At 43.0% G+C, this 247,494-nt stretch overlaps 4 protein-coding genes and 1 non-coding gene across 13 annotated transcripts; 4 read left to right on the forward strand and 1 right to left on the reverse strand.

The window, feature by feature from the left end:
* The first annotated feature begins 4,555 nt into the window (after positions 1–4,555).
* LOC149321659 (ubiquitin-like modifier-activating enzyme 1) lies at positions 4,556–83,864 on the forward strand. Of its 2 annotated transcripts, XM_089526448.1 has the most exons (26): positions 4,556–4,654; positions 6,096–6,158; positions 6,745–6,913; positions 9,053–9,187; positions 10,147–10,253; positions 12,004–12,094; positions 14,393–14,537; positions 18,384–18,481; positions 20,115–20,261; positions 20,959–21,117; positions 27,487–27,588; positions 27,955–28,035; positions 31,723–31,878; positions 32,667–32,832; positions 35,141–35,337; positions 38,595–38,659; positions 39,882–40,062; positions 43,288–43,362; positions 44,133–44,322; positions 44,813–44,922; positions 58,692–58,778; positions 59,160–59,354; positions 71,663–71,764; positions 72,688–72,788; positions 81,225–81,342; positions 83,090–83,864. In XM_089526448.1, the coding sequence occupies exons 2-26, from the start codon at positions 6,103–6,105 to the stop codon at positions 83,102–83,104; spliced, it is 3,048 nt and encodes a 1,015-aa protein (XP_089382574.1). In that variant the 5' UTR covers positions 4,556–4,654; positions 6,096–6,102; the 3' UTR covers positions 83,105–83,864. The 2 variants fall into 2 exon arrangements, with proteins under 2 accessions (XP_089382574.1, XP_089382566.1); XM_089526440.1 differs by lacking the exon at positions 83,090–83,864 and having other exon boundaries at positions 81,225–81,717.
* A 14,311-nt stretch (positions 83,865–98,175) lies between these two features.
* LOC149321660 (PAK4-inhibitor inka1-like) lies at positions 98,176–110,226 on the reverse strand. 3 transcript variants are annotated; one of them, XM_089500286.1, is made up of 2 exons: positions 110,105–110,226; positions 98,176–99,361 (listed from the first exon to the last, which is right to left on the reverse strand). In XM_089500286.1, exons 1-2 carry the CDS (start codon positions 110,162–110,164, stop codon positions 98,489–98,491), a joined length of 933 nt encoding a protein of 310 aa, XP_089356412.1. In that variant the 5' UTR covers positions 110,165–110,226; the 3' UTR covers positions 98,176–98,488. The 3 variants fall into 3 exon arrangements, with proteins under 3 accessions (XP_089356412.1, XP_089356532.1, XP_089356482.1); XM_089500406.1 differs by lacking the exon at positions 110,105–110,226 and adding an exon at positions 104,974–105,040; XM_089500356.1 differs by lacking the exon at positions 110,105–110,226 and adding an exon at positions 103,685–103,789.
* Positions 110,227–124,733: 14,507 nt separating this feature from the next.
* On the forward strand, positions 124,734–159,326 carry CDHR4 (cadherin related family member 4). Of its 4 annotated transcripts, none has more exons than XM_089526471.1 (20): positions 124,734–124,789; positions 129,295–129,315; positions 134,836–135,017; positions 135,500–135,659; positions 136,225–136,316; positions 136,582–136,677; positions 138,022–138,125; positions 140,690–140,823; positions 140,957–141,140; positions 141,496–141,646; positions 141,992–142,094; positions 146,126–146,341; positions 146,786–146,925; positions 148,491–148,635; positions 149,015–149,229; positions 149,672–149,811; positions 150,168–150,209; positions 151,954–152,038; positions 154,228–154,261; positions 156,690–159,326. In XM_089526471.1, the coding sequence occupies exons 1-20, from the start codon at positions 124,750–124,752 to the stop codon at positions 156,743–156,745; spliced, it is 2,340 nt and encodes a 779-aa protein (XP_089382597.1). In that variant the 5' UTR covers positions 124,734–124,749; the 3' UTR covers positions 156,746–159,326. The 4 variants fall into 4 exon arrangements, with proteins under 4 accessions (XP_089382597.1, XP_089382588.1, XP_089382608.1 ...); XM_089526462.1 differs by having other exon boundaries at positions 124,738–124,804; XM_089526482.1 differs by lacking the exon at positions 136,582–136,677 and having other exon boundaries at positions 124,738–124,804.
* Positions 159,327–165,222: 5,896 nt separating this feature from the next.
* LOC149321662 (inositol hexakisphosphate kinase 1-like) lies at positions 165,223–214,694 on the forward strand. Of its 3 annotated transcripts, XM_089526504.1 has the most exons (7): positions 165,223–165,387; positions 193,214–193,319; positions 198,192–198,538; positions 204,529–204,739; positions 205,054–205,226; positions 205,688–205,863; positions 209,381–214,694. In XM_089526504.1, exons 3-7 carry the CDS (start codon positions 198,316–198,318, stop codon positions 209,885–209,887), a joined length of 1,290 nt encoding a protein of 429 aa, XP_089382630.1. In that variant the 5' UTR covers positions 165,223–165,387; positions 193,214–193,319; positions 198,192–198,315; the 3' UTR covers positions 209,888–214,694. The 3 variants fall into 3 exon arrangements, with proteins under 3 accessions (XP_089382630.1, XP_089382641.1, XP_089382649.1); XM_089526515.1 differs by lacking the exon at positions 193,214–193,319; XM_089526523.1 differs by lacking the exons at positions 193,214–193,319; positions 198,192–198,538 and having other exon boundaries at positions 165,327–165,387.
* A 15,864-nt stretch (positions 214,695–230,558) lies between these two features.
* On the forward strand, positions 230,559–230,749 carry LOC149321663 (U2 spliceosomal RNA). The gene has a single exon (XR_016279507.1). It is a non-coding gene; the product is annotated as a U2 spliceosomal RNA (small nuclear RNA).
* The last annotated feature ends 16,745 nt before the right edge of the window (positions 230,750–247,494 follow it).

Genomic DNA, 247,494 nt, shown 5'->3' on the forward strand with positions numbered 1-247,494 from the left:
CACCCTGCAGGAATAATGCCCTTTGACCCCACTTTAACTGCCCTGGCTCAATGCTAGGGAATCCTGGGAGCTGTAGTTTGTTGTGGCACCAGAGCTCTCTCTGACAGAGAAGGTTCAATGTCTCACAAAACTACAGCTCCCAGGATTCCCTGGCATTTAAAAGCCACAGCATTTAAAGCAGCCTCAAAACTGGATTATTTCTGCAGTGTGTTTTGGGCCAAGAGGTGACCATAAGGAGAACCTGTCCTGGGGTTTTCTTGACAAGTTTCCTCAGTCAGAGGGGGTTTTCAGTGGCCATCCTCTGAGGCTGAGAGAGTGTGACTTTGCCAAAGGCACCCAATGGGTTTCGTGGTCTCCAGAGTCCTAGTCCAACACTCAAACCACTAGGCCACACTGGCTCACAAAATAGTCCACAAAAACACAAATCTCAGATTTCCATTGCATTCAGCCAAGGCAGTTACAGTGGTGCCAAACTGCCTCATTTCAGCAGTGTAGATACATTTCTAGGTAAAGCAAACTCCTTTGATATCACAGGCAAAAAAACCCGACCTCGTTGGTGCCCTGAGAATAAAACATGCACTTAGGGTGGGAAAATGAAATGCAGAGATATAGGATGGGGGACACCTGGCTGAACGAGGCTACATGTCAAAGGGATCTAGGAGTCTAAGTAGACCACAAGATGAACATGAGTCAACAGTGCAATGCGTCAGCTAAAAAGGCCAACGTGATTTTAGGCAGCATCCATAGAAGTATAGTGTCTAGAAGGGAAGTAATAATGCCACTCTGTTCTGCTTTGGTCAGGACCCACCTGGAATATTGTGTCCAGTTCTGGGCACCACAATTCAAAAGGACATTGAGAAACTGGAGCCATGTGTCCAAAGAAGGGCAACCAAAATGGTGAAGGGTCTGGAAACCATGCCCTATGAGGAACAATTTAGGGAGCTGGGGATGTTTAGCCTGGAGAAGGGAAGGTTAAGAGGTGATATGATAGCCCTGTTTAAATATCAGAAGGGATGTCATATTGAGGAGGAAGCAGGCTTGTTTTCTACTGCTCCAGAGAACAGGACCCAGAGCAATGGATGCAAGCTACAGGAAAAGAGATTTCATCTCAACATTAGAACTTCCTGACAGTAAGGGCTGTTAGTGGAACACACTCCTTCCTCGGAGTGTAGTGGAGTCTCCTTCTTTGGAGGTCTTTAAACAGAGGCTGGATGGCCACCTGTCAGGGATGCTTCCTGCATAGCAGGGGGTTGGACTGTATCATCCTTATGGTCTCTTCTAACTCTACGATTCTATGAACATCTAGACTCCTCATTTATTATTTATTCGGGACAATGGTTCTCCAAATTCCTTTATTAGGACCAGGTAAAAGTTCCGCAAAAGTGTGCCCACCATGGAGTTTTCCTCAGCTGTTTATCAACCCAAGCTGTACCAAGAAACTGCAGAGGGAAGGGGCAGAGAAGGCCTGGGCACGGCTTCCCTAACAAGTTCCTGGTCTTGTGTATTTTACAACAGTTGTACAGTATAAGCATATTTCTGTCACTTCTACTCTGAGGAGGCACAAGGAAGGTGAGGGAGGAAGGAAATTACATATAATTTTTTGTGGGTTTTTCAGGCTATGTGGAAGAGTTTATTCCTGACATTTTGCCTGCATCTATGGTTGGTATCTTCAGAAAATGGTGGAATGGAGGTGTGTGTGGTATACACTCATCCTTCTATATTTGTGGCTTTGATATTTGCAGATTTGATTATTCATGGATTTGATTAATGTGTTCTCTCTAGGAATATCTAGGTCTGCCATTGCAACTCTATGGTCAATTTTAACTAAAAGTTGCACTCGAAGCCCTAGAGATTCCTAGAGAGAATACTCTACTAGGCTTTTGTTCCTCCTCCAGGGAAGTTCTATGGTCAGTATCTGTTGGATGTTGACCACAGAGTTGCACTGGAGGCGTCCTCTCAGGTAAAAACATGGTGTTTTGCCTTGTGCCCCTAACCCTAGCGAATATGGAGGGACAAGTGTATATACTGATCACTAATTAAATAGACACACCTATCCTCTCCCCCTGGGGCCTTGCCATTCACCAACATACCAACACACACATTAACATGTAAATCACTTCTTTTCAACCAAGGGTCACACAGTATATATACCCCACTCTCTTCCATGTCAGCATTCTCAGAAGATGCCAGCCACAGACGCCAGCAAAACATCAGGAATAAACTCTTCCAGAATATGGCCAGATAGCCTGAAAAACATTTTTTTAAAAAACCAACCCTAGGGATGCCACCCGTGAAAGCTGCTGACTTCACAGAGGAAGGAAACTGTTGTATCTGTAAATATGCCCATGATTTTAGACATAGAGTATTTACTGAGAGAAAACACACTCCAGGAACCAATGGCCACACCTTTTTTGAGAACATGATAAAGACTTATCAAATAACACAGTCATTTGGGTGATTGCCTTTTCCCCTAGACAAGGCATCTGTATCATTTCGCCTTTATAAATATATGCCTAGGAGAGGCCCCTGGTTAAAACTGACCAGCTTGCCCATTTGCTTCCTTTTTATCGCCTAGCCAGAGACTTGACAAGATTAAAGTAAGCAGCAGGTAGAAGGCAACCCACCCCCAGGAAAGGCTAGCTTTCCCTACATATACTACCAGGGTGATCCAGGGGTCCTTCTTTTCAATTTCAGCCTTCTGTCCAGGAGGAATTCCAAAATGTCCTCCATTTGGAGCATGATCCAGAGGCATGTATTTGTATTGATATGAGTCTTTTTAGCTTTTCTTTGGACACGTGCCACCTTTTTATTGACTGCCCTCCATTTTGCTGCACCTTGTCCTCCTTGGCAGTTGGGAGGATATCGGGTCACCCTGTATATGACAACGTCTGAGCTTGTCTCAGGGAACTGGCTTTTCCCAGACACCAATTCATTCAAATGGTGTGCAGTTCTCGAAGCCTGACAAGGAGGAGCAGGGGAATGAATGAACATAAGAAGTGGTTGGGTTGCCAGGTTGATTATGTGCTGGTGGGGGTTGTGGGCCTTCAAGTTGTTTCTGACTTATGCCGACCCTAAGGTGACCCTATCATGGGGTTTTCTTGGCAAGAGTTCTTCAGAAGAGGTTTGCCATTGCCTTCCCCTGAGGCTGAGAGAGTGTGACTTGCCCAAGGCCATCCAGTGAGTTTCATGGCTGAGCTGGGAGAAGGAATTGTTCTTTGTCACACAATCAGCTAACAAGCAGTCGGCTACTGAAATTCCTTCTTGTTGTTGCATACCTCTAAGTCATTTTTTACTTATGGCACCCTTATCACAGGGTTTTCTTGGTGAATTTCTTCAGAGGTGGGTTGCCATTGCCATCCTTTTTAAAATCTTTTAATCATTTTTTTTATCTTGTAAGCCACCTTGGGTCGCTTCCTGGGAGAAAGGCGGCATAGAAATGAAATAAATAATGATCATCATCATCATGGAGCCCTGGTGGCGCAGTGGTTAAATGCCTGTACTGCAGCCATTCACTCAAAACCACAAGGTTGCAAGTTCAAGACCAGCAAAAGGGCCCAAGCTCGACTCAGGCTTGCATCCTTCTGAGGTCGCTAAAATGAGTACCCAGACTGTTGGGGGCAAATTAGCTTACTTGCTGTTCACCGCTATGATCTTTGGAATAGCGGTATATAAATAAAACAAATTATTATTATTATTATTATTATTATCATCATCATGTGAGGCTGAGAAAGTGTGACTCGCCCAAGGTAATCCAGTGGGCTTTTATGCTCCGATGGGGAATGAAACCCTGATCTCCAGAGTCATAGTCTCAGGGACGTAGCCAAGGGGGGGGGTTTGGGGTCCGGGCCCCCCCTTCCATTAGAAAAATGAATGGTGTGTGCTGCTGCACCGCCACAGCCAAGCCTCATTATAATGGTGGCACTTAGTCTGGACCCCCCCTTCCTAAAATCCTGGCTACGTCCCTGATAGTCTACACCATGCAGGGAACTATTAAAGGGAGAGGAGCCACCTCCAGTTTTCACGCATGGGCAAGTCACACTCTCTCAGCCTCAGATAAAATCAAAGGCATGCCCCTCCCCCTTGAACAAATCTTGCCAAGAAAACCCTATGATGATAATAATGATGATGATTTTATTTTCTTATATCCTGCCTTTCTCCCAATATAGGGACTCAAGCCGGCGGACAAGTATCAAACAACACAATTTAAAAACAATACCAAAATATTAAAATGCATAAATATAAAACTGAAAAACAATGAAACAGTTTTAAGGATTAAAACAGTTATAAATTAAAATACAATATATTAAAATACAAAGTGTTCAAGTGATAGGGTCGCCAAAAGTCAGAAAGGACTTCGAGGCACACAACAACAACCACAACAACAACAACCCCCCCTAGGCACTGACACACTTCCCCCAGGGGCTTCCGAAACCTCTAGGCACCAAGGCAGGGGAAGGAGGAGGAGGAGGGAGCCCTTTCTGGATCTCCTTTCCCCCAGTTCCAGGAAGGGCTGCGGGTGTTCACTTTCAGTTTCGTTTGCCTTGGAAAGAGAGAGGGAAGGCTGCTGCTGCCTTTGATGCTCTTTAGCAGGCTCCCTAACTGTGCTCCCTAAACGAGTCAAGCATCGCAGCTCTTGTCAGAGCTCTCAGTTCAGGTGAGGCTTTTTTCATTTTCTCATTTGTCTCAAACTGGGAATTGGCGCTGGTTTTCTATAGCTCTCTGGATGGCAGCATCTTCCTTGCCTTTGGCTGGCTTTGATGCTGCTGCCCTTGCTTCCTAACTTGGCTTAGTTCCTGCAGTGTGGATACATCTTATCCCCATGGGGTTCTCTGACCTTTAAAGCCCTACAAGGTTTGGGTCCAGGTTCCCTACAGGATGGCCTCCTTCCATTATTGCAATATGTTTTTAGAATTGTTATTGGGTCCCTTCGGGGAGAAAGGCGAGATAGAAATAAAATAAAATATTATTTTGTGGGTTTTTCGGACTACGTGGCCATGTTCTAGAAGAGTTTATTCCTGACATTTCACCAGCATGAAAGCTTTCGACTTCACAAAATAAAATAAAATGATCCATCCCATACACACAAGTCCAAGACACGCTGCAGAAACCAGTTTGAGACCGCTTTCCTGGGAGCTGTACTTTATTGTGGCACCAGAGCTCTCTCATAGAGAAGGCTAAATGTCTTACAAACACTAAAGTTCCCAGGACTCCCTAGCACTGAGCCAGGGCAGTTAAAACGGTCTCGAACTGGATTATTTCTGCAGTGTGTTTTGGACCTCAAGTCCTCTGGCAAACATTTGCTCCATTTAGCCAGGAATATAAGTTAGCAACTGTCAGCCAGAGGACTTTTTCTTTAGCCTTCCCTCATCTGTGGAATGACCTGCCAGAAGAGATTTGAATGTGCTGTCCGTATTTAAAACAGCACTCAAGACAAGGCGTATCCAAATAATTTTTAAACTGTGAATTAAAATGCTGAATTTTAAATGTAGGCTGTTTAAAAATGTGTATGTCTTACTTGTTCTTTTATACTGTTGCATGTTTTAATTAATGCGGTTTAACTGATGTTGTTACTTGTTGATTTGTTGTTGTTCCACACCTTGATCCACAGGGAGAGGTGGGTTATAATAATAATAATAATAACAATTTAAATAATAACAACTAATGAATAATAATAATAATAATGTCTACAATCCATACTTTATCTTAGCATTCAAATCTGACTCATAACAAGAGGATGATCTTATTATTATTATTATTATTATTATTATTATTATTATTGGGTCATCCTCTTGTTATGGGTAACAGTAGGTTTCAAATTCAAGCTGCAACCCAATCCTTATCTAGGGCTGCAGAAATAAAGCACTTTGATATCACTCTTAAAACTGCTATGACTTTATTCTACAAATCCTGGGATTTGTAGTGGGGTGAGGCACCAGTGCTCTCTGACAGACCAGGCTGAATACCTTACCAAATTTCAGATCTCAAGATTCCACAGGATGGAGCCATGACAGCTAAAGTGGTGTCGACCTGCTTTATTTCTGCAGTGTGGATACATCTTGAGTGTATGTCTTGACTCTTCTCTTTTTGATGGGCAGAACTAGAATGAGTGCCTCAGAGAGCCTTCCTGAGATCGACGAGGGACTGTATTCCCGCCAGCTGTGAGTCTTGCAATAGATGATGTGGAAGCAGGGGATGTTTTGGCTGAGGTCAAAAGAGATGTTAGCTGGAATAGGTCATAATTTTATATACAGGGCCAGTAAGGGATATACAGTAGTAAGCAGTCCATGAGTTGGAGGAATAGGGCAGAATAGATTAAGACTAAGGTGCAAGAGAGTGCCAATGTGGTATAGTGGTGTGAACATGGACGGTGACCTTAGAGAACACAGTTAAAATCTCCATTTGGACATGGAAACCCAATGAGTGACCTTGGTCAAGTCACAAACTCTCAGCCCGAGAGGAAGCCAATGGCAAACCTCATCTGAACAAATCTTGCCAAGAAAATCCCTTGATAGGGGATGCCTTAGGGTTGTTGTAGGTTGGCAACAACTTGAAAGGACACAACCACAACCCCAAGGTGCAAGATGGGCAGGGCTGAGATGTGGTCAGAGCTGAGACTATTGCTTGGCAAGGGAACCTCAGGGAAGTGTGTAGGTTAAGGTTAAAAGAGGGCATGGGAGGGAGTAGTATTGTACCACCTTTGTGTTCTGACCATGTTCCTAATGGAGAGGTGTACCTTTTCCCTAGCTATGTGCTGGGCCGTGAGGCCATGCAGAAGATGGCAAGAACTGATGTGCTGGTCTCTGGGATGAAGGGACTCGGGGTGGAGATTGCCAAGAACATTATCCTTGCAGGTGTGAAATCTGTCACTGTGCATGACCAGAACAAGACCCAGTGGAGTGACCTTGCCTCACAGGTACATTGTTTAGTGGCTTTGAGCACAATCCTAAGTGGCAAAGATGGCCAAGGACCAGGTAAGTGGACTCTAGCCTAGCTGAAGCTGTGCTTCTTTTTTAAAAAAAACCTTCCTAGTCTTGAGGTGTCAGAAATTATTTTGGACGATCACACCCCGGATGAACTGTGGCTGTGACCAGTGGAGACTGCTGGTTCCCTTGTCAGTGGGGTGGTGCATCTGCTTCTGTTTTAGTCCAAGGTTTAAAGGTGCTGCTACCCAAGGTGCTGAACTTATTTTGCAAATATGGTTCTGCCCCTTGGGTAGCTATTTTAGAGTTTGGACTTAAATTCAAAGCAGAATCATCATCCCACAGGTATGAAAGCTACCATCCTAGAATGGCTGGGCTGGGCTGGAGAAGGTTTGTATATGGCATAACTTGGCTCCTTCCTCACCCCATTCCTTATCTTGTTCCAAGGAAGGCTGAATTCAGTAATGTAAACTGTAAATTATGTGTCAGTCACTTTTTATGTCCCAGCATTCCAGTTGAGTCATAAATAATCTGAACGATTGGCAGATCCTAGTCAATAGCTTGCTGAATGACCACAATTCAAAGAACAACCACAGTTAGATAATTTGTGGGGAGCTAAACTGATTTCATGGTTGAACATGGTTTATCATGATATTCAAACAATTTGGGAATGAGTTAATAACTCTCATGAGTTAATTGCTATCATTATGTTTAAAAGCAATTGAAGGAAGAAGTGCTGTCAATGTTGGTCCCTGAATTTCATAACAAGGCATTTTTGATTAATGTTAAAAGTCATCTACTAAAGTGGCATTTTATTTCTTCTGTCTTTCTGGTTGCAGGGATTATTTTTTGCAGCATTGGTATTACAATATGCCTGATCTGTGCTAAAATATGAATTATTTGTGCTCCTTAAACTGAAATCCATTAAATAAGCTGTAAGGGATCTCTGGTTCCTCCTTCTGCTTTTGCCTGAACTGGTTGAGTTCCCTTGAGACCACGTATCTTATCTAATTAACCCTGGCTGCCACCACCAATTTGAGTCCTCTCTGTTTAGCAACGTAACAGAATGTTGCTGGAGATTCCACTTGCACTTTCTGCCTATGATACTGTAGGTAAGCTTCTCTCCTTTCCCCAAATCCTGGCGAAGGCCAGGCCAAGCTAAGATACATGAAAAAGGAGTCTGATAGAGACAGAATATCTTTAAAGGAAGGATTTGTTCTTAGTAAGGAAATTCTGTAGCAAAAGGGTATCTCTTTACATGAAGAATCATCATGTTCTTCAGGTACAGATAGAAAGTACAAGCTACAGAGTAGATTATTTTAGCTAAATCAAGAAAAGAATCAAAGGGACAGCAATGTTATAGTATAAAAAGACATAAAGGAAACTACTTTGAGACAAAGTGAAAAAATGAAATCTGCTAGTACACCACTGGTACCTGTTCCCAATATGTCAGATCTGGCTGTGATGACACGTGACTGTATTACATCCTGTTTGGACTTCTGTAGCACAGTCTACTGTTCTGAAACTTCAGCAGGTCCGAAATGCTGCAGCCAGAATTCTGACTGGGGCCCATTACATACATTACATATAACTCCCTTGTTAAAACAGCTTCATGGGCTAACAATTCATTTGCATGCATAATTCAAAGTGCTGGTCATCACATACAAAACCATATACAGTATAGCTTAGGTCTGAAAGACCATAACTCCTCATATGAACTTGCCAGAGTTTTAAGATCTCAAGGAAAGGGCTTTCTGTCAGGCCTGCCACTGTCACAGGCACACTTGGTGAGGACACAAGAGAGAGTCTTCTCAGTGACTGCTCTCACCCTCAGGAATTCTCTTCCACAGGTGGCTAGATTGGCCTCTCCACTATCCTTTGGTTGCAGGCCAAGGTCTTTTTGTTTTGTTTTAATATATAATCATTCACATTTTAATGGGAGTATTTGGTGGTGTGTGAAATCTGGGAGCAGAGCTCTAAGTCAAATCCTGAATCTGCTCTTAGTGCACTGAATCTGGTGGGAGAACAAGCAATAAAATGGTGAATTTCTTCTTCATTTGTAGTATAGAATTATGCCAGGCCTCGGGGTGGTCTTTGTTTTTTCACCCTTAGCATTGCTGTATTTCTTGCAGTTCTATCTGTCGGAGGGTGATATAGGGCAAAATCGAGCAGTGGTCTCCAAGCGCCATCTCAAAGAGCTAAACAGCTATGTCCGTGTGGTACCCTATACGGAAAGACTGTCCGAGGGCTTCTTGTCTACTTTCCAGGTAAGAGACACAGAGCTGCTTGTCTCCTGCCACAGAGGAGGGAGAAGAAGCAATTCTAGTGATGCTTGAGACAAGTCACTATTTTGGCTATAGATGCAAGAGCTAAGCCAGGAATGGGGAGTATGCAGCCTGTGGGTCACATGTGGTCCCCAAGTCCAAGTCTGTCATTCTTGAAGCAAAACCTACCCACCTAATTTTGATTCATTCATTTATTCATTTTTAAAGTCCTGGGTTGATGTTCAATTTGTTTCACAAATGCAATGGTTTAACTCACCCCTCCAGGAGCTCCCAAATCCCCAGATATAATGAAAAAATGCCACAAATCAACCCCAAATGGCATAATATAACAACCAGAAGTGACACTGCATTACTTCCGGGGCATTCAGGATATACAACTGTAGCCAAAGGGGTCTTGGAAGTGAAAATTGGCCCCTTACTCCACATGCAGGTCAATGGTTAGTGTCGGTTAAGAGGTTAGTGTCTAAATCAATGGGTTAGTGTCTGTTCCTTTTCTAATAGCAATAAGGCAGTAGGCCAATGCCTCATTCTTCCTAATGGTGGTAATTGACTTGCAAGTTATTTTCAAGTCCTCATGGGTGTTTTGCTCAGCTTGAAATACCAGGAGATCTTGTCACTGCCAAGCCATACTGCCCCTGTGGGGCATAACTATGTTGTGCTGCATGATATACCTTGTCTGGCACTGAGCACATACACAAGAAGTATCATGACCTTGGAAAAGTTGTTTTTTTAGATTATAGTTCCTAAAAAAAATTTGGCCAACATGCTGACTGGATGACTAGAGGAGCTATAGTTCCCAAAACATAACTTTTCCAAACTGTGGATCTATTTAGAAACTGCCTCAATTTTGTACTATGTTCTAATTTCCTTGTGTGAGCAGGTAGTACATACGATACTTGCTCCTGCTGTCATCTTGTGGTAAACCTCAATGTTTAATGCAGGTTGTGGTCTTGACCAACTCAACATTGGAGGAACAGCTGCATATCAGTGATTTCTGCCATGCCAACAACATTTGCTTGGTCCTAGCTGACACAAAGGGCCTGGCTGGGTATGTGCTACTCTTATGGTTTGGGCCTTGTTCTGAGGTGGGGAGAGGAGATGTTACAGTGGAGATGGCAGAGACTGTGGGTGGAAGGAGAGTGGTTGCTCATATTGACTTCCAGTGTGGTGGTGGACTGGAGCACTAAGGGGCAAAAAGACTCCCTGCAGTGGCATAATGGTCAGTTCTGAACTGCTGGCACTCACAGTGACTGTTCCCATAGCCACACACATCCAAAGGAGGATCCAAAAATGTAGACCACCAGGTTGATTCCTATCAACAAACTAGTTATCACAGTTTTTAAAAAAAATAATGTTATTAAAATTTCATTATTACAGAAAGAAAACAAAAATTATTACAAAGACATTGGAAAGGGGGGGGGGAGAGCAAAAATGCATAAACAAAAGTCCTAAAAACAAGTTTAAATAATAAACACCTCAGTTATTGCAGCTTTAACATCACTGGGAGTAGCTCCTTAATAAAGTGTTAATCAGTGGCAGTTCGTGGCTTCCATGTCAGAGGGCAAAGAATCTGGTCTGGGTTTTTGTCTGAACTGCAAAATAACTGCTCAGGCGGCCTTGGTATGTGTGGGTGTTGTGTGCCTTCAGATTGTTTCCAGTTTATGGGCGATTCTAAGGTGAACTGATCTTGGGGTTTTCTTAGCAAGATTTGTTCAGACGAGGTTTGTCACTGCCTTCCTCTGCGGCTAAGAGCATTTGCCTATTCCACAGTCACTGAGTGGGTTTCATGGCCAAGCAGGGAATTGAACTTTAGCCTCCAGAGTTGCAGTCCAACACTCATACCACTATGCCACACTGCCTTAGATAGCTCATTTACAATTCAGACTAAAACCTGGAGTGGAGTCATCACCCCACTGACACTGGTGTTAATTGTCTATTCAAGTCCAAGAGTCCTTTTGTACAACATAGTTAAAATACTATGACTGCAATCCTACCTGCCCTCAGCATAGCAAAAACATGCACCGTGGGAGATATGCTACATCAGCACTATGCAGCCCCCCTGCAGAATGTCAGCACTGCACAATGCATGTCATCACTGAGTTCAGCTATGCAGTGTGCAATTTCACACAGTGTTCAGCTATAATGCACAATATATGTGCAATTCTGCTTCCACTGCTATCACCAGAATACTTTCCATTTTGCTATGGCAAATATTTCACAGCACATGGGTTGAGTATCTTGTACATGTGTATGTCACTAACAGGATACAAGGCTGTGATGCAACTTGAACTGCCATGGCTGCATCCTAGGGAATCCTGGAGTTTGTAGTTTGGTCTGAGGCACCAGAGAAGCTCCCAGGCAGAGCATTCAAAAGGTCCCTCCCTAAACTGCCAATCCCAGAATTCTATGGGATGTGGCCATGGCACTTCAAGTGCTATAACTGTGTAGTGTAAAAGGGCCCCAAGCCACCCGAAAATATTTTGAATATAATGTTTCTGGGAAAATCCATTCCCCATTATGCTACTGTAGAAATTGTAGTTAATCCCAGAGGTAGGTAATAGGCTAGACTTATTGGAATGGGTGTATGTGTGTGGCTGATATCACTGTCTCTCCTGATTGGGGCATTTCAACTGTTGGGACATTTCAGTGTTGGGGCATTTCAACTGTTCAAGCCATGGCACTACAATTATGGTTCTCCTGGCAGGCTAGGGTACTTCTGGGGTTGGGTTCAGGACTGAGTATACCATATTGGAATGCAAAAGTGTTAGAAGTATGCCCTTTTCTGCTTCTGTCTCCAGACAGCTTTTCTGTGACTTTGGAGAATGCTTTGTGGTACATGATCCTTCAGAGGCTGAACCTGTCTGTGCCACCATTGAACACATTACCCAGGTAGTTTTCTTCCCTTTATAAGTTGGATACTTCTGGATGAATGGCTCCTAACACTACCCGTCAAAAGGCACTGTGAACCAGTGCTGCCTCCCCCTGTCTTTGGTTTGATAACCATAAAGATGCATGAATGAAGTGACATCAAAACATGGAAGGCTGCAGCTGGAAGAGGCTGATAGCAAGATCTCATCTGTAAAATTCTGTGAATGAGGCCTCCTCTGGGGCTCTTTCACATTATACAGTTATAATGCCAAGATTCCTCTTTAACAGCCATGTCATTGTTCTATGGAATTCTGGGATTTGAAGTTTAGGATGGGAATGTGAAATTCCCAGCCAGAAAGCTCTAGTTTTTCTCCAGCCTGTAAACCCCAGGATTCCATAACATGTTGTCATGGAAGTTAAACTGGGATATAATTGTGTAGTGTGAAAGGGCTTCTAGAAGCAAGGGGTGTCTCCTCGCTAGTATTCTGCATTTGACATGTTCATCTTCTACATCAGGGATGTGAAAAATATAGATTTGAGGCTACATGTGGTCTCCTAGAGCTATTTGTGTAGCCATTAACCCTTCCAGACTCCCCAGACTCTTTTCCTAGTCAAAAAAGGGCTGTTTGCCTTTCAAATAGACTTCTGTCTATCACATGGCACTTTCCATCATATGTGGTGGAACTAAAAACATGCAAAAATATACTGGAAAAAATCCACAATACATTACAAAACATCCTAAAAATTAAGGTTGATGAAGATCCAAAAATGTACTTATTAAATATGCTCTTCGACAAAAAGCTGGAACAAAGATATGGTAAACTAATATTTTATATGATAACCACTGCTAGAATGTTATATGCACAAAAATTGAAGGACAATAAAACCCCAAGTACAGTGAAAGCCACGCAGGGAGGAAGGGGCGGCACGTCCCATAGGGACTAATGGGTTGCATACCACCGGAATGGATCCCCTGCGTAAAGCAAGGGCGCACTGTATAAATGATTGGTTAATGAAATTATATGATATCATAGAAACAGACAAGCTGACACATTTACTGAAAAAGAAATCTTTAGAGAGTTTTAAGAGACAGGGGGATCCTTTGATACATTATTTAAGAGTCAGTTGGGGAAATAACTCTATTATAAGTCTGGAATGAAATATTTGGAATGCAAGTAAGCGAAACACTGTAAATATTATTTAAATCAATTTTGGTATTTATAATTATGTGGTACATATTCTTTTTTGCTCTTTATCTTTAGTTAGACTTTTGGAGTATTGTAAATATTAACAAATCTCAGAAAATCAGAAAAGAACAGGAAGGACACAATTACATGTTTTAGTTTTATATGTTAAGATTTAAGATTAGTTTTAAGATATAGTTTATGTTTTACCAAATTATGTCATTTTGTTTTGTCATGTTAGTAATATATTTTGTTTGTTTAGTTAATTTTCATCAAGTATATAAAAAATTCAATAGACTTCTCTCTCTGTGTGTGATCCTTGCTGTCTCTGTCTCTCTCTCACACATATTGCACTGTGAAGTCGAAGGCTTTCACAACCACCATCCATAGTTTTTTTGTGAGTTTTTCAGGCTCTGTGGCCATGTTCTAGAAGACATTTCGCCTGCATCTGTGGCTTGCATCTTCAGAGAATGGTAGCATGGAGGTTTGTGGAGCATATATACTGTGTGACCCTTGGTTGGGGGGAGGGGAGATTTACATGTTAATCTGTGTTGGCCTGTTGGTGAACAGCCAGGCCTCAGGGTGGGAGGAATATGTGAGAAGGCTTTGTATTTATTTAGTTAGTGATCCATTGTCTGATGGGGTTCATTTGCATGTGCTAAGTCTTGATTTTGGTGTTTTTCAGGACTGGTAGCCAAACTTTGTTTACTTTCAACAGGAAAGAAGAAACCCTTAAAGTAAACAAAGTTTGGCTACCACCATTCTCTGAAGATGCCAGCCACGGCTGCTGGCAAAACATCAGGAATAAACTCTTCCAGAACACGGCCACACAGCCCAAAAAACCCACAAAAAAACTACACATTGCACTGTATAGAACTTTTTTTTTAAGCCTCATTTTTCAAAACCAGAAGTAGATTTCTAGCCTTTTCTTGATTTGATTCTCCCCCATCCCTCCTGGTATTTGCCCCCCCCCCCTTTTTGCAGTCTACATAGCTCTGGAAGGGTCCTAGGAACAGGACAATGGCCCTCAAACCTGCTGCAGTTGTCTACTTGTGTTTTAAATGCCATCAGCATTTTTCAAAGAAGCCTTAGCTGAACTCACGAATAACCACTGTCCCATATACTCTTCCCACAGGAAAACCCAGGCATACTGACAATGGCTTGGGATGATGAGCAAGGACAACACCCCCACTTTCAGGATGGTGACTATGTGATCTTCTCAGAGGTTGAAGGGATGACAGAACTGAATGGATCAGAGCCCCGTCTCATCCGTGTGAGAGGTAACAAGCTTTCTATTTCTTTGCCCTCACGTCTTCATGTGTCTATCAGCTGCAGACAGAAAGTGCCCACAGAAAATAGTTATTATAGGGCAGAGGTGGGGAAAATGTGTCCTAAGGTTATTTTGAGATCCTCTAGCACCTCCTCCCCAGATCTGTTGTTGTTGACTGCCTTCAAGTTGACTCCGACTCATGGTGACCCCTATCCTCCACTGCTGTGCTTAGATTCTGTAGGTTCAGGCTCATGATCTCCCTGATTGAATCTATCAATCTAATGTGGAGTCTTCCTCTCTTTCTGCTGCCTTCTACTTTCCCTAGCATTATTGTCTTTTCTAACAAGTCATGTTGTCTCATGATGTGGCCAAAATACAACAGCCTCATTTTGTTATCTTTGCTTCCAGGGAGAGTTCAGGCTTGATTTGTTTAAGGATCTAATTGGTTGTCTTTTTTGCCATCTACGGTATCCTAAGCACTCTTCTCCAGCACCACATCTCAAATGAGTTCATTTTCTTCCTATCTTCTTTCTTCACAATCTAGATCTCACGTCCATATATGGTGATGGAGAATACAATGGTTTGGACGATCCTGTCGGGTTTTCAAGGGTTAAAGTCAGCACACTGGGAAATGCTTAGATGTTTGTGTGTGGCTGACCATGAGCATCTAGACTGGGAAGGACAGGGCTGATCAAGCACAGCTGATGCTCATAGCCTCGAGGACACTTTGGTGCCTGTGTGTACTTGTGCCTGGCTGATGAAATACCTGGCTGGATTGCACAGGGGAACACTTTTCAGTGTTACACAGGAACTCACTGAGTTTGTGAGACGACATGGTCTGAAGGCTATATAAACTCAGGGGCTTCCAGTAATTGCTTGTGGATTGTAGTAGGAGTTTGGTATTCATTTGAGAGATCTGTATTATAGCACTATAAATAAAGCACTTTGGGAGACTTGGCTTGTCTGGTCGTTTATCAGCTGAAGCCTGGCATTGGTTGCTGTGTGTCCCCGGAGGTTCCTGCATTTCTTCAGTTCCTGGAAGACATCCAGTTGCTGTTATCTCTACTGGGAATTGGAACCACGTTTCTGAATTTGCCAGCTTACTCTGCCATAAGCCAACATTGGCTACAGGGCTCAAATGAGTTGCTGACAGATCCGAAATTTAGTGATCAGTTGTATGTCTTTACAATTCAGGATCATGTCTAGATCTTGCCATCGCTAGTCCTCTAATTTCTTGATTGCAGTCTCTGATTGCAGTCTGGGTTGAATTTATATAGATCCTCAGTGGTCATTATTTTTGTTTCCTTTATCTTCATCAATAAGCGTGCCTTAGCACTTTCTTCTTCGACTTTCCTTAGTAATTGTTCCAAGTCCATGATGTTTTCTGCTGGTAGTATAGTGTCATCCGCATATCTCAGATTGTTAATATCCCTTCCTCCTATTTTCACTCCTCCTCCTTCTGAGTCTGCACCTGCTGTTCGGATGATATTTTCTGGATACAAGTTGAACAAATACAGTGCGCCCGCGTTATACGTGGGTGCGCTTTATGCGGTCTTGAGCATACACAGTCTTGAGCATACGTGCTCAAGCCGCAGGGCGCAAGGGGAGGCACGTCCCATTCAAATGAATGGGTGTGCATGCCCGTGGCGCCCTGCGCGCTGCTGCACTGCCACGCACGAGCCCCATTATTTCCAATGGGGCTCGAGCATAGGCGGAATTTGCCTTACGCGGCGGGGTCTGGAATGGATCCCCTGTGTAAGGCAAGTGCGGACTGTAGGATGATATAGAGTGCAGCCTTGCCTTACCCCTTTGCCAGTTGGAAAGCATTTTGTTTCTTCATATTCTGTTCTTCTAACAGTAGCCTCTTGTCCTAAATACAAATTTATCATCAGGACAATCAAATGTAGTAGCACTGCCATGTCTTTAAAAGCAATCCATAGCTATTCATGATCTATGTAGTAAAAGGCTTTGCTATAGTCTATAAAGCACATGCTGATTTTTTTCTGGACTTCCTTGGTGTTGTGCATTACTCATCATATGTTTGCAGTATGGTACTTAGTGCTTCTTCTTTTCCTGAACCCTGCTTGCACCTCTGGGATTTCTCTCTCCATATATGATTGAAGTCTGTCGCAGAATTTTGCTTGCATGGGAAATTGATGCTATCTATGGTCCTATATTGCTGCAGCTTTTTGTGTCTCCTTTTTTGTAGATATTTGTCCCCAAATGCACTCTAAGACCCATGGGGAAGTTTTGCCAAGTTTTCAGGTTCCCAGAGGCCATTGGGAGCTAAATATATTTGTACGTTCCTTTTTAAATGAGCAATGAAGGATGCAACCTACCAAGGTCTCCTTGGGAGGCCAATTTCCCTCCCTTTCTCAACAGTTGCCTACCACAGATATAGAAACATCAAGTGCATGAGCTGGCAGAGATGTTTGGAGAGGAATTTTGACAGAAGGATAGTGTGGTGCTTTGTTGGTGGCAATAGCATCTGATGTCTTTTATGTTAGTCACATGGGGAATCTTTGGGTTTTGGTCCTGTCCTAAAAGTAGCTATTTGATTCTTATGCCCAAAATAATTTCACCACTTCGTGTTGTTGTTGTGTGCCTTCAAGTCATTTCTGACTTACGATGACCCTAAGGTGACCCTATCATGGTTTTTTGGGAGGCTGAGACTGTGACTTGCTCAAGGTCACTGTAGAGAAGTGGTGAAGGAGGTGCGGGTTGAATGGGCGGAGAAGGAAGGAGGCAGGCGGGAGGAACCTGGGGAGGTGAGAAGGAGCAGGAAAGAGGTCTTGCACAGGTGGAGACAACTTGGGAAGCAAGGGATGCACCCTGAGAGTTGGAGGCGGAGCAAGGGGACCCTTTTAAGACAGAGAGAGAGGCACCGGGGGAGGAGACTACGACGCGGAAGAGGGGGTCACGGAGAGGACTGCGGGAGAGGGAGAGGAGAGGGCTCCCTGATCCCAAGATCAGCAGTGGCTTCCTGGCATCTGGCTGCGTCTTTTCGCCACCTGCGGGTAGGGCCTCCCCACATAGCTCGCCCCGCCAGTCCTCATTGGGAAGGAGTTCCCAGGGGGGAACCCTACAATCCAGAGTTAGGGTGGACCATCCCAGGACTTCCGGGAGCTGAAGAAACTTGGTGGGAGTGCAAGGAGGGACGCCTCCAAAGAGATGGATGGGGTGCCGCAAGAGTACAGGCCGAGGCGGAGTTTGCCAAAAGAGCCTTTAGACCTCTATGGCCGGAGGCTTCAGAAGAGGAAAGGACTCCTCATGGTACTGACTAAAGAAGGACTGTGGGAAGGGGCACTGAAGTTACTGGTCCCTACTCATTACCCAACATTGTAGCGCTTCCCTGTGGAAAAGGGGAGCCCTGTTTGATTTATTAAAGCTGCAGTTTTGTTGGAAGTATCACTTGCAAGTCTTCTGAGTATTTCTTTCACTGGGAAGCAAATAAATGGATCCCAAAGGAGGCCTTCCCAAAGCCGGACCTCCGACCCCGCCCACAGTCACCCTGTGAGTTTCCATGGCCAAGCAGGGAAACTTGGTCTCCAGAGTCATAGTCCAGCACTCAGTCTGCTACACCACACTGACTTGTACACCTTGTGCCGTTCATTTAAAGTCCACAATAAAAACCAGATGGGGTATACTCACAGCAGAGGAATGTTGTAAGACTCCATAACAGAAGAGAATTGCCTGGGTAGATCAAGACATCTTCAAAAGAAATACACAGGTCTGTATGGTGGAGGTTACATTGATAGGCTGTGGGTTTGTGGAGTGGGTGGGTTATTTAGCTCCAGTGCTATTGACCTTCACAGAGAATAGGAGGGAGTTCTAATCTTCTGTGCAATGTGTCTAGGGGAATACAGCCTGGAAGTTGGAGACACGTCTTCCTTTTCTCCATACAAGTGTGGTGGGATCATCACCCAAGTCAAGATGCCTCAGAAGTACTCCTTTGTACGTATCCATCTCTGACCTGTTGAGATTGCAGGACATAGAAAAACAAGGCCCTTCTTTTCAAGTTGCTTCACTGGTCTGGAAGCCATGCCCTATTAAGAGCAGTTTAGAGAGCTGGGTATGTTTAGCGTGAGGAAGAGAATGTTAAGAGGTGATATGATAGCCATGTTTAAATATTTGAAGGGATGTCATATGGGGGATGGAGCAAGTTTGTTTTCTGCTGCTGCAGAGAATAGGACACGGAGTAGTGGATTCAAACTACAGGAAAAGAGATTCCACCTAAACATTGGGAAGAACTTCCTGATGGTAAGAGCTGTTCGACAGTGGAACACACTGCTTTGGAATGTGGTAGAGTCTGGATTGTCATCTGTTGGGAGTGCTTTGATTGTTTCTTCCTGCATGACAGCAAGTTGGACTGGATGGCCCTTGAGGTCTCTTCCAACTCTGTGATTCTATTCTTCTAGATGGAGTGACCCTTGAACAGTCTTATTGCCATGGTTGAGCATTTTAGCTGAAGACACAGCACAGTACAACTTTACTATGACAGAAAGATCAGAATTTTGTTACAGTCCAGGGCTTCTCCTCTGACACGCATGAGTCTGTGCAGAAAATTAAGGTGTGACATGATAATGCAATAGGTATTAGCACCCTCTTTGCTTTCAGATCTTAGGTTCAGTCCAAGGCATCGCCAGTTCAGACTGAGAAAGACTTCTGCCTTAGATCCTGGAGAGCCACTACTATCCAGGGTAGACACAGCTGGGCAGCCTCTAGTCTTCTAGATGTTGGACTACAGCTCCCATCATCCATAGCCAGCATGGTTTATAGTGAACAGATGGTCCTAAATCCAACTGTTAGGCCAAATTAGTGTTATGTTTACTGAATCAATGAAACATACAAGTATTGACTTACAAGTACTGACTTACAAGTACTCATTGAGTTTATTCTCCTTGTGACAAATAGTTGGATGTAGGCCTTACAGACCAACAACCTTTGGATGGCTGCACATTTCCCAATGATAAGATACAGTAATACAGCCCCCCCCCCCACCTAGATGTTACCCACCTCTTGATGTAGACCATAGATGTTTTAATGGTCTGCTTTGATATATAGGGCAACATATATTCACTGGCAAGGGTAGGGAGATCTTGGGGTGTGATCCTTTGAAGGGAGAAACACAGATTAGTTACTTCTAATTCCCCATATATACTTGTCTATAAGTCGACCTCATGTATAAGTTGAGGGCTGGTTTTGGACCCAAAATTATGGATTTTGATATGACCCATGATAGGTCAAGGGTAAAACCTAGATACATGTAACAAAGGATTTAAAGGATGGAGCAAGGAAAACAATGCCAAAGAATTTACATGATTCCAGCAGGAATAACTGTTTGTGCTCACACTAAAGCCTGAATGGATAAGAGAGTAGGGGAGGGTCAGTGCTTCCAGGACAGATTTCAGTCCTCCCTTTCACCAGGGAAGTTCATTTTTAAATAAGAGTTAAAGTACATTATTTACATTGACCCATGGATAAGTCAATTCAGGTTTTTTGGGTCAATTTTTTGACTAAAATTTCTAGATGTATACTTGCATATATACAGTAGTTACCCTTTCAGCTAATCTCTTTGCATTCCCAGAAATCACTGCGTTCCTCCATGGCTGATCCTAAGATCAAGACACCAGATGAAGGGAAGCGCTCTCGTTATCGCATTCTCCACATGGCTTTCTGGGCACTACAGCTATTCTGGAATGAGATGCAGCGACTTCCCAAGCCCAGAGATCAGGTAAGTCTTTCTAGTCTTTTGCTTTTGCTTTCTAAGAACTCATGTCTTTCCCCTAAGCTTCTTAATGCTCTCATCTCTAAGCTGTGCAACATTTTTTTACCTCCTGCACTAGAGAGAATGCCATGATTTTGTTTCCTCAAAGAAAATGTACTTCTTTGTGGGTTCTATGGGGCAACTACAATTGAATATTGCAAACACTATTGCAGTTTAAATCCAGAGAGAGAGGGAGAGCAAATACACAACAAATTATATATTAAATGACACTTATACACTGTCCCCAAGGTTCCACTCAATCAATTAGGTGCTAGTACAGGACTTTATTGGAGGTCTCTTCTACTTGTACTGTTGCAGTAGTTCTGCAACATTTGGTCCGAAATAAAACCTAAATAAAAAAATACAAAATAGATGCAAATGCATAACAGAACTTCCACTGTAATGAATTTAGCCCTTTGTCCCCTCCTAAATACACAGTTAAAAACTCTGCTACCTTACTTGATGTGAAAACATCCTAATCCTTATACCTAGCAACTGCAGCTCTTCTCCTCTCCTGCTCTTCCTCCCTTTCTGAACTCACCTAGTAAGAACAGCCCGTTCTTTAGGGTTTCCTCACCCACTGGATGAAACCAGTCAATCACAGGAGTTACATAAGCATTATGGTGTCCCTTTGCCACTCTCACCTATAGTTATTCCATGGCAGGCAGATGCAGAGAAGATGGTGGAGCTGTCACAGACCTTACCTATGAGTGGGGAACCACTGCAAAATGATCTGATCCAGACATTTTCATATGGATGCGCTGGTGACTTGTGTCCCATGAATGCCTTCATTGGAGGCTTAGCTGCCCAAGAGGTACTGAAGGTGAGTAGCAGGTCCTTGTAAGAATGGATGGCTTTGTGAGTTATTTGGAAGACACTTCCCAAGGTGGTGGAACAACTTTTTTTTTTTACTCAGGACATGAAGTTCCACTTTAAGAAGGAACCACATTCCAGCAGTTCACAAGATTAGGTGCACGGGTTGAGGTCAGGGCACATTAAGGAAGCAAGATCAGAAGTAATTCTTATTTACTTTACCCTCTTCCACATTATAAAAAGTCCAGCTAAAGTCTAGTCATGTCTCCTGAGGGATAAGTCCTAATGCAGTAGGTGCTGGCCTGCAAACCAGAGCTTAGTTCCAGCTTCTAAGCTATGAACAGTGTCTTATTTCAGAAGAAGTTTGCATCCAGCCCAGTTATGTAGGTTCCCCATCCCAACCTTACAACAACCCTTTAAGTTGGTGTTGCTATCCCTCTTTACTACAGATGGGGTGGGGGAGGACTGAGGTTGGAAAAGAGAGTCACTTGCTTGAGGCTTAGTGAGTTCATGGCCACTTCACTACAGCAGCCACTGCCTATGTCCATTGGGCAGATGGCAAGAGAACATTCTCAGTATTTCACTTTGCAGTCTAGGCAGTGTTCAAGAAAAAATATAGCACCCTCCACATCAGTTGCAGGTGAGTCTACCAAATGAGGTATCTCTGGTCACAGACACTGATAGAAGATTTCAGGATTTTAACATTTCATCCCATCTGCAAACCTGTAGCACTCCTTGCTTTAGTTATTCTACAACTGACTAATGCATATGGAATTATTTTTAACACTTAGAAGTAGTGCTCCAAAATTATTGCTATTATTACTATTACAATAAGAATTACTTTTCCTCCTGTTAAGTAAGAGTCTGAAGCTTTCCAAGGACAGACTTTCTATTAGTTATAATGAGTCAGACTCCAGAAGTTGAATCAAGAAGAGACAATTTGGGGTTTTTCCCCCAGAAAGGTTCATGCCCCATTTCCCTCTATGTCACCACTGAACTTTAGGTACTTACCTGCCCTCTTTAAACCAATCTAGCTGGTTTTGGTCTGGATTTTCCAGTTCAGATTGTCAGCTGAACATTTTGAAAAATGGATTCAAGATTAAGCAACTTGAAATTAATGCAGATATGATTCAATTAACATCTAGTTTTTGTCTGCTTCCCCCAGTCTGTGGAATTACCTGCCACCTGAAAACGCTGACGACATTTAAAACAACATTAAAGACATATCTCTTCTGGCAGGCCTACCCAGTCAATTTTAAATCATGACTTTTTAGTTTTGTATTTTAAATAATATACTCATATGAGTGTATTTTAATGGTTTTATAGTATTGGATTTTAACTGTTGGCTTTATGTTCTCTCTCTCTCTCTCTCTCTCTCTCTTTTAATTGTGTTTTTATTTTAACATATTGTACACTGCCTCAAGCCTTGAGGAGAGGTGGGAAAGAAATAAAATTTGTTGTTGTTGTTGTTGTTGTTAGTTTTGCAGTGGTTATTGCTTAGAATCTTCCAATTCAAAAGGAGAAAATCTTCTCATTCAGAAGAGCTGCTTCAGATTTTTTTTAAATTCTTTATTTTAAATTTAAAATATATACAGGACAAATAACATACGTTCATTCCACTTCTTGATTTAATGCTAACGTAGGTGTGGTCATATACACACCTGTGATGTGTGGGAAAGTTCCCAAACTCACCTCAGGCTTGAGCCTCATACAAGCATTATTCATGTGTGTGGGAATCTCCTAGTTGTTAAAGTGAAGAGATGTGCTCTGGAGCCACCTTCTGACTTGGGAACACTACCTGGACCAAGGAACAGGTTTATACTCAAGTAGCTGCCCGTATGTAGGTTTCCGTTTGATTTGGGTACTAGTATGATTAGGTCAGGAGTCCCAGTCATTTGAAAGCTTTCTTGTGAGTTCATGCATACACACCTTCCCAACAGAAGGCTGTTTTTGCAAGTGGACATCTGTTGGCAAGGTCAGGCACCCTGGAGAATGCCAGGGCTGGAGCCTTGCTCCTCAATAATTGTACAGTTCTTGCTTCATGTGGGTAATGTGTGCAGGGAACATTTGTCAGACACATGTTGTTTTAAAAATTTTATTGTAAAGGTTTTTTTAAAATTGTGAACCACCTTGGATCCCTTTCTGGGAAAAAGGTGGCCAAAATTAAATAAATAAATAATTTAAAAATTAAAAATGTCTAATGGTTCAGTCCCATGTACACATATTAATAAAACACAGAGTCTCATTGACCTCCACAGTTTTCTCTCTCTTAAGAAATATGGGAGTACACTGTTAGACAAGCATCTAACTGTTGCCCCTTGCCAGAGGTGTGCCTTCAGACATCATTAGAAATTCAACTCAGAGCTGCCAGCAGGTTTAAGGGGCTCTAGATAACATCTCCTCTGTGGCCTCTTTTCTCTGTCAATACAGGATTGCCAGAAGGAAAACTGGAGATGACTCCTGTACTTTTAGTCATTGTGTAGAATTGGCTGTATGACAAGCAATACTTGCTGAAACCCCCTCTTCTACTCAACCATAGGTACTCGAGGCCTGTGCAGTTTTCAACTTGGCAATTCTGGTCAATAAACCCTAGTGCAGGGGTAGGCAACCTGCGGCCCGTGGGCCGGATGCGGCCCGGCAAGGCCTTGGGACCGGCCCCCGCCCGGTCCTGCTGCCGATTGCCGCCGGAGCCTTTGGCCTCTTGCGTGAGGGCATGGGGCCTTTGGCCTATCAGGAGGAGGTGGGCAAGGGGGGGCAAGCGGCGGGCAAGGGGGGCAATTGTCTATAGAAGCCTCCGAAACATGCATTTATATTAACATTTTTAAAAAAATCAGCTATTTTTTTGCGTGTCCTCCATTTTTTTTAAAAAAGTATCCTCTATTTGAAAGTTTTGTCCTACATTTGTCCTGGTTTATTTATTTTATTATTTTTTTTTAAAAAGTATTTAATTATTTAATTTTTGGCTTCGGCCCCCCCAGTAGTCTGAGGGACAGCAACCCGGCCCCTGGCTCAAAAAGCTTGCCTAACCCTGCCCTAGTGGGCTTATCTGACTGCAGTGACAGCACCCCCAGGCATCACTGAGCCCTTGCATGTAGACACCTTTTTAATTTCACACAGGTTGCGGAATGATGTTAGGTCAGGATGGTGGCTAGAAGCAACAACAAGGTGCTGCTCAAAAGGGGAGTTTTGGAAAAAAAAAGGCAGAGAAAGGATACCAGGTGTTGTTGCTAGACCTATTCATTTTTTGGCTATTTGTGTCACTGCAGAATGTCTGAAGGGAAACAGCAAAACTTTCAGTTAAACACTGTCACTTGTGGGTTTCCCTTCTGCAAGTTGTTTCTTCAGACATGATATTGCACATGTAAAACATGAACACATCTGGTGCTCATGCATCCATTTCAAATAATATCTCTTCTACAACTTGTTCAACTGCATCACAGAATTTGCTGTAGTTATTTGTTGTCAAGTTGACTGTGACTTATGATCCTATGAATGAGAGACCTTAAAGACACCAGCTTATTAAAATAGGTATCATATATTTTCTGACATGCATGAGAAGGTAATTTTAATAGTGACCATAATTTCCTTCAAACATGTTCCTACTTGTATTAACATTACAATAATTTAAACAAACTTGTATTGTTAAGTGTCTTACACTTTAATGTTGCGTAACATAAAATATAAGCATAACAAAATGTACAGCTTGATTTTCAGGAAGGCTGCTTCCTTCTTGTGTTCCATTTCTCACCCATATGTAGTTATTTCTTTAATCTCAGTTTTGTTCATTGACTATACAGAGGAGTGGCAATCCATTATTTGGACAAGATTCTAATATACAAACAGTTGTTGTTGTTGTTGTCCAAGTCGTTTTTTGACTTCTTTTCATTCACTGATGGTACTACGATTTTATCAAAGGTCCACTAGATGGCATCTTAGCCTTGGAGACTTTCTCTTGACTAGGCTGTGAGTCTAGATAGATAAAAAGTCTCGGTTTGTTCCTCTGGTAAGGTTTCTGATTTTATTTTAGAAATCCATATGACATTTTCATCATCCCAAAGTATTTCCTGTGAACTCCCAGCATTACCAGAGACCTTTTGTTCCCACCCCTCAAGTCATTTATTTTTAACCTAGTGGTTTCTAAAATGAAATAAACCAGTTAATGTCTGCCTGTTCGGTCAAGTAATAGGAAAGAACAAAGGAAAAATTCTTTTTCAAGGATCTGGTATTTAGGTAGAGTGTTTACCTACACATCTATGCATCACATTGGCCAAAAATGTGTGTGTGTGCGTGTGTGTGTGTGTGTGTGTGTGTGAGAGAGAGAGAGAGAGAGAGAGAGAATGCATAACTGCAAAAGAGGACTCTGTTCTGCATACGATTTGCATGTGCTGATTTGTTATTAAGTGACTTCAAGACAATTCTAATTTATGGTGACCCTATTGTAGGGTATGTGGGTTTTTTGTTTGTTTTTGGCAAGATTTATTCAGAGGGAGTTTGCTATTGCCTTCCTATGACATTGAGAGAGAGAGAGTGACTTGCCCAAGGTCACCCAGTGTATTTCTGTAGCTGAGCAAGGATTTGAATCCTGGTTGTCTGGAGTTGTAATCTAACACTCAAACCGCTACACCACACCGGCTTTCCCTCATATAGCAGCATACTTAGACGAAGTGCATAATTACAAATGAAAGATGTCGATGTCAGGATCCCTTAAAAATGTTTCTTCTGAGCAACTACTCAACAAAAACCTGGTCTAGAAGCACCCTAAGATCTCAGCCCCTATGTACAATATGTGAAATGCTAATACCTGAGAGAATTGATGAAGGTATTATAGAATACTTTGGCACATGTTGACTACAGAAAAACAGAGTGTTGCTGGTAATCCAATAGCTCCCAGTCTGGTCCTGAATAGTAACTAATTGCTAGATATCTCATAGCATAGGTTAGGCAATATCTTAACCTGTTATTTTCTGATGTGAGATACCTGATTCTCAAAGGATGTTTAATGTAGAATGAGCTGAAGGACATATGGATTGCCAAACAGTCTTGCAGTCCCACAGACCCAGCTGAAAACAGGAGAAAGCTACAAGACAACATGAACACTGAGATCTCTGTTGCATTATCTTAAGGAAAATCCATGGCAGGATGTGATGTTAAATCAAAGTGAGAATGACAAATATGGTACTTTAAAGACTGTTTACAGCTATATCTCATTTAATGAAGTTACAGCTATACCTCATTTAATGAAGTTCATAAGTTCCTGGAAATTACAGAAATAACATGGAAAGAATAGGAATAGGTTTCTGCCCCCAAAAAGAATAGCACTTCATCATATTCCAGTAGACTTTCTATTCAGAATGAACAATATGCATGCATGAAATGAAACAACCAGATCAAGTAAGCTTTGCATAAGTAAGCAAAAACATTTCAAACCTTCTAAAGACCATTTTGATGCTTATAAAATGCTTCCAATGATGACTTTTCTTTCACTATTCTCCATTTTGTTATGATTTCCACATTGATGGACAAACTTATAAATCTGTAGGGGTTTTTGGGGGGGGGGCTTGGGTTTTTTTTTGTTTGTTTGTTTGTTTTTTACATGCGGCTGGTAGCTGATGGGGCAGGCTTCTATAGTTTCCCCTTTTCTCAATAAGAGACTTTGGAGACAGCTGCTGTTTACTTTGTCTGGAAACAGACCCAGCTGCAATAGGATTGTCTAGAGTAGAATACTGCTATTACTCAACTCAAACTTTGTTTGTTGGATTGTTAACTAAGGACATGCTGCTGCAACCTGATATCAAAAATCTTGTGTTTGTCCAGCCATCTTTGCATCCTCCCAATACTAATGCAGCTAAAAGATGTCAAGCTATACAGAAGTTGGGGATGAAATGGGGGCTGGGTTAGTATAAATAGCATTTGTAAAAAGGAGCTTTCTCCCCAGAGGCTTTGTTAATTGGGGTATACCTGTATTTATTAATTATAAATATTTATATTCCAACCTATAGCGTGAGGTCTCAGGGTAGGATATTAAAACTCAGTAGCTCAGCCAAGGAAAAAGAGGATTAGTATGACTATATCATGAGTCTTTTGTGACCCTGTAAAATATAATAATCCAATCTCAAATGTGTAGTGTGTCTTGAGCAGAAAACAGAAATGAGCATGAGGGTGTCTGGGTGAAAGGACCATCCCCAAGGCTCTTCATGCACTTTGTACTTTCTGTTATAGACAAAGAGATGAAGAAAGGGCTTTGCACTTGCATTGAGGAATTGTGTGTATTTGCAGTGCAACATTACTAGTCAGTATTGAGGCCTTCAGGGCTCAAAAGGCTGAGCACTCCTGTTTAGAAGATGACCTGGGCACACTTTCCTTTTTGTTCTGCCTACAGGCTGCCTCAGGGAAGTTCACCCCTCTGGACCAGTGGCTGTATTTTGATGCCTATGAGTGCCTTCCTGAAGATGTACAGCTGACAGCAGAAGATTGTGCTCCAGTGAGTAATTGTGTGGTTCGTATTTTTCCAGTGCACAGTTAGAGTATAGGATCACCACCCTGTTACCCCCTCCCCTTTTTTTTTAGCTTAGATTAGAAGGAAGTAAGATAGTGCTGGTATGCTTGCTTCTCTTTACTGGATCTGAATCTACTGTATTTCTCTGTGTTGCCTTGTGGTGGGCCATCACTTTAAATCGCTATGGGTTGCTGGAGAACCATCCCTCCCACTCCCTCAGTCTCTCTCTATGCTACTAGATGGGACATCGATAAAGAGACTAAACTAAGGAACAAGCCTTCTGCCATAGACCTGTTTGAAGCATTCTTGTTGGATATCTAATATCTAATATCATACACTGTTCTTTGACAGTGTGACAGCCGCTATGATGGGCAGATTGCTGTCTTTGGGATCGACTTCCAGAAACGGCTTGGGAAGCAAAAATATTTTATGGTGAGTAAGCAGGCTAAATAATGGGGTGCAGGGAAGATATTTCATGGGGAATCAGATGAAACAAAAATCTTGCTATTTTGAATGCAGGAGATGCTCTACCACAAGTCAGGTTGTGTATTCCTCACAATAGTGTAAAGTTTTTAAAAGCACCTGCACATCATTCTTGTGATTTACCAGTATCTACTGGCTCACAGTCTGGTTATCCTAACAGCATAATATAAGCAGGATAGTGAGAGCCTGAGCAGCAAAGTGATGCTATGGAGGACACTGTTAATGAGGAAGAGAAAACCAGCATGTCATGGATTTGCCAGAAGTTAAAAGGGAAATTCCTTCCCTGGTCCAGTCTCCACTGTACCTTATTTCCTGTTGCTGCGTATCAGTAGTGCAGTTTTAAGACAGTATTTCTTAAACTGCCCTTTCCTCCAGCTAAAGATTCTGTTACCTTTCATATTGATTTGAAGTTTTATGCAGTGGATCATCAGCAAGTACTTGTCTGTCAATTCTCCTTCTGTTGGGTTGATTTTAGAATCTCCAATATTTGTGGTTAGAGCATGTTTTACTCCTCCCAGTTTGCATTTGTAGCCTGCAATCTATGGTGATCCCTGGTTGAAGATAATGGATGCTGTAATCTAGCAGTTCTGGAAATGGCCAGATTGGGAAAATATGGGGTATTTCATGTCAATTTAGCTGTAGTTTTTCCAAATTCCCTTCATAGGCCTGCAAGTTAAAACTGAAACTCAACGAGATTGCTTTTTTTGCTAGTTGATGATAGTTGATTAACTTGCGTGTTGATGTGAGATTGTAAAGTCAAAGGCTTTCATGGCCAGCATCCATAGTTTTTTGTGGGTATTTTCGGGCTATGTGGCCATGTTCTAGCAGAGTTTCTTTCTGACATTTCGCCAGCATCTGTGGCTGGCATCTTCAGAGAATGCTTTGCCTGGAAAAAGTTGGTTGTATATATACTGTGAATGCAGGAGTGATTTGCATGTGTATTGTTCTGTGTTAATGGCCGGCCTCAGGCTGGGAGGCTAATGCAGAAAAGGATTAATATCTGCTTTTGTATTAGCCTTCCAGCCTGAGGTCGGCCATTAACAAAGAACAATACACATGCAAATCACTCCTGCATTCACAGTATATATACAACCAACTTTTTCCAAGCAAAGCATTCTCTGAAGATGCCAGCCACAGATGCTGGCGAAACGTCAGAAAGAAACTCTGCTAGAACATGGCCACATAACCCACAAAAAACTATCTTGTGAGATTGGTTTGACTTTCATTTTAGTGCTTCTTTTTCAACTGTTCTACGGCAGAGGGAGTGTTGACTGCTTTAGCCTGAAAGGTGAAGACTGATTTTTGCATGATGAGTAACTGACCTAGATTTGTTCTGCAGCTGTTATTGGAGTTTCTTTGTAAATACAGCATTTGCTACCACAACTGCTGAGAGAGAAATCTGGAAAGATGGCATCCCAGCTACTGTAGTCAATTGTTAAAGGTGGTCTCCAAAATTTTATCACCTCTACTATTCAGTAATGATGCAAAGAGTAATAACAGTAATTATTTGGGGTTGTACCCGGGGTATCACCTACTATAGGCCTGAATATATAGAACCTATGGGAAATTGAGAATGGTTCCATTGTTAGTGAGGTTTTGTTACCCGTTGCTTGAGGGTGTATTTGAAACCAATACAGAACAGATCTGTCACCACCATGGGGAACCCCCATGAGCTTCATCCAGCCCATGGTCTAGAGCAGTGATGGCGAACCTATGGCACGAGTGCCAGAGGTAGCACTCAGAGCCCTCTCTGTGGGCACATGTGCTGTCACCCCAGCACAGAGTTTGCCAGAGTTTGTTATTAGAAAGCCAGAGGGACATGGCACTTTGTAATAAATAAATGGGTTTTGGGTTACAGTTTGGGCACTCGGCCTCTAAAAGGTTCACCATCACTGGGCTAGATGTTTCCTGTCAGGCCCATGAGCGCCTACTTATCTTCAGTCAGGGGGTTAAAGATGAGAAGCTGTTTAAAGCCATGGAAGCTGTTGCATGGAATGAATTGAATTCTGGTTTGCAGTGCAGGACCTTGTTGTTATGGGACTAACTTCTGAATACACATAAACAGAACTGAACTGTATTTTATAATGTTTGGTGGGAAAAAATTTAAACATGATGAAGAATTTCATCTGGCCCTATCTACTTATTTTTGCCTCCACTATTGTCTTTGGTAGCTTTTGTAGCTTTTGAGACCCTTCCTAAATTGGAAGACAGTCCAAGGCCAAAGAGGTTCTCCACCTCTGGCTCAGAGAGTGCTTTTCATCAGTCTGCATCTCTCTCTCTCTCTTCCTCTGTTTCTCTATCTCTCTGTTTTGTTTCTATTAGTGGAGCGAGAATAAACTATGCAAATTGTTTGCATTTATGCAATAGAGCTAGCTTGCATATTTTTTTTTTCAATTTGCTTAATATGTTTAAGTTTTCTGGATGCAATATTTGAAAACTGAGGACAGATATGAACAGTCATTATAGATATTTAATTAATGCATACACTCTAAATTGATCAACATTTTCAGTGCTCCACACCCACATTTCCTGGATAGTCTTCTCTAAATATTTCATGACATACTCATCATTAGGATGTACATAATTTATACTTGCAAAGTGAATCTGTGTGTTCTGATTCATTTAGTGCCTCTTCTCAAATATGGTAGAATTTGGATATGTCCTCCTATTCATCTGTACATCCCACACATTGCAAAACATTTCTCGAGTTCAAACTTCTATGTCATTCATTTTGGTAGAGGTGAGAGCATGGTGAGGTCACTAGTGTTCAACAAGCAGTGTGATGCTGAGTCATATACTGGTAATCCTGAACTTCACAACAGTTTTTAAAAAAATGGTAGATAGTTGATTTATAAGATAAAAGAGGGTTGGGTTGATGTTACATCCTGGTTTTACTCCTTTTTCTTGTTTGAAGGACTCATATTGTTCTTTATATGTTACACACATTTGATGAATTGGCACAAAGATCTAATGAGCTTCTGTGTTTTCCTTCCAGTGCTTGTTTTGCAGCAAAAATAAAGTTTAGTTTAGACTGCCAACCACATGGAGTCCAATGTACTGAGGTCAAATGTTTTCCCGTTTTTACATGCTTTGGCTAACAAACATCCATAATATATTATCAAATAGCTCACTTTCCATTAAGGGATGTCTCATAATGTGATTTCCACTCCCATCTCCAGAACTGCATTATTAAAATATTGTTTTCAGTTTTCAGATGCTGTTCCTAATGCCTCTAGCAGCCTCTGTAATTTCAGTGCATACTGTTTAGAAAGCTACAGTTATAATTCCATCTGTCTTTGGGTCTCTTTGAAGCTAACATTTTTGTGCCAAGAGGGGAAAGAACACATAGAAAACATTATTCCAGAGATAAAGCCGTGATGTAGGTTTTCTACGGAAAAATGCAAATAGGATCTTGTATCCAATCATGGGTGTGGTGGGGGGCAGAACCTATGTGTAAGTTTCTACCTGCCTTCTGCATGGAAAGGTGCCCACAGCTTTTGCACAGAGCAAAGTATATATGAACCAGCTACCCATAATTGAGGAGGAATCTTCTCATGCACTTTCCTCCCCTACCATGGCATATTGGACACTATCTTGGATCAAGCCTACACTTATTTTTATGACCAACTTCCTCAGGTGGGAGCAGGCGCCATTGGCTGTGAGCTCCTGAAGAATTTTGCAATGATGGGCTTGGCTGCTGGAGAGGGTGGGAACCTCACTGTGACAGACATGGATACCATTGAATACTCCAATCTCAACAGGCAATTCCTCTTTCAACCACAGGATGTGTCTGTAAGTAGAGATGAAGGTGGGAAAGAAGTTTGGGGAATGGAAGGGTGATAATTTCTCTGATATTCATTCAGGGAATGAATATCAGTGCAAGACAGAAACATATCAAGCCTATTCCTTATATTAAAGAGGGGGGTCTAGATTTTGGAGATTATCGCACTGGCTGTCTTTTCCCGATCTGGGCACGGGCTGAGAACAGGCTGGGACTGTGTCTTATTGCACAGCTCCATGCCCAGATCAGAACCATCCCGTATTTGTCATGTCCTTAGCTAAAAACATTTCTTTTCTGTTCTTAGCAAAATAATGGGAGACTTTCCGATTGGCAATGGGATGATTCCAATCTGGGCACGGAGCTGTGTGATAACACATGATCCCAGCCTGGTCTCAGCCGATGTCCAGATTGGAGGGAAAGCAGTGCAACAATCTCCCTAGTCTTGGCTTCTGTCTGGTGCCCTGACCAATGGTTCTTGCAATAACCAACAGACTACAGTGGACCATTGGTATCTGCTGGGGTCTGATTCCATGACCCCTCATGGATACCAAAATGTATCTATGTTCGAATCCCATCAAATACAATGGTTAGTAAAATGGTGTCCCTTATATAAAATGGCAAAATCAACATTTGCTTTTTGGAATTTGTGTGTGTGTATATATATATATATTTGAAGCTGTGGATGTTTGAATCCATGGATAAAGAATCCCTGGATATGGAGGGCTGACTGTATTAATTTTTTTTATTTTTTTTTTCCTTTCCCAGATCCCTTTAATAAAATCTCCTTTGTCCATTACAGAAGCTGAAGTCAGAGGTGGCAGCAACTGCTGTAAAATTCATGAATCCCAATATGAATGTGGTAGTAGAGCAGAATCAGGTTGGGCCTGAAACAGAGCATTTCTATGGAGATGACTTCTACCTTGGTCTGGATGGCGTAGTCAATGCCCTAGACACCTTTCATGCCAGTGAGTGCTTCAAAAAGAATGCCCAAGGCTCTAGGGTTATTGTTGATGTTGTTATCCCCATAATACAGATGGGAAGGGTGAGAGAGAATGTCTTGTTTAAGGCTGCATAGAGAATACATGGCAGAGATCAAATTTAAACCAGATGTGCAGTTGCATGCATGTTTATTTAGAGGTAAGTTTCACTATGTTCTGCATAGCTTACTCCCAAGTACCTGCATTACCACTTCCTTACTGCAGTTTATTCTCATACAATACAATCCTATGCACATCTACTCAAAAGTAAGCCCTTCTGAGTTCATGGGGGTTTACTTCCAGACTACAACCTTAGCCTCTGTTCAGCAACATGTTGTCCATATTCTCAAACTGAATAAATCTGAAACGTGTTTTTTTAAAGTCAGTTTGATTTTTGTTATGGGGATTTTTTGGTAGCATGGCTAGAATAGACCTTGGCACAAACTTATTTTGGACTACAACTTCCAGGAAAGAGTAACTTCCTCAAGTTATGAGCTCTGAGCAGTCAATGGTGAACATTAGGAATGGTGGGATGCTGCAAGGAAGAAGAGTGTTTGTGCAAGACATGTGCATACACAAACACACACAAGCTGTAGCTCATGACTAAAGGAAGGACAAGGAAATATAAGAGACATTTGTTGGCTAGTGGACATTTTGCTAGTAGCCTATGTATCATGACCAAAAACACATGAACACATTTTTGATTTTTTCCTCCTCTCCATGAATATAATGTGAACTTTTGAGAGGAACTGAGATACCCAGAAACATTTGGAAAGTTCCTGGAGGAATGTGTCAAATAAGTCTTACATTGTTGATTGAATTATGAATTGAGGAGAGACCAAGCAAGGGTCAAGACTTGCATAAATAGGGCTGCTCCTACTTATTGTTGGAAGGATCAAAGGCTTCTCAGTTCAGATCTGATGCTCACTCATAAAATACAGAAGGTCCCATGAGTCCCTGGGCAAGATTTCCATCCAGCCATGAACTCCTCCTCCCTTGTGATCTTAGACAAGCAGTTTTTTCTCCCCACTCCCCAGTACTATGACGGTGATATAACTGACCTACCCTATATAGTTGTTGTAAGGAGTGATAAAACACTGTGCGCTTTGAATGCTTAGGAAGTAGTGCTTATCACTACCAAGCATATATGATACTGCATTCTTCAGTATGGAGTCAGACAGCCAAATGCACACTGAGCAAGAGATCTGAACTGGCACTATTTTCTGCTATCTACATCTGTTTTTTTCAAAAAATTTAAACTATAGCTGAAAAGAAGGCTAGAAAGGCAGCTACCACAAAAACAGGAGGCACTGGTCCACACAAACAAGATAGTTGTCTTTGATTTATATACTACTGATCATTTTCAGTGGTCTCCCTTTCTCTCATCTCAGTTTCCTCTATCCACATGTAGCTAGCTTATTCTGTATTGAATCGTGTCTTCTTTGACAGGATATGCCATCTAAGCATTAGGAAGAACTTGATTGTAAGGGCTGTTTAACAGTGGAATAGACTGGCATGGAGAGTGATAGACTCCCCCTTTGGAGAGTTTTAAACAGAAGTTGGATAGGCATTGTTCAGAAGTACTTTGGTGGTTTATTCCTGCATGGCAGAGAGTTAGAGTATGTAAACAGCCCTTGCAGTCTCTTTCAAAGCTAAGATCCTATGATGTGATCCATTTCCATTCTGTACAGAGGCTTCTGTTCACTAGCATCTGAAGGGTAATGGCTTCAGAAAGCTTCAGATTACTACTGCTAAGACTCAGGGCCTACCTATCATCAGACAGACTAAGGTAACCATCTCAGGCAGCAGATACAAGGTGAGGGGCAGTAGCAAACCCTCAACTAGAGTTTCAGGACTGAAAACTGAAGAGGGCTCCTGTTGAAATTCCTTCTTATTCACAACAATTAAAGGGACAGACACCCTCACCATTCTGGCAAACCTATCTTCAACTGTTCCTCTTGATTGCACAGATCATTCCCTTTTGCTGGAGAATAGAGCTTTGTGTGTGCCATGGCCTGGATTGCACCTTCTAAACTAGCCTCTTGCTCTCAAGATCAGCAGAGGATCCTATCCCATTTGCCTGTTCAATTTGATTCTGCATGTAGAAGAGAGTGGGATATCACTTTGTCTTTTGCCTCAAGTTGTCCATGTTGTTAACAGTTGCTGCTCACATTTGCACTCCTCCTGGGTAATTTCCCCCCCAAAGGTCAAGTCCCCAGGGTGGGAGCAATTACATTATTAGGAAATCACAGTGGGCTTACTTGTTCCTCTCTCTCCACCCCTTGTTTCTCTGCAGGAGTGTATGTGGCCAAAAGGTGTGTGCAGTACCTGAAACCACTGATCGATTCTGGAACTCACGGTACCCGTGGGCATGTTCAGGTCATTTTGCCCTTTCTAACACAACTATATGGCCAAGCTCAGGATGTGGATGAGAAAGAGCATCCTCTCTGTACCTTACGCCATTTCCCTAGCACCATCCAGCATGCCATACAGGTAGGAGTGCCTCTGTTCTTCATCATGCTAGTGCCAGCTGTACCTTTAGGCAGAATGAGTTAGCTACTTCAGGTGGCAGATGCTGCGAGGTGGCAACAAGGCATTGGAGTAGAGAGCTGAGGCCTGCACTACACCCTCATCACAAGCTGGTCTGCTGAAGAAGGAGGCCAACTCTATAGTTTTTTATAGGTTTTTTGGGCTATGTGTCCATGTTCTGGAAGAGTTTATTCCAGACCTTTCACCAGCAGCTGTGGATGACATTTTCAGAGAATGTTGGCATGGAAGTGAGTGGGGTATATATACTGTATAACCCTAGATTGAGAGGAAGCGATTTGCATATTAATCTGTGTGTTGGTCTGTTGTTGAATGGCAAGGCCTCTGAGTGTCTATTTAATTGGTGATCTGTTGTCTTCTGGGAAACCCGCCTAACCCTGGATGGTATTTATTTGCACATGCTGGGTCTTAATTTTGGTGTGTTTCAGGACTGGTAACCAAACTTTAGTGCTCTACAGGCGGGCGCTATAGTGCACCCTCATCATGTGTGAGGGGCGGTGCTTCCAGACGCCCTTCGCACGCGACGAGGGCATCAAAATGGCGGTGCCCTGTACAGATGGGTGCCACTATTTTGACGCAACAGACGCTTAGCACTGCAGCGTCACAATGGCGCCACAAAAAGAACCCGCTTTTTACAGGTTTTTTTTGCTGTGTGAGGAAGCCGTGCAGTTTGTCCACTGCAGCTTCCTTGCGCAGCAAAACAAGGTGCAGGCAGACCTCCCAAACCCCACCTTTATTTACTTTCAGGGTTTCTTCTTTCCTGTTGAAGTTGTCCAGGTGTTTGTGGATTTCAGTGGTGTCCCTGTGCATTCTGACCTGATAGGTGCTGGCATGGCCTAGAACCATGATGGCGAACCTATGCCACGCGTGCCGGAAGTGGCACTCCGGGCTGTCCAAGCCCTTCCCTTTGGCTTCCTTTCCCTTCAGCCAAACAGGCCCCTTGGAGCCCGTTCAGCCAAAGGAAGGGGCCGAAGGGAAGGGCCTGGGATGGGTGCCCAAGCCCTTCCCTTTGACTTCCTTTCCCTTCGGCCGAATGGGCCCCTTGGAGCCCGTTCGGCTGAAGGAAGAGGACCAAGGAGGAGAGGGTGGGCGTACGTCTCCTCCTCCCCGCAGGGCTTCATTAGACCTGAGGTGTCATTCGGAGGACACCTCAGGTCTGACGAAGCCCTTCAGAAAGGAGCAGGGGCCACGCGCCTGTTGCTCCTGCCCCTGATGGGCCCTTACTGATCCCCAGCTGTCTCTGAGAGACAGCTGGGGGCCAAGGAAGGGCAGGAGAAGCAGGCGTGCACCTGTCACCCCCTCTCCCAATCCCCCTCCCCCACTTCTAGATGTTTCTCAGACAGCTGGTGGCCAGGAAAGGGCGCAGGGAAAGCCCCCCCCCCCGAGGCTGGAAGCTCCACCCCCAGCATGCAGCTCCGCCCCTGGAGGGTGGAAGCACCACCCCGGGCATGACGAACCAAAAAGGCTCGCCATCACTGGCCTAGAATTTCAGTGTTTTCAAATAGCATTTTATGCCCCAAATGGTTTATAACATGTTTTGCTACTGCTGATTTTTCTGGCTGTCCCAGTCTGCAGTGTCTCTCGTGTTCCTTGATTTGTGTTTCAACACTGCATTTGATGGTTCTTATGTAGACTTGTCCACATCTGTACAGTATGCAGTAAACTCCTGCGGCCGTGAGAGGGTCTCTCCTGTCCTTTGCTGAGCACAGCATTTTCTGGATTTTCTTGGTCAGTTTGTAGATCATTTGGAAGTTGCGTTTTCTCACTAGTTTCCCTATTCTGTCTGTGACCCTGTCTGGCCAACTCTGTCCCACAGCCAGCACCGAAGAAAGGTTTGGCTGTCAGTCCAGTTACCTTTTGAACATGGAATGGGAAGGTGCCTTGTCCTTCACTTCTTGGGCTGGCCTTGCATACTGATCTTTAGTCTTTCAGCTGCAGGCAATAGTCTGCCTGCCAAGACCTGACTTTTTCTCCAGCTGGTCCATCCCAAAAGAAAACTGCTTCATTTTCAGCTGCCAAGTAGGACTCATCTTAGGCTCCTTGCCTGCCTCTCCCCCACACCCATCTTCATTTACTTTTTCCAGGCAGCTGCATTGAGGGCCAGAGTTGTCAGCAATGTTGATGGCAGGATATGGGGTCCAGCTGTTTCATCAATAAGCCTGGCCAAAATCCTTCACCCTGTGTAGAACTTCAGCTGCTGCTTCCCTTTCTGGGGCAGGGACAGAAGGGGAGCATACCTTCCTTTCTTACAATCCTGGGTGTCTTTGGGATGTTGCTGGGCCTGTTGTGTAGCATCAGTCCTTGGAAATTTCAGAAGTCAGAGCTTGTCTTTAGAGAATTGTCTTCCATAGCCATATGTCCTAGACCTGAGGAAGAAAAGGAGACAAGATGATATCTTCTTTCTTTCTTTCTTTCTTTCTTTCTTTCTTTCTTATCAATCATCCTACTGTTTCTCCAACCCTGGGACTCAAGGCAACTCCCCCTCCATGAAAGGATAGCAAGAAAGTTATCAGTCTAGTCTCTAGAAGGGATTTCCAGAGTTTCTGAGCAGCCACCAAGAACTTCTTTTCCTCTGTTCCCACCAAATGTATTGGTGAGAGGGATGGGACAGAGAGAAGGGCCTCTCTGAAGATTTCAAAACATGTGAGTACAAACTGGAGAAAACAGTTCTTCAGATGGCCTGGACCTGGGCCACATGGGGCTTCATTAGTCATAACCAGTGCTTTGAATTATATATGAAAACAGACAAGCAGCCAGTGCACCTGGTGGAAAGAAGGAATTGCATAGTTCCTGAAATCATACTTTGGCCATATCATGAGAAGACACGACTCACTAGAAAAAACAATAATGCTTGGTAAGGTGGAAGGCAGTAGGAAAAGAGAAAGACCACATTCCAGATAGATAGATTCAGTCCAGGAACCTATGGCCCTCCATCTGCAAGACCCGAGTAGGACTGTTGGAAGTCTCTCATTCATAAGGTCACCATAAGCAGAAGTCAATTTGACAATAGTTAACAAGTCTAATAAAATCTGGAATAATAGACAACTGTGGAAGTGGAATAAAAACCATACTTTGAGGTTGCAGTCAGGGTCATCTTTACTTAGCCGCAAGCCCCACTGAACACAGAGGGCTTCACTCTATGTAATGGATCTTCTCATGATCCCATTGACCAAAGTTTCTCTCCCCCTCTCTGTCTCTTACAGTGGGCCAGAGATCAGTTTGAAGGTCTTTTCAAGATAACAGCAGAGAACACCTACAAATTCCTGAAGTAAGTGTGGGAGGGCAGGAACTTGACTGAGATGCAGGTTACAGGTAAAATATAAAGGCATGGTGTGAATGGGCAGCACTGGGAGTAAAATGGGCTTGATGAATAATTCTCTGTGTGGAGAAGCAGAGAGAGTGGAAAATCTCCTAGAATAATAAATGTGTCCATCTCTGACCCATGGGTTGCATCTAGGATAGTAGGTTAGAAATGTTTGGAGGCAGCCTCCACTCGTATCTCTGTGTATATGGAAATAGCAGGGGGGGCACATATCAGTCTTAACTGAATCTACTGATTCACAGGAGAATGAGCCCTATTCTCAGTTCTTCTGTTGGGAGTAATGCACCAGTCTGAGAGAAGGGCAAAGGTCCCTACTTAGAATGAGAAGGTTTACAATGCATATTCACTCAGTGATCTTGGGGCTGGTCTGTTTGACTCTCATCCAGATCTTGGGAGGGGAAATGGGATATGCTGTTCCTTCAAGGATGGGTGTTATGGGCCCTGATGTTGACTCTGACTGATGGTGAACCTACCATAAGGTTGTCTTGTCAAGATATTTTTAGAGGGGATTTGCTACTGCCTTTCTCTGAAGCCAAGAGAGTGTGATTTATCCGAGGTTTCCCAGTGGATTTCCATGACTGAGCAGGGATTTGAACTCTGCTCCTCTGGAGTCCTAGTCAGATACAAACCCCTACACCATACTGTTCTTCGTCTCCCACAAATCCAAGGAAACATGATATATTAATATACCTAATACTTCAGTTGCCTGCTCTTACCCAAGACTTTTTTTCATTTCTGTCCCCTGCTTTTAACCTTTACTTTTAAGATTCCAAACAGCACTTGTCCCCTCTCCCCCCTCTCCCAAATTGCTTTCAGTTTTTAATGGGAAGACATGAGTTCAGGGTTCCTGGGAGAAGCCACCTGACCCCAGGGCTCCCCCTGTGGAATGGGGCCAAGAATGTTACATCTTTTGGATGACATAGCAGGACCTTTTGTGTCAGTGTCCCAAGACCACGTGAGGTCCAAATGTGCTTCCATGTCCTGATTCATTCCTCTGCCCCATGAACCCCAAGTAAGAAATGTGAAAACCATTTATATGAGTTAGCCTTTGGAAATGGCTTAACACTCTGTTTCTCCCTCTGTTCAGAAACGCATCAGAATAATTATCAAAATAACAAAATTCTTCCTTTAATTCAACCAAAGCCTAGGTCCCCTCTTATGTCCACAGGGATCCCGGTTTCTTTGAGACCCAAGAAGGGAAGGCTTTGGAGACACTCGAGAGAATGCACTGCAGCCTTCAGGAAAAGCCGGACAGCTGCGGGGACTGTGTGATCTGGGCCCGGAGACTTTGGGAGCGCCTTTTCTCCCATGATATCCAGCAGCTGCTGCACAACTTTCCACCTGAATATGTGAGACATAACCTGAATCTTCTGTAGAAACCTTGGCCTGTTACAGACTGCCAAAATAAAGCTGCTTTGGGTCTCTTTGGAGGTATGCTATTTAAATGATGCATGGGTCCTAAGAGTCCAGAGGTCGCGCCAAAGCCACACTCCATTCCTAAGCACTGGAGTGCAGCTTTGGTGCAGCTTCCGGATTCTTAGGATGCATGCATCATTTAAACATCATACCTCCAAAGAGACCTGAAGCAGCTTTATTTTGGCAGTCTGTAACAGGCCCTTGTCTTTCCCCCAGTCATTTTAAAGCTTTGTGTCTGCTGCTTTTCTTTTCACACATTCCATTTCTCTGTTATAATCACTCAACACTGTCTCTGAGAGTTGGATTCCAGATGTCTCAAATCAAATGCATCAGACTTTGTTCATAGATGTTTAATATGAGGTCTTCAAACTAAGAACATTATCACATGAGGCTTCTAAAATTAAAGCTAGAGAATACCATCTTTGGGTATACTTATTACATAATGTTGTCTCTTTCTCTTGTTGCTACTTTGCCTTTAAAGTGTTGCTAGAGCATTTTCATTGGCAAGAAAACTCGTAAATAAGCTCCCAATATCACTACTTTCCCATTAGTCCTCAGGTGCAATACATCCCTTCTGCTCCTGTTCTAATATTGGACAGTCATGTCATGTCAGTAGCCATGATTCTCTTCTTCTTCTTTGCTATTCCCAAGCAGACTGTTTTCCTTTTTTTCTGTTTCATTTCTTTTCTACTTTTTAAATTAAATTTTATTACCATAACTCTGCAATTGCAATAAAAATAAAAAACCATGAAAGTATTGGCATTACTAGGGTTGGTATCACACAGTGTGGTAACTCCTGGTGTTATCCCCTGTTCACCGCCTCCCATACTACACCATACAGAATCCTTAGTAATGTTTTTTTGTACTAATGTACAACATAAATAAAAATTCCTATATATCTCTGAATGCAGTGGCAATAGTTGTGACATAAACAACTAGCAAAATTAAAGTTACACCTTTAAATTACCATATTACACACCACAGCACAAGTGTATTTACATATACATGGTTTTATGTGGCTAAAGTGAAAATTTGGGAAGAAGTGATGTTTTTAAAGAGTTTGCTTTTAAATAAATACTTTTTCAAAAAATTATTTTATTTTAAAATTTAAAATGTTTTTCTTTAAGAAACACCTGGGCTTCTCCTTTCTCCTCCCCCTTTCTCCTGCCCCACTCACACCATCTCTTAAGTCTTATAAATTGACGCATGCGACTGCCATAGCCTTTTTCTGCCCAAACACAGATGTTTGGGGAGCAGTGGTATCACCCTTTCATAGGGTGTCACCTGATGTGGCTTGCACCCACAGTCCCTAGTGATGCCCCTGCCCGAAAGGCAGGGTGGGTAAGGCATAAAGCAAGTTAAGGAGGACATGCAGAAGAGAGTATGTGGAAAAATCGATTGCAAAAACAGCACTTGTGTACTATTCCAGAGAAGTGCAATAATGAATGCTCCCTAACCAGTATGTTGCTGTTTCCTTAAATAACGCGATTGTGGCAAGACAGGAAGTATGTGTGATAATATTCTAAGTAGTGATCTTCCCACTGTCCCTCTTTCAGTAAAGCACATACTTGACCCCCATCCACTAATAACTTTAACATATATAATTTACTCTTAGACTTGATAGTCCTTCTGTTTCTTATATAGAAATTTCTTATAGAACGTCAGCAGGTTCCTTATTGGCTCTCCAAGTTACCTGATTTCACTGAACTAACTAACTAACTGCAGTTGCTCTTCCAGCTACTGTCACCATTATATAGTAGACTGAAGTTCCCATTATCTTGCAGCAAACAAAAAGCTTCATTTATATATCGCTTCATACTGAACTAACAGTGTCTAAGCGGTTTACAGCTGTAAGCTAATTCCCGCCAACAATCTGGGTACTCATTTTAGCGACCTCGGAGGGATGCAAGTCTGAGTCAAGTTTGAGCCCCTTTGCTAGTATTGAACTTGCTGGGTTGATGGGGATTGTAGTGCAACAAAACCTGAAGGGCTGCATGTTTTCCCCTTCATTCCTGCAGTATGTGATTTTGCAATTCCACCAGCCCTGTTGAGAGCACAGAATCAGCAAATAAAATAGACAGTGTGAGCATTGTCACAGTTATGGGAGAGCACATGCTATGAAGAAGGATGATTGCCCCCAGTTTTGTAAGATTCAAAGATTCTGTTAGCCAGAAAGTTCTGAAAAAATGAGATAACTTGCAATAAATTGTTAATGAGATACTAATATTAAATATGAGTTCAAGATAACTGTTCTTTCATCTTCCCATGTTACATCCCTGTTGGGATGCAGGGAGTGCTCTCTCTGGCTTACTGTATCGATTTGTTGTAATGTGTATTTATCATGGCCTTTGGCTAAAACAATAAAGTTCATTGATTTATATAAGAAAGGACGGGCTAGGGTCACCTCTTGTCCTTAGTCCTTCCTGTTCCTCCTGGTTTGTGTACACAGACCTTTGCCATGGCCTCAGCTGCAAGCTCACCAGTACTTTAGCAGGAGTCAGATTTCCTTTCTTTTCCTTGCTCAGTCCGATAATGATACTGTTTTGAGTCCTAATGCTTGTCCTTTGAATGCCAAGGCAATTACTCCCTCCATTTATGAAATTAGTGTTCATTTCCTTTGATCTTTAATTTGCACTATAATACAGGTCAGTGACTTGCCAGCTATAGTCATAGTGCCTGTTGGTAACAGTCTCTGCTTATATAATAATTACAGCTTAGAAATACTACTCTTTACACTACAGCTCCCAGAATCCTCCATCCAGCATGGCCCCTGGGACCTCTGGCCCCCCAAAAGTATCTTTTTCAAACTCTGGTAGTAATTTTGTTGGACTCCACTGTATTTTTTCTTGAGTGTCTTGTTGGAGCTGAATTATATGGTTATGGAATATGAATGATGACAGGTACCACATTTGTGTTCCTTTGTGAATCTCGTACTTTTGACTGAACTCTGAAAAACTATCTATATATGCCTCTTTTCTTGGCCTATGATGACTTCTTTTTCCCCTGGCTGCATGCTTGGTCTCCTGTTGCCAGTGCTTCACACTGCAGGAACATTTGGCCTTTTTCCAGCCCTTGGCTAGTGAAGTTTCTTTCCTTGAACTTCTTTCCCTCATAACCCATGTTACTTCCTGACTGATCTCAACTGCTTTTATCCCCAGAAGACAAGCTCTGGGCTTCCTTTCTGGTCAGGGCCAAAGCGATGCCCACGGCAACTGGATTTTGATTGCAAAAATGTAAGTGGGAGTTCAGTTTGGGAACAGGGGATTCTGGGGTGGGACACACAGGAACATGAAAGAGAGATCAGAGAAATTGCTATACTATGCTGGCTACCTCCTAGTTTTCCTGTTAAACAAATGGACATGTGTACATTTGCACAAATGAAAATTGTTAAATGTATAGAAATCACATCTTATTTTTTTATTGTTGCCTAGAACTGGTGGGAAGAATTTATTCACCTGACAGCTGTTTATGATAGTAGACAGCACAATAGTTAAGGTAGTCCAAAAAGCACTAATTGATAAAAGAGAGATTGGCTCTGACTAGTTCATTTCAGTTTTGCCCTGTTAAAAGAGTGCATTTTGAGAATTGGGTTGCAACTACTCTAGGATTCATACGGTACCTCTGGCCTGCAAGAATTTTAAATCCATTAAATCCAGTTGCAGTCCTGATTGGGGGGCTGGACAGCTTTGTGATGGGGAAAGTGGATCAGGAGTGGGGCCAGATTTCTGATCCATGTGCTTGGGGTGGGAAGGGAGAGATGTGAACTGCCTCAAATGATGGTGCAATTTGCTCTCATCCCCTGATGTCATCTGACCCAATGAGTACTGTGGGAAGGAGGGTGGTTTCCCATCTTGGCTGTATAGGATGAGCACTGGTTTCAGATAGGATGGGAAGGAGACTCAGTTTCCTAAGGGATAGCCTGCCACTGCCAATGTCTGCAAAGAGCAATATATTGGTCTACAGTGGGAGAAAATTGCTGAACCTAGGTTCTGTGTTTTTACAGGACACACACAAGAACTTCATTTTGGCAGCCAGTCGCCTCTTTGCCCAAATGCACAAGTTACCTGTCAGTGAGGACATATCTACTGCCCTCCAGGTACTCCCTGACCTGCATCTCCAATCTTTCCAGCCACATGAGGGAGTGCATATTCCACTCACTGACCAAGAGATGCAGAAACCAAGGAGTGCTGCTGGTAAGAAGTCCAGGAAATCTGCTGAAAGTCTAATATCTCACCTGTCCCAATACTCTACCAGGAAAGTCCTACACAGAATGAAGTTACTCCCTTAGGCAGCAGGTGATGGGAGGTTTCCTTCTGAGTTCTGTCTGTTCTTCTCTGATGTAGGAGAGTGCTGTGTAGGCCCTGTCCCGGGCCTCCTTAACTAGGCTACTTCCTCAAGTACAGTGGAAAATGCTAGTCCATAACCAGTGTTAAATTACAATTCATTTGCTTGTCATGTTGGGTTTTCTACATGGACTGGGAAGGGGCTACCATGGTGTCCATCAGCTCCAGCCACAAAATGTCTTGGACCAGCCCCAGCCATCACATCTGTGAAAGGATGTTGCTAGCATGTCTGATTTTAAGGATCCACATGTCTTAAGCCCTGAATAAATAGATTGTTTACTACTCCTTGTGTAGCTCAAATGGGTTCATGCAAAGCTGGGTGTCCAATTATGTCTTTTAGATCAGGTGAAGCTAGCTGAGCTGAAGCAGGAATTGACAGAGCTAAGGCAAGAAATGATGAAGCATAGTGACTTCACCTCTGACATCATGACACCCATTCACTTTGAGAAGGTAGAAACATGCCTGTATGACTGTCATGTTTTGAATGTTCCTTTGGGGTTCCAGAAGAAGAAATAGCCGAGCCTTGAAAGTTATTATTATTTGGGGGGGGGGGGGTTCCAGGTCCCAGAATCTCCCACCAGTCACAGTGACTGAGGAATTTTGGGATTTGTAATCTAAAAAGTATTTTTTTCCAAGCTCTTTCTGGAAGAGCTCTTCTGGGAAGAAGCTGTACCAAAACACTTCAATTAATTTCAATTTAGATCAATTTTACTTTCTTGAAATGACTCACAGACCAATTATCCAATGCTGCTGTAAAGGGAAAATATATCTAACTGTAAATTTCTTCCATCCCCTTTCTGAATCTGTGATTTTTTTTAAAAAAATATTTATTTTCATGTGATTTTCTTCTAAATATGCATCTTTTTGCTAGTATTAACATATCAGTTGCACACTTTTCTCTTATGTATAATTTTTGCATGTTCCCCAAATGCATCCTTTTTAGTGTGCTTGTCTTTCTTTTTTTATTTGAACACCCCATTGCAAAATTTGGAAACATTTCACTGTGTAACTGCTTGTGTGTAGGCTCAGGATGCAACAGTTAGGTAAATTCACATTAAAACTGTGAACTGACTGCATTTCTCTCTCAGGCTTATTATTTTCCAAGATAAGTATGATCTATAGGAGCAGGCTGAGATGTCATTCAGTTTGACTTTAGTGATTGATCTTCTGAATAAAGGAAGCTGCCTTGTGCTGAGTCAAACCAATGCTGTGTTATTCTAGTGTCTGCCGTGAGTAACATTAACTCTCCAGAGTCTTGTACTGGAGACATTTTGGGCTTGCTTCCTGAAATCTTTAAAAGCACTAAAATTGGAGAATAACAAGCATAAAACCAGAGGTCTTCATATTATGTGGGGTCTTAAACATATGTATATATACATGGGTGTGCGCAAACACAGAAATACATTTTAAGGGGCATCTTAAACTTGATATATCTTGATATATCAGCAGAGATAGAAACTATTTAAAATCAATATAAGCTGGGATTTTTATAATGCAAAAGGACAACTTAATTCAATTTATTTTTAGTTTAAGTGATTGATTTTATCTGGAATTTCAGCATTAACTTAATTTCATCAATAAAAAATAAAAAATATTATTAATGCAATTAAGTGGGTGAGAGTGATAAAAAGCTAAGGAAGTTTACACTTCTCAGCTGGTTCTTCATCCAAAGCCTAGTTCTGTAGGAGTTTTGCATAACTAGCTCTTGTTTATTGTTAGTCCATTGGGGAGAGAATTAGAAGGTTTAGATAACATGATCCAAACATGTAGATTAAAGAAAGTGAGGGGTGTGAGTGAGATGAGGAAGGAGCAAGAGAAAGCAAGAGAAGAATTTTTGATGGATTGGATGAGAAGTTGTATTTTCAAAGATTAATGCAATCAGAATTCAGGATGGGAGAGGTCATATCTTGCGTGGCATTTTTTAGCTTCATCCTGGCAATGTGTTTAGTGCAGACGTTGAAGCTAAATTTATATAGCAATTTAAGATAATCATAATAGTGAATTCTTCCATTCAACCATAAATGTAATTGAAAATTGGTTAGCTTATTGATGATTAACCAAATGCATTTACCCCTTTCTCCCAAATTTCCTATGTCTGGACCTTAAGAGAGCATTTGCTCTACCACTAAGCTATGTTCCTTCCTCTCTCTACTTATATATGCAAGGCTGTTTTATTCAGCTAAAATGACGCTGATAGCTGGATGATATTTTGGGTACGTTGAGTTGTGTTGGGAAGTGGGCCCACTTTTGCTCCACAGCTGCTGCTCCTTGAAGTTGTTGCACACAGAGAGCACTTGTCAGTCAAACTGCAAGATGCAATGTGGGAATTTTACAAGGATTATATCCCAATATGTCATCAACTGCCAGGATTCAGGCCCAGATTTTAGTTAAGGTGGAATATTTTCCATATATTTGAGTTTCAGTTGAAACCTGCTGACAGATAGTTGTAATAGAAGTCTTGTTTGGAGGGGACGTTTCTGTTACTTTGACCTTTTAACATTCTTCAAGCTACATGTGTCTGAACCTTTGCGCTGGTTTTGTCTAGGTATATGTTTAGAATTTAATACAGTAGTTACTGTCACAGGTTTCTTGGTAGCATGAATGCCACTCTTGAAAATGTGGGCATGATCCAGCCCAGGTATTGGTATTATTATTATTATTATGGACCAAAGGGCCAGGATCTTGATTCAGGGGAAACATGCCTATAATTTATTTATTTTCAAAGTGATTTATGGAATTTCTCGCCACTTTAAAAGAGTAAAAAGTGGCTGAAAATTGCATTAATTCCTTTTAAAAACAAAAACAAATTGAGGCACGCATCCTCCGATTCAGGATCCTGGGGCCATTCATACTACAGAATTATAGCACTATTACTCCACTTTGTCATGGTTCCATCCTACGGAATCCTGGGGTTTGATCAGAGGAGGACTTTGTTACACCAGCCTGCTGTCCTGCCACAATTGTGCTAGTTTAAGAATGAAAGCATACTAGTTTGTTACCATATCTTATCACACTATTCTTCATGATAGTGCTTTGATGATCCATGGTTGCATGTTCTGTTTTCTTCACTATCAGATGCTGCCTTCCAGGAGGAAGGGTGGGAATGCGACCATAGCTTCCAGCCATCTCCCAAAACTGGCTGCTATGTGAACGTGCACACAGCAGCAAACAACAAACAAACAGCTTCATTTATATACCGCTTCATACCGAACTAGCAGTGTCTAAGTGGTTTACAAGTGTAAGCTAATTGCCCCAAACAATCTGGGTACTAATTTTAGCTACCTCAGAAGGATGCAAGCCTGAGTTGAGCTTGAGCCCTTTCGTTGGTATTGAACTTGCAACCTTATGATTTTGAGTGAGTGGCTGCAGTACAGTGGGCCCTTGGTATACGCGGGGGATCCGTTCCGGACCCCCTCGCGTATGCCAAATTCCACGTATGCTCAAGTCCCTATAGTTCCCAATGGCGGTGCGCGTAAATGTGTGCCGCCATTGGGGACAAAATCCCCCTCCTCCCCTACCCTCTTTTCCATCCCTCCCCCTTCCCCTCCCTACTTACCTGCTCCGTCACCTCCTCCGCCGCCGCGGAAGAAGGGTCGGGTGCTGCTCGTGCTGCCCCCGGCCCTTCTTACGCGGCGGCGGGGGCAAGGAGGATGAGGGCAAGCCTCGTCCTCCTCGCCCCCGCTGCTCTTAAAGGGCCAAGGGCAACTTGGAAGCCAAGAGGCCTCCCAGGCTGCCCCCGGCCCTTCTTCCGCGGTGGGGAATAGGAGGATGAGGCCTGGTTTCATCCACCTCCTCGCCCTCCTGGCTCTCAAGCTGCCTCTGGCCCTTTAAGGACAGCGAGGAGGAGGAGAATGAAGCCAGGCCTCATCCTCCTCCTCCCTGCCGCCGTGCTAAAGGGCCGGGGCAGCCTGAGAGGCCTCTTGTCTCTCAAGCTGCCTCTGGCCCTTCAAGGACAGCGAGGAGGAGGAGGAGGATGAAGCCAGGCTCCTCCTCCTCCTCCCTGCTGCCGCACTAAAGGACCAGGGGCAGCTTGGGAAGCCTCTTGGCCCCAAGATGTCCCTGGCCCTTTAAGGGCAGCGGGGGCGAGGAGGATGAGGCTTGCCCTCATCCTCCTCGCCCCCGCCGCCGCGGAAGAAGGGACAGGGGCAGCACAAGCAGCACCCGACCCTTCTTCTGCTGTGGAGGCAGCGGCACGGCGTCGGAACAGGTAAGTAGGGAGGGGAAGGGGGAAGGAGGGAGGGAAGTTAGTTAGTTAGAGAGGGAGGGAGGGGGATGGAAATTGTCCCAAATGGTGGTGCGCATGCATATGCGCCGCCATTGGGGAGAATTTCCCCAGATTTGCCATGCGTGTATGCTTAAATCCGCGCATGGCAAATCCGCGTATAAGGAGGGCCCACTGTACAAGCATTTAACCACTGCACCACCAGGGCTTTGAGAAGGTGTTGGCATCTGTGGCCTTTATCACACATGAGACTGGAACTCAAATCCAGAGCCAATTCGAATTGAAGTGGAAGCAGAATCAATTTGAATCCAAGGCAATTCACGTGATGAATTATCACACGTGAAGAACGAAATTGTGGTGATTCCTGAGTCAAAGCGGAGTGAGTGCACATTAAATTATCACACCGGTACATACCATGCAGATTCAACTATTCGAATTGGGACCCTTGCGCATGCTCAGTGGGGCTCTGAACACATCGTGAACCTTTGCATTTGGAGCCACTACCTGGTTCCAGTTTCACGTGAATGCTAGCCTCACGTGAATGATGGCTTCACGTTTCTTCCTTCCTTCTATTTTTCCATCCCTGGCAGCAAATTCAAATGGGTCCTCTGTGTCAGAACCCCCATCCATTTCAGCCACATCTACATCTATCCTCCTGTCATTCTCCTCATCTATTTCAGCCACATCTACATCTATCCTCATGTCATTCTCCTCATCCATTTCAGCTGCATCTACATCTATCCTGTCATTCTCCTCATCCATTTCAGCCGCATCTACATCTATCCTCCTGTCATTCTCCTCATCTATTTCAGCTACATCTACATCTATCCTCCTGTCATTTTCCTCATCCATTTCAGCCATATCTACATCTGTCCTCCATGTCAGATCTCCCATCCATTTATTATTATTATTAAGGAATAATAATAATAAAAATAATAATAATTTCTGTCACTGCAAAATAATCAGTGTAGAAGCTGTTGGTTTACTTGGAACTAAATCCTTTGGATCTGAAGGAGACCCATTTTGGAGGAGTGCAGAAATGATCCGGTTTCTCTTATTCTCCATGGTCCCTAAAATACCACCTCCCTGAATGCAATCCACTCGCCTTCCCTTTGTAAAAGTTGTCTTCTCTTAGGTTGCATCCGCACTGGGGAAATAACCCAGTTTGACTCCACTTTAATTGTCCTGACTCAGTGCTGTGGAATTCTGGGAACTGTAGTGTCGTGATATATTGAGCCTTCTCTGCCAGAGAGTTCTGGTGCCTCAACAAACTAATAAATTATTATTATTACATAATAATAATAATAATATAAATTATTATTATCATTTTCAAAACAATTTTTTTATTATAATTATTCTCCATGGTCCCTAAAGTGTCACCTCCCTGAATCCAATCCACTCTCCTTCCCTTTGAAACAATTCCCTTCTCTTAGGTTGCATCCGCACTGGGGAAATAACCCAGTTTGACTCCACTTTCACTGTTCTGGCTCAGTGCTATGGAATTCTGAGAGTTGGAATTTGTTGTGGAGTCCTTGGCTATGGAATTCTGGGAGTTGGAGTTTGTTGCTTCCCCCAGCCTCCGATGGCCCCCTCCATTGCCCCCATCTCTCCCCCAGCCTCCTGTTTCATTCCCTTCACGTCTGTCATCTACATCTAAATCTACCCTTCCGAGCACCGGAAGCAAATGGGACAAAATTGCAGCACAGCATCATGGGAAATGTGGGACCTTGGAGGTTTGGGGGGTGTAGCAGGACGGAAACAAAGTTGCATTCCACAACAGACCAATTTGGGGTGAAATCGAAGTGAGCTTAGAAGCAATTTTTGTGAATTCACTTGTTACCGAATTCACCAAAATGAGGAGTCGCTGCAGATTCACTGTGGATCCGCCTTGGAATGACCCCCCCCCCTATAGAAAGCAATCACGTGTGATAATACATCATGTTTCAACGTGAATTCGCATGGGTGGACCCGCAGTCACATTGGAACAGAGCTGCAAAACCCTCCATGTGATAAGGCTCTGTGATTGCTGGGAGAGGAAGAGGAGCAGAATCATGCCCATTCACACCACTTGACTGCCTGAGGAGCATAATTGCAGCAATGAAACAGTAGCAAGACTGAAAGCCTCTTGATGGGAAGTCGAAGGCTTTCATGGCCAGCATCCATAGTTTTTTGTGGGTTTTTTTCGGGCTATGTGGCCATGTTCTAGAAGAGTTCTAGAACATGGCCACATAGCCCGAAAAAAACACAAAAAACCTATTGATGGGGTTTGCTCATCAGTGGAAAGGTACATTACAGTAACAAATAAAAGGCAAAGCAGCAGCAGGGCAGGTAGGACATCATGTGATAAGTACTGGCCAAAGACATTTTTATCCTTTTAAATTCTGCTTTCCTAGCTTTGTGTGATAAAATCCTGAAGCACCAGAGGAGCACGCTGGCTGAGAACTGTCAGTGCCCTTCCCTAAACGGACAGTCCTAGGACAGAAGCATGGCAGTTTAGGTGGAATCATAATGATATAATTCTGTAGTGTGAGTGGGCTCCTGGAGTGGGATAAGAGGCTTCAACCCTCTGTTATGGTCCATATCTTCCCCTTTCTTATGGAAGCCTCCCATCACCATGATGTGCAGGTCACCTGAGAGTTGGATTGGGATCATAGTAAAAGGCAAATGATTAAACACCTCCCTATATCCATATTAGGGTACTCATCCATATTAAGAGACATACTTCTGCACTTTACTTTTAAACAGCCACTTGTTTTTAACGGCAAGATGACTGCGAATTATGATGACCTTATGAATGAGAGACCTCCAAGTCATCCTATCATCAACAGCCCTGCTCAGGTATTGCATACTCAGGGCTATGGCTTTGTTCATTGAGTCCGTCCATCTGTAATGTGGTCTTCCTCTTTTCCCGCTACCTTCTCATGCATTATTTTCTTTCTTAGTGAGTCCTGCCTTCTCATACGATTTCCAAAGTACAACAGTCTCAGTTTAAATGTCTTGGTTTTTAGGGAGAGTTCAGACTTGATTTGCTCTAGGATCCATTGATTTGCCTTCTTAGCAGTTCATGATATCCGTAGAACTCCAGCACCACATTTCAGATTACGTGGTTTTCTTCCTATCAGCTTTCTACACTGTCTACCTTTCACAACCGTACATAGAAATGCAATGGCATGGACAATCCTAACTTTGATATTCAATTATATATCTTTACACTTCAGAATCTTGTCTAGTTCCTTCATAGCCGACCTTTCAAGTCCTAGTCTTCTTCTGATTTCCTGACTGCAGTCTCCATTCTGATAAATGACTGAGCCCAGTGTGGAAAAGTTTGAACTATTTCAATGTCTTCATAGTCTACTTTAAAGTTATGTAAATCACCTGTAGTCATTAATTCTGTTTTTGGAACACTCAGCTATAAATCTGCCTTTTGCACTTTCTTCCTGGACTTTCTTCAGTACTCGTTCCAAATCATTACTGTTTTCTGTTAGCAGTATGGTGTGGTGTCATCTGCATATCTTAAACTGTTAATGTTTCTTTCCCCAATTTTTACACCTTGTTTCTCCCGATCCAATGCTGTTTTATATATGATATGCTCAGCATACAAATTAAACTGGTTGGGTAATAAAATGCAGCCTTACTTGACCCCCTTGCTTGTTAGAAGCCATTCTTTTTCTCCATATTCTGTCTTGATGGTTGTCTCTTGTCCTGAGTACAAGTTATGCATCAGGACAATCAAATGTAGCACACCCATTTCTTTAAGTGTAATCAATAATTTTTAAGGGTCTACAAAATCAAAGGCCTTGCTATAATCTATAAAGCACAGGGTGATTTTCTTCTGATGTTCTTTGGTGTACAGTATTATCCCGTGTATCTTTGTAATATGATCCCTAGTGCCTCCTACTTTCCTGAACCCAGCTTGTACATTTGGTATTTCTCACTCCATATATGATAAAAGTCTTTGTTGTAGAATTTTTAACATCACATTGCTTTCATGGGAGAGTAATGCATTGGTCCTGTAGTTACTGCAATCCCATATTTCTTCTTTCTTGAGGACTGGAATATTTATTTAGCATTTCCAGTTTGTGCGCCATTCTTCCACATTTATGGACAGATTTTAGTTGTCTCTATAGCTTAAATCAGCTTTCTTGTTATTTCATCTGTTCCTGTTGCTTTATTTCATCCTTTCATCTATTTTATATAGTTCTTCAGTGTCTTGTTTCCATCATCTTTTTATTTCTGCTTGGTCATATAATGTGTTCCCCTGCTGGTCGTAGAACATCCCCGCTCTTGGTCTAAATTTCCTTTTGATTTTTTAGATCTTGTGGAAGGGGTTTCTTGTTCTTCCTCTTTTTTTGTAGTCATCTTCTGTTTCTCTACATTGCTTCTTATAGGACCGGTACAGACGGGCCTCGTGGCACATCTTGATGACGTGCTAGGGTTGTCTCAGGGCGTCACTTCCAGATGCCCCGCAATCCTAGCACGTATTCCGTACGTCAAAATGGTGACGCCCTGTAAAGATGGGGACCACCATTTTGATGTGATGGATGTTTAGCGTCTGTCAGTTGCGGCACCATTACGATGTTGCGAGTGCGCCATTGGCGCACTGCGGCATCATAATAGCGCCGCAAGAAAAACCCACTTTTTGCAGGTTCTTTTTGCTCTGCAGGAAAGTCGTGTGGTCTGGAGGCTGCAGCTTCCCTGCGGAGCAAAACCAGGCGTCGGGAGACTTTTTTGGGCGGTCTGTACCGCGCCATAGTTGTTTTACTTTTCCCTGCATGCACGTTGTTGAATAGTTCCATTCAGGTTTCTAATTTCTTTTTAAATTCCTCTCTGACAGTCCAGAGTTCTTCTGGCTCCTGGTCATATTAGGCTTAACAGTGCAACTCTATTGTTTTACATTATTTTTAAATCCAGCAGGGATGTTCTTCATGTTATAATTTGACACAATGATTAATTTAGTGTTTTTCTTTACCTTTACTCTAATTTTTGATATTAGCAGTTCATGATCTGTGCCAGACTAGGTTACTGCACTACACTCATATAATGCTGCTTTCCACTTTGACTGTATTGGTTGCCTCCTGTGACACTTTGGAATTTGCAGTTTAAGGAAGTGCATTTAGAATTCTCAGCCAGAGAGCTCTTAGGCCTCACTGAACTGCAAACCCCAGAATGCCACAGGAGGCAGCCAGAGCAGTAAAAGTGGAATAGAAGCACTATAAGAGTATAGTGTGATAATGCGGAGAATCTACTCCTGGTCTTGTTTTTGCACAGAGAATGGAGCATCTCCATTTTCTGCTTCCATTTATGTAGTCTATGTGGTTTGTGCATTGGCCATCAGGTTTTGTCCATGTATATGGTTTCTTCTTTGCTTTCTTTAATAATTTGTTTGCGATGAACAAACAGCCTCTCAAAATTCAATCAGTCCCTCTCTTGCTTCATTTCTTGATCCTAAGCCAATTTTTCCTAAAATCTTTGATAGTGCTCTTTCTTACTTTTGCATTTCAATCATCTATGATTAACAACAAGTTTTGTTTCAGTATGTTATCAATTTCCTCCTGGACTCCAGCACAGAATCTTTCAATTTCTTCCTCTTCTCCCTCTGTAGTTGGAGCATAAGTGTGGATTATGATTATATTGATGGATTTTCCCTGAAGTTATTCAGTCAGACTTTCCATTATATCCTTTGATTGCTTTTGCTACATCACTTCTCACGATTAATACCATTCAGTTTCTTGTTAGATTTTCATTTCCTGACTAAAACACTGAGTAATTACTTGATCATAAATGTTCTGTTCCTGTCCACTTTAGCTCATTCACCCCAAGTATTGCAATGTTTATACATTCTGTTTCTTATTTAATAATAATAAATAAAAATAAAACTTTTATTTATATACCGCCCTTCCATTGATCAGGGCGGTGAACAACATAATAAAACAATACACATATTATACAAATTATACAAATTATACAATTAAAAACAGCTTCAAAACCCCCCGGTCAGCCATCCATCTTGCCGTCAACATAGAGAGGAAGGCCAATTAGGACTTCACTCGGGGAATGCAGTTCGAAATAGAAGGGTTTTTAAGTCCCTTCTAAACTGAGCCAGGGAGGTGGCCGAGCGGAGCTCTGTGGGCAGCGTATTCCAAAGGGTTGGGGCAACGATGGAATACGTCCTCCTCGTTGTGGAAGAGAGTTTAGCCCCAGGAACCCTAAGTAGTTGCTGCCCAGTAGTTCTGAGGGTGCGGGGCGGAATGTATGGGGAGAGGCGGTCCTTCAGGTATCCTGGGCCCAAGCCATGTAGGGCTTTATAGGTAATCACCAACACCTTGTACTGTGCCCGGAAGCGAATAGGCAGCCAGTGCAGATCTTTGAGCACCGGTGTAATATGGCTGGTCCTGGAAGTGCCAGTGACCAGCCTGGCCGCCATATTCTGTACCAACTGTAGCTTCCGGGTATGGTACGAGGGTTGCCCCATGTAGAGTGCATTGCAGAAATCCAATCTAGAGGTTACCAGAGCATGTACCACCGTTTCAAGGTCCCTCTGGGCCAGGTATGGGCGCAGCTGGCGAATAAGCCGAAGCTGATAACAGGTGTTATTGACCGTCGCATTCACCTGAGATGTAAGGTGAAGCGACGAATCAAGAAGCACCCCCAGACTGCGCACAGAGTCCTTCAAAGGAAGCGTGATCCCGTTCAGGACAGGTGGAACCACCGCCATTCCTGGACCAGGGGAACCTATCACGAGTACCTCCGTTTTCTCTGGATTCAGGCTGAGTCGGTTTTTCCTCATCCAGCCCATTACTGACTCCAGGCATGCCACGAGAGGAGAGACGCCATCCTCGGTCACTGCATCAGTCGGAGACATAGAGAAGACTATTTGGGTGTCATCAGCGTACTGATAACCCCGCGCCCCATGTCTCCGGATGATCTCTCCCAGCGGTTTCATGTAAATGTTAAATAGCATGGGAGACAGAATGGCTCCTTGAGGGACCCCAGTTGTGAGGGCCCTCTTATCGGAGCACACGTCTCCCAGCTGCACCATCTGGAACCTCCCGGAGAGGTAGGACCGGAACCATTGGAGCGCAGTGCCCCCGATTCCCACCTCCACCAGGCGTTCCAGAAGGATACCATGGTCTATGGTATCGAAAGCCGCTGAGATGTCCAAGAGCACCAACAGGGACATGCTTCCCCTGTCGATGCCCAGACGGAGATCATCGACCAAGGCGACCATGGCCGTCTCAACCCCGTAACCCGCCCGAAAGCCAGTTTGAAATGGGTCCAGATAATCCGTTTCATCCAAGACTGACTGAAGCTGTCTAGTTACAATGTCTAGTTTCCCCTGACCCATGCATCTCACATTCCATGTTCCTGTAATATTTGTTGTGCAGCTTTGGATTTTTGTTTCACCTTGGAGTGTGTCAACACAGAACATCCTTTTGATTTGAGTCTAGTTGCATCATAGACACTACACTACTTGTAGTTGTCCTCTGCTGTACCCCAGAAATTTGTTGAGTGTCTTCTGACCTCAGATTAATCTTCTGGCACCATCTCTTGTTTCTTTTTTTATTGTTGATTTCGATGATGATTTGATCACCATAGGGTTTTCCTTGTAAAAGACATTTAACTTCCTTCTGCGTTAACTGTGGTGCTCCTGCCAATGTTTCTGAGGGATACTCTACCAGTGTCACCCCCCCCCCCACTTCTGCTAGTGCCCAGTAGCTGTTTGGCACATTTATTCTGGCTTTTCAGCAAAAAAGAGGCCCTACTAGCAGCACTGCTACCATCAGTGGATCCTCTTGCCTCATAGGAGGATGCAATCCCACCACCACAGAAAGGTAATGCTAACAGGGAGAGTGGTGTTGAGTCTAATTTATTATGACCATTGTTTTCCAGTTTATTGTTTGCTAATCTTCTAGTCACACCACAATCTTGTTTACAAATTAGAAGCCATTCTTCATTATTCTCTACTAGCCTTGAAATGTCTGTGTTATCCATTTGTGTAACTCCTAGCTATCATATCAGCGGATCAGTATAGAAACCTGGCACTAGTTGAGTAAGAAGGTACATGTGTCAAAGAAATAACTGCATCTCACTCCTCTGTAAACTGCAAGCTTTGTATCTAGGCTTTGTAAAATCCAGACTGTCAGAAATAGATGTGGAGAAATAGTCTCTTCCACAAATCTAGCCTGAGTTGTTATGTTATCCCGTTATGGCAAAACAACAAAGAGTCTTGCGATACCTTAAAAGCGAACAAATTTTGTTTGGCCAAAGCTTTCAAGGACAAAAGCCATCAGATGAAATTATTAAGTGGGCTACAATCCCTGAAAACTTATGTAAAATAAAATTGTTAAAGTTTTTGAAGACTTATTCAAGTCTTCAACACAGTCTTTAAGGTGTCACAAGACCTTCTTGTTTTCTCTCTATTTGTGCTCCCCCCCCCCTTTTTTTTTTACACAACTTTGTTGGTGGAACTTTCAATACATAGTCTACCCAAAACTTTAAAAGTTACTTTTTGGGACTTCAGGTCTCAGAATCTCCCACTGGCCATACTAGGTAAGCATTCTGGACATTGTAATCCAAAAAAGGTAATTTTTCAGGCTGTGGAACCACCCTCTTGGCTGTGCTCTTGAATGCAAAGCAAATGAGCTAGAAAGGTGCAGGAGATTCTGTTCCTCAGTTACAAAATGGCAGCTGTGCTTGGGTAATTGAATCCTTGAAGTAAGATTGGACTGCCATTCCATCCAACTTCCATACATGGAATGGGAGGTGGGTGCTATCTTGTCCTTTGTCTGAGGCAGCCAAATGTCTTAGGTTGGCCCTGCACTGGAAATGCGAGTACCATGGCAATTCTGTGCCTGTGAAAGCTGCATCATGCCACCTCTATAAATAATACACATTTGAGCACAGTTACTACTTCTTTGACATTCTTATTTTTGTCCTTGCTAGTCCTGGGGAAGTACAGGATGTTGTGCAGGTAATTTAAACCCAAACTCCTAAATTCTAGAGCCCAGTGTATATGTAATATAAGACTTGTATTAGAGGTCAATATCAGGTTACAGGATTGTGTACACTTTACAGTTTTTCCTCCTCTCACTGCTTGCTCTCCCAGTTCTCAAGTATTCCAAAAACTAGATTTGGAGAGGCACCAACATTGCTTTAACATTGGTCAGACATAACACAGAACTGTATGGCAAGGGTGTGGTGTGGAATTGTCACATAAGAAGAAAGAGATGGAGAAGGGGGAGGGGGTGGCATGTACAGTCCTGCCACCTGATCTTATTTTTCAAGCATAAGGCCAGTATTAAATCACAGCTGTGCTAGCCATAGATTTCTTATGCATCTTAAGACTCTGTTCTGTGAGATTTCTCCAAGAATGCCTTGCAGTCTTTCAAGTATATAAGGGCTAAGAGATGTATTTCCTGAAAAGAAAAGGTAGGATTCTTAGAGATCCATCGTGGTATAGTGGTTTGAGTGTTGGACTAGGACTCTGTGAGACCAGCGGTCAAATCCCTGCTCAGTCATGGGAATCCACTGGGTGACTTTGGCAAGTCACACTCTCTCAGTTGAAGAAGAAGGCCATGGCAAGCCTCCTCTGAATAGATCTTGACAAGAAAGCCTTAGGTTATAGTCACCATAAGTTGGATTCAATCTGAAGGCACATGATAGCATTTGGACATGGGGTAGGGACCTTTGTACCTCCAGTTGTTTTAGTTTTCAGCTTCCAGGAGCCACAGCCAATAGGGCCAATGGTAAGGGATTATGAGAATTGTAGTAAAAATATCTGGAGTCACAAAGGTTCTATATTCCTGCTCTGTGTCCAGTATCAAAGTCTATGCCTTTCTGTGTTGGCCTGCCTGCACAAAGCCTGTGCTGTATCCTATGTCATGTATGCTGCCTTTATTAAACTCTGGAATCACTTTGGTTTCATTCCTATTGAGATCCTTTCTCTTTTACTTTATCATTCTTCCTCTTCCTGACCATGAATAATTTTGCAATTCAGGATAATGACATCCACTTGGACTTCATCACTACTGCAGCCAATCTGCGAGCTGAGAACTATGACATCCCTCCCATTAGTAAACTCCAGGTGAGGGAAACACTCAGTTTGTAGAGTCATTCCTTCATTTCTAGTGATTTCTAGGAAACAAAATGGAGGTGGGGATGGGAAATATATCAGCATCCATGTCTTTCCTTTCAGCAGGTTCAAGGAGATGTGTCTGCAAGAATGGTAGTCTCTTGCAGTTTGATTCAGAGAGAAAAGAGTGGGGTGGTGGGGTTGGAACATCATAGTGTGAGAAATAAAGTGGTTGATTCTGACATCTCTTTTGCTACTTCTCTTCCAGTACTTCTCTTCCACTGCCCACCTGTACCCATTGCAGTGTGTTTACCCTAGTATCCTCCCCTTCTACAATAATTTGGCACTCTTTCCTATTGCCCTTGTGCTGACTGTCTCCTTTTATTTTGACAGGCCAAGAGAATAGCTGGAAAGATTGTCCCTGCTATTGCCACAACCACAGCAGCTGTAGCTGGCCTGGTATGCCTGGAACTTTACAAGCTGGTGTGGGGACACAGGAATCTAAACTCCTATCGTACCAGCTTCCTGTGGCTCTCGGAGCCCTTGCTTAATCGAGTTTATCCCCTGTCAGCTCCACAGTCATACAAGGTGAGAGGTTGGTGGTGGTTTGGTAGTATTTATTTATTTATTTATTTATTTATTTATTTATTTATGCCCTGCTCTTCAGTCAAAAGGCTATCAGAGCAGATTACATTTTTTTTACATTAGACATTTCCCTGCCCTAAAGGAAGAGTGGATGGCAGAGAGGCAGTGACAGGCGTCCATGTTCTGGGTTTTCAGATGGATGCTTGTTCTTTGCAATCAAGGTTAATACTCATGGGACACTGGGAAGGGAATAGGCAAAACACAGGCCTGAGGCCACCTATACCTGACCCCCTCAGCTGCTTGTGAAATCCCCACTTCCCAGGGCTCCCTAGACTTCTGCTTTCTGCCCATCAGAAGAGTTGAATTTCTTTTCCAGGAGAGGCATTTCACTTTTTAAATAGGTTACGCTGGTCACTGCACTGTTTAATATGAAGATATATCGATAGACTAGGTTTAGTATTACACTATGCTGTTTTAGTGCTATTATTCCATTTTAACTGCTATGGCTACCTCCTGTGGAATCCTGGGATTGGTAGTTTTTAGGAAGGGGCATTTAGAATTCTCATCCAGGAAGCTCTTGGAACTCACTAAACTACAAATCCCAGAATTATACAGGATGTTGCCATGGCAATTAAAGTGGAATAACAGTGCTGTAATAGTATAATATTGATCTACAGCAGCTATTTAGTTGCAAGTGCATAACTAAGTAATGTCTCCTGGCCAGACTCTCCTACCATCTCACCTTAAGAGCCAGCAGCTGCATTGAGCAAAAGAGGTCTGTTCAACTGATGATTGGGGTCCAAGGAGAACATTTCCAGCCCCCTCCCCCCAATAAGTGAGGTTGTGACAAGGAATTACAACAGTAGTCCTGCTTTTGATCATTGCACCAACCTTACTGGCTGGTGGCAAGGAGCTGGAAACATCTTCCTTTTTGGCTGTTAATGTGGGCTTGAGGGGGCATTTAGGCAATCTTACAGAATGAGACCGTTCACACTGCGCAATGGTAGTGTTACTATTCCACTTTAACTGCCCTGGTTCCATCCTGTGGAATCCTGGGAATGGTATTCAGATGAGACACTAGAGCTCTCTAGCCAAGAATTCTAAGCAGCCCTTCCTAAATTGTAAATCCCAAGATTCCATAGGACGAAACCATGGCAGTTAAAGTGGAATAATAATAATATAATTGTGTGGTGAGAATGGGCCCTAAGACTACATTATCTTATTGGATACAGAGCAGTTATGGGCCTGTAGCTCTAGTTTACAAATCCATAACTTCAATAGAGAACCCAAGCTTCCAATTGAAAAATCTGGTCACTTCAATTTTTTGTTTGCACTTCTGGCAATCTATTAACATTAATACCAAATTATGAGTCCATTATTGTTTACAAATGGGAGAAGAACAGGAAAAGTGTGTGGGGTTGTGATAATCTTCTCTCCGATTGCGTGATTAACACAGTTTAACAATGGGAGAAAGACACTTGCCTCCTGTGTGATAAACTCCTTAGAGTAATCTAGGAGCAGACTTGTTTCTTTCCCTATGATTAGTCCTGCATTGTGTACTCTGTGTTGCATTAATATCGGAAACACACAATTTTTTTAAATAAATAAGAACTCCCATAAACCCCAGACAGCAGGGTGGGTTGTTAGGGATTATTGGTGTTGTCTGGCCTACCTGGATGTCTTTGGGTTGTCTAGTCCTTACTGAGAAGCTCTGTACTTGGGGCCCACTCATTTCTTTGGGAGACCAGATAGAAGTGCAGGACATAGCTCACTTCAAGTTTAACTATTTTTGCTGTTTCCCCCCATCAGCCGTTAATAAAAACAGCAACAAGGACCTCACTTTTGTTGCATGCTCCAAAGTGCTGCTAACAGCTGTTCTGGACTTTACAATAGCTACCTGGATGTTAAACCTCTGTATTGCTACACTGCTGCTGTAATGTCTGATGCAGAAGTGTATCTTCATGTCCCACCTCTGAATCTTTTCAGCACAAGTTTCCCCTAACAGCAGCAGTGGCACAATGAGAAGCACAATCGGTTTGAATATCTAGGTGGCTGTGGTGTAATTATGCTTTCAGATAACATGGTTGCAGTCCACTCCCATAGTGGCCAACAATACTTCAGTCCTGAAAGTTGACCAGGTAGTCACAACCCCCAGCATTAATGAGTCATCAGCCCATAATCTAGATTATATTTCTATTCAAGAGGATGTGTCAGAAGGGCTGGCTGCCCATCCCATAGCTTTTAGCACATGGGTGTGAGTGACTTTCAGACTGTGGAGGGAGCCTTCCTAGCCCATCCCTTCTGTCTTGGATCTGGGTGCTGAGCTGCTTGCCATGATCTGGTGTGAGGGGTGGGGGAAGGAAGGCTGCTCCTTCTCAGCTGCTGACCCTGCCTTTCCTGAGCCCCTTCTGGCAGACAGACGGTGGGGAGATCTAGTTTCAGAAGCCAGTGCCTGGAGTGTGTATCAGGCTAGCAGCAGCATAGAAAAGGTAAGGCTGCCTGTGAGCTGTCAGACACAGGAAGTGGTCTTTAACCTGCAGCTGACATGCACAGCTGGTGCCAAGCTGCACACTGATGTGGAACTCTGGCTCAGTTGTTTTTTGCCCCTAGCCTTACCACCCTGCTTTCCTTTGTCTTCAATCCCTGGTTCCAAAACCAGACCACTCTAGATGCATCTGTAGACTCCCTGGGTGTTCTGAATGGCTGTGAGTGTGGAGTGTTCATCAGAGGTGGAAACCCTGGAGAGTTTCCATGAAAGAAAGAAGCAACTGTTGTTAGTGAACTCAAATATGGTGCCGGTCTGAGGCAAAACATTGCTGGTCTCCTCCTCCCCGATAATAGATAATTTTAAGAAACTCTAGCTTAAAAGGCTTCATGAGAAAAAACAATGCTCAAATACTCATTTATTTTGTGCCTTGTATAGGGGCTGGTCTGTGGCCTGATGTGCCGCCTCAAACCACATGGCCTTGTAGTTCTAGACACACCATAGATGTCTGGTAGGTATCCTGAGTGTTGCAAAGAAGAGTTCTGTTCTGCCCTTCCCCTATGTCACCTTCAGCTAATGGATAAACTGTTTGTGAATAATAGGGGTAAGAGTGCCATTATTGCCAAAAGTAATTCCAGGTAGCAGGATTATTTGTTAACCAGCGTGTAAGTGTGTCATCTTGCAAGTGTGTCAAGTGTGCACATGTGTCAGAAGTACCAGAGAATATCAAAATGTTCCTTTTTGCTGTTCATTGCATCTGATCTGTCATGGAGGAAAATGTTTTCTATGTATCCCACTGTTCTACCACAGCCAGTGGTAGGCTTTCTTCAGGAAAGGATTCAGCAAGAGACCATTTACACAAGAGGTCATTTGTTTATTACATTTCTATCTGATCATTCCTCCAATTAATTGAGAATATCACTAATAGATTTCCCAGACTACCTGTTAGGTAGGCTCAATGCTAGTTAGCTCAGAGATTACACTGGACATATTTGGAGTGTTTCATAACGTTGAGGCCTCTCACCCATTCCTTTCCCTTTGTTGTAGTTATGTGCCTTCAAGTCATTTCTGACTTATGGCAAACCCTAAGGCGAACCTGTCACCAGGTTTTCTTGGCAGGTTTTTTTCAGAGGGGTTTTGCCATTGCCAACCTCTGAAGCTGAGAGTGTGTGACTTGCCCAAAGTCATCTAGTGGGTTTTATTGCTCAGTGGGGATTCAAACCCTGGTCTCAGGCTGTCTTGCCTTTAGTGCCATTCTGGAATGGCTTCTATATAGCAACTTCTTAAGATAGAGAAAGTTACTTTTTGGACTATTGTTCTTGCAATCCTCAGACTGACATGGCTTAAGCGTTAAGCTTTTCTTTCATCTGAGATGACCATATGAGGACCTGCATTTTTAGGACTGATACAGATAAGTGTAGGGATAGATATGCACATTCTCATACACACATACACACATGTACGTATACACATACAACTATGTACACACAGAGAGAGGCTTTGAGTTTCCTTCTTCTTTTGTATCAGCTCTAGTATGAAGACTTCACTTTTGCATTCATCTTAGATTTGTTGGAACTAGGGCCAGTTTTGGCTTCACTGCAAAAAAAAACCCCTCCCTTTTCTAGAGAGAGAAACCAGAGCTGGAATCAGGGGGGGAAAGTGAGGGGGGAGCAAGAAGCTAAATTAAGAACGTCTGTTTGAATAGAAGCCTTTTTGTCTTGAGTTTATGGAGTGCGAGGCTGGGGCTTCCTGCTACACAGGAAGCGCAGATTGGAACCAGATTTTTTTTCGGGGGGGGGGGATAGGCAGGAAGAAAGGGAGGGCAGCTCTTCCATCTTCAGTGATTTCCATAGCGTCTCTCTCTCTTTCTCTCTCTTTCTGGGTGCCTCTGTTCCTCCTCCCTCCCGGTTCAGATCATGCTGGACAGCCTTAGGGCTCACTTAGCATACACACACTCCATCTAGCATTGCCAAATGGCCTGTATTTTAAAAGGATTTCTCAGATTTCTAAACAGTGTAGTTCTGTAGAAGGACCCTATCAGCATCAAAGCATTCATGGGAAAGTCTGTGTGGGGGTTTAATGTTTGTGAAGTTCAGAAACTGAATTTGGAACCCAGGTCTGTAGTGTGAACTCTTCAAAATGTGAAGGAAACTCTGTTGATGTGGCAGGATGTGATGAGGCCACAGTGGCATAGATTAGAGGTAGACTTAAAGAAGAAGTGGATACACTGGTAGATCTCTGGGTAATTTGCAGTAGACTCACAAGAGTCTGGGGTTCCCAATTGTTTGCAAATAGGTCCCTTTTCCTGTGCTGCTCCTCATGCCTGGAATCTCCTTCCCACACAGTTAAGAACTATTACTTCCTTGGCTAATTTTAAGACCAAATTGAATACACTCTTGTTCAGGGAGGCATTCCAAATTACTGGTTGTTAATCTGCTGCTTACTTTGTCTTTATTGTATACTAGTTAGTATTATTTTAGAGATATTTTGATCATGTACGTTGGTTGGTTTTTGTGCGACTGGACTGCCATTTCAGTTCTAATACTGATGGCAAACCTGTAAGCTAAACGTGTGCTGAGATGTGCTCTGTTTCTACCCCATCCCATAACTGTTACATGCTAGTCTCTTTGGGAATCTGTAATCCTATGAAAAAAAAACAAATAAAATACCATGTGCCTGCATTTGTCCACCCCTTGTGTTGGTAGTACTCTAGTTAATAGGAACAGTGGCAGCAGCAGTAGGGGGCAGTAAGTCCTGGATTCTGCATTGGTCATCCCAGGACCATATGGGGCAAATCCAGTTTGCTTACATTTTCAGGAGCAAAAGAAGCCCTGCACTCAAATCCTTAATCTATTCCTGAATCTGCAAATGTGGAAATTTAGGTGACTCAAAACCAAGACAGAGAAGTGATCATGAAGTCAGCAGCACCAGGGAAGGGAGAGCCGAGGAATACCATCAGAAGATGGAAAAGAAAGCTCTTTGTATGTGTGATTTGCAAACAGAAATTAAGAGCTGTGCTGGATCCAGGAACTTGTGGAGTTGATTAAACAGCATATGGGAATCATTAGTTAGTAAGGGCTGGCAATTGGGGGAAGAGAGCTCTTATACTGGCGCCAAAGGACACCCCCCCAACCAAATAGATTTGTTGGACCTTTGCTCCTCAGTGCTGGAGCAGATTGATGGGAGGCATGGAGGCTTGAATGAAAGAAAACCCAAGCAACGGAAGGCAATGGCACGACACTAGTTTGTCCAGGCTGGAGTGAGCAACTGACCAAATGTTGCTGACCTCAGTTCCCATCATCTCCCACTGCATTGTCCACACTGGCTAGTCCAACAATCTATAAGGGAACACGTGTTCTAAACATGCATTACTCCTGCTTTAGAATAAGAGCCCAGTAGCTTGTCTTTCTACTCTGCACCTTCATTTTGATCTTAGAATTGGAAGGGACCATAAGGGCCATCTAGTGCAGCCCTGCCATGCAGGAATAAACAGCTAAAGCACTTCTGAGATAAGGGCTTCCAACCTCTACTTAAAGACTTCCAAAGAAGGGGAGTCCGCCACTTTCTGAGGCAGTCTATTGTCAAACAGTTCTTACAGTCAACAAGTTCTTCCTAGTGTTTAGGTGGAATCTCTTTTCTTGTAATTTGAATCCTTTGATTTGTGTTCTAGACTCTGGTACAGCAGAAAACAAGCTCACTCCACCTTCTATATGACACCCTTCAGTATTTAAAGATGGCTATCATGTCATCTCTCAGTCTTCTCTTCTCCAATCTAAACATACCCAACGTCTAAGCCATTCCTCATAAAACTTGGACTCCAGACCTCTGATCATGTTGGTTGCTCTCCTCAGGACATGTTTCAGGTTGCCAATATTCTTCTTGAACTGTGCCAGCCAAAATTGGACACTGTTCCATGTATGGTCTGACCAAAGCAGAATAGAGTGGTACAGTACTAGACTTTCTCTTGATCTGGGCACTATACTCCTGTTGATGCCTAGCTCTTGGTGCTACCAAAGCAATATGTAAACCCATGTCTTGAAGTGAAGTGAACTTGCTGTAGATGGTATAAAACTGTGTGATGGTACCAGAATAGTTCCCTTTCTTTGCTAAGGACTCAGCCTGGTCACTTTCCACTTTCCCTACTGTCATTAACTGGGCAGAAAGAGGTGAACAGGATCAAGGTGTATGAAATGGAAGGGCTGAGCAAGAGGTGTTAATGTCTCCAGGTGGATGTGAAGGCCCAAGCCAGCCAAATGGCACTTGGGAAAGAGGGGAGCCTTCCCCCTATGTTGACAATGTAGACAAACAAATGGGATGGCTCATCTCACTCCAAATGTTCAGGATGAAAACTTTTGGCTGTCAGCTTCCCTTTCACCGCCTACTACCTCCCCCCAAAAAGGAGAGTGTGGTTGGCAGTAGGCAGTGTTGGGACTTCTCATGTTTCAGCTCAAAACATAGGCTAAGACAGCTGGGCACTCTCCTGTTTGTCGTGATTTGCTTTGTCTTGCATGCATTTCTTCCTGTGCTGTTGGAATTCTATGTCTGGCAGTGTCAACTAACCCACAACACTTGAGTCCTGGTTCTTCCTTCTGCCCTCCACTCTATCCCTTTTATTCTTTATTTGTTCTTCTTTCTAAAAGTGGTAGGAAAAGGCTTCCCAGAGCTTGCAGGAAGCCCAAGTAAGCATCAGCCCCTAGTTTCCTCTGTTGCCTGCCCACTCCTCCTTTCTGTAGGGCCTACAGAACCTCAACATATTTTCTTTTAATTCAGCCAGAGGAGAACAATCACCAAAAGAAAAAGGCAAGAACCCCGTTCTTAGGTAAAGGATAGCTCCATGATTGTTTCCCTCTGGTGCAAGGATAGGGGAATGGAATCACATCTGCCATCCTCTAGTCTCCAAGTGTTTAGCAGGAGGTCTCAGGGGGCTTCCTTCACATGGGCACCTGTGGTTTATCTAGATAAAAATCCTGCTTCTCTTATGGGATGTGTACATATATAAACCCTGTTGGACAGTGTGGGAGGTAGAGTGAATGAATGAATTTGGACCCTTCACCCCATTCTGCATACTAGGAACAAGATGCTGCTGTAGACAGAGTCAGATCCATGCTCTACCCAGCCCACTTTAATCCTTGAATGGCAGCATCTCTCCAGAGATGCTTCAAGCATGATTCTTATCCATCTCTATCTGGAGATGGTGGAGATTGGACTGTAGACCTTTGCATTTACCACTTAACTATGGAGTCTTGGCCTACGCCTAGTGAGAACAAGGCTAATGGTACACTTGGGCTGGAGACTTGTGCAAGGAAACCTGGCTGTACAAGACACGCAGAGGCCAAAGCACACATAGCGATCTCTCTGTGAGATGGTGCAGGCCTCTTCCTACTCCAGTTGTTATTTAATGACATGCCAATGATATAACTCAAAGCCTTCTGGGGTAGTAATGATACCGTTGCATGTGTCTCAAAAATGTATGAACAAGGGACGTGTGGTTCTACATTAGTCATACTTGATGGAGATAATGGGAATTGTAGTCTAATATATCTAGGGAGTGCTGGGTGGGAGAGAGCTGTAGTAAACGGTACTAGTATGAAAGAAAAAGAGCCCCAGTATGCTTCTTTGTGGGGCAGAGAGAAATGGTCTTCATCCTGCTGAGGAGTTGGGAGAATAATGCAATAGGAGAGTCATGTGAGTGGTATACAGAGAAGTATTCCCTTCTCTTGTAAAATCCTAGAACAAAAGTCTGGAGGAATCTAATACAGTATCTGGTAATGCCCTGTGTCTCCATGTTTAAAGCAGGGTGTGTGTGCCTTATTTCTGCCATTTCCTGACAAGAAGGCAAATTTACTCAGGAGGCTTGCAGAAATACAGTGGACAAGCCAGCCCTTCCCCTGTTGGCCAGTGAGTTTGCCAAGGACAGTATCTCTTTTGTGCTGTCTGACCCCATGAAGTGTTTTCTGGTCAGGGCACTTCCTGCTGTGAGTTAGCAACTAGGCCCAAAGGGTCTCTTGTTAGAAGACTGGATGCTTCTTGTCCTCCTCTGTCTCTTTCTGCCTAAAGCCAAACAAGCAGGGTAACAATACAGGGGTCTACAAGAATTTTCTGGGTCTATTTCTGAAGAAAAGCATAATTGTACATGAGCAAAGAACCATCTCAATGTGTCTTTTGTATAGTACAAGGTTACAGATCATGAATGGACAGAAGTTCCTTCTGTTAGATCCATTGCCAGTTTCTGCATTCAGAAACGGCAAGGCTGGAAAGAACCATTTAGGAGGTCATCTCAAATCAGACTTCCTCTTTTCTGGGGGAGGGTTGTGTTTCTTTGGAAACCTACAGATTGTTTTTTTTAATACGACGACAGCAATTAGGCTAATATTGTACTTGCAAAAAAATTGGAGGGGGGGGGGGAGAAATACCGGACATGTCAGAATGGATACTCAAGTTATATGATCTAACAGAAACCAATAGACTCACTTGTCTAATTAGAAATTTAAACAGGACTGGCTGACTTTACAATTATATTTGAAACGAGTATAGGGAGAACAAAGTGTATGGGGGAATAGAAGATTAAGAATGGAATAAATTTATTATAAAATGTAGTTATGATTGAGAATAGTGTAAACTTGAATTTGTATGAGGGAAAATATGAATTAGAACATGGGGAAATAATCTGTAACTAGTTATAGAAAACAAATGAAAAGAGAAGTTTATTTCTTTAATATATCAATGATACTCAGGGAATAGAGGCAAGGAAGTCATTTTATTTGTTTAGTTTATAGACATTTAATATGAGATTACATTGTATATAGAAAGCATTTGTATAGATATGTTTGTCTTTGTTTGTCTGGGATTTGTCTGTGCTTTTACTATTTATATTTATTTTTATGTGGTTTTGTTTTTTATCAATAATGGAAACCTACAATTTTTGTTTGTTTATTAGAATAGCATTCTGCCCTCTGTCTAAGACACTCAGAGAAGTTTATCGCATGGGGCATAAACCGTTCCCCAGCGCGTTCTAACGGGGACGAGCGTGGGCGCGCATGGAGCGCGATGGGCACCGGATGGGGCCCAAAACGCGACTTTATTGCACGGGGGAACGCCGCCACCGCCGTCGCGCGTTCCCATTGTGTCCCAATTCTGTTCCAGAGGGTGCCATTTCTGGGGACTGTTTCAAAGAATGTCTGTGAGATAGGTTACACTACTGGTCTTTGCAGTGGTACAGTGATAAATGTTGAAGTGCAGAACCTCACCACATCAGTCCTCGTGGTGACAACCCTAAGGAAAATCCAAAAATGCAGGTAATTGTGTTGATATATCTGTATATCAGATTCCAGCAGCTTTCATTCTATCAGGAGATGGTCTTTGGTTAACCCAGTGGGTCTTGCCCACTCAGTATTAGGCCAGTGAAAAATTCTTTGGATGACAACAGGGATAGCTCATAGCACTTCGTTGTTAATGAGAAAATCCATTTCTTGTCTACCTAATGGGGAGGATTGCAGCTAAGAGAGAACAGGGGGAGCCAGATAATGTAATAATCCCTTCTAATCAAAAAAATCAGTGGGGTTTTGAACCTAGGAGCCTTGGCTCCATTACACCACTCTGTCTTTGCAGCTGATCCAAATCTGGGTTTCCCATCATTCCCATGCTCTTGGGCCTGTTGACTTTGAAGAAACTCCATTGCTTGCCTGTCTGGAATTGCCTTGGTTAATTGAGAAATATATACCACTGGAAATGCTATGCCTGATAGAATTAGTCTAGTTTTATCTTTTATTTTTATTTACTGTTCTTGTGTTCCCTTTGGATAGATTAAAGGGCTGCTTTTTGATACCTAAAACTTCTCCCCTCTGAAGGTATGCTACAATCAGTTCACCTCTTAACCTTGTTCTGATAAGATGAACAGACTGAGTTGATAGGGTCCTTTGTATAAAGATTGCTTTTTCAGAAAATTCCTCTGTTCTAATGTCTGATTGTTCAGTGAATGGTGAAACCTGAATTGGACATGGTGTCCAGAAGCAGTTGTTGCTTCTGCGTTTGTCTTAAAACCTTTGTTTTACTAAAATAATCCCATCACCTCTACTAATTGAAGTGATCTGATGCTAACATTCTTTGTTCATTGGTATTTATCATACAAGTCAGAGTTTGGACTGCAGCTCTTATAGCCCACCAACCAGCCTAGTCACACTGGCTGGCTGAGGGATTTTGATAGTTGTAGTATAAAAAGGTAATGTTTTCAAACTCTAATTCCCCCAGTAGGGATCATTTAATCTGCAGTCCTGTGCAAACATAGTCACAGTGCAATCTTCTATGTTCATTCAGAAGTAAAATATATCATATTTAATGGAAATTACTCCCTAATCAGAGTATTTAGGATTGCAGCCTTGGAAACAAATCTCCTAGGGACCTATTTCCAAGGAAACAATAAAGATTTGGGAGGCATGACATTTTGAAATACGTGAGACTGAGATTTAACTCACTTTGCTCTACAGGAGAAGGCCTTGTTTGTGGGCTGACAGAACAGAGAAGTCTAGGGAAGAAAAACATCAAAGTATAGCTAAATTTTATTAATAACAGAATAAAGGAATGGGTTATATGTAAAAGGGGTGGGTTAAAACTGTTGCCAAACTATTAGGCAGACAGGGATCCTGGGGTCTGTGTGCAGAACCCGGATGTAATAATAATAATAATACGTTTTATTTATAGACCGCTATTCCGCAATGATCATAGCGGTGTACAGTAAAAATTGCAATAGAATACAATACAAAATACACGGTGACAGTTAAAGGAGGAAGGGGCCTTGTCCTTCACACTGTCCCTGATGGAGCTGGGTCTGCCTGATCGCTCCCTCTGAGGTCAAGATGACAGTTACAAGAGGAAGGAGCCTCTTCCTTCAGGCAGTCCCTGATGGAGCTGGGTCTGCCTGATCGCTCCCTCTGAGGCCAAGATGACAATTACAAGAGGGAGGAGCCTCTTCCTTCAGGCAGTCCCTGATGGAGCTGGGTCTGCCTGATCGCTCCCTCTGAGGTCAAGATGACAGTTACAAGAGGGAGGAGCCTCTTCCTTCAGGCAGTCCCTGATGGAGCTGGGTCTGCCTGATCGCTCCCTCTGAGGCCAAGATGACAATTACAAGAGGGAGGAGTAAAATAATACTCAAACCCGTCAGTAAAAATGCTGATATAGCCAATAAGTACTAGGCTAAGATACTATAAATCCCAACCAATGAACAGAGTGAAGGGAAATGTTTGACATACAAGATGAAGGTGAAATCAAGTATTTAACAATTCCATAGATACAAATGGGAGGGATAACAGTACGTGCCCATTACAAATGAGAAATATGTTAAAATGACCAAATGCGTTTCGACACTAAGTCTTCTTCAGTGGTCAAAGGATGCTGTTGTAACAGCATAGGAGGAATAACAATGTGTGTAGGCACATCTGGTAAAGGTAAGTAATTAGTTTTCCAATCTAGAGTGTAACCTGGATGTACCACAGCAGAATAAGTCTCGTGATTTTTTTCTTCCCTAGACTTCTCTGTTCTGCCAGACTTTGTTAAGGTTTAGGGCAACACCTCTGTGTTTTCGTCAACTTGTTTGTGGACTGCCTGGCCCATACTACAGACATCTTCCAGAGGTGTACTTACTGAGGTGCTCAATAAATAAATAAATAAGTCACCTTATTTGGGTCTCTGCTGTATTTTCATGCACCAGTAAAATGGCCTCTCATCCACAGAAGTGTGTGCCTTAGTAAATGTGTTAGTCTTAAGGTGCTGCAACGCTCTTTGTGTTTACTGCAAGAGACTAACATGGCTCTGGCAACTGCTCTCTTCTCAGTACCACCAGAAGACATGGAGTTGCTGGGACAGGATCGAAGTGCCAGGTTTTGATGCCAAAGGAGAAGAAATCAGCTTGCGGGACCTTTGTAAACATATCCAGGTGAAAAGGATAACGAAGCTAAAGGTTTCATGGATTGAGTCTTGTTGGCACTCAGAGTATGCACGTTGCACTGGCCCATTCTTCTGTTGCATGCTTCTACTGTCCACTCAGAGGGACCCTTAACCCCCTTCATTTTGTATGCCAGAGTTCCAGAAAGGGACCTCACCAGCATCAGGGGAGTGACTATCTGCAAATGCTGATATCCATGAAGGGCCAAAGTACATAGCACCTTGAATGTCCACATGGTACCCTCTTGAATTATCTTTGCTTAATTGGTGAATACATCAAGGGTTCCCCACCATCACTACATATGCACGTACCTTGTTCTCAATGAGATATTGCCATTCTGTCCAGGTTACTTGGATTATTTCCTATCCAATTCAATATGCTTCCTACACCTTCTGTTTTTCTGGCCAGCCTGATTATACCATCTCACCTCTGTCTCATTCCATATACAGTCGCCCCTCCATTTTGGGGGGGATCCGTTTCGGACCATTTAATCAGGACCTCCCTGCAAAAACGGAAACTCGCATATATTCAAGCCCCATTGGCTTGAATGACTGTGTGCTCCCACATGTGGGTGAGCACACCATTTTAGCTAATGGGGCTCACCCCTCCGCGAATAATTGAAACCGCAGACTTCAAGTCTGTGAAAACGGAGGGGTGACTGTATTTTCTCCCATCTCCATTTAGCCTTTTCCATTTTATTTCCCTCCATTTTTCCTTATGAAACACTGTGATTGACTATATGTGCTCCACTGACTGCATATTTCCTTCCAGAGTTTCATTCCATCTTCATCTTCTCCTGCCTTTTTTCATTGCTATTCTCTCCCAGGTTTAAAATGGGGCAGAGCCCTTCTAGTTGCTTCCAGTCATCAGGATTGTTTGTGTGACACTGACTCCTGTCTGCTTTTTTTTCACAGAGGGAACACAGCCTGGTGCCATGGATAATATTATATGGGAGGACTACTCTTTATGATGGGTCCTGGGAGCAAAGTGTGAGAGAACAACAGCTTTCTTATAGGTAGGGGCATTACAGAGCAAAGTTCTCAAGAGCCTGAGGTTTACCTCTTTCAACATTTCCTGAAAAAGAAAAACTAGGGAGAGATGTAAGGATAAAGTGACAGTGACAGCCCTGTGATGTTATCTTCCCCACACTGTCAGCCTTCCAGTAACTACCCTGTGACAGAAGGAAAAGTGATATTTGGCCCTCTGTATCCATGGATTTCTTATCCACAAATTCAAGCATCCATGGCTTGAAAATAATATATATATATATATATATATATATATATATATATATATTCTAAAGCACAAACCTTGGTTTTGGCATTTTATATAAGGGAAACCATTTTATTATCATCAGGCCTGAAGAGGAAGAGCCCTCCCCTCCCTCCTTCCAACTGTCATCTTCTGGCCTTAGAGGGAGCGAAAGTACAGGCCCAATGCCATCAGGTCTATAGAGGAAGAGCCCTCCCCTCCCTCCTTCCAACTGTCATCTTCTGGCCTTAGAGGAGTGAAAGGACAGGCCCAATGACATCGGGCCTGAAGAGGAAGAGCCCTCCCTTCCCTCCTTCCAACTATCATCTTCTGGCCTTAGAGGGAGTGAAAGGACAGGCCCAATGCCATCGGGCCTGAAGAGGAAGAGCCCTCCCCTCCCTCCTTCCAACTGTCATCTTCTGGCCTGGGAGGGAGCGAAAGGACAGGCGCAATGCCATCGGGCCTGAAGAGGAAGAGCCCTCCCCTCCCTCCTTCCAACTATCATCTTTTGGCCTTAGAGGGAGCGAAAGGACAGGCCCAACACCATCGGGCCAGAAGAGGAAGAGCCCTCCCCTCCCTCCTTCCAACTGTCATCTTCTGGCCTGGGAGGGAACGAAAGGACAGGCCCAACGCCATCGGGCCAGAAGAGGAAGAGCCCTCCCCTCCCTCCTTCCAACTGTCATCTTCTGGCCTGGGAGGGAACGAAAGGACAGGCCCAACGCCATCGGGCCAGAAGAGGAAGAGCCATCCCCTCCCTCCTTCCAACTATCATCTTTTGGCCTTAGAGGGAGCGAAAGGACAGGCCCAACACCATCGGGCCAGAAGAGGAAGAGCCCTCCCCTCCCTCCTTCCAACTGTCATCTTCTGGCCTGGGAGGAAACGAAAGGACAGGCCCAACGCCATCGGGCCAGAAGAGGAAGAGCCCTCCCCTCCCTCCTTCCAACTGTCATCTTCTGGCCTGGGAGGGAGCGAAAGGACAGGCCCAATGCCATCGGGCCTGAAGAGGAAGAGCCATCCCCTCCCTCCTTCCAACTATCATCTTCTGGCCTTAGAGGGAGCGAAAGGACAGGCCCAATGCCATTGGGCCAGAAGAGGAAGAGCCCTCCCCTCCCTCCTTACAGCTGTCATCTTCTGGCCTGGGAGGGAATGAAAAGATAGGCCCAATGTCATCAGGCCCAGCCTCGATAAAGAAAAAGAGCCCTCCCTCCAGTCCATCTGCCTTGGTCCAGGCCTCAGAGGGAGAGAAGAATGCTGGACCTGATCCCCTCCCCCCCACCATTCCCTTCTCCTTTTGTGTCGTGTCTTTTTAGATTGTAAGCTCGAGGGCAGGGAATCGTCTATTATCCCCTCTGTTGTAAGCCGCCTGGATTCCCAGTGATTGGGTGGCATATAAATAAATCCTATTATTATTATTATTATTATTATTATTATTATGCCATTTTATTTAATGGGACTTAAGCATCCACACATTTTGGTATTCATGGAGGGTCCTAGAACCAAACCCCACTGATACCAAGCGCCCACTGTATAAGATTCCAGTCTACATAGTTCAGCTCCTGTTGCACCTTCTAAAGATACAAACTACCTGAGACCCCTGTAGGTCTCTATACATTGTGGGAGGTACTTTGATTCACAAAAACTGTACAGAATTTAGAAACATTACCTTTTGGGGACAGTGACGGAGTCACAGCCTGGGAAAATTCTGGGAGCTGTCATCAAAAGTGTAATTTTAAACTTTTTGAAAAACCTTTGGAAATTTTTTGAAAGTTTGGGTTTTAATTATTATTTTGGAAGTGAGGAGCTTGTGGAGCCTCATAACTGAGTAGACAGTTTTTGGCTGAAGTGACAAAAATCTTTTGAATGTGAGAATGATCTCAAAATATGTCCCCATCTTCACATTCCACATTCACCTTTGTATTACAGTGGATCCTTGTTATACACTGGGGTTTGGTTCCAAGATCCTGTGTGGGTAACAAAATCTGTGGATGCGCAAGTCCCATTAAGTATAATGACATAGCAAAATGGTCTCCTTTATAAAAAGGGTAAATCAAGGTTTGATATTTGAAATTTATACTTTTTAAAATTTTTTATTAATTAAAATAACAGTGACAATAAATCATTGTTACAAAAACAAATTATTTTCATTTACATCACGTTTTGTTACTTGTTGCTCCATGCAAATTACCATTTTCACAAATGTTATAATTTCTCTTCCTTGCTCTATGTTTACATATAGTATATACTTCAACACAAATCTTTGATATCTATGTTTATATTTTAACTCTTCCTATGACTCATCTCAGTTGTTTACCTAATCATTCAATTTCCAATATTCTTTTAGGAAAACCTCTAGCCGCCTCCAATTTTCATCTTCTTTTTTGTCATTTAATATTGTAGTAAGTCTGTCCATTTCTTTTAAGTCCATTATTTTTTGTATCCAATCTTCTATGTCAGGTATTTTTTCATTTTTCAACGTCTTGCCAAAATTATTCTAGCGGCTGTTATAAAGTACAAGATAATTTTCCAATAAAGCTTTTCTATTGCCTTTCCTTAAAAAACGGTCATATTTAATAAATATAACTCTGGAGTCATGGGGAATTTTATGTTCAATATCCTCTGTATCATACAATGCATCTTTTCCCAAAATTTCTTAATTTCCCTACATCCCCACCACATATGAAAATATGAACCCTTCTCCAGTCTGCACTTCCAACACCTATCATTACATTGTTTGTAGATTTTCCCCATTCTAGCCGGTGTGAAGTACCATCTATTATATACTTTAACATAATTTTCTTTAAGATCTTGTGCTGCTGTAAATTTCATGGTCTTTTTCCAAGAGTTTTCCCATTCGTCCAAACTGATTGGATGTCCAATGTCCTGCGCCCATCTCGTCATACAATCTGTTAGTTTCACATTCTAATTCCCAACTAATAAGTGTTTTATATAAATTCGCTATCTTGCCTTTTTCCTTGCCCCAGATTAACGTATCTATTTCATTTCCTTTCCTTTCAAATCCCTCCTTCTCCTTATCTTGATTAAATTTGGATTTTATCTGCAAGTATCCGAACCAATGAATGTCTTTGCCTTCCTGTTCTAATTCTTCTTTTGTTGAACATTTTCAAACTGTGGATGCTTGAATCCATGTATAAGAAGGGCCGACTGTATAAGATCCTGAACCACATTCACTTCTATTATAACATCCTGAAGTGTTGCAGATAATTCATTCTGGGAAGAAGAACAGATTTCTACACAGAAAACAGATTTCCTGTTCAGGAAACAGTTTTCTGCACAAGGAACCCATATTCTGCACAAAAAAATGTACAAAAGCCTATATTCCCCCCCCCCCCCCCCATAGAATCATTGTTCAGACTTCTCACTGGTCTGTTATTTTTTTGGATGGAGAGGGTCTCCTGACGATCATGGAGCCTATTTTTTGACCTGGGAATTAACCATTAGAAATATTCTTTCCATATTTAGTCTCCCCTCCCTCCCTCCCTCCCTCCCTCCTTCCTTCCTTTGTATTTATACTTCTGCCCTGAGAAGTGGCCCCAAGACTGTTTATAACCATTTAAATCCTTACCAATAAAATCAGAAAATGTTAAAAAGAACCCATGACAAAATAGTTTAAAAATTATTCCGCAACAGGGACAAACTTCATGAGATACCCAGAATGTGGAGGGCTTGCTTCTATTGGTTTTCTTCACTCCTGATGTAGACAGAGAAGAATGGGTAGTGGTTCTGGTTAAGTACAGTCCCAGTTAACATCCTCAGTCTCTGCTCCTTGTGTCTGATCAGTGGGATTTGGACTGACATCTGCTCTGTTGTTTGGCTCTCTGTTCTAAGCCCTGGGGAGCAATGATTGTGCAGGCTATGACTGTGGGGTTTATGAAGGCCACAGGGTGATCCTGATGAGTGAGGGACAGGGAAGCTATGGGTGCTGCCCCATGACAGGGCCCCCTACAAGTACAGCTCTGGGTACGGTAACGGCAGCAGCTGCAAAGCCTCCCTGTCCTGTCCCTTCCATGCTGGGTAAACATCCTGCTGTCAGCACCTCCTCCACTATTTCCTGGGGCAAGCCTAGCTCATCCCCATTTCAAACAGGCCATCCTGGGCCTCTGCCATCCACGTGGCAACCAGGCAGAGGCAACTTTATTCCCTTATTCCACAGTCTTTTCAAACTGCTTGGCAGCTTCACTGATTCTCAGCCTGATACTGATACTCTTCCTGCTGCTCCAACTCCAACCCCAAACTGGGCTGAAGACCTAGACCAGTGATGGCGAACCTATGGCATGCGTGCCAGACGTGGCACTCAGAGCCCTCTCTGTGGGCACATGTGCCATCGCCCCAGCACAGAGTTTGCCAGAATTTGTTACTAGAAAGCCAGAAGGACACAGCACTTTGCAATAAATAAGTGGGTCTTGGGTTGCAGTTTGGGCACTCGGCCTCTACAAGGTTCACCATCACTGACCTAGAGCCTTATCACACTGAGGTTTTTGCAGCTTTTTGCAGCTCAGATCCAACGTGACTGTGGGTCCAATGATGCGAATTCACGCGATAATGTGATGTGTTATCACATGCGATTCCTTTCTATGGAGGCTTCTGCAGTGAATCCAAAGTGACTCCTCATTTTGATGAATTTGGAAAAAAGTGAATTCACAGAATTCGCTTTCAAGCTCACTTCGATTTCACTCTGAATTGGTCTGGTGTGGAATGCAACTTTGATTCTGCTTTGGTACACCACCACAAATCCCCCGGGTTGCAAATTTCCCATGATATGACGCTGCAGTTTTTCCCCATTTCCTTTCGGTGGTCCTTTCACTTTAAGGGCAACTTTCAGGGCAACTCATTTTTTGGAAATATATATATGTGTGTGTGTGAATGTGAATATACATCTGTCTGTCTGTCTGTCTGTCTGTCTAGTGTGTGTTGAAATTGCTGAAATGGAAGGGAAATTAAAAAAGGGGAATGAAGAAACAGAAATGTTCACGAGGCAAATATTCATGCAGTTACGGTCCCGTACTAAACTTGCGCCCCTTTTCACCCCAGAAACGTACAAGGTCATGATGCATTCACACCCCCACTGAGCATGCGTGAGGGCGCCAATTCAAATAGTTGAATCCCACCGGTATGGTAATACAATTTGCACTCACTCCACTTTGCTTGAATCCGCATCATGTGACTTGCCTTGGATTCAATTCCCCCTCGATTCAGAAGGGCAACTGAAGGGCAACCAGGTGTGATAAAACATTCACGTTATAATGTGAATTTGCATAGCTGAACCAGGAGTCACCCCAGATCTGAGCTGCAAAAACCTCAGTGTGATAAACACACTACACAGACAGCTTTACTTTAGCTGTGATTCCCCTTTCATAGAGAGCAAATGTGTATGGCTCTCTACTATTTCAGAGGAATTGGGCATGATCTGGTACAGGAGCTGAAGAGAAGAGAGCAAGGGCAGTGGCATTGCTCCTTGGAGGGATTGAGCCAATTTAAGCCTCTCTACTGGGGTGGCATTCCCATTGGCCTAAAACATGGATTAGGATGCGAATTAAGGGGGCATCGTTCCCATTTAACCCCGAATTTGATCCACAGTGCCCCGGAATTGTTCCTATAGAGATTCGAATCTGAATTGGATTATCTCGAATAATCCTAATTATATGCCTATAAATCGGTTTTTAAAAAAACAGTAGGTTTTAAAGCGAATTATTTTTGCTCCCGGGGTCTGATTCGTGGTATTCGAATGGGAACAACAAGGGTGTCTGATTTGGGAAGATGGGAGGAACAGCGCTCAAGGGGCTGGCCTGGGGGTGTCACCCTCTTTGTTCTCTTTCTGCATCGCCAGCGCCATTTTCTTCAATTCACATAGCCTTTCCCCCGGTGGATTGCAACCTCCCCTCTGCTCCACATTCATAGACCGATGTGTGAGGAGAGCCACTGAACACCATTTTAAACTATTATTTTTCTTTTTTCACCTCTGCCTGAACACCTGAGCAGCGGATGGGCTTTGCAGTACATGTCTGCTTGAACGCCCCCCCAGACAGCCCAGGGAGCAATGGGGGAGGCAAAGGGATTTGGGGGAATGGAGGCTCCTTCCAGAGGAACTATGGGAAGACACAGGAGAGCCTGGACGCCCAGGGATCTGAGGGGGGGATCAAGCTTTCTCTTCTCTCTTCCCTAAAGAGTCTCTCCCCACTGAACCCCACTGCCTTCTCCTCCTTGATCCGATTTGCCAAGCCTGAGTTTTGGATGCATAGTCTCTACCCACTGAACCCCACTGCCTTCTCCTCCTTGATCCGATTTGGCAAACACACAAGCACACACACTATTTAGATAGATAGATAGATAGATAGATAGATAGATAGATAGATAGATAGATAGATAGATAGATAGATACCTATATGTTTGTTTGTGTGTGTGTGTGTGTGTGTATGCATGTGTGTGTGTGAGTATTCATATATAAACGTGTGTGTGTGTATAAAGATCTATTTATTTATCTAGCTATCTATCTCCAGGGATCTGAGGGGGGATCGCCTTCTCTTCTCTCTTCCCCAAAGAGTCTCTCCCCACAGAAGCCTGCTGCCTTCTCCTCCTTGATCCGATTTGGCAAACACACACGCACACACAGTAAATAGATAGATAGATAGATAGATAGATAGATAGATAGATAGATAGATGATAGATCTTTATACATACACATATGTTTATATATGAATACTCACACACACATGCATATATATAAACACAAACATATAGGTATATACACGCATACATATTTGTGTGTGTGTGTGTGTGAACGCACATATATATATATACACATGAATGTATATTTGTGTGTGTGTGTATATATATATTTCTAAAGTAAATTATAAAGTAACAACTTTTTTAATTTACGAAAAAAAACTCATCTGTAGTTCCAAACCCACTGTAGAAATAATACAGTTTGAGACCCCTTAATCTGCCCTGGCTCAGTACTAAGGAATTATGGGAACTGTTGTGTTTGTGAGACATTTATCCTCTTCTACCAGAGAGTGCTGGTGTCATAATAAACTACCATTCCCAGGATTCCCTAGCACTGAGTTATGGCAGTTAATATGGGGAGACACAGAAGAGGACGAATAGAGGCTCCTTCTAGTCTGGGGAGACACAACAGAAGAGCCTCGGATGCAGCCGATTTTCATTGGCTGCCCCCCCAAAAAAACACCAACCCCAAGATTTGTGACGTCTGAAGCCTAGGCGCTTGATTGACAACTTGCGGACACAAATGGGAACGGGAGCAAGTTAATCTGCTTTAAAATAAAGTGATTTAAAATAAATGGGAACGAAAACAGGGTCTAAATGAATCTAGGTAATTTGCCCCTTTTCGTAATGGAAATGATGGAAAAAATTCAAATTATTCCCAGAACATAATCCGAATCATAATTGCGCCAATATAAGCTGTTTTATTTGCCAAGTGGGAACGCCCCCTGGGACCACCATTCAAGCTGCATGTGATGCAAAGAGAACAAAAAAGGAAGGGGGGGGATGGTAGGAGGCAAGTTGAGAGGTCTGAGTACCAGTTGCTGGATAATACCATCCAGAGAGGACTCTTGCTTCTGAGTCCTTTTTGGGGACCACTGCAACAAACAAGATGCTGGGCTAGGAAGGGCTTTATTGAGATCTTACAGGTATTTGCCTTTTTGTTGTTGTGTGCTTCAAATCATTTTTGACTTATGGCAAGGAGGTTTGCCATTGCCTTCTGAGGCTTAAGGCATGTGACTTGCCCAAGATCACCCAGTGGATTTCCATGGCTGGATGGGGTTTCAAACCCTGATCTCCGGAGTCGCAAACCACTATGCCGCTCAAACCACTATGCCACACTGACATATGCTAAAAAGAGCCTTGTGAGTAGGAAATCCCCAGGGAATAACAACTGGTCAAACCCTGCTCTAGTTGTTGTAACTGCTGGAACAGCCTGGAAAAGTTCTAATTTGGGGCTACAGTTCTCAGAATCCCTCAGTGATGATTATAGTCTGAAAAAAGTAACTTTTCCAAATTCTCCGACTGGATTGAGAGGTTGTTAGGTATAGATCTGTGATAATGGGGAAGTGTGGCAAAATCTCAGTATAAAAAGTGACAGGGACCACTCCAATTCATTTGGCTGCTCTGCCATTTCCTTCATCAGCTTCACCACACTCATTTTGGCCTTTCCTTTTCTCAGGCTGACTGAAGTAGCTCAGACTGTGTCTCCAAAGCAAAGGCTCTTGGTGTTGTCCATAGTCTGTGAAGATGAAGAGGACGATAGTGATTTACCACCTGTTCATGTCTGGCTCCAACCTGTGAGTGGTAAAAAATGAGGAACATGGTATATATGTGTGTGTATGTGAGTGAGTGTGGTGAAAAGAAAATAGCATCCATAAACCAGACACACAGAATGTGGCTGACCTCAGTTCTTTTTAAAGCAGGAATTTTTACTTGATGAAGAAATTGATGCTGATGCCTTCTTTCCAGTGACTGATCTCTATCTGCCTGCGGAGCTTGTCTCACTCTTGTGATCTAAAGCTGGAGAATGAATTAGGAATGAGTTTATTCAAAAAGATAACCCACAGGGTTTGGGATTTGGTTTGGTTTGAAAAGCTGCCTCATGCCAACCTCTTGTGCTCTGCCCAGTGCACACCATACCCCTTCTGCTTGGCAAGAAAGCTGATGAACCAGTTCAGTCCCCAGATATAACTCTATGTTGAGCTTTCCCCAACCTGATGCTCTCCAGAAGTGTTGACTGGAATGCCCATTGTTCTGGCCTGGTAACACTAGCTGGTGATAATGGGAATCATAATCTGATACATGTAGAGGCTACCAAGTTAGAGAAGGCTGCTGTAATTGAAATAATCTTGGATGTTTTGGACTTCACCTCCCAGAATCCCTTACAATGGTCCATGCTGGCTGGGACTTCTAGAAGCTGAACTCCACAACATCCAGGCCAAAGTTTGAGAACCGCTAACAAGAGCACTCTAATAAAGCATTATAAGCACTTTACCAAACTACAAATCCCAGGATTCTGTAAGATGGAGCCATGGAAGTTAAATGAATATCAAATTCTAATGTAGATATCATTGTCTCTTTCATGCTGCATTATGATAGCATTGTGATACTACTATAATTGCTATGGCTTCATCCTGTAGAAACATGGGGTTTGTAGTTTGGTGTAGTACAAATCCCAGGAATCCATGGGATGGAGCTTTGTCAGTTACAACAGAATAAAGTGTTATAATTGTGTAGTGCAAAGGGGCCCTTTCTCATCCTAGTTGTAATAAACATAGATGGCTAAATCCAATGCTTCTGTATTTGTTGCCACAGAATTTCCTTACCCTTCTTTCTGCACCTCCTTCTGCAGCCCTCTTATTGCTACCTAAAAACCAGCTTTGGATTGGGTTCCAATCCAATAGAACCTATTTTGGAAGGGAAAGAGAGCTGTAGCAAAGGGGTGGGTGGCAAATATGCTATTCTGTCAACAAAAGTCAAGGTTGGATTCTCCTGATGGCTTCTATCCCTGAATACTTTGTACAGTGTATCATTTATTCTGATACGATTATACAGCTGTAGTTATCACAAGTAATTTGTATAACGATTTATTTATTTATTTATTTATTTAAATAATTATTTATTTAATTTTATATCACCTTTCTCCCAAAAAGGCTCACAAGATGAAAACACTTTAAAAAACATTATTTAAAAAACAATTAACCTAGTTAAAACAGTGTAAAATTAAGATTAAAAACATACAAAATTTAAAAAACATAATCTAAAAACAACTCCACATTTGTGGTTAGCTTTTAAAGAAAAGGTTGCAAACCTTTCCTGCAGCAGCAGCACTGATAAGATCAAATAAAAGTAACTGAGAGACTGCCCATGCTTTTTTTCACATCTTCATTCACGCAAATAACAAGTGGCTCACATTAAGTGAGGAACACTATGACAGGGTGCCCTCTGACAGATTGCATTTCTTGTTTACAGTAAACCTCTAGAAACACATTAGAGTAATGAGCCAGACATGATGGTGAAAGGAAGCTTCTTTCATTTCAACAGGGACCCTGCTCTTAGGAAAACTGTCTTTGGATCCTGGATTGGACAGAGTGTTCTCTCCTAGCTTATCTCTCAAGTTCTTCTGCAGTGACTAGAAGCTGAAGACTGCAATACACAAAACAAAAGTGTAAGCCAGTAACCTCTCTTGAAAATCAAGACCTATTTCCTTTTCTCCTCCCTGTGAATTATCCTGTTCTCTAGACTGTGTGGAGTGAAATAGAGATCCAGAAGCTGCAAGGGCTGTTCCTAAATTTTGCAATTCCCAACCAAGGGATGTTAGGATGGCCCCATCTTTGTTGTCTTTCTGCTAAAAGACAGAATTTATTTCCTTCATGTGGGCTTTAAAAACTGCTTTTTAATGGGGTTTTTTTTAACTGAGAAGGTACTATATTTTAATTTAATTTCTTTATTTTTTCAATTCACATGTTTTAAATTGAATTTTTAATGTAATTGTATTTTGATGTTGAACTCATTTTGTGTTTTAATTGTACTTTTATTCAATTTTAGCTTGAGCCTCATTTTTGATAGGGTAACAGGATATCTGTCCGATAAATAATCACAATAAATAACTTGTTTATAACTGCTCTCTGAGACCAGGTTTGTCAGTACCACAGTATTAGACATTAGTTACACTCATATAAATGGTTCCAAGAGTGCCAAAAAACCTTTTTGAATGTCACACACATGAAGCCCTGTTTCAGCATTCAGTCAAAACAGAGAATACCATACATGCTGCCCCATTACTTATTTCCTAGTCCCTGTCCCATTCCAGTTCAGATCTTGCCAAATTGGAAAGCAAAGTTTAAAATAAAGTTCTACTCACGTTCACTTGAACATGTGTAGACTTTTCTACTGCAGTTGGGAACCCTGGTAAGGCTGTATTATATTGGTTCCGCTTAACAGCTTTAAGCAGCAATGTACCTTCCAACTGTCCCAGTTTGACACGAACGGTCCTGATTAATCCTGATGTTACACTTTCTCAGCTGCTTTTAAAGTGTCCCAGTCTCTCTCTCTCTCTTCCTCCTCCTCCTCCTCCTCCAGCTTTCCCCCTTTGTCCTTAGCTTACTTCCATTGATTCAGACTCAGCCAAGGGGAGAGAAAAGGCAGAATCTTACCCTTTCCAGTAGGCTTAGGTAAAAACAAATTGCTGCAGCCTCTCCTAGATTATCTGTTGTTTCTCACTTTTGCTACCTCAGCCACACACTCATGTTGCCTGGCCACATGTGTCCTGTTTTTCATCTGTAAAATGTTGGAGGGTATAAATACAGTAATACATTATTTGTAGTGATGGTATTTTACTCTGTCACTGACATCTTTATGTTGAATTTGTTTGCTGTATTTGTTGTCTTGTAATAATTTTTGTAAGTTTCTTGGAGAATCACCATGCACACATGTGCACTCACACGCACACATTTAATTAACAACATTTATATGTTGTTCAAGAGAGCTAGCATGGTATAATGGTCTAGTGTTGGAGTAGGGCTCTGGGAAACCAGGGTTCAAATCCCCACTTTGCCACGAAAATCTCTGAGTGACTTGAGCAAGTCACTCTCGGATCCTCAGAGGAAGGCAATAGCAAACCTCTGCTGCAAAATCTTGACAAGGAAAGCCATTAGAGGTTCACCTGATTGTCTCCACAAGTTAGAAATTATTTGAAGGAACACAACAACAAAACAAATATGTTGTTCAGGAGACACATGGGATGACAATACTGCATCTCCTGGGTAGCTGATCCTGGAACTGTAATCCTGACCTTTGCAATAATGTGTTGCACTGGTACATTCTTCTTCATGGTCTCTGTGAAGCATACAAATGGGTTATTTTGTGCCTGTGCAGCAATTTTGGATCTTACTGGAATCGCTAGGTAAGACTTTTTGGTGGTAGCTCTGCCCCCCCCTCCATATAGCCTCGGGGTCTTCCTGCCCTTTCTCAGTTCCTTTTTCCATCGTATCAGCAGCATAGGAACCTCTCTTGGAATTCGCTCCTTCCTTCGCTTTCAACCATGTTTTGGCTTTTCGACTTCTCTTTTTGGATAATGATTTGGACTGGTTTTGGACAAGCTGTATTCCCTCGGCTTGTTTGACTATTCTCTTGTCTCATCCTTCGCCTTGACGATGTCCTCAAACTCCTTCAAAAGGTGCACCGAGTGCAGAGGAAAGATTCCCAGCCAGGATGGTCACTCCATATGCCTCCTCTGCTTGGGAGAGGGTCACAATGTCTCGGTGTGCCCTCACTGCAAGGCCTTCACCCCACAGGCCAGGAAGAACAGGGATATGCGCTTCCACTCCTTGCTGTATGCACAAATCTTGAGTCCTCCCGCTCCTTCTAAGGTCACTGCCAAGGCTCCTACTGCCGATGGCATGCCTTCAACTTCTAAGGTCACTGCCAATGCTCCTTCTGCCAAGGACATACCTTCTGCTGAGGTTACACAATCTCCCGTTGTGGAGAAACGCATATCAATCGAGGATGAGGGGTTCAGACAAATGTCCTCCCCCGAGTGGAAAAAAATCCTCAGACGGCTCCAAAACTGAAAAGAAAAAGCACAGATCTTCTAAGGATAAGGGCAAGGACTCTTACCATCATAAGGAGAAAAAATCTCGCCCTTCAACGTCTTCTGACACCGACCATCGGTACCGTACTGAACAAACTTTGCCCTCTGTCGATACAGACTCGGGCTTGATACCGTGCGGACAGCATCCTGCACAACCTGTGACACCTCTCCCGTCCCGAGATGACCTCTGCTCTCCTCCTCGAGCTGAGTCTCTCCCCCTCCTAAAGGAGCTCCCTCAACCTTAGCAGCTTTCTGATACGGAGCTTGAAGCTTCTCCCCGTCAGCTCCCCTGGCCCAGACCTGACAACTGCCCAGTGCATCCCTGTGGATCGCATCTCTCAGGTGTCGGAAGTCATCCATTTTGATGAAGACCTTGATGGGGACCTCTCTTACGGTCTCCCAGAACCTGCTGATAGATACCTCATTTTTGATGACCAGACAGGCACCTATTATCTCCCTCTCGACACTTCAGAAGTTCAAGCCGGACAATTCGTGCAGAGCCTCAGTACCAAAGAACCTCGGCTCCCTTCCCGGACAGCCTCCGCTGTGGCTGAGCCCCTGTGGTCCCATCCTGCCTCCACGGTGACCCACACTGACCAACCGTACCTTCCACCACCCCAGAAGCCTTTGGTCTCAACTGTGCTCCCACCACCTCAGTCCTCTCCTCTTCATTCAAGGCCGACCCTCAGATCTCCCTCAAGCTCTTCTGAATCTCCTAACTATTCCAAGTCTGATTTCTCTCAGGTTCATCAAAGTCAGGCTCTCACGATTCCTGAGGTGGCCTCTCCTTTTGACGATGTAAAATCCTTTGCAGAGCAAGTCATCCGAATGGGCAAAGCTCTCCGTGTTGAGGCTCTCCACACCAACTCCGAGGCTCTCGACCCCATCGGTGAATGGGTCCAGGGCAGGGTTCCAACGCCCCCCTTGATCCCGTTCCTGCCCTCGATGTTGCAAATTGTCAAACGTTCCTGGACTGATCCTTCCTCTTTGCAGCTGCTTTCGAAGAAGCTGAACAATTTATACAGGATCACCCCCTCAGATGACTCCTGGCTCTTTGAGCACCCCCGTCCCAACTCGGCTATTGTTGAAGCCTCCCAGCTCCGCTTCACTCCTAAAGTGGCCTCAACTCAAAGTGGCATGGGAGGCCGCAAGCTTGACTGTATGGGTCAAAAATCTTATGCTTCGGCCATACTGGACCTCAAAGTTGCTAATTACGTGGCTTGTATGACAGCTTATCAGCAACATTTGTGGGAACGTGCTCTCTCTCTGTACAACAACCTTTTGGAAGAAAAGAAACGACTGGCCCTCACAATCCATGATGAGGCACACTCTCTGGCTGCACAACAGATCACTTCAGCCAGACACTCAACTGATTGCACCGCCAGACAACTCTCTGGAGTCATGGCCCTTCTTCACTATGCCTGGCTGAGATCTTCTGACCTGACACCCCAGGCCAGATCGACCATTGAGGAACTCCCCTTTGATGCTTCGGGCCTTTTTCACAAAGACACCGATGAGAAGCTGGAGTTTAAAAACATGATGAGAAACACAGCCTGTAAATACAGTATGTCATCTTCTTCAATTTCTTGGTCTCTCCACTCATACCAACGCCATTCTGGATGGCAGAGACCTTCCTACTCCTCCAACCAGGGTAGGCCCAATCAGCCTCCTGACTTTCAGCAACAGCGTTTTCCCCAGCAACAACAGCCTCCCTCGGGAAAACGTCAGTCAAAATCTAAATATTAGCAGCCCTTCCAAAAGAAGGATCCTGACCAAGGCAAGAGGTGCTTCTGAAGTTTTCCAGTGCACTTCGACCCCTCACCCCCACTATGGGCATCATCTGGCCCATTTTTACCACTCTTGAGCCACCATAACATTTGACTCTTGGGTGCTCAAAATTGTCTGGAGGGGCTATGCCCTTGAGCTTCAACATCCTCCCCCAAGGGGTAACTTTGTTTCCACTCCCCCTTCAGACACCCTTCTTGACGAAGTGCGCTCACTGTGCATAAAAGGGGCCATTGAACCCGTGTCCCCCTCTCAAATCCATCACTGTTTTTTCATTGTCACCAAACCTAAAGTAGGCCTTCACTCCATCCTAAACCTCTGTTATTTGAACTCTTTCAACTATTATAAGCATTTCCGTATGGTAACTCTCACTTCCATCTTGCCCCTATTACAGGACTCAGATTGGTTTGCCACTGTGGACCTCCACGACTCTTATTTCCACATTAACATCTGAGAGAACCACTGAAATCTACTTACCTTTTCTGTCAGTCCCAACTCCTTTCGCTACCATGTTTTGCCTTTCGGACTCTCCACGGCACCGAGGGAGTTCGCCAAGTGCATGACAGTCGTGGCAGCATTCCTCCGCCAGCAAAACATCATAGTCTTTCCATACCTCGACGATTGGTTGTTTGTTGCCCCGAACAGACTCCTGCTCTCAGAACATCTCAGCTATGCTCTCTCCCTCCTTCGAGCCTTGGGACTCATGCTCAACCCAGAAAAGTCCACTCTCTCTCACGCAAAAAGTGAGATTCATTGGCGCCATGTTAGATTCCACGGCGTCGAGAGCATATCTTCCCTGAGACAGGTTCGACAACCTCAGGTCTTCGATTTGGGCTTGCCTCTCTTCCCGACGTATCTGGCCAAGGACAGCATAGGTGGTGCTGGGACATATGGCATCTATGACGTATGTCACTCTGTGGGCCCGGCCCCGCATGCACCCCTTCCAGTCTTGGTTTCTCTCCATCTTCAATCCAGCCTGCAATCATCCACAAAGATGGATCACTATCCCAAGGCCAGTGGCTCGCTCCCTCCATTGGTGGTTCAACCCACAGAACGCCTGTGAGGGCATGCCCTTTCTGCTTCCGCAGCCCCAGGTCACGCTCACAACTGATGCTTCCACTACCGGATGGGGAGCCCACTGCAAAGACCTCTCCATCAACGGGAGATGGTCCCCAGTGGAACTCCGCTTCCACATCAATGCTCTGGAGATGTTAGCGGTCCAAAAAGCTCTCAAGGCCTTTGAAACCTTGCTTCGGGATCAGGTAGTCTTGCTCCTCACTGACAACATGACGGTGATGTATTATGTCAACAAGCAAGGAGGTACCAGATCTTCCACCTTCTTCGCTCTCATCCTCCAGATTTGGAACAGGTGCATGTCCAGACGCATCATCCTGCAGGCCATCCACCTTCCAGGAGAGGAGAATGTGCTTGTGGACAAGCTGAGCAGAGCTCCAGACTCTTGTCACGAGTGGCAATTCAACCCCCATGTCATATGCCATTTGTTTTCCCTTTGGGGAACTCCGGACATCGACCTGTTTGCCTCTCATCTGAACTTTCAGTGCAACCAGTTCTGCTCCAGGACGCTTTCCTCTTCTGCTGGTCGGACAAGATGTTCTACCTGTTTCCTCCCTTCCTTCTCATCACAAGGGTCACAGCCAAGTGCCAAACAGACCACTCGGACGCTATCCTTGTCACCCCGTGGTGGCTGAGACAACCGTGGCTCGCTCCTCTTCTCCAACTCTCCAACAACCGGTTCTGACCACTGCCTGGACGTCAAGACTCTCTGTCTCGTGGCCTGTAGGATTCTACCCTGAACTGCTTCTCAGCTCTTGTTTGAAAGATCATTTTGGTTTCCCTTAAGCCTTCCACTCAGCATTCCTACTCACTCAAGTGGAACAAATTTTTGTCCTTTCTGACTGACAGAGGAGGTTGATGTCCCCATTGTCCTCGAGTTCCTGAACTCTCTCTTCAGGTCCGGCCTCTCCATCTCTTCCTTGAGATGTTACCTTTTGGTCATCTGTGCCCACTTTCAGTTTTCTGGCCACCTGTGAATTTTTGTCGACCCCTTGGTGAAAAGATTCTTCAAGGGACTCAAAAACCTCAAACCGCCAATTGCTGCCCCGGCACCTGCTTGGGATCTTCAACTCATCTTGGCAGCCCTGTCTGCGGTTCCCTTCAAACCCCTTGCTTCCTGTGACCTCAGGCTCCTCACTTGTAGGCATTTTTGGTCGTACTGACCTCTGCACGTCGGGCCAGTGGACTCTCTGCCCTCTGTACCAACTCTCCCTATCTCAAATTTTTTAGAGACAAAGTCGTCCTGAGACTGGATATTTCTTTGCTGCCAAAGATTGTTTCTGTCTTTCATCTCAACCAAAACATCATTCTTCCAGCACTTGCTCCGAACCCGACCACCGACACCGGGCGTCGACTCCACTCTCTCGATGTCAGGTGGGCTTTGGCCTTCTACTTCGACAGGACTTCCGTCTCGAGGTGTTCTCAACAGCTTTTTGTCTGTTATTCCATCCCTAAGCTGGGACTTCCTGTCACCCCTCAATGTTTCTCTAAGTGGGTGACCTCCACTATCCATCTCTCATATGAACTGTTGGAGAAGGCGCCCTCTGCTCGAATCCGAGCCCATTCAGCCAGGGAGGTAGCTACTTCCTCTGCCTTCCTCTCCGGCATCCCCTTGGAGGACATTTGCAAGGCTGCGGTATGGTCTCAACCGCTGACCTTTATCAAGCATTACAGATTTGATACCAGGCAATGCCGGGAGGCATTCTTTGGCAGAACTGTTCTTCTTTCAGCAACTCACTGAGTTACTAAATGACACAAATTCACACTGTTTTTCTGGTTTAATAATCCATTTGTTTTATTACCAGGACACACGCTCCTCCGGGAGAGTTTCAGCTTGTCAGTCTAACCCATTTGTGTGCTTCGCAGAGACCACGAAGAAGAATGACAGGTTGCTTACCTGTAACTGTAGTTCTTTGAGTGGTCATCTGCGAATCCATTCAAATCCCGCCCATCCTCCCCTCTGTCGTGTCCTGCGCTTTCTTCCTTGTCTGCTCTTATGGCGGATTGTTTGAACTGAGAAAGGGCGGGAAGACACCAAGCCTATATAGGGGGTGGGTGGAGCTACCACCAGAAAAGCTTCCCTAGAGATTCCAGTAGGATCCAAAATTGCTGCGCAGGCACAGAATAAGCCATTTGTATGGATTCGCAGATGACCATTTGAAGAACTACAGTTACAAGTAAGCAACCTGTCATTCATGACTGCAAATTCATACTTGATATTATTGGTGTTCAGGGGTATAGATGTTGTTGTTGTATGCCATCAAGTCATTTATAACAACCCCAAGCCTATCACAGGTTTTTCTTGGCAAGATTTGTTCAGAGGGGGTTTGTTACTGCCTCCCTCTGAAGCTGAGAGAGTGTGACTTGCCTAAGGTCTCTGTCCCTGGTCTCCAGGCTTATAGTCTAATGCTCAAACCACCCCACTACACTGGGTCTTGATGTAGTTATGGGTGTGTGTGTGTGACAAAATAATGGCATTGTCTTCCCAAGTAAGAATGCTGCCCCCCCCCCATTAAATTTTCATTCACTCTTCCAAATTTCTAACATTGCAGTAACTTAAAACTTCAGTTGAATGTTTGGAAATACAGTTTAGGCATCCAAAGAAAAGGGGCAGGCAGAGTTACTAAGGGAATGTAAACACAGCAGATGTGAGAGTTTTCAATATGAACAATTTTCAGTGTCTCACTCTCCAGTCCTAGAAATGTGGGGAGTGAAGGGAAATTTTATGGGGGTGGCAGAATTGTTATTTGGCCACTTTGGCCCCTCACCCTGATAGCTACATGTCTGCTCATGTCATTGCAGCAGCTGTGCCCCATTAAAAAAATACCCATCCCCTGGCATAGTAACTTGTGGCATGGTTGGACCGTACTGGTGTTATATCTCCTCTTGTTAACCTGATATGAGCCCCAGGCCTTCTGATACTTGAAATCTCTCGCTGCTAAATGCCTGCTACACTCAACCCTCCTTCTGATCTTTTTTATGATTTTCCTGGTACACAGCCTAATGGCAAACTCCTAAAACAGAAGACTATTTATCATTCATTAGGCTGCTGCAGAGTCCTACTGAAAACATTACACATCATAAATATTGGGTGAGGTTATGAAGAATGCTTAGGAAAGAGAGCCTTTTAACCTGTCTTCCTGTCCAGCGTTTGTTGGAGGTAATCCACAGATTTCCTTCTTTATTATGTGGAACAAGACTTTTGGAAAGGGTGTTTGGCCTTTGGGGCTAGAATTAGACATAGTGGTGGCTGGTGAATGGACACATGCAAAGGAGATGTGTAGCTGTGGCCTTCCAGGTAATTCTGGACTGCAGTTCCCATAATACTTCACCGTTGGCTATGCTGGTTTCAGCTGTTGGGAGTTGTAAAACAAAACCATCTAGACAACCACAGTTGGTCACTGCTGATTTAAACCATGGATCTGTCCCAATCTTGTTGAAAGAGGAGATGTGTAGGTGAGGATGATGGTCTGGTTTTGACAGGAATAGGAATTTGCAGGCAAGGAATGCAGAAGACTTTTCCCATCTTACCTTACTTTCCTGCACGATATAGATGTTATATCTAGGCAAAGAGTCTAGGTGAAAGATGGAAAGCACTGAGGTCTTTTAAGTCTGGAGTGTTCTGTCTGGCAAAGCCAGGCACACCTTTCATTGACAAAATCAGACCTCCACCCCATGCTCCATAATAGAGGCAGGTCTATCTTTATTTCAACATAAAGCTCTCCCTCTGTTTTATCTCATTTGCCTGGCATGCTAAGACGTGCATGTAACTGATAGGAGAACAAGTTGAGATCACAGGCTGAAGTCCTCAAATTAGTATACTTGACTAATGCCATTGCTTTCAAAGAGTCTCACAAAGGCTCTAGCTTAGTGACAAGATCCTAGGTTTAACTTCCAGCTATTCCTACCCCCCAGAAAAGAACCTGAAATAGCAAGCAGCAAGAAAGCCCCTGTTGATTCTAGTATACTCAGCAGCAACAGCATTATCCCTATGAAGCTGATAACAAGTAAGTTCTAACGATTTAAATATGACTTAATTCCCAGAGTATGAAGACTGTAACCCCAATAACAACAACTAATAAAAAGGCAAGGGTCATCCACCATGGTATTAACTAAACATTACACCAGGGAAAGGCAGTACATTTTTACCCTTGTGTGTGGCTTACATGGAAGACAATATAGTTCTGATGTTCATAATGGTTTTTTTAAAAAGGCACTGAAAAGCTAGAAAGAATTAAGGCAGCTTCCCCCAATCTGGTGCTCTCCAGATGTGTTGGACTGCATGCTTCACACTTTTGAATTTGTTGGTTTTAAGGGGTTTTGTTAAAATCGTTTTAAAATTATGTCTAATATTCTTAAAACTGTCATTTTAATTTTATATATATTTAATTCTGTTTCGGTTTATTTATTGTTAAGGTTATTGGCTATATAGAATAAAGTTTATGATGGTATGCTGGCTGGGGATGATGGGGGTTATTGTCCAAAGCATCTTAGAAACACCAGATTGGAAAAGGCAGATCAGGCCTAGAAAGCCTCTGTTAAAGTGAGAGACATAGGGCACTTACTATTTAGTTTATTTAAAAGATAAAGACAGACCAGAACACCTGGAAAATAAAGCCATTTTTTAAAAGGTGCTATTTTCAACAGGGGAAAGAATTAACATCTGAGAAAAGCCCCACAAAGGTGTTGAATCACTTTTCCATTTTTGCAGGCATCAGATCATGACAATAAAGCCCAATCACTTTTTACAGATTGAGATAATCAGCATGTAGCAATACCCAGCATTTGGTGTTGCAAATGAGAGGAGAAAAATTCCATCAACTTGTGTTACGTTTTTGCTTTAATCCTTCTAATCTACTGATTCAAAGTAGAGGCGTGCCTTAACTCGAAGAAGGCTTGCTGTGGGAGCTCCTTCATTGGCTTGTTGTGATGGAGCTTCCATAGCAAAATGCGTCAGGTGATGGCTCATAAACCCATTGTTTTAGGGGTCATTCACATAACTGTGCTAAGAGGACAATGCCCCTGATAAAGGAGGGATTTTACCCACTGATCCCACTGTAGCATGTTGGTGAAAGAATGACAGTTCAAAAGGCAGGAGTGTGCATTCAGGGAACCAACTGCGAAACTGGAGTGTTTACCATATTCTTGGGCAGCGACATGACATCATGTAGTTTTCTTATCATGCAGGATGTGTTCCTCCTCCTAACTCCAGAACAATTTGGCACAATTTCTGTACCCTGAGAGTACATCCCAAGACTGGTTGGATTTTGTTTTCCTGTGATGCCTTCAGCTGGGGAAAACCCTTTAAAATGGCTTGTTGATAGTAAAGGAACGAATTTTAAACACAAAGTTCTTTGGATATGTTCCCATCTATGGAAAAAAATGTGTTGTGGCCATCTCCAGAGAATGTTTATTTCTTTTAAAAACTCTACTGCATTCATTTGGATTCATTAGAGTACACCCTTTCACTACCCTGAATAAATTATTTGATGAAATTAAAGGTTATCACCTCCTAGGGTAGGGTCAGGCAACTTGTGGCCTTCCTGATGTCATTGGACTGCAACTTCCATCATTCCTCACCAGGGGCTATGCTGGTTATGGCTGATAGGTACTGTAGTCCAACAGGTACTCCCATAGTGATAAAAGGAAAGGCCATAACAATGGTTCTTCCACTCCCATTCGGCATACAGAAGCCGGCTGCACGTGCAGTTGAACCATACTTAAACAGAGGTCTCTTTCATATTGTGCCATTAGAACACTTTTATACTGCTTTAACTACTGTAGTTACAACCTATGCAGGATTTGTAGCTTTCTGAAGGATTTCCAGTTCTCTGACAGAGGATTCTAAATACATCACAAAGCTACAAATTCCAGTATTCTATGGGACGGAGCCAGGGTCATTAAAATGGTATCAAAGTGGTGTAACGACAGTGTGAAAGAGATCAGAAGTGACAGAACATCATTCTGCCCTGCACCTGGAAGTTTATAGGCTCTGGGGGGAATGTATGTTGTCATAGTTCTGTCATAGAATCATAGGGTTGGAAGAGACCACACGGGCCATCCAGTCCAACCCCCTGCCATTTATTATTATTATTATTATTATTATTATTACAGTAATTTCTTTAACGGCCTCTCCCCTTGATGGTATTAAAACCCTCTCTCCTGTTAATGGTGCAAAGAGGGCTAAAAGCAGCGATCAAAACAATTGCAGTTACAAGACACTTAAAGGTATGTCACATCCAAGGTCTCTGACATATTTGATTCATTTATGGAATTTTAACTCTTGTTTTTTCTTTAGTTTAGACAGTTGTTCTCAACTTTTTTTCAAATGGATGACTTGAAAATTGCTAGGGCTCTTGACAGACTCTCTGACTAAATGTTTTCATTGTTCTACAAATCAAAGCACACACTTAAGTCATGTGAAACCCATATAAGCACACAGCTAAAAGCAGTAAATAGACTTTAGCTGAATAGTGGGCAATGAAGACTATGCTTCCTGACCAAATGCAGCTGAGTAAAACAATGCAAGTAGTGTATGAGAGTGATGCCAGTTCATGCAGGAGGTAGAGTTGCACGTGTCAATTAAATATAAAGAAGAGTAAAATAGATCTTTTTTTCCTCTTCAGTTCCAGTATAATTGTCAAAGCCAACATGGTGTAATAAAAATCAGAGGCCCTTGACCAGGCACCTAAGAAGGGCTCTCTTAACCAGCATTTTGCTAAAGGAAACCAAGCAGACTGTGATAGTTCTTTACTATCAAAATTGTGGGACTGCTAGACTGGGACTTACCCAGTCAAGAAAATAAAAGTGCAGAGCAATGTACGATAAATTAAATTTCTAGTCTTCCCATGGTCCACCTGAGTGATGTTGAAGGCCACTATACAAAGGGATCTTGTAGCACCTTTGGCTACTGTTTAAGAACCTGTGACTTAGATTTTTTAAAAGTTAGGGGGGGGGAGGATTAGGCATCAGATAGACCCATCAGTGGCTACTAGCTATGTGACCTAGATGGAACTTGCAGGATTTCATCAGCACCAAAGAAGCAAGCACTGGGATAAACACCAGGATGGCTTTCTCATACTTATGCTTCCTGTAGATTTCCAGGACTTCCTAGCTGGCTGCTTGTTGGTGATGGAAAGCTGATCTGAGTGTAACCAGCATGTATACCAATGCAGATTTTTAAATACCATGTTTTCCTGTGTGCTTATGTGTAGAATGACTAGTTCATGCTTTTTAATTAGATTTACTTCCTTCCTGACCATAGGAAGGAATTTCATTTCATTTTCAGATTGCACTTTGATATTCTGTGCTGGGGAGGCCTGCAGCCTTTCCAGATATATCCTGTAATTTATGTTATCATGTGTCATCTGTCTCATTATTTTTACTGTTATTCTAAGGGGTGGGTGGGAGTGAAACCTTAAGTCTGGCAGCTTCAAAGTCAGATGTAAACATAAGTATACACTTCAGAAATGTGTTGGCTGTCTGTGGTCTTTTCTATCCAGTCTTCAGAAGTATTTGAAGCTGTTGATGGGATTAATCCACACTGATAGATGTGTGACTAAAGGTCTGCTGTCCTGTATTTTTACACTGTGTTCTGTTTTATCATTAAATATAATTGATGAAGTTAAAACACACTAATTTGTCCATCAGATCTGTTATTATTAACAGACTGTGAATACATATGTGTGCAGCAATAGAAGCCTTGATGAACACTGGTTTTGAATAACTGATTGAGGTTGTGCTCTTAGAAATCTTTACTGGGAGAAAAAGCCCATTGAATATGTTTCCTCCAAGTCAATGAGGACAGGATAGCATTGTTAAGCTGCAATTTTATACATCCTTATTTTCATTCAAATTGCACCAAACTCTATAGGGCATTGTACTTTTAAATTTGTATGACTTTGATCTTCCATAATGCACAATTGATAGCCTAATTAAATATTTTGATGTGAAGGTTAATTAACCCATTAACCCAAGACTGAGCTTTGCTTCAAGTATTCCTTTCACCGTTTGTCTGCCAGGCCCAGAGACTATGTGTTCTGCTCTACAAATTCCAGCATAACACCACCAACATGGTACTCTTTTACCAGCAGATGGATGCCAGGATGGAAGTGATTCTTGCCATCGTTCACAGCTCATGTCTTAGCTCTTTTGAAATCCCCACTGTTGGAAGCCCAGAGTGGTTCTCCTTCTGGCTACTTGACCAATGCTGTGTTGAGACTCAAGCACAAACTGTTCCACTGTAACTGTGCAAACTACCTCACTTTTATGCCTTCAAGTTTCAAGTTGGCATGCTGCTAAGTTTTAAAAGCAGTAGCCAATTACTCAACTTCAATTAGGCCAATAAGGGATATAATCTTGTCTTTACATTATTGTTTGGAAAAAACAAAGCAACGGTTGTCTATATCTAGCTGTTGTTAGTAACATTGGGCATCTAATGTATTTTAAACTTCACATCCTCCAAATACTAGATAGGAGCAAAATTGATTATATGCTAAATAAAGGAAGGCTTATGGCATGGACACTCCCTACCAAGCACTGAGACTTGTCAAAACACACTGCAGAAATAATCCAGTTTGAGACCACTTTAACTGCCCTGGCTCAGTGCTAGAGAATTCTGGAAACTAGGGCTCGTTACAGACGGGCATTATAGTACGGACTCACTAGGGTTAGAAAGGGGCGTCACTTCCGGACGCCCCTAACCCTAGTACGGACCGAGTCCGTTCAAAATGGCGGCGCCCGTTCCACACGGGGGCCGCCATCTTTACGTAGCGGACGCACTGCGTCCGCACATCGGTTATGATGCTGCGAGTGCGCCATTGGTGCCTCGCGGTGTCATAGCTGCGACGCATAGAGAAGCCCCATTTTGGTGCTTCTTTTTAGCTGCGCCAGGAAGCCTTGTGGTTTGGCCGCTGGGGCTTCTCGGCGTAGCTAATGACGGCGCACGCAGAGCACCGCTTTTTGGCGCTCTAACGCGCCTAGTTTTGTGAAACATTTAGTCTCTGTCAGAGAGCTCTGGTGCCACAATAAATTACATTTCCCAGGATTTCCTAACACTAAGCCAGGACAGTTAAAGCAATCTCACACTGGATTATTTCTGCAGTATGTTTTGGACCACAATATGTTTTGGACCATAGTCTCAGTTCCTGGGAAACAAAGAGTTTAGAGATGCTATTATCAAGATGGGTCACTTCACACTACACAATTGTAGTGCAATGATTCCACTTTACTTACCATGTTTTCATCCTATGGAATCCTGGGATTGGCAGTTGGGGGGGTCAGTTAAGGGAGCTCCCCCAGTGCTCCTCTCGTGCTTCACCAAACTACAAACCCCAGGATTCCACAGGATGCAGCCATGGTGGTTAAAGTGGAGTCATGTAGTGTGAAAGGGCTGTATAACTGTCAGAATCCTGCATCCAACATGGCCAGTGGGGAATTCTGGGAATTGTAGTCCAAACATAGACAAGATTACTAAACTGCTGTGAAGATATGTTGAACTGAAAGTTCATGGCTTCTTGCTTTCAGTTTTTACTCATGTGCTTTCAGTGGCAGCTTAATCATACATAGAATTGTAGAATCTTAAGAATTGGAAGGGACCACAAGGGCCATTGAGTTCAACATAACAGGTCATGCAGAAATGATACTAGCTACTGCAGGGCTAGAGACCCTGTATGACTTCCTCACCCGATGTTATTACTCCCATGATACCCTAACCATTTGTCTGACCTGGTTAGGACAATGTGATTTGTACTTCAACAGCAACTCGAGCCACAAATTCCGCCGCCAAGATTATGAACAAGAGCCAATGTATTCATTTAACCTCAGGCTGAATTTGTCTGTACACATCTAAACGTTAATCTGGGACTAGAAGTATAATTTGCATAGATACATACAGATCAGAACATGCTTAATATACAAAAAACATTTATTTACAGACAACCATAAAAATATAGATCTGTTTAGAAAAAGGAGGATGAAAAAGGAAGGCCTGGCTAGATGTAGCCAATCACATCATTGCAAATTATGGGTTGCCGACTTCGGCAGTTCATGAGGGCAGCAAAGCTGCTACAGTCTGTGGAAAGCTCACTGATGTTGGCATGGGACTGGTGGAAGTAGGGGAGGGAAGGCCGGCCCCCAAGGCCCACAGGACATGAGAAACGCTTGGTGCCATCAGAGTCCTGCTTGGCACGCTCCGTGCGTGAAATGCCAGCCAGCCTGCGGCGTACATTGCCTGAGAGGTTGAGCAGGAAGCCGTGGGGTTTGGCCAGCCAGCGCTGTAGCCGCCCTCGCTCCCCACTCTCTTCAGGCAAGTCCATCCAGTTCTCAACCAAGTCAGCAAAACAGTTGTCCCCCAGCACCAAAGGTTGCCGGTTGCGGCTCTGTGAGAGAAGGGAGACAGTCCAGTCCCCTGCATCCACTGGTTCAACATCCCGCCACCGTTCCAGGCAGGCATCAGAAGCAGATTTTGGACGGGGCCTCCTGGCAGGTACTCGGCGACGCAAGAAGCCCCCTGAAGAAAGCTTACTGGCTCTTAAGGGTGGGGGTCCCTCCTCATCCCGCCAGCTGCTCCCAGACACTTCAGAGTACCCAGAGTCAAATTCCAGGCTCCGCTCGCTGCTGGGAGGAGAGAAAGCCACCTCCTCTTCCACAGCCACCTCCAAACAACAGGCAGAGTCTGCTTCGGAAAGCGCCGACACTCGAGGACTGGCACACTGCTTTGGGGATGGGATGGCAGGGGATGCCCTCTCCATCTCCTGGGGATCCAGTTGAAACTCTTCGTCATGCACCCTCTTAAGATCGTGGAGCGTTCGCATCATGCACTGCATCTGTCCCCGCAGTACTTCGCTTGACTCCTTCATGCACAGCTGTGGGGAAGAAGAAGAGAGACAGCTTCAGCTTCCTGACACAATTTATTTCTGTGATTTCTATCCACTTTTCTCCCAAAATGTGAATTCAAAAAGGCTCACAGCAAGATTATGTTTTTTTAAAAAAAGATACCGATACAGATGAACTAAACTATCCTATTAAAACATAATTAAACAAATTATAGTGTTAAAGCACAGCCAAATGAAAAATAATTTAAAAGAAGTACACCACCCACCCCATCAAAAGCCTCTCCAAACCAGCCAGTCGCTAGAAGCCTGTCTAAATAAAAGGGCTGTTGCCTGCTGGTGGAAGGACAAGAGAGAATGGGTCAGCCTAGCCTCCCTTTCCAGGGACTTCCACAGTCTGGGGGATGCCACCAAAAAGGCCCAGTCTCCACAAAGACATTGCCCTGTAACTTGGGAAAACTGACATATAAAATACCAAATCACAACCAAACTGAACCAATCAGACTCTAAGGCCAAATAATTAATACTACTACGCATCCAGAGAAAGCCATGAGTGGATCACAAGTCCAGACAATGCAAAAAGAGAGCAAACAAGAGAATCATTGACTTCACAAAAATGTGCTGCTGACCCCATCTGACTCATGTCCTTAGGCAAAACCATTTGCAAGAATAAAACCTACTCTGCTCACTCTCACATGTCTAAGATGGCTCTCTGTATCATAAGCATAGTCCATCTGTGTGCCACACAGATCTCTCTCCCACAGCTTACCCTGTACAGAGGTGTTTTTTGGAGCCTGCAAAGTACTTCCAAGGCCTTTTCTGTGTGCCACCAGGCTGCCTGCTGCTTTTCTTTCTTTTTCAAAAGCCTACAACACTTGGGATTTGTAAGGGGGCTGTACAGATCTGACTGTTAGCCTAGGTGTGGAACGGGGAGCCAGACCCGCACGCGCAAGCCTTTGCTCTGTCTCGTCTCTGCAGGCCCCCAGCCCCCGAGGCAGAGTTTTTCCGGCAGCATCTGCACGTTCCAAACCCATCCCTGACTGTGCAAGCAGCAGCTTGTTACAAGGAGCAAGTTGCTCTGCCTGGGAGAAGATGACACAGAGGGTGTGTGAGAGTCTCCAGGAATTACACAAGTTGTAGTCCCCAGCTATGCAAAGAGGAAAAGCCAGAAGATAAGGGCCACGGTCATTCATGGCGAGGGAGGGGGCTGCTGTCAATCTATGGCAGCATAAACAAGGGTGAAGTTCATTTAAGAGCTAATGAGTTTTGAGATTCTGCAGTCGCTTTGATTCAGCATCACCTGGAGGAGTCCCCTTTCTTTTCTATGGTGCAGGAAAGAAGGAGGAGAGGACAGGGTCTAGAGTAGCCAGCTTGATGCAAACTAACAAATGAGTCCTTGAACAGATCAATCCTGTAATCTCCCTGGGAGCTAAGATGATGAAACTGAGGCTGTTGTACTTTGGCCACACCATGGGAAGGCATGAATAATTAAAAAGGACAACAATCCTAAGAAAGGTAGAAAGTAGAGAGGAAGACTGCACGGAAGATGGATAGACTCAAACAGGGGAGGTCATGGGACTGAATGTACAGGACCTAAACAGAGCAGTGGAAGTTAGGTGGTCTTGGAAGTGTGGTGTCTCATCCACAGGGTTGCCACACCTCAGGCATGACTCAAAGGACAGTTAACAATAAATCATTTCTGGTAACAAATCTGTGGATGCAACAGGAAAGTGCAATGTAGCTCCATTGTGAAATGAAACCAAGAAGCAAAACAACTGAGGAAAAGCATATCTTTTCCTGGTGCTAAGTCACTGCTGAAGAGAGCCTGCTCTGATGAGAGCAAAGGAAAAGAGGGAGTATGGAAGTCAAGTCAAGACCAACACAGGGTGTGTGTGTGTGTGCGCATGTGCATGTGCACAGGTTAAGGAATCATGCAGCGGGAATTATTTGAGAAAGAATTCTGCAGTACTGTAGGCACAAGAACTTTCTCACCGGATCACAAACTAAATGCTGGGAGGTGTTGTCAGGGAGACTGAATTACAAGATCACAGACTCTCAGTATCTTAATTCTCACTCCAGTCTCCTCCAGGCCTACATCTCGCTGCTTCTGAAGTCTTTTCCCTTCAGCTCTCAAATGTGCCATTATTCCTCCAGGAAGACTGGTGGATGTTGTGACAAGAAGCAGGTTCATTTAGCTAGTATGGCGACACAGCTCAGAATAGTCCCTGGCAGCTGGCTAAAAACCTGGAAGTCATTAAATGTCTGTGTTAGGCTGTGATTTAGTTGCATTTCCAGCACTAATTCTAGCAGCCATTTTAAACATAATAATGAAGACTGCAGAATGTCTCTCCCCTCTCTCCCCATCCACCCTTAATATACAGCACTTCCAATATAGGAAAAACCCAACCACTGTTTCTAGTTGCTGCATCAGATAAACTTCACTACATCAGTGAGTCAGTGACTGATGGGCTTTGAAGAGATAACCACCCCCCATTATAAATTCTGCACAGGTTAGGAAACACTGCTGTTTTCAGCGCACACTCACAACTCAGCAGCTGTAAAGAAAGGGAATTTTCCTGGCCCGGTATCAGGCCAGCATTTGGGATATGACTCAACATCATCCCCAAAGAATTGCATCCCAGATTGTAGTATCCATCTAAAAGATAATGTTGTAGATAGCCGATATTTCTCAAGACCACTGTATACTCAGTGGAAGCTTTTTCTGGTGGCCTGTGAATGAGGCCCATACTAAACTGAAGTTCTTTACAGGCCTGAAAGTTGCCAAAGACTGGTCTCCATCTGTTACCCAACCCAGCCTGTGCTCAGTCAATATGGCCTCCTTCTTCCCATGATATCTCTTTTACTTTGGCCACTGCCTCTCTGACCAAGTGAGTGAGAATTGTGCATCTTGACTGTCTAGCCAACACCTAATTTCTTCTTCTGGACTGGACCCAAACGAATGACACACTGAGTGAGGGATGAAAGAAGAGTGGTCACAACAGCAGCAGGATGCCAGGTATCCTTGCAAGATTGACATTCGTGGTAAACTTCAGATTACCATTAGAACTGGACCACAGCTGGAAAGACCAAGTGAAAGACAGAACAAACAAGGCATCCACTCAAGCTGTTCAGACAAGCAAGTCCTGGAGCCATAATGTAGCACCAACACAAACAATTTTCCATACAAGAGTCCGAGATGCCAGAGAATAGCTGAGGAACTTGATCCCTGAATTTAGAACAGGGCTGGGTAAAGTCTGGCCCTCCAGGATGGACTACAACTCCTTATCAACTCTAGCCAGCACAAACAAAGGTAAGGGATCATGGGAGGGGCAGTCCAGCAAGGTTACGTAGGCCTAGCTCTGCTCATCCAAATGGAGAATGTCAGTTCCATCTAATGGGATGCTATCTTCAGATTACTACCAAGCAACCAGCTGCCCATAATTGTTGCATACCAAGAAAGAATCCCACACAACCACTATCCCCCTGTGGCAGTAACTCCAGAAAGTGAAGTTTGCCCAGACTCAGCATTAGCCATTTCAGTTTCTACTTTTAAAAGGTATTGGTCACTTTTCCATATGCTTTCATCACCTAACCATAACAAAACAACGCTAATAATAAGCTATCAGTTAAAAACAAAACCAAGCTTTTTTTAAAGTCACAAGGCTAATTAAACCATCCAAACAAGAGAGAAAGGACTAGGATGCTTCTCTCTTGAAATCCCAGTAAATATGTAGATTTTCTAATGTCTTCAAGCAGAGGTTCCAAAGTCAATGAAGAAATGCAACTAAACCCCTGCTCAGAAAAGTGGTTATTAAGGTATTAAGTCTCAGTTCATGAAGCTCTTGAAAAGTTAACAGCAGCAGCTTTGATTGGGACCAGAAGTGAACAAAAAAAGCCATCAATGGTATCTCCCTGCACTTATTCACAGTCTAGAACAGGGGTTCCCAACCTTTTTGACTCGCGGAGCCCTTATTTCTATGGTGGAGCCCCTAAGAGACACCCTATGTCTTACAAGTTAATGGTGTGAATACATCCTTATTATTTAATTTCATTCAATTTTTCTTTCATTTTTCTGGAGCAGCCATGGAGCACCTGGGAAGTGCACACAGAAGTCCTAAGGGCTCCTCGGAGCACTGGTTGGGAATACCTGGTCTAGAATATTGGCAGTCTTTATTCAGAACAACTCACTGTAAGCAGAGAGCATACAAGAAAAAGCTTCCATACACATACAAGCTTCTTCCATCACCCCATACCCATATATACAGAATGTCTTTCAGTGAGGAATGCCGGGAAAGCGTTCAAGCCCTACACATTTCCACTGAACAGCAGCAAAGGGGAGGGGGCTATCCTACCTACCCAGTGAGTCCTGTTTACAAAAGAAAATAACATGGCTGCATATTTCACAGTATGGCTTTGGCAAGGCAGCTGCTAGGCCCCTTTTAGGGACCCCAGTCAATGTGACAGTAAGATAATTTTGCATTGCATAGAATCATGAAGCAGAGGCTGCTCTAGCCTTTCATCTTTCACAACATCTGTCAGCCTTCTGGTGCTTGCACAGAAGAAGAATTCAATATAAAAACTGCTCCTTCTACCATTACATCACTTCCTGCAGGAGGTCTTCCCAGCATTTGCTTTCCTACAGCAAACAATTTGCTCCTTTGTATTTCCATGGTCACTAGAGAGGCCAAATGGTGGCTCAGCCTTTTGGCATTCTCACGTGCCTGTCATTTAAGAAAACTAGGGGTCCAGGCCAAATGCAATATAGTATTTCTTCTATTTTGCCATATTTCTTCCAGGACTATGAAGAAGATTTAAAGCATTTTAAAAATCTTTTCTTCCTGATTAGATAATTCTGCACTTTGCCCAAGATGTCAGTGGTTAAAGCTCCTCATTTCCTAATAGAAAAACAACAACAACCCAAAGTAATAATGGAGCAATATTTATGTCTTCTGGTTTATTGGATTTGGATGCAGCCTTTCCTCAGAGTGCCTAGACAGGATCAAGGTATAACATGGGCTTGACATCAACAACTAGTATCTTTGGGAAGTTATTAAGGTCTGAGCCAAGCCCATCTGTGCTTATGTCTGCCTGTCCCAGGTGACTGGGTCTCTGCATCACCATTTTAAATTCTCACAATACCTGGAAATGTTACTTGGCCAAGGGCATTGTGTGAAATTCAACAAAGCAGACAAATGCCTGCTGCTGTTGCCAGGATGGGTCACCAGCATAAGAGATGCTCTACAATAAGGCACTTAGCCAAGGGAATTCTCAAATCAGGAGGCAGCCTTGGTAGATTCATATACTAGAATTTCCGGGGGAGGGGGGGATGCCACAAAGCTTTTCTAACGCTTTTCACGCTTATCTTCTGGGGGCACCCATCCAACAAAATAATCAGGATAGGTACAGGAAGGCTTAGGGTGCATCCTAATTAAAAAGTTCCAGATTTTGTTCCTATTCTTTCTGATTTTATACTGAGTTAAAATAAACCAGCCCGGGGAGCTGCTGGTATAGTACTGAGAACTGACAGAAAATATTCTAGGATAAACAAAATGTGTAAGGATCTTTAGAATAAAATCAAAGAGAAGGAGCAAAATCTTGGACTTTATGATCTTTTTAATCAGTGTGGATGTGTCCTTAGTCATCACCTTTCAGATAAGTCATCCAGAAACCTCCGCAACTGCATTCTCCTCCCAAGGGTTAGTAATACCCCTAGCTGAACAGTAGAGGGTAAGCCCTATAAAGGGGTGAGAATGGATGTCTATTAGAAGTATGCATATTAGAGCAAGCATGTATATTACAATGTACAGTGTGTGTGTGTGTGTGTGTGCTACTTGGGCCACATCATGAGAAGGCATGACTCATTAGAAAAGACAATCAATCAATCAATTCATCTACTAAAACCTCCTGAGACAATATATCCCCTCCTACTCACAATCATCCAAATAAAAATCTCTTTCAACCAGTCAGTCAGTCAATCTTTAAATCAATCAACGAAGCAGTCAAATAAATCAATCAATCAGTCTGAAATGCTGAGATAAACTCAAGGGTCTGAGCATTCAAGTTAGCCCTGTCCCCATTGGGATTTCCCTCCTCCCTGTGACCTTCCCAACAAGGTTGGCTTTTGCATCCCACTTGCCGTTATCCTTTGGGAAGGGCAAACATTATCTATCATAAAATGTGGAGGTTTTTAATTGCTTTTTTTAGAAAAGTTTTTTTAAACTGATCCTTTTTGGAAGCAACCTTGGCTCCCATTCTGGGAGAAAAACGTCACATAAATGAATAAAATAAATTAAAATAATGCTATGAAAGGTAGAGGATAGTAGAAAGAGAGGACGATCACATACTAAACGATGGACTCGTTTAGGGAGGTCATGGATCTGAATTTGCAGGTGACGGAAGAAGGTGCACTGCAAGTAGAGCAGTGACGGAAGGAGGTGTTTCATCCATGGGCTCTTCATGAATTGGGGTAGACTCAGGGCAGCAAACAACCAAAAATATTAGAGCCACAATGGTTTAGTGGTTTGATTGCTGGACTATGTCTCTGGAGACCTCTTTTTCCAGGACACGTTCTACATATAACCTTCTGTCCAGGAGGAATTCCAAAATGTCCTCCATGTGGAGAAGGACTAAAGAGCATGGATTTGTATTTCTACAAGTGTTTTCAGCCTTTATTGGGTAGTGTCCTACATTGAATGCCCTACATTTTGCAGTGCCTTGTCCTCCTTTCTGGTGGTGACATCTGGCCACCCTGAATTTAGCAACATGGCAATGTGGAAATCAACCAAAAATAAAACTAGTTTCCAGTTAGAGCGGGGAGCACAGGCACTTGAAGTGGCTTTTCTTTTTTGAGGCACTCCTCAAAAGGAGGAGATATGGCACAGAAACCAATGAGGGTCTCCCGCCCCCAGAGAGACAACAGATATTGAATAAAGATTAGGTGGGGAAGGAAACCAATATCCATTCAGTCCTCTCCAAAATGAGCTTTCTCTAGCATTCAAAGGGAATGCTTGGAACAGCCAGCCCTGAGTGCCAACCAACCATCCTCTTTGCTTCTGACACTGTCTTTCCATGCTGTTTTAGGTCTTTCTTTTCAAGAAACAGCCCAGGCAAGGCTCCTCCACCACAGCTGCCATTTCCGGCCTTACTTTTTAGCACAAGCACGTCTTCATCCTGCTGGATCTGCTCCAAAAGGAGAAGGCCCTCTCCTTAACCCCTGAGTCCATTTTGAAAGGCAAAATCTCAGCCCCAGGAACATAAGGAGCAGCTGCACCGGAGCATGTGCAAAATATACTGCCTTCGTTCATAAATAACCAGAAAAACATACCTCACTCTCCCCTCTAAGGACAACATCACACTACACTGTTATAGTGCTATTATGCCACTTTAACTGCTATGGCTGCCCCTTGTGGAATCCTGGGATTTGCAGTTTAGGAAACAGCATTTACAATTCTCAGCCAGAGAGTTCTTAGGCTTCACCAAACTACAAAAACCAGAATTTCACAGGAGGCATCCATAGCAGTTAAAGTGGAATAACAGCACAGTGTTGTGTGATATTGACTTATGTTTCTTTACTCAGAAATAGAGTGGATTTCAGCCTTGTTCACTCTTCACGAAGCATGGGTTACTGAGGTTGCATCTGCACTGGAGAAATGATGCAGTTTGATAATACTTTAACTGCCATGGTTCAATGGCTGCATCTGCACTACAGAAATAATGCAGTTTGACGCCGCTTTAAACTGTGTGTATGTGTGTGTGCCTTCAGGTTGCCTGTCCACTTATGGCGACCCCATTAATTTTCTAGGGTTTTCTTAGGCAAGGAATACTCAGAGGTGGTTTTGCAGTTCCTTCCTTTGAAATATCACCAATAGCACCCTGTATTCATTGGTGGTCTCTCATTCAAGTACTAACCAAGGTTGACCCTGCTTAGCTTCCAAGATCAGGTGGGACCTTGATGCCTTCAGGGTATTTAGGCCAACTGCTTTAACTGCCATGGCTCCATGCTATGGACTTCCAGGATTTATAGTTTTGTGAGATATTTAGTCTCCTCTGTCAGAGTGTGCTGGTGCCACGACAAACTGCAAATCTCAGGATTCCATACCATGGAGCCATGGCTCTTAAAATGGTGTCAAACCTCAGTCCCTTTGAAGGCAAGCACTCCAGGATTCAAAGTGGCTTGCTCTGGCTTGAGCATCCAGAGGAGTCCAACCCTGGGCACCGCAATACTCTCTTGAGACTGACTCCTGCCTCTCCCAGAGAGTGACCACACGTCCTCCTTTTCCAGGACATGTCCTACATTTCAACCTTCTGCCCAGGAGGAATTCCAAAAGGCCCTCCATTTGCAGCATGACTAAGAAGCATGGATTTACATTTATAAGTTTTTTTAAGCTTTATCTACATTTTTCTTTTGAATGTCCTACATTTTGTGGTGCCTTGTCCTCCTTTGAGGTGAGGACATCTGGCCAGCCTGCTATCCTGCAGCCAGGTCACTTCTCTTAGGCCAGCTAGTGGTGGTGTGATGAACCTATATGTGTTTATGTGTCTGTGGAATCACCTCAGTCCCACCAACCACCAGGACACCAGGGCTGCGACCACACTGCAGAAATAACCCAGTCTGACCCTGCTTTAACTGCCATGGCTCCATACTATGGAATTCTGGGAACAGCCCTGGCAGCACAACAAATGCCCAGAACCCCACAGCATGGATCCATGGCACTTAAAGCAGGGCTCAAACTGGATTATTTCTTCAGTGTGGCTGCACCACAGGAGGGAACTGGTGAGACATTTTGCCAAGGCTGGCTGAAGGGAGAGTGACAGTGAGACCTCACTCCTGGTCCCAGCTGAAGCCAAAGAAGCAGCCAGCACTTCCCCAGAGAAAAGGACCCCCAGCCCCTCGGCCCAGGTACGGTGACAGCAACCACAAGCACAAGCCCCCAAGGCATCTCAGGAAGTGGGGCTCAAGCGGTCTAGCAAAGCTCATGCTGCTAACTTCTACCAACAATATGCCACCAAGTATATTGTGCATTTCAGTTGAGCAATAAAGGTATCCACTGATGGGTTTTTGCTACTAACATCTGTCTTTGAGGGATCTTGCAGCGCCTTTGAGACTGACTGAGAGAAAGGAGTGAGCAGCTTGAGCTTCCTAGGCAAAGACCAATGCACCCCCACCAAATGCACCTGAGGAAATAGACTTATGTATAGGAAAGCTCATGCTGCCAGCTTCCTTCTTTCAGTGAGTCTCAACGGTGCTGCAAGATCTCTCTGCAGGCTGTAAGAAAGAAGTGGGCAGCAGGAGCTTTCCTAGACTGAACTCTACCTCCAAATGCATCTGAGGAAGTAGACTGAAGCCTACAGAAGCTCCTGCTGCCAACTTCTTCTTTTCAGTGAGTCTCAAAGGCGCTGCAGGATCTCTCTCTACAGACTGATTCCACAGACTCACACGGCTATGTCTTTGAATTCTTCCCTAGACTTGAGTCTACTTCCTTAGATGCATGTGGTGGCATCTGGTCTCCACCAAACTGCATCTGAGGTTGTGTAGACTCAAGTCTAGGGACGCTCCTGCTGCCCACTCCTTTCTTCCAGCCAGCCTCAAAGGTGCTGCAAGATACAGACTGGTCCTACAGAGTCAGAGGGCGAAATCTCTGACTCTTGTCTCCAAGGGATCCTGGGAGAGGGGCGCTGCAAGGTCCCTGGGCCCCTCCCCCGGGTTTCCCAGCCTGAGAGCAGCCCAGGGCCCCTTCTTCTTCCCTGCAGCCCCCAGCAAAGGCTCCTCTCGGCCTCTCCTCTTAGGGCTCCAGGCAGGGATCCCCTTCCATGCCTTTCCCATGCACCAGGGTCCAAGCCTACACTCTCTATATGTATCTATCTGTGTGTGTGTGTGTATACAGTATACAGTATACATACACATATGTAGGGGTCGTATGTCTCTGTGTGTGTCTATACATATATATGTGTGTGTATGGGCATATATATATATATATATATATATGGGCACACATATATGCCTATATGTATGTGTATATATATGCCCATACACACACATACATACATGCGCCCTATATATATATATATATATATATATATATATGGGATGTACATGTGTGTATGTATATATATGGGGATGTATGTCTATATAGGTAGACACACACACATACATGTGCCCCTTATATATGAGACGTACATGTGTGTGTATACACACACACACATATATATGGGGTGTACGTCTATATAGGTACAGACACACACGGGAGCATATGTCTCCACGTGCGCCTGTGTGTGTCTATAGGGGAATGAGTGTGTAAAGGGTACGGGTGTGTGTGTGAGTGTACGTAGGGGTGTGTGTGTGTAGGGGTGCGTGTTTGTCTGGCTGTATAGAGATCCGTGCGTATAAGCATGTATGGGCGTGCGTGTCTGTGTGTCTAGGTGTGTGTGTGCGTCTGTGTAGGAGTGTGAGTAGGGTGCGTGTGTGTATGTGTGGACAGCAGGGCGCCTATGGATAGGTGTATGCCTGTTTGCGTGCGAGTGTGTGTAGGGGTGCGTGTAAGTGTGTGCACAGGCGTGTGTGTGTGTGTGTGTGTGTGTGTGTATATATATATAATATATGGGTGCATGTGTCTGTGTGTATGTGTAGGAGCGTGTGCTTACATGTCTGTGAAGGAGTGTGTTTGCGTGTGTGTGTATATAGGGGTGTGTGTGTGTATAGTGTGGTTGTGTTGTGTGTTGTGTGTGCAGGCAGACCATCCCGTCCTCTCCCCTGGAGCCCCTGAGGGACTCACTCACCACTTCTGCGCGGAGGTGGCCCACATAGGCGTCCAGGCGGGAGGCTCCGCTGCTGTGCATCCCAGAGCCAGAGAGGGCAGACGGCAGACCGAGGCAAGGGAGGAAGGGGAGGGCTGTCCACAGGGAGCCCTCTCTCTCGGCCGAAGGCAGGAGGAGGAAGGCGCCTCCGCTCCCTTTCCTCCTTCTGGGCGCCACAGACATAGCGAGCGCAACGTTCGGTTCTGCCCGGGCCACGCCCCTCCCCGGAGGGAGAGCCAATCAGCGCCCCTTCTGCCCAGGAGGGAGCCAATGAGGAGGAGGAGGGGCGTGGCCGCCTGAACACGAACTCCTCCTCCTCCTGGTAATTTAATGAGGGCCCCTATGAGGAGCCGAAAGGTCCCAAGGAGGGTCCCGGAGGAAGGAGGCCGGAGCCTAGGGAGCCCCTGCTGCAGCTTCGTTCTTTCAGGAGCCTCACAGGGGCTCCCTACAGAGTGGCTGGGGCTGTGAACTTCGAATACATACATGCTCCAATTCGCTGGTCAATTCCTGCCATGACACAGCGCCTTGCAGCCCCCTCAGTGCACAGGCTGGGATTATGTGGAGGCAATGCACTCTGCACATTCTCAGAGCACTCTTGCTCATCATGACCTCACTCTGGTGAGAACTCAAGCCTGGCATTCAAGACGGATTCCGAGCCTGGGCCCTGCCTTGCATGTGTTCCTTGTTTGCTTTTAAGTTGTGTATACTTTACAAGAACCCTGGGGCGAACCTGTCACAGGGTTTTCTTGGCAAGTTTCTTCATATACCTTGCAAGGGGTTTAAACCTTCAGCTTCATTAATAGATGTGTGTGTTGTGTGCCTTCAAATCTCTCCAACTTATGATGCCTGCCCTAAGGCATAAACCTATCTTGGGGCTTTCTTGGCCAGTGTCTTCAGAGGGGGCTAGCTCCCTCCTCAGTATGACATCCCTTCAAGGATTTAAACAGGGCTATCATATCATCTCTTAACCTTCTCTTCTCCAGGCTAAACATCCCCAGCTCCCTGAGTCCTTCCTCATAGGGCATGGTTTCCAGACCCTTCACCATTTTGGTCCCCCTCCTTTGTACAAGATGGTGCCTTCCCAGAAGTAAGCTGGGCTGGTGAAGGGACAATATTCCCCACCACATCAGAGGTCTGCAAGATGGTTCAGGGGAAGCAGGACAGGCCAGATGGTCTAGATCAGTGCTGCTCAGAATTATGGTCCCTGTACCAGCGCTGGTCTTGGTGAGCCATTGGCTGCTGGTCCCTGGTCAGGTTCCAGGAAAGAAAGAACTGCAGCAAATGGACACAAATATGGTGCCAGTGCCCTCCTGGCAAAAGGGAGGGGGTTCCCAAGAAGCACTGGTGTAGGTAACTGTTCCCCAACTGAATGTAATGGGCAGACTGCCCAAGAGGAGCGGGGTTCATATCCCATGGGTTTGTGCTTTTTTTATTTTTGTAGCCCTGCTGTTAGGTAGAGAGAAGTCATTAGTTCAGAGAGCTGAAGTTAGGGGTTGGCAATGAGAGCCCCCCTCCCCAACTTCATTCTGCCTAACAACATGGCTACCAAAAAACCAAACACATGAGTATGATAAAACTGAGAATAAATAGGCAAAGCCCAGAATATACAGTGAAGTTATATTCGTTTTAGAATTGATCGTGGCTATTCTCTACCCATGATCAGTTCTAAAAGGAGTATAACTTCATTAACGGTAGGGCTTCCCTGGTCTTGCCCCAGACTATATTTTGGCCTAGTTTCCAGTTATTGCCTTGTCCTTTGTCTTTCCAACTCTACAGCCTCATCCACCTGGAAGCCTCTGGCTCATTAAGGCAACTTAACTAATTCTATCCTGTGTGTGAAACTCCCTCTCTGCCTCCCTCTCTCTTCACACATCTATCTTCAAACATGGGCTTCACCCCTTTAATCTTCATTCCTCACAGTAACCAACTCTAGAAAAGTATGTGTGAACTACATTTGCTCACAGTCACCCTTTCTGTCTCCCTCTTTCCATCTTCTGTTTTTGCTCATTGTCTCAGATTGTCAAATGTGTTACCATTTTGTTATTGTTATGTGCCTTATTTTTGTTATTTACGGTGACTCTATCACAGGGGTTTCTTGGCAAGTTTCTTCAGAGGGCATTTACCACTGCCATCCTCTGAAGCTGAGAGAATGTGACTTGCCCCAGAGGGTTTTTATGCTCAAGCTAGGAATTGAACCCTGATCTCCAGAGTTGTAGTCCAGTGTTCAAACCACTACATCATGTTGGCTCTGAACTCTGTAAAGCAGTAGGAATAATCTCTGTGTGCATGTGTAAGAGAGAGAAAGAGAGAGAGAGAGAGAGAGAGAGAGAGAGAGATCCTTTGGAAGAATCCAGGCATGTCCAGCAATTTCCTCTAATCTTTCAGTTGAAGCACTTTGATGTGTAGCCCATATTCCTTCCCCCTTATCAGGATCCCTGGTGTTAATTCCTTGGATTACAGTGTCTTCCTTCCCTGTACACCTGGATTGTCCTACCTGTCCAGTATCAGCTACTTACTCGTTTAACCATATACCCCTCCTTAGGATCTTCATCACTAAGGCTAGGAATTTCCCCAGTCCCTGTCTGCCTTAGTGGTTATCTGAACTGAGTTAAAGCTTCACCTCAGTTATCAGTTGCAGCCTGAATCCCTGGATGGAGCTATAAAGTTTTGCATTTCCAGTATTACGTAAATGTGGATACATGGAAAATATATTTTTTGCATATTATCCTTAAAAAGTAGTTTGAAAATAATTGTGTAAGTCTTATACTGACAAGCAGGCTTCACATGAGAGCTCTGGAAAACAGTTCCTTTGTTAACTGCAAGATCAATTTCTTCACATCCTGCCTGTTGGGAAGAGGGAGTCCATTTCTAATTAAAGCCCTTAGTCCATCTTTGAGAAAACCATCAGGATCTTCCAATTTTACTGAAGATGGTTCCACAGAAGATAGCACAACTATATGGTTTAGTGTCTTTCAGTTTCAGGAAGAAGTTAATTATTATGCAAGAGCACCAGATCCCATTTGATCTTGGAAACTAAGCAGGGCGAGATCTGCTTAGTACTTGGATGAGAGACCACCAGGGAATCTCCGGTGCTGTAGGTTATATTTCATTGGAAGGAACTGGCAAAACCACCTCTGAATATTCCTCGCCTAAGAAAACCCCTATGAAATTAATAGGGTTGCTGTAAGTTGACTGTTGATTTGAAGGCACATAAACACGTATTATTGTATGCACACAATTGTATGGGACTAAACCATCAATAAAGCCAGCGTGGTGCAGTGGTTTGTTGACTAGGATTTTCAAGACCCAAGTTTGAATCCCTGCTCTGCCAAAGAAACCCACTGGGTGACCTTAGGCAATTCACATAATCTCAGCCCCATAGGAAAGCAATGGTGAACCCCTTCTGAGCAAAACATGTCAAGAAAACCTGATGATAGATTTGCCCTAGGGTCTCCATCTGTCGGAAATGACTTGAGGGCACATGATGATAATTAATATTTATTAATATCTGGAATTCTTCAGCAAATTTACAGCACTTTATAAATATAATAATAATAATAATAATAATAATAACAATAACAATAATAATTCAGCACTGTCATAAAGTAGGATCCCACTAAAAATGAGACCCTGTTTTATTCAGTATTGTGTGCCTACTTTTGTTCTTCATATCATGTTCTTTCTAGTGCATCTCTTTTAAAAATAATCTGAGGTGCTTTTTCAATGCATGTAGTGAGAACAATGGAAAGGTCCACAGCTGTGAGAAAATTTAAAAATATCCATAACATGCCTTAACTTAAAATACAAGGGCCATATTACTCAGCTTCTGGGTGTTTAAGTGTGTGCACACATGTGCATGGTCCATATATGTAGATGTACACACATACACATAGTGTAGCATAGGGTTCAGATCCATCATTGTTCAGGGAAAGGGATCATTTGCCCCTCCAGTAGTTTTAGACTACAATTTCTTTGGTTCCATACCATGTCTGGGACTTTTGGGAGTTGATGTTCAAAACATCTGGACAGACAGTATTTCCTTACTCTGGCAATACACTATTCTTGCTGGAGCATGAAGCATGATTTCCTTTCTTGAACCATGTGGCCACCTTTCATTAAATGTATTGCTGATCCTATTGATACTTCTGATGCATACTCTGCTTTACTTGTTCCTGTGGTTTCTTTGTGACACATCAAGATTAGTATGGCTGATCTGTGAGGGGAGGTTGAGAACAGAGAAAATGGCTTTTACTTATTAGTCATTATAGTATAGTATTTCTTTGAATCCTAGTCATTGAGGGAATGCAGGGCTGAGGGTGCAGCATTGTCATGACATCCTACTTCTGGTCTTCTGTCTAGCCACTTTAGGCAGCAGGTTTCTAGGCTAGGTAGATCCTGGGCCTAACCCACCTGGACTCTTCTTATTTTTGTATACTTAGCTGCCATTTCTGCTAGGACATACATAAGCAACCAGAGGCCCCACAGATTAAGTACCAATTTACAAAGAAGCCCAGAGAGTGTGTGTATATTCTTGTTCATCTGCAGTCCCTCTTTTGACTGACCTCAGCAATTAAAGGGAATTTCCAATCACTGCTGCAAATAGTTTTACTTAAAGCTTATGTGACGTCAGTGAGCTTCATTGTGGCTAAGGTATGAGACACAATTCCCTGTTTGCACTCTGGGACGATAGCTGAAACAAACACATCTGAGCCAGAGCTGTCCCAAAATATTTTGCTGTAGGAAGCAAAAGGCAATAGAAGCTGACTGACAGCCTTATCACACAAGAAAAGTAAGCAGAAATGGAACCAGAGAGTAGTGCCTTTCTCTGTGCCTTACTGCATGACATTGCAGCGCTTCAGTTCTCTTCCTGCAGGAGACAGTTGTAAAAGTGTCTTTTGTCTAACAGATTTTGCCATTTTGAAAAAACATATGCCTTTACAACTCCCTTGGGAAGAGTACTAAAATTCTGCAACATTATGTGGTAAAGCACAGATAAAGATGCTACTGTCTAACCTAGAGATTCCTAGAGAGAACACTCCACTAGGCATTAGTAGCTCCTCCAGTGCAATTCTATGGCCCGTTACAGACTGCCCAAAAGGGGTGGTCTCAGTCCACTGCCGGTTGCAGCGTGGAAGAGTCGCAGCAGCCAAACCGCGCAACTCCTCCGCGCTGCAAAGAAGGAGCGCAAAAATCGCGCTCCTTCTGGCAACCCGGAAGAGACGCCACAGGTGCCAAAGTGCGCACTTGCAGCATCACTTCCGGGCCGTGACGTGCAAACGCAGAGTGTCCATTACGTCAAAATGGTGGCGGCCGTGTGGAACAGTCGCCACCATTTGTTACGGACTCTGTCCGTAACAGGGTAAGGGGCATCTGGAAGAGATGCCCCTTTTTCAAAATGGGACGTCCTAAGGACGTCCCTTATGACGGTATGTAATGCGCCTATGGTCAATGTCTGGCAGATGTTGACCACAGAGTGGCACTGAGAGACCTAGAAATTCCTAGAGAGGTGTTCTCTCAGGTAAAAATATAGTATTTTTTGTTATTTGCTGTTTTTCCACATTCACGGGGGTCATGTGCCCCTAACCCCAGCGAATGTGAAGGGACAAGTGTAATAGCACTAAATGTAGTGTGATATTGTCTGTAGTTGGTGTAGGACAGACTATGTGACACAGCCCTATCCTGCTACAGAGGTAAAAGATCAGGGGCCTCAGGAGGACAGCTGGAGGCAGGGACTGCCATTGCTTCTTCCGACATTGCACCTTGAGGCATTTGTCACACTTTGCCTCATAGTAGGGCCTGCCCTGATTTAATCTGAGCAAGGAAGACCAGATGGGCATTACAGTAGCCCATTGTGAATGGAATCAGTGCAGCTACCTTGCACCTTCACAGCTGCCTGAGCATGAATACAGCACTTGTGTGTGTTGTTTGGGTATTGGCTCAGCATGTCACAGTCCAAGGACATTTCTCCAAATCCAGCTGGCATGAATTGGGACTCCTGAACCATCTCCTTACAGCAATGGAGAGCACCCCACCCAGTCTGACAGCTCTTCCTTCTCCTTTCATCCTACTCATTCCTGCAAGCTCAGGCTGCCAGGTGCAAGCTGCAGCAGCTCCTGCGTACACACCCACCGAGAGACTGAGGGCAACTGGGCTCAGGCCATTTCTATGGCAGGAAGTTAGTCCTTTTCCTTACAAACCAGTGAATGGGGTGGAGTGCGTGGGAGAAGGGTGTGAGCAGCATTGTGGGTAAGAATTAGCCCGGTTTTGACAGTAGAAGGGATTGTCTCACTTTCCCTTTTGGGACAGACCTAGCCTTATATTCTTCAGAATGATTGTTTGTCCGGATAATGGGCTGGAGGCTTCCATTCGTTCCAATTCTGATTGCAGAATTGGTGATAACTTTGTCATTTAATGCTCAGGGTGTCTCACAGTGTAGAAACTTTATATTAGGGGTGGGAAACTTGTTGAAATTGGGTGTGGGCCATTTTTGTCTCACCTCCCACATTTTTCAGCCAAAAGCCCCAAAGGAGCACAGTTGGCCATTTGTGTCCATTTCCCCTGGACTTGTTTCACCTCTGGTCACCTCTGGTTATGGGGGTGGAGATTTTGGGGCATGAAACAGGAGAAGGAATGGCCCAACATGGCCAATTGCCTGTCCTGAGTGCTTCTGGAGGCACAACCTGTCATTTTGCCATTTTTACCTCCTAACAATGGCATTGGGAGGACACAGGATTACAATAACTCATTTGGAGCCCATATATGGCTGGCAATATATTCACCTCTGCCTTGCCTGGATATTGTACTTGAGCAGATTGGAATACCGTGACACTGAGGCTTTGCCCTGGCCAGCTTCTTCACACAGTAGTTCTTTAGTCAAATAATTTACAAGCAAACCTTTGAGCTAAACAGCTATAATGAAAAGATGCTTCAAACATGGCTGCTGGAAGAGATACCCTTGCTCAATCTTTTTATTTGCTGTGTGGAAAATTGGCTTTTGAGTCTACAGCAGAGGTGTGGAACTTTCCTTTTTTGGTACAGGGGCCAAATTCCAATTTGGGAAGTGTCTTCTTGAGTGGAGGCATCCCAGTAGTGGCTGGAGCAAAAGCAAACTGAGCAATGCCGGATGTATTAAATTTGTTTATCCCACACACATACACACAGCAAGTAAAGCACAACACAGTTCTGTGCATATCTACTTAGGAGTAAGCATTACTGCAGCAGCAGCCACGGCTGTTGCTTCCTGGGCTGCAAATCAGAGTTCAGCAATGACTGCAGCTTCCTTGGCTTTAAATAGTATGTTATCTTCAATCACTGTTTACAGGTCACAGTAGAAGGAGCTTACATGCTGGATGGAGAACTCTGTGGGATGAATTCAGCCTCTGGCCCAATGATTTCCCATCCCTGGTCTAGACCAATGCTAGGAATTGCATAGCGCTCCTAATGTAGAACTGCAGCTACTGGCAATCCTCTCTATGATTCTATGATTCTTTTGGCTGGGAGGGCCAGGGCTGCTGGGAATGGCAGTCTGACAACACCCAGAGGTCTATGCAATTCCTACCCATTGTCCACAGAAAACACCAGTTCTCCTGGATTTTGCTATTATTCACAAGAATCCTTGCAGGTCCACCATTAAACTGAAAGGTTTGCCAGTAATATGTGAAAGAAAGCTTCGGTGTGCATGTGTGGGGAGAGTCTTTTGATCCTTTTAAGCTGTTTCTGAGAAAGGGTTCCATGGTTTTTAACTGATCTCTGCAGCAATGCTTATAAGAGAAGCCCAATGTGCAGAGATTAGCAAAGGATTGTGCTTGCATGCATACTATGAGAGCTTCTCTCTCTATTTCTCTTTTCCTTTTTTGTGCATCAAGACGCTGTTCAATGCAGGCACAAGAAGAGACCCAGCCAGTTTTTCCCCCCTAGTCAGATGGCAATCCTAATATACCTGGATAATGAGAGAACTGGGCTCCAGGCATTTCTTCTCACCCTGCCCTGTCTTAGTGAACAATATGTCAGAAAATCAGAATATTTATTTATTTCAAACTACAGTATACATTGGTGGCTTTTGGAACTACCCCCTCACAAAGTGATGCAGATCAAAAGAAAATATACTGATACAACAGATACACAGGTATATCAGAAAGGTGCATGTGGCTATGAAACTTCTCCAGCCAGATTATTTATTTGGCAATAAACTATGATATTTATTCAGTAGATATTACTGTTGTATGTTCATCAGTGTTCCCTAAAGTTAATGCATAAAGTGTGGATAGTACAGTGGAACCTCGCCATACGCGGGGGATCCGTTCTGGATCCCGCCGCGTATGGCGATTTCCGCCTATGCTTGAGCCCCATTGTAAACAATGGGGCTCGTGTGTGGTGGTGCGGCGGTGCGGGCGCGCGCAGGGCGCAACAGGGGCGCGCGCCCATTCAATTGAATGGGGTGCGCCGCCCCTTCCGCCCCGCGCACGCGCCACGGCTTAAGCGCATATGCTCAAGGCCGCGTATGGCAAGCGCGCGTATGGCGAGGTTCCACTGTAAATATGTATCTTTAAACACCACATGAATGCCTTTGGGGATCCCCAGTAAGAGTCTCCAGATGCACATCCACACTGATGTTCAGGGACAATGAAACTGTGCATATTTTAGGCTCATTCCCATTTACATTTAAACCAATTTCAGATTCGCCTTCATTCCGTGTTGCTAAATTGATTCCAAAAGGTCCGTTGTTCCCACTATGAAAGCAGATCTTTTCATTAACTCGTTGTAATCGCATCTTTTTTGACAAGATTGTCGTTCCCACTAGTTTGCGCCGCTTCAAAATGAATGTCAATCTTCTGCGTCATCAGTGGCATAAGCGGCAGCCCAGGCAGGCTGGCTTGGGTTGACAGAAGATTGGATTCATTGGTTTTGCAACTACTTGCCTCACTGAGTGCAATTAAAAAAATTCTGTCAATTAAAAAAAATTTTTTTTAATCATGTGCCCACAGGTCACACCACAAGCACAAAGGCATCACTGAGAGAGGGTGGGAATGGTGGATCTACCCAAAACTGAGGAGGGATGGTAAATACCCCTCTGTCATTAGTTCCTCCTCTCCAGAATGATGCTATTCAGATCCGTTGTTCCCACTTGTTGAACACACTTCGGAATCAATTCTTTTCAAAAAGAACAGGTAGGAAACTAATGTCTGGAAAAAAATGGGTTTTTTTCCCGTTTGCCTTGCCTTATTGCAACAAAAATCAATCAAAGTAGGATCAGAACCGGTTTCAAATGGGAACGACAGTCATATAACCCGATCAGCAATTCACTTTAAATCATAGTGGGAATGCACCCTCTATGTGTTTGCTGGGGAGCACTGGTGCCCATGTACTGAGATGTCTCTCAGCCTCATCTCAAGATCAATATGAGCATTTCCTTCATGTTATATGGCAAAGGCATGATCAGGCCTCTCTCAAAGCCATTCCAACTTTCCTGTTTTCTGTTCAGACAGGCATCCTCCCTTCTCCAACGTCAGGTCCCCCCACTCCACCCTTCTTTTGCTTTGCTTTTGCTTTCAGAAGTCTTGCTAAGCCAAGTCTTCCTCCCAGACTTTGCACAAGCTGCAGTAAATGTATCTGTCTTGTGATCTAGGCCTTTCCTTTGCTGCAGAAGCGGATATGGAGCCTTCCCACCCCCCTCTCCTTGGCACTTCCTGTACGAAATCGTCTCAATGTACAGGCTCCCCTGCCCCCACCTGGGGCCTCTGGCCAAGGCCATGAGAACTTCCTTTTTCTGCTAAAAATTCACATATGTGAAGAACTAAATACTTGGAGAGGGAAATGCAGAAGCAGAGGCTGGGACAGGACGCACAACCCCATTTACAGACCCTACAAGCTGTCTGGCAACTTAAGCCCCTTCAGTTGCTTGCCTGAAGAAGTGTAACATGCTTTGGTTGTTCTGAGCTCGGAAAAGTTAGTTTATGGATGACAACTTCCAGAATTCTGCAATGCCTGTACTGGCTGAAGCATTCTGGGAGTTTAGTCCAAAAGGTTTCTTAGTTCTGGTTCTGCCCTCCTGCCTTCTCATTTTTTAAAGATTGGCTTCCTCTTCTGTGTCCAAGACCCTGTTTTCCCTTCCCAGACCCTATTTCAACCTGTTGAGATGCTAGTCTTGAAAACCCTTCTCACACATTTTACAGGAGCCTCCTTATACCCCAGTGTAATTCCCCTTCCCTATTTCTGCTATCGTAGTTTGGCCAGTATCTTTCAAATGTCCCAGCTGTTGTGTGCCTTCAAGTTGCTTCCGACTTATGGCAACCCTAAAGCGACCTTATCATGGGGTTTTCTTGGCAAAATTTGTTCAGAGAAGGTTTGATATTGCCTTCCCCTGAGGCTGAGAGAGTGTGACTTTCCCAAGGTCACCCAGTGGGTTTCATGGCTAAGCAGGAACCGAACCCTGGTCTCCAGAGTTGTCCTCCAACATTCAAACTACTATGCCATGCTGGCTCACATCTTTCAAATCCTTCTCTACAAGCAGTGATGGAATAGTGCGTAAAACAGGTTATTCTAGGAGGCTCTTAATTTCTAAACTCAGTGATGAATGTGGAGGAAATGCTTTTTTGAAGCTTGCTTCACAGCCTATTCACACCCACATCCACCACAGCCTATATAGAGATCTATTTTCTCCTTCTCCTGCAGTCCTGGGTTTTCTGCACATTGAGCTTTCATGGTGCCCATTGACCCTAACCACAGCTATGTGAAAATGTTTGCTGTATGGCTATATTTAGCTACCTTTCTTAAGCATTAAAATGTACCATAGGCTTATAAGCATCTCTAATTATATTTCCAACAAAGTAGCTGAAATCTAGAACAAAATCCACGAGGGCAAGAGGGAGTGACCCCAGTGAACAAAAAACTACATTTTAAAAAGTCACAAGATGTACCCCAAAGCAATGTGGATTGTCCTTCAAAATAAGGTTAAATTATACTTTGGACTGCCATCTGGCTGATTGAACAATCCCCTCTTGACCTTCAGTGCAACAATAAGAAGTTGTAAATTTAGCCATAAATGGAAACAGAATTTTCTTGCAATTATGAAAGCACCAAAATTTCCCTTCCCGCAACTCTCCTAGCTACTTCCTGTAGTAACTTCACTGTGCCCCAGCAGAACCTTAAGGCTCCTCTTGCCCCCTAGCTATCTTCAGACCCCTCCTATAATTGTCACAATCGAGAGCTTGGGAACATTACATTTTTGGACTATGGCTCTCAGAATAACCCAGGAAGCACGGAATGCTGAAATTTCCAGAATCACTGCCCAGTGGCATCATTAGGGAGGTGCAGGGGATGCGAACCACACTGGGTGACACCTGAGAGGAAGGGTGACCTGAGAGGAAGGGTCCTTCTCCTGCTGTGTATGTGTGTGTGGGGGGGTGCAATGCTGCTGCTGGCACCCGCTGTTCTCTGCTGCCCTGGCTCTCTCAGTCAAGGAGACAAAGCAGCAAAAAAAGGAGGGGTGAGCAGGCACCTGCCCCCTCTTCCCTAGTGCCTTAGCTGGCTCACACATGCAAGCCAAGGCATCAGGGAAGGCGCGGCCTGCCTGCCCCCCCAACCGTTCCTGGTGCCTTGGTGGGCTCATGGTTTGTCTCGGTGGACAGGTAGGGAATGTCAGTACCGCTCCCCCAACATCCCCAGTCACCTGAACTGGGTGACGCCAATACTAGGAACACCACTGTCACTGCCCTTCTAGATCAGGAGTTGATAAGTTTTGTCCCTCCAGATATTTTGGACTTTTGTTGTTGATGTCAACTACTGTTTATTTAGCTTCAACTTATGGTGACCCTATGAATTTGAGACCTCCAAGCAGCCCAGTCATAGAAAGCTCTACTCAGGTCTTGCAAACTCAAGGCCATGTTTAACTTGATGAGGTCTATCCACTTGTAATTCAGACATCCTCTTTTCCTACTACTGTACATTAAAATTTACCTAGTTTTGGACTACGGCTGCTATAATTCATCACCATTGGCCATGTTGCTTGCTGCTTGTGGGAGGTGATGTCCAGCGAATGTGAAACTGTTTAAGGACTAAGCAACTTTTTCTTGCTTCAAAAGCTTCCACAGAGCCATGGGCTATGTTTCTCTTGTGAAAAGTGAGATAAAATGAGTCTGTGGGCAGACTTTCCATAGCTGAATTCCATATTGGTCCTAGCCAGTTCTTTTAAAGAGACAGTCACAGCAGTGGGTGATGGCTGTATCCTCTCCTGGAAGCATTTATTCTTGTGCATGTTCAAGTAATTTCCAACTTATGTTAGCTCTAAGACAAAACTATCATGGGGTTTTCCTGGAGCTGAGAGTGTGTGATTCACCCAAGGTCACCCAGTGTGTGAGTGTGACTCACCCAAGGTCACCCAGTGGGTTTCCATGACTGAGTGAGGAACTGAACCCTGGTCTCCAGAATTGTAGTACAATGCTCAAACCACTAAACTATGCTGGCTCTCCCAGGAGGCATAGGCATGAGTAAATGTACAAAAAGGCTATCACAGGAGCAGGGAAAATGAGTTTGACTTGCCACTGCCTGTTTTCTTTCGAAAATCCATGCGTTAAATAAAGGTAGCATGCCACAAGAGTGCACCCTTGTGGGCACTTCATGGGAATGCGCGATTGTCCAGTAGAAGTCAGAATACGATGAAACATACCAAGCCTAGGTCTGCTCAGCTTCTGAGTTAGATGTGTTCACTTCAAAAGGGCAGTGGGTGAATTCACAGTTATTTAATTCCTTGGTACTGTATCCTTGGAAGAGATGTTTATGGGATTTACTTATTCAGGTGTCAAAATAACTTGGCCAGTTTTAATATTGTATGCAGGAGAGAGATTCCTGGTTTGGGGGGAAAGGAAACGGGCACAAGGAAGAGTCAACATAGAGCTGGGGGGAGAGGTGGTTGTACAAATATATGGTTGCTAAAGCAAAAACTGGAAACCGCTTCTGTACCTTTAATGGTTATGTTGAAGAGGAAATTTCAGAAGGTTTTGCTTGTCATGTATGCTTCACCTGGTGAAATTTCCCCTTTTACACAACTATGAAAGGGACACCAAAGGGGTTTCCATGGCTGAGGTGGGGATTCAAACCCAGGCTGCTGCTGGTGCAAGTCACTCTCTCTGAGGCACCCACCCATATGATTGACACTGGGTGCCTAATTTTCGATCTCAAGAGGGAGCACTTTGTGCCAGCTGCTCCAGTAACACAGCAGGGATGTGTGTCTAGACAACTGCCCATTGTCACTATGAAGTGCAGAGGTAATGGGAATCCCCGGAGCAGCTCCAGGGCCAGAATACTCCAGGAGCAGCCTGGAGTATTCTGGCTGGTGTAAACAGGCCCTCAGTGAGACATATCTGCCTATGTGTCATGGAACTGAACTGTTAAAAACAGAAGGGTAAAAATGCTAAAAGAGACAATTTTATTTATTAATAGAGATGTAATGAAGCAGTGGGAGAGAGTCTCTTTGTAGTAAAGTCTGAAAATATTAGTAGCCATGCTGACTGGGAGATTCTGGAAACTGAAATCTAATAATTTCTTCAAGCTCTATCTTGTAGGTTATGCATTGCATACTCAAACTATTTATACCCAAATGTTTGTAGATCACTCCATATGTTTTGTTTTTGGTTTATTTCTTTTTAAAGGGGTTTTTAAACAAGGCAGCACGTTTTCCTAGGGTGGTATGGAGGGGGTGAGAGGAATATCTACAGCTTTTCTGGAGGTTACTTTTCTATCAAGACTCTGCAAAATAATTTCCCTCCTACAGAGTTCCAAATGTTTACAAGAAGGACTCAGTGTCCACAAAGATGAAAGACCTCACCATGCATAGAGTAGGAGATGATGTCAGCTGGCACTAGGGGAATTTGCTCTGTATTTGCTGCCTTCTCCTCCACTGCCATATTCTTTTTGAAATAGGGACTGCAAAACTCGCAAGACTGTGAACAAGATTTGTAAATCCCTATTAAAGACCCCAGCAAGCCCAACCAGCTACCCACTTGTGTCTTGCAAAGGAACCTTGCCACCTCAAAGGCATCTGTGGTGGGCTGAATCCACAGATTGCACCTTTTTTGTCTTAAATATGGTTTGGGGGCCCTTGAATTGTGAAGTCGAAGGCTTTCATGGCTGGCACCCATAGTTTTTGTGGGTTTTTTGGGCTATGTTGCCATGTTCTAGAAGAGTTTATTCCTGACATTTTGCCAGCATCTTCTCTGAAGATGCCAGCCACAGATGCTGGCAAAACGTCAGGAATAAACTCTTTTAGAACATGGCCACATAGCCCGAAAACCCACAAAAAACTAAGGCCCTAGAATTATTTATGGTTTTCCACTTTCATGGGGGACCTTCTTCTGCACTTCTAACCCCAGCGAATGTGGAGAGCTGACTGTATATGCATATATATTTGCAACCTAAAAGTGGCAAGAAGTTGCATGGGTGCCCTTTTCTTCCCACATAGCACAGCAAACCTTCACAGTCACAGCCACACACAGATTCTTACCATACATTGAGAAGGGCTGCCCAGATCTCACACGTGAGCCTTGCAATCCTGTTGTGGCTTGTCTAATGTCATTAGCAACACAGCCGTGGCAACTAAAGGAAGGAGATACACAAAGCACAAACACAGCATAATGGGATCGTGGTGGCCACTGGCTCTTTTCCTGCTCTTCTGTAAGTGTGTGACAGGTAAGGGTTATGAGGGGAAGGCAGCTTCATTGTCGTGTGAAGATGCCCCTTCACACTACTTAAGCAGGAGATTCCTCCTTCTCCTTCCCACCCACCCCTTGTAACAGTCATCTATGACAATGGGGAAACTTGCGAATGCGGAATGTTTAGCCTAGTAGGTTCAAGTTATAACTCAGCCACCAAGTGCAATGAATGGTCTGTCATCTGTCAAGGCAAACTGCCTGGGCAGGTAGACATGGGAAATCTATGGTTAGGCTCTTTTGTGTGCTGTCAATGAGAGAAAATTTGGATCATGGGGATGACACCGGGACTGTGTTTTTGGGTGTGCTGTTTACCATATATACTCATGTACAAGTCGACCTCATGTATAAGTTGAGGGAAGGTTTCAGGGTCAAAATCCTGGATTTTGATATGACCTGTAGATAGGTCAAGGGCAAAATTTTGGGGGCTATAAGGAAGGATGGAAAGGGGGAAATACCACTTCTGCCCCTCCTCCTTTTCTGGGTTTCTCCCAACCGATTCCCAGGTGCTGGAGGAGAGGTTTTAACATCAGATTGAGAAAGGAAGCAAGTGGATTTAAATGGAGAGTTTTTTTCCCATAGGAGTCCAGGTCTTGCAAAATTGACTGAAGAGAGAAGCAAGTGGTTTTAAATGGGAAGCTTTTTACATAGGAAGCAAGGTCTTGCAAAACGGACCAGAGAGAGAAGGAAGTGGTTTTAAATGGAGAGTTTTTTCCCATAGGAAGCCAGGTCTTGTGAAATGAACAAGTGAAAGAAGCAAGTGGTTTTAAATGGGGAGTTTTTTCGATAAGAAGCCAGGTCTTGCAAAACAGACTGGAGAGATGGTTTTAAATGGGAAGCTTTTTCCATAGGTAGCAAGGACTGGAGGCAGAAGGAAATTGGTGTTAAATGGAGATTGGAGCATCAGGCTTGTTTGCTTTCTAAACACTAATGGTGTATCAACCCGTATATACATCTACCCAGAATTTTAGGGTCAATTTTGAGGCATAAATTTCTCAACTTGTAATTACGTATATATGGTAACTCACCGAACCAAGACCATTTTTCTGAACTATATTGATCTGTTTATTTGTTCTCTTCCCTATGAGTGAAAAGCTAGTTATTTGTGTGGTACACTTTACTCATGCTTACTATAGTTGTTGTTGTTGTTGTTGTGTGCCTTTAAGTGATTTCTGTCATAGGGTGACTCTATGGTGATCCCATCATAGGGTTTCTGGCTGATCAGGCTTCGATGCCCCCCTTGGCCATGGAAATATACTGGGTGAACTTGGTACATAGAAAGATCTTGCAGCACCTTTGAGACTAACTGAAAGAAAGAAATTGGCAGCATGAGCTTTCGTAGAGTTCAGTCTACTTCCTCAGACGCATGGGTGACCTTGGGTGAATCACACTCTCTCAGCCTCAGAGCAGTCAATGAGAGAAGATTTGGATCATGGGAATGACATTGGGACTGTGTTTTTGCAGATGTCCAAGGTTACCCAGTGGGTTTCCATGGCCAAGGAGGAAATCAAATCCTAATCGTTAGAGGAGATTATCCCACTACACTCTTAAAACTTTGCTATTCCACTTTTACTGCTCTGACTGCCTCCTGTGGCATTCTGGAGTTTGTAGTTCAGTGAGGCTTAAGATCTCTCCAGCTGAATATTCTAAATGCCACTTCCTAAACTGCAAATACCAGAATGCAATAGGAGGCAGTCAGAACAGTTAAAGTGGAATAGCAGTGCTATAAGAGTGTGGTGCAGTAATCTCTCAAATGCTCAAACTACTGTATCACAGGAATATTTTCCCCAGATTATTCAAAGTGTGTGTTTGTGGTTTTTCAAGTACTGGGTAGCCCCATTCCTTCTTATTACATATTTGTTTTGCCTTGTTCTTGTTATCAGGTTTTATGTAACTGTTTGGAGCCTACACATTTGCCTGCCACCAACCTTTTGTGATGGAGAGGATGAACATGTACAGGAATGTAGCTATCAGGAGAAATATCCCCCAAATCATAGAGCTGGAAGAGACCGCAAGGGCCATCCAGTCCAACCCCCTGCCATGCAGGAAATCTAAATCAGAGCATCCCTGACAGATGGCCATCCAGCCTCTATTTAAAAACCTCCAAGGAAGGAGACTTCACTACATTCCGAGGGAGTGTGTTCCACTGTCAAATAGCTCTTACTGTCAGGAAATTTTTCCTAATGTTGAGGTGGAATCTCTTTTCCTGGAGCTTGCATCCATTGTTCCGGGTCCTAGTCTCTGGAGCAGCAGAAAACAAGCTTGCTCTCTCCTCAATATGATATCCCTTCAAGTATTTAAACAGGGCTATCATATCACCTCTTAACCTTCTCTTCTCCAGGCTAAACATTCCCAGCTCCCTTAGTCGTTCCTCATAGGGCATGGTTTACAGACCCTTCACCATTTTAGTTGCCCTCCTTTGGACACACTCCAGTTTCTCAACGTCCTTTTTGACTTGTGGTGCCCAGAACTGGACACAATATTCCAGGTGGGGCCTGACCAGAGCAGAATAGAGTGGCAGTATTACTTCTCTTGATCTGGACACTATACTTCTATTGATGCAGCTGAAAATTGCACTGGCCTTTTTAGCTGCTGCATCGCATTGTTGACTCATGTTCAACCTGTGGTCTACTTGGACTCCTAGATCCCTTTCACATATACAGTGGCGCCTCCGCATACGCGGACTTTTTATAAGCGGCTTTGAGCGTACGCGCTCAAGCCGCTGGGCGCGCGCGGGGCGAAAGGGGTGGCACGTCCCATTCAGTTGAATGGGCATGCGCACCCGTTGCGCCCCGCGCACCTCCGCGCCGCCGTGCACGAGCCCCATTGTTTACAATGGGACTCGAGCATAGGCGGAAATCACCAGATGCAGCGGGATCCGGAACGGATCCCCGCGTATGGCGAGGTTCCACTATAGTCTTGTTCAGCTAGGTGTCACCCATCCTATATCTGTTCATTTCATTTTTCCGCCGTAAGTGCAATACCTTACGTTTCATTGTGTTGAAATTCATTTTGTTAGCTTTGGCCCAGCTTTTTAATCTATTAAGGTCATTCTGAAGTTTGATCCTGTCCTCTGGGGTATTAGCTACTCCTCCTAATTTGCCCCTTGAAGTGTTCCTTCCTTTCCCAATTTTCTAGCACTGCAGTAACTTAAAGCTGCAGCTAAACATTTAGGGGCCATACAATCTAGGCAAGGTAAAGTGAACAAGGGAGTATGCACACAGCAAATATAAGTTCTTAATATGAACAATTTTCAGTGTCTCACTTTCTGAAATTTGGAGACTGAAGGAAAATTTAATGTTGGGGTGGAATTCTTTTTTGGAGATACAACATCCTAATTTTGCCCTATTCCTGTAGCCACACCCTTGAACATTAATTTTAAAACAATTTTCTAACACTATATGCAGCAAAGCTGTATTTCTGATTATAGCATCTGCATCTACTATACATGGGTACAATAATCTGCTACATTTTGTTGTAGTTGTTGTTGTTAAAACTTAATTGTGGGAATAGATTGCAGAACTGAACTGACTAAAATATCGACCCAGCATATTTTGAGTAATTCTGACATAAAGAAAAATTCAAAGTCCATCTCAGTGGCAGGAACCAGTACCATTAAGGTTACTAACTGATCAAGACAACCAAAATTGACCTTGAGAAGTTGTTGTTTTTTGTTTGTTTGTTTTGAGATGAGATGTCAGCTATTTATGAGACAAAGCTGGTATTTTTCTCTTTCAGCTGTGCAATATAGACCACTTTTGTGCTTGTCTCTACCTTAAGAACCATAGAAATACCACAGTTCCCCCACTGCAGACCCTTTCTGGATTTCCTTCCTGGGCCAGAGGATTCTTTTTTTCCAGATATCAGATACTCAACAGATGTAGGCATTATAAAGACTCCAGAAGGAACTACAGAAAGCTACTTTGAAGAAAGACAATTCCCAGGATCCCCTAACTGGCATAGGCAGTGGCTATGTTGGCTGCGGGATTCTGGAAATTGTCATCTCCAATTTTTCCCCCCAGACTCTTATTTCAACTTTCTTCCTTTGGAGGAGGGTGTCCTAATTTCAAAGGGGAGGTCTTTAAGCTCTGCCACACTGGCAATGTGGCAGAACATGTGGCTTTTCTGCTGTCTTATGTGAGGGGAATGTTGGACAACTTTGCAGCTTCCCCAAACTTTTGTGATTAATGTTTTTGGTTGGATTCTCACAGAATTAGTGGCAGAGTCAACTAGAGTTCTAGCAGAAGCAAAGGGGAAGTAGTTGAAGGTGCTTTTACTCACTGCCACATGACAAAATACATCTCCCCAAATGCCCTCTTCTGAATAAGTTTGTAAAAGTCTGGGAACTTCATTTGTATTTTCTTTTTTCTTTAATTGTGTGTTTATTGTAAGGTTGTCTACTTATTTGTTGTACCAGTGCCATGCAGATCCTAACAAACATTTCTCTGATGTTTTTTCCTCCAATCCTAGGTCTAATCACTGGAGAAATAGGTAAGTAGACCTACATACATCCCTCCTTATCTGAACTAGTTGTCAGCAGTGGGGAAAGGAAGATCAACCAGTAGGATGGAAGAAGGCTGTCATGCTCAACAGCTGAGAAAACAAAACCAGCTGTGCTTAATGTAGGCAAACATGGGTTATAGCCTATCAGGTGTATGTGAACACATGTACCGCCAGGTGGGCATACAGAAGACATCTGTGTGCCTAAAGCTCCAAAGTGTTGAAGCAATGTGTGAGCTACTTATGATTAGACCTTTGCAATGGACTCACTCCCCTGCAAAAATAATATTGTTGTATCTCAGGAAGACCTGGATTCATTTTTTACTTTAGATGGAAAGTAGATTTTTACTTTAGATTGGGGGGGGGGGGGTTGGAGGGAGAGGCAGGTTGCAACCTGGAGTGTCATAAACATGAAAAATATTTATACATTTGAAATAGTGAACAAAAGCAAACTGATATTAATAACCATAATTTTAAAAAGCAAAACATAAATGCTTAATCTCAAACCACTATAGGTTGCATGTGGCATACTGTTATTAACTCAGTGCTGCTCAGACTGGTGGTCCTTAGACCAGTGTTGTTCCGCAAGCTGTTGACTGCTGCTCGCTCACTGGTGAATTTCCAGGAAAGAAAGAAACAATTTGTGCCAATAGGAACAAATATGGTGCCTGTCCTTGACACACTGGGGGATTGCTAGTCCCCCAGATCAGATGAGGAGTACTGAATTAAATGAAGCTTGTTGAATTTCAGTATAAATTCCATCTGTTTGGGTCCATGCTGTTTACTTTTTGCTGTCTTACCGACTTCTCTTTCGTTTTTCATTTGGCTATCTCCTTGGTTTTCCTTGTTTGTTTGCCTGTTTATATGCAGTACTAAAAAGAAATACAGCCCACCCTATAAATTTTTTCATGGCAGGTTGTAATCATTTTTTTAAAAAAATCACAGAACAAATTATAAAATACAAACAGCAGCAGCAGCATAGTTAAACAATCAGGTTAACAGAGCAAAGAAAGAACAGGTGGAGCCAATATAATAAAACCAATGAAATAAATTTGGTCTAACACACAAATTCTTCTCCAGTTTCTCTCTGTTTTTTTCATCTGTCACCAACCTGAATCTCTTCCCAGTACTCTGTTTTTCCTGATGTTTAATGCCCTCTTCCGTTTGATGCCCATGATTCTATGATCCCATAGGAATAGGCATTAGAAAATGAAATTTGTTGTTGCTGTTGTTATTGTGTGCTTTCGAGTCATTTCCAGCTTATGGAGACCCTAAGGCAATCCAATCACCAGGTTGGGGTTTTTTTTTTTTTTTTGGTCTAGATTTGTTCAGAGGACGTTTGTCTTTGCCTTCTCTGAGGCTGAGAGAGTGTGGCTTGCCTATGGTCACCCAGTGAGTTCCCATGACTGAGTGGGGAGTTGAACCTTGGTTTCGAGTTGTAGTCCAATGGTCAAACAATACCACCATGCTGGCTCTCTAGAAAATCAAATACTCAACCCAATATACAGTATAGCAGAGATGGGCGACTCCAGGTCTAGAAATTGCACACAGTTCTTAACAGACCTTGGAGAGTTATACCCATACTCGCCAATATTTCACAGATAAACAGTTAGACAGAAGATTAATTAGGACTATTGCTGCCAAATCAGAACAGTTGAAGGGTATGCCATACTGAAAATTTCAAATGAATATTTGGTTTTCTTTTTTGCTACTTTATGTGGCCCACATATCACCATATTTTTCGGCCTTCCTGGGACTCTTTTAGACCCCAGAGAATCCCTTTTTGAAAAAAAGGAAGTAAACCAGAAGTGACATCTTGACTAGAACTGGAGTCATGCACATGGCAAAGTTTCAAAGAGAAGGTGAAAGGACCAAAACATAGTCCTAGAGGGGAAAAGTAATTATTCCTTTACTCAGGAATGCAGAACCTACAGCTTCCAGATGCTAACAGAACCATGAAGACCCTGTGAGACCCTGTTGGTAGAGTTCATGCTCTACATACAGAAAGTTCCACTGGTATTTCCAGATAAGAATGGGAAGATTATTGCCTGAGACCCAGAACTACTACTCTCACTGTCTTTTACAACTGGTTGGCCTGGCTAGGGCTAATGGGAATTAGATTCCGGTAACATCTGGAGAGCCACAGGCTTCTCAGTCCTGCCGTTTCACCCTCAGAGGGACAGAGTTTGGGCAGAAAGGCCAGTGTTCCATTTCAGTGGTATTTCTGGATACAACCCATTCCTCTCATTACATTCAGCTATGGGGAAAATAGAAGGAACACAATTCTTCCTGTGCTCGGTATAAATTCTTTCCACTAGCCCAGGCTGATCCTGCTTCCTTTTATTACTCCTCCTTTGACACTCAGCTCTCTCTTATCACAAGCCAGACATTTAATGCAAATTTTAATGCAAACCAGTTTGGCAGGGACAGTCCAAATGATTCCTTTATCATCTCACTTTTTATTCTACTTTTAAAATGTCTCAGTTTCTCTGTCTTCCTCCTGCTTCCCCCTTTGTCCTCAGTTTACTTAAATTGTTGCAAACTGAGGTCAAAATGCAAAAATACAGTAGTTTATACACGGAATTAACTCAGAAGTGGGAAAAGGAGAGGAGGGACAGAATCTTGTCCTTCCCACCAGGCTCAGAAATGAAAAATAAACACTTTGTCTTCAGTAGAAAGATATTGGGTCAGGCAAAACAACAAAGCCAAATACCATCTGCCAGTTCCTTGCAAAATCACAGAGAGAAAAAGCAAAATTGCAAAAAGCTAATCTTTTGTAGCACAGTTTTTCCTTCAACCAAGGCCTCCCAGCAGCACAACACCAGCCTAGTCTGGGATTTTCTGGCCTATATAGGTTCAAAAACTGGGCACAAACTGGCTCAAATTGGGATATACTGCAATAGTCTGGGACAATCAGACATAAACCATTGTTGGTTCTCTTGTAACTCATCCTGTTTCACAAGCCAACTTTCAGCACAATCTGAAGACGATGCACCAAGATGTAGCCTAAATACATCTTAGTATGGAAGCAAAAATCCGGATATAGGTATTGTCAATACACTGAGCACTTTCCACACTGAAAAAATAACTCACACACACAGTTGATGATTTCATCCAAATCTTTGGAGGTTCTTTATCTTGAGTTGCAATATAATACACATATTTACAAACTCTCCTCTGACTTTCATCAACTTCTCCGTCTGTTGTACATTATTATTATTATTATTAACCTTTATTTATAAAGTGCTGTAAATTTACACAGCGCTGTACATACAATCTTTTTAATTGGACGGTTCCCTGCCCTCAGGCTTATAATCTAAAAAGACACGACACAAAAGGAGAAGGGAGTGGTGGAGGGGAAGGGGATGAGGTCCAGCAGTTCCTCTCTACCTCCAAGGCCTGGACCAAGGCAGGTGGACTGGAGGGAGGGCTTGGCTTCATAATGGATGGCTAATCTTCTTCCAGGGAGGCCTGTTGGAGTTAGCCTGCCTCACTAGTAGGATAATACATATAAAATACATAGCAATACAGGAAATGATTCAATAAAACAGGCAACAAAAGAACATCAAATAGCAAGTGACAGTTATGCAATGCCCGGGAAAGCTTCTCTGAACAGGATGGTCTTCAACTCCGTTTTGAAGCTGGTTAAAGAAGTGATGGCTCTTGTTCGCGGAGGAAGAAGGTTCCAGGAGTGAGGGGCAGCGAGTGAAAAGGGGCGAATCCGAGATGGGGCAGAGGAAATCCTGGGCTGGGACAGCAGACCTTGACTACCAGAACGGAGGGCCCGAGTGGGAAGGTGAGGAGAAATAAGGTCTGATAAGTAAGGAGGGGCCAGTCCATGGAGGGCTTTAAACATTGACAGCAGGAGCTTATACTGAATGCGGAAAGGGAGGGGGAGCCAGTGAAGGGATGCCAACACAGGAGAGGTATGGTCAGAGCGGTGGGCGGATGTGATAATGCGTGCAGCTGAGTGCTGGACAGAAATTAAAGGACGGAGGTGAGAAAGAGGAAGCCCAGCCAGGAGGACGTTACAGTAATCAAGTCGTGAGATCACTAGGGCATGGACCAGGATCTTGGCAGTAGAGGCGGAGAGAAATGGTCAGATTTTGGCAATATTGTATAAAGAGAATCTACAAGCCTTGGCTGTGGTCTGGATCTGAGGGATACACGACAGAGAAGAATCAAAGATAAAACCAAGACTGCAGGCTTGCTGGACTGGTTGAATAGAAATGTTGTCCACAGAGACAACATCAACAATCCACATTGATCCACCAGCCCACATGTGTGTTGTCTCCTGGCCCACATATACTGTGTTGGTTATGGGTCATAATCTAGTGCCACACAGCATGATGCAACCTCTGCAGTAAGTTTGCATCGTGCCATGTGCTCTGACTCAGCATTCTATGGCAGTCCCACAGGATATGATGCCACCTTTAAATCAAAATATTTTCAAAGTTGTTTAAAGAAATATTTCTCCAACAGGTTAATCCCATAACACAATAGCAGGGTCATATGGGGAACAGTGATCTTTTAGAGAGTGATATTTGTCAGGGATGGTTAGTGGAACTTGTTGCTGAAGTCTTTTATAGTCCAACATAGTAATTCCACCTGTGGCATTATGCTGCAGCAGGACATTCATTACCCTGTGAATATATGCAGTCGCTGCAGCTCTTCTCCTCCCCCATGGGATATTGGAGAAACATTTGGCTGTGTACCCATAGCCAGACACAAAGTGATTACATCCTCTACAGCAGTCTCCTAAGATCCTACAGAAAGCTCAGTGAATGATAAAATCATTTTGCTTGTGGCTGTGGGGACATAGACTATTCACTGATTCCACTCTGCTCTCACCAAGCATGGAATGACTGGGAGAGGAGGCTTCAGCACCTCTATGGTGGGCCTAGGGAGCTTTTGTCCAAGGAGTTTATCAAACGGGAGGAATTTCTCTTAAATTTGAATGAAAAGAAAGTGGGGCCAAAACACATTCACTTAAAGTCGCTAGTTTTGCGCAATTACGTAAATATGCATTGCATTCAAACTGTCTCCCCATTGCCTGAAAATAGCATGCCATTGCCCGAATTTGCATGTGGCAGTCTATCACGCAATAACGTGAAACCACATGATTGCATTCGGACTGACTTCCCATTGCCTGAATTTGTGTGTAGTGGGTTATCACGCAATAACGTTAAACCCCATGATTGCGTTCAGATTGCTATTGGATTATACTTCCAATTCCCCTTGTCTGATAAACTCCATCATGTGAAGGAAGAAAGGAAATGCAAACTTCACATCCACCAAAAAGAGACAGGTGCAAAGCTTTGTCAGTTTATAGTTCTTGAAGGCACAGAGTTCCCCCCCCCCCTTAAAGATGCTAATATGTAGTGTAGGTTATAATTCCATCCAACTATGTCACATTTATGGAGAATGTTTTAATTTCAATATGCCTAACATTGCTCCAGTAACCTATGCTATGGGATCTATACTCCTTCACAACTGTCTTTCCTGTTGTAGTGCTTGATGGCGTCCCAAGAACTGTGTGGCTGGAAGACAATGCCACTCCAGGCACTACTGTGGCCAACTTCACTGTCCAATGTGCAAATTCTAGCCTTACAGCCAGAGTAATTCAAAAGAACATCAGCCCCATGACCTCTTTTTTCAATCAACCAAACATCTTATCTGATGGCAACTACCAGGTACCTGTGGATTTGTGGAAGTTTAATGTAATATTTCTGAATTTTCTCGGATAAGGAGCTGTGATAATCCATGACATAACAGGGGAATTTCTTCTCTGTATTGTTCTGTTTCAGGGTTTGGAGTAATTTTATGGCCCTGAGACTAATGATTAGATAATGTCTTTGTTCCACATGGTTGCATGGTGAAGTTTCCATGTCAGCAAAGTGACTAAACTCGGTGCTGTACCAGAGCCCTGAATAAGTTATATGAGTTAGATTTTCCCGACAGACCTAAAAACATGAAATAAATTTCTTGTGAAAATCCAAGTTTTGTTTAACAAATCTTAAGCCTGCCAGAAGCCCCCATTGTCTTCATGGGGCAAGCATTGCCAAAGCGATGGAGATGCGGTAGTAGTGTGGTAGGAGGCAGGGTTGCAGGGCTCTACTTCTTGATGGCTTAATGTTTAGGGAACTGTGCTGAAATTCTTTCTTTTGACTGCCAGGTGAGCCTTGGCCCTAGTGCTGCTTTGGATTTCCGGCAAGTGAGTCTGTATATCTTGACATACAGTGCACATTGTGCAGGAGAATCGGATGAGTTTCAGCTGTTCATCAAAGTCACTCCATCAGACAGATTAGAGTGCGGCAGCCGATCTGCTGACATAGGTAAGGTTGCTTATTTTAAATTTACCTGAGGTCCTGACATGCTCAGCCTAAGTGTCTCAACTTTAGCCTTGGTGACAAGAGTTTTAATATAGATCTGCCAAGCAGGTGAGGGTGGGGTGAAAGCTGACCTCCATCCACATGGAGCAGATCATGCTGTACATGGCATAGACACTGGTCTCTTTCACAGTACATAATTATAGCACTTTAATTGCTATATTGTTATCCTATGGAATCCTGGGATTTTCAGTTCAAGGAAGGGCTTTTATAATTCTCTGTCAGAGAGCTCTTGTACCTCACTGAACTACAAGTCCCAGATTTCCCAGGGTGCAGCCACAAGAGTTAAAGTGGAATCCTCATGCTGTAATTGTGCTGTGTGAAAGAGACCATGGCCTTTGAAAGAATAGGGAGGTAGATGTGTATGGCAGTTAAGGACTTGTACAGGCTCTCAAAATGCTAAGGAAGAAGAAGGGGCCACTCCTCAACCAGTTACTCCAGTGGAGCCAAAGAATTACATTCTGACTATACAGGAATCTATGTGCTACTTCCGTCTGCCTTAATGTTTCAGGAAGGGTCCCATTACAGGTTCCAGAAGATATTACTCCAGGGGCATTTATCTACAGACCTGTATTGAAGAGGAGAGGCACACGTACCTTGAACGTAAGCATTGTGGTTTTGGGAAAATGTAGGGAACATGCTTATAGAAGGATTTGTCCTCACATAAGAAGGAGGGGCATGGACCGATGGAGGCTGTCTGGGAAAATTAATTTCTTGGTGTTGTAATTGACCATGGGAAGATGACTTGAGAATATGGGAGGTAGCTTCTACTAATGGTGCCCTAGGAAGGAGGAAAGAGAGAACAGGTTCTGGGCCTGGGTCATTCTGTTTTATAATTAGCCTAGGTGACTTTACCTTCTCCTCACAGTTTGCAATTGAGAATGCTTCTCTGCCTTTCCAAATAACTCCAGATGGAATAGTGTGTGCACCTGCTGCAGGTTTCAGTCATGAGCAAGCTAGCAAGGTATGTGCCATCTTGCCTTATGCATACCATCTGTTTGGCCAGTGTCACATCTGTCACTTCTCCATGCCATCCTGTTGCAGTCAGTGGATTTCCGTTCCCAAGTCTATCAGGCCCAAGTCTATCCTCATATCTAATTTGTTCATAACTTGGTTGCCACTGTGAAGCTACTGTAATGCTTTTTATCATTTCAAGTTTCAATATTGTCTATTTTAAAGGGAACTGTGCCTTCCTGTTCCTGGACCCATGTAGAGTTCCATTAGCAATGGTATATTTGGAGTCAGGGCTGGACCTTTTGATTAGCAGGGATGGTGATGATATAATATTCCACACCATTCAGGTTTTCTTGTTTCCTATGAGCTTAGCCAAAGTGCCACATGCTAACCACTACACTGCCCTTTGCTGCTCACTATTCTATAACATAAAAAGGAGAAAGGGAGTGGGAGAAAAAAGGAAACGTGGGAGCAACTTTAAGACTGGTTTTTAAAAAATTTTAGCATGGACTTTCAAGGATATAAACCCACTTTTTCAAATGCAGTACAGATGATATTAAGGCCTCAAGTATCAAGCATATTTATAGAGTTGTGGGACTGGGAGAGAATGTGATAGCATAATTGTTGTGTGCCTTCAAGTTGTTTCTGACTTATGGAGACCCCAAAGAAGACCTATCACAGGGTTTTCTTGGCCAGATATTTTTCAGAGGAGGTTTGTTTTTGCCTTCCTCTGAGGCTGAGACAGTATGACTTGCCCCAAGTCACCCAGTTGGTTTCCATGGTCAAATGGAGATTCCAACCCTGGTCTCCCAGTATCCTAGTCCTACACTCAAATCACTACACTACGCTGGCTCTCCAATAGTAGAAAAGCGTAATAGAATGATGTAATAGTGTGACAGAATGTAATACATTCTATTCCATTGTATAAATATGTTTTATATCTGAGGCCTTAATACCACTTGGTACTGCATCTGAAGATGTGGATTTATAGCCACAAAAGCTTGTGACAAAATAAAAACAAGTTAGTCTTAAAGATGCTGCCATTTCCCTCCCCCCACTCCTTTTTATGCTGCAAAAGACTAATACAGCTGCTTCTTTGAAAAATACTCTATAACAGTCAATGGATCTTATTTAATTGGTATTTATGTTATGTACTGCAGTGTTTTGGGGCATGAGTAGGTAAAGATACAGCTATAGCACAGATATGGATCAACACTGCTGCCTGCACTTCGAAATCTGCTGTTACTTCAGTACTCATTAGGTCTCTTGGACACAATAGAACACCAAGATTCTGCTTTAGACTGCACCCATCCCTGTAGCCAGCAGATTCATAGTGTGCTGTCCTCCCTTGCAGATATTTTCAGTGGACATTGTGGTAACAAGCAGCGATGGGAAAAGCTGCCAGATACCTCTCTCAGTCCAGGTGCTGCCTGTTTACCATAACCAAGTCAATTTCACGTGAGTTGGGTAAAGCTGAGTGAACTGGGGGAAAGTGAAGCAAGGTATTTATTTATTTTATTTAATGAATTTATATACCACCTTTCTCCAAAATGGGATTCAAGGTGGCTTACTATAATTTAAATAGGATAAAACTAAAGCTGTGGCTTAGTGGTTAAGATGCCAGTTCTGATGATAGGAAGATCGGAAGGTTGGCAGTTTGAGGCCTGAGTGCTGCGTGATGGGGGTGAGCTCCCATCATTAGTCCCAGTTTCTGCCAACCTAGAAGTTCGAAAGCATGCAAGTGCAAGTCAATAAATAGGTACCACTTAAGTGGGAAGGTAACAGTGTTTGGTGCAGTCATGCTGGCCACCTGACTACCAGAGCAGTCCTCAGACAACACTGGCTCTTCGGCTTAGCGATGGAGATTAGCACTACCTCCTACAGTCGGTTACGACTAGACATTCATGTCAAGGGACTACCTTCATCTTTTACTTTTAAAGCGTTAATTACAAAAGTTAAAAATAATTAAATAATGATAATGTTAAAACGTAAGTTCAAACAAACAGAATAGTTAAAACCATTTAAAAAAGTATAATGGCTGTTAGACTCCAGTTTCCTTGCCCCCCAGTTCTTGAATCCTGAGATAGGATTAGTCTGAGTCACCCTTTCACTCCTTGTCAGCTGCACTACATGATAAGGAAGGAGCACATCAGAAGCTTTTACAACATGTTCACACAGCAGAGAATGCCATGGTATAATTCTGACCATGTCTGACCACCTCTGGTCTATGAATTACAGCCCAGCATCCTATGTGATAGGGGTGCTGGGTCTTTCTTGGCAAACCCCAAATTACTGTTTCCCCAAGCAATCATTTAAATTGTACGTACCTTTTTGAGGCTAGCTGAGCTTGAGTCAGGCTATTGATTAGGATCTTTTCCATCCAGAGGACTTGGGCAGCCCATCCATTTCCTAACTCAACCAGCTTGTTTCATATCATCTCATTCCCTTATGGTTGTTTTTGTGTCCCTCTTTAGAATCATAGAGTTGGAAGAGACCGCAAGGGCCATCTAGTCTAACCCCCTGCCATGCAAGAAATCTAAATCAAAGCATACCCGACAGATGGCCTGTCTCTGTTTGAAGATCTCCAAGGAAGGAAATTCCACCACTCTCCAAGGGAGTGTGTTCCACTGTTGAACAGTCCTTACTATTCTTAGTGTCTCTTCCACACACCAACCCCAAAATTCAGTAAAAGCTCCCCCTCCCCCCCTCCACACTCATGGAAGTGTCCAGTAGTAAATGTTTTGACATAAAATAGAGGGCAGGGCCCTTAACCTCTTAAAGCCTATGAAACAAGAAGAAGAAAAAAGGGAGGAGAAAAACTAAGTAAAGCAATATGAATTATTTCCAGTTTAAGTTTCTTTAAAAAAAATATGCTATTTCTCAATGTGATGTACCCATGTTGGGGGGGGGGATTTGGCTCCAGGGCTTCTAGGGCTAGTCACCACTGCTCCAACCAGGCAGAATCAAGCAGTGGGCCTCTAAAATCCTGAACTGTGACTTTTTATTCTGACATCCCTTCCTTCAAGAGGCCACTGCTCACCAGTCCCTGGGATAGAGATCTAGATTCTGTCTGCACTGGCCAGGTTACTCTGGGATCCCCAGAGTTGCCTTTACCTCCCCCCATTAGCTTAGCCCTCTGTTCTGATGCTAGGTGGCTTGTATGCATGGACATTCCTCTGTGCTACTCAGCACAGCTGTCAGTGCAGCGAGTCACTTATTTCTGTGGTCAGAACATGGCGCTTAGTTTTGGTCACATGGCTGGATACCTCTTCTGACCTCAGAGCGAAGTGACCCACAACAATTGCAGCTGTGCTGGATGGCACAGTGGGACACCCATGTGAACAGCTGCTTGGCATCAGTATGGAGGGCTCTAGATCTTCCAGGAAGATCCATAGCAACTGGTGAGTTTTTAAAAATCCACATTAATGGTGCTATACTCTGGGTTTGGCATTGAACGGCCTGGACATTATCCATACTGTTCATGCCAGACTCGGAGATTCGTCCCTGCATCATCCAGTCTCCCTGCTGAGAAGACAGGAGGAGGCTGGTTTATTTGGGCTGTGCAAATAGGCTCTAGTTTTATTATTATTATTAACCTTTATTTATAAAGCACTGTAAATTTAGAGCTAAAATTGAATATAATGGATGGGTTTACTCCCTATTCTGCCCCATTGGACTTGAGAAACACAAACTGAGCAGTGTGGAGTGCAGTCCTTTCTGAAATACCATCAACCACCATGGTATTTCTGGCTGGACCACTGCACTTCCAACTCCACTCTCTTTGCTTAAGGCATGGATTAAGAAGGGGCCCCACAGGTCCTCTTTTCAGTTCATATGTACTTCTAGATTTACACTGAGCAGTCAAGATTCAAGTCCCCATAGTGTGACACTGATATAAAATTGATCTTACTTATTCCTCTATATTATCTCAGAACATTGGTCTCTAAGTATGGTTTGGCAGATAGCACATGGCAACTTCAGGCTCAAAAGGAGGAATTTATACTGTTTTCTTCATAATACAGGGAATCATCAGTAGCAAAATCTGTTTCGGAAAACACAGGTCCCCTCCAGGAGATTATACAGGTCCGAGCCAGTGGGGAAAATGTGCTTTATCAGATCATCTCCCCAAGCACAAACTATTTCACAGTTGTTCCAGGTAATGAGAATGCAGGGATATATTATAACATCTACACAAAAAAGATCTGGAATTTTCTCTGATGGTCATTGACAAGTGTTTTCAAACTATCTCTTGACCTGAAAGGGCTGGCTGATCTCAGCTTCTCTTGCAGAGACAGGCGTAATCAAGAATACATATAACCTAGATCTGAAACGCAATCCGAGCTTAGCTGAAACCCAGCTGTTGGTCAAGGCCTACAACAAACTTCATCCAAATGACTATGCCACCATCATGGTCAACATTACTGTAAAGCAGAAGAACCTTGAAGGACCACTGTGTTCTCCTGCGGTATTTGTGTAAGTCTCCACAGACAATAGAACCTTGCAGCAACATGAGACAGCAAAAGAATGTGGTTAAAGGACCAGTTGTTTCAGGGTGTCTCCCTATTTTTAGAGGAGGATCTCTGGTTCCTAATTGTTACATTTGGCTCTAAAAATTAAACAGTTGGGATCCTTTCAAACTTACAGCACTATGATTCCAGTTTAACTGCCATGGTTCCATCCTGTTAAATTATGGAATTTGCAGTTATGAGAATTGCAATGCAATTTAAGGAGAGGCACCTGAAATGCAAGGAGCAGGAGCACATGTCTTCTCCATTCTGATCTCAATTTCTTTCCTCCACCCCTTATGGCTATTTTGTTTAATCCCCAGAACTAACATTCCAGAGACAATCCCCACTGGAAGCACCCTGCTGACTCTGTCTTGTAATGATGCAGAGAATGGTAATAGTAGCCTTTGGTACCAAATGGAAGATGCACAAATCCCTCTCTATAGCTTTCAAATGGAGGGTCCAAATCTTCAGGTAAGCCCTTGGAATGGATCTTTTCTCACTTTCGGTTCAGTTAAGGAGAAGGCGGAATCACAAATAAAGCCTGAGACTTGTACATTCTTACTTATCAATCCATCCAGGTGTTGGTGCAGAGTTCAGTGTAATCTGTGCAGTTGTGGAAACAGTGAATTCTTATTCAATCCTTGCTAACATGAGGGATCTTGAGATTCACAACTGTGGTGGTTCCTGCCATCTTTCTGGACTGAGTATCTTCCTTTGGCTCAGGATATAATTAAGTCCTGGATGTGTCATTTGACTTTAGTGCCTGTGGAAAAATGACAACAGAGTTCTGACCATTTTCTGCTTGGGTTCTGGTAGGTGAATACCACTTTGGATTATGATTCAGCAGTTATGGCCAGTCTTTCTTTCCAGTACCAAGCTGCTATTCTGGTGAGAGACAATGGAAGTCCCCCAAGAACCAGTGAGTAGTAGTTCCACCCTGTCAAATTACTATTTAGATGTCACCCTTTCTTGACACTGAACACATGAGGTCTTGGGCTCTCAGGAGAATCTCTAAAGGATTTGCATATTGTGAAGTAAGGAAGAGATGACCTCACACATTGGTAGGGTCAAAAATAGCTGTGGGAGCTTTGTTGTTAAAGATAAATTTAATGTGTCTGTTGCCTGAACTGAGAGTAAACTAGTACTAAAATCTAACAGTTTGGGCAAGTGCTAACATGAGGCAAAACATGCTGAGAATCAGAGCTAAGTTCTAAGCAATGCTGTATATATTCTGTGTTCTTTTGAAGTGAAAATTCTGCAGCAAGATAGTTGATATTGTAGGCTCCACATTTCTAAAGATTACTTATCCTTGTTAATTTTAACTCTGATCGAAAGGATTGTCCTTGAAATATATTAGGTACTGACACAGTTTGAAGAACCTATTTTCTATATGTTTCACAAGAAATTGGGTTTTAGTTTTATAGCAGAAGCTGACATTTTTTCTATATACCTTTCTCGTGTACCTATTGACTTTGTCTCACCTGACATCTACCTCGATTTTATAGTTTCCATTTGGCTTTTGTGAATCCTCATTCTACACAAAGATGCTTCCAAATGCATTGGTTCCAGGTGCTATAAGTAAAAAGGCATTGTGCAGTTATTTTGTCTTTTCTTTTTAAACAATTTTCTTAATGGGTAGAAAAAGATGGAAGAAACAGGGGCAAAAATGGGTGGACTACAATTGGAAGGTGACGTTGTCTAGATCACTCAGTAATTCCTTGAATAAGATGGAATGGTTGTATTCTAAAAGCCTAATCTGGCAATATCCCTAGAGACTTGATTTCTCTCACCTAGAGTTATAGACATTTAGAACTGGAAGGGAAGACAAGGACCCCTATAATGCAAGCATACATAACTAAAGCACCCCTGAAAGATGCCCATTCAATCTCTGTTTAAAGACCTTCAAGGAGAGGACATCATCCTTTAAGGCAGTCCATTCCATTATTGAACAGTGAAAAAAATATATGTTACAGTGAAGAAATGCTTCCTAGTGTTTATGTAGAATCTATTTTTTTGCAATTTGAATCCTTTGGTTCCATTCTAGTTTCTGGAGCAGCCAAAAACAAACGTGCTCCATCTTCTATATGACATCAGCTATTTAAAGATGGCTACCCCTTTGCAATATTCTCTTCTCCAGGCTAAACATACCCAGCTGCATAAGTCATACCCAACTGCATAAGGCTCACTTCCAATGTATTATATAAAAACTCTGTCAAGCCCCAACCCTAACCACTGGTAATCCAATCCACAGAGAGCTCTACTAGATACTTTAAAACTTATCTTTCTAGCCAGAAGGTCAAGAAACCTGTTTTGTTTTTGTTTTTGTTTTTAAAAAATTGAGAGCCCTGGAATGCTGCATTTATAAACCTAGTACCAAATTTCATGTTTGTTCAGTGCAGTTGTAGGATTATACAATATACACATTATTTAATTTATCAATTTTTGGAGAGAGAGAAATACATTTGGGCTAAACTGCAATCCACATCCCACTTCTCCACAAACCTGAAGAGGTGATGGATGTTGATTTGTCAGCTCTTGCCAGATAATGACACAGTGAATAATCCTTCTCATAGAGTATTCACCTGTCTCCAAGGGTTTCATTCGAATAGCTTTCCAATGAGGAAAAAATTATATAAGAAGAGGCCTTCTGGTTGGGCATTTTAGTGGCCTGACCCCACTGCCTAATGACTGATCTGAATAGACAAGCTCACAGCAAACAGTCAGACAGAGGCTCAATGATGGGCTTGATTCTTGCCAAGCGAGGATAGGAGAGGTATGGTCCTCCAGATGCTGTTGGGCTGCAGCTCCCATTGTCCTTCACCACTGGCTGTGTTAGCTAGGGCCAGTGGGAGTTAGAGGCCAACAACATCTGGAAAGCCACAGAGTCCTCACCCTTGTAGGGATGTTGATAATGGCAAGCCATTAATGATTACTATTGAAAACCTAGAATGAGATTTAACCAAAGTTTAGTGCTGTTAAATTTGATTGATTTCAACCATCAACTGTTATACAGCACAGCTTTTTCTAACTTGGCCTTCCAGACATGTTGAACCAGCCAAATGATGATACTGGCTGGGGATGAATGGAATATGAATACAACACCCCTGGGTAGCACCAAGTTTCAGAAGAGTGGTATAGAGTAAAAAATGTTTTTCACCAATAAGGAAAGCATTTGAAAAGTCTGGAGAAATTCTACAAATCATATATTCTAATAAAGGATCATGTCTATCTGTTGCATTGAGAAGAAAAAAATGTGTCTAAATTATTTTGCACAGAAGCCAATTAACAGAGTACCAATAATTCTTGGCAGAGATTTAAAGGCTATTAAATGAAGCAATCAAAAGAGCAGTTTTTGGCTGAGATTGATTTGACCTTAGAACACGCCCCACAGACTGGTACATAAATGGAGACTGTTACAAATTTGCTGTGGACAAGCAGCAACTGCATGCGATCTGTGCCAAAAACTAAACAGAAGATGAAACAGAGAAGGGCCAGCATAGACCACCCTCAAAGGGCTGGATAATTCACTTTGCAAATAACAATTGATATGAGAGGGGAAACTTGTCAAGTGCCTGAAAGAAACAGAAACAGTAAAAACATACATACATGGGAACTGTGAGGATCTGTTGAGATTTTCGCCATCTGTATAAAATTAATGTCTGTGAAGAAGTTTCACTCATACATAGACTGTAGAAATCTTTGTTCCAAATGGATTTATGTCCATGGAACATGACTAGTAATTGCAATAGCACACACACACATGCACACATAGGGCAGGCTGAAGATCATTGATGTATAAGAGTATAATAGTAGAACAGTAAACTCTTGGACTGAGTTGTTTTGGATTGTAATGGGGGCAGACTCTGGCCCATCCCCAAACATATATGCACTCAAACTTCATAAAAGGTGGCTTCCCTTCTGCTTAATCCTGGGTCTGCCCAATCCTGGGTTTGCTCAATCCTTTATCAAGCTGTAGTTAGGAGGCAAGGTTTTTTAAAACAAAGAGATGCATTCATGCATTAGGAGTATTATCCTCACACCCCCATGTTTACCAGCCTACAGCCTCTCTCCTAAGGTCACTTTTTACTCAATCATTCATTAATTCAATTAATTTATATTCACCTTTCTCCCAACACAGGGCTTATAACATCAATTAAAGCACATCTAAACAAATTAAATATTATTTTTTAAGAATAAACTTTAAGCACCACTAGTTTATAACAACAGTATTAAAGCATTTTTAAAAATTCATAAAAGCACATACTTCCCATTAAAACACGATTCTGCAATCCACTGAGCTCATTGGAGGGAAGGCAAGATATTCGTGTAAGAAACAACCAACCTGAAGGGACAAGCTATAGTAGCTAGGGCAAGGTGCAGCCCTATGGCTGTCTTTGCGGCTCTCAACCACTCCAGGTTTCCTGGATAATCCTTTTTATTCCTTCTCCAGAAGGTAAATTGCCACTAGGAGGGGCAGTTCTTTGAAAGAGGTTGCAAGCTATCCCCATGCTATTTGACATTTTAAAAATTGAATGCTTTTTTAACTCAGAAGTGGGCTTCCAGCCACTTCTAGTTTTGTTCCTCATTTTTTTTTAACATTTTGGGCACTCAAAGTGGCCTTCAGAGTGTTCCAAGAGAAGATGATAGTTCCTAAAACTCTCTGTAAATGCCCACTCCATCCTATAAGAGGTAAATAGCAAGACTGTGCCATTTACTCACACTCCTTTTTAAAAATCAGGATTTCCTTCCCCTCCCCTCCATTTTAAATGCTATTGAGTCAGAGATGGGTTTAAGCCTATGAATCTGCAGTCAGCATGTACAATTTGAACTATTCCTGACATTTGTGAGTATATTTAGGCTGGCTGCTCACTCACCAGCTAGTTTCTAACCAGTGCCTATTGAATATCTGGCTACCCATGCTTCTTGGATTTGTTTTTGTGTGCATTACAGCCAGGGTGCCTGTGCTTGTGACAGTAAGGCCAGTGAATGAGTATGCCCCAGAGTGCCTACAACGGTTCTTTACCGTACCAGAGAATGCTGGCTTTGGTGACATCTTTGGCAATGCCAGTGGCACTGACCGAGACTATCCTTTCAATAACATTGAATACAGCATCCTGGGGGCAGAGGCTGGAGCTCCTACCCTGTTCTACATTGGGCGGAACACAGGTAAGAAAAGGTGTTTCTGCATGACATCTCCATTCATACAAACATGGTTTCCTCATAGCACCCTCTCCCCTATTTACTTACCTGTCCCTAGGACCATCCTTTACCTCTTGGCTCATGATTCAGGTGCCCTGTTTTGACCTAAAATGAAGTAGTATATTTCTGGCTTGGACGGTGTTTTGATTCTGCTCTCACTCCATCCCCAGGACCCTCCAAAGGCCTTTCCTTGGAGAATATGGCTCATGGAGTACAATACATTGTTCTCCATTCCTCTGGAGTCCATACTCAAGATCATTCCTTTTAAACTACTGCATCACATTCACATTAAATAATTTAAAAGATGGAAGGGAGAGTACTAACGATTAAAAGCAGTTCTCAACATGGGAGCTAGAAATGGTTGTTATTTGCAAACATGATGAACAGAGGCACCATGTGTATGTTTCACAGGGCAGCTTTATGTACTGGGGCCATTGGACTATGAAGAGAAGAAGGCCTATCACCTGACTATTAGCCTGAAGGACCTAGATAATGATGCAAACCCCCACACTCAGATGACCACACTGTGCAACATCACCATTAATGTACAGGTACCTGGAATACAGACTGGGAGAGTAAAGTTGATGCATGACTTTGAGAGCAACCAAGGCACACAGTACTCTTTGTCAACCTCCCCTAACCTCGTGCCCTTCAGATGTGTTTTACTGCAAACTTCATCATCCTCAGCAGACATATAAAATGGACAGGTTCTCTGAGCATGATAAGAGTGCTTTCGGTGGGAGATCAAGCTCATTTCTGAGGGGAAGGAGAGAAGACAGATGCATCAAAAGTGGCAAAATATGAGGGAGCTACCCTGTCTTAGTTGTATCAGTAAAAAGGGAAGAAGATAATGTTGGAGGAGGTACTGTATAGGCAATCTATGTATGATAAGGCTTTGACACTAGTGGGCACAGTAATCCCAGAATAAGTCTGAAGGTGCACAAGGTAGGACTGACATCTCAATTGCATAGTATTTTTACAGACAACGGGGCCTTGTGCGATAAGGCTCAGAGAGAGAACCATTTCTTTTCTTATTGTGAAGCTGCTGCTGTTAGCCTCAGTAGGAAAGCTTCCCTTTGTGCTGATGGTAATGAATTGAAAGCCAGCATGGTGTATTGGGTTGAGTGCTGGACTACAGCTCTGAAGATCAGGGTTCAATTTCCCACTCAAGCATAAAAACCCTACTGAATCTCTAGCCACCCATGCTTCTTGGGCAAGTCACACTCTCTTAGCATCAGAGAATGGCAGTGGTAAATCTCATTTGAAGAAACTTGCCAAGAAAACTCTATGATAGATTTGCCTTAGTTTTGTCATAAGTCAAAAATGATTTGAAGGCACACAACAACATCAGCAATGAATTGGTGCCAATAATGAATGATGGGAAGTGCAAATGAACAAGTCTTTTGAAGCTCTCTGTTCACCAGAGCTTGAAGAAGTTACTTTTTATGAGTACAAATCCCAAAGAGCCATTCAAGATGGAGGATTGTGCAAGCTGTAATCTTTAAAAGTAGCTTTTCCAACACTGGTGTTAACACACTCAGGATAGAATCTCATCTGGCTCTTGATAAATTGCCAGCTGCAGAAAGTAATCTCCAATTCCCCACTGCCCTGGGCTGAATTCAGGTTCTACAAACATCTAAAGTTGGCCCTTCTTATACCAGATTTTTTATACACAGATTCAAGCATCCACAGTTTTTAAATGTTCCAAAAAAGTATAAATTTCAAATATCAAACCTTGATTTTCCATTTTTTATAAGGCACACCATTTTGCTCTGTCATTATATTTAATGGGACTTGAGCATCCATTAATTTTGTTATACATGGGGGATCTTGGAACCAAACCGCAGTGTATAACAAGGATCCACTGTAATGCAGTGCCATCCTTTGGTTCTTGTTAACTGTATGCAGAACACTGCAAATGGTAACAGGTCTGAAAATAATGAATATCCCACTTGGGGCAAGATGAGAAGCCTAATGCCTGAAAGAATCCCTGCATAAAATCTTGCTGTTTGACTATCATTCTGATTGCAAGTAGGAGAAGTAAATTTCAGAGCAGTCCATTCCAAAAACATTGTGGAGGCGTGCTGAGAAATATTATCCCTTTCTTTATCCTCAGGATGTGAATGACAACTCTCCTGTCTGTGACCCACCATTTTACGAACGTTCCATATATTCCACCCAGGCCAGTACCATAAGTGTTGTGCAACTTACTTGCACAGACAAAGATGAACGAAGTGAACTGATCTACAACATTGTTGGCGGTATGAAATGGATGAGGTAGAACATTAGGGTTCAGAATTAAACTGGGGTGGAGGCAAAACAGTGGTAGCTTTTGGGTTCAGTGAAACTGCTGAATAAGTCATATACACTCTGGGCTTGTCAGGCTTTAACAAGCTTGGGATGCATGGCAATGGCATGTGCTGGAAATGTGACCTTAATGAGAGTTTGGACTCTCAAGTTGGAAGGCAAGTAATGAGAATATGAAATATGTGAGCAGGAGGGGATAGCTTTCAGTTGGCCCAGGTTTTTGGGTTGATTTTTGACTAAAATATTTGGACTTATACATAAATATAAACAGTAGTATAAGACTCATATAACTTGCAGGGAAGTTGTAAACTTTGTCTGGTTCTGTTTTTCCAGGCAACACAAATGGGCGTTTTCGCATGAATGGTAACAGGCTTTTTCCTAACACCTTCTCCTACAACCGCGATGGTATTTTTGACCCCCTTACTTTTGAGCTTCTAGTACAAGTGACAGACAGTCATAGCACACCTCAGTTCAGTACCACAGCTGTCATTCTAGTCCATGTGATCCCCTGGACCACAACTGTGCCTACTACCACCACTACTACTACGGTGAGCGGATAGATGCAGACATGCTGCAATCATGAATCCGTTGTTTAATCTGAATTGCTGGAGTTTCTATGCCTTTACCATGCATTGTTTATATCCGCAGCCCTCTAAGCACTCTAAGTGTGTCCATTATGGATGTTAATCTTGTTGCCTCATGATGTTGATGGCAGAATAGTACTGTGATTGATGAACTGCATTTAGATATCGATAAAGGAGCATGATCCTACTTGCTTGGACTTCTCAGTAGGTTTTGATACCAGATCTTCAGAGAATTTTTTGTTTTATATAGTTGTTTAATTTATAATAGGACTCAGGCTGAACCAGCTCCCTCAAACTCCACTATTTCAAGGACTCTGTGGGCTTTCACAAGTAGAGCCAGGTTAGGCTAAACCTTGTCTACAGCTATGTAGTTCTGTAAGCTAGACTTTCATTTTTATGATTCCAGGCTGTGGCCAAAGAACCCATCATTTTGCACAAAACTAAGGAATACTGGGCACCAGATCCCTGGTTTGTGATTGTTATTACTCTCACTGGAGTCCTTCTCCTTTCTACTTTGGGTTTATTGTTCTGGCAGTTCTGCTGGAGGTGAGTTTCCATCAAACCTTCTGTATGTGTTATTTCTTTGATGTCAACTGCAGGCTCATATTTGGGTCACTGATAGTTATTCTTTCCATGGTACATTCTGGAAAGGGATTCAGCTACAGGCAAAACTGAGCAATCCTTAACAAGAATCTGGTCTACTTTCATACAAAGTGCTACATCACTCTCCTTGATACTCTAAAACTCTTGAGTGTTTGCGATCACTAACATGCCCCCCAAATCTTTCCTTTACTTTTTGCTCAACAAACATTGTAGCTTGTTGTTCCACATGACTCTTACTGTGATTGGTTATGATGAGAGGTCTTTTCTCAGAGTTCACACCTCTACTGTTTGGATTTCAGGAAAACCCCAGGAGAGATGTCCCAGCCCTTACTGCAGAACAAGTAAGAACTGCTGTGGTTGGCACACAATTCTATACATTGTGGGGAAGTGGTCATTCTCCTTGAATATCTTGAAGGGTCTGACTTACAAGACAGAAGTAGAGAAATAAGCTAAGGAATCTCTCATGGCCTGTCACATGCATAGAAAAAAACTTTGTTCCTACTGATCTTTTGAATTACAAAGTTTGGATTACTTATATTTTGGATTACAAAACAGCAATAGGAACAAAGTTTCCCTAGGCATGTGGCAGCATGCATAGGCCCTTACTATAGGGTTGGGGTTGAGAAATATATGTCAAAACACCTGGAAGGTGGAAGGCTTCTCATTCTTAGACTGTAAGTTGTCACAGCTATTTGCCACACACTACTAAGCAGGTCCCAGTTGATGTCAGTGGTATTATTGTTTGTTCAGCTATTGTTTACCCAGCATGGAGCAGGAACACCATTTTTTGGAGAGCAGTATATGTTCTGTATTATATCTGTAAAATAATCTGTACCAAATTGGAAACTCAGCATCTACATTAAGGATGCACCTCTATTGATCCATTTTATACACACGTTTCATATACACTTGCTTATTTCCATCATTTTGTTTCTACTGGTTATGGGGAAGAACAGTGAGCTATGCTAGGCACTGAAAGCTTATCCTCTGGCCACTGGAATCCTACTGATTTTCTTCACCTTAAGAATTTTCTTCAGATACTATTCAACATAATTCTGAGCCCATATTTACAGTTATATAGACACTTGTCTTTTAAATTTTAATTTTAATTTAATTTAATTCAATTTAAAAATAGTGCTCAAATTATCAGGATTCTTCCTGTACTTGCTATCTATATCTCTTTTCAAACAGTATTCTCACTGCAGAGCATAAGCAGTTCTAGCTATATTCACTTAGATCTTATAGCTGCCACTGTTATCAAGCTTTGTGATAAAGCACTGGGGTGACTGCCATTTTCCTGGCCATCTATCTGCAGCCTACATAGTGTTCTCAAGCATGGACCTTTTTTAGTTGTCCAAAGCCTTTACTATAAATCATGTGAAAAGTACAACCCATGGGCTGCATGAGACCCCTGGGAATGCTTTTTTGGTCCCCAGGGTCCCAAAGGCGTTAAAATATTTTTGCTCCAAGATGCCCTCAAGGTGATTTGGAGGGTGCTTCCACCACATCTGGAAGACTGCAAAATTTTTCAAAAATACTGTTTTGCCCCAAAATGCCCTCTAGAATGTGTGCAGAGCATTGTCACCATGGCCCCCCCCCCCCGGCCTTCCAACTAATTTATTTCCAGGAAGGGTCTTTTTTGAAACAGGAAGTAAGTTCCCATATCCCTTAGAGGATGTTTTAGGGACAAAAAAATAGTTTTGACTTTTTATGTGAGAGTGGGTAGGGTGGGCGGTAAGGTCCTCCAAGGTCCCCACCCCTTATCCCTCCAGAGTTATCTATTCCTGCTATAGATGCTATTTGTAGAGTTGATTTTGAAGATTTGAGAAGGCTAAATATTGGACTCACACCCTGGTCCTGGTAGTAATGGAATGATTAGTTATTAAGAACATACTGGACTGAAGAAATGTATGCATATCTGGGCCAGAGCTTGAAAAAAATTATATTTGGACTACAAGTCCCAGAATCTCCAAGCCAACATGGCCATGGGTCCAAGTGAGCACTTTGTGTGTTACTGGTCCTGGCAGATTACCATCAGGATGCTAACAGGGTTGCTCCGCTTAATCTGTCTCTCACATTTTTCAGGGTTAAAGGACTGGAAAGAAATTACATCATGACAGAAGAACCAAGCAAGGAGAAAGGGAAAGGATCCACTGAGGTGTTTAGTCTGGTATGGCATGCCTGCTTTGATTCCCCCCACCCTCCACCCCAAAGTGAGATTGTGCTTAGACTCTACTAAATAAGGCTTTCAGATAGTGACAGTAATCCTTGAGGTGATCCTGCTCTTCTGTTTCATAGTATCTTCCATGTCTGACAGCCATGGGGGTGCCATAATTTACAGAGTGCCTGCTTGATGGGATATGCATGTCAAGAAAACCACCGGGAAGAACTAAACAAATGTTCAAAAAACAGTAAGAGTACAGTTAGCCCTTCTTATAGACTGATTTTTTATACACAGATTCAAGCATCCACGGTTTGAAAATGTTCCAAAAAAGTATAAATTTCAAATATCAAACCTTGATTTTCCATTTTTTATAAAGGACACCATTTTGCTATGTCATTATATTTAATGGGACTTGAGCATACACGGATTTTGTTATCCACGGGGGATCTTGGAACCAAACCCCAGCGTATAACAAGGGTGTTTATGACATGGAGTTTTTTGGAGCTTTTTGCAGTTCAGATCTGACATGACTGCGGGTCCAACAATGCAAATTCACGTCGTAACGTTAATGTATTATCAGATGCGATTCCTTTCTGTGGGAGCGCCTTCCGTGGCGCTTCCGCAGTGATTCCAAAGTGACTCCTCATTTTGATGAATTCAGAAACAAGCTAATTCACCAAAATCTGCTTCAAAGCTCACTTCGATTTCACTTCGAATTGGTCTGGTGTGGAAGATCACTCTGATGTCGCCCCCCCTTGACCCTCTGCATCCTGCTCCTTCATCCCCCTCCTCCTTCTTCATGCCATCTTGTCCTCTCTGCCACCCTGCCACCCATCTCATCATCTCCTGACTGCTCCTTCATCCCGATCCTGGCCCAGTGACCCCCTGTGACCTATCCCATCATCCCCTGACTGCTCCTGCATCCCGATCTTGGCCCCAGTGACCCCCTGCAACCTATCCCATCATCCCCTGACTGCTCCTTCACCCTGATCCTGGCCCCAGTGACCCCCTGCGATCTATCCCATCATCCCCGACTACTCCTTCACACCGATGAAGGATGACAGCTAAGGAGGGGACAGGGAAGGAGGACAGCATCCAGAGCCCCATTGAACATGCGGAAGGGTGCCGATTCGAATCGCTGAACCCTCAAAGTATGTTCCAGTGTGGTAATACAATGTGCGCTCACCACACTTTGCTTGAATCCGCAACATGTGACTTGTCTGGAATCAAACTGACTCCTCTTCTCCTTCTATTCAGAAGGGCAATGGAAAAGCAACCAGGTGTGATAAAACATCACATTTTAACGTGAATTCGCATTGCTAGACAGGAGTGACTCCAGATCTCGTGTGAAAATACACCACGTTTCGCGTTGCTAAAACAGGAGTGACTGCGGATCTGAGCTGCAAATCCCCCATGTGCGATAAGGCCCAAGGGTCCACTGTATATTCAGTATTATGTAATACCATATGCATCAGAATATAAAGAACACATTAGCAACCAATTTTAGTGAAGGGAAGCCAGTATAATAAGCAACAATAAATATCTAAAGATGGGGGGGGGGGGGGACACAATTTATAACACTGTATAACATAGCAGAAGGAAAATCTGAATTTAAACTAAAAAAGCACTATCCACATCTATATTTCGCTCTTCCCACTCTGATAACTGGAGTGCCCTCCTGTGGCACATAGTGGAATGGAATAACTATATCCTGCTCACTTTTAGAGAACCAGGTAGTGGCCGAATAAAAAGGAGGAAGGGAGTGGGAGGGAAATAAGGGAATGTGGCAGCACCTTTAGTGGTTTTTATTTCTGCATAAGCTTTCTTGGATATTAGTCTACTTCTTCACATGCAGTACAGAGTGGTAATAAAGTAAATAAAGCATATTTACACAGTTGTGGGAGTAGGATGGAATGTAATAGGATCCAGAAGAATGCAAATCCTGATCCATGTCCAAAATTTTCAAAGGGCTGCATAAGGTGATACGGGTCTTTCAGATGTTTAAATTGGACAGTTAGTGTTGATGGGTGAAGATAGTGTCAGAAGCTCTTCCAGGTTCAAGCATTGTTTCTTCTTTTTTGTGGTGCTGCTCTCTGCCTTTCTCAGTTGTGTGGGGTGGTGGGATGGAGAATGAGGATCATGTGAGACTCTCTCTCTCATTCTCTTTCCCATCTCTTTCTTTACCTTCCTTATAGCCACACCAGTTTGATGGCCGTGCTCAAGACCCTGGTAAGTTTAATCTCTGGTTTGTTGTTTAATTCTTTGAAAGACATCTCAAGCTTCAGGAAGGCAGCATAGTTGTTCCACCAGCCAATCAGTACAACAGATGTAGACTAGTCAACTGACTCGGATTCAAGTTGGACTCAAGTCACCTCAATGACTCAACTTGGACTCGACTCGACAATAAATGATGCATTGACTCAACTCAACTTGTAACGTGTATGCTTTTAGCAACTGACTTGCTGTCATCATTCACTTGTGTGTTTCTCAGAGGGGAACAATAAATACATTAGGCAATGGGCTTGAGGTGTAAGGATCGTTCTAAAGCTTTTCAAAGGCTTTAGAAGGCGCCTCTGATGTTTAGCAGAAGCAGGCTGCCAAGCAGATCACAATCCTCACCTCAAGCCCATTACTAAACATCCAAGTAATGCACCCTGCCTTGGATTTTTTCTGTTAAAAGTTGGCTCCCAGACTTGAGACTCAACTTGAGACTTAACTTGAAAGTATCTTGCAAAGACTTGAGACTTAGCTTCAGACTTGACTTGAAATTTGGAATAAAAGACTTCAGTACATCAATGGAAATTGCTCTCCCTTTCCAAATCTGCTCTTTCATATCTTCATCAAGAATGGCCATATTGTCCTGCAGTAATTAGAAAGAGGCTGAGAAGTGTATTTGATTTCATCTTGTAATGTGCTCCCATCATAGCAAAGCAGCAAAACCCCATCATATGTATAACTGGGTCTTATGCACATAAAGCAGCCTAATCTCCTTAGGCCATGGAGACTATCACACAGGGGAAAATCAGGGGATTAAAAAGGCATTTCCCTGGAAAAGTCATGCGACTGCGGTGAAGATTTTCACACACATTGCAATCTGAGAGGATTTACCCTAAGAAGAACCATGAATAATAATAATAATAATAATAATAATAATAATAATAATAATAATAATTTATAGCCCGCCCAATCACAAGGAATCCAGGCGGGTTACAGCAATAAAAATACAGAAAATACAATAAAATACAATACAATAAGATAAGATAAAAAGAGAGTGACATAAGTCACAGAATTCACAGATAGACCTGATGGCACTGGGCCTGACTTTTTCACTCCCTCCTAGGTCTGATGTTGACAGTAGGTACAGAGGGAGTGAAATCCCGTGAATGGTTTGTTTCTGGAGCATTCCTGGTGCTTTCCAGGATAAGTCCTCTTAGATCACAACATTGTTTGAAAATCTTTGCTGCAGTCAGCAACTTTTCAGGGAAAATGCCTTCTTAATCCCCTGATTTTCCCCGTATGATAGTCTACCATGATGGGCTAATTACATTATTGTGCCGTGTAGATGCCTTCTGGCTGCAATGGCTCTTGGTCTGGAAATTTGGATTTAGAGGTTTTAAATGAAAGGAATATAGGCATGAATCATAGGAGGGGGCCTTCAAAAAATTCCTGCAGGTCAAGATGCCACAGAACCAGGCCACCTGTGCCTCTATGTTTGTAGTTGAAATTTCTAGCAATTCTGGGATCGCTGTTTGCTTATCAAGCTGCCAAGCTGTATAGGGCAACAGGCTGAGATCTTTTAGATAGATATTTCCAGCAACCATGTTATATTTTCTGAACTGTGGTGGAACTCCTTGATACAGTAAAGCACCAATAGTCCACAGTCTGAGCTGGTGTGTTTTTTGGTTGTAAAATTAGTTCATTTTTCCGCTCTATAAGTGCAGTACCTTACATTTCTCCGTGTTGAATTTCATTTTGTTAGCTTTGGCCCAGCTTTCTAATCTATTCAGGTCATCTTGAATTTTGATCCTGTCCTCTGGGGTATTAGCTACTCCCCCTAGTTTGGTGTCATCTGCAAATTTGATGAGTATGCCCCTATTTCTGTCGTCCGAAGTCATTGATAAAGATGTTGAATAGCACTGGGCCCAGGATAGCCCTGTGGTGATATGATAGCCCTGTTTAAATATTTGGAGGGATGTCATATTGAGGAGGGAGCAAGCTTGTTTTCTGTTGCTCCAGAGACTAGGACCCGGAGCAATGAATGCAAGCTCCAGGAAAAGAGATTCCATTTCAACATTAGGAAGACCTTCCTAACAGTAAGGGCTGCCCGATAGTGGAACAAACTCCCTCAGAGTGTAGTGGAATCTCCCTCCTTGGATGTCTTTATCACAGAGGCTGGATGGCCATCTGTCAGGGATGCTTTGATTTGGATTTCCTGCATGGCAGAGGGTTGGACTGGATGGCCCTTGCGGTTTCTTCCAACTCTATTATTCTATGATTCTGTGATTCTATGATTCTAGTTGCTTGCCTGCTTGGACCATGGGCTGTTGGTAGTGCAGTTCCTAGTAAACAGGTGATGAAGGGGGGAAAAAGGAGAGGTAGAAGTTAGGATTACGGGATGGGACGAAGGCTAATGTTTTTCCTTCGTTTATGTTTCTAGTCACAGGCCAGTATTACCTGTTTGACAGCAGCACTGGAGCACGGCGGTGGGTATGAGTGTGTCTTGTTCCACTCAAAGAGCTGCAGCCTACATGCACACAAATATGGCGATGAAGTAAGATGAAGAACAGGTTTCTTGCACACCTTCAGTACTACAAAATGCATTAATATAATCAGTAATTGACTGTGCATGTGCCTTGGGGAAGGTAATTGCCTTCAAATCTCTTCTCCCTTAAAGAACCGTACAATAACAAATTAACCGAAATTACCCATAAAACTGTAATTGAAATGTTCTCTTTCTCTCTTTCTCTCTTTCTCTCTGTAAGTTATCTAAGTACTTCTCAATATTTTTTGTTGTGGGAGGGTTCTGTTTCATAAAATTGTTTTTATAAAGTTTTTATAAAGTTCTGTTTAATAAAGTTTTATAAGTTTTTCATAATATTTTAAAAATTGTATACCAATTTCTTTTGTTTCCCATGCTGGGACACCATGTTCCATCGTAATCATTGGAATCACTAACTGAAACATTTTTTAAGTGCCTGAGCTAATAATTTAAAGCATTTGTTTCCAAATTTGTGATTTTTGTTTTAAATAGAGCAATTATATTGATATTTTATTAATTTCTAAACTTTAAAATTCTGCCCGCTTGTGAATTAACTCTTTGCATATGTTTAAACTTCCTAACTTTTTATGTCTTTTTTCAAGACTTATTATTTCCTTTAATAATTTCCTTTCTAAAGCATGCCATTTTTGACACCTGAGAGTTTACTGATATAAATGCCTCTGGCATCTGCCTTCATGGCATCCCACACATTTGCAATGGAGTTATAAGCTGTTTTATTAAATTCAAAATACTGTATCATTTATCTTTTAATCTTGTCTACACTGTGTGGGTGTTGCAAAAGAAGAGGATGTAGTCACCAAGCATGTGTATGGGGTCTATCTACTGGTAATTTCATCTGTAAAAATAAAGGAGAATAGTGTGGAAAAGTTTTCTGTTTGATACTAGGGTTTTTTATATCCAGTGCTAATGTAAAGGATATCAAAATATAGTAAATTTCAGTGTAAGTAAAATGGTGTGACGAAAACTAAGAACAATCTCTTACTTGCTCATGAGCAAACCTCATGAGTAGACAAGAGCTCTTACTACTGTTCTATTGTGGCTCCTGAATTTTCATGAAACCATGAAAGTAGTGTGGGGCAAGGGGAGATACGGCGGTAGGAGCGTGGAACCACAACGGAAAGGAAGGCGAGATCGATGCTTAATATCTACCTCCCCTTCCATCCACCCTCCTAACCAAAGAGAACCGAGGGTCAGTCCAACTGTACCACAAACCCTGTCTCTGCTCCTGTGTAATGCCAGGTCTGTCAGGAATAAGTCCCACATAATCCACGATCTAATCGGGGGCACTGCCCTCCAGTGGTTCCGTTCCTACCTCTTGGGCAGATTCCAGATGGTGCAACTGGGGGACGTTCGCTCTGATAAGAGGGAACTTATAGCTGGTGTTCCTCAAGGAGCTATTTTGTCCCCCATGCTATTTAACATTTACATGAAACCGCTGGGAGAGATCATCCAGGGCGCGGTGTTATCAATATGCCGATGACACCCAAATATACTTCTCTGTGTCTCCAACTGATGCAGTGACTAGGGATGGCATCTCTCCTCTAAATGCCTGCTTGGAGTCGGTAATGGGCTGGATGAGGGAAAACAAACTCAGTCTGAATCCAGAGAAAACGGAAGTACTAGTGATAGGCTCCCCAGGCCCGGGTAGTGTAATTTCTCCATCTGTCCTGAATGGGGTCACACTCCTCCTGAAGGACTCAGTTTGCAGCTTGGGAGTGCTTCTGGACTCGTTGCTCCAATTGACATCTCAAGTGGATGCGACGGTCAGAAGCGCCTGTTATCAGCTTCAGCTGATACGCCAGCTGCGACCATATCTGGGCCGGGGGACCTTGAAACAGTGGTACATGCTCTGGTAACCTCTCGATTGGATTTCTGTAATGCGCTCTACATGGGGCAACCCTTGTACCATTCCCGGAAGCTTCAATTAGTGCAGAATATGGCTGCAAGATTGGTCGCCGGCTGTTCTAGAGCTGACCATCTAACACCCATCTTACAAGATCTCCATTGGCTGCCCATTCACTTCTGGGCGCAATACAAGGTGTTGGTAATTACCTATAAAGCCCTAAATGGCTTGGGCCCAGGTTACTTGGAGGACCGCCTCCCCCCATATAATCCGCCCCACACACTCAGGTCAGCCAGGAAGAATTTGTTGAGGGTACCAACTGCGAGATATGTCTCAACCTCGCAAAGGGCTTTTTCCATCTTGGCCCCACAAATTTGGAACACCCTTCCCGATGAGCTCCGCTCCATCACCTCCCTAGATCTCTTTAAAAAGAGACTTAAGACCTTTCTTTTACGTCAAGCTTTCCCACATGTGCCTTGATATTTGCGGTCTCCCCCCTGATCTGTATCTTGTATCATTGATTATCAACTCAGCTGGCTGTGATATGGTTTTATGGTTTTTAACTGTGATTGAATTTTTATTGCTCAATTTTAATGTTATGTATATATTGTGATGTCTCTTGGTTTATTGTATTTTGTATTCTTTGTTGTTCACCACTTTGATCAGTATGGAAAAGCAGTATAGAAATAAATTTTATTTTTATTATTATCATTATCATTATCATCATCATCATCATCATTATTATTATTATTGGCAGAGGCTGGTATCTGGAATCTGCCTACTACCCACCTGCAGAGTCTCCTAGCCCTCCTGATATTCTTCCTTGCTGTCACTGCCTATTCCTCTGCCCTGTCTGAGAAGGCAAGCAGGGAAAACATGAGTTGCTGGAACATCTTGGGTGCTTCTTCTTGGTGCTTGTGTGCTTTGGGTCCAGTGGGAGGTGGTGTCAAGTGACAGTGGTGAGGTGGAGATAGGGCACTTTGGCAAAAAGCCTCCAATACTTGGAGCTAGCACTACAGCACTAATCGGAATTAGCATCTAAGGGCTTGTAGACATGGGCACAATGTTTGTTTGTTATTAATCACCCTCAAATTGATCTCCACCCATGGTGACCATGTGGATGAGACATCTCCAAGACTACCTGTCCTCCACTGCTCTGCTTATTTTCTGCAAATTTATACCTGTGACTTCCTTAACAGAGTTCATCCATCTAGCATGTGGCCATCCTCTCTTTCTCCTTCTTTCTACTTCCCTCCACCTTTCCTAGCATTATTGTTGTTGTTTTTCCAATGAGTCATGCCTTCTCATGATGTGTCTGTAGTACAACAGCCTCAGTTTTGTGATCTTGGCTTTGAGGGAGTTTTCTGGCTTGATCTGCTCTAGGACCCATTTGTTTGTCTTTTTGGGTGTGCATGGAATACCATGGGCCAACCCTGTGGAATCCTGTCTGCGATCCCATTCCTACCCCTGAGCAGGTACCGTAATGGGCAGGTGTTCACACACACACAGATGCCACATGTTCCCTTTCCTGCCATCATTGCATTCCCTATGAAGCCCCCCTCCCTTAGCCCATAAGGGCAGGAATGGGCACCTGGCTTCACCCATATGGCTAGGCACCCCCTTCCAATGCCACAGGCCACAACTGGGACCTTCACAAGGGACACAGCAGTGGCAGCATGTAAGGGGGTGTGGGTGGTCTGCTGACTGTCACAGTGGAGTTTCTAGAAAACTCTGCTGCAAATAGCTGTTTTTAAAAAACTGTATTAAGGGCTCTTTGGATTGAGCTGAATCTGCCGGATTAGTGACTGGTCTGGATGATCCCAGCCTGGGGCTGTCAGCCTGTGTCATCCACACAGAATGAGACCAAGCTGGGAGAGGGGGGAGACACAGGTCTTTTGGCCCATGCATACAGCCACTAAGTGAATATCTGTCCCCCTTCACCTTAAACTGTAAATCTTTTCAAGTGATAGCATCATATCACTTTCTTCATTTGAGCAAGCATTTTTTCTAGAAATTGCTCTCTCCACTTACAGCTCTTTTGTGGTGGAGGGTAGAAACAGCTTCGATGCCTAAGTACCCTTTTGGAATATCTAAATGAAAATATTGGTAAGTTAATATACTAGAAAAATAGGAAATGTTTGGACTATGAAAGAATGTTCAGTATTCCAACGTAAAGTAAAACAATAACTTCATTAAATAACAACAACAACAAAAAAAAACCCAGCACCACTTCAATATGTTAGCAACCCTATTGCAGCAATATTTTAGTTTCAGGATGTTTCACTAGTGTGTTTTTATCTCTTTTTAAGCAATTGATAGGTCACTTAGTAAGGAAAAGTGAGGGAAGCCTTATAAACAACAGCTTAGAAATGTTACTTTTTCAATTACGACGTCTAGAATCTCCCAGTCAGCATGGCCATTGATACAGTCTTTGGTTATGGCAGAATAATAGAGAAATGAGATCTGGAACAGAGAAGCAAGAGTTCACAGAGGAACTTTTAGTCCCAATTAGTTTGAAAAAGACCCTTTGTTTTTCCATTAACTATGCAGAACCACACACTTGTCTCTCACACTAGGGCAGTGCAACAGAAAAAAGAAGCAGGAGTTCAAAATCTCTGCTGAGTGGAGGCCAGCTGGCATAGTTTGGTCTTCCCACTTCAATTATCCCATCCTTCTCCGATGTTGACAAGTGCAAGATCTCCAGCTGACTAGAAAGCTTTCTGTCACACAGAGCTTTTGAAAAGGAGTAGATTTGCATCAAATGAATATCTGGTTCTTGCCATATCACTGTGTTGATCCACCTCTCTCTAGGTGATGGCAGTTTGCAGAATTAGCACTGGCAGTTCTAGCTGAACACCAGAATGTGTAATGGTGCAGAAGCCCCCCACCCCACCCCCCGGAAAGAGAAAAGGTATCAATTCCCACAAATATTTCTAATTTTTCTTTTCTTTTCTTTTTAGTGCATCATCTTAGGATAAGATGACTAGAGCTATATGCATAATTTAAGGGTTTCTCTGGCATTTACTGTACTGTTTTGGATCTCTTCCCAAGTTGTATAAACCATTCATAATATTCATAGTAAAGAAAGAAGGGGGGTGCATGTATTAGATGAAAGCCAGGAAGAAATCCATAGAGGAAGGTCCCTACATAGGGCCTTTACATACCAGGTTCAATCTATTTACCTGGCCCTTCCAGTTAATAGAATCTCAGATGCAAATGTGCCCATGCAGAACAGCTACCAGTCCAAATACTACCAGGCCATTTGTTGTTGTTGTGTGCCTTCAAGCCGTTTCCAGCTTATGGCGACCCTGTCACAGTTTTTTCCTGGCAAGGTTTGTTCAGAGGAGATTTGCCATTGCCTTCATCTGAGGCCGAGAGGGTGTGACTTGCACAAAGTCACCCATTGAGCTTTATGGTTGAATTGGGAATTGAACCGTAGAAATTAAGGACAGATGAAAGGGAAGTGCTTCCTCACAGCACTTATAGTTAAACTACAGAATTTGCTGATAGACCATATCTTTGCACCTGAGCCTGCTTCTGCCCTCAGATCATCAGGGAAGGCCCTTCAGTCTCATTTCCTTTGCAAGCTTTGCAAGCACAAAGAGTGGGGATGTGCAAATGGTTGGGTGTCCCTAGGCTCTGGAAGTCCTTTCCTAGGGATGCTAGGACTTCTCCCTTCTTGTTGCCCTTCCATCAGCAGGCAAAGACTTTTTTCTGCTAACAAGCTTTTGGGAATAGAATAGAAGGGATTTTTTTGTTTCTTAAAGAAGGGGCTTTTGAATTGTACTATTTTACAACTGCGTTTTAACATTTTTACTTGTATGATTTAAACTGCTTTTAGTGTTGTTAACAGTTTATTTCCATTCTAATGTTGCAATTTTTTGTGTTTTAAATATATTGTACTTGCTGAGTCCTGGATTTAGAGAAAAGATGCACTATAAATGAAAAAGAAGGAAAACCATCACAATGTAGTGTGTTGACCACCAATTTAGATGGCTTTAAAGGGACATTAGATAATTTAATGTTGGATAAGATTATCCATGGCTACTTGAGCATGATAGCTATATGATACATTCATGATTAGCAGCAGCATGTCTATGAATACTGGTAGTTGGAGAAAAAGAGCAGGATGGCATTATTGCTACCTGGTCCTGTTTGGGGACTCTCCATAGGGATCTGATTGGCTCTAGAGGGGCAGGGTGAGGCAGTGGCAGAATGGTGGACTGGGAAGTCTTTTGATGTAATCCAGTCTTTCTGAAGTGACAGACTACAACTCCCACACATCCTGAGCCAGCAGGGCCACGTTGCCTGAGGATGACAGGAGTTGTAGTCTAACACATCTGGAAGACACTAAGAGTTGCAGGAGGTTGATCTAAACCAGTGGTCCTAAAACCTTTTTACTCTTGTGACTCCTTTTAATCTACATCTGGACATCGTGCCCCCCCATTTGACATATTTTGTTTGTTTAGTGTACAAATTTTTTTTCAAACATTCGTGTATATTCATATTAACATCATATAAGAAAACAGCTCTCTTTCTCGTTCCTCAGGCAGAGGCTCCAAACGCCTTTCTTGCCTTTCTTTTCCCTTCCAGGACAGAAAATGTTTGAGAAAAAGAAAATGAGGAGGCGGAATAATAATTCTCAAGCTCTCCTAGAACAATTCTTATGTTCTCCCTGGCGTCCTGTCCAACATTTTGAAAACGACTAATCTAAACCAACTAAGGATCTTCTTATGTTTTTACACCTTTATCTAAAAGACTCAGGGTGCTTCCAGATGAGGCTTTTATTGTGCAGTTACCCTATATTTGTCATAGAATTTTGGCATGGTACAGATATCATTGTTGTCCATTTGAAACCCATCTGTGTTTTCCCACTAATTTCTCTCCCCCCCCCCCTTAATACTGAAAGTTAATTAGGGAGGAGAAGATGGATGCCTGGATTTTCAGATGGCTATTCTAACTGAACTTCGCTGTTGTTGCTCCTGTGTGCCTTCAAGTCATTTCCAGTTTATTGCAATCCTATCCCAGGGTTTTCTTGGCAAGATTTGTTCATGGTGGTGGGGTTGCCCTTGCCTTCCTCTGAGGCTGAGATTGTGACTTGTCCAAGGTCACCCAATTTTATTTTACTTTTGTGGATTTTTCAGGCTATGTGGCCATGTTCTAGAAGAATTTATTCCTGACGTTTCTGAAGATGCCAGCCATAGATGCAGACAAAACATCAAGAATAAACTCTTCCAGAATACAGCCCCGTAGCCTGAAAAACTCACAAAAAACTGTGGATGCCAGCCGTGAAAGCCTTCAACTTCATGCCACCCAGTGGGTTTCTGTGGCTAAGCATGGATTCAAGTCCTGGTTTCCAAAGTCCTAGTCAAACATACAAACCACTACACCATTCTGCCTCTTGCGTGGCCCATACTTTATTTACCTTAACCCATTTTATGTAATTTAAAAAATGTTCCTATTTCTACCGTTTTGGAGAGACAACATGGGGTAGTAGTTTGAGTGTTGGACTATAGCTCTGGAGACCAGGGTCTAATTCCCAGCTCATCTGTAAAACCAACTGGGTGACCCTGGGCAAGTCACACTCTCTCAGCCTCAGAAGATGGCCATGGTGGCAAACCTCCTCAGAACAAACCTTGTACAGAAAACCCCATGAGAGGTCTGCCTTAGGGTCGCTGTAAGTCGTGAACAAAGGCATGCAACAACAACAACATTTCTGCTGTTTAAAATACATTACTCAAGAATATGGGAGAACATGTTTGGATGGACATGTGGTTTTTTAAAAAAGTGTGTGAAGGGAAGGGATGCAAACAGGCTAATATTTGGAGACCGCATCCACACTGCATCTGGTTCAAGACTATGGAATTCTGGGAGTTGGAATTTGTTGTGGGCCCAGAGCAGAGCAGAGCTCCACAACAAACTCCAGCACCCAGAATTGCATAGCCTTGAGCCAGAGAAAGAGTTAAAGTGGTGCCAAACCGGCTTATTTCCCCAGTGTGGATGCAGCTTGCCAGCCATTTCCTTTTTTGGAGAGACAGAGGTGATGCTTGATGTGACAGGGTCAGGAGGGGACCAAAGATAAGCAGAATCTATTGGCAAACTCCAAGGCAATCTTTCTAGCAAGGTCAGAGGGCAGCCTGGATAAGAAGAGATAAGGGGGAAATGGAAACTGTTCCAGCTGCAGAGGGTCAGAAGTCAAGCCAGGCAAAGATAACCCAAGGACCACTTTCCTCAGGAGCACCACAGCTTAGCAATTCCCAGGTCCGCCTCAAGGGGGTGCTAGAGATTATTAACAGCGCAAGGCGCCCTGTGATTGGCTGGCGGCGCACGCCTCCTTGGCCAATAGGCAGCCGCCGCCACAACAGGTTGCTTGCGTCACGTTTCCGCAGCGTGCGTCGGAAAACCGAAGGCGGGGCTCCTGCCGAAAGGGGCGTGGGGGGTGCGGAGGAGTGACAACCGCCTCGGCCAATGAGGAGGAGCCCAACAGACAACGGGGCATGGATAGGGACGCGATTGGACGCTACCCCTAGGAGGTGGACCTTGTGTAACCCGGTTGCTATGACGGCAGAATGCCCACCTTCCCGGCGCCGCCATCTTGTTGTTGATTCGAACCGTAGGGAGCGGGTGAGGGAAGTGCTGGAGCCGGCCTGGGCGACCCAGCAGCAGCAGCAGCAGCAGGAGCAGCAGCAGGAGCAGCAGCGCCCCCCGGCTGGGCAGGGGGAGGCGTCCCTGGTGAGTGCCTGAGGGAGGGAGGGACTCCCCGTCGCTTAGCCGGGCCTGGGCCGGAGGGGGGATGGCTGCGGGCGGAGGGGGAGGCCAAGCGGAGGAGGGAGGGGCCGGGGAGGCCCTTGGAGGCTGCCACAGGGAGAGAGGGAGGACAGCAGCGCCGTCACCAGACCCGGCCTCCTCTTCCCGGACGCGTCCTCCATCCCGGCCTTCTCTCCAGCAGGAATCGGGAGGTCCACCCGTCCTCCTTTTTCCCGGACACGTCCAAGATACCATCCTTCTCCAGCAGAATCAGGGGGTGACCATGTGTCTTTCTTTTCCCGGACATGTCCTCCATTCCAGCCTTCTGTCTAGCAGGAATCGGGGTGACCAAAAGAGCCCTCCTTTTCCTGGACCCATCCGCCACACCAGCCTTCTCTCCAGCAGGACTCGGGCGACCAGGTGTCCTCCTTTTCCCGGACACGTCCTCCATCCCAGCCTTCTGTCTAGCAGGAATCGGGGCATCCTCTTTTTTCCAGACAGGTCTTCCATTCCATCCTTCTCTCCCGCAGTCAGATCCTGCGTCCATTTTGACATAAGTTCCACGAGGGGTGAACAGGAATCCCCAAAAGTCCTCCATTTGGAGCAGGACTAAGGAGTGTGGGTTTATATTTCTATGAGTGTTGTAGGCTTTTTTTGGTCATGTCCTTCATTTTCTTGCATGTCTTCCATTTTGCGGTGAGGAGGACCTCTGGTCACCCAGGGCGAGGGGGCCATTGAGCATAGGATCCTAGAGTTGGAAGAGACCCCAGGGCCATCCAGTCCAACCCCATCCTGCCATGCAGGAACTCAGGATCAAAGCACCCCCAAGAGATGGCCATCCAGCCTCTGTTTAAAAACCTCCCAAGAAGGAGACTCCAGCCCTCTCCCAGGAAGTGTTTTCCACTGTCCAGCAGCAGGGCAGTTTTCTCAACAGATTTCCCCAGGATCTCTCCTTTCCCAGGTGGAGATCGGATGCCAGGGTTGACTTATTGATGCTGCTGTTGATGATGCTTTGCCTCACCTTCCCTTTTGGATGGGGACTCCTGGTGGGTGGATGGGGCGCTTGGTGGTGACATTATTAGGAAAAGGGGTGGAGGAGTGGAGTAGGAGTTGTTATTGTTAACAGCCCCTCAACCCTTGTGGATGAGACACCTCCAAGGCCCTCTATCCTTCACTGCTCTGCTCAGGTCATGTCCATGACTCCCTAATTGAATCAAACCATCTGGCCTGCGCTCTCCCTCTCTTTCCACTTTGTTGTTGTTGAGTGCCTTCAAGTTGTTTGATGACCCCATCACAGGGCTTTGTTGGAGATAAATCTTCAGAGGGGGTGTGCCATTGCAATCCTCTGAGGATGGGAGAGTGTGACTTGCCCAAGGTCACCCAGTGGGTTTCACAGCTGAATGGGGGATTCGAACCCTGTTCTCCAAAGTCATACCTGACTCTCACTACTCTGTTTAGGTCCTGTAAATTCAGCCCCATTATCTCTCTGGTTGAGTCCAATCATCTGGTGTGGGGGCCTTCTTCTCTTTCTGTTGCCTTCTTACCAATCATTATTGTTAGGACCAGGAGGAGGAGCTGGATTTCCTTTTAGATCTTGAAGGGTATGAGGAATTGGGGTTGAGTTCACTTGGCTGATAGGTTGTACTGTTGCCTCCCCCACCAACATCTCCTTCTCTGTCTGGGCAAAGCTTTATGTAAGCCCATAAGAGACAGGTTGAGTCTGGAAGGTGACTCAAGTTGTCCACTAGGAAATGGTACTGGGTTTCAACAGAAGACAGCTGCCTGGCAGACCAGCCTAACTAAGTACGTTGGCCCCAGTCCAGGGAACTGTAGAATTAGCAGGAGGTTTTGGCTCTGGCAGAACCAGGCATTCTGCAATAGAATTAGATCGATTTAAGCATGTAGAACTGTTTTGAGACAATTCCAGTACTGGATTGTGCTGCTGCCGAAGTATTAATAACTAGTAATGAGCTAGGAATAACTTTGCATTTTGCTATTTAATATTAAATGCTTTCTTTCTTCCTGCTACTGAAGACCTGTTCTGGAATATTAATGTCTTCTCAGCTGGCATTTGTTGTTTGCATTTATCTAGTAGAAGCCATCATCCAAAATGCTTGTGCAGGGAACTGTATTTATGTAGAGCAGGTGCCTCTTCAGTGTAATAGCTTTGCATGAATACTCCAGCACTTTTGTATTGCACTAGCTTTACAGTTTTGGTACAGAGAGCAAGTCAGCTGAAATCAGCTGATAACTTTTTGTTATACAAGCCAAAAACTACCTATTGCAGAGCCTATTAGTAATGATCTGAGCATATTCAGTTTGCAGAGATGCATGCAGGTAATAAATGGTTAAGGCAGGAATTTCTGTACAAGTTAACATCTCATTTTTAGAGATATACTATCATGGAGGAAACACTAAAGCTGTTATAAAGACGACTATGTAATTTTTTCTAAGGTGACATTATTTATTTATAAAAATATTTTAATTAAGGTGCCTTAATCAAATCGTAAAAATATGGAAACATCCAAACAAAAATATTACCAAACTAGAATAACATGTTGTGTATTTTCTTCACATTAATGACTCTTTATTCAACTCCCTTCCCCTCTAGTGCTGACCTTGCTTTCATTTTATATTGTCCTTTTTTATCCAATTTTAATCCCATCCATTTTTCTACTACTATAACATAATATTTTTTATAGTTCTTCAATACTGTATTTGAGTTTTAAGGTAATTTTAAAATAAATATTTTACAATAACAAAACTCTTCATATCATGCTTAATCATACCCAAATAATAATATTCAAATAGTAACCATATGTGTGTGTGTGTGTGTGTGTGTATTCTAACCTTAAAGAGATTATTATATAAATAATTATATAGCCCCGATATTAATTTGTACATGTACTATGAGAGCCAATGTGGCATGGTGGTTTGAGTGTTGGACTATGACTTTGGAGCCCAGGTTCGATTCCTGCTTGGCCTTGAAACCTACTGGATGACCTTGAGCAAGTGACATCCTCTCAGCCTTAGGGGAAGGCAATGGCAAAACTCCTCTAAACAAATCTTACCAGAATGACCTCATGATAGGTTTGCCCTAGTGTCGCCATAAGACAGAAACTACTTGAAGGCACACAACACTCATACACTGTATACTATATGTGAGTAAAGTCTACAAAAGTATATCTAAGGTATTTAGCCAGTGTGTCAATGACCTTTCATTCAGTAACTTGAATTAAGCACTTTCAGTTAGTCTCTAAGGTGCTACAACATCTCTACAATACTAAGCACTCAAAAGTATACCATGTTGCTGCCGTCTTCAAAGTATTGACAATTGTTCCCATCTTTTTTTTTAAAAAAAACCTATCAAATCTTTCTAGTTGTCTTCATGTCTGACTGGTGTTTTCTGCTTGTTCAATATCATTAAATTATCTAGGTCAGGGGTAGGCAACCTTTTTGAGCCGGGGGCCGGGTTGCTGTCCCTCAGACAACTGGGGGGCCGAAGCTGGGGGGTGGAGCTTCCACCCTCTGGGGGCGGAGCTGCACACCAGGGGTGGAGCTTCCACCCTCTGGGGGTGGAGCCGCATGCTGGGGCGGAGCTTCCTCCCTCCGGGGGCGGAGCCGCATGTCGGGGGCGGAGCTTCCACCGACGTCCCGCAAGGAGAAGTAGGCATGTGCCTGGCCTCTCCTCCTCGGTCCCATCCTTCGGCCAAAGCCCAAAAATTAATAATTAAATATTTTTTTAAAAAATAAATAAATAAATAAGAAATAAATAATTCCTACACACACTGCAAACATTATATGAAGTAAAAAACAAAATGGGAACATATACAATATTCAAAATGAAGAACAAGAACAAGTAAAGTTAAATAAAAATTAGGAAATCCAGATCAAATGCATGCACACTGTCTCAATCCAGAAAGGAGCAAGCCAGCCCATGTGGAGGGATTTTGCAAAGAGAATACCAAGGGATGTAAGCATAAGAATAACAATATTTGCAGCATGCAAGCTACCTGAAAGTCAGAAAGCAGAGGGAAAGCATAGAGTTGGAAGAGACTGCAAGGGCCATCCAGTCCAACCCCCTGCCATGCAGGAAATCCAGATCAAATGCATGCACAATGTCTCAACCCAAACAGCCAGCCCATGTGGAGGGATTTGCAAAGAGAATATCAAGGGATGTAAGCATAAGAATAACAATATTTGCAGCATGCAAGCTACCTGAAAGTCAGAAAGCAGAGGGAAAGCATAGAGGTGGAAGAGACTGCAAGGGCCATCCAGTCCAACCCCCTGCCATGCAGGAAATCCAGATCAAATGCATGCACAATGTCTCAACCCAAACAGCCAGCCCATGTGGAGGGATTTTGCAAAGAGAATACCAAGGGATGTAAGCATAAGAATAACAATATTTGTTAGCATGTGGAAGCTACCTGAAGGCCACAGAACAGGGGAAAATGCATGCACACTGTGTCCCAAACCACAAAAGCACAGGCAGTAGGTTTAGCTTCCGATAACCCCCCTCCCCCAATGAACCAACCTCTTCTCTTGCGTGGTAGTGGCTCTGACTCTTTCTTTCTTTCTTTCTTTCTTTCTTTCTTTCTCTTTCGTTCTCTGCCTCCTCCTCCTCCTTCCCCCCCTCCCCACTCTTCCATGGGGGGAGGGCTGAGGGCAGAGCCAGGAGAGCCAGGAGAGTGGAGCCTGAAGGTGAAGGGCAGGGCCAGGAGGGCGGAGAGAGAAGGGAGGAGGGGAGAGCCAGGAGAGCGGAGCCTGAAGGGCGAAGGGCGGGGCCAGGAGGGTGGAGGGCGAAGGAGGAGGAGGGAGGAGGGCGTCGCCCATTCAGAGGCCTGGCACGGCCCTGGAGCCCTCGAACAGGGCTCCAGGGAGCACACCGGGCCTCCTAGATGGGCGCCGCCATTTTAAAAAACAAAATGGCGGCCGGAGCGGCGGCAATCGGCGGCAGGAGCGAGCGGGGGCCGGTTCTGGCGCCTCCGGGGGCCGGATGTGGCCCGCGGGCCGCAGGTTGCTGACCCATGATCTAGGTCCACCATATCATATAGTTTCATTTCCAACCCAAGTACCTGTGGTAGTTAATAGCATTTGGAGTAATATGCTTTCAGCCTCTGGGGAAGGCAATGGCAAACCTCTGAACAAATCTTACCAAGAAAACCCCATTATAGGTTCACCTTAGGGTCACCATAAGTCAGAAATGACTTGAAGTCACACAGCAACAGCAAAGCGTAGCAGGGGTGTCCTCGTAACTCTTCTTTCAGATAGGTTGTTGATAACTTGCCAGAGTATTTAGATTTCACATGATGTGGATCTGGTTAGGTTATTATATCATACGTGATCCCCATCTTTGTAACCTTAGGCTAAACAACCATTGTTGTTTAGTGTGTTGCATTCCGTAACTCACTAGAAGATTCCATTAGAAGAAGAGGCTCAGTTTTGTGAGGTTTAGTACTAGGAACATATACCACTGGTATTTCTGCCTTTGTAGTATGGTTTTCCAGTGTTGTTTCTAATCCATATCATCCTAAATGAATAGATATGGTGTGTTAAAAAGACTGTGACCACCCCTCTGTCTTGTCACAATGGGCTTGCCAATGGGAACTTTCTTTGGCATGCAAATAATAGATTGTGGAGAGGTAATTTTTGTTTTGATCCTAACACGGAGACAATTAATACATCCTTTCCCACCTACCCCCTGGTTCCTAGATTGTTCTAGCTTCCCTGCATCACCTACTTCATGTAGCAAAAACATGTGTGTTAATTTGTTACTGTTGTTGTTGTGTGCCTCCAAGCTGTTTCCGACACAAGGCAACCTTATCATGGAGTTTTCTTGAGCTGAGAGTATGTGACTCACCCAAGGTCACCCACTGGGTTTGGCTGAGCAGAAATGGAACCTTGATCACCAGAGTTTTAATTTGATGCTCAAACCATTACACCACCACTGCATTCACATTATTAACTTATTTGGTTCTGAGATCATTCAGTATGAGTAAAATTGGCCCTCCATGTTTGTGACTTTGACTTTTGCGGTTTTGATTATTTGTGGTCTTAATATGTTCTCTTTAGGAACTTCTAGGTCCTAGAGCACAACTCTGCCAGAGGTTGACCATAGAGTTGTGCTGGAGAATTTAGATGTTCCTAGAGAAAGCGTTTCTCTAGGCATTTGTAGATTCTCCACCATAATTCTGTGATCAATTTTTGGCAGATGTCGACCACAGAGTTGCACTGGAGGACCTGGAGATTCCTAGAGTGGTGTTCTCTCAGGTAAAAAGAATAGTGTTGTTTTTTATTTGCAGTTTTTCCATGTTCACTATTTTTCTTCACCCGTAACCCCAGCAAATGTGAAGGTATTAACTACCAATAGTATATCATATCTGAACAGTAAACGATCTGTGGTTCTGTTCCCCCCGCCCCAAATTAAACTCTTTAAAGTTGACGTCTGAGAGCATCTCTCAGAAGCATCCAATTTTTGGCTGGGTTAAGAAAACAATGGGTGGTAAAGATGAAAGGCTAATAGCTTACATTTTTACTTGCATTGTCTCTCATTTGCACTTGCATGAGATGCCATAATAGACTTTCATGGTTACATCTTAATTCACTGATGAACCTCCCAATCCAGTGATAGGGTGGGCTGTGCATGAATCATTACACTGTTTTTGTGTGATGAGTCAGATGAAAGGTGAATTAGTGTGAATTTGAGGCTGAAATTCAAACATTTTAAGTTCTTGTTAATGTTTCAACTTCTGTATTTGGCTTTAAGGTTTAAGCATCCTTACATTGTGAAAGAAAGCTGCAGCCTAGCATAAACTATTGCCATCTTTACATTGTTCCCTGTAAATTTTCAGTATTTTTGTTTTCTCTTTGTATGTAAGTATGGCAGAGGGTTTCAGGTAGCTCAGAACTGGAAGATGTTGTATAATTTGTATGTAAGTATGGCAGAGGGTTTCAGGTAGCTCAGAACTGGAAGATGTTGTATAATTTGTCACAACAATAATCCAGTCGTATCTTAAAGCAGTCACCCTTGTCTTCTTCATATAAGTACTTAGGGGGGCAGAATTTTGAATGACAGGTCTTGTCTTGCTCATATTATGTCAATTATGAAAGAGCTTCACTGGTTACCTGGTTTGTTTCTGAACCTAATTCAAGATGCTAATAAAGGACAGCTTGGGACCAATAGCTCATACAATACCTGGTTCCCCATCAGTGTGGTCATCCTTTAAGACAATCTGTTGAACCCCTATCTCTTCGCTTTTCTTGCCTTGGATGAGGCTGACATAAATAAGAATGAGGGCTTTTTTTTCTTCTTCCTTTAACTGTGTCATGCCATCTACTGAATGCAAACTACCAATAGAAAATGGCCTGGTGCAAGGGTGGTAGCACTTCAGGAGTCAGACAAAAACTTTTTTTTTAATTTGCCAAGGTATTTTAATTTTAGTCTGTTCTGAGGTGTTTGTGGGTTTGTTGTTTTTTTAGCTCTTATCTCATAGAATCATAGAGCTGGAAAGGGCCTCATGAGCCACTGACTCAAACCCCCTGTTCAGTACAGGATCTCCAGCTAAAGCATCTTCAGCAAGTAGCTGTTTAGCCTCTTTTTAAAGAGAAAGAAATGCTACCATTTTTTCCTTGTCTTATTTCTGTAATATACTGGATCTCCTTATTTTTTAATTTGTATGCTCACCTGGAATTTAATATGAAGAGTATTGTATAAATAGATAACTGCAGATTGTGAGGTGTTGAGAAGTGTGTAGTAACTTGAAATAAATATATATAATAACTTTTGCAAATGTTTGTGTTGGTCTGCTGAAGCCCTCTCTTAATGTAATGAGCAGATGCAAGACATTCCTACTTGGAAACATGTGATCACATATAATCATGAGGTTGCCTCAGCATATTTGGGTTGGTTCTTTAACTTTCTTTATTAATATTGTAAACTGCCCTTTGACTGAGTCTGTAAACAAAGCTAGCTCTTGTATATTATTAAAAATGCACACTTTAGTTGCTGCTTCAGTTATCAAATAGGGTGGCAGATACTGAAACAGCATTTGCTGGATATTGGTCTCAGGGTGCTTTAGTTTAGAATATTTGGAATAAATATTTTCCAGTGGCTTTGGCTTCAAAAATCCACTTGCTGTACTTGGATAAAAATGGGTGACCTTTAGAAGATGCAATGACTGCATCTCTCCATGTACCACAAAGTTGCAATCCTGTACTTACTTAAATGTGAGCTGAGCCCACTGAATACACTGGGTTTCTTAATAAGTAAAATGGACAGTAATTAACCTGGCTCTGAGAATGAGCCACTTTCTAGTCAAACAATTGGAATATGATGCTATTTCTGAAAAAAGAAACATTCTAATACTAGAGTTTCTCAAAAGATGATTACTCAGCCCTTCACCTGAGAGATCTGAGCTTTCTGATTATAATCTCCATTGGACTAGAAACAAGATTTGATGCCTGGAATATTATATGCGCTGTGATGGTTTACTAAAGTATATTGTAGTGTGATGCAGATGGAAACCTACATTTACTTGTGCTCGCTAAAGACTGTGGAATTTCTGCACTATTTGGCACCACTTCCATTCCACTGCTTCTCTGTCATTCCTTGGGCACTGTATAATAATAATAATAATAATAATAATAATAATAATAATAATAATATAATAATATATTACCCGCCTCTCCCTGCGGATCGAGGCAGGATTACAACAAAAAATCAACAAAACAAGATACAAGATACAATATTACCTTAAAATACAAGCGATAAAACGGTTCATTGTATAACTTTTAATACTGTATGAGTTCTCAGTGTCTCATTTTCAGGAAAGCAAGAAAAGTAAAAATAATGTTTCCTTTTCTGTTAGGTGTCATGCCAAAACACTATTAAGCCACTTTAGAAGAAAGTGTGTGTATCCACACATTTATTTTACTATGAAATGGTTTCAGTACTGTTGCATCAAAATGTTTTTATTTTTCCAATGTGACCTCTATAAGGACAGCTTCTGCTCACGTTTGTAAAGTTTTTGGAAGGTGGAGATAAAGCCCCTGAAATGTTCTGGCTGGTTGAGGAAGAAGGTGTGTAGGTATCTGTGATTTGTGACAGAGGAGTAGGACAAGATCAGGAACTACATAGCCTGAATATTTTTATAAACTGCAGCTGAAAATTCAGCTACAACTCATGAAGATCTTCTGCTACATCTTCTGATTTATAATCCAATCTCCTGTGAATCGGTGATAATTCATGATTAATTGTGCTGGTACCAACTTTCTGTGTGCATTTCTGATATGATTTGAGATTACCTCTGTCAAGCCTGTAGAACATGTACACTGCCAAATGTTGGACTGCTTCTTGCATTATCTCTCATCAGCAGTTACGCTAGCTTGGCCTGATGAGAGTTGTAATTCAACAATATAGGGCCACAGATTCCCCAGCTCTTACTTAGGTCTTCTAACATTTGCTGTCCAAACTCAGTCTCAGTCACCAAACATCCAGTCTCCGAGGATCGCAATAGCATACTGAAGAAATTTGCCAAGAAAACCCCATGATAGGTTTGCCTTAGGGTTGCCATAAGTTGGAAACTACTTGAACACATACAATGACAAAAAAGTATGTAAGTGCTAATGGATAACTGTGTGTGTGTGTTGTGCGCCTTCAAGTCATTTTCTACCTCTCTGGTTATTGAACTCCAGCTCCTGATGTCTCTCACTGTTTGCTGGGCTGGCTAGGGCTGAGAGAAGTTGCAACTGAAACGTCTTGAGAGCTTCAATTGCCCATCCTCTGTTTACAGTAATTTTCTTCTAGGAGAGGTACAACAGATACTACTATTCTTAGAACCCACCATCGGTGCTTGACCTTTCTGGAGTTTGGCTTCCTTGAGTGCATTTGGCTGGAATTGAAAACCTCTCAAGATAGTGGCTAAAGTCTTGGGATGTAGAGAAAATAAGGGACAGAGAGGACAGAATTATAGAATCATAGAGTTGGAAGAGACCACAAGGGCCATCCACTCCAACCCTCTGCCATGCAGGAAATCACAATCAAAGCATCCCCGACAGATGGCCATCCAGCCTCTGTTTAAAGACCTCCAAGGAAGGAGACTCCACTACTCTCCAAGGGAGTTTGTTCCACTGTCGAACAGCCCTTACTGTCAGGAAGTTCCTCCTAATGTTGAGGTGGAATCTCTTTTCCTGTAGCTTGCATCCGTTGTTCCGGGTCCTGCTCTCTGGAGCAGCAGAAAACAAGCCTGCTCCCTCCTCAATATGACATCCCTTCAAATATTTAAACAGGGCTATCATATCACCTCTTAACCTTCTCTTCTCCAGGCTAAACATCCCCAGCTCCCTAAGTTGTTCCTCATAGGGCATGGTTTCCAGACCCTTCACCATTTTAGTCGCCCTCCTTTGGACACGCTCCAATTTCTCAATGTCCTTTTTGACTTGTGGTGCCCAGAACTGGACACAATATTCCAGATGGGGTCTGACCAAAGCAGAATACAGTGGCACTATTCCCTTGATCTAGACGCTATACTTCTATGGATGCAGCCTAAAATTGCATTGGTTATTTTAGCTGCTGCATCGCACTGTTGACTCATGTTCAACTTGAGGTCTGGACTCCTAGATCCCTTTCACACATAGTCTTGTTCAGCCAGGTGTCCCCCATCCTATATCTGTGCATTTCATTTTCCCGCCCTAAGTGCAGTACCTTACATTTCTCCGTGTTGAATTTAATTTTGTTAGCTTTGGCCCAGCTTTATGGTCTATTCAGGTCATTTTGAATTTTGATCCTGTCCTCTGGGGTATTAGCTATTCCTCCTAATTTGGTGTCATCTGCAGATTTGATAAGTATGCCCCCAATTCTGTCATCCAAAGACTTAGTTATCAAATTTGCATACATCGGGAGCTGGAGTTCAACAGTAACCAGAGGGGTAGAAGTAAGAAGGATGAAGGAAGAACACAGAACAGGGAATTGACTAAGAATGAAATGGCATACAGTCAGTCCTCCATATCCATTGATATTTTTTTTATCCATGGATTCAAGCATCTATGTCAAGCAACTTTGATTTTGCTGTTTTATATAAGGGACACCATTTTATTTGTATTTAAAGGGACTTCAGCATCCATGGATTTTGGTATCTGTGGGGCATCCTGGAACCAAACCCCAGTGGATTCCAATGGCTCACTGTACTACATTAAATATATAGTACAGAATTTTACTTCCTTATACTTAGGCAAGCATGGTATACTATAGTGGCCTGAGCATTGAGCATCCTGGATATCGGTTCGATTCCCTGCTCAACCATGAAAACCCACTGGTTAATGTTGGATGAATCACATACTCTCAGCCTCAGCAATCCCTGTGATAGGTTGCCTTAGGGTTGCCATAGTTGGAAATGATTTGACGATATATAACAACAATACTTTAGCATTACAGTACACAACTCTGATCAAGATTAAGTCCTGCTCTTCCAATGTATGCTACTTATTCAGGGCATTATATAGGTTATCCCTGTGAAAGAACAAAGGAAACTATCCAGGAAAAGGAGTGGCAGAGATAAGAAAATGAAATAAAAAGAGGCTAGTGAGAGAGGCGGTCTCTGGAGAAAGTTCACAGTGTTTAAGGCCAGGAGAGCATATTTACTATTGTGGGTGAGGGAATAAAGTGCAAGGGAGGCTGGTCAAAAGACTGTTTGTTTCAGAAAAGTGATTGCTAGCTCTGGAACCTGAACTCTGATAAGGGAATTCTGTCATTTATGACTTCAGTTGCCGGTGAATATTGTAACATGGCAACCCATACCACGTTTGAGATGTATGTCAAATTTACATTGATTTTCACTAACCAGGTGTGTATTGGGGGTTTGCATTCTGCAGGCTTCTTCTGTTGTACCTGTGGCAGTGAAACATAAATGGAAATGGCATGCATCACTGAGAAAGGGGCAGTCTTACAAGGTACAGCAGCTGGGATGGGACACTTAAACCTCTGTTTGGCATTGTTTTTTTCTTGCAGTTTTGCTGATAGCAGAGGCTGTTAATAATCAGTATTTCAGCACTAATTATATTTGTAAAATGTGAGGAAATAACTGAAATCATTTTTAAAAATGATGGAGATAATAATGCAAACCACCTACCACAATTCCTTCTCAAAATGAACATCATTTATCCTCTACTACACCGTTCCCCAGAACTTATAAGTGATAAATGACAGCTATAACATGTTACTTTGGGAGGTAATGAGGGCATAACATTACTTTTGAAAACCATGTAACAATTGATAATGATGTAAGCCCCCCCCCCCCCAACTGCAGTTGAGTAAATTAAATAATTGAGAAACCTCTCCCCAAAAGAAAGAAAAGGAACAAGATGTTTATTCAGTACTACTTCTTTGGGGGGGGGGGGGGGCTACAGTGCTTTATTTCAGGTTTTTCCCCTAAATGTAGTCCATTTGTTAGATTTTGTTTGTTTCTGAAAAGTAATGAGTAACATAATGAAAATTGCATAAATAAAATTGTCTTCATCTTCTCTCCACTTTACTCCCCCCCACACCTTTCATTTAATGGAACCAAGTTATTTTAGGAGTGGGGGCAGGGCGCTTAATGAATTATGTTACGTAACATATTACTGTTAATTTTTCTTCAAGCTTAGCTTCTCCCCCTTTCTTCCCACCCCCACTCTATCCATAGAACTCATTATGCTGCAAGGATGTAGCTGGTGATTGAAGAAAGATGCTAACAAGGCAATTCATGTAAGATGACTCATACTGAGGAGACACATCCTACAATAAAGTGGAAAGCAATGCATGTGTACACCTGGTTGCTACCATCATTACCTAAGACTGCAGCCAACAAGTCAGGTCCTAATTGGAACCTCTGCTCTAGATCCACCCAGTTTGGCCATGTGTGTTGGTCTGCATTGTTTCTGGCTATTGTTTTGAGGTTCTGCTTTCTGCTGCACAGATAGATTTTTGTACCTGCTTTGTGCAGGATTTGGAAAAGATTTCCTTCCATATCCTACAACAGTGATGGGATCACCATCTCAAGATTCAGACTGGCACCTCTTTAAGAGAGGCACTATCTGCTTCTGTGATTTATAAAATGGCATTCCTATGGCAAGACAGACTAGAAACTTTTACTGTAAGTTGTCATTATGAAATTTCTAGTGACAGTGGCAAATATGTTTGGGATAGAGATTGCCTGTGGGTGAAGAAACGATGTTCAGACAAGAAAATACAGACATTCTGTCTGTTCTGGGTTCTTTCTGTATAGTATTACTTTTCTATGTTTTAATTGTATTTTTTTAATATTGTGAAGCCACTCTGAATCCCAGTTTTGGGAAAAGAGCGGGATACAAATAAATATTATCATTTTTCACATTTGTTTCTGGAAGTATGCTTTGCATTATTTTTTCTCCCTTGAAGTTTTGTTTACTGTTGTCCTCTCTCCTCCCCATGCTGCTAGTCATTTTAGCAGCACTTATTTTTGTGAAATGTGGAGAGGCTGCTAGAACTAAAAGATGCAGAGCCCCAGAAGACCATCTATCTAAATTCCTTGTTTAGATAAGGCTCATCTGTTCAGCACTACACTTCTCCTCAGAGCCTAAAACTCATACATTCATACATTTTTGTTGAGTTTCCATCAGACAGCCAAAACTGTAGTATTCTTCATGGTCATTGGTTTGTTTTTGTTTTATTAACAACTGGCTTTTAAAATGGTTTTTAATCAATTTCTTAATAATGTTTTTATCCTTTCTGTTGCACATAATTTTGAGATCCCTGGAGATTTATCATTAATATATACAGTACTTTTAACAAATAATAATAAGTAGTGTCCTTTAAAAAGAGCCAGTGTAGTGGTTGTTGACTGGGACTCTGGAAGACCAGGGTACAAATCCCTGCTCAGCCATGCAAACTCACTAGGCAAGTCACACTCTCTGTCATACTCAGAGTAAGGCGATAGCCGCTCCTCATAGGACATGGTTTCCAGACCTTTTACCATTCTGGTCACCCTCCTCTGGACATGTTCCGCTTGTCAACATCATTCTTGAATTGTGGTGCCCAGAACACAGTATTTCAGGTGAGGTCTAACTTAAGCAAAATGATACTATTACTTCCCTCAGTCTAGAGTCAGACACTATATCCCTATTAATGCAGCCTAGAATTGCATTGGCTTTTTTAGCTGCTGCATCACTCCAACTTGTTGACTGCAGCTTGTTGTCTACTAAGACTACTTGATCCCTTTCTCATGTACTATTGTCAAGCCAGGTGTCATCCATTCTATATCATCATTTTTTCCCTCCCTATGTGTAGTACCTTACATTTCTCCCTGTTGAAATTCATTTTGTTATTTTTTGCTCAGCTTTCTAATCTGTTAAGGTCATTTTGAATTTTGATCCTGTCCTCTGGGGTATTAGCTACACCTCTAAATTTACTGTCACCTGCAAATTTGATAAGCATGCCCTCTGTTTTATCATTCATGTCATTGATAAAGATGTTGAATAGCCTGTGGCACCCTGCTACTCACTTCTCTCCAGGATGAGGAGTACCCATTGTTGAGTATCCTTTGGTTTGGCCAGTCAATCATTTATAAATTCACCTAACAGTTGCATTGTCTAGTCATATTTTACTAACTTTTTTTTTTGGCATGGATATCATGGGGTCCTGGTCAGAGGCCTTACTGAAATCAAGGTATTCTACACCCACAGCAGGCCCTCCATCTACCAAGCTTGTAACTATGAAGAATTAGATGGCATTAGTCTGGCATGACTTGTTTTGACAAACCCATGTTGACTTTAACCGATCACAGCATTCTGTTCTAAGTGCCTTTAGATTATTTAATGTTCTTCTTTATAATCTTTCCTGGTATTGATGTCAGGCTGACTGAACAGTAGTTGTCAGTCTTCTTTTTCTCCCTTTTTGAAGATGGGGACAACATTTGCCTTCTTGCAATGTGCTGGGACTTCTCTTGTTCCCCAGGAATTCTCACAGTTCTTCTGAAGTTATTTCTCCAAGTTATTTTAATATATTTGGATGCAGTTCATCTGCCCCTGGGGATTTGAATTCATTTAGAGTAGCTAAGTACTATATTCCTTCACTACCTCTTTACCTCTTCTGTGTTGCATTTTCCCTACTGCATCATCTGCTCTATTTTCCCCAGGCTGAGCAGTGTTTTACTTTTGGGAGAAGACCGAGGCAAGGAAGGTGTTGAGTAGTTCTGCCTTTTTTCCTGTCCCCTGCAATTTATTTAATTAAGGGATTTATATCCCATCTTCCAAAATGGGATTCAAGGCTGTTAATGTTTCACCATCTTCTCCCCTACCATTTTCTTGTTCGTTCTTTTCATTATGAACATTAACCCAAAAAGCCATTTTTATTGTTTTGAACCTCTCTGGCAAACCTGACCTCATTCTGCACTTTAGCTTTTCTGACTTTTTCCATACACAAGATGGCTATTTGTTTGAATTCTTCTTTGGTGATTTCCACCTTTTCTGTTTCTCATATATGCCCATTTTAGATCCTAGCATAGCTGAAAGTTTTTTGTGGGTTTTTCAGGCTATGAGGCCGTGCTCTAGAAGAGTTTATTTCTGACGTTTCGCCAGCAGCTGTGGCTGGCATCTTCAGAGGATGCTGGCATGGAAGAGAGTGGAGTATATATACTTTTGGTGGAGAGGAAGTGATTTACATGCTAATCTGTCACAATAAAAGCATTCAACTTCATCTTAAAGTTCTTTAGACATTCATCCTGGTTTCTTTAGACAGCACCAATATCTCCTTCTCACTGGAACTGTTTCAATTTGTGGCTTCTGTATTTCACTTTTTTTAAAAAAAACCTCACATTCCTCATGAACCACCTTGTCTTTTAGTATTCCTGTCCATGGCATCACTGTCAGAATTACCCTAGGTGTACTGAAGTCAGCTTTTTAAAAGTCTAGAATGAATGTCTGACTACGCTTGACTTCCCCTTCCCACTGTATAACAACCTCCAGGAATGCATGGGCATTCCCACCTAAGCATCCTGCCACTTCCACCCCATTAACCACGTCATCACTGTTGGTTAGGAACAGATCTAAAATAGCTGATCCCCTAGTTGCCTCTTTCACCATCTGGATAATGAATTTGTCTGCAAGGCAAGTGAGGAATTTTTTGGACCTTTTTTGATAGAGCTTGACTTCCAACAAATACTAAGATAGTTGAAATCCGCTATTACCCCTTTCTGAATTTTCAATCACTTGTGCCTGGAAAGCATGATCCAAGTCCTCAGTCTGACTTGGAAGTCTGTAGTACACCCCTACAATGACATTGTTGTTGTTTGCCTCCCCCTTAATTTTTACTCAGATGCTCTCAACCTGGTTTTCAGGATTTAGATCTTAAATCTGAGCCAATTGGGCACGGTGCAACTTCCTAGCAAGAAAGACAGTTGTGGGATGCCTCTTGCTGTAACATGGCTGAGGTTAAACAAACAGAAAGCTCTGGGGAAAGCATATGTTTCAGACTGTTAGTCAAATAAGTCATATGAAATCACCCTTAAGTCCTTTCTCACACCCTTTCCTATAAATAGTTTTTCAGGCCAGTCTGTTATTTATTCTCTCTTTCTTCCTCCTGGGAGTAGTGGACTGATTGTATTGCAAAGCCATGAACAGGGTGCACATCATGTTGAAGACACCTGAATTGTGTTCACAGCCCTTATTTCCACAAAGCAAGTACTGTCAATGATATATGTGATAATTTCTTAGATAGTATTAGACATTCTGTCAGTATCTTTTGTGTGGGTGTAAGGGAGGGGGGTGGAAGCCTTTAATGGATTGGTAGAAACATACCAATTTCAAAAATTATAATGCGTTTAAATTTAATTGTTGTACATATTTCAACAGGACTTGGCTCAAGTAAGTGTGTATGTGTATTCAGGGTTGCAATCATGCAGTGTAATCTTAAGCTTGTTGACATGGAAATAAGTCCCACTGACTTAGATAGGGCTTATTCTCTATTAATGTAACAAGATGCAATTTAAAAGTTTGGCTTGTACAAAAATAATCGGTGTTATACTAATTTATAGAGTTTATAATAGTGATAGGTTCCCCCCACAATTAAAACAAAATTTCTGGTGTACAGTTTGGGAAGCTTCTCTTTGACTACATAATCTTTTCCATTTATAGTTTTCTAGAATAAGAGGAAAACAGATCTCAAAATCTACTTGTTTATTGATCTTCAGCAACCAGTGCATGTTTGGTAATTTTTTTGTGATTTGAGTAACATGCAGTAAGTTGACTTCTGATAGGTTTCATTGCCGTAAAATATTATGACACTTGGTAGAGACCTGTGGTAAACCAGAAATAACTTCTCTCAAATCTTTATAGCTGCTATTCATTTGAAATGCAAGAAAAATGGAACAGAGTAATAATCACCTAAATAGAGAATTGCATAATCATTTCTGCTGCTGTTTCCCTCTGCCTCCATGTTTGGTTTGTATAGACAGATGCATAAAGTACTGTACTATTAACACAGCCAGAATGTAAAAGATTTTTGTGTAGAGTACCTCATGTACCATCAGTTCACATCTCTATGTAGAAGCATGATTTCTTGGAGAAAATGCAGCTTAAATTGGTCCAACCTCTCATAAGGCATATTCACTGAGCATGGTAAGACAGGGATCCATGAGAATCATGGCTTGCTGCGGATAAATAACTTTCCTTCATGGTTTATTATCATGGAGTATGAACATAGGCACAGGTGCTGCTGCAGAGACAGAACCTGTAGTTTGTTTTATGTTTTATTTGTGGATTCCATCTCAGGTTTGTTGTGAGAGGGCATTTGTTTCTGGATTTGCACAGCATCATGAATTATTTTCTCAAATTTGGATTGAACATACTGAAATAACTGTTGATGGATCAGTATTGTACCTCCGAAATGTTATTTCTGCCCTTTTTTCAAGCAGAGGGATATCTAAGCTCATTCTCTATAACAGAGTCTCAGATAACCATTTGTTCTCACTTCATGCACACATTTTACTCTGCTGCAAGTAGTAAGTGGTGATAAACCATATTTTAGTCTCAGGTACATACAGACTGTCCTGGATTCAATCCAGGCAACTCCAGCTCAAAAGAATCTGGTGGCATGATAGGAAATAATGCTTCCTTCAGAGACCTTAGGTTTCTTCTGACAACAAGAATATATAACTCTGGACTGAATGGATAGATCTGACCGAGTATTTCTAGCTTTGTAGTGCAAAATGCTGCCTATATCTCATTTTGGCCCCATATTTTCCACCAAATTAAGCACCTCCAAGGGCCTCTGGAACTTGAGACAGCTTACAGAAATTAAAACATATATAGATGAAAACAGATAGGTAAAACATATACAATATTTCTGTTAAAATATAATTAAACAATCTGTAGGATTAAAACAGTTTAAAACAAATCTATTTGAAAAACCTTCCCTGGCTAGAGCTGCCAATTATATTGGGAGAGTCATAAAAAACAAAATTTGTAATGACATAACAGAAACTGATTCATATTCCCAGTCACAGATGCACACAACACAATATGAATATGGAGCTAGCCCATGTAGGATTTTCAAGTGCCTTTCCTGCCAAATCCCATGGCCTCAGCAGTTACATGAATTGGCTCTTAGCCTTTTTGAAGGCTGAAGATGAGAAACATATCTTGAAAACTCTGCAATGTAAACGTAAGCTTCCAGAATCATGCTGTATAGGAAGAACTGTAAATAGAACCTGTCTTTGTTGGTGTGATCTTGTGCTAATACTGCTGTGTTATAACACTAAGAAACAAGTACCTGGACATGGGGCCTGAAATATATTTTGGGCTGGAATATCCCTAAATATACTGTAAGTTATTAAAGATGTAGTAGGATAGATGAAGACCTAGATATACAGATGGATTTAATAGTAGGTAAAGATAATATACTGTACATTAGGTGGATGTATTGCATTACACATCATTTCTGAAGGGGTTTATTTTTTTATTATTTTTTGCTGTTAAATAAAGGTCAGCGCTCCACTGGAAAAGAAGTGAAGCAATTTGTTAAGTACTTTCACATGCCTGCTCCCATTCTGGAGATAACGGTATTGCTGGACTGTGGACAATGTGCTTTCTGAAAGTTGTTTGGGAGATTTCTTGCCTTTGGTGACTATTACATCACTCTTTCTTGTTGTTTGCCTTCACGTTGTTTCTGACTTCTGGTGACCCTGAGCTAAGGCAAACCTGTCATTAGGTTTTCTTGGTAAGATTTGTTCAGAAGGGATTTGCCTTTGCTTTCTTCTGAGGCTGAGAGAGAGTGACCTGGCCAAGGTCATTCAGTGAGTTTCTATGGACAAGTGAGGAGTCAATCCTTGGTCTCCAGAGTGGTACTCCAGTGCTCAAACCATTACACCACTATTTCGTTAACCGTAAAAACAAATAGATCTCAAGATTTCATTTGGAAATTAAATGGTGACTTACTTAAATATACGAATATAATAGAAAAAGCAAACTATACTTTAGATAAGATATTTTAAGGAAATTACAGACAAGAAGATGATCTGGCATGCTTCAAAGGCGATCATGAGGGTTTTTCATTCAACAAAACATTAGACTAAAAAATCAAAGAGAAAAAAGAATGCAAAAGATCAATGAGGAAATTTGAAATAAAGAACAAGAAACACATTAGAAACCTCAAAATAAAAAGGTACTTGAAGAATTAAAACTTTAAGAAAACAAATAGTCAAGGACCTAACAGAAGAAAGTAAGGTAAAGTAAGATATATTAAATATAGTTATTTCCAAAATGCCAACAAACCAAACACATGGCTGGTAAGAAAATTGAAAAAAGAAAGAGAAAATAGATTAATAACAAAAATTAACGAAGGGAAAAAGATTTATATTGAGTAAAGAAAAATTATAAAAGGTTTTGAGAAATATTATTCAGAGCTGTTTAAAGATAAAAATATAGACAATGAGGAAATTAAGAAATACCTATGACAGGAATGTGATATTCCTGTCATAAATGAAGAATAAAGGCTATTTTTGACCCAATCAATAACACAAAATGAAATAATAGAAGCGATTAAAAGAAGTAAAAATGGCAAAGCCCCAGGCCCAGATGCCCTGACAGCAATACATTATTTACAAGATATACCGATAGACTTAATGAATGACATCAAAAAGGATACTCTAGCACACACTTGAGAAGAAGCAAATATTACATTAATTAAGAAAGATGGTACAGAAATATATAGGCCTATTTCACTTTTAAATGTTGATTATAAACTCTTTACCTCAATTATTGCAAACAGATTGAAAAAAGTGTTGAACATTTGGATACACGAAGACCAACGTGGATACCTCCCCAAAAGGCATTTAAAGGATGATGTAAGGTGTGTTTTAGACCTAATAGAACATGAGCTACATAATGAGAAAAAATAGCATTAATATTCATTGATTTTCAGAAGGCATTTGATAATGTGAACTGGAATGTGATTTCAGAAATTTTGAAAAGGATGAATATGGGAGATAGAATAACAGGTTGGATCCAAGCAATATACAAATCAAAGTACTAGAATAATTGTGATATAGAGCAGGATAGAAATATTTTAATAAATGAAATAAATCCAACTTTGAATTTGTAGTCCATTCAGCACTATATTTGACTTCCTATGCCTGGTGAAGATCTTCACTTCTTAACTGATTATTTTTCCCCCTTCCTCTCTAAAAGTGCAAATTCACCAGTTTCTTGCACTGGAGTTCCTAGTCCACCTTCTCCGTGGCTTTGATCTTACAGCGTCCCCTTAGCATGGTTTGTCTCCAGTTATGTCTAGCAGTCAGAAGGAATGGGCTTTATCAGCAGTTCCCAATTATTTGTTGACAGCCTTATGATCCACTAAAGTAGAATTTGATCTCCTGTGACACATCAATACTCTCAAACTGTTCTGCACTTGTTGAAGCCAGTATATGTTGACTGGGTGCAGGATTGCCCAGCATGTTGTTAGTGTATGCTGTTTTAAAGTCCGTCCCATTGGGGACAGGGAAAGTACGTGAAGGAGAAGCTTTCAGCTTCTCGAATAATAGAATTGTGACTTTGCTTGACGGGTTTTGTATGCTGGTTAAATGCAGCTTGCACTCTGAATGAGTTATTAGCCTGCCTTTGTTGATGTTATATACTATCAAGTAAGCTTTTACTTATGGTAGTCATATGAATAAGAGATATCTAAGAGCCTGTTATTAACAGCCTGCTCAGGTCTTGCAAACGCAATGCTTTGGTTTCCTCTGCATTTTCAACCTTGAAAGCACTTTAGAAGTCAAAGAATATTTCAATGTTCCTTGTAAATCAGGCAAAATATTATTGTGATGAAATGCTGAATAGAACTGATTGTTATCTAATTAAAGAAATGTATTTATGTGGCAGGCATTTATTATTTCAGTAATGCTTCTCTCTTATGCCATTTCTGGCATGGATTTGCTTTATTTTAAGACTACTAAGAGCTGGTTTTATACTATAGATATTAATGTATGTAATGTATACAAGCACCTAAAGAATGAATAAACCTTTCTCCTTCGTTTAAATTCATATAAACCTCTAAGCCAAGCACCAGTATATTTGTCACATCACATTTTACTTAGTTACTTGAAGAATTGTAACTTCATTTTTGGGTCTCTCAAGCTTTACTTTCTAAATTAATTATTGAGATTGGACAACTATTAGGTAGCTACAAAGAGTCTAATAGTTTTGCAGATGTGATAGGTCAACCCATATTTGTTTATTTGTCTATTTAGGAAATGCATGCTACTCAGTAAGTGGTCTCTGTGGTGTCTAAATAAAAAAGAAAAAGGGAAAAAATCTTGATTAAAGTAAAACCAGAGCAGCAATGGGGTCAGAGAATGGCATTAACAATTAAAAACCTGACAGAAAGAATGGTAGCTGTCCAATGGATGATTAATGAGGAGGGCACCACAGTGGGGTGCTGCCACACAAAACGCCCTGTCCCAAGTATCTGCCAAGCTCACCTTTCCAGCTGAGAGATTTGTAGCAGGGACTTAAACAGATGACAGCAAATTGCAGACAAGGTCATATGGCTGAAACAGCTATCACTTATGTATAGGGAGTATTGGTTTATCTGTAGGGTTATAGGATGATGGTCAGATGCTTAACCCACCCCCTCCCCATTTCTTGTTAATGCTCCTCAGTCCAAATTCATGTTTTGATTAGGTCAGAGGTTTCTGTTTGTTTACTTGTAGTGAAGTGGTTTTGTGGAGAGGAGTTGTCTTTGCAAAACGGACCAGAGAAATTAATGTTTTCAGTAGTCATTTAGGTGTTAGTAATGTTTTTCATTTGGCAGCCACCAAAATACTATAAGAACATAAGGATATCCCCTTGGAATGGATTTGAGGATTGAAGGATAATGGAGGTTTCTGTGTTTTCTTTTTAATGCTGTATATTGTTTGGGAGCCAAGATGTGGTTGCATACAGAAAATAGTCAAAAGCTAATTCTGTAGTACCCAAGCTGTTATGTGCGATGCTGACACTTTGGAATCCATATGTAAATAGTAAGTATACTTGTCCCTCCATATTTGCTAGGGTTAGGGGCACAAGACCCCCTGTTAATATGGAAAAAAACGCAAATAACAAAAACATCCTCTGACAGACTCTGACCATAGAACTGCACTGGAGGAGCTACAAATGTCTAGTACAGTGGACACTTGTTATACGCTGGGGTTTGGTTCCAAGATCCCCCATGTATAATAAAATCCGTGGACGCTCAAGTCCCATTAAATATAATGACATATACAATTTTATTTAAAAAATGGAAAATCAAGGTTTGATATTTGAAATTTATACTTTTTTTTTAACATTTTCAAACCGTGGATGTTTGAATCCATGTATAAAAAATCTGTGTAAGAAGGGCCGACTGTAGAATATTGTCAATCTCTAGGTCTTTCAGTGCAACAGAACACTTCTCTAGCATCTGTAGGTCCTCCAGTGCAATTCTGTGGTCAACCTCCAGCATATATTGATCACAGACATAATAATAATAATTATTTATTTATTTATATCCTGCCTCTCCCTTCCGGCATCTAGGCAAGTAACAATAATCCAATAAAACAGATATACAGACAATAATAAAAAATTTCCCTAATTCTCTTAACTCTCCCTCCTTCTGATAAAATTACACATAAACATCAAGACACAATACAATATCCCCAGTAAAGGGTACTTAGTTACAAATTTTGTAACTAAGGATCGACACAGGTTGAATTCTTCCTCAAGAGACCATCAGGAGAGGCAGTGAAAGAGTGAATGGATCAATTTGGTTAATTCAGCTGGACGTTAGTCTGGAAAGGCCTGCCGGAAGAGATCCGTCTTTATTGCCTTTTTAAACACCTCCAAAGATGAAATATGGCAGATCTCTTCCGGTAGGTCATTCCATATTTTAGGAGCGGCAGCTGAAAAGGTCCTCTGGGAAGTCACCACCAGCCTGATTTCCTTTGGCTGGAGTAAGTTCCTCCCAGAGGACCTAAGTGCATGGGAAGGATTGTATGGGAGAAGGCGTTCCCTCAAATATGCTAGACCCAAGCCATGTAGGGCTTTATAGGTAATAACCAACACCTTGTACTGAGCCTGGAAGCTAATAGGCAGCCAATGAAGAGATTTCAATATAGGTGTAATAGGGTAGGATTACCTTTACCTACAACCAACCTGGCTGCCATATTCTGAGTCAATTGCAGCTTCTGAACTTGGCACAAGGGTTGCCCCATGTAGAGCGCATTACAGAAATCAAGATGAGAGGTAACCAATGAATGTACAATCGTTTCTAGGTCCCTCTGCTCCAGGTAGGGTCGCAGCTGGTGTATCAGCCAAAGCTGATAACAGGCACTCCTAGTTGTCGCACCAACCTGGGAAGACAGCTGAAGCGACAAATCCAGAAGTACCCCCAAGCTGCGGACACAGTCCTTTAGGGGAAATGTGACCCCGTCCAAGAGTGGTGAACAAATCTCCATACCCAGTGCAGGGTTTCCTATAGCGAGTACCTCTGTTTTATTTGGATTCAACTTAAGTCTATTTTCCCTCATCCAATCCATTACTGACCTCAGACAGTTATTCAGAGGGGAGATGCCTTCCTAGGTCATGGAAGCAGTCGGAGACATAGAGAAACAAATTTGGGTGTCATCAGAGTATTGATAACACCATGCCCCATGTCTCCAGATGATCTCACCCAGCGGCTTCATATAAATGTTAAACAGCATTGGGGACAGAATTGCACACTGAGGAATAGCCGACTTGAGCTTCCTCTTGGATAAATAACTGTCCCCAAGTGACACCATCTGGAATCTGCCCAAGAGGTAGGACCAGAACCACTGCAACACAGTCGCTGATTCCTAACTCTTTCAGGCATTCCAGAAGGATACTATGGTTGATGGTATCGAAGGCTGCTGAGAGGTCCAAGAGCACCAACAGGGTCACACTTCCCCTGTCGACGCCCAGACAGAGACCATCGACTAAGGCAGTCTCCACTCCGTATCCTGACCTGAAGCCAGTTTGAAATGGATCAAGATAATCGGTTTCATCCAAGACTGCTTGGAGTTGGTTTGCAACTGCCCTCTCGATCACCTTGCCCAAAAACGGAAGAAGAGAAACTGGCCTGTAGTTGAATCTCTCCAGGCTATTTAACCACAGCCATTTTTAAACTGGCTGGAAAATATGCTTCCTTGAAGAAGGTGTTAATTATTGATCTTAATAAACTCAAAGTTGCCTTGCCTCCCTGGATAGCTAGCCAGGATGGGCAGGGATCAAGAGGGCAAGTGGTCTTTTTAACCTTTCCGAGCAGCCTTTCTACGTCCTCAGTACTCATAGACCGAAATTGATCCAATAAAACCTCATTAACGGAGCCACTGGACACCTCTCTTTTCATTTCTGTACTAATACGTCTAAGTCAGCCCTTATCAGAGAGATTTTATCTGCGAAGTAGTCATTAAAACGTTGCAGCAGGCCTCTGTAGGTTGTAATGGGGTTCAGGGTGGAAGGAGTCGTTCCACCCTGAAAAGCTCTGCTAGACAAGACTTCACAGAGCAATAGATGCAGAATAGAAAGATTTCTTTGTTGCATCTATTGCTGCATCTATTGCCACTCAATAGGCTTTAAGAAAAGTCCTATGACGTGTCTTGTTGGATAAGTGCCGAGTCTTAACACCAGCGGTGCTCTAGTTGTTGTCCAGACCATTTCATCCTTCTAAGATCTTCAGTATACAGTGGTACCCCGGGATACGAATTCACCGCGTTACGAAATTTCCGGGGTACGAAAAAGTTATATTTAAAAAAACTGTTCCGGCTTACGAAGGATTTTTTGGGTTACGAAGATCTTTTCGGCGCGTTTCGGCGCGAAATTCAAAGCGCGGCTAGCGGCTAGCGGCTTTCCAGCGGCTTTTCGGGTTGCGAAATGTATCGGGTTACGAACGGCGCCGCGGAACGAATTAAATTCGTAACCCGAGGGAGCACTGTACAAAGGATTTCTGTTAGAAGTGGGCTGGAAAGGATGCTCAGGAGCGATAGTGTCTATAGCCTTAGTAAGATCATTGTTCCAGGTGGATACCAAGGCTTCAACAGAATCACCGTCACTACCACCCATTATACCCTCTAAGGCTTTCTGGAACCTAGTAGGTCCACCACCCCCAGGGGGCCCCTGAAGAATGGCCTTAAGTCCAACCTTGACCAGGAAATGGTCTGTCCATGACAGAGCGGAGGTAGAAATGACCTCCGCCCACAGATGTTCCTGTTCCGAACAAAAAAAACGCATTAAGGGTATGACCTGTGCAATGCGTAGGCCCAGAGACAACCTGGGATAGGCCCATGTTGGTCGTGGCACACATGAACTCCCAAGCTGCACCTGTTAGACCTGAAGAACTGATCTCGAGGGGGATGTTGAAATCCCCCAGGACGATAAGCCTGGGAGTTTCCAACATCAGCTCCAAGACCAGTTGTGTCAGCTCGGCTAGGGAGTCTATTAAGCAACAGGGTGGTCGGTATACCAACAGAATCCCCTAGACTATCCCTTGCCTACAGGCAAAGGTACATATCCTTGATGTGGTTTTTAGTTTCGGAGAGGTATCCTGGTCAAGATAAGGTTGTTCTTATGGACTATAGCCACTCCTCCCCCCCCCCCACTTTCCCTCACCTGCTTGCTGACGGTATACCCGGCTGGGAGAGCTTGCCTCCACATTACGCTACTATCATCCCCCAGCCAAATTTCTGTTATACATGCCAGATCAGGATGTAAACAAATCATATAAAATATGAGTTTTGTTCTTTATTGACTTGGCATTACACAGGAGCAGAGAGAGGTTCAGTGGATGGGTTGAGGACCTAGATATTCCTAGAGAGAACATAGCAATCAAACAAGTGCTGGAGGACCTAGATATTCCTAGAGATAACATATTACAGTGGACCCTTGTTATACGCTGGGGTTTGGTTCCAAGATACCCCGTGTATAACAAAATCCGTGTATGCTCAAGTCCCATTAAATATAATGAGATAGCAAAATGGTGTCCCTTATAAAAATGGAAAATCAAGGTAAATTTATACTTTTTTGGAATATTTTCAAACCGTGTATGCTTGAATCCGTGTACAAAAAATCCGTGTATAAGAAGGGCCGACTGTAATCAAATCCGTGAATAATCAAATCCGCAAATATCAAAGCTGCAAATATGGAGGGATGAGTGTACTCAATGCATTAAAACTGGGCTCCTAATCTGGAATTCTGGATGTGAATTTTGGCACTTGTGGACTTAAGGACACAAAAATACAACTGGCAAAAAATAAGTTTTGTTTATGTTTGCAATTCATCTTATAAGACAAAAATAATTTAATATGCATCTCTCTTTTATGGAATAACTGGTATAAGGCTTAAGCTCCTCCATCCCTTAAGCTTTTAAAAGCATCTTCTGGGGTTGATCTGATTGTTCAGGTGGTGTTGAATTGTATCTTTTCCTTAAGCAGTTCCATCTCAAACTTTGCTATAGTATTTGAAGTTTTTTTAAAAATTGGTTGTGAAAGTAACATTCATTGGCAATTTCAACAAAGTAATATATTAGTCAGGAGCAGTAGTGTCACTAGGGTTGGCTTCACCCGGTGCAGTAACTCACGATGTCACCACTACCCCCATTGACCTCCTCCCATACCACACCATACAGAATCCTTAATAATGCTTTCTTGCGCTAATGTTACTTGTAAATTGTAATTCCCATATACCACTGAATGTAATGCTAATAGTTGTGACATAAAGAACTAGCAAAATTAAAATTATACCTTCAATTTACAATATCATATGCACAATTTAAATGTATTTACATATACAGTACAAAGTGAAGATTTTGTTAAAATGTGATGTTTTTAAAGAAAATTTTAAAAGAATAAAAATTCTTTAAAAAAGAATAACAATTAAAATTTTGAAATTTAATTAAAAAAAATTCTGGGGCTGCTCCTTTCTCCTCCCACTGAACTTCGCCCCACTCCCACCATCTTTTAAAGTATTTTAAAGAGAAGCAGGTGAATGCCACAGCTTGTTTCTGTCAAAAGGTAGGGTGTTTGAAGAGCAGTGGTGTCAGTCCCCCTTAAGAGTATCACTTAGTGTCGTCTGCACCCCCCTAGTGATGCCACTTGTCAGGAGAAAGGGGGCCTTTACATCAGACCTGCACAGCTTGACAGTAGTTGGGAACCAAAATTAAAATAAGCTAAGCTTTTTTGGGTCGCATAAAGGTTTGAATTAAATATTAATTATTAATATTAATAATATTAATTGTAATTAATTACTATTAATTCCGTTCTTCTCCTCCTCTGCCCAGCCCTGTCCTCAGGAGAAACTCGAGTGGCAGAGCAGCCTTGCCTGTCCTCCTCCTCCACCCAAACTTCCCCTCGAGAGAAGGCTGAGCGACAGAGAAGCCTTGAGAGGTGAGCATTTGCCCCTTTTCCACTTCTGCCATTCTGCCTTCTCAGGAGAAAGTAGGCAAAGGAGGAGATTTACAGGGGAGCATTTGCTTATCCTCCTCTTCCTCCTCTACCTGTCCTTCCCAGGGAAAAGCTGAGCAGCAGAAAAGCCTTGCAGGGTGGGTGTTTGCCCATCCTCCTCTGCCACCTCTGCCTGGCCTTCTCAGGACAAAGCAGGCTGGAGGAGGAATCTTCTCTGTCGCCACCTGGCCTTCTCCTTGGGAGAAAGCCAGGCGGCAGAGGAGCCTTGCCCCCCTCCTCCTCCCAGCCTTCTCAGGAGAAAGCAGAACAGTGGAGGAGCCTTGCAGGACAGGGCGACTGTTCATCTGTCTTTGTCCTCTTCCTGCTCCTCCTAGAATCATAGAATCATAGAATCATAGATTTGGAAGAGACCACAAGGGCCATCCAGTCCAACCCCCTGCCATGCAGGAAATCCAAATCAAAGCATCCCCAACAGATGGCCATCTAGCCTCTGCTTAAAGACCTCCAAGGAAGGAGACTCCACTACACTCCGGGGGAATTTGTTCCACTGTCAAACAGCCCTTACTGTCAGGAAGTTCTTCCTAATGTTCAGGTGGAATCTCTTTTCCTGTAGCTTGCATCCATTGTTCCGGGTCCTGTTCTCTGGAGCAGCAGAAAACAAGCTTGCTCCCTCCTCAATGTGACATCCTTTCAAATATTTAAACAGGGCTATCATATCACCTCTTAACCGTCTCTTCTCCAGGCTAAACATCCCCAGCTCCCTGAGTCGTTCCTCATAGGGCAAGGTTTCCAGACCTTTCACCATTTTAGTCGCCCTCCTCTGGACACGCTCCTTTTCCTCAGGAGAAAATTGGGTGCCGAAGGAGACTTGCAGGGCAATTGCTCACCCTTCCGTCCCCTCCTCTGCATGCCCTCTCCTCAGGAGGAGGCTGACTGGCGGAGGAACCTTGAAATTGTTCCACATGCTCACAGGCTGCCTGAAATCCTGTGGCAGGCCATATGCAGCCTCTGGGCTGTACATTGTACAGGCCTGCTTTTCATCCTCTAGTGTGATTTTGTTACATTCAGGCTAATATCTCAGTAGATCCACATGCCGGCTTCTACCTGCATTGTTCATGTATGTGTCTTCAAGTTGCCTGTTGACCTATGGCAATTTCATAGTGTTTTTTTAGGGAAGGGATACTCAGGTGTGGATTTGCCAGTTTCTTCTTCTGAAATAACCTACAACACTTGGTTGGTGGTCTCCCATCTGATTACTAAGCAGGGCAGACTCTGCTTAGCTGTCAAGATCTGATGTCTGCATTACGTATGTGAAATTCTTTTAGTCTTCTAGAGAATTCCAAAAGTGCAGGAGTTTGCCTAGTGTTTTTCATGTTCTGGGTGTAAGTAAGAATCAGTCCCAAGGGGCAGTTGAACAGCTGGTAGGGCTTCTATCCTTTTAAAGGTAAAGGTTTCCCCTTTGACAAGGCTGTCAAGTTGTGTCCAACTGTAGGGGATGGTGCTCATTTCTGTTACTAAGCCAAAGACCCAGCATTATCAAAGACTACTCTGAGTCATGTGGCCAGCATGACTGTTACCTTCCCATCGAAGTGGTACCTATTTATCTACTTGCACTTTTACACGCTTTTGAACTGCTGGGTTGGCAGAAGCTAGGACTAGTGATGGAAGCTCACTCCGTCATGTAGTGCTTGGGCCTCGAACGGCTGAGGCCTAAAACAGATGGGCTTAAAAAGCCAGCTTCTGCGCAGCTTGGGGACGTGGCGATTACATGACCCAGACCAAACCCACACAGAAGCTGCAATGAGGCTGTGCCAGGGCCGACTAAGGCAGCCCAAAAAGGAGCAGATTTTTTCCGTTTCCTGCCGTGATCCATTTGGGATTGCAGCAGTGGGCTCTGGGGTGATTGGGCCAGGAGCGGTTCTAGCCACTTCTTCCTCTTCGTCTGTTTCACCGCACTGACCTGCTGATCTTACAGTCGTCAGAATCAGAGTCTTAACTGCTGAGCTACTGCATCCTGAAGAAACTGCCTTTTTAAACAAGCTAAAATGCAAAGAATCCAATTTTATAAAATCTATAGCATGAACTGATGTGATCAAATGTGTCAGAATTATAATGTAAGGACTGTTTATAATACTAGTATTTTATCTTTTGTGAAGTTGAAGGGTTTTACGGCCGGCATCCATAATTTTTTGTGGGTTTTTGGGGCTATGTGGCCGTGTTCTGGAAGAGTTTATTCCTGATGTTACTCTCAACCGAGGGTCACACAGTATACCTTATATATATCCCACTCACTTCCATGCCAACATTCTCTGAAGCTGCCAGCCACAGATGCTGGTGAAATGTCAGGAATAAATTCTTCCAGAACATGGTTACATAGCCCAAAAAAACAAACCCACAAGAAACTATTTTATCTTTTACTTTAAAATGGATATATATGTAGCCACTATTGCCTAAAATGTCAATTGTCTGATGATGAGTTGTGAACAGCATCTTAATTCCTGACAACAAAGAAAAGAATGCATAGTAGCTCATGATCTTGGAGACAGGGCTAAAGCAAGTTCATAGCATTGAATCCTGCCTTTTGTAAGGAGAACCCCCTCAGTCCTTTGACTCTGCTTCCTTCGAAATTCAGAGTCCTTGCTCCTGAGCTCTAAGGCATTGAATAGTTTTGTAGCTTGGGAGAAGAGAATGATTTTGTGTTCTGGAAGCAGTAACCTCTCTTGCTAAATCTGTTGTAGGATATAGCCTTTCTCTTTGGCCAACTGTTACACACCTTGTCAGTCAGAAAATGGATGAAGACTTGGGCAGTAGCAATTGTCCCATCCTCTCATTCTTGCATCAGTCTCATAGCAAGAATGGTAGCATTTAAATTGCAACCCAAGTACAGTATGCATGCCTGAAAAATGGGCACCTATTATATGTCTGGGACTTACTCCTTCACCTGCTTTATCAAATGCCCCACATAAAGAAGAGATTCCTCATGGCAACTGGGAATATATTCATGTTTGCAGTGTACAAATTGTCTTCTCAACAAGTAGGACAGCCATCACACGCACATCAGCACCTGAGCTTGTGATACTTTCCCCAAGTCTGATCAGCTTAACACAGGATCACTCTGCTATAGCTACCTATCTGTTTGGCAGTTGGAGTAGAATGAAATCATTTTTTCTGCCTCAGTCATCTTCTATTTTGGCCTCATGTTGAGATATGGGAAGCACGTCTTTACTGTGAAAGGGATGATAAATCATGTACCCTTCAAGGAAGTTTCGGTGTATGGTTGGCACAATCTGTTTTGTGAAAAGCAGGAAACGGTCACATTAGAAAATTTAATTGGAAGGTGTTAGAAAATGTACATGTGCAGTACCATATGACAGGCAAGGACTGAGAAGTGCCACGCAAGTTTCCAGCTTTGTGTGTTACACATTGCTTGGTAAAAACAAAAAGTATTCCCCCCAAATTATCCCATGCTTTGGTATTACTTTGCATTACATTTCCAATAATATCGAATATGTAAGAGTTATCTTATCCACAATGGGACATTTTAAGGGAAAAGGTTATGTTCTCTTGGGTTCTTTTAAAATGTTCTTTCTCCCAGTTATTCATGTAGTATTTACATGCTTTCTAAAACCAGCTGATTGTGCAGCATTTCCGTTATTTGAAAAATACCTTATTTGGGACAAATGTGCAGCATGCGCCAATAGAAACTACAGTATGAGATGTTGGACTATTTTCTCACCAGGGGCCCTTTCACAGTTGTAGCACAGTGATTCTTCTTTAACAGTTGTGGTTGCGTCTTTTGGAATCCTGTGACTTGTAGTTTTGGGAGGCACTATAGCTCCCTGGCTGAGAATTCCAAATGCCCCTCTCTAAACTGCAAATCTCAGGTTTCTGTCTGGAAAAATGGGAGTCATAGTGAAATTAAAATCTGTGCAGTGTGAAAGGACCCCAGAATAAGGCATCTTAAATTTAAAGCATTGGCATTAGGGAGTAGAGAGAGGGTTCTCACCAAAATCCTTAGCTCCAGAAACTTCCAAAACACGGCTGTATGCTGCAGTAGAACCCATATGTGTAGTGCACAGACTCCAAAATAAACAACAGTCTGTTTCATTCATCTACTGAATGATGGTGCTGCAGCAGAGTTTGATTGAGAGCCAGGGTTAATATCCTTTGAGAAAGGAGAGAATAAACAGCTCAATTAGGTGTTCTGTCAGAACTCCATATAAAGTCAAAGAAAATGCACAGAACAACACAATACTATACAAAATATAAAGTCGAAGAATTGTTAATCAAATCCCCCAGACAATACCAGCAAACAATGCTAAAATCTTCAACAGTCCATTACTTGATGTAAAGCTATCTATTGTTTAATCCAGGAAGAATGTTAGGCTTGATGTTTTCAATCCTAGATACAAGAGGACCTGCAAGCAAGCAGCCTCGTCTTCTCTGGACATGGAGGACCAGTGAAAACCTGGCCAAGGTAGTTGGGGCACCTCTGAGACAGTAGTGATTTCCAGGTCTCCTGGATACAGCTCTAATGCCTGTGACATGCCACTTGCATTGGGATCTGCTGGCATTTGTCCTAATAAGACAACAGGAACATGCTAAAATTTGTAAAGGGATGATTGTAGAAAAGCCTTCTAAACCCTTTTCAATCATCTTTAGCACTAACAGAAGTAAATACAGCTGTCAAAAAAGGTAGGTTGTGAGTAATCTACAGGTGGACCATGCGAAAACCTCGTACTATGGCTAGTTTTCTGGGAGGCAGTAAGAATGTGCTGCATGTATAAGTGTGTATGTGCATCTAAGATCCTAGGGCTTCTGGTCAAGCTTGATGGAATTTTCTCTGTTTTGCAGACTTCAGACACATGTTTACTTACTGGGCTCTCTGAGTGGTGGAGATTTCACTCCTTGAGAAACTGCTCCTTCCACCCCATGCAGCTCTCTCCATGCCTCAAGTGTGTGACGGGTGTCCTACGCAATGTGTGTTTGTCAAACCATGGAGGTGGGGAAGCACGGCAAGAACACGACCCACACAGGAGGCCGAGGGGTCCTGCTGGAGCCTTTTATCCATCAAGTGGGTGGCCACAGCAGCATGATGCGCTATGATGATCACACTGTGTGCAAGCCTCTCATCACCAGAGAACAGCGCTTCTATGAATCGCTGCCTCCAGAAATGAAGGAATTCACACCTGAGTACAAAGGTGAGGCACCTAACACCTTTGGAGAATCTTACTGATATTCAGAACCTTTTTGGTATTATCTGTGATTTATCTACTCCCGATAGTTACAGGCAGGATCCACGTGACATCCTCCCATGTATTTTTAAGAGACTGGGTTTACAAGAACCATAATTTCATGTTGTGAGACAGCTGGGATGTATTGTTTGCTAAACATTTTATCTCACAGAATGTTGTTGCTGGTGAAAGGTAGTTTTAGAGCCCAGTCCAGAGCATGTTTAGTTCGAATAAACCCTTTTTAGTCCAGTAGATCTCACTTCTGTATCCTAGATACAGGGTTGCTCAAGGTTGCAGTCTGTAGTGTGGCTTACACATGCTTAATTTCTAATCAAGGAGCCCTGGAGGCACAGTGGTTAAATGCTGGTATTGCAGCCACAACACTGTAAGTTTGATCATAGAGGAGAGCTGCAAGGTCCATTCAGCCTTCCATCCTTTCGTAGGTCAGTAAAATTAGTACCAAGCTTGTTGGGGGCAGTTGGCTTATACATTGTAAACCACTTAGGGAATGCTAGTTCACTGATAAGCAGTATAGAAATGCTATTGCTGTTGCTATATCATGGTCCCGTGTCCTCAGCCTCCAGAGAAAATAATGTGAGGCATTCAGTGTGTGCAGCTTCTTGGTAAAAGAATTAGGTGTGGCAAGTAAAAAATATATCACTGAGCTCACGGATGTTTGCTGCCAGAAAACATACATCCTGCATGGGCCTGTGGCTGGAGGATTGCATTGCATGGAGGTATTCTCGTTTTTATTCACTGGACCTTAATTGTATGGTTGTAAGTGAATGCAAAAGAAGAATTTGTATTTCACATCTTCAGGAAAAGATAGCTGTTCCATTTGAAAATGTAGTTATTCTATAGTAAAAAGTTTAGCTTTATAGTAGGTGCCTTGAATCTCATGCTGGGAGCAAGATGGGGTATAAATTAATTAAATAAATGGCCACTTGTTCAGGGTTTCTTATTGTGTCTAGTGCAAAGCTGCTTGGCCCTGAGATCATCTCTCACAGTCTCTTAAAAACAAACATGGTGTAAGTTCAGTTAAACAGATAGGAGTGCATAATGTGTTCACATTCTTTCCAAAACATTTTTGGGCTTGGAAACAAAGCTTGAAGTGTGGGACAACCACAGTTACCAACTGCTGGAACTTGAAAGCTGTTTTTAAACAAAAACATTGATAGGCGGCATGAATTTTATTACCAAGTCTATAGAAGGGAGATGGAATACCATGAATGGTTACAGCTTTCTTTATAAATGAGATTGTATCACAGAGTAGGGGGGGATGAGGTGTTACAGCAAAGGAGGATGACTCTTCTCAAATGTGTGTATTCTTTTGATATAGTCTAATATTCTTTACATTTTTAAATTAATGGCAGTGTAGAAATAGGACAAAGGAAAGCCAGGCTACTATTTGTCCCGTTGGTATGGCATATGACAAAATTTCTTTCTTTGATACTGAAACAGTATCCTGTCTCGTATAAGAAAGTTAGGTTGGATCTCAACCTGAAGCTTTTCCAATTAGTTTTAAGGCTGATTCACAAGAACTGATTGTGCAAACAAATTGACAAAGTGACCTATGAACACATGGAATACATTTTCTTGGCACAGATTATATGGATATGAGCTACAGCTGAAACTATACCAAATACAGCGAAATATTTACTTGCTGCACTATCATAGGCTATGCAGATAGATCTCTGATTGTAAAGTATATTAACTACCATTCCAGTGTAGATTTCTGTCTCAGGTTCCCAGTAAATCTGAGACAGTTCAAAAAGGAGAGCTGTGCTGATCTGGAATTTAAATTCCAGCAATTTAAAGGTAACCTTTTCAAACTTATTCCATGTATTATCTGTGTAAGAAGATTTTAGTTCTGGTGTTTATTGTTATTATGGGGGCCATAATGTTTTCTAGACAGTGGCCTAGAGCAGGAGAGTGTGTTATCCCAGAGATGGATTCCTTCACAAAAAGTCTCAAACCCCATAATAAAACTGGTTGCATTTTGCAGCTGAGTCTGCAGTGTAAGTGCTAAAGCATTGCACTTCCTATGGATATGCTTATTTATCTGTTCATACATGTTCTTCATGATCTCTGTGACTCACACAAATGAGTTGTCCTGCGCCTGTGCAGTGCCTCTTTCAGGGCATTCTATAGCTTTTGAAAAGTTTTGGCAGTAGCCCTACCTCCCTCTAGCAGCCCTAAATAAGAGTCTTCCTCCTGAAACCTGCCAGTTTCTTTTCATCCGCTGCTACAGCTGCCTCATCAGGAACAGTGTTTGTGTACTTGAATTGGAAGATGTTTCTTGAAGATTGTTGGTCTGGGCTCTCTAGCCACGCTAGCCCTCAAGGCTTTCTCAGTACCACTGCTTCTTTTAAGAAGTGTGTCAAATGAGCTGCTAAGATTCCAGGACAAGATGGGCATTTGAGATGCCTTCAGTGTTTGGGTGAGTCCCGTATCATTTCTTCATGTGCACAATGTGTGGTGTTCACACAGCAGGCCAGACACAACACACAGCACTGCCTTAAAGCTCTTCTGTACAAATAGGCTTTGAAATCACAAGAGCCTGAGAGTCTTAAACAATCTTTGCTATTGAGAGTCAAAGTGGATACTTGACATCGAACCTTGTCTTGAAAGAAGTGGGCATTGATTATGGAAAAGATGACCTCAGTTCTGACAGATGTTGGTACCTCTAAGCAAAAGACCTCAAGTACTTTGGTTGGAAACTTATATACTCCAGCTAAGAAGGCCAGGGACAGTACCGGAGATAAATCTTCATATCATCCACTGATTCTGGGCAGGTCTTTTGAGACTGAAGTGCAGACTGGCCTAAAGTATAAACACTAGAAGAAGAAATCATTGAAGGAGCACTCTTCACCTTGATCATCTTTACATTTTGCTGTCGAAATTATGGCTGTAGCTGGACTATCTGTTGTGTTACATGGAGTTGATTCAGAGATGGTTTTTTTCCAGAGGCTATGGTGTCTGCCTTGCCAGTTTTTCCGAAATAGTGTATTGTCATGACAGATGATCTGACAACCATGTTTTGGAGGGGGAAATACAGGAGTCTGCAAAACTCTATCGAGAGGCAAGGTAGTGCAAGTATTGACTGACAACACAGAAAGTTGGGACGTGATCTCACACTTTCCTTTGCCTCACTATTCGACTCTGGGACTGATGCATTCAATGGGACATCTCCAATTTAGTTGTCCATCTCCCTGGAAATGAAAATGCCCTTGCAGATGCTCTCAGCTGAAATATAATTTGAGCTATGAATGGAGGCTCAATCCCAAGGCAGTGAAGCCCATTTTTCAGCAATGGAGTGTTCCCAAGCTAGACCTTTTTTTTTTGCTTTGGCTCTAAACACTCAGTGTGTGGAATTTGTTCCAGAGCACATCAGAGCAGGTCATGCGGAGATGTCTTCCTCTTCAATTGGTACAGCTTCACACTGTATGCATTCCCTCTTCTAACTAGGATCATTGCCAAGCTCCATCAGGCCCGAGTGAGATGCATCCTGATTGCCCCATGGTGGTCAAGACAGCCATGGTTCACACATCTTCATCTATCTCAAGGAGAGTGTGTTTGGTTGCCATGCAGACCTGCTCTCCTCACCATGTATGACAACAAGGCCAGACACCCTGATCTCAATACTTTCAATCTGTCAGCATGGCGGATCTTGCCCTAGATGCGCTACCAATTGCAGTGAGAGAAGTTATCACACATATTGGATTTTGTACTGTTCTTGTTGAATCAAGGCCTTTCTTTGTCTTTAATTTGTTGTTACTTAGCTGCCATTTCATCACATTTTCAGTTTCTTGGTAAGCCCTCTTGTTTTACACGTCCTTTGGTTAAGATTTTAGTCCTGGGGTATAAATAATAATAATAATAATAATGATGATGATAATAATAATAATAATAATAATAATAATAATAATAATACTTTATTTCTATACCGCTCTTCCGGAATGATCAAAGTGGTTCACAGATCTTTAAAAATTATATTGTTATAATATTGTTATTATGGGGCCATAATGTTTTAATGTTAAAAGGATTTTGAAAGGATACACACACCTTCATCCCCTAGTGTCCGGCCTTACACCCAAGTGGACTTTGGACTTGGTGCTTGGCCAGTTCCGCAGAAGACCCTTTGAGCTGATGGCAACTTGTTCTGTATGGTTGCTGTTGTGGAAGACTGCATTCTTGGTTGCCATCATGACTGCTTGGAGAGAGCTGGTAAACTTTGTGACCTGCGAGTGGATGTCCTATATCTTCAGTTCTATCCAGATAGAGTTGTGCTGGTGTCCTCCTTCCATCTTAACCAGGACATTGTTTTGCATTCCCTGTTTCAGAACTCCACTTTGAAGTGTGAGAGGCATTGGCACCATCTTGATGTATGGAAGGCATTAGCCTTCTATGTGGACAGGATTGTAGCCTTTTGTACCTCCCCCAGACTGTTTGTTTGCTTCCTACTTGACGTCAAGAAAGGAACTGACTATCTCCTTTCAACACTTCTCGAAGTGGGTGGCATTGGCAATCCAGTTGTCATATGAAGTGGGTCAAAAGATCTTCCTTCAGAGTCAGGTTCAAGCCCATTCCTGGGTTGTTGCCACCTCCCATGCTTTCCTGGCTGGTGTGTTGATAGAGAATATTCGCCATACGGCCACCTGATCCCGGCCTATGACTTTTATTTCATATTGCAGAGTGGACTCAAGGTCTTGAATTGATACCATGTTTGGGAGGGCTTTACTTTGTTCATTCTTTACTTGAATATACTGATTGAACGTTTGTCTCTGTACCATGTTGCTGAATACTTTTGAATCTAGCCTTATTTTGGTACTGTCAAATGCTACCTCTGTGTTGTATTGCTGAATGCCTTTGAATCCAGCCTTATTTTGGTAGTGTGTTTTTACTGTTTCAGGGTTTCTCCCTTTCTTTGAAACTGTGTTGATTCTGTCATTTTGTTGTATGACATATTGGAGTGGCGGGGGGAGGTTGGACTTATGCTTGTTGATTAGATATATGTTTTTTTCAGTGAAGTTTGATTGTTTGCACCAACACTCCTGCCTTCTTCTTCTGGTAGATTGGCAGTCACCCAGTTGTGTGATTCAGAGATCACAAAGAATGACAGGTTGCAGACCTGTAACTGTAGTTCCTCGAGTGGCCATCTGTGAACCCATATCCCTGCCCATCCTCCCCTTGTCACGTGTGGCTGATTCACATGGATGGTTGCATCGCCATCCTATGGAACTGGCAGGTTTCGGCAGCAATCTCCTTATATAGGGTTGCCAGAGGTAGGCGGGGCTACCACCAAAACTCTTCAGAACGCTGTAGAATGCTAGGAAAGAGGTACTGCACAGCACAGATTAACCCTATTTGTGTGAGTTGACAGATGACCACTCAAAGAACTACAGTTACAGGTATGCAACCTGTACTTTCATACATAAACCCAAAGAGATACAACATCAAAGGATGTAACAGTCTTTTTTGCAACAAGTCCCTCCTCCTTTGTTGTTTCTGACCACAGCTGGCCAGTTTTCCCCTAATAACTAAGTAACTGGTATACTTTCAAGCTATAACCTGGATGGGCAACTGCTTATACAACCCACTGTAAAGACTACATTTTTATTTTTAAAGACTATTGTCTTTTAATCAAATATAACACTACTGTACTGCAACACGTCTTGTACATATGAGTGATTAAAGTGACAAGCTGAAAAGCTCTGGTTAGAGCAGAGAACATGAGTTACTGGAAAGAGATTCTTGGCCTGACTGATACATCTGTGCTCATATAAATGCAAAAACCTCCTGCTGTTCCTTTTCCCCACCTGGCAACCTGTTTTATAGTCTTCCCTAATCCAGTCCTTAGCAGTAGCATCTTCCTGGTCATGCTAGCTTTGTAGCTGTTATTGTCTGGTAAGAATTTTCTTCTGAGACATGTCACATATAGGGCTTGTTTCTGGCAGGTGTTGTATCCGTTTGTTTTGAGGGAGACAGTGATGGCTACATCAACCTAGTAGCATATCCCTACGTTGAGAGTGAAGCCTTGGAGCAGGAAGATACACCAGAGAGGGACCAGCCACGTCGTAAACACTCTCGCAGGAGCCTCAACCGATCAGGCAGTGGCAGTGAGCACAAAGAGGAGAAAGCAGGATTGCCTACTGACTGCATAGAAAGGTAGAGTGTGTTTCTGCTTCTTTTGTATTAGCTCAAACATAGTTATTCAAAGGTTGTTATTTTTAATCTGCCTCTATTTAGTTTGACAAAACTATGCATTTGTATTTGCCTGTTGGGCATCTCTTGAGACTGACACTTCTGCAAAGAGAGGGTAGTTCCTAGCCAGTAGATGAAGCAAATAGACTTTCCCATTCCCCTACTAAGTCACTTAGGGAAGGCAGCTGAGTTGAAAAACCCAAAAGTTAACCTCTGTTTTAATTTAATTCGTATCTATGGAAGCAAAGGTTTACCTGTGAATTATATTGTGTCAACAGCATCCAGGACACAAAGAGCCTGAAGAGTTTCCATTCAGATGTCCCATTTCAGATGCTAGATGCAAACAGCAGTGTGAGTTCTGAAAAGATCACCTTTAATCCATGGAGTCTACGTTGCCACAAACAACAGTTGAGCCGCATGCGTTCAGAGTCCAAGGAAAGAAAGCTCTACAGTATCCTCCCAAAGGCAGAGCATAAGATAGTATATACTTAGTGATTCTTTTCATGGTAAGGGCTTTGGTAGGCCTTGCTGACCTAAAAGTGAAACTTCTTCAGACTTTCATTGGCCTTATTTCAGACCTAATTGTGCTGCTTTGTTTACCTGTGGACTTCAGTCCCTTTTTTTTTGTTTTTGACCATTTTATGTTGTCCGACACAAACGTCCAGATGTCTACATTAGAAAGGAAAGTTGGTTATGGCTTTCAGAATGAGCCCCCCCCACACACACATCCCTTTTATCACCCAAGGAGAGGAGTTTGTGTTCAGTTCCTTCCCCTTTTCTGTATGAATGTATATTCTCTGCTAGAATGTGCTCTAGAGAGCAAGAGGGAGAGAGGGGCCCTAAGATATCAGTAGAAATCAAGGAAGGTAGTTTGCACTTGGAGAGAGAAATTCTCCTTGACCAGTTCCTCAGAATTCCTTTTGCTAGAGAATGTGGTACATCACTTCAGATTTCCCTGTGTGCTTGACCTGAAAATGGGGACCAGACAGCATGGGGATGATGCATCGGAAGAGAAGGCTGCTCGACAGATGAAGAAGTGTGCACAGAGCACCTCAGCCACACTGGGAGTACGAGTTTGTGGAATGCAGGTATTGTAAGAGCTACTAGCAAAATGTGGCTGCTGATTTATAGCCAAGATGGGTATCCTCTTTTGCATAGGACTGATGGAAGGATTTGACAACTGTTGCAGAAACCTGAAAAACTTTGCTTCCTTATAAAAAGTGTATATGAGAGAAGGAGTGAGGGAAGGAGATCTGCATCTGCATGGGGTGCTGCTGGTGATATTAACTTTTATTTATTTATTTATTGAATTTATATCCCGCCCTTCTCCCATGATGGGATTCAAGGTGGATTACAATATTTTTTTAAAGATTAAGCTAATACATTAGTTTACAAAGGTTTATAAAAAGTATTAAATAACAAGATTATTTTTAAAAACATTATTAAAAACAGTTAAAACATAGGAACCAGCCCCAGTCAACACCCTGGCCATAGCATTTTGAACTTGCTGAAGTTTCCAAGCAGTTTCCAAAGGCAGCCCACATAGTATGTGTTAAAGTAGCTCAAAAGGGATGTAATCAAGGCATGTCTCAATGAATGGGTGTAGCTGGCACACTAGTTTTAACTGTGCAGATACATTGCTGGCTACAACCAAAACCTGGACACCCAGGCTCAAATCCGAGTCCAGGAATATAGTTAAGATGTGAACCTGAGATTTCAGGGGAAGCATAACCCCATCCAGCACAAGCTGAATCCCTATCCCTTGATCTGCCTTCCGACTGACCAGGAGCACCTTTCTCTCTTGTCTTGGTTGTTTCTGTTTGTTCACTCTCATCCAGTCCATTATAACAGGCACTGGTTTAATATAGAAACAGCTTCCTTGAAATTGGGTGGAGAGTTGTGTGCCATCATCTTACTGATGACATTGAACCCCCAAATTATGAATGATCTCTATTTAAATACTAAACAGCATGGGGGACAGAATTGAGCCTTGAGGAACACCACAAGCCAGTGGCTAAGGTGTTGAATTGGCATCCCCCAGCACCACCTTGTGAGTCTGCCCCTGCAGGTAAACCAGAGCCACTGTAAAAATGTCCCCAAGCCCCATCCCAGAAGGCAACCCAGAAATATACCATGGTTGATGGTATTGAAAGCTAAGAACTACAGCAGAACCAAGAAGGATGCAGTACCCCTCTCTAGTTTGCTTGTAGATCATCGACCAGTCCGGCCAAAGATATCTCTGTCTCATAGCCAGGCCTGAAGCCTGATTGAAATGGATCTAGATAATCTGTTTCATCCAGCAACCTGGAGTTGGGAGGCCACCACATGCTAAAGACGTTTACCCAAAAAAGGAAATGAGGTGAGATGATAGTTCTCTGGTATGGTGGGGTAGCATGAGGTTACTTGGAGAATGACCGGAGAGAGAAACTGCTGCACAAGCCTGTTCATAAAATATTGGATTGAATCCCCTAACATTGTACTCAGGTGGGAATCATATGACCCCTGGGCCACTTTTTTGCAGACCCTTCCCCACCTCCCATTTGTGGAAAAGGTAATAAAAATGAGAATTGTTGTTTCTTAAAGTCCCCAGGAACAGTGATTCTCCCGCAGAGCAAGGCACAAGGTCTTGGTTCAGTCTGTGGTTGGAGGGGTCTTCGCCGCCCCCCAAACCAGAATCACACAGTTGGCCTGTGGACCCACTGAAGTTGCTCATTCCTCCTCTAACACAGCCGTATATTTCTAGCCCCTATAGTGTGGTTTGAAGCATTCCAGGTCTGTTCTTCAGCTAAGTAAAATATTTCAGTTCCTGAATGCCCCATGTTTAAGAGAGCCAAAGTCAAGGAAATGTTCAAAACAGCTGAACAGTGTTTAAGTGTGCAATTTAGAAAAAGCATATTGCAATGAGTGTTGATTCACACATCAATCCTGATTCACATACGAAACACTAATCCTATGGGTACTTAGGATCCATGAACACACTGGGATTTACTGTCAAGCAATAATAGGGCAACACCTTTGTATGAGGATGGGGACCTGGTGCAGAATGCTACCAGCTATTTAACTGCAGAGATTCCAGTGTGTCATATGTAGATTTCCTAGCCCAAATGAGCTCAGTCCTCTTGAAAACAAACAACTCAACTGGGAATGGGGTTCGTTGAGGTGGCAGGCATATTCTGAGGTTATTACCTTAGGAGGTTTCATGTAGTAAAATGGATAGGAGAACTGGACATGGATGATAGCACACATTCTCAGAAATAGATGGATATTTGTACTGTAGAGTATGGTTGACAGGAAATTTCTTATTTGTGAAACCATTTAGGGCTGCTTGGTATTCCAAGTGGGTGGTGGTTACACTGCTTCCCAAACCCAGAATATGTCCAGTGTCACCTCACAGGTAGTTGCCTCTCTTGCTTTGAGTGACAGTGATTTCCCCCTTCGCCTTCTTAGCTAAATGCACCTTCACGACTTGCATGCTACTGCCCTCATCTGGAAGGTGGCTGCCTGTAACATCTTGGTTATGGTAAAGCTTCCTACTGATTTCAATGAGAGCTGTCATTTTGTACTGTCAAGCTCATGTCTTTGGATCTACAATTTACAGGAACTGTTGATTCTATGACTTCTGCTTTGGCTTGTTTTACGCAGTAACAGTGGTGACCTGAACATGTATTGATTAACAACGTATTTAACTAGACTGTTATTTTTTCCCCATTTATGCTTTTTTTATACAGAGGATTCTGTGGCCAATTATGATCTAACGTATTTAACAAGAAAACTGGAAAAAATTGCTCTCTTGAATGGGATATTGAAGAAGTTTGCATCCATTTTTAATGCCATGATGGAATTATATACAATCCTTTCAGCTCCTTAGAAAAGGCAACCAAATTTACCAAGGCATTCTGTGGAGATGCATCATCACATTTAGTTTGGTTGCTAAGGATCCTGTATTTGAGTTCTGCCTTTCTTGATTCTGGCTCTGAAGTGTCTCTTAACTGAATGTATGGAACAGTCCTTCATAGAGATTTAAATTGGCATAGCAGGGAACTTATTTTTACTTGCCAAACACTGTGCTTTGAAGAAGTGGTATGATATTTCTGTTGTCTTTAGCTAAGATTCTTCGCTTCTGGTGTCTCAGAAGAGCCAAGATTTCCTTCAGCTACTGTAGAAAAGAATAGCTGATTAGTACAATGGGTACATGGTATCTGTTGGAGTTTAGTTCCAGGACCTCCTGTGGATACCAAAATCTCTGGATGCTCAAGTCCAGTTAAATACAGTGGCATAGTAAAATGGTGTTCCTTATATAAAATAGCAAAATTAAAGTTTGCTTTTTGGAATTTATATATTTAAAAAATATTTTCAAGCAGTGGATGCTTGAATCTGTGGTTAAAAATTCTGTAGATACAGAGGGCTGACTGTACTTCTTTGTAAATGATAACAACAACAACAACAACTACAACAACATTTATTTATAAGGCCCTTTCCACCAAAGGGTGGAACATCAAACATTAATCAAAAACAAAGGATAAAACTTAGACAATAAAAATGCTAACATAGTATAGTACTTGACTATCCTTATAAATCATTTAATGATTTCTCTCTACATTACAGGTGTATCAACTGGACACAGGGCATTATTTGTGCAGGAATAAATACTATGGTAGAGGTCTTTCCATTGAGGGCTTTCGCAATGCCCTCTACCAGTACCTGCACAATGGCGTTGAGCTGAGAAAGGACCTCTTTGAGCCCATCCTGAGCAAACTGCGAAGTCTGAAATCTGTATTAGAGAGACAAGCCTCTTATCGCTTCTACTCAAGCTCCTTGCTTATCATTTATGATGGAAAGGATGTCCGGTCTGAGATTAACATAGAGTGTAGACCAGAGATGCATTCGAAGCAAGTGGACCTCTCTCTTCCAGAGAGCCTACATGATGCCAGCAGCACAGAGTCCCCCACCATCCAGCCCAAGGTGGATGTACGTATGATTGACTTTGCACACAGCACATTCAAAGGCTTTCGTGATGATCTCACTGTACATGATGGTCCTGATATGGGCTATGTCTTTGGACTAGAGAGCCTTGTCAACATAATAGGACAGATGCGGGATGAGAACCAGTAACCTTGGACTGGACTCCTTAATTTTCTCCCCAATGATAGGAACAGAAAGGACTACCACTCTTACAGAGAACGCCGACCCTGCTGCTTTGAAAAATATTCTGTTGCTTCAGTGTGTTTAACCTCATCAATGGACACAATATCCTGGATGATCCTGGCAAAATGGCTTTCACTATCCTGGCCTGGACTGTTTGTGGAAAGACAAATCTCATGGACCCCAGTGTTGAACATTTTGTACCTGGGGTTTGGCATTTGTCCTGCACAGCCCTGTGATTGTGTCTGTTAGGAATGTGGAAGCTGCATCCACAGGAAAGACAAGGGGTGATGTTCTAAGGGTGTAGATTTTGGGATTACGATGTCTCTCTTTCCTTATCAACCTTCCACTGAGGCACTATGGTTTCAACCACTCTTCTTTCATTTGAAAAGGGCATTCAGATCCAAGGAAACATTAGTTATGGGGCTGATTGAGGCACATGATTTGCACACACTCTACTCTGCTATTGCTGCCCCTGAGCAGATGTGTGAGACTCTTCTAGAGGTTACAGATGAATACTTCATTTATATTCTCCGACCTGGGAGTTATCAGATCATCCTACCTGGGGAAATAAATGACCAAAGGAAAATCAGTGCAGTGCTTTAATGGTTTTGCCCTGCATCCTGTTGATGATGTGTGCCTGCCTCCCCTCATCATTTCCTGAAGTGGATAGAAATTCCAGAAAGGCCTGGTTAGATATCAGCCATATTGTCCCAATCTTACTTCTTGTAAGATTATGGCTAGCTAAGCTTATTGTTGATAGCACAATCAGACTGGTCTCTTACAAGGTACTAATAACGTTTATTTGGTACCAACTCTGCCCTTGCCTTTTTAGAACTTGTAGGTACAATAGTATCTTCTTCAACCTCACTCAGATCCAAGGACCATGGTTCTGGGCTGCAGTATTGCTTTTACCCCCTTCCTTTCCAAGCAGGTTTTCTTCCAAAATGATACAGGTTCTATCCACACTAACAAATGGCTAATGAGGAAGTTGATGAGAAACAGGCATTTTCATTTTCAGAACTTGTTCCTTCTGTAGCAGGAAGCATCTGCCTGGCTTCGGTGGCCTTCTAGTTGAATAGGCTGCCATCTGTGCTTGTTTTCACCTCAGGGAGTTGTTGTTTGCTGGCCTTGTTCCTATGATTAGTGACTTTTTGAATGCAACTGGGCTATATTCTTGCCCCGCGTACATGTATGGATTTCTATGTAGGGGATAAGGCAAGGTGTCATTGGTTTGTAATGTTAATCTTGATGGCATTAGTTCATTATATGAATTGTCACAATTAATTCGTAGCTCTTGGTAGTGATGACAACCCTAAAGACATTAGTTGCTCTGATTAGAGCTTGGCCTAATATAGACGGATGCACTAGACCTCTTGGAATGCACTTTTGGGGGGAAGGGAACAGTTCATTGGAGAACATCTGTCGAGGCATTTTGGCTTAGGACAGTTGTTTCAAGTGTTCACTGCCAGATGCATGTAGAAACGGTTAGAAACTCCTGTTTGTTTGGGTGAATCTGCCCTCCCCCTCTCTTTAGGGTATATAAGGCCTTCACAGGTCTGTCTTGAAAGTGTTCTTGGATCTTTTTCAAGGAGCAGCTGGTGGATCTCTCTCTCTCTTGCCAGTGTCTAGTCTGCAGAAGCAAAGCTTCCTGACTTGGTTCTACACGAAGAGCAGATGGGGGAGCCACCTTTGTGCATTGACCAATTCAGCACTAATGTTAGATCTCACTTTTTTCCAGTGGGAGCCTCTATAATGAGACATTTTACACTTCTTCTAGCATTACTTTTGATTACCAGATCTTAAGGGAAATGTGCTTCTTTCTGCCAGCTATTGCTTTGAAGTCTTCATATTGAGTTGGAGGCATCACAATAATTTCTTTCCTGTTCATATTCTGATTAAGCAAAGATCTATATCACGTGAGAACATTTTTATTCCTCCAACAGCTTCTTTAGTGACATAGAGAAGACTATAGAAAACTGCTCTTTGTTTTAAAATCTAAAGCTTATTTCCTTTAAGGTCCTTGTGGTGACCACCTCCTTTAAAAAAAAATAGACATATACTCATACCCGCACTTCTCTAGACTGTTCTGGGCTTCACACTGCAAATTCCAGAGCTTGTATATAGCATTATCTCCCTTGCCAGTTTTTTCTCCTTTTTTTTAAAAACGAAGTTATTAATTCTATTAGTTTCTCCATAAGGACCCAAAAATATTAAAGGACATGGTTTTCTCAGTATTTTAGTGTTGTGGTTAGTTTTCAGCCAGCATAACTGCAAAGCACAGTCTTGTTCAATAGCAATAAGCTTTCTGAGTTCAAGTTATTTGAGTTAAGTAGAGACATGGTTGTGATGATTATTTTGCATGTCTGAAGGGATTTGCCTTTCACTGCCCCAGAAATCTGCTTGCAGCCAGGCAGAGTATTAATGGATCTAGTTTTTGTTTGAATCTCTATTCAGCGTGAGCCTGTACATTTCACATGTGCATGGTTTTTCTTATATGTGCAGGTATATTTGTGTATAGCCTGGCAGTATTGGAGTACCTGGAGTGGAGAAGTAGTAGCAAAGCTGTGTAAGAAAACATGGACAGGGAGGGCTCTTTAGGAAAGTACCCATACTGCCACAGTAGATGAATACAAGCAGCTTCCTTCTGAAGAGTTATTTCTAAGCCATCCCTTTGAACATGCCACAGAATCAGTTTCTGCAACTTGATGGTTGCTTAGGTTGAAAGAATCTCTGTAGAGTCAAAGTGCCTTCTAACGGGCACCCAGAAAGATATCAGGAGATAGGAAGGGCGGAAGCAGAATGTTTGCCATCAGTGGCTGTCCTCTCCGTTGAAGGACATGGTTTACTGTTAGTTGAAACATGCATCTTTCAAACAAATGGAGTACACTAGATTTATTGCAGTATCTTCTGGAGCTCTACCCATTTAGGAATTCATGAAGTCATGCTAATTGTTTGCTGTTCCTATTGGTATTAATTTGCTTGGCTATAGTGGAAGTTCCTGTTTGTCAGGAGAAAATAGGTACAATGTGTAAAGAAAGTAGGTCAGAGTATTAACACATCCCCTTGAACTTGTTCTGCCTTGAAACAAAGGGAATTGAATTTGTCCCAAACAAAGCCAGCTTGCCCTATGGCTCTGTGGAGTATTCCGTCCCATTCTGTTTTGTTAAATGAATGTGGCTTTGCTAAGATAAGACCCACACCTGTTACACTGGAGCCAGCCTCCTTACTCTATTGGTTATATTTGTGAAAATCTGCCATTTCCCAGTTGGTTCTACCTCATTATCTAAAGTAAAATAGTTCAAGATAATAATTAAGCATCTTGTGCCATTTTAAGGGTGTTGCCAGAAAGGTGGAAGCTATATTTCAGGTGTGTAGATACCTAATATTATAAAACAAAATAGCACAAAATGACATTTGTTTGGCTCTGAACAACTAACGTAAAGCAACTTTCCCCTTCGTCCTCTAGTTAGAACCAGGGTAGTGTTGCTTGTTTGTGCAGTTTTTCGCTCATCAGAAGGTTAGAGTATAACAGCTCTATCTTGGAATGGATAGAAGACCCACAGTGAGACTGAACATATTTTAGGAAGAGGATGCTGATCTGGACATCTGTGTCCAACCAAGCCATTCTGCATGCATTATATACATTCAGGTCCTCTTCTGGAGGCATTGTAAATAATCCTTCCAGTCTGTTCCTACGGGAACACCATAGCCTGTTTGTTGCCCTTTACAGCTTGCTGACACTTTTATGTCCAGTAGTGTTGCCTCTTGTAGCAGGATTTTGCACGTACTGTGTAGTTGCCTTCATGTAGATGATGAATCAGCTTTTCAGCCTTCTGGAATACATAGCCAGCTGTCTCTCTAGCAATACATAAAAACTGCTAGTGTTGGTTTATGAACAGTGTTAGGGGTCCCTTTGTTTTACCAATAAGGGCCAAATGCAAGTTCACCTGATAAGTACTCAATTTCTTTTTTATATTGGTGGCAGCTTCTGCCTTGGAAGTATCTCTTTCTCTCCTCAGTTAGAGGTTATTACTGCACTGTGCTTTTTGTTAATAACTGATCTTGCCCTATTAGTTGGTGCAGGGGCCACAATCTCTTTATTAGCACCTTTTTAGCCTGGACCTGCTGCATGATCTTTCCAAAATATCAGTTTGAGTATTTCCCTATGAATGATGGAGAGTTGCACTTTGGATAATGCTCAGTCTAGATGACTCCAAAGAAGGCCCTTTGTGTGTCATGGAGATGATATTGCTATATAAATCTGATTCTTACACATGTATCTCCATCTGAAAGAACTTCAAGGAAGAAAACAAAACTGGCTTCTGTTGAACACTGGCAAAGAGACTGAAGGCCAGTTTCAGTTTCTGTAGCCTTACCCACATGCCTGCAGCCATGTACAAACTGTGCCACCACAGAGGACCAAACCACAATTCAGATCAAAGCCCTGTTGCCTGCCTGCTGCTCACAGGTTGGGTTAGATCGGCATAGTATTAGAAAGTTAACAATATTTCCTGCTGAGCGAAGGTGCTCTGACTAGCCGATATTTTATTTGAGCATTGCACCAGCAACTTGCCACAAGCCCTTGGAGTGCACCTGACTACACATTCTGCTGCTATTGGTGTTTAACGTGGAGGTGCAATCTGTGGGCATACGCTGCTTTATGGCTTGTTTGTAAAAGGGTCTCCTCAAATCATAACTTTTTGGATTTAAAAGGAGAGGCAAATAATGTTGGGCCTGTTACAGACAGGCCAAAATAAAGCTGCTTCGAGTCACTTTAGAGGTATGGTATTTCAATGATGCATGCATCCTAAGAGTCCAAAAGCCACACCAAAGCCACGCTCCAGTCCTAAGGACTGGAGTGCAGCTTTGGTGCAGCTTCCAGACTCTTAGGACTCATGTATCATTGAAATACCATACCTCCAAAGTGACTCGAAGCAGCTTTATTTTGGCCTGTCTGTAACAGGCCTTGGTTTCATGGACTACTTTTGACCTTCTGGAGGTAGTGGGGAGGGAGGGAGGGAGTCTGGCTGAAGGCCTACGTATTTTTTTGTTTTACTGTAAGTCTGGAAAGAATCATCCAAGTCAGGTACAGACTTTGGTTGTATTTGTACTATTATTGCATGCTTATCTCAGGAGCAAAATGTTGTTTTTTATACTTTAAGAAGTCTAGGTGTGGAATGGTCTCTATGAGAACTGCTTGAAAGGGAAGAAATGTTACCGTGAGAGCAGGGAGCAGAACTGCCCCCTACAGGCATGATTCCCATCTGTCTCTTCTGACTTGTCTGGGAGAGATGCAGCATCACATAACAAACATCTTGTATATTTTTTCATAGTCTGTTTCAGTGCCACTTTATTGGGCCAAGTCAAGCTTTTGGGCATGAGAAATAACAGTATCTGTACTCCATACACTGCACCCCTGTCTCTCCTGTTGTGTATAAACATATGTGTATATAAATAAACTGCTAGACATTTAGTTAAGTGTTTTTGTGTGGGTGTCTTCTACTCCAAGTTTAATAACTTTATTCAGACAAAAGTACATACGTATCTCATCTTGTAGAATGGAGTTACTGTACACCGTAGACTTGGCAAACATGGTTTAAAATGAGATTGGATGGCTTTGACAGCCAGGAAAATTGCGTGAGAAAATATACACTTATGAAATGTCAGGTAGTGCTTTATTCACATATAATTTCTTTGTTTGTTCTTCCTCCCTTCATTCATTATTATATATTAATCCCAAATATACTCCCAGGCTTCCATTCTAGTTGTTGTAAGAGACCTCATTCCACTCCTAGCAATCTAGATTGAATTGGAAATGTTTCTCAAATCTCAAATTGTTTAATGTGAATCGTTTATGTTCACCTCTGTTATATTACTTTACTAAACTGAAATAGTATAACTATAGTTGCCTCTCTGTTTTCGTGGACTCTGAACCCACGCCCCTTCCCCACTTGCAGGTGGCAAACGGAGGGGGACAAAATGGGGGGGGGGGGTGCCCATGGTGTGTGCCGCCATTCAAGTCAATGGGACTTGAATATTGGTGATTTTCTGTTTTCGGGGGGGGGGGGGGTCCAGAACAGATCCCCGTGAAAATGGAGGGTCTACTGTATAACTATTACTGTAATCTCGGATCAGGTTAAAATACCTTTCATTTACAGCCTCTGATGTCCATTTCTTATCTTTGGCTGCACTAAGAGTTTCAGTGGAGAAAATTATGCTTAGTAAAATGTGACTAACCCAACATTAAAAGATGTAGGGTGAAGGGATGTAGGGAATGGAGTAAAATTGATGGCTATATCTCTCTGCCACTGTGTCAGGCTTCAAGGAGCTGTGAAGTCATATCCATATGATGGTGAAATTGGAGAAAGAAAAGAAGGACTCAGGAAATTCTCACACAATATTCCAACAACAAGCCCTCCTCTCCATATCCACAGGAACTGGGTGGACCACTTAAAGCAGTTTTCAGTGGAAAGGGACCCCATATTAAGAATAACCTATCACATTTTGTTAGCAGCATCTTCTACCATTCCACAGAAAAATAATCACTGTTCCCATTAAGCACACTGAGTTCTAGAAAAACTCAATACTAGGAGAAGATAATATAACAGCCATGGAAAACTGTCACTAATTAGTAGCCAGTTCCTGGCAAAATGCATTGCTAGCTTAAAGTTTAAAATGTGGGGGCTGAACATTATCCTTTCTCCTTTTTTTTATCTGCTCTCTTCACAGTGATAGCTGAGCTGTGGAAGCACAGTGACATGCTTCATAGGAAAGTCTGCTATCAGTATAAGCCCAGCAAAAATCAGAAGAAAGGATCGTTCTTTCCATTAATGCTTGCCATCCCTCAGAGCAGTGGAAGTGGCCTAAATAATAACATCAGTGTCCATTATCTCCACTGCTGTTCCACTGTTGTGTTTATATTAATATTTCCTGGAATTCAGGAAAATGTTCAGCATTAGGGTACGCCTGAAAGGAAGAGAACCCTATTTTTTTGACAAAGACAGGAAGTTCTTTCCAGGGCTGAGGAGAAAGAGTAAAGGAGTAAGAGGTTTTTATTACAGGAGTAGGAATGAGGAGTAACACAATATATTTGTTATTCCTTATTCTTGTTATTATATTGTACATGCAAACATCAAAAACAATTTTATTACATTGCACTGGGGAAGGGGCTGGGAGGCAACGAGACACGCACACATGCCAGCCTTGGAAAGCAACCGAGGCTTTTTCCCAGGGCAGGGGGGTAGGGGTAGGAGTAAGGAGTAAGAGGTTTTTATAGGAGTAGGAGTAATATTAAGGGAAAAAACTTACTCTGGAGTAGAACAAGGAGTAACCCCAAAATAATAATAATAATTATTATTATTATTATTATTATTATTATTATTATTATTATTGTATACCGCCCTATGGGAAACCAATCCGGGCGGTTGACAACAGTAAAATATAAAATACAACAATTAAAAACACTTTTTCCCTCCCCCCCCTTAAGACAGTATTAAACAGTATAACATATTAAAAACACAATATCAAAGCATAAAAACAACAATTAAAAACTAAAACCCCTGATATCCCTCTGTTGATCCTCAACCATCACTAAGATGGGGCCACGGGAGGAATGAGGGAATCAGGGAACCTGGGCCGGGATGGTTAATCTGGAAAGGCCTGCCGGAAGAGATCCGTCTTGACAGCTTTTTTAAGGCTGTCTAATGATGTCAACTGACGGATCTCATCCGGCAGGTCGTTCTAGAGTTTGGGGGCAACAGCAGAGAATGCCCTCTGGGAGGTCGCTGCAAGCCTAGATTTTAGAGGCTGCAGTAAGTTCTTCCCAGAGGACCGGAGAGCGCGGGGAGGATTGTACGGGAGGAGGAGGTCCCTGAGATAGCTTAGACCCAAGCCATTTAGGGCTTTAAAGGTGATAACCAACACCTTGTACTGGGCCCGGAAGCTGATAGGCAGCCAGTGGAGGGACCTCAAAACTGGAGTAATGTGGTCCCTCCTAGATGTTCCTGAGACAAGCCTGGCTGCCATGTTTTGAACCAGCTGTAATTTCCTGGTCAAGCACAGGGGTAGCCCCATGTAGAGCGCATTACAGAAGTCAAGGCGTGAGGTTACCAGCGCGTGTACAACCGTCTCGAGATCCCTTACTTCCAGAAAAGGGCGCAGCTGGCGTATCAGCCGAAGCTGATAACAGGCACTCCTGACCCTCGCATTTACCTGATTTGTCATCAGGAGCGACGAGTCAAGGAGCACCCCCAGACTGCGAACACAGTCACTGGAGGAGAGTGTGACCCCATCCAGGGCTGGAGGTTGCAACCCAATTCTTGGTTTCGGGGCCGCTACCATGAGCAACTCCGTCTTGTCTGGATTCAGTTTCAATCTGTTTTTCCTCATCCAGCCCATTACCGCCTGAAGACATTCATTGAGAGAAGAGATGCCATCAGAATTCGAGGCAGACGAACGAGACACGGAGAAATAGATTTGGGTGTCATCAGCGTACTGATAACACCCAGCACCATGACTCCGTATTATCTCACCCAGCGGCTTCATATAGATGTTAAATAACATCGGGGACAAAATAGCCCCCTGAGGAAGCCCACAAGTGAGGTACCTCTTACTGGAGCTACAGTCCCCGAGTAGCACCCTCTGAGACCTGCCCGAGAGGAAGGACTGGAACCACTGCAAAGCAGTGCCCCCGATACCTAACCCCCTCAGGCGGTCTAAGAGGATGCCGTGATCTATAGTATCGAAAGCCGCTGAGAGGTCTAAGAGCACCAACAGGGTCACACTCCCCCTGTCAATGCTCAGACGCAGATCATCGGTCAAGGCAACCATGGCAGTCTCAACCCCAAAGCCTGTCCTAAAGCCAGTTTGAAATGGGTCTAGATAATCGGTTTCATCCAAGACAGCTTGGAGCTGAAAAATTACTGTTCCCCAGCCCAGGTTCTTTCCTACCTAGCATCCTGACTGCCAGTCCCCATCATTAATGCTGCATTCAGTTTCCTAAGGTTAGTGTTGTTGACCTTTTAAGGAATTTTGTATGGTTGTGAAGATACACTCATAAGAGTGCAAGCAACACTGAAAATGAAAATCCAGAAATGGCTGAATAAGATTTTAATAGAATCATAAGAGTCGAAGGCTTTCATGGCCGGCATCTATGCGTTTTGCTCGGTCTACCAGTGTTTTGATTGTGCTTCGTTTTTGTCCTGGGTGATGGTTGGAGTTCTTGTGCAGATATCTGTCTGTATGTGTGGGTTTTCTGTATACTGTGTGACCCAAACGTTGGTTCGGTTTGCGGATGACTAGGACATCCAAAAATGGCAGTGTTCCTTCTTTTTCTTGACAATTAAAACACTGGTAGACCGAGCAAAACGCATCTGCGAACCCCACTTCTTGGAAGATGAACTGAAGCACTTGGACTGGGTGCTACAGGCTAATGGTTATTCTAGCTCAGACATCAGAAGGGTTGCCAGGTCCAGGAAAACCCAGAAAAGTGAAGAGAAGCAGCCATCCAAAGGGAAGGTATTTTTACCATACATCAAAAGTTCCACAGACAAAATAGGCAAAGTGGTGAGGAAGCACAATCTTCAAATTGTTTACAAACCGACGAAGAAAATCCAGCAAATGCTTCGCTCAGCCAAGGACCAGAGAGACTCTCTCACAGCCGCAGGAGTTTACCGCATACCATGCAGCTGCGGAAAATCTACATAGGGACCACCAAACGCAGTGTGCAAACAAGAATCAAGGAACACGAGAGACACTGCAGACTGGGCCAGCCAGAAAAATCAGCAGTAGCAGAACATGCCACAAACCATCCTGGGCATAAAATACTGTTTGAAAACACTGAAGTTCTGGACCATGCCAACCACTACCATGTCAGGATGCACAGGGAAGCCATTGAAATCCACAAACATCTGGACAATTTCAACCGGAAAGAAGAAACCCTTAAAGTGAACAAAATCTGGCTACCAGTCCTGAGGAATAGCAAAATAAGGACTCGGCAAATGCAAATGGGAAACTACTCAGCGTCAGGGGCTTTCCCAGCAGATAATGATCACCAATTAGCAGACACTAATCCTCTTTTGCTTTAGCCTCTCAGCCTGAGGCCTGCCATCAGCACAGACAATACATATGCAAATCACTCCTGCATTCCCAGGCTCACACAGTATGTATGTGTGTGTGTGTGTATGTGTATGTGTGTATACAAACACACACACACACACACACACACACACACATACACTTTTTCCAGGCAAGCATTCTCTGAAGATGCCAGTCACAGATTCTGGTGAAACGTCAGGAAGAAAATCTTCTAGAACATGGCCACATAGCCCGGAAAACACACAAAAAACTATAGAATCATAGAGTTGGAAGAGACTGCAAGGGCCATCCAGTCCAACTCCCTGCCATGCAGGAAACCTAAATCAAAGCATCCCCGACAGATGGCCACCCAGCCTTTGTTTAAAGACCTCTAAGAAAGGAGATTCCACTACACTCCGAGGGAATTTGTTCCACTGTCGAACAGCCCTTACTGTCAGGAAGTTCCTCCTAACGTTGAGGTGGAATCTCTTTTCCTGTAGCTTGCAGTTCCTTCCTCTGAAATGCCTACAGAGCCTGGCATTCCTTGGAGGTTTCCCATCCAAGTACTAACCAGGAACAACCCTTCTTAGCATCCAAGATCAGGCAAGATCTGATGTCTTCAGGGTATTTAAGCCCTACAGTATATGAGCTACTCCTATCCAATAAGGAAAATTAAAATGGAACTGAATGTGGCCACTAGGATCAATGTATAATTGTAAGAGCTGAGTGAGAAATTGCACACTTGAGTACTATGGCTGATGAGTGGTGCGCTGTATTTACTTAATGGACAGGATTGTCAGCAACTCATCTGAGCCATATAACCAATGCTGGCATATAGCAGAGTATAACTGGCAAATTCAGAAACGTGGTTCACAACCCTCAGTAGAGATAACAGCAACTGGATGTCTTCCAGGAACTGAAGGAATGCGGGAATCTCCGGGGACTCTCAGCAACCAATGCCAGGCTTCAGCTGATTAACGACCAGACAAGCCAAGTCTCCCGAAGTGCTATCTTTATTTACAGAGTGCTATCCAAATCACCAACGTTATAATACAGATCACACGAATACCAACTCCTACTACAACCCACAAGCAATTACTGGAAGCCCTTGAGTTTATATAGCCTTCAGACCATGTGGTCTCCCAAACTCAGTTACTTCCTGTCCCACAGTGTAAAGTGTCCCACTGTGCAATACAGACAGATGTTTCATCATCCAGGCTTAGTGCACGCAGGCACCAGAGTGTCCTTGAGCCTATGAGCATCAGCTGTGTATGATCAGCTTTGTCCTTCCCAGTGTTGGATGCTCATGGTCAGACACACACACACACATCTAAGCATTTCCCAGTGTGCTGACTTTAACCCTTTGACAAAGATTGCCTTCAGGAAGAGAGTGAGAAAATGGCCGTGGAGTAACCATTTACTGTAGATGATAACAGAAGTGTTACCACAGTACTGTAGTTCTTTCACTTAAATGGATGTTGGAAGTAGCCATTAAGGATTTTAGTAGTCCCTTTCTATTTATTATTGAAGGGTGCGACAAGGGGAAATCAGGGCATAAGCCTACCTGCATCCCATATTAATAATGCAAGTGGAGGTTCTGAGGTTGCTAAGCAGTCTACAGCTCCTTTTAGTCAGACAGTAAAAAGAGAAAAGGGCAGGTTTAGTGCAAGATCTACACTGAAATGGCAGTTATGGAATGAACCAGTGCCACAATAGTGCAAATGCTTCAGAAAGCAAGCTGGGTAATCTTCCCTGAACATACACTCTTGCAGTGGAGACAGACTCCCAGTATGAATACTCCTTTCATTTAAGCTTCTGAAATGGTGTCAAATATAGGTACCTGCCAGCATCCTGTGCTAAGAGGATTTCTGGCAGTGGAATTATGCCAAGGAGAGCAACAGTGCAGGGGACAGGACAGATGGTGACATGCCCAATGGTTTGGAAATTGCCTTTCCAAACAAATATCCTTTGTCACTCTCCTCCGTTGGCCGGGTTGGGGGGGGCAATTAGGCTCCCAGGTGCAGAATGGCTCTGGATGCAGTGAGTCACCATACCTTTAGCAAAACTGGAACAATTAAGAAAGTGTTCTCAAAATCCAGCAACATTATTAAAAATCTGGGGGTACTGTTCGGAAAGGAAGAAAGCACACAGCAGCAAAATGCATGCTGGGCAAACAAGTCTCTTGGATATTGCAAAGGAGCAGGATAAAGGAAGATACAACTCCTTGTGTATGTATTTCTTAGCCCTATCTTTCTTGTAAGGGAAGTCACTGTGAACTGTCGGATATACTATAGGTCCACCAGAGGAGTAAGAAAATGAAAGAGTGAAGCTGCTTCCCAGTCCCAGTCAGCTGAGTCAGTTGTAATAGCTCACAGGCATTGGCATCCAGCAACATCTAGAGAGCCACAGGTTGGCCATCTGATTTACCACCAAATATCACTAGTATCAGTTATTGAAGAGTGATCGTAATGTATGGGATATCATGACAAAAAATATGAAAATGAGATGGTGGCTAGCAGACTGGAAATTAGCAATATACATCCCCATCCCCGTAGTCTCATTAAGCCAGGTGTGAAAGGGATCTAAGACTCTTAGTAGACCACAAGTTGAACATGAGTCAACAGTATAGAATCATAGAATCATAGAGTTGGAAGAGACCGCAAGGGCCATCCAGTCCAACCCCCCTGCCATTCAAGAAATTAAATCAAAGCATCCCCGACAGATGGCCATCCAGCCTCTATTTAAAAACCTCCAAGGAAGGAGACTTCACTACATTCCGAGGGAGTGTGTTCCACTGTCAAATAGCTCTTACTGTCAGGAAATTTTTCCTAATGTTGAGGTGGAATCTCTTTTCCTGGAGCTTGCATCCATTGCTCTGGGTCCTAGTCTCTGGAGCAGCAGAAAACAAGCTTGCTCCCTCCTCAATATGACATCCCTTAAATTTTTAAACAGGGCTATAATATCACCCCTTAACCTTCTCTTCTCTAGGCTAAACATCCCCAGCTCCCTAAGTCTTTCCTCATAGGGCCAGTGTGATGTGGCAGCTAAAAGGGCCAATGCAATTTTAGGCTGCATCAATTTTATCTCCCTATTTGTTCAACTTGTAAGCAGAAAATATCATATGAAGAATAGTTTTAGACTCAGAAAAAGGAGAAGTGAAGCTAGGAGGAAGGAATATCAATACCATACTGTATTATTAGGAGAAAACGTTGCAGATTTGGAACAATTATTAAGGAAGATCAAAGAAGAAAGTGCAAGGGCAGGCTTAGTGCTGAACATAAAAGGGGGAAAAAAGACAAGGGAGGATTTACATAAATTCAACATAAGCAATGAGGATATTGAAATAGTTAAAGAATTCACATGCCTGTAATCAAACATTGATCAAAATGAAGACTGCCATCAAGAAATCAGAAGATTAGGAATGGGAAGGGCAGCTATGAACTAACTAAAGAGCAAAGATATACAACCGAGCACAAAAATTAGAATCATGCAAGCCATAATATTTCCCGAACGGATCCCCATCATCATGTATGGATGCGAGAAGTGGACAGTGAAGAAAATGGATAGGAGGAAAATAAATTAATTTGAGATGTGGTGCTGGAGAAGAGTGCTGAGGATCCCATGGACAGCTAAAAAGAGAAATAAATGACTCCTAGAACAGATCAAGCCTGAAACATCCCTGGAAGCCAAAATTATCATATTGAGGCTGTTGTACTTTGGCCACATCATGAGAGGGCAGTACAAAGAGAGGAAGACTGTACATTAGATGGATGGACTCAATCAGGGAGGCCACGGGCTGAGCATGCAGGACCTGAACAGGGCAATGGAGGACAGAGGGCCTTGGAAGTGTCTCATCCACAGGGTTGCCATGAGTCAGGGTCCACTGGACCATTTGCAGTGGTTGAAACCAATTACACAGGAGCTATTTAGCAAAAGGCAAGGCTACAGCTCTTACAGGCAGCCCATCATTCTATGATTCTATTTCTGTCTTCTGCAACACAATGTGCAGCCAGATAAGTTCCCCTGCACTGTCTCCTTGTAACATTCCAGAAGTGGTTTCCTGGGAGACACAGAGTGTGACTGGAGAGTGTAAGAGATTTGCTTGTGAATCCTTGTAAATGGCTGAAGAAAAAATAGTGCAATTTATGGCAAGACCACATTTTCCCCTTCCAAACCCTGGTCTATGGGAAAAACAGAGGCCGGATGGCCATCTGTTGGGGGTGCTTTGTGTATTCTTGTACAGCAGGGGGTTGGCCTGGATGTCCCTTGTTGTCTCTTCCAACTCTGATTCTATAAAATATGTAAATACTTACAAGAAAGTGGTCTTTGTTTTCATATTTCAAAAATTAAAGCTGAAGCAAACAAACCGATTGGCTTGGTTGCAAGGAACAGCAGCACTGCTCTTTCCAAAGGTCTGCAGTATTAAACTTGGTTCTTCTGAGCCAGCAAAGGTCTAGAAATCCTGGGAACAGAGCATAATCCTTCCCTTCCCCTGCTTCCGTCTCTAGTCACCCCAAATATTCTACAATAGGGCTTACATCTGAACCAGAGTTGAGCAACTTGGGGAGGGCTTGCAAATGTGCAAAATGCTTATACGTTATGAGTTGCTCAAGGAAGGGGCATGAGAGTTGGAGGCCCTGATGCCCCCTGCTCCTCTTCCCAAACCTTTTTATGTGTCAGATTTACACATGTGTTGAGTTAAATATTACATAAATTAAATTGTTCTAATTTGAACGATGTAATTTCCTAACAAGATGTTAAAAGATGGATATCCATGAATGCGTAAATGAAAATGTGCATACTTGTGATATCCTGCCAGGACTGATTGAAACTTTCCCCTGCATTTTCTTTCACATTGGTTCAGGCCATAGTATGTTTAGTGTAGAAAAGTTCTTTGTACAGTGGTACCCCGGGTTACGAAATTAATTCGTTCCGCCGCCGCTTTCGTAACCCGGAAACTTTCGCTAGCCGAATAGCCCATAGGCGCTAAAAGCGAAAGCCGCGATTCCGTGTGAAATCGCGCCGAAAAGCACCAAATTTTTTTTCGTAAGCCGAAAAAAAAAACGTAACCCGGAACAGTTTTTTTCTTTGGGATTTTTTCGTATCCCGGGAATTTCGTAAGGCGGTGCTTTCGTATCCCGGGGTACCACTGTATTAGCTGTGGGAGGAGCTGTAGGATCCCCTGCATTATTTCCAGGTTTGGCTTGCCCTTTCCCAGCATGCTCTGTTGTAGCTGGAAGCCTTTAGTTGGGAGCAGTCTTTGCTGTGAGCAGGCAGAGAGCTGTCTTTTGGTGGCAAACAGGCCGACAGCCGGAAAGGGCATTTCTTACACTTTAGCCAAATCAGTTACCAGGTTAGGCATTTTAGTTACCAACTCAGCCATATTAGTTACCAACAACAAGTGAATACAGAATTCAGGAGCTGAAAGACCCTGCACCAGCTCCATTGAGTGAGGAGAGCAAACCAACATCAGACCCAGAAAGATGACATCCGGAAGATTGCTGAAACTGTAAAGTACCTTTTGTTTAGAGCTGGGGAGGAGAAAACTCTTTATTTTGTCCTTTAAATTAAATTTCCCCCCTTTTGAACTTTACATTCAGCTTCAGAGCCTTTTTTGGGTAGAAGAGTTTGATCTCACCAGGGTACCGGCGTTGCACACCCAAACCTGGCCCAATTTAGGAAGGACCTCAAAACCTTCCTATTCAAGCAGGCGTTCCCCGATTAAATATCCTGTGGGCCTCCCTCCTCTTCCGTGGCCATGAGGTTGGGCTAAGGGGCTGTTATTGTTGTTTTTAGATTGTTGTTTGTTGTTGTGTATATGTTTTTAACCTTTGTATTCTGTTTGCACTTGTTGCATCATTGTAAGCCGCCCTGATCGTTTGGAAGGGCGGGATACAAATAAAGATTTTATTATTATTATTATTAAACCTGCCACCACCTTTAGTTGGGTGTGTCTTCACAATACTACATAAACATGTATGAATATGAGTGGGTGTGGGGGAGACGTCTGCATCTAGATGTAAAGAGAGGTCCCAAGCGTAAATCAGAGTAGTACTGATGGTCCTGACAGAGTGCTCAGTTTCCAGGGGAAATGGGTAGGCCACCCAGGGCCTCTGAAGATTGTGAATTGCTGGCTTGTGTGATAATGGGCAAGAAGGATGTCTGCTAAGAGGTATGAGGATACAAGTTCAAATGCTTGAGGAGAGTATGCTACTGCAGTTTTTAAAGGAAAACACGATGCACAAATTCTTAACAAATCGTTCAACAATTGTTCAAACAATGCACTGATCCGGCTGGTTTTGACTTTGGAAATGAGAGTCTCCAGGTGGTCTTGTGTGAGTCTTGTGTCAGTCACTGTCTCTCAGCATCATCTAAAAAGGAATGGCCAAAATGAATTCCACAGGCTTTTTAAGAAGCAAGGAATGTTTGCTGTCAGCCCTGAGCCTGAGGCCAGAGAGGGCTAAGGACAAGGGCAGAGGCTCAGTGAGGCGGGCAGCTCTGTACCACTGAAAGCCTCCCCAAACGGCTCCTTCTGCAAGAGGAGAAGCTAACTGTGACTTAGGGGCTTCCAGCTGAGGCTTGGGTCCCATCTCAACCAGAATCTCTAGTGGGGTTCAGAAGTCATCTTCCATTTGTAAGTGTACCTGTTTTCCTGCTTTTCCTTCCATGTCTGTGCCCCTGGGGGAACATCCATTAAAAAGGGAAAGACAGGTGAGCTGCACAGTACCTTTTTATTGGTTGTTCTAGAGCACATGAACTCTGAAGGGGTGTTCCTTCCACTAGGGCCCTGTAGGGAAGGCAGAACTACACCTTCATGGCTGTATCCTATTTTCAGTGTTTTGTCACTGAGAGAAATACGGTTTCCCATTTTCCTCCTGGATCAAACCCGACTAGCAGAGCCACCGTGAAGGGCCCTGTGTGGAATGCAGAGACGTCCCCTCATGCCATAACATCACCACAGTGCGTATGTTGATGTTGTGTGCCTTCAAGCCATTTCTGACCTATGGCAACCCCATGGCGAACCTATCACAGGGGTTTGTTGGCAACATCTATTCAGAGAGGTGTGCCTTTGCCTTCCTTTGTGGCTGAGAGAGTGTGACTTGCCCAAGAGGTCATGCAGTGCATTTATTTCCATGGCAAAGCAGGGAGTGGACTCCAGAGCCCTAGTCCAACACTGAAGCCACTGCACAATGCTGGCTCTTGCATGGCCCATACTTTATTTAACTTAACCCATTTTACATAATGTAGTTAAAAATGTTCCTGTTTCTACTGTTTAAAATACATTACTCAAGCCGCCTTCCCGCCTCTTGCAAGGGATGTGTTGGACGCGCATGCGCAATGCCAGCAACCCGGGAGGGCGCGCGCGCGCGAGAGAGAGAGGAGGCGCACGCGCTCACCCGAGGGGCGGGATTGCCGAGGCTTTCAGCGTCTCTATGGCAACGGTGGGGGCGGGGGGACTGTCCTGGGAGGGTGAGCGGCGCATGCGCTGAAAGGTTCTTTAAGGGGGCGGGGACTCCTTCCTCACCGGCCAATCATGGCGCGCGTTACAAGTGGGCCTCTTCCCAGCCTCAGCCTTAAGCACTAATGGCGGACGCCTGCTGACGGTTCAATAAGCCTCTGGCAGTAAAGTAAACATGGAGGACGTAACAAAATAAAAATCTAAAAACATTAGTGTAAACGCATAATAATAATAATAATAATAATAATAATAATAATAATAATACGTTTTATTTATAGCCCGCCTCTCCCAAAAGAATCGAGGCGGGTTAGAACAATAAAATGCATCAACAACATATACAATACATACATGATAAATAAAAATTACATAATCCCCTTAAGGCCCCCCCCCCAATTATAAAAACTAAACAACAGCATTATAAAATACATATGAAAATTAATTAAAATAGGCATAATTAAAGCAAGGCATCTTGGGGCAGACAAGGGCAAACCATATCAATATAAATGGACGGTCGGTCAGGGTCAGGGAAGGCCTGCCAGAAGACAGCCTTCTTAAAGGCGTTGAGAGTAGTGATAAGACAGATCTCTTCCAGCAGGTCGTACGCTAATGCTTCTTAGTCCATGCTCAGGATGGAGGCCATTCTGAAATTCTCCCTGGACAGAATGTGGGCCATGTCTTGGAAAAGGGGGGCCCTGTTCAGAGGAGGTCTGCCATTGCTATCCCCTGAGGCTGAGAGAGTGTGACTTGCCTGAGGTCACCCCTGTCTGTGAGTTTCCATAGCTGAGCTGGCATTTGAACCCTGGTCTCCCAAATTCTAGCCCAAGGCTGGCTCGGATCAAGTCACACACTCTCAGCCTCACAGGGAGACAATTAGAATCCCAGTGGGTTTACCTGGACAAGCCAGGACTCGAACTCTGGTCATAGTCTTAACGCTCAAACCACAACACCATGCTGGGTCACCATAAATCAGAAATGACTTGGAGGCACAACAACAACAACAACACAACAAGCCCATAACACAAAGTGGGGTGAGGCTGGGCAGTCACCAGAAAAACAACAACACAGTGCAGTTAATCCGTAGAATTATTTGGTACTCTGGGTGGAAATGGTGTCTTGTGACTAGAGTTACACACAAAGTGCAGTTTTTGACTGTTGTTTGTTTGTCAAGCCGGCCCTGCAAAACGACTCCCCTGTAGCTGGAGCATCTCCTGTAACCCCAAAACATTCCTCCTTTGCAGAATATACAGAGAAACAGCTCTAAAACCCTGTGCCCTGCCTTCTAGCGTCTCTTTCTTTCTGACTTTGTGGTTGCAGCTGATGCTCTTTGCAGCCATGTTCACCTTGGTTTATGGTGGCCCTATGAATGAGAAACAACCCCCGAGACTCCCTGGTTGCCAACTGCTTAGGTCCTGCAAACTTTATTTGATTGATATGCAGGGGATGCCATGTTGGTCATGTAGCAAAGCGCAATAACATTTGTGGATTTGGGATGTTTTTGTACTTTATTTGAGTAAACCACCTGTAATGTGGTCTCCAGCTTCTCCTACTGCCTTCCTCTATATCAAGCACGAACCTCTTTTCCAGTGAGTCATGTCCTCTCCTGATCCGTCCAAAGTACCACAGCCTCAGTTTAGTCCTCTTTGCTTCTAGAATTAAGAGCCAAAGCTACGTGAGTCTGGAATATCATTGCAGAAAGGGATCTTGTAACACATTTGAGACTTAATAATCGAGAGAAAGAACAATAACATCCAAAATCCGCAAAACAGCAATACCTTTATGGGACCAACCAAAATGCACAAAATACACATGTTTTGTGCATTTTGGCTGGTCCCATAAAGGTATCACTGCATTGTGGATTTTGGATGTTTTTGTTCATTGTGGTTTGAGTGTTGGACTGTGACTTTGGAGACCAGGGTTTGGATCCTGGACCAGCCCTCTAGATGCTGGGTGACCTTGGGGAAGTCACACTCTCTCAGCCTCAGAGGAAGGCCATGGCAAACCCCCTCTGAAGAAACTTGGCAAGAAAACCCCATGATAGGGTTGCCATAAGTTGGAAATTACTTGAAGGCACACACAAAAAATGACCTGAAGGCTGCCCCTAGATATGTTTCTTGAATGAGAGGCTGAGACAGTGCCCTTGAGGCTGAGAAAGTGTGACTTGCCCACGGTCACCAGTGGACTTTCGTGGCCAAGCTGGGAACTGAACCCCAGTCTCCAGTCATAGTCCAACATTCAAACCACTACACTGGCTCTCATGGGTTTTATACTGTTTAGCTTTTTATAATGTTTTGCATGACTGTCTTCTTTTGTGTTAATGCTCTGTAACTGTACAATAAAGATCAACATACCATTATCTCTTTATTATTTATCTTGCATCTAGAGTGACCAGCTGTCCTCACCACTAAGGAGGACAAGGCAACTGCAAAATGTAGGACAGTCAGGAAAATGTAGGACGTTGCCAAATAAAAGCAAGAGACACTCGTACTTCTTAGTCATGCTCCGCAGCAGTGGTTCTCAAACAGTGCCCTTTAAGAGATTTTGGACTTCAGCTCCCAGAAGCCTCAACCATGTTGGTCAATGGTCTGGGATTCTGGGAGATGAAGTCCAAAATCCCTCAAAGAGCACAGTTTGGGAACCACTGCTCCGAAGGGAGGGCATTTTGGAAATCCTCCCTGACAGAATGCTGAAATGGAGGACATGTCCTGTAAAACTAGGACGTCTGGTCACTCTTTGTCCCAAATGACCTGGAACGTTTCACAAACTGGGCTCTGCAGAAGCACTCCTGCTGCCTCCGCTGTGGAAATGGTGGGAAATATCATGACAAAGGGTTAATAAAGAGAGAACGCAAAAGAGGCGGGATAGGGGGCGGGGCCATGCAAATTTATCACCAATGGGGAGAGAGAAGCAAACGGAACTTGCCTTGGTGGACGCAACACATTAAAAATTAGCTTAAATCGGCCCGGTTTGGAGCCGTTCTTTGTGGAATGTGTTTGCAGGGATTGCCAACCCTGCTGCATCGGGAGAGGCGCCGGCCTCTTGGGCAGCTCACCGTCACCTGGAGGGGCACTGGAAAGAGTGCCTTGGGAGCCTGGGAGAGCAATCGGCATCGCTTCTCGGCCTTTTGGCTAAGATCAAGTGTAGTATCTGTTCTTATCAGTTTAATATCTGATACGTCCTCTATTTGAGGACTATATATTAAATGGATTTTTGGAGCTGGGAGATGGAATAGGAGCTTGCTCCGTCCACTCCACGCATCGACCTGGTATTGCAGTGCCTCCAGGAACGGTGCACCTCCCTCTGGGGGGAATTTCTCTGGTTGAAAAATAGATTAAGAAGCCAAGGGGGATAATGCTACCTTCCTCCAGGGGGTCTTTCGTGACTATGAGACTTTGGAAGGATTTTTCAGAGGGGGTTTGCCATTGCCATCCTCTGAGACTGAGAGTGTGAGGCAGGCTGCATCCACACTGGAGAAATAATCTGGTTTGGCACAGCTTTAACTCTTTCTGTGGCTCAAGGCTATGGAATTCTGGGAGTTGGAGTTTGTTGTGGGCCCAGAGCGGAGCAGAGCTCCACTCTGGGCCCACAACAAACTCCAACTCCCAGAATTCCATAGCAAAGAGCCAGACAAAGAGTTAAAGCTGTGCCAAACCGGTTTGTGTCTCCAGTGTGGATGCAGCTGTGATTCCCCATTTGCTGTTTCTGACTCCCCCCCCCCCGTCTGCCCTTTCTCTGGGCTCTTATACTTGGCAAAGCCTGCAGAGGGCTTCAAATACAGGGGCCTAAAACACATTGCAGAAATAATCCCGCTTGAGACCGCTTTAACTGCTCTGGCTCAGTGCTGGGGAATCCTGGGAGTTGTCATTTATTCTGGCACCCGGGCTTTTCTGACAGAGAAGGCTAAAGGTCTCACAAAACCACACATCCCAGAACTCCATAGCACGGAGCCATGGAAGTTAAAGCGGCGTCAAACTGGATAGTATCTGCAGTGTGGATGTAGCCTTGCCCAAGGTGGGCAAGTCAGTCCTGCCCTGGAAAGCATGCCAGTTTGTCAGTTTTCTTTGTATGATACTTTATTTTTGATTTTTTCGTATTGTATCTGGATAATTTGTTGTACAATTGTACTCTTTAGTTTTATATCAGTATCCTTCCTTCCTTCCTTCCTTCCTTCCTTCCTTCCTTCCTTCCTTCCTTCCCTCTCTGTATAAGGAGTTACATAAACTTTTGTCCTTCCATAATGCAGTCCTGATGCAAGCTCCAGGAAAAGAGATTCCAGCTCAGAGTGTGGTGGAGTCTCCTTATTTAGAGGTCTTTAAACAGAGGCTGGATGGCCATATGTCCCAGGGGTGCTTTGATTGAGAGTTCCTGCATGGCAGAATGGGGTTGGACTGGATGGCCCTTGTGGTCTCTTCCAACTCTATGATTAGTAGTTATAGCATGTTTTAGGACTGTTTGTGAACTTTGCTTTAGGCTGAGCACTCAGTCTGGTGGTGAGATAACCCAGGAAAGGAGGCAGGCAGCAGGCCCAAAGCCATGGCAGAGAAAAGGTCCGGCTGTAACAACAGAGGAAAGGGGTGCCATGAGGAAAGCTAGGAGGGATGTGTTTATTAATTTTATCAAATTAGAGTGAAGCTTGCCTGATGTCTGAATTGTGTGCAGTTTATGATTTTGTACAGTTGGTGGTTAGTTCTGACGGTGAAAGTCACCAGACTGTATATGTTTTCTTAACAAATATATCTGCATTTGTACTACTGGACCTGAATTTCTGAACTTTGATATCCTGCTGAGCTTGACTGTGTGTGTGTGTGTGTGTGTGTGTGTGTGTGCGCGCACACACACACACACACATATTTTAGGTTGTATGCCTTTGGCAGGTCCCACTGTTTTTAGCTGTATTACTTGTAACATGCCATGTATATTGGTGGCTCACTATATAAATGAATGACAATTATATAATTAAGGACCTGATTTAGTTCCTTAATGGCTGCCTTCTGATTTCGAGGCAAGTAATATTGCTACTCTATTCTACTTTGGCCAGGCCTCACCTGAAACACTGAGTTCAAGGCACCATAATTTAATATTGACAATATTGACAAGCTGGAGCGTGTCCAAAGGAGGGCGACCAAAATGGTGAAGGGTCTGGAAACCATGTCCTATGAGGAATGACTCAGGGAGCTAGGGATGTTTAGCCTTGAGAAGAAAAGGTTAAGAGGTGATATGATAGCCTTGTTTAAGTATTTGAAGGGATGTCATATTGAGGAGGGAACAAGCTTGTTTTCTACTGCTCCAGAGACTAGGACCCGGAACAATGGAAGGGACCAGAAGGGCCATCTTTCCATGCAGGAATACTCAAAACAGTTCCAAAAGATGGCCATCCCACTTCTTTTTAAAGACCTCCCAAGAAGGAGATTCCTCCACCCATTAAGCAGTTTATTCTACTGCTGAACAGCTCTTACAGACAATAATTTCCTCCTAATGCTTAGGTGGAATTTTTTTTCCTTATAATTTAAATCCACGATTTCCTGTTTTAATCTCTGCAGCAAGAGAAAACAAGCTCGTCCCATCTTCTATATGACATCCCTTCAGATATTTAAATATGGCATATCAACTCTCCATCTTCTCTTCTCCAAGCTAAATCCTTGGAGGTCCTTAAGCCATTTCTCATACAGATCATCTTGCTTGTCCTCCTATGGACTTGCTCCAGTTTATCAATATCCTTCTTGAACTGTGGTGTCCAGGACTGGACACAGTATTTCTGGTGATAAAAGCAGAATATTGTAAAACTACCCCTTCCCTTGACTTGGATACTCCTTCCCTTGACTTTTGCATCACACTGATAACTCATCCTTAGCTTGTGGTCTACTAAGACCCCTGGATCCTTTCCCCATTTTCAGAAATCAGTGAGTTCCATTTTTTAATTTAATGGACCCAACTTTTACCCATGAAAGCTGGTATGGCTTGAATGTTGGACTAGGACTCGAGAGACCAAGGTTCGAATGGAAACTCACTGGGTGGCTTTGGGCAAATCACATTCTCTCAGCTTTAGAGGAAGGCAATGGCAAACTCCCTCTGAACAAATTTTGCCAAGAAAACCCCATGATAGGTTCATCCTAGGGTTGTCATAAGTAAGAAATGACTTGAAGGCACACAATAATGACAAGCTTTTGCCTCTACCAAGGAGTGGATGCTACCTGTGTGTTTATTCTGTCTAACCTGCGGCAACCAGAGTTTAAAAACAAAATTGGAATCTTGTCAATAAACTGTTCAGAAGAAGGAGTGGCAATTTAGTCCCCTTTTTCTGCTAAACAGCTCCACAGGGATTTCAGATTTTCCATTAAAAAAAGGCCTGGACCAGAGTTTTGTTAAACTTTAAGAGATGCTGAATGGATGGTGTTTGTGATTGGAGTAGTCATTGGTTTTAAAATGTTGCTGCAGATATTTGAAGGATGGCAGTCTACTTATGCATATTTCAGACCAATACTCAGGAGTTCATTTCTTATGCTCCATAAGGGTGTCATGAACTATTGTTGTTGGAATTTGAGTTGACTTGGAATTGTTGCATGCAGTACTAGCCTTTCTCGAAAGATGTCACACTTTGTTCAAAGTTGTCATTACCATGATGAATTCCAGGGTTAGAGGTGTTGCCCTGTTTCAGCAAAAAAACAAAACCCCAACTTTAACAGCATCCTGTGACACATATATCATGCCACAATGTTTTGTGAGCCAGTCCAAAGTTCATCTGAGGAAGGGAAAAGTAAGTATATGCCAAGCACAAAATGATGGTGGGGTGTTGTTGATGTTAATACTGAAATGTGATGCTATATATTTATTATTGGTGATGAATAGACAAAAGCCCCACCATTAAACTACATGCCTCAACACCTAAAGAAATACAGTTTCTCCCTGTAGTAAGTGAAAACATTCCCATTCATGTACTGTACAAGAAATAAGCCTGCTCACAGATTTTTCTGTATCCAAATCTTTAAGGCTGCTGGCAGGACATTTCTTTCTGTGCTTCTGTTCCTGGGGCAAGACTGTATGCAGACGAACAACCACAGACATATCCTTGTTTTTATTTTTTTTGCACGTCAGCGCTTATAATAATCTTAGAGCCATGTTTTAGAATTTAAATATTTGACAATAATTTGCCTTGTAAATTTGATGGCTTCAATTTTGCATTCAGTTGAGACGCAGACAGTGGTGTTACATACTTTGGCAATGTTTTGTTGAAACAATTTTTTGACACCCTGTACTTGAAGAAGTAAATGTGCATATTCATATCTATCATCTAGTTGCTTAACATTTGCTGACCCACATTTTAATGTGTTAATTCACTCCCCTGAACAGCAGAGGATTGCATCCTGACTCGGTCATCTTTTGCTGCACTGGAATCACTAGGGCTAATGTTTGTCAGTACCAAATCTTGATTGTATTGGAGATATGATATTGGTGGTGATTTGATCTGTTATGGCTCATGTTCCTATAGCAAGCTACCACAATGCTGCTACTCAGTGCTCATGATGAAACCTCAGAATGACAGTTGAACTATAAAGGCTCTCCAAATGCAGGCACAGCCAAAAGAAAACCTCTGCCTGAGACCAGGAGTGCCATCTCCAGGCAAAATACACAAAGCTAGCACATTTTTCCACACCCAGTGGCAGATTTTCGTTTACTTCAAGCCCTTTGGACATAAAAGGGATCCACATTTCAGATTGGAAACTTGCCTGTTTCTGATTTAAGACCAGAATAGCTTAGCAAACATACAACTTTAGATTTAACTTTACAGGGGTGAAAAGAATGGACAGACAGAAGGGGACTGTCAGTTCTTCCCTCTTGCTAAAGTAAAGAACAAAAGTATTGTGATAGCACATATTATGGCTTGTATGTTTGCTAAACTATTCTGGTCTTAACTCAGAAATGGGCAGCCCCTTTCTGCCCCCTAGCAGGTGATCAACATGGTTTAACACAATATGGAAGACATTAGTTTGGCATGGAAATGTTTATAGTAATCAGCAGCAATATAACCTACAGCTGCAAATGAGTCTAGATCAGTGGTTCCCAACCTGTGGGTCAGGACCCCTTTGGGGGTTGAATGACCCTTTCACAGGGGTCACCTAAGACCATCGGAAAACACATATTTGCACATAGCAATGAAAATAATTGTATGGTTGGGGGTCGCCACAACATGAGGAACTGTATTAAAGGGTCGCAGCATTTGAAAGGTTGGGAACCACTGGTCTAGATCAAGGCCACGTCTTGATCTTATACTATACAATACTTTTGTGTTGTGTGCCTTCAAACTGACTCTGACTTATGGCAATCTTACCCTAAGTTTTTTTGGGCAATATTAATTGCCTTCCTCTGAGGCTGAGAGTGTGTGATGTGCTCAAGGGCACCAAGGGGTTTTCCATGGCTCAGCAGGGATTCGAACCTGAGTCTTCCAGACTCTTCATCCATCATTCAAACCATTACACCACACTGGCTCTCAATGCAATACTTTGGACATGTCTACACGGGCCATTAAAACAGGATACTCTGTGCACGAGCTGTGACTTGTCCAGATGACGCAGGGCCAAAGCCCAATTGAAATGTAGACTATTTTCATGTGGGAAGGCCGGTTCTGTGCCAAATCTAGGCCATCCTTGCCTTAAAGTGAATTTTAAAAAACAGCCTTTGTTCTGGACCTTCCAGGAAAACCTGGATTATTCTGGAGCAACACTAAGCAGCAGACTACATATGCATCCTACTGTGCTGTCTGGTGCAACTACCAGAAGTCGCTCCTTCTGAAGTCACAATAAGGTGCCCAGCCATGTTATCAACACTGGGTGCCTTGTTTTCAGCCTCAGAGATTGCAAGTTAAGCAGTGGCACCAGGCAGCACATAGACAGTGTATGTGCTGCCTGGTGTCCCTCTGGACTGGAGTGCCTAGGTAATGTGGGGAATTCAGGGCAGTCTGGAGTATTCTGGCCAGTGTGGACCAGTCCTTACTTGATATCTAATGGCTTGGGTCCAGATTGATTATTGCTTGAATGGAAGGGCTTCTTCTATTCCAGTGGTTCCCAACCTTCCTAAAGTCACGACCCTTTAATACAGTTCCTCATGTTGTGGTGACCCAAACCCATGAAATTATTTTCGTTGCTACTTCATAACTGTAATTAAATAAGTGTTTTCCAATGGTCTTAGGCGACCCCCATGAAAGGGTCATTCGACCCCCAAAGGGGTCCCGACCCACAGGTTGGGAACCACTGTTCTATTCGCTTCTCCTAGTTGCAGTTAAGCTCAGCTCTGGATACACCCTTCTGTATTTTTATTAACTGTTTATATTTATGAAAGTTCAAGTAAAATATGCATTGATTTGGAAAAGCATATCCTGTTAGTGCCATAGGAAAGGTAATGGTGGTTTTCATGGAACTCAGTGAGGGCTAAAAATGCTTATCTTTGTCTGGATCATGCCTTGGAACCTAAGTGCAAGGGTCGCTGGCATACAAAGCGTAGACTGGGGACTTGGCGGAGGTGTTGGGGAATTGGCACTGGATTGCAGCAGCTGTCATGTAGGATTCTAGCCTGGTTTTGCTGAGAGGGCATGTGGGAAAGACATACTTGTTAGGAAGCCCAACAAGTATGTCTTTCCAAGCTCATTCCTTGGACTAGTGTCTGCAGTGACAAATGTTGAGTACCTCCTGCCAGAGGGTAATCCTTTCCCACCAATCTATGGGATTCCCAGAGATGGGTCTCAGACACAGCTCTGTTGTTAGGGGTCAGCTGGCCAACAGCTGCCAAGAGAACAGTCTTCTCACTGTGAGTAGCAGATAGTGGGCCAAAAGGGTAAACCCAGACTGAGAGTCACCCCATAAAACCTGGCTAGAGTTTTTCAGGGCCATGCCATCATAATTTCCATTTCTCCTCCTGAAGAACTTCCCAGGAAGTGTTGCTCCTCCTACCCACTCCATAGTGCCTTCTTCCATAAACTGCAGGGATTTTCTAAAAAGCAGAGTTGGGGCAACATGCAGCCCTCCAAATGTGCTTGGACTGCAGCTTCCTTCAGCCCTAGCCAGCAGAGTCAATGGAGCTGCTGATGGGAGCTGCAGCAACATGTGGAAGGCCACACAACTCTGGAACCTGTTTTAAACCTTCCCCATGGCATTGTGACATCAAAATGACTGGTTTTGCAGCTATTTTCCCCACACACCACTCTCTCATGCCTTCTACCAGTGGTGTCACTAGGAGGATGGGGCAGAACACACCAGCTGACGCCCTAATTGGGAGGTGACACCATTACTCTCTAAACATCTAACTTTTGACAGAAATGGGCTGTGGCGTTCACTTGCGTCCCTTCAAAATGCTGAGGGCGCAGTGGAAGAGATGATGTGAGTGGGACAAAGCTCAATGGGAATTTTTTAATTTAATTTTTAATTTAAAAAATTTATTTCACGCCTTACCAAATTTTTTAACCATGTGAAACTATGTACAATTCAGAAAGGACATTGAGAAACTGGAGTGTATCCAAAGGAGGGCGACAAAAATGGTGAAGGGTCTGGAAACCATGCCCTATGAGGAACGACTTAGGGAACTGGGGATGTTTAGCCTGGAGAAAAGAAGGTTAAGAGGTGATACGATAGCCCTGTTTAAATATTTGAAAGGATGTCATGTTGAGGAGGGAGCAGGCTTGTTTTCTGCTGCTCCAGAGACTAGGATCCGGAACAATGGATGCAAGCTACAAGAAAAGAGATTCCACCTGAACATTAGGAGGAACTTCCTGACAGTAAGGGCTGTTCGACAGTGGAATGCACTCCCTCGGAGGGTGATAGAGTCTCCTTCCTTAGAGGTCTTTAAACAGAGGCTGGATGGCCATCTGTCAGGGATACTTTGATTTGGATTTCCTGCATGGCAGGGGGTTGGACTGGATGGCCCTAGTGGTCTCTTCCAACTCTATGATTCTATGATTCTATGTAAATTAGGCTGTGTGTATAATTTTAATTTTTCTAGTTGTTTAGGTCACAACTATTGTCATTACATTCAGTGATGTACGAGAATCACAATTGTTGAGTAACATTAGTACAAAAAACATTACTAAGGATTCTGTGGGTTTTGGTATGGGAGGAGGTCCATGAGGGGGTGACACCGTGAGTTACCACATTGTTTGATGCCAATGCTAGTGATGCCACTGCTTTCTGTATGCTTCATAGAATCATAGGATCATAGAGCTGCAAGAGACCACAAGGGCCATCCAGTCCAACCCTCTGCCATGCAGGAACACAGAATCAAAGCACCCTTGGCAGACAGCCGAAGAAGGAGACTCCACCACACTCTGAGGGAGTGTGTTCCACTGTCAAATAGCTCTTACTATTTAGGTCTTCCTAATATTGATCTGGAATCCCTTTCCCTGTACTTTGCATCCATTGCTCTGGGTCCTATTCTCTGGAGCTGCTGTTTTATATGTCTACTCCCCTGAGATCCTCCCCTGTAGTCAGTTGGGTACTGCTGCTGTCATTTCGTATGGAACAAAATTAAGGGATGGGGTGAATGTATGCCCATATTCCACCAGCTCAGTGTATCAAGTCTCTGTCAGTCACAGGCTAGGTTAAACAATGTAGACTTGTTTCAAAATAGTTTGAGAAAGCTTTACACAAAAATGTTAAAAAATATATAAAATCTCTCTGGGAAATCTATATTTCAAATTAGAGCTTGGTCAGGGATATGCTTGAGACGTAATTTTTCCAAAAGACAGTTAGGAGTAAATATGACTGACATCCCAGTGGAGGGACACCATAGCTGAACAAAATAAGTGCTGCCTTTTAAAGAATGAGGCTCTTGTTTATATTGGAACAATGTAAGTAGAGAAGTAGTGTTCGGAAGTGATGTGTAGATTTTGAGAACTCTGAATTCTTCTAGGTGAATAAAATCTCACACGCGGTTACTGTATATCTTGCTCCATTAGACACTTGGAGCTTGACAATGAGAAATTTTTGTCCTGAGTGATGGTTTAATATTGCCATTCTATTAATGCTTCCCCAGTGTGTGTGGAAACATGCATTAGATCTCATAATCAAAGATTTTGTTGATCAGACTCCTTTCCAATCTTAAGGCAGCTGTAGTATGTATATTTACATATGAATTAGGCTTCATGAATCTCAGTGGGATTCTGGAAACCAGAGTTCAAATCCCTGACAGATACAAATACCTACCAGGGGATGTTGGGCAAGACATACTCTCTCAGCCTCAGAGGATGCCACTGACGTTGGCAATGGCAACCCCTCCCTGAAGAAACATGCCAAGAAAACCCCATGATAGGTTTGCCTTAGGGTCACCATAATTCGGAAACGACTTGAAGGTACTCAACATACATACACAAATGTTTATAATTTGGATAGCATATGGAGCAACTTGCAACAACTCAATTCTGAAATTTGGGGAAATTATTGGACTGTAATTCTCTGAATCCCCATCAGTGGTCATGTTAACTGGGGAACTTGGGACAGTTGTAGTTCAAACAGTCACTTTTCCAGGCTCTGCCTCAATTTTTTCTTCTGAACTTGTAGCTCTACAGAAGCTAGTTTCTTCACTGCTTGACCTATAAAAAATGGTTTTCTTAGCAAGGCTCCTTTTAGTCTAGCACTCTGGATTAAATGGTGCCCCTGGAAAGCTGACAAGGAAGCCTTGAAGGAGAGAGAGCCATCCCTTGTACTATGGCCAAGCATTTTATAGTCAAGAAATATACTGCTTTCGATTATGGGAGGTCCATTTTAGCTTGAAAACTAAATGAACCATGGGACAACATTCCCCCTTCTGGATATGCTTAGTTCTTTTCAAAGAGTTGCCCAGCAGAGGTGTTCTTGAGCAGGCACTCTGAGAATGGCAGCAAAAGTCTTGCCTATTAACTCGGCTCCCTTGTGCTGCCAGCAATTCTGTACACTCCTCATTCTTCCAAAGCGTCCACTTTAACTCTTGGCGTGTGGGGCTCTCCCTGCCTGCGCTCTGCTTGTACCTGTCTTTTCCCTTACTTGTGTACCTATTATAAAGGCTTCCATTTGACAAAGTGCTGCTTGGCTTGTGCCTCTTTATTGTGATGGATGGAAAAAGCAGAGAAGTCAGGATGGGGGAAAGGAAAAGACGTCTGGCTCTGTTTCAAAGGCAAATGTTTTTGCTGGGCAAAGGAAGGCTCTTCTGCTCTTGAAGAAAGCCAGCATGAAAAACTGGGGCTGCTGGGGCAAGGGCTGAAGAAATAATGCTTTCACTTAGATGCTCCCAGCCATTCTCCAAAAGAGCCCAAACTCTTCCTTGGTGCCCTTGTCATCCCTGCAGCTGGCTGGGTTTTTACAGCTCTTGCCACTGGATGTGAGAGAAAGCGAGATCAAGTGGAAGCAAACTTGGGAAACCCCCAACAAGGGCTGAGATGGCTCAAATGCTAGTTAGCTGCTGTGGGTGAAGTCTGTGGAAAGATCCTTGAAAGGGACAGTGATTCTCCCTTTTGCTTGAGTGTGAGAGACAGGCCCAGGCCCAGCAGAGCCATTGTCCCAGGATTCAAAGAGCGATCAAGAAAGTAGGTTAGTGGAAGCTGTCATCGGCTGCAGAGACACAATCTGGGAGTGACAAGAATACAGTGGCAGGCCCTCCAGGGATGGGAAGGAAGGGCAGGAGTGGCAGCTGGAGCAGCTCACTGGGAGGGCAACCTTCTTCACAGGAGAGCAGAACAGGGCTGCAGTCCTCTGGACAAAGCTTCCCAGGGCCCTGCTTGAACTTCCTGTGAAATGGAGCCTCCGAAATGGATGGCCGGGCTCTGAGCTTCAGTGGGAGCAGCTGAGCGGGGAAAAACAACCCCCCCTAGACCCCCCTGCCTTGCCCTTGAATTATGGCCAGTGCCGCTGGAGTCAGGTTACAAAAGTATAAAATCATCTCCACCCACAGAGGCTAAAAACTGCTTGTTGATTCCCAGCTGTTTGTGTCCGGAAGGATACTGGGGTGGGGTGGGGGCTCTTGGACAAAAATAAGTTCTCTTTTCTGGTTAGTTTGTTTTGGTTTGTCTTGTTTTAAAGGCTGCAAAGCTAAGTTTTTCTTTTTAATGGAGCTGGCCTGGAGAAAGGAGGGGCCTCACACACTGATGGTAAACTTGTGCTGCAAGGGAGCCATAAATAGGGAAGACCTTTTACAGAACCTTCCCTTCTCCTGTCCTGGCAAGAGTTTAAAATAGATGGGATGGGCTTAATGACTGCCTGTCAGCCTGCCAAAGCAAGGAAGCCGGGAGCTAAAGCTGGGGAGAAGCAACAGGGACTGGGGGAGCCCAGCCTTGCTTTCCAAAACAACGCCTTGCCCTATGCAGCAAATGCTAACAAAAGCTTGGCTGGGGATTCTTATCAGCAGTGCCCATGTGCTTGTTCTCTCTCACACATAGCTAGCAAACTGCATGGCTTTCCGCAGAAGTGAACAGGGGGCTGCCCTGATGGTAGCGGGTACGGCTGGCACTCAAACCCATGCAGGCCTGCCACTCAGCCTCTTCGAAGGAGAGGCTCAAAAGCTTTTAAGCATCCATTTTCTTATTCTTTCCACACTCCCTGTGAATGCAGCCTGATTAACACACGGCTGAACAACCCAATTCATAGCCTTAGGGTGCTGCAGGAACAACACACCAAAAATAGTCGCAAGAAGAGTCAAACTTGCAGTTGCTGAACGCAAGAGGCAATCATCACGCTAGCAAATTACCCACCTTCACCAAAAACACATGTGCCTTGTAGAGAGAACAAGAGCTACCGGCTCACCTCCATACTTTCTTCTTTCAGCTACAAAGAGTCCTGAATATGCACAACTCTTTGTCGGATAGGTCTTATCCACGCTGAAGTTCAAATAGCCACTGTGTGGCAATTGTAGAAGATCACAGCATTTGCTTTCATGGAGTAGAACCCGCTTCACCAGATGCATTAAGTGTTACCATCAGATGGCAGATAAATATACCCATGGGGTGTTGGGTGGGAAGGGAAATAGTAGGGTCAAACAGTAATGAAATGTAAGAGGTAGCTTGTGACCTCAGTGTGAAGTTTAAATTGCACAAAACATGCACAGTGACCAGTCACAAGGGCAGTAATCTCATCAGTTTAATAAATGTAGAGGAAAGGAAATTGTTGTCTAGACTGAGGCCTAAACAAAAACAATTCAATTTACTACTTGGAGCATGGTGGGTTTAAGGCCAGAGGAACTTGCCTTGGTGACTAAAATATCTCTCCACCAAATTGTTACACATGACTCCTCTTGGATTTAGATTACTATTTGGCCTTATTGCTTAGTAATTTTTGCTCTGTGACCATATAAGGGCTGATGTGGTGTAGTGGTCTAAGTGTTGGAAGATCAGGGTTTGATTACCCGCTTGGCCATAGAAACCCACAGGGTGATCTTGGGCAAGTCACATACTCTCAGCCCAAGAAAACACCATGATAAGTTAGGCTTAGGACTGACTTGGAAATTACTTGAAAGCACACCACCATATGTGTGCGTATATTTATACACATGTGTACATTCCCTTTCCGATAGCTCTTACATTCAGCAGATTTGTGTCCTTTTGGCCGGCAACAATGTATTTATTACTTGTATGGTAGCAAAATTTGGTTTAGCTGCTAGCAAGATTAGATTCAGTTTTCTCGATCGGAATGACGGCTAGAACCATGCTAGTTTTATGTTTCTAGTATTTTATCATTTATGATGTATTATTGTTTTTTGTTGATGGGCCTTCTCTTACTAATTTTACCATGTTGTTTTATTTGTAGTTTTTGTGCCTTGATTTTTTTAATACTGTTTTTGCATTTACTGTTTGGATCTATTTTATATTGTGATGGCTTTTAGCTTTTAACAATAAACTTATTATTATTATTTATACACATGTGCTTATGCACACACCTATCTACCAAGAGAATAGAAAACTTTATGCATCTGATAAAGCAGGCTCTAGTCCATGAAAGCTTGAGGCAACAGAAGCCTATCCAGCTGTAATTCTATACATATTTATTTGGGAATGCATCCCATTATTAATGCAATTTACTTCTGAGTAGGCCTGTGTAGAACTGCAAGCATGTGTAGGGCCTATCTCAGTGTATACCAGGGCTGGGCAAAATGTTCCTCCTGTGTTATTGGACTGCAGCTTACAGCATTCCTTCCCATTGGCCATGCCAGGTAGGGCAGGAATCTCTGACGTTTGTTTTTAATGTAAGCTGATTCTGTGCTTTTTGTCATGTCTGCAAGGGCCTGATTGGTTCATACATAAATAATACATTTCATACTAGCTAGGGTGCTATCAGTTGATGGACACATCAATATTTGGAGGGCTGTAGTTTGCCTAGTCAAGATATATCTTTACCTTATCCAGTATGATATCAGGGTGCTATTTAAGGGAGGGGAGAAGTTAAATGAAGTTTTTAAAAAGAGATAAGCAAATTAAGCATAGTAGCTGGAAACTACACCAGCAACAGATTAGCAAAGCACTAAAAACAAGTTGAAGGGATATGGAACTTTAGATCATCCCTTGCATAAATGTCACCCAGTCAGTAAGATTTTACATCATACTGCTACTAATGCTAGTGTCCAGAGCTTTGCAGTAGCTTAACCCAGTAGGCCTTAGTATTATATTCCTGTCAACCCAACACTAAGGTATCTCATGAAATGAGAGCAACCAAAACAGTAGAAAGAAGTCATATACTGCTGCTTGAAATATTTTAGTTAGTTAAACTAGCACTAACTTCCAATTAAACATACAAAGTAACCTCATTTTTAAAAATTCTCTTTCCAGCTGGCCATTTGAAATTTGAGTTACAAAGTAGAATTCTGGTCACATGGTGTTCTTTCAGGTTTCTGTGAAGATGAGCCGTGGTGAAACGTTTATGAATTTTGCATTTGTGGGCACGTGGATTTCCCCTGCTGCCAACTAGGCTAAATGTCACAAAAACTGTAGAAATGGATTCAATCTGCGCTGCGTGCAAACCAGTGACGAAAATGGATTAGATGCTTCACCAGACCTCACTCACTCTTTTGCTGGCATTTTAAAGCTCCTGAACTACTAGGGGTAAAATGTTTGCCAGTTCTCTGTACCTGGCTAATCTTGCCAGCCTTCACTATACAGTTTTAAAAGCAATATAAAATAGAACACATTCTGGCCTAAAGAAGATAAAGCACAGCCTTGAGAAGCAGTTGGCTGGTATCCCACACTGTTATTGTGCTTGAGGAAAGTAATGCAAGTGAGAAGGATACAATCCCACCTCCTTCCTGCAGCACTCTAAAAAACTGTTATGGAGAGCTAGAAAACCTGCCAGAGTCAGGTTTTCAGAGTCACAGAAGGTTGCAGGGGAGAAGGGGCCAAAAATCCCGTTAATTAGCATTAGACTGGATATAGGCCTTAATGTGACTTCAGGTACTGTAGATTAAAAATCTAAATATGTTAAAGCCTAGTATTACTGGGAATCACATCATACGGAGGACCTTTTTGTACATGCTATGTTCACCGTCAGTCACACAACTACTTCTCAACAGTTATTTTATGGACTCATTGATGTGATTTCTCTACCACAGCAGTGAGCAATTTTGGTGGAGCCAACACAAATCCAGTCCATAGTTTCACCGAGGTAATACCCCTTTTTTTGGTAACTCCCACCAGGGCATATATGAAATCAAGACTGGGTTGTCAGCCCATTATACAGCTGCTTATGAAAAGAGGAAGCTTATGTTGCAGATTATTGGGGAGAGGGAATTATAAATAGATCTTCTATTATGATGGCCTAACTCCAATGAAAGTAGATCCTCTGAATCAGTGGAATTTAGGTAAGTGTTGACATTAACATTCAACAACCTATTCAGTGTGTCTACCCAGACTAGCAACTGGGTTTAGATCTACGTTGTTCCTCAGTAAATCTGCAGTGGTGCCATACTTGGAAAGCAGTGCATCTAGCAATTAGGTATGAAAAAGGATATTGTAAGAACTGGAAAAGTGCAGAAAATGGCAACTGGCATGTTTAAGGGTCTCCTTTATGAGAAAAGATTACAACATATATATGATTTATAAAAAGTACAAGTAAGTTTGGAATATGATTAGAAGGGTATAAAAATATTCATCCTCACAACAGCCTGCATAATGTAAAATTATCAATGGTATTGGCAACATGTATACAGAGACATTTTTGTTCTTTCATAATGTTAGAACAAAGTCTTGAAGGAGAAGACTTCTACTATATCTTCACACACTACCTAAATGACAGAATTTACAACAAGATATAGTGATTGCTGACACCTTAGACCACTTTAAAAGGGGATTAGACAAATTCATGGAAGATAAGGCCATGACTAGTCATAATGACTGTATATTTCCTCCAATATTAGATGCCTCCATAGCAACTTGCTATGGCATCTGTGTCCTGGTGTTGGCTTCCTACAAGCATATGATTGCTCACTGTGCAAAAAGAATGCAGAACTAGACTTGGTCGGATCCAGAAAGGCACATCTTGTTAGATTCTTCAATCCAGAAATCATTACTGGCATCCTTTGCAGCATTTATAAGATCGTAAACTGGACTTATCATCTCATAACTGCTGGGGATTTGTGTTTACGGTTGTTAAGGAACAAATGTGACTCTCTTAACCTACTTTTCCAGCCTGGTAGTGCCCCAACCAAAGGGTTTCCAAGGAATTGTGCAGTGAATTCTTAACTTTCTTATGGAATTCAAACTGTGGAGAACTGCACTCAATTAAGGTTTTATTGATTTGTACAGTCTATATGAACAATTTAGGGCAGGGGTAGGCAACCTGCGGCCTGCGGGCCGGATGCAGCCCGGCGAGGCCTTGGGACTGGCCCCAGCCCAGTCCTGCCGCCAATTGCCACCGGGGCCTTTGGCCTTTCGCGTGCAGGGGCAAGGGGGGCAATTGTCTATAGATGCCTCAGAAACGTGCATTTATATTAACATTTTTTTTAAAATCAGCAAATTTTTTTGCATGTCCTCCACTTTTTTAAAAAAAGTGTCCACCATTTGAAAATGTTGTCGTACATTTGTCCCGGTTTATTTATTTATTCAAATTTTTTAAATAATTATTTAATTATTTATTTTTTGGCTTCGGCCCCCCAGTTGTCTGAGGGACAGCAACCCGGCCCCCGGCTCAAAAAAGTTGCCTACCCCTGATTTAGGGTATATAACATCATTTGAGGTATTAAAAAAAATTAATTGTGCACAATAACCAGTGTGGAAAATTCAGTACCTGGAAAAAATTTAAACCTGAAATCAAAGGAGTGAAATTTACTCTGTACAATGTATGGTTGCCAAGAAGTTCAGTTAACTCCTATCTTCTCCCATTTGTCTTGAGTCAACATCTTCTAAAGCTCAACTAAATCTGAGCCCCGTATCATAGGCAGGAAGAAATCTAATTTTCTACTGATAAGAGGGAGTAGAAAACCATTGATGGTATGAGGGCAATATTTTTCAAAAGCCAATACTGTTCTACACAGCCATATTTGTTTGAGGATTTTTACTGGACAGCTGCTTAGGCACCAAGACATAGCACCCTGGACATAGTAGATAACTAGTTGAATTCATGCTCAATCATGGGTTTACTGATGAGCTTGATTAAGGGCTGTTTCAAACTATACAATTATAGCTGTTTGACACCACTTCAACTACAATGGCTCATTCTACATAATCTTGGAATCTGTAGTTTAGCAAGTTTGCCTGAGGGTCGCATTAAATTGGAAGCAACTTGAAGACAACAACAACAATTGCACTGAACTCTTTGGAAACAAATTATGATGACATCATAAAACTACAAATCCCAGGATTCTGTAGGATGCAACCACTGTAGTTGAAATAAGCTGTAACTGCATTGTGTGAAAGAAACCAAAGTCTCCATGCCTCTCTCTTCCTTCTGTAAACAGGGTGTAGTGTCCTCATCAAGTTTTTGAGAGGATAAATGATGACTGTGAATAATAAATAAAACAAAAACACATCCAATGATTTGTAAGGAGCAGAGGGGAAAGCACTTTGAAGGCTGAGGCTTCAACACCTTTTATTAGTATGATTTTTAAAAGAATG

The sequence above is a fragment of the Sceloporus occidentalis genome, unplaced genomic scaffold, assembly GCF_023333645.1.
Source record: "Sceloporus occidentalis isolate IW3139 unplaced genomic scaffold, rSceOcc1.0.p SCAF_1, whole genome shotgun sequence".
Taxonomy (NCBI): Eukaryota; Metazoa; Chordata; class Lepidosauria; order Squamata; family Phrynosomatidae; genus Sceloporus; species Sceloporus occidentalis.

Coding starts and splice junctions, on each gene's coding strand:
- LOC149321660 (XM_089500286.1), bottom strand. CDS start 110,164: ATGCACAGCAGCGGAGCCTCCCGCCTGGACGCCTATGTGGGCCACCTC. Junction 99,362..110,104: donor GCCACCTCCGCGCAGAAGTG/GTGAGTGAGTCC, acceptor TCTTCCCCACAG/CTGTGCATGAAGGAGTCAAG.
- LOC149321662 (XM_089526504.1), top strand. CDS start 198,316: ATGTGTGTTTGTCAAACCATGGAGGTGGGGAAGCACGGCAAGAACACG. Junction 205,227..205,687: donor CAAGGAAAGAAAGCTCTACA/GTATCCTCCCAA, acceptor CCAGTTCCTCAG/AATTCCTTTTGCTAGAGAAT. Junction 205,864..209,380: donor TACGAGTTTGTGGAATGCAG/GTATTGTAAGAG, acceptor TCTACATTACAG/GTGTATCAACTGGACACAGG.
- LOC149321659 (XM_089526440.1), top strand. CDS start 6,103: ATGAGTGCCTCAGAGAGCCTTCCTGAGATCGACGAGGGACTGTATTCC. Junction 6,914..9,052: donor GGAGTGACCTTGCCTCACAG/GTACATTGTTTA, acceptor TATTTCTTGCAG/TTCTATCTGTCGGAGGGTGA. Junction 31,879..32,666: donor TTCAACCACAGGATGTGTCT/GTAAGTAGAGAT, acceptor TGTCCATTACAG/AAGCTGAAGTCAGAGGTGGC.
- CDHR4 (XM_089526462.1), top strand. CDS start 124,750: ATGGGATCGTGGTGGCCACTGGCTCTTTTCCTGCTCTTCTGTAAGTGT. Junction 136,678..138,021: donor GTCATGAGCAAGCTAGCAAG/GTATGTGCCATC, acceptor CCTCCCTTGCAG/ATATTTTCAGTGGACATTGT. Junction 150,210..151,953: donor CAGCCCTTACTGCAGAACAA/GTAAGAACTGCT, acceptor CACATTTTTCAG/GGTTAAAGGACTGGAAAGAA.